At 38.9% G+C, this 245654-nt stretch overlaps 1 protein-coding gene across 3 annotated transcripts; it reads right to left on the bottom strand.

The window, feature by feature from the left end:
* Nucleotides 1-92212: 92212 nt before the first annotated feature.
* On the bottom strand, nucleotides 92213-210994 carry LOC138705753 (zinc finger protein 664-like). Of its 3 annotated transcripts, none has more exons than XM_069834373.1 (6): nucleotides 210909-210994; nucleotides 208543-208658; nucleotides 199628-199728; nucleotides 146284-146421; nucleotides 144006-144088; nucleotides 92213-100749 (listed from the first exon to the last, which is right to left on the bottom strand). In XM_069834373.1, exons 3-6 carry the CDS (start codon nucleotides 199721-199723, stop codon nucleotides 99975-99977), a joined length of 1092 nt encoding a protein of 363 aa, XP_069690474.1. In that variant the 5' UTR covers nucleotides 199724-199728; nucleotides 208543-208658; nucleotides 210909-210994; the 3' UTR covers nucleotides 92213-99974. The 3 variants fall into 3 exon arrangements, with proteins under 3 accessions (XP_069690474.1, XP_069690473.1, XP_069690475.1); XM_069834372.1 differs by having other exon boundaries at nucleotides 208512-208658; XM_069834374.1 differs by lacking the exon at nucleotides 208543-208658.
* Between the last annotated feature and the right edge of the window lie 34660 nt (nucleotides 210995-245654).

Consider the following 245654-nt stretch of genomic DNA (forward strand, 5'->3'; position numbering starts at 1 on the left):
CCACTTCTTAAACAATCAGATCCAAATTGATCTCGCACCATTCACGACACGAAACACGCAAAACAGACAGACAGTAGACCAAACAAACACGCTGACAAATATACTACATTATTAACATGGGACACATCATTAGACATGACATGACGATACTACATATGAACATTCGTCACCTGTATTCCAACAGGGCCGAACTGACGCAACTACTAAACGAATTAACGCCCGACGTAATAGCACTCAACGAAACGCACTTAGGGCAACAAGACAAATTCACGCAAAGAGGCTACACGATCTTTCGACGAGATCGGAACAGACGTGGAGGGGGCGTGGCACTGATGTGCCGAGACACGCTCCCAGCATCTCACATTAACCATCCCCCGCAATTCAACCATATTGAACACGTCACCATTAAAATACATATCACTAATTTTCCCCTATACATCACCTCAATCTATCTTCCGCCCGACGCAAACTTCCCACGCGACTTTTTCACCCACATAGACACCTACCATAAGTCAATTATCATTGGTGACGTAAACGCGCACCATAAAGACCTTGGTGACGATCGTAACAATCGCGCAGGCTCATACATACTCAACTTCATCAGAAATTCCAACCACCATCACATTCTCACAGGCCCTACAAGACTACCAGACCAGAGACAGCACTACAACACTACTAAACCTGACAAAGTACTTGTATCCACTCACATCTCACATAGAATTAATGACATCACTACAATAGCGCCATTAGCAAATTCAGACCATTGCCCCATTTTCGTCAATATAACCACACGACACTGGACACCCACAACACAACCCCGAACTAGAACAGTATACAAGTACCAACACGCAGACTGGGAACTATACAGAAACTACATTACTGACAACTTACCACAGCCCACGGATATCAATAATATGGAATCCCTAATTAGGGTAGACGAGCTGCTACTACAGGTGACGAATGAAGCACGACTACGGGCGGTACCACACAGACAAAAGACCGCTACAAACAAACGTGAACTACCGCCAGACATAATAAGACTAATCAGGACCAAGCGACGCGCACATAGACTCTATATGCGTACACGAACAGACGATGACCGACGTCTATACAGAGGCCTACAAAACGATGTCAGGAACGCTGTAACGGACTTTGAAGCTAACAAACGACTAAGACTAGTCACCAGCCTAGACAATAACCTACGCCACGATCCTACCAAATTTTGGAAATTACTTAAGAGACTCAGAGGCAACACCATCCCCCAATTTCCAATCAAACTTAACAACAACTACGTTTTCAACACGACAGACAAACTAGAAGCATTCCATGACAGACTACAAGAGATACATAACCACCAAGACAGACCGGAATTCGACCACGCCCACTACCAACGCATCACTGACACAGTCCAAGCGAGACCTGACCTATATTTCCCCCTCGACGCACCAGCTGTGAACGGGGCAGAGAACCCGCTCACAACAGACTTCACGATAGAAGAAACACGACAGACAATACTAAAGACAAATAACAAATCACCTGGACCCGACTGCATACCGAACGTCCTGATAAGACAATATCCCGACCAAGCCATTGAGTTTCTAACAGCGATCTATAATGCTAGCTTGCGCCTCGGGGCATTGCCGCCGAGGTGGAAGCATGCACATATTTTGCTGTTTCCGAAACCCGGTAAGGATCTGACAGACCCGGGCAATTATCGCCCCATTAGTCTCACAGTTACAATCTGTAAGATTATGGAACGTATGATCAACCGACGACTACTAAACTACCTAACAGAGAATGACATAATACCAGACACCCAAGCCGGGTTCAGACCAGGAGTAGACATTGTCGACCAAATACTTAAAATTATCACACCAATCGAACTCGGCTGGACACGCGGAATGACATCGATAATGGTGGCATTAGACATGCAACGGGCCTTTGACTCTGTCTGGCTTGACGGGCTCCGTTACAAACTCCACAACACAGGAATGCCGCACATGATGATTAGATGGCTATCGGACTTTATCCGCGACCGCACGGCGCAAGTGAAAATCAACGATTCATTCTCTACGCCCATCACAATACGTGGGGGCGTCGCCCAAGGCACGGTATTATCTCCGGTACTATACAACATCTATGTAGCGGACATCCCACAACCGCAACGACAGACTTTTAAACTAGGACAATTCGCAGACGATACTATACTCACTGCAACAGGACAAGGAATACGGACACTCGCTATACAACTGAACCAATCCCTAGCCCGACTAGTAGCATGGCTCGATCAATGGAGACTTACAATTAACACAGACAAAACACAAGTCATGCTACTGAAGCCACGACGCTACCCATCAATCACGCAACGTAACAGAAACCGCATACGAATTAGGAATACAAGACTTGACTATCGAAACGAACTGACGTATTTAGGCGTGACTATAACCAGAAAACTGACGCTAACTAAACAAATTCCTAAACTTAGACAACGAATTATTCTTGCGACGTAACTACTACACAACCTAACCGGGCGCCCACGCGAACGAGCCAGCTGTCTCCCGAAAACCAACATCATCATATATAAATCCTTTATCAGACCAGCCATCCTATACGCCTCACAACTTTACACCCGATTACCTGCCTCTAACCTCAGCGGCTTAGGTGCCACGGAAAGGAGACTAATCCGCAGAGCCTATCTCCTCCCCCGCAACACGTCCAACGCAGCTACCTACAGATTGACAAAAATCGCCCCACTAACAGAATACATACGCCGCAAAAATATCCAATATGTCCATAAAGCCATCCACAGACCTTACTCCCAACATTTCTTCGTACCACCACCACCGGTAAACCCGACAATCACAATTTCAAACCTATACCAGCAATACGTCCAATACAGACACCAACCCCGACAACCAAATCCCATTAGGCCCTAACAAAGCGGATATAACAAAGTTAGTCGACAAGACGATGACATAAATTAGACTCACGAACACACAACTGACACAACCACCCGACAGCGGAGGTGATGGCGGCGCTGGACGTCGGACCCGGCGGAGCCCTCCCCTGAAGAAGAAGAAGAAGAAGAAGAAGAAGAAGAAGAAGAAGAAGAAGAAGAAGAAGAAAAAGAAGAACAACAACACACCCCTCCAAACCAAGCTTCCCGAACCCACCAGCTGTGCGGCTCGTTGTGACAATATCTACGAATATATAATATCGCAACCCGAAGAGGGCACTTAAGTCCCTAAAGCGGGCAGCCCCTGTAGGGGCTAATACAAACTTAGTTAGTTAGGTGATTTTTTGAATTTCTCGCGATATACTCGACATAACATATATACTAGACACAACATATCATGAAGTACTAAGATACAACTTCGACATTTTTCCCCTATTACTTGATCACAAGCTAAAATCTAGTGCTTTTCCAGCCCACTAGTTCACTTCATTACTGCCAACACTTCCTCTAACACCCGCGAGTTACAGATATTGGGATAGATAGTCATTTTGTAATTGTTAGGATTGGCACATGTGATTCCGGTCAGCATTTTTATCCAGGCTGATAAATCACGTTCGGCAAAAATTTACCAATTTTAATATTGTGTGTATATTTTATTGTATATCGCGATTATAATACATTATAAATTGTGGAAGTGGCGAGTTGTATGTGAAGTTATTGTTTTCATCACTTCACAACTTTGAAATAGTTCTTTTCAGAACTACAATACCGATATTGTGTAGGCCTATATGCGTGTTTCGTGGTAAGTAAACATTTGGAATATGCTGTAATATTACAATAAATTATTATGCATATTAGAATGTTGCTCTGTATTGTGATTCACTCTAATATATGTATTAAGGTATTATAATAAGTTATATACTTTAATTTTAGAACAGTGACTACTGAAGGTAACATCATTCTTTGAACACAAAAAACAATTAATTATTCATATTAAAATGAATTATATAATATTTATTTAGCATAATATAAGGATTTTCTCAGAAACCTACACCAAAGGCACGATTCACTGGCTTTCGTGAAATGTAGATACCGGTAGTGATAAATACGTGGTTTTAGTTTGCAGCCATAAATACTTCCTGTAGTGCATTAGAATATACATGTAAGTATCAAATGACTTTTATGTTGAAAGTAAGTTATATACATTTCACAGAAGACAGTAGAACAAAAGGAAATTGTGTTTCGTTTGGTTCAGCTGTTTTGAAGAATTACGTAATATAGGCCTAATGTTTACATAACCTTACAAATATGTGTAATAAAAATTAATAAAATTAAGATTGAGGTTAGGTTAATGTGTAGTTCATATTTTAAAATACAGTAATCATTTCATTTTAAGATTAGGCCTACAACATGTCCAAAAGGAGAGAGATTGCAGAAACTTGTACATCAAGAAAGAAGAGGCGTTCATTGCAGAGCAGCTTACAAGAAGCAGTCGTTAATATGTACAGACAATTGAAGGCTGAAGCAGAAGAGGAAGATGTCTGTCTAACCAAAGGGGCTCTAATGAAAAGAATTGCAGTTCTTGTGGGTGTAAGTACATCTACCTGTTTTGATAAATAATATTTGACAGGATGAGCACAGACTTATTCCATAAGGATGCATCCACAATAGACTGTTCAAAATATTTACACAAGGACTTTATATCCTAATCTAATGTAGAGTTCATAATAAACTAATGTGTGAGGTGGAGTTTAATCCATATCTGCAACTAGTTTTGAAAAATTTTAAGCTTATAAATATGAGAAAAACCATAATGTTTATGTCTATAGAAATAATTAAAAAAAAAGGTATATTATTTGTTTACATCACAGACATGAAAAGCTTGAAATATAAATATATTAATATAATATCCATATTTTTATTACAGCATTCGTACAGTGCAGTTGAAAGAATTATTGCCAAATATGAAAAGGGGCACCCACTGTCTACACCAGGGAAACACAAGAAACGTCCACGATGCGTAACTGGAATTGATGATTTTTCCAAGGAAGCCATTGCAAGATTTATATATGATAGACTGAATCGAGGTAAAGATAATTATGGCAGTGACATTTTTAAAAGAATTATATTAAGTTGAAACATTATAGCTTACACTTTACACTCATCATTTATATTTTATCATTGCTATTTTTATTTCCATGCAGGAGAAAGAGTAACAGCAAAGCTGGTGCTGGACCGTGTAATGGAAAACCACAGTACGTATTTATTTCAGGGATCCCTGAAGAAAGAAGACAGTCTCACATATGTAAGAGAGAGTGAAGATATTCAATTCAAGAGGTCCTGTTTTTTAAGAGAATATGTAAGGAATAGAGTCCGAAGCCTGTGGTTTTTCTGGATGAAACATGGATTTTTATGAATGGTAAGCTTTATTACAATATTAATCAATCAGCTGATGGCTTCATTGGTAAGATAGCTGAGCATTGGATAACAACACTATTTTAGGATAGTGAAGGGAATATAAGTTATAATATTATTCATTCCATGTATATTTCATAGGCTCTGCAACACATTCTTGGAGTAAACCAGTTATTGTTGGTGGTAAGGTTCAGGGAGTCATGCGTCAGCCTGCTGAGGGAGGAAGACTGGTCATCGTACATGCTGGAACCTATAATGGTTTTATTCCTGGTAATATACAGTAGCTACTATATATTGCGAAGTAATTTGTATTATAATATTTTTTATCTAGAATCTAAACATTTTTCATCTTTTACAGGTGCAGATTTAATATTTGCATCTAATTTGAAGACTGGCCAAGATTACCACGGTGCCATGAATAGTGAAACTTTCCAGAAGTGGGTGGAAAGGCAGCTTTTTGTTGGTTTGAGAGATGTAGGTCCTTCCATCATTGTTATGGATAAAGCATCGTACCACAATAAAGCTGCAGAGGAGCAACCCACAACAAAATGGAGAAAAAAATCAGTTAATGGTAAACATTATTTCTATACAATCGGAGTGATAAACAATGCTATTAAGTTTCATTATTTATGTTCCAATGTTTTTGCAGACATGGCTGAGACAGAATGGAGTACCAGTGTCAGACAATGCAAACAAGAATGAATTGCAACAGCTCTGCAAAAGGAATAAAAGCCATTTGAAGAGGTAATTTTCTAAAATGAGAATTCATTAGTAAAATTAATTTTTTTATAATGGCGGATACTTGGCTGTTCGTCATTCACCCATATAAAGCCAGTTGTGTAGACCAATTTACTGACAAAGTCGTTACCCAGGGTGTGCCATAGGAGGCTGATGTACAACAGGGGGGTTTAACTCAAATGATAGATGTTGGATGCTCATAGATGTTCCATAGTTTGCCGCATGTGGTCAGGACAGCGCTGGCTGTATTTCGATCACAGAGTTTGTAAAATTAGCAGTACAAAACTCTTTGGTTTCGAAAGTTCTTTGGTTATAAGTTTTGCCAATATGACAGTTTTAAACAGATATTATTAATATCCATTATTTACAGAATGTGTCAGTTTTATAATATTCGGATTATTATTACTATTACTATATAGCTAATTTGCATTTTCATTCGAGGACAAAGTAGCCATATTAGTGTACTGTGTATGACCTATTAACCTCATTTGTTCAGTTGATCAATTGTTGGATGTTAGCTTTCCTATTCTGTTTAAATCTTGTATAAATTATGGAATGAACGAAAATGGCTGATTAAGGAAGAAATTTGAACAGGTCGAGTTAATTGAGAAGTTACTGGTGCTTTCCTGCAACAAGAAATAATTCGCAACGTTAAAGGTAAGAAAGAAATATGTTTGAGATTACATCTACACGGTTCAACTTTTCTTTCAACTTCACACATTCAAGCAATGCCTGCAGGATTGGTATTTAATAATAACGGAAGTGCACACAATGTGCAGGATAATATATTATTTTAGCTTTCGCTGCTGCAGAACTTGGTCAGTGAAACTATAATCGGTTTTTACACTCCATCACATGGTATTTTGGTATTTTAATATTAATATGGCGTACCTTGTAGATAGAAAATCTTAATGTATCTTAATTCAACATGCGCTTTAAACTTGATTCTTTCAATATTCTTCCCAGACTGCGTGCGTACGAGCATGAAAAACTGAACAGTGTAGATGCAGCTTATCTGCACCGTCATGTTTTCTAATTTAAACTGAATTCTTCCGTCATATCTTAAACGTTTATTAAACTGAGATCTGTAATTGTTTTCAGGGATAAACTTCAGAACGCGATTACCTTTCTTCTACCACTACCACATGATGAACTGACTTCTGTGTTGAATTACAACAGTGTATTAGGCCTAACTGCAATTACGCCAAGAGCTTTAAAGGTAAGCTAACAGTTAATATACACTTTGGGTATGAACGAACATATTATTTTTGTATATAGCTAAGTTAAGTTGGTCAGACATCTTAAAATTCGTGGGACAAAATCTGATATGACTAAATATGTTGTTCCCGGTGTAATTCTTTACAGTTGCGTTACCAAAGCATGGCAGAGTACATTAGTTTGGTAACGCAATAGTAAAGAAGTGTTGTTCCCGAAAAAAGATATTTTAGAAATTTGACTTTACAGTTAACAGTAGTACCTTTACTGGAATAATTTTGATAAAATAAAAGGAGTTAAATTGCCGGAGATATTTATTATTTTTATAGACTCGTGGATAGAATTCTTCCAGGAATATTTCACAAACGTTGATTATACTGCAGTCCTTCAATTGTTCTATGAAATGTAGTGTTATTAATGCATTATATGATACTAGGCTACTGCTGGTTTGTTTCAGTTAATAGAAAGACAAATGGCGGAGTTTTACACTGTGAATGTGCTGCAGTGTACTGTCAGAAATCGGATAGTAATGAGAAGACCTGGTTATTCCTGTTTCCTGCGCCAAGTAATGCAGCACAGCTTAAAAGGTAAGCAATGGCATTGGCATAAGCTCAATGCAAAGATATCCTTATATGTCATCAGTAAATAGTCAGGGTTGGTAAACTGTAGTGATTTTTAAATTTAAGTGAGAATTATTTGTCAAATTCATATTTGTTTATTAAAATGAGTTTTTGCCTTCTTTTGTAATTCATTTAAACTTAATTTGTGTATTAATTCCTACATAATTGTGTATTTTGTTAATGTGTTATTTTAAGTAATTAACAACATCGCTTCAATAATAATTTACTATGTTTACACATAGGCCTCATTATTAATACATGAAGAGTTACAGCACTAATAACCTGCACTTAATGATAATAATAATTAGCTTAGACTTAGGCAAGATATTATGCTCCGTTTGTTATTCATTAGAAAAGAATTCAACTATTTAGGGAGATTAATATTTACAAATAAATTTATCAGAAGAGCTTAGCATTGTGTGTTTTCAGAATAAATACATAGTCCATTTGGCATTGTGCAACTTTTACTTTGAATATTGTTATGGGCTACAACTATTCATTTCAATCCTCAGCATCATACTGTGCTTGAATTAGGTGGTGATTCCGAAAGTAGGCTCTACTTGACTACCTGTACCATGTGTTCTGTTGCTCCTTAATTAGGAGTTGGGAAAAGACATACGAGAAGCAAACTTTCAAAACCTGTCCATTTCTTCTGAAAATGCTAGAATTATATGTCTGTAATAAACAAAGATTTTTCTGTGGTGAAATTTTATATGAATTCATAGGAAGAAAAATATATTTCACCATAGAAAATATTTTGTTCATTGCAGAGATGCAAGTTTGCTACTCGTATATATTGCTAATAGTTTTAAGAAGCAGCAGAACAGTCATATGTAAAAACGTTTATATATATATATATTTTTTCAGGAAGTTAATTTCTCATCTTAATCATGTTTGGTGCATATAATTTTAATTTGTGATTTAAGTAGTAACAGTTATTTGATGTAAATAAAATGAAAATTATTTTATTTACATCATGATTAAATCATTAATTTAAATTAATACCAACCCTGGTTTGTGTATTTTTTTTAAGATAATAATAGAATTTTGATTGTAACAGGTACCACATGTGGGCAGCTGTGGCAGAAAATCCTCATCCTTACAGAAGGGCCTATATATGTGCAAGCCATTTTCGCAGTAATCAGTATAACGGTGACTTCAGATATAACTTACTAAGAGGGGCCATTCCATCAAGGGATGCTTGGTATCCCACTCAAGAACTACGACCCACTTCATCACCAGCCTACTTACATTAACCTTTTTCACCACCTAACATAATTGGTTCATTCATTGCACTTCACTGTGGCATCAATTTCAACCTGTATTCTCTTTCATTGAGTGATTCATTCATTGTCTTTATCTTTTAACAAAATTGTGTTTAATTTTGTTGACAAGTGTATGGTAATGGACTTCATTCATTATTATTATTATTATTATTATTATTATTAAATTTAATTATTCTCTTAGTAATGTCGTAATTACTAAGAAAGATTGTATTAGAGATCTTGGTGTCTTACTTGATTCAAAATTATATTTCCATGATCATGTGCAATATATTTATACCCATTCGTTAAGAATGCTTGGTCTAATTAGGTCTATAACTTATTCTTTTTCCACTCCTATGTGTTTATTAATTTTATACTATATGTTGGTTAGATCCAAGCTTGAATATGCATCTGTTGTATGGAACTCCATTACTTCCACTGACTCGGCTAAATTGGAGAATATTCAAAGAAAATTTATTTCCTTGTGTACTTATAGATTTTTACCAAATTCCGATTATAACTATGAGATTAAATGCAAATATTTCAATTGCGATAGTTTGTTCACCAGACGTCAGGATCTTGATTATTTATTTTTTTGTAAAGTCATTAAGGGTGATATTGATTGTGAATCTTTCATAAGCAATATCAGTCTTCGTATTCCAGCTAATGGTTTAAGATTTCATAAATTGTTTTATAATAGGAATTCTAAATCTCTGTCTCCGGTCTGCAGATGTATTAAATATGCTAATTTGCATGGATTCAACTTGGATCCATTTAATGTGTAGTATATCTTTGAGTTTTAACTCCCTGATATAATTTTAATAATTATTTGTCCATTTTTTTTTCTTACATTTGGTCAAATGATTAATATAGACTATTCCATTATTTCAATTATCTTATTGTATAATTTTATAATTTTTATTTGATCTATGATTGATGTAGACTATTATATTGTTTGTATTTCATCTCTTTGCCATTTTCTATCATTCATTCTCATCATCATCTGTTGTTTTGTTCTCTTTTGTATCGTGCTAAACTTTAATTGGCCTTGTGCTGTTGTTTTGCACGTTAATATTCTAAATAAATAAATAAATTATTATTATTATTATTATTATTATTATTATTATTATTATTATTATTATTATTATTAAAGGTAAAAGGTAAAGGTATCCCCGTAACATGCCAATAAGGCATTTGGGGGTCATGGAGGTGGAGCCCCATGCTTTCCATGACCTCGGTTCTAGAATGAATTATTATTATTATTATTATTATTATTATTATTATTATTATTATTATTATTATTATCATTGTTATATTATTTCGTTTAATGTGTTGATTTCTTCAGTTAATTGAAGGAAAATAAGGGGAATTCATTCATTCATCTGAAAAAAAAAGTAGAGTACTTCACTTCTACATTATGAGCAATATAATTTTTGTAATATATAGGGCAATGATAAATCTAACGATCTTTAAGACCCTAAGTTAACATTACATAGTAATATAAATACAAATAATAATTACTAGTACAATGAGCATTTCAGTTGCGTCATCTATAGGGCATAGGAGGGAGTCCAGTGGCAGTGATACGAATCTGCAGCTTCTGCAACTGGTGAGATTTGGGTGCATTATTTAGAATGTTTAGAGAGTAAATATGTTGTTGTTTTCTAATGTTAGGCATCTGACAATAAAGTCATTTGACCTCTTGCACTCCAGTATTTTTCAAAATTATTGTCATGGTCAGCCACTTAAGCACAGATTTTGAGGTGTTCCGAATCCATTTCTTGGTTTGAGTAGCACAATGGACAGTTAGGAGACTGATATATTCCAATTCTATACAGCAAAATAGTCCCCCAATCGGATTTCTGGGCGGGACTACTTTAATGGTACAGAAGCAACTAAATTTTTGGTAATTTCATAGAAGACGGGCACCTGGTTGGATGTACTAAGTATTACCAACTTTTTTACTTTAGAGTTAAATGTTAGTGATTTTTAGTAACTTTTATATGTTAGTTCTAGGTTTTTATACTAGGTGTCGTATTGATGATGTTTCAATTTGATTGGTTATAGTTGTCATTTGTTCTAGAATTTTCGTTAATTTTGAATGGGTAATGACGTTGTCAATTGTTCTTGGTTGTTTGACGTGAGTGGTATTATACTGTTTTGCTGGCTAAAGCTATTGCAAGTTTGTCATTTTATGATTTTCTTTCGATTTGATTGGTTATAGTTGTCATCATGTGTTCTAGAATTTTCGTTAATTTTGAATGGATAATGACGTCAGTAAGTTGTTCTTGGTTGTTTGACGTGAGTGGTGTTATATTGTGCCTGATGGGTAAAGCTATTGAAAGTTTGTCATTTTATGATATCTGTGAAAGATGTGTGAACATAGAACAGAGTATTAAATTTTATGTCTATTTTGGTTCAGTTCTTTCGCTGGTGAATAAAAATTGTGTCGATTGTTGACGAGAAAACTGTTCCTGTGATTCCAAGGAATTGTTCATTGAATTTTCCGTACAAGTTAAGGTGTAATAAGAGTTCAAAGAGAATTTCATTTTATGTAAATACATGGTTTAGTTATGTGAAGTTGACTGTACGACGAAGTGGTGGTTTAGTTCTTTGTTGGCTGCATGCTTTAAGTTTAGATTGCCTTGAAGCCTGTGTCATAATGCAAGTGAAGTGGTTGTCTTTGAAGACGTCAATGAGGATTGAATTTTGTTTGATTAGGTGATAAATTATTGTTTTGTTTTGTGTTTTAGTGATTTGTGGGGGTAAAGTGCGGACGAAAACTGCCAGAAAAGTACTACCAATTTTGAAGTGCAAATGCCACCAAACACCATAAAAATCAAAGATAAAAAATTAAACATATTTTCATTTTTTGAAGGGCTTTTTCTTCCTTAAAAATATGAATATATGTTTGATTTTCCATCTTCGATTTTGTAATGTTTGGTGACATTTGAACTTCATAGTTGGCAGAACGTTTTGGTAGTTTTCGTCAGCCATGTTGGATTTTGCCCGTCTTCTAGGAAATTACCAAATTTTTTATAATGGAATGCTTGTATAACATCAGCTAAGAAGAGAGTAAATATGGTACAATATTTTGTCTCTTCTCACTTTATATCTCTCTTGGATATGCAACAACAAGTTTTGACGGAGAAATCATTGTAATAAGTGAAAGTCTCAGGAATCTTCTATGCCACATCAATAAATTTAAGAATGCAGTTATATTGTCAGACTCCAAAGCAGCTATTCTATCAATAGTCTCTAAATACATACTTTCATTTCAAACACCAGAAATAACTAAAATGCTCTCTCAATTAATATCGCTCAATAAAAGAATTGTATTCTAGTGGATACCATCCCATTGTGGAATCCTGGGAAACGAGAATGCTGATGCTTTAGCAAAGAATGGCAGCACTGCTACTTACAGACCTGTTACTAAATCTACATATTTCTCATGTGAAAAGATTTATTAAATCTACATACTTAGACTTCAACAAACAAAATTTGATAACACAAATCTCAAGGGAAAAAATGGAACTCTCTGCATCAAAATCCACAGTTAATTCCCGATTTACCACGAAAATCGTCTGTAGCTGCATTTAGATTGGCAACAGGCCATGACTGTCTGGCCAAACAAACACCTGCATAGAATTGGAATATATCAGTCCCCTAACTACCCACTGTGCAACTCAAACCAAGAAATGGATTCGGAACACCTCAAAATCTGTGCTTCAGTGGCTGGCCATAATAATATCTTCGAAAAATATTGGAGTGCAAGAGGTCAAATGACTTTGTCAAACCCCTGGCATTAGAATACAACAACATATTTTGAGCAATGGGGCCACAACCAAATCAAACACTCAGTATCAAAGCTCAAAATTAGGAAATGTTGCGAAGTATAGACTTATCTCTAATAAATTGTATTGCACTTTTTCTAATATGTTCAGTGTTTTGAATCAACTATACATCAGAGAATGAAAAATATTTTTTTTACTTGTATTTCTTAATGGTGTTTTTATTAAAAGTCTAAGTTAATTTTATGTCTGTTGTAGACAAATAGTTTTCTTTGTATTCTTTATCAGTGGTGATTATTGATTACTTAGATTTTTAATATCCATATATGAAACTAATGGCAGTTACTTTTAAAAATAGATGTTCAGCTCTGATGGTGTAAAACAAATAATGTGGTGTTTTATAAATGTTTATGAACGTGCGTTGTACTATGTCACAGCAAAACATCTTATGACTATTTTCAAGCTAATGTTTGACATAAAAAAATTAAGAGCGAATTATAATTATATAACTGACCAATAATAACTTCGAAGTCAATATTCCAAAGTCAATCTTTGTTTTTATCTTCCAATACATGATACATAACATTATTTAAAAATAGTGCTTAAGGTGTTTTGGAGAGAAGTATCCTATCCTATTCATATCCTGTATCTCAATTACATATTTGATCTAGAAGATGCAAAAACTTTTATTAGTCAAATTTGATAAATTAATTTAATAAAAGGGTTAAATGACTGTGTTAAAAGAGGGAGTGTGTTAATGGTTTTCAGTTTCATGTTCAACCATTATATTTATATTCACATGTTAAAACAAAAATGTGATATAAATATTCTGGTTAAACATGTAATTTAAACTGATAAACCATTACACACTCCTTTGGCGATATGAAAAATACCAGTATGTGTTGGTATAATAGGTATCTGCAGTACCGATCGTGCTCTAATGCTGGCATAACGGATACCTGTAATACCGATCGGGCCGTGTAACAAGGGATGTAGTTCCGCATTCTGCCGCTATTTGTAACGAGATGTAGTTCCGATGTTTTGCCGCCAAGTGTCTCGACGTCGCGTCAATAGCGTGTCGAAGGTAATGCATTGAGTTGGGGGTCTTTCTATTTATTTGTCTATGATGTACACTATACTCGCAATGAGATGAGATGAGAATGGTGATTTATTTGGATGCTACAGGGGAACTGGAGCTCCTGGGTAAAACTCTTGTGTTACCTGGATCATGGGCTTGCTCAACACAATATGGAAATCAGGAGTATGCTGGGGATCTGGGTCCACAGAATTATGAGTCCAGTGCTCTAGCGACTGGGCCACCATGACAGCTATTAGAAAAATGTTTCTTGTTTGTTATAATGTATGATTCTTTCATTCATGTTTCAGACATATTGTTGATGAACTTTTAGCAAGAGAAGGCCACACAGTTCTGAGACTCCCTCCATACCATTCTTTTTTTAATGCGATTGAGCTTGTGTGGTCAGTGGCTAAGAACTATTTTAACAAAACAGTAGCTTCACGCCCAGGCCATGGCTTAGATCGAGCCAAGTCTGTATGGCATGAAGCACTCAGCAAGGTATGTAGTTAACACAAGCATATCTTTCTTTACATATTTAAAAATGCAGTTTCAATACTAGTTATATATATGTAATTTATTATATATATTAATTATGTATATTTATATAAATTATAATTAATTTAATTATATTTAATATTCTAAATTCTGTATTCATACAGGTAACTCCAGATATATGGAAGAATGAAGTAAACCATACAGAGAAAATAATTATGAAGTATTATAAACAAGAAGTGATAAATGCGCCAGAATTTCAAGAGTTCATTGTCGATCTTAGAGATACTGGTGAAGAGGATGATGCTGATCACAATGACACAGAAGATAACGAAGAGGTGTTGGCCACTCCTATTGAATCTCTACCAGGGACTTCAAGATAAAAAACAAGTGGTTAATATTTGTATCCCTCATATGAAATACAATTTGAGTTTGAGTTGTTCTAAAAGTAAATATTACAAAGAGCATTGCAAATAATTTATTGAATATACTGCATCAATTAGTATGCTTTCTCCCACATTTACTTCAAAATATTGATGAAGGAGGCTGGATAATCTCATCACTGATAATTTCAAGTTATCTCTCCTATTATTCAGAAATTGCTTAGGACTGAACAACAGATTTTCACTTCCAGGGATTAGGCACCATGGTGCTGCAAGAAGCTGGTGAGTCTTATTTCATCATTCTCTTTGAATACCCCAACCTTTCTAACATCCACGCCATTTTGCACAATGGCACAGCTGGACAGCCGCATCAGCAGCACTACTAATTCAAGGAAAGTAAAAGTGTCTCTGATGATCAGACACCTCATATCACAACCTACTATTTTTTTGTTACAATATAAAGTATAGACAGATTTCTGTACTTTAAAATACAATGAGGCTGTATGATCTCATCACTGATAATTTCAAGCTGTGTTCTTTTCTATTATTCTGAAATTGCTTAGGACTTAACAACAGATTTTCACTTCCAGGGATTAGCTATCATGGTGCTCCAAGAAACAAGTGAAGCTTATTTCGTTGGTCTCTTCGCTGAATGCACCAACCTTCCGACATCCGTGACAGAAGATTGCACAACGACATACAGCTGGATAGGCGTATCAGAGCCCATTATTAAGTCAAGGAAAGTAAATGTGTCTCTGATGATCAGACATCTCATATCAAAACCTATCATTGCTTTCTTTCCCCCTCTTTTTTTTTTTAATATGATATAGCTAGATTTATGTATTTAAAAAAAAAACCAAGGAATAAATTTATGTGGGGGTGGTATTTTGCTTCAAAACTTGCCAGGCCTTTGAGATCTGCATTGAAAGTTGGCTTATTTTCAACATTTCTGTTTCAGAGCTTGATGTCACATTTTTAGATACAAATCTTATTAATCCAGTATTAATTTATATACTATGTATAACATATTTTCTTGATTCTAATTTTAATTTTTCCTCCTTTTCTAATGACACGTGATTTATTGACAAGTCCAGTGTTGTCAGCATAATGACCACTAAAAAATTCATTCATTTACTGTTGGTGTTAAAAGGGTTTTGTGTCACAAGTTTCTTGTGTAAAACATACACAGATCCCCTTCTAATATTGACCATTTCTTAAATCAACTTCTGTCTTTTTTTCAGTCTCAAAGGATCTTATGATGCCAAGATAGCTCCACCGAATATGATCAAGGGACTACTTAAAGCAGAGGATGTCTGGAAATTCGACAATATGACCAATTTCAGAATTATTAGGACATTGTGCAAAGAACATGAATGCTCGAGGACCATAATATATCTGTCTATTTTATTTTTGTATCACTTTGTATTTTCAGAAAAATAAGTTTGATATTACACAGAAAATAGTGAGTTGATTATTTATTGTCTAATTTCTTTGTTGTTGCCTAACTACTATAATACATTATTTACCTATATTAAGTTTGTATGAGAGAATAAAAAAATATACATGTTAATTGCAACCTGTCCCTTGTCAAAGTATCCTCTCACTCTTGAGGCAAAGGCTGGAATACTAACATTGTATTATCCTGATTGAATGTATCATTCCATAATGTTCTATATAAATATATGTATATAATAAAAAAAGTTTGGTTATTATGTCACACACACTTTTCCATTAGTGCTGAAATAATACAAATATTTCAATTCTGTTCCTTCTGCTGGTTGAAACAAATTCCATCATGCAAAGTTAATTCTTGCATAGAAATTGGCAATCAAAAGTAAGTACGATATTTTACATTTTCATTATCTGTTTATTAAAATGTTTATTTATTTAATTTCAAAAATCCCATTGCCCTATTGAATATTTCGAGGACATCATACCAGAAGGGAGTATGAACAAATGCAGGGTTATTGAAATATTTCAATAGAAACTTTGTTTGAACTAACGTTTATTAATTACAGTGGGCATGAGGAAGGATCAGGAATGTACCTTGTTATGTAAACAAGGATAGAATAATTATTCTATATTTAAATGGTTCTAATGTAAAGGTGTAGTTTTGCTCATATGCCCTTCTGGGATGATAGCCTCGAAAAAAAATAGGGCAATTTAATATATAATATAATTAGGCTGTCTACTATTCCACTTATATGTTTATTCAAATTCTTGCTGATCAGGTTTCAAAGAGGAATGTGTGTACCAAAATAAATGAAAAATAAATAATAGGGATGGATGTAATATAGTTTTAAGAAGAACTGATTGCGAGATAAGAGAAACAACAAGGTAGTTTAAGCCATGAACATTATAAACATTAGTGGTTTACGTTCAAGGTTGGTAGCACTGAAGTGCAGCCATGTTTGATTATTTGGTACGTCATTATCAACGAGAGAAAGAGAAAGATATAGAGTGGTCATTGCGCCGCCATGTTTGAAGAAAATTGAACAATCCGTCGGTAATGAACTTTGCGCCCAAAAGAAAGTGGGCGTGGTGATAACTGACATTAGAATCGTCAACTGTCTTAATTTCGTTTGCATAAATCAGTTAAACTGAAGCGGAAAAACCTAGTATTTCGTCAAATACGTGCTAGGAACTTAATCTAAACTTATGTACACTAAATTTAAAACACTTGAGCTATTCATAGAAGGAATGCTTAAAAGAATAACCTAAGCAAAATTGTCATGTAGTATGACAAGAAGTCCTAACAAATATACTGAAGAAAATGTTAATATTCCTAGGTTCTTTTAAATGCGACCTGCAAGATTGCCTATAAAATGAACGAGTATGACTCGGATGATTTTATTAAATTGTTTTCCCAGTCTCTACACTTTGCAAAACTATTTACTATACCATAAGATATAGAATGAAAGTAGGCCCTATCTGTAGTAAACAACCTTTATCTCCAAGCTTGTAACGTGGGTGAAACATGACAAAACACGCTTTCAGTTTTTTTGTTACAGTAAAGTAGGCTATAATTATTATCGAAATGTGAACGTGAGGCCAACAGCCGGCTGGTCTGTATGAGCCTTTCAAGGGCTGTGGCACCACAGATAATTATTAGTGTATAATTGAGCACCCACGTACAATAATGGGGTAAGTAGTTACGAAATATATTCATACTTACCCCATTATTGCACGTGGGTGCTCAATTATGTTCTTTCATGTCCTTCCAGTCAAAATACTGACAACAGTACGACCTACCCTAGAGTTTTGCGTTATTTTGGATGCGAGTGTCGAAATACAATTTTAATATTTGATTGCTATTACTAGGTTTGAAACGGAATTGTAGCGGTTTTATCCGTAATTAGTTTAACTTTATTACTAGTGAACCATTTATTTGATTAATCGTTTGTCTTCGAAATAGGCCTACTTCTTATAAGCTACAGCTCATCTTCTTCTTGTATAAGCAGTAAGGACAGAAGGAGCAGAAATAAAGGATGCCGGTGTCGAAATACAGTTTTAATATTGTATTGCTATTTGTTTTTCACTGGGTCTGGAACGGAATTGTATTGGTTTTATCCGTATTTAATTTAAGTACATTACCAGTGTACCATTTATTTTGTTTATGCCGGGCGTTGTTACACATTTATGCATGAAAAAAAAAATGCTGCAAATTAAGAAAACTATGGACTTAACTTCATAAAATTTACATGAAATATGATATATCAGTTGTCTTTTTCCTTTTGACATTTCAGTTATATGTAGCACACACAACAGGCATGTTTTTTCTTCGTTTTTTTGTACTTCTTACCTCCGTTATACAACTTTGTAAGCAGACGAATTTTTACAAAGGCGGTACTTTAGCTCAGATCTGCCGTGTTTCGCGGTGGCACCGCAAAGAGCGCTGTACATGACAACATGACCCCTCTATAGTCTTCTCTTTCTAACTAGTTGGTCTTTATAAAAGTGTCTGATTTATTTGACTGTTCATTGCTTTGCACAAACGTTACTCTCCAGTCAAATTGTTTCGATTTACTAATTGCTGATTTGAGAAAGAAATGCATTTGACAACAGCGCTATTTAGCAACCACAGCCAATTTGATGCTCTTTAAAAGTCGCGAAATGAATGCATCAAGTGGGCGGTGACTAGGAAAACAAGTCAATGCTTTGCTGTTTTGTTGTGTTTTGTAGAAAGGAAAGAAGCAGGATCTATTTGTATATAGATTACAATATAGTGAAAAAATGCGTGAGGGGGCTTCTGTTGTGGGATTTGCTACTGCAGTCGACAAGAAATTGGAATATGCATAGCCTCCATAGCCCAAAAGAATTCCATTTCCACATCTCTGTATACAAATTGAGCTTGTAACAAACTCATTAAAAATATTGTGTTGTCATGTGTAGAACCCTGCCAACGGGCTACAACATTTCCGAATTTCAATGATGGTGGAGGCTACATATTACCTGTACATTCACAAAAAAGAAACCTTTTCTATTTCGATAAATTTCGGCATCATTTCAATCAGGTGATTGGATGGGGATGTGAGCAGTCTATACAACCAATTACTCTTGGAAATCCTGACATGGCTGAAAATTCTCTCTGGATTTCAAATCGTTCCCTGTCTGAGGTTGGGGGCTGTATGAGATCCTGCGATAACAAAGCAATTCCATACGTAACATTTCTAACTACTCGGCAAATAGTTGATTTGTGGACACCAACAAGATCACCGAAGACTGCCTGAAAAATTCCAACAGCATAAAATCTCAGTGCTATTAGAACTTCGTTCCTAGAACAAAGTGGAAGGGGTATAATCCAATAAACTATTGCCAAGGCGAACTGTCATGGCGGACGCGCGCAAGGCTACTACGTAAATCAAATTAAGCATGTATGCATGAGAGCCAACCCTACACTCCTTAGCGATAGCGATGAGAGAAAAGCTGCCATCATGTATTTGAAAAGGTAATAAGTTGTAACTGTATTTAATCGTGGACGTAGTTTACAGACAGAACTCCAGAGTCGCAATGTCACTATGCTTTCAGCTCAAGATACCCGTACGGCAAAGAACTGTACAACAAACAAATTATTACCCGGGTTCGAAACCCGAATAACTGCAATTCCAAAAAAATATGTATTAGTATGACAGATATGCAAATTGTTGCAAAACAAGATCATGTAATCCCCAATGACAGGAAAGGAAATACACTGAGAGAACATAGAGTGGACTGAGAGGAACCACATTGGACTAAGATGAGAGAGAGAGTGGACGGAGAAGAAAGAGTAGACTGACAGGACATAGAGTGGACTGAGAGGATAAAGAGTAGAGAGAAAATTCAGAGAGTGAACTGGTGGGACTGTGAGCGGACAGAGAAGAACCAGGTAGGAATGAGAGGAGAGCGAGAGTGGGCTCAGAGCACATAGAGTGGACTAAGAGCACATAGAGTGGACTGAGAGGTCATAGAATGGACTGAGAGCATATAGAGAAGACTGACAGGACATAGAGTGGACTGAGAGGACATAGTGTAGAGTGACAATTCAGAGAGTGAACTGGTAGGACTGTGAGCGGACAGAAAAGAACCAGATAGAACTGAGAGGAGAGAGAGAGTGGGCTCAGAGCACATTCAGTGGACTAAGAGCACATAGAGTGGAATGAGAGGACATAGAGTGGACTGAGAGCATATAGAGTGGATTTAGAGAACATAGAGTGGACTGAGAGGACATAGAGTGGACTAAGAGGACATAGAGTGGACTGAGAGGACATAGAGTGGACTAAGAGGACATGGAGTGGAATGAGAGCACACAGAGTGGACTGAGATGACAGAGAATGGACTGAGAGCACATGGAGTGGACTGAGAGAAGAGAGTGGACTGAGAGCACATAGAGTGGACTAAGAGGACATGGAGTGGACTGAGAGCACACAGAGTGGACTGAGATGACAGAATGGACTCAGAGCACATGGAGTGGACTGAGAGAACAGAGAGTGGACTGAGAGCACATAGAGTGAACTGAGAGGACATAGAGTGGACTTAGAGCACATAGAGTGGACTGAGAGGACAGAGAGTGGACTTAGAGAACATAGAGTGGACTGAGAGGACAGAGAGTGGACTTCGAGCACAAAGAGTGAACTGAGAGAACAGAGAGTGGACTGAAAGGATATAGAGTGCACTATGAGCACATGGAGTGGACTCAGAGTACATAGAGAGGGCTGAGAGCACATAGAGTGGACTGAGATGACAGAATGGACTGAGAGCACATAGAGTGAACTGAGAAAACAGAGAGTGGACTGAGATCACTTAGAGCCGACTGAGAGGACAGAGAGTGGACAAAGAGCACATTGAGTGGACAGAGAGGATATAGAGTGGACTTAGGTTAGAGAGAGTAGACTGAGGGCACAGAGAGTGGACTGAGAGGACATAGAATGGACTTAAAGCACCCAGATTGGACAGAGAGCGCAGAGAGTAGACTGAGAGGACATTGAGTGGAGTTAGAGCACATAGAGTGGACTTAGACGACAGAGAGTGGACTGAGAGGACAGAGAATGGACTGAGAGTGGACTGAGAGGACACAGAGTGGACTGAGAAGACAGGGAGTGAACTGAGAGGACACAGAGTGGACTGAGAGAACAGGGAGTGAACTGAGAGGACATAGAGTGGACTGAGAGGACATAGCGTGGACTGAGGGGACAGGGAGTGGACTAAAAGGACATAGAGTGGATTGAGAAGACAGGAAGTGGACTCAGAGGACATAGATTGGAATGAGAACACAGGGAGTGGACTGAGAGGACATAGAGTGGACTGAGAGAACAGGGAGTGGACTGAGAAGACAAGGAGTGGACTCAGAAGACAGGGAGTGGACTGATAGGACATAGTGCGGACTGAGAGGACATAGAGTGGACTGAGAGGACATGGAGTGAAGTGAGAAGACAGGGAGATGGATGATTCAGTGGACATAGAGTGGACTGAGAAGAGAGGGCGTGGACTGAGAGGACATAGAGTGGACTGAGAGGACATAGAGTGGACTGAGAAGACAGGGAGTGGACAGAGAGAACTGAGTGGACTCAGAAGACAGGGAGTGGACTGATAGGACACAGATTGGACTGAGAAGACAGGGAGTGGACTGAGAAGAGAGGGAGTGGAAGGAGAGAACATAGAGTGGACTGAGGGGATATAGATTGACTGAGAAGACAGGGAGTGGACTAAGAGGACATAGAGTGGACAGAGAAGACAGGGTGTGGACTAAGAGGGCATAGAGGGGGCTGAGAAAATAGCGAGTGGACTGAGAGGACATAGAGTGGACTGAGAGGACACAGATTGGACTGAGAACACATAGAGTGGACTGAGAAGACAGCGAGTGGACTCAGAGGACATAGAGTGGACTAAGAATTCAGGGCATGGACTGAGAGGACATACAGTGGACTGAATGGACATAGAGTGGGCTGAGCGGTCAGGGAGTAAACTGAGAGGATATTGAGTGGACTGAGAGGACTTAGAGTGGACTGAGAAGACGGAGAGTGGACAGAGAGGACATGGAGTGGACTCAGAGGACATAGAGTGGACTGAGAAAACATAGAGTGGACTGAGAGGACATAGAGTGGACTAAGAGGACATAGATTGGACTGAGAACACAGGGAGAGGACTGAGAGAAGATAGAGTGGACTGAGAAAACAGGGAGTGGACTCAGAAGACATAGAGTGGACTGAGAGGACATAGAGTGGACTGAGAAGACAGGGAGTGGACTGAGAGGACATAGAGTGGACTCAGAAGACAGGGAGTGGTCTGAGAGGACATAGAGTGGACTGAGAAGACAGGGAGTGGAATAAGAGGACATAGAGTGGACTGAGAAGACAGGGAGTGGACTGACAGGACATAGAGTGGACTGAGAAAACAGGGAGTGGACTGAGAGAACATAGAGTCGACTGAGAAGACAGGGATTGGACTGAGAGGACATAGATTGGACTGACACGACATAGAGTGGACTGAGAGGAAGGGAGTAAACTAAGAGAACATTGAGTGGACTGAGAAGACAGGGCGTGGACTGAGTAGACATAGAGTGGACTGAGATGACGGAGTGGACTGAGAGGACATAGAGTTGACTGAGAGGACATAGAGTGGACTGAGAAGACAGGGAGTGGACTGAGAAGACATGGAGTGTCCTGAGAAGACAGGGAGTGGACCGAGAGGACATAGAGAGGACAGAGAGATTAGGGAGTGGACTACGAGGACATAGAGTGGACTGGGAAGACAAGGAGTGGACTGAGAGGACATAGAGTGGAGACATAGAGTGGACTGAGAAGACAGGGAGTGGACTGGGAGGACATAGAGTCGACTGAAGTGACATAGAGTGGACTGAGAAGACAGGGAGTGGACTAAGAGGACAAAGAGTGGACTGAGATGTCAGGAAGTGGACAGAGAGGACATAGAGTGGTCTGAGCAAGAAGGGAGTGGACTGAGAGGACATAGCGTGGTCTTAGAAGACTGGGAGTGGACTGAGAGTACATGGAGTGGACTGAGAACACAGGGAGTGGACTGAGAGGACATAGAGTGGACTGACAGGTCATAGAGTGGACTGAGAAGGCAGGGTGTGGACTAAGGACATAGATTGGACTGAGAGGGCATAGAGTGGAGTGAGATCACATTGCTTGGACTGAGAAGACAGGGAGTGGTCTGAGAGGACATAGATTGGACTGAGAGTACATAGAGAGGACTGAGAAGTCATGGAGTGAACTGAGAGGACATAGAGTGAACCGAGAATACAGGAGGTGGACTCAGAGGACATAGAGTGGAGTGAGAAGACTGGGAGTGGACTGAGAGGACACAGAGTAAACTGAGAGGACTTAGAGTGGCCTGAAATTACAGGGAGAGGAGTGAGAGGACTGGGAGAGTAATAAGGGTACATAGAGTGGATTGAGAAGACAGGGAGTGGACTGAGAGGACATAGAGTGGAATGAGAAGGCAGGGAGGGGACTGAGAGGACATAGAGTGGTCTGAGAAGACACGAAGTGAACTCTGAGGACATAGTGTGGACTGAGAAGACAGGGAGTGGTCTGAGAGGACATAGAGTGGACTGAGAAGACAGGGAGTGGACTAAGAGGATATAGAGTGGACTGAGAAGACAGGGAGTGGACTGAGAGGACATAGAGTCGACTGAGAAGACAGGGGTGGAGTGAGAGGACATAGATTGGAATGAGAGGACATAGAGTGGACAGAGAGGACAGGGAGTAAACTAAGAGGACATTGAGTGGACTGAGAAGACAGGGTGTGGACTAAGTGGACATAGAATGGACTGAGAATACTGAGTGAACTGAGAGGACATAGAGTGGACTGATAGGATATAGTGTGGACTGAGAAGACAGGGAGTGAACTGAGAAGACAAGGAGTGGACTCAGAAGACAGGGGGTGGGCTGAGAGGGTATAGAGTGCACAGACAGGTTAGAGAGTGGACTAAGAGGACATAGAGTGGACTGGGAATACAGGGAGTGGACTGAGAGGACACAGAGTGGACTAAGAGGACATAGTGTGGACTGAAAAAACATGGAGTGGATTGAAAGGACATGGAGTGGACTGAGAAGACAGGCATTGGACTGAGAGTACATAGAGTGGACTGAGAAGACAGTGAGTGGACTGAGAGTACATAGAGTGGACTGAGAAAACAGGGAGTGGACTGGGAGAACATAGACTCGACTGAAGGGACACAGAGTGGACTGAGAAGACAGGGAGTGGAATAAGAGAACATAGAGTGGACTGAGAAGTCAGGGAGTGGACTGAGAGGACAAAGAGTGGTCTGAGAAAGCAGGGAGTAGACCGAGAGGACATAGAGTGGACTGAGAAGACTAGGAGTGGACTGAGAGTAAATGGAGTGGACTGAGAGGACATAGAGTGGGCTGATAGGTCATAGAGTGGACTGAGAAGCCAGGGTTTGGACTAAGGACATAGAGTGGACTGAGAGGGCATAGAGTGAACTGAGAGCACATTGCTTGGACTGAGAAGACAGGGGGTGGACTGAGAGGACATAGATTGGAATGAGAGTACAAAGAGTGGACTGAGAAGTCATGGAGTGGACTAAAAATGTACATAAAGTGGACAGAGAAGAAAGGAGGTGGACTTAGAGGAGATAGAGTGGACTGAGAAGACTGGGAGTGGACTGAGAGGAAATAGAGTAAACTGAGAAGACATAGAGTGGACTGAGAAGATAGGGAGTGGACTCAAAGGACATAGAGTGGACTGAGAAGACAGGCATTAGATTGAGAGTACATAGAGTGGACTGAGAAGACAGGGAGTGGACTCAAAGGACATAGAGTGGACTGAGAAGACAGGGAGTGGATAGAGAAAACAGGGAGTGGACTGGGAGGACATAGAGTCGACTGAAGGGACACAGAGTAGATTGAGAAAACAGGGAGTGGACTGAGAGGACATAGAGGGGACTGACAAGACATAGAGTGGACTGAGAGGAAATAGAGTGGACTGAGAGGTCAGGGAGTAGACTAAGAGGACATTGGGTGGACTGAGAAAAAAGGTGTGGACTGAGAGGACTTAGAGTGGACTGAGAAGACAGGGAGTGGACAGAGAGGACATAGAGTGGACTCAGAGGACACAGAGTGCACTGAGAAGACTAGCAGTGGACTGAGTAGACATAGAGTGGACTGAGAAGACAGGGAGTGGACTGAGAGGACATAGAGTGGACTGAATATACATGGAGTGGACTGAGAGGACAGGGAGTAAACTAAGGACATTGAGAGGACTGAGAAGACAGGGAGTGGACTGAGAGGACATAGAGTGGATAGAGAGAACATAGAGAGGACTGAGAGGATAAAGAGTGGACTTAGAGCACATAGAGTGGACTGAGAGGTCAGAGAGTGGACTTAAAGCAAATAGAGTGGCCTGAGAGTACAAAGAGTGGACTTAGAGCACATAGAGTGGACTGAGAGAACAGAGAGTGGACTGAGGGCACATAGATGGGTTTGAGAGAACATACAGTGGACTTAGTGCACATAATGTTGACAAATAGGACAGAGAGTAGACTGAGAGGACAGAGAGCACATAGAGTGCACTTAGAGGACTGAGATTGTACTGAGAGCACATAGAGTGGACTGAGAGAACAGAGAGTCGTCTTAGAGCACATAGAGTGGACTGAGAGGACAGAGAGTGGACGTAGAGCACATAGAGTGGACTGAGTGGACAGAGAGTGGACTTCGTGCACATAGAGTGGACTGAGATAACAGAGAGTGGCCAGAAAGGATATAGAGTCGACTAAGAAGACATGGAGGAGACTGAGAGTACTTAGAGTGGACACAGTGTACATAGAGTGGTCAGAGTTGACAGATAATGGACTGAGAGCACATAGAGTGGAGTGAGAGAACAGAGAGTGGACTGAGAGCACATAGAGTGGACTGAGAGGACATAGAGTGGACTAAGAGGGCATAGAGTGGACTGTACAGACAGGGCGTGGACTGAGAGGACATAGAGTGGACTGAGAAGACATGGATTGGACTGAGAGTACATAGAGTGTACTGAGAAGACAGGGAGTGGACTCAAAGGACATAGAGTGGACTGAGAAGCCAGGGAGTGGACTGGGAGGACATAGAGTCGACCGAAGGGACATAGATTTGACAGAGAAGACAGGGATTGGACTAAGAGGACATAGAGTGGACTGAGAAGTCAGGGAGTGGACCAAAGGACATAGAGTGGTCTGAGAATGCAGGGAGTGGACTGAGACGACATAGAGAGGACTGAGAAGACTGGGAATGTACTGAGAGTACATGTTGTGGACTGAGAACACAGGGAGTGGACTGAGAGGACATAGAGTGGATTGACAGGTTATAGAGTGGGCTGAGAAGACAGGGTGTGGAATAAGGACATAGAGTGGACAGAGACGGCATAGAGTGGATTGAGAGCACATTGCTTGTACTGAGAAGACAGGGAGTGGACTGAGAGGACATTGATTTAACTGAGAGTACATAGAGTGGACTGAGAAGTCATGGAGTGGACTGAGATGACATAGAGTGGACTTAGTGCACATAGTGTTGACTAAGAGGACAGAGAGTGGACTTAGAGCACATAGAGTAGACTGAGAGGACAGAGAGCACATAGAGTGCACTTAGAGGACTGAGAGTGGACTGAGAGCACATAGAGTGGACTGAGAGAACATAGAGTCGACTGAGAGCACCTAGAGTGAACTGAGAGGACAGAGAGTTGACGTAGAGCACATAGAGTGGACTGAGTGGACAGAGAGTGGACTTGGAGCACATAGATTTGACTGAGAGAACAGAGAGTGGACTGAGAGCACATAGGGTAAACTGAAAAGTTATAGAGTGGACTTAGAGCACATAGAGATGACAGAGAGGACAGAGAGTGGACTTAGAGCACATAGAGTGACCTGAGAAGACAGAGAGTGGACTTAGAGCACAATGAGTGGACTGAGACGACGGAGAGTGGACTTAGAGCACATAGAGTTGACTGAGAGTACAGAGAGTGGACTGAAAATATATAGAGTGGACTAAGAGGACATGGAGTGGTCTGAGTGAACACAGAGTAGATGAGAGTACACAGAGTGGGGTGAGATGACAGAGAATGGACTGAGAGCACATAGAGTGGACTGAGAAGACTGGGAGTGGACTGAGAGTACATGGAGTGGACTGAGAACACAGGGAGTAGACTGAGAGCACATTGCTTGTACTGAGAAGACAGGGAGTGGACTGGGAGGACATAGATTGGTCTGAGAGTACATAGAGTGTACTGAGAAGTCATGGAGTGGACTGAGATGACATAGAAGGACCGAGAAGATATGAGGTGGACTCAGAGGACATAGAGTGGACTGAGAATACTGGGAGTGGACTGAGAAGACATAGAGTAAACTGAGAGGACATAGAGTAGACTGAAAATACTGGGGGTGTACTGAGAGTACTGGGAGTGTACTAAGAGGACATAAAGAGGATTGAGAAGACAGGGAGTGGACTGAGAGGACATAGTGTTTAATGAGGATACAGGGAGTGGACTGAGAGGACATAGAGTGGACTGAGAAGACAGGGAGTGGACTGAGAGGACATAGAGTGGACTGAGAGTTCAGGGAGTAGAGTAAGAGGACATTGAGTGGACTGAGAAAAAAGGGAGTAGACTGAGAGGAATTAGAGTGGACTGAGAAGACAGGGAGTGGACTGAGAGGACAGGGAGTAAACTAAGGACATTGAGAGGACTGAGAATACAGGGAGCGGACTTAGAGCACATAGAGTGGTCAGAGAGGAAAGAGAATGGACTTAAAGCAAATAGAGTGGACTGAGAGAACAAAGAGTGGACTTAGAGAACATAGAGTGGACTGAGAGAACAGAGAGTGGACTGAGAGCACATAGATTGGATTGAGAGGACATAGAGTGGACTTAGTGCACATAGTGTTGACTAAGAGGACATAGAGTGGACTTAGAGCACATAGAGTAGACTGAGAGGACAGAGAGCACATAGAGTGGACTGAGAGGACAGAGAGTGGACTGAGAGCACATAGAGGCGAATGAGAACAAAGAGAGTCGACCGAGCGCACATAGAGTGAACTGAGAGGACAGAGAGTGGACGTAGAGCACATAGAGTGGACTAAGTGGACAGAGAGTGGACTTGGAGCACATAGTGTGGACTGAGATAACAGAGAGTGTACTCAAGGGATATAGAGTGGACTAAGAAGACATAGAGAGGACTGAAAGTACATAGACTGGACCGAGAGAACATAGAGTGGTCTGAGTTGACAAATAATAGACTGAGAGAACATAGAGTGGACTGAGAGTACAGAGAGAGGAATGAGAGCACGTAGAGTGGACTGAGAGGACATTGAGTGGACTTAGAGCACATAGAGTTGACTGAGAGGTCAGAGAGAGGACTTAGAGAACATAGAGTGGCCTGAGTAGACAGAGAGTGGACTTAGAGAACAATGAGTGGACTGAGACGACGGAGAGTGGACTTAGAGCACATAGAGTGGACTGAGAGAACAGAGAGCGGACTGAAATGATATAGAGTGGACTAAGAGGACATGGAGTGGACTGAGTGTACACAGAGTAGACTGAGAGTACATAGAGTGGGGTGAGATGACAGAGAATGTACTGAGTGCACATAGAGTGGACTGAGAGATTAGAGAGTGGAATGAGAGGACTGAGAGTGGACTGAGAGAATATAGAGTGGACTTAGAGCAAATAGAGTCGACTGAGAGGACATAGAGTGGACTTAGAGCACATAAGGTGGACTGAGAGGACAGAGAGTGGACTTAGAGCACATAGAGTGGACTGAGATAACAGAGAGTGGACTGAAAGTATAGAGAGTGGACTAAGAGGACATGGAGTGGACTGTGAGTACATAGAGTGGACTGAGAGTACATAGTGTGGTCTGAGATGAGAGAGAATGTATAGAGAGCACATAGAGTGGACTGAGAGAACAGAGAGTGGACTGAGAGGACATAGAGTGGACAGAGAGAATTTAGAGTGGACTTAGAGCAAATAGATTGGACTGAGAGTACAGACAGTGGACTTAGAGCACATAGAGTGGACTGAGAGTACAGAGAGTGGACTGAAAAGATATAGAGTGGAATAAGACGACATGGAGTGGACTGAGAGTACATAGATTGAACTGAGAGGACATAGAGTGGACCTAGAGCTCATAGAGTGGACTGAGAGGACAGAGAATGGACTTAGATCACATAGAGTGGACTGAGAGGACAGAGATTGGACTTAGAGCACATAGATTGCACTGTGAGATCCGAGAGTGGACTGAGAGTACATAGAGTGGACAGAGAGGACATAGTGTGCACTGAGAGCATATCGATTGGACTTAGAGCACATTGAGTGGACTGAGAGGACATAGAGTGGACCAAGAGGACATGGAGTGGACTGAGAGCACACAGAGTGGACTGAGATGACAGAGAATGGACTGTGAGCACATAGAGTGGACTGAGAGAACAGAGAGTGGACTGAGAGCACATAGAGTGGACTGGGGGGAGATAGAGTGGACTTAGAGCACATAGAGTGGACTGAGAGTACAGAGAGTGGACTTAGAGCACATAGAGTGGACTGAGAGGAGAGAGAGTGTACTTAGAGCACAAAGAGTGGACTGAGAGTACAGAGAGTGGACTGCAAGGATATAGAGTGCACTAAGAGGACATGGAGTTGACTGAGAGTACATAGAGTGGGCTGAGATCACATAGAGTGAACTGAGATGACTGAATGGACTGAGAGCACATAGAGTGGACTGAGAGAACAGAGAGTGGACTGAAATCACATAGAGCCGAATGAGAGGACAGAGAGTGGACAAAGTGCTCATAGAGAGGACCGAGAGGACATAGAGTGGACTTAGATTACAGAGAGTAGACTGAGAGCACAGGGAGTGGACAGAGGGGACATAGAATGGACTTAAAGCACCCAGATTGGACAGAGAGCACAGAGTGCAGACTGAGAGGTCATTGGGTGGACTTAGAGCACATAGAGTGAACTTATACGACAGAGAGTGGACTGAGAGGTAAGAGAGTGGACTGAGAGGACAGAGAGTGGACTGAGAGGACATAGAGTGGACTGAGAAGACAGGGAGTGGACTGAGAAGACACAGAATGGACAGAGAGAACGGGGAGTGAACTGAGAGTTCATGGAGTGGACTGAGAGGACATAGTGTGCACTGAAAATACATGGAGTGGACTGAGAGGACAGGGAGTGGACTAAAAGGACGTAGAGTGGTTTGAGAAGACAGGAAGTGGACTCAGAGGACATAGAGTGGAATGAGAAGACAGGGAGTGGACAGAGAGGACACAGAGTGGACCGATAGAACAGGTAGTGGACTGAGAGGACAAAGAGTGGAATCAGAAGACAGGGAGTGGACTGATAGGACATAGAGCGGACTGAAAAGACAGGGAGTTGACTCAGTGGACATAGAGTGGACTGAGAAGACAGGGTGTTGACTGAGAGGACAGAGTGGACCGAGAGGACATAGAGTGGACTGAGAGTTCAGGGAGTAGACTAAGAGGACGTTGAGTGGACTGAGAAAACAGGGAGTGGACTGAGAGGATTTAGAGTGGACAGAGATATGAGGGAGTGGACTGAGAGGACATAGAGTGGACTGATAGGACATAGAGTGGACTGAGAAGACAGGCAGTGGACGGAGAAGACATAGAGTGAACTGAGAATACAGGGAGTGGCCGGAGGGGACATAGAGTGCACCGAGAGGACATAGATCGGACTGAGAACACAGGGAGTGGACTGTGAGAACATAGAGTGGACTGAGAAGACAGGAATTGGCCTCAGAGGACATAGAGTGGCCTGAGAAGACAGGGAGTGGACTGAGAGAACAGAGTGGACTCAGAAGACAGGGATGGAATGATAGGACACAGAGTGGACTGAGAAGACAGGGATTGGACTGAGAAGACAGGGAGTGGAATGAGAGGACATAGAGTGGACTGAGGGCATATAGATTGGACTGAGAAGAGAGGGAGTGGACTAAGTACACATAGAGTGGGCTGAGAAGACAGCGAGTGGATTGAGAGGACATAGAGTGGACTGAGACGACACATTGTGGACTGAGAACACATAGAGTGGACTGAGAAGACAGGGAGTGGACCCAGAGGACATAGAGTGGACTGAGAAGTCAGGGCGTGGACAGAGAGGACATATAGTGGGCTGAATGGACATAGAGTGGACTGAGAGGTCAGGGAGTAAACTGAGAGGACATTGAGTGGACTGAGAGGACATTGAGTGGACTGAGAGGGACATAGATTGGGCTGAGAGGACAGAGATTGGACGTAGAGCACATAGAGTGGACTAAGAGGACAGAGAGTGGACTTAGAGCACATAGAGTGGGCTGAGATAACAGGGTATGGACAGAAAGGATATAGAGTGGACTAAGGGGACATGGAGTGGACTGAGAGTATATAGAGTGGACTGAGAGTACATAGAGTGGTCTGAGATGACAGATAATGGACTGAGAGCACATAGAGTGGACTGACAGAACAGAGAGTGGACTGAGAGCACATAGATGGGACTGAGAGGATAAGGAGTGGACTTAGAGCAAATAGAGTGGACTGAGAGGACAGAGAGTGTACTTAAAGCACATAGAGTGGACTGAGAGGACAGAGAGTGGACTTAGAGCACATAGAGAGGATTGAAATATCTGAGAGTGGACTGAAAGAATATAGAGTGGTCTAAGAGGACATGGAGTGGACTGAGAGTACATAGAGTGGACTGAGAGTGCATAGTGTGGTCTGAGATGACAGAGAATGGACTGAGAGCACATAGAGTGGAGAGAGAGAACAGAGAGTGGACTGAGAGCACATAGAGTGGACTGAGAGGACATAGAGTGGACTGAGAATACAGGGATTGGACTGAGAGTATATAGAGTGGACTGAGAAGACAGGGAGTGGATCCAAAGGACAAAGAGTGGACTGAGAAATCAGGGAGTGGAGTGAGAGAACATAGTGTGGTCTGAGAAAACAGGGAGAGGACTGGGAGGACATAGAGTCGACCGAAGGGACATGGAGTGGACTGAGAGTACATAGAGTGGACTGAGAGTGCATAGTGTGGTCTGAGATGACAGAGAATGGACTGAGAGCACATAGAGTGGAGAGAGAGAACAGAGATTGGACTGAGAGCACATAGAGTGGACTGAGACGACATAGAGTGGACTGAGAATACAGGGATTGGACTGAGAGTATATAGAGTGGACTGAGAAGACAGGGAGTGGATCCAAAGGACAAAGAGTGGACTGAGAAAACAGGGAGTGGAGTGAGAGAACATAGAGTGGACTGAGAAGACAGGGAGTGGACTAAGAGGACATAGAGTGGACTGAGAAATCAGGGAATGGACTCAGAGGACATTGAGTGGTCTGAGAATGCAGGGAGTGGACTGACACGACATATAGTGGACTGAGAAGACTGGGAGTGGACCGAGAGTACATGGAGTGGACTGAGAACACAGGGAGTAGACTGAGAGGACATAGAGTGGACTGACAGTTCATAGAGTGGACTGAGAAAACAGGGTGTGGAATAAGGACATAGAGTGGACTGAGAGGGCATAGAGTGGACTGAGATCACATTGCTTGTTCTGAGAAGACAGTGAGTGGACTGAGAGGACATAGATTGGACTGAGAGTACATAGAGTGGACTGAGAAGTCATGGAGTGGACTGAGATGACATAGAGTGGACCGAGAAAACAGGAGGTGGACTCAGAGGACATAGAGTGGACTGAGAAGACTGGGAGTGGACTGAGAAGACATAGAGTAAACTGAGAGGCCATAGAGTGGACTGAAAATATAGCGAGTGGACTGAGATTACTGGGAGTGTACTAAGACGACATAGAGTGGATTGAGAATACAGGGAGTGGACTGAGAGGACATAGAGTGGAATGAGAAGACTGGGAGTGGACAGAGAGGACATAGAGGGGACTGAGAAGACAGGGAGTGGACTGAGAGGAAATAGAGTGGACAGAGAGGTCAGGGAGTATAATAAGAGGACATTGAGTGGACTAACACAGGGAGTAAACTGAGAGGTATTAGAGTGGACTGAGAAGACAAAGAGTGGACTGAGAGGTCAGTTAGTAAACTAAGGACATTGAGAGGACTGAGAAGACAGGGAGTGGACTGAGAGGACATAGAGTGAATAGAGAGTACATGGAGTGGACTGAGAGGATAAAGAGTGGACTTAGAGCACATAGAGTGGTCTGAGAGGACAGAGAGTGGACTTAAAGCAAATAGAGTGGAGTGAGAGGACAAAGAGTGGACTTAGAGCACATAGAGTGGACTGAGAGAACAGAGAGTGGACTGAGAGCACATAGATTGGTTCGAGAGGACATAGGGTGGACTTAGTGCACATAGTGTTGACTAAGAGGCATAGAGTGGACTTAGAGCACATGGAGTTGACTGAGAGGACAGAGAGCACATAGAGTGGACTGAGAGGACAGAGAGTGGATTGATAGCACATAGAGTCGACTGAGAACAATGAGAGTCGACTGAGAGCACATAGAGTGAACTGAGAAGACAGAGAGTGGACGTAGAGCATATAGAGTGGACTAAGTGGACAGAGAATGGACTTGGAGCACATAGAGTGGACTGAGATAACAGAGAGTGGACCCAAGGGATATAGAATGGACTATGAAGACATGGAGAGGACTGAGAGTACATAGACTGGACTGAGAGATCATAGAGTGGTCTGAGTTGACAGATAATAGACTGAGAGCACATAGAGTGGACTGAGAGAACAGAGAGTGGAATGAGAGCACATAGAGTGGACAGAGAAGATATTGAGTGGACTTAGAGCACATAGAGTTGACTGAGAGGTCAGAGAGAGGACTTAGAGAACTTAGAGTGGACTGAGAAGACAGAGAGTGGACTTAGAGCACTAAGAGTGGACTGAGACGACGGAGAGTGGACTTAGAGTACATAGAGTGGACTGAGAGAACAGAGAGTGGACTGAAAATATATAGAGTGGACCAAGAGGACATGGAGTGGACTGAATGTACACAGAGTAGACTGAGAGTACATAGAGTGGGGTGAGATGACAGAGAATGGACTGAGAGCACATAGAGTGGACTCAGAGAACAGAGAGTGGACTGAGAGGACAGAGAGTGGACTGAGAGTATATAGAGTGGACTTAGTGCAAATAGAGTCGACTGAGAGGACAGAGAGTGGACTTAGAGCACATAGAGTGGACTGAGAGTACAGACAGTGGACTTAGAGTACATAGAGTGGTCTGAGAGAACAGAGAGTGGACTTAGAGCACATAGAATGGACTGAGATAACAGAGAGTGGACCTAGAGCTCATAGAGTGGACTGAGAGGACAGAGAATGGACTTATATAACATAGAGTAGACTGAGTGGACAGAGATTGGACTTAGAGCACATAGATTGGACTGTGAGATACGAGAGTGGACTGAGAGTTCATAGAGTGGACAGAGAGGACATAGAGTGGACTAAGAGGACATGGAGTGTACTGAGAGGACACAGAGTGGAATGAGATGACAGGGAATGGACAGAGAGCACATAGAGTGGAAGAGAGAACAGAGAGTGGACTTAGGGCACATAGAGTGGACTGAGAGGACAGAGAGTGGACTTAGAGCACTAAGAGTGGACTGAGAGAACAGAGAGTGGACTTAGAGCACAAAGAGTGGACTGAGGGAACAGAGAGTGGACTGAAAGGAAATAGAGTGCACTAAGAGGACATGGAGTGGACTGAGAGTACATAGGGTAGGCTGAGAGCACATAGAGTTGATTGAGATGATAGAATGGACTGGGACCACATAGAGTGGACTGAGAGAACAGAGAGTGGACTGAGATCACATAGAGTGGACTGAGAGAACATAGAGTGGACATAGAGCACATAGAGTGGACTTAGAGCACATAAAGTGGACTGAGAGGACATAGAGTGGACTTGGATTATAGAGAGTAGACTGAGAGTACAGCGAGTGGACTGAGAGGATAATGAATGGACTTAAAGCACACAGAGTGGACAGAGAGCGCAGAGAGTAGACCGAGAGGACATAGAGTGGACTTAGAGCACATAGAGAAGACTTAGACGACAGAGAGTGGACTGAGAAGACAGAGAGTGGACTGAGAAGACAGAGAGTAGACTGAGAGTACAGAGAGTGGACTAAGAGTATATAGAATGGACTTAAAGCACACAGAGTGGACAGAGAGCGCAGAGAGTAGACAGAGAGGACATAGAGTGGACTTAGAGCACATAGAGTGGACTTAGACGACAGAGAGTGGACTGAGAGGACAGAGAGTGGACTGAGAGGACAGAGAGTGGACTGAGAGGACAGAGAGTGGACTGAGAGGACATAGAGTGGACTGAGAGGACATAGAGTGGACTTAGGGGAGAGAGAGTTGACTGAGAGTTGACTGACAGGACAGAGAGTGGACTGAGAGCACATAGAGTGGACTGAAAAAATATAGAGTGGACTAAGAGGACATAGAGATGACTGAGAGGACAGAGAGTGGATTGAGAGGACATAGAGTGGTCTAAGGGGCATAGAGTGGACTGAGAGGACATAGAGTGGACTGAGAAGTCGGAGTGGACTAAGAGGACATAGAGTGGACTGAGAAGACAGGGAGTGGTCTGAGAGGACATAGAGTGGACTGAGAGGACAATTTCTGCATATTTTAGAATACTATCTCCTTAATTGCCATACTATTATCCATACTATTATTATGTTTACACAAGACATGAATTAGGAAAGGTATTCTTTACTTCAAAGTACGGCCTGTTACCATTCCAGTAACGGGATTTATATTTACAAATTCTACAATTTTTTTTTTTAGCATTTTCTTCATACTTGTACCGGCTGTACCTGTCATTCATAAGTTTACATGGATCGAATTTGCGAAATAATGTCTTGAGAGTATACTAACTATGGCCTGCTAATACGTGGACATGGAACATTATGTTTAGAAAGATTGCCCTCAATGAGTCAGTCCACAATCTGTCCTTTCTGACCACTCTATATCCTCTCATTCCATTCTTTCTCCTCTCAGTCCACTCTATGTACTCTCAGTCCCCTCCATGTCGTCTTTGTACACTCTATATCTTTTCAGTCCACTCTCTGTTCTCTCAGTCCACTCTATGTGCTCTAAGTCCACTCTCTGTCCTCTCAGTCCACTCTATGTGCTCTAAGTCTACTCTCTGTTCTCTCAGTCCACTCTATGTCCTCTCTGTCCACTCTATGTGCTCTAAGTCCACTCTAAGTCCTCTCAGTACACTCTAAGTGCTCTTAGTCCACACTCTGTTCTCTCGGTCCACTCTATGTGCTCTCTGTCCATTCTCAGTCTTCCCAGTCCACTCTATGTGCTCTCAGTCCACTCTATGCACACTCAGTCCACTCCATGTACTCTTAGTCCACTCTATGCCTCTTAGTCCATTCTATGTGCTCTCAGTCCACGCTATGTCCTCTGAGTCCACTTCCTGTATTCTCAGTCCACAGTATGTCCTCTCAGTACACTCCCTGTGTTCTCAGACCACTCTATGTCCTCTCAGTCCACACTATGCCCTCTCAGTCCACTCGCTGTATTCTCAGTCCACTCTATGTCCTCTCAGTCCACTCCCTATCTTCTCAGTCCTCTCAATGTCCTCTTAGTTTACTCCCTGTCCTCTCAGTCCACTCTATGTCCTCTCAGTCCACTCTATGTCCTCTCTGTCCACCCCCTGTCTTCTCAGTCGACTCTATGTCCTCTTCGTCCACTCCATGTCTTCTCAGTACACTCTATGTCCTCTCAGTCCACTCCAAGTCTACTCAGTCGACTCTATGTCCTCTCAGCCCACTCGCTGTCTTCTCTGTCCACTCTATGTCGTCTCAGTCCACTCCCCGTCTACTCATTCAACTCTATGTCCTCTCACACCAATCCCCGTCTACTCATTCAACTCTATGTCCTCTCACTCCACTCCCTGTATCCTCAATCCACTCTACGTCCTTTTAGTCCACTCCCTGTCCTCTCAGCCCAATCCATGTATTTTCAGTCCACTCTATGTCCTCTCAGTCCACTCCATGTCCTCTCGGTTCACTCTCTGTTCTCTCTGTCCACTCTGTGCCCTCTCAGTCCACTCCCTGTATTCTCAGTCCACTCTATGTCCTCTCTGTCAACTCCCTGTCTTCCCAGTTCACACGCTGTCCTCTCCGTCCACTCCCTGTGTTCTCAGTCCATTCTATGTCCTCTTCGCCCAATCCCTCTTTTCTCAGTCCACTCTAATTCCTCTTAGTCCACTCTATATCCCCTCAGTCCACTCCCTGTTTTCTCAGGCGACTCTGTGTCATCTCAGTCCAGTCCCTGTTTTCTCAGTCCACTCTATGTACTCTCGGTACACTCCCTCTCTTCCCAGTCCACTCTATGTCCTCTCAGTCCACTCCCTGTTTCTCAGTGTACTCTATATCCTCTCAGTCCACTCCATGTCTTCTCAAGCTACTCTATGTCCTCTCAGTCCACTCTATGTCCTCTCAGTCCACTCCCTCTATTCTCAGTCAAATCTATGTCCTCTCAGTCCACTCCCAGTCTTCTCAATCAACTCTCTGTCCTCTGAGTTCACTCCCTGTATTCTCAGTTCACAGTATGTCCTCTCAGTACACTCCCAGTGTTCTCTGTCCACTCTATGTCCTCTCAGTCCTCTCCCTGTGTTCTCAGTCCACTCTATGTCCACTCTGTCCACTCTATGTCCCCTCTGTCCACTCTAAGTGCTCTTAGACAACTCAGTGTCTTCTCAGACGACTATATGTGCTCTCAGTACACTCCCTGACTTCTCAGTCCATTCTATGTCCTCTTCGCCCACTCCCTCTATTCTCAGTCCACTCTAATTCCTCTCAGTCCACTCTATGTCCTCTCAGTCCACTTCCTGTCTTCTCAGTCCAATCTAGGTGCTCTCGGTCCACTCTATGTCCTATGAGTCCACTCCGTCTTCTCAGTACACTATATGTCCTCTCCGTCCACTCTATGTCCTCTCTGTCTACTCCCTGTCTTCTCAGTCCACTCTATGTACTCTCAGTCCACTCCCAGTTTTGTCAGTCCAGTCTATGTCCTCTCAGTCCACCCCCTGCTTTCTCAGTCCACTCTATGTGTACTCTTAGCCCATTCCCTAAATTCTCAGTCCACTCTATGTCCTCCTAGTCCACTCCCTGTTTTCTCAGGCCACTCTATGTCCCTTCAGTCGACTCTATGTCCTCCCAATCCACTCGCTGTTTTCTCAGTCCACTATATGTACTCTCAGTCCAATCCCTGTCTTCTCAGTCCACTCTATGTCTTCTCTGTGCACTCCCTGTCTCCTCAGTCCACTCTATGTCCTCTTAGTCCAAACTATGTCCTCTCAGTCCACTCCCTTTCTTCCCAGTTCACTCTATATCCTCTTAGTCCACTCCCTAACCTCTCTGTCCACTCTATGTCCTCTCACTCCACTCCCTGTCTTCTCAGTCCAATCTAGGTGCTCTCGGTCCACTCTATGTCCTATGAGTCCACTCCGTCTTCTCAGTACACTATATGTCCTCTCAGTCCACTCTATGTACTTTCAGTCCACTCCCTGTCTTCTCAGTCCACTCTATGTCCTCTCAGCCCACTCCCTCTCTTCTCAGTCCACTCAATGTCCTCTTAGTTTACTCCCTGTCCTCTCAGTCCACTCTACGTCCTCTCAGTCCACTCTATGTCCTCTCAGTCCACTCCCTGTTTTCTCAGTCGACTCTATGTCCTCTCTGTCCACTCCCTGTTTTCTCAGTCTACTCTATGTCCTCTCAGTTCCACTCCCTGCCTTCTCAGTCCACTCTACGTCCTCTTAGTCCACTCCCTGTCGTCTCAGTCCACTCTATGTCCTCTGAGACGACTCCATGTCTTCTCAGTCCACTCTCTGTCCCCTCAGTCCACTCCCTGTCTTCTCAGTCCACTCTGTGTCCTCTCAGTCCACTCCCTGTCTCTGAGTCCACTCTATGTCCTCTGAGTCCACTCCGTTTTCTCGGTCCTCTCTATGTCCTCTCAGTCCCCTCCCTGTGTCCTCAGTTCTATCTATGTCCTCTCTGTATACTCTAAGTCCTCCCAGTACACTCTGTGTCTTCTCAGTCCACTCCCAGTCTTCTCAGTCCACTCTATGTCCTCTCAGTCCATACCATGTCCTCTCAGTCCACTCGCTGTATTCTCAGTCCACTCTATGTCCTCTCTGTCCACTCCCTGTTTTCTCAGTCCTCTCAATGTCCTCTTAGTTTACTCCCTGTCCTCTCAGTCCACTCTATGTCCTCTCAGTCCACTCTATGTCCTCCCTGTCCACTTTATGTTCTCTCTGTCCACTCCCTGTCTTCTCAGTCGACTATATGTCCTCTTCGTCCACTCCATGTCTTCTCAGTCCACTCTATGTCCTTTCAGTCCACTCCATGCCTACTCATACGACTCTATGTCATCTCAGACCAGGCCCTGTTTTCTCAGTCCACTCTATGTTCTCTCGGTCCACTCCCTCTCTTCCCAGTCCACTCTATGTCCTCTCAGTCCACTCCCTGATTCTCAGTGTACTCTATGTCCTCTCAGTCCACTCCATGTCTTCTCAAGCTACTCTATGTCCTCTCAGTCCACACTATGTCCTCTCAGTCCACTCCCTGTCTTCTCAGTCAACTCTATGTCCTCTCAGTCCACTCCCAGTCTTCTCAATCAACTCTCTGTCCTCTGAGTTCACTCCTTGTATTCTCAGTTCACAGTATGTCCTCTCAGTACACTCCCTGTGTTCTCTGTCCACTCTATGTCCTCTCAGTCCTCTCCCTGTGTTCTCAGTCTACTCTATGTCCACTCTGTCCACTCTATGTCCCCTAGTCTACTCTAAGTGCTCTTAGACAACTCAGTGTCTTCTCAGACGAATCTATGTCCTCTCAGTCCACTCCCTGACTTCTCAGTCCATTCTATGTCCTCTTCGCCCACTCCCTCTATTCTCAGTCCACTCTAATTCCTCTCTGTCCACTCTATGTCCTCTCGGTCCACTCCCTGTCCTCTCAGTCTACTGTAGGTGCTCTCGGTCCACTCTATGTCCTATAGGTCCACTCCGTCTTCTCAGTACAATATATGTACTCTCAGTCCACTCTATGTCCTCTCAGTCTACTCCCTGTCTTCTCAGTCCACTCTATGTACTCTCAGTCCACTCCCAGTCTTGTCAGTCCAGTCTATGTCCTCTCAGTCCACCCCCTGCTTTCTCAGTCCACTCTATTTCCTCTGAGCCCACTCCCTGAATTCTCAGTGCACTCTATGTCCTCCTAGTCCACTCCCTGTTTTCTCAGGCCACTCTACGTCCCTTGGGTCCACTCGCTGTTTTCTCAGTCTACTATATGAACTCTCAGTCCAATCCCTGTCTTCTCAGTCCAATCTATGTCTTCTCTGTCCACTCCCTGTCTCCTCAGTCCACTCTATGTCCTCTTAGTCCACACTATGTACTCTCAGTCCACTCCCTGTCTTCCCAGTTCACTCTATGTCCTCTTAGTCCACTCCCTAAACTCTCAGTCCACTCTATGTCCTCTCTGTCCACTCCCTGTCTTCTCAGTCCACTCCATGTCTTCTCAGTCCATTCTTTGTCCTCTCAGTCCACTCTATGTTCTTTCAGTCCACTACATGTCTTCTCAGTCCACTCTATGTCCTCTCAGTCCACTCCCTCTCTTCTCTGTCCACTCAATGTTCTCTTAGTTTACTCCCTGTCCTCTCAGTCCACTCTACGTCCTCTCAGTCCACTCCCTGTTTTCTCAGTCGACTCTATGTACTCTCAGTCCACTCCCTGTTTTCTCAGTCTACTCTATGTCCTCTTAGTCCACTCCCTGTCTTCTCAGTCCACCCTACGTCCTCTTATTCCACTCCCTGTCTTCTCAGTCCACTCTATGTCCTCTGAGACCACTCCCTGTCTTCTCAGTCCACTCTCTGTCCCCTCATCCACTCCCTGTCTTCTCAGTCCACTCTATGTCCTCTCAGTCCTCTCCCTGTCTCTGAGACCACTCTATGTCCTCTGAGTCCACTCCCTGTTTTCTCAGTCCACTCTATGTCCTCTCAGTACCCTCCCTGTGTTCTCGGTCCAATCTATGTCCTCTCTGTATACTCTATGTCCTCCCTGTCCACTCTGTGTCTTCTCAGTGCACTCCCTGTCTTCTCAGTACACTCTATGTACTCTCTGTCCATTCCATGTACTCTCAGTCCACTCCCCGTCTTCTCAGTCCACTCTAAGTCCTCTCAGTTCACTCCCTGTCTTCTCAGTTCACTCAATGTTCTCTCAGTCTACTCCCTGAACTCTCAGTCCACTCTATGTTCTCTCAGTCCTCTCCATGTCCTCTTAGTATACGCCCTGACTTCTCAGTCCACTCTATGTCCTCTGATTCCACTCCCTGTCTTCTGAGTCCACTCTGATTCATCTCAGTCCACTCTATGTCCTCTCTGTCCACTCCCTGTCTTCTCAGTCCACTCTATTCCCTCTTAGTCCACTCCCTGTGTTCTCAGTCCACTCTATGTCCTCTCTGTCCACTCCCTGCCTTCTCAGTCCACTCTATGTTCTCTTAGTCCACTCCCTGACTTCTCAATCCCCTCTACGTCCTCTGAGTCCACCCCCTGTGTTCTCAGTCCACTCTATGTATTCTCAGTCCACTCTGTGTCCTCTCAGTCCACTCTATGTCCTCTCATCCCACTCGCTGTCTTCTCTGTCCACTGTATGCCCTGTTAGTCCACTCCCTGTGTTCTCAGTCCACTCTATGTCCTCTCAGTCCACTCCCTGTCTTCTCAGTTCACTCTATGTCTTCTCAGTCCAAACTATGTCCTCTCAGTCCACTCCATGTCTTCTCACTCCACACTATGTCCTCTCTGTCCACTCCCTGTCTTCTCAGTCATCTCTATGTCCTCTCAGTTCACTCCCTCTTCTCGCAGTCCACTCTATGTCCTGCCAGTCCTTTCCCTGTCTTCTCATTCCACTCTATGTACTCTCAGTCCACTCCCTGTCTTCTCAATCCACTCTATGTCCTTTTAGTCCACTCCCTGTCCTGTCAGTCCACTCCCTGTTTTTTCAGTCCACTCTATGTCCTCTCGGTCCACTCTAAGTCCTCTCAGTTCACTCCATGTCTTCTCAGTCCACTCTGTGTGCTCTCAATCCACTCACAGTGTTCTCAGTCCACTCTATGTCCTCTCAGTCCACTCTATGTCCTCTCAGTCCACTCCCTGTCTTCTCAGTCCGCACCATGTCCTCTCAGTCCACTCTCTGCCCTCACAGTCTACTCTATATCTTCTCAGTCCACTCCCTGTCTTCTCTGTCCACTCTGTCCTCTCAGTCCACTCCCTGTCTTCTCAGTCCTCTCTATGTTTTCTTAGTCCACTCCGTCTTCTCAGTCCACTCAATGTCCTCTCAGTCTACTCTATGTCCTCGCAGTGCACTCCCTGTCTTCTCTGTCCACTCTATGTCCTCTCAGTCCTCTCTATGTTCTCTCGGTCCACTCCCTGTCTTCTCAGTCCACTCTATGTCCTCTTAGTCCACTCCGTCTTCTCAGTCCACTCTGTGTCCTCTGAGTCCTCTCTATGTCCCCTTAGACCACTCTATGTCCTCTCAATCCACTCTCTTTCCTCTCAGTCGTCTCTATGTGCTCTTAGTCCACTCTATCTCCTCTTAGTCCACTCCGTCTTCTCAGTCCACTCTATGTCCTCTCAGTCCTCTCCCTGTCTCTGAGACCACTCTATGTCCTCTGAGTCCACTCCCTGTTTTCTCAGTCCACTCTATGTCCTCTCAGTCCCCTCCCTGTGTTCTCAGTCCAATCTATGTCCTGTCTGTATACTCTTTGTACTCCCTGTCCACTCTGTGCCTTCTCAGTCCACACCCTGTCTTCTCAGTCATCTCTATGTCCTCTCAGTTCACTCCCTCTCTTCTCAGTCCACTCTATGTCCTGTCAGTCCATTCCCTGTCTTCTCATTCCACTCTATGTACTCTCAGTCCACTCCCTGTCTTCTCAATCCACTCTATGTCCTTTTAGTCCACTCCCTGTCCTGTCAGTCCACTCCCTGTTTTTTCAGTCCACTCTATGTCCTCTCGGTCCTCTCTAAGTCCTCTCAGTTCACTCCATGTGTTCTCAGTCCACTCTGTGTCCTCCCAATCCACTCACAGTGTTCTCAGTCCACTCTATGTCCTCTCAGTCCACTCTATGTCCTCTCAGTCCACTCCCTGTCTTCTCAGTCCGCACCATGTCCTCTCAGTCCACTCTCTGCCCTCTCAGTCTACTCTATGTCTTCTCAGTCCACTCCCTGTCTTCTCTGTCCACTTTGTCCTCTCAGTACACTCCCTGTCTTCTCAGTCCTCTCTATGTTTTCTTAGTCCACTCCGTCTTCTCAGTCCACTCAATGTCCTCTCAGTCTACTCTATGTCCTCGCAGTGCACTCCCTGTCTTCTCTGTCCACTCTATGTCCTCTCAGTCCTCTCTATGTCCTCTCAGTCCACTCCCTGTCTTCTCAGTCCACTCTATGTCCTCTTAGTCCACTCCGTCTTCTCAGTCCACTCTGTGTCCTCTGAGTCCTCTCTATGTCCCCTTAGACCACTCTATGTCCTCTCAATCCACTCTCTTTCCCCTCAGTCGTCTCTATGTGCTCTTAGTCCACTCTATGTCCTCTCTGTCCACTCCCTGTCTTCTCAGTCGACTCTATGTCCTCTTCGTCCACTCCATGTCTTCTCAGTCCACTCTATGTCCTCTCAGTCCACTCCATGTCTACTCAGTCGACTCTATGTCCTCTCAGCCCACTCGCTGTCTTCTCAGTCCACTTTATGTCGTCTCAGTCCACTCCCCGTCTACTCATTCAACTCTATGTCCTCTCACTCCAATCCCCGTCTACTCATTCAACTCTATGTCCTCTCACTCCACTCCCTGTATCCTCAATCCACTCTACGTCCTTTTAGTCCACTCCCTGTCCTCTCAGCCCAATCCATGTATTTTCAGTCCACTCTATGTCCTCTCAGTCCACTCCATATCCTCTCGGTTCACTCTCTGTTCTCTCAGTCCACTCTGTGCCCTCTCAGTCCACTCCCTGTCTTCTCAGTCCACTCTATGTCCTCTCAGTCAACTCCCTGTCTTCCCAGTTCACACCCTGTCCTCTCCGTCCACTCCCTGTGTTCTCAGTCCATTCTATGTCCTCTTCGCCCAATCCCTCTTTTCTCAGTCCACTCTAATTCCTCTCTGTCCACTCTATATCCTCTCAGTCCACTCCCTGTCTTCTCAGGCGACTCTGTGTCATCTCAGTCCAGTCCCTGTTTTCTCAGTCCACTCTATGTTCTCTCTGTCCACTCCCTCTCTTCCCAGTCCACTCTATGTCCTCTCAGTCCTCTCCCTGTTTCTCAGTGTACTCTATGTCCTCTCAGTCCACTCCATGTCTTCTCAAGCTACTCTATGTCCTCTCAGTACGCTCTATGTCCTCTCAGTCCACTCCCTCTATTCTCAGTCAAATCTATGTCCTCTCAGTCCACTCCCAGTTTTCTCAATCAACTCTATGTCCTCAGAGTTCACTCCCTGTATTCTCAGTTCACAGTATGTCCTCTCAGAACACTCCCTGTGTTCTCTGTCCACTCTATGTCCTCTCGGTCCACTCTATGTCCTCTCAGTCCTCCCCCTGTGTTCTCAGTCCACTCTATGTCCACTTAGTCCACTCTATGTCCCCTCTGTCCACTCTAAGTGCTCTTAGACAACTCAGTGTCTTCTCAGACGACTCTATGTGCTCTTAGTCCACTCCCTGACTTCTCAGTCCATTCTATGTCCTCTTCGCCCACTCCCTCTATTCTCAGTCCACTCTAATTCCTCTCAGTCCACTCTATGTCCTCTCTGTCCACTCCCTGTCTTCTCCGTCCAATCTAGGTGCTCTCGGTCCACTCTATGTCCTATGAGTCCACTCCGTCTTCTCAGTACACTATATGTCCTCTCCGTCCACTCTATGTCCTCTCAGTCTACTCCCTGTCTTCTCAGTCCACTCTATGTACTCTTAGTCCACTCCCAGTCTTGTCAGTCCAGTCTATGTCCACTCCGTCCACTCCCTGCTTTCTCAGTCAACACTATGTGTACTCTTAGCCCACTCCCTGAATTCTCAGTCCACTCTATGTCCTCCTAGTCCGCTCCCTTTTTTCTCAGGCCACTCTATGTCCCTTCAGTCGACTCTATGTCCTCCCAATCCACTCGCTGTTTTCTCAGTCCACTATATGTACTCTCAGTCCAGTCCCTGTCTTCTCAGTCCACTCTATGTCTTCTCTGTGCACTCCCTGTCTCCTCAGTCCACTCTATGTCCTCTTAGTCCAAACTATGTCCTCTCAGTCCACTCCCTTTCTTCCCAGTTCACTCTATGTCCTCTTAGTCCACTCCCTAACCTCTCAGTCCACTCTATGCCCTCTCAGTCCACTCCCTGTCTTCTCAGTCCACTCCATGTGTTCTCAGTCCATTCTTTGTCCTCTCAGTCCACTCTATGTTCTTTCAGTCCACTCCCTGTCTTCTCAGTCCACTCTATGTCCTCTCGGCCCACTCCCTCTCTTCTCAGTACACTCAATGTCCTCTTAGTTTACTCCCTGTCCTCTCAGTCCACTCTACGTCCTCTCAGTCCACTCTATGTCCTCTCAGTCCACTCCCTGTTTTCTCAGTCGACTCTATGTCCTCTCAGTCCACTCCCTGTTTTCTCAGTCTACTCTATGTCCTCTCAGTCCACTCCCTGCTTTCTCAGTCCACTCTACGTCCTCTTAGGCCACTCCCTGTCTTCTCAGTCCACTCTATGTCCTCTGAGACGACTCCATGTCTTCTCTGTCCACTCTCTGTCCCCTCAGTCCACTCCCTGTCTTCTCAGTCCACTCTGTGTCCTCTCAGTCAACTCCCTGTCTCTGAGTCCACTCTATGTCCTCTGAGTCCACTCCCTGTTTTCTCAGTCCTCTCTATGTCCTCTCATTCCCCTCCCTGTGTTCTCAGTCCAATCTATGACCTCTCTGTATACTCTATGTCCTCCCAGTCCACTCTGTGTCTTCTCAGTCCACTCCCTGTCTTCTCAGTCCACTCTATGTCCTCTCAGTCCATACCATGTCCTCTCGGTCCACTCGCTGTATTCTCAGTCCACTCTATGTCCTCTCAGTCCACTCCCTGTTTTCTCAGTCCTCTCAATGTCCTCTTTGTTTACTCCCTGTCCTCTCTGTCCATTCTATGTCCTCTCAGTCCACTCTATGTCCTCTCTGTCCACTCTATGTTCTCTCTGTCCACTCCCTGTCTTCTCAGTCGACTCTATGTCCTCTTCGTCCACTCCATGTCTTCTCAGTCCACTCTATGTCCTTTCAGTCCACTCCATGTCTACTCATACGACTCTATGTCCTCTCAATCCACTCGCTGTCTTCTCAGTCCACTCTATGAAGTCTCAGTCCACTCCCCGTCTACTCATTCAACTCTATGTCCTCTCACTCCACTCCCCGTCTACTCATTCACCTCTATGTCCTCTCACTCCACTCCCTGTTTTCTCAATCCACTCTACGTCCTTTTAGTCCACTCCCTGTCCTCTCAGTCCAATCCATGTTTTTTCAGTCCACTCTATGTCCTCTCAGTCCACTCCGTGTCCTATCAGTTCACTCTCTGTTCTCTCAGTCCACTCTGTGCCCTCTCAGTCTACTCCCTGTCTTCTCAGTCCACTCTATGTCCTCTCAGTCAACTCCCTGTTTTCCCAGTTCACACCCTGTCCTCTCAGTCCACTCCCTGTGTTCTCAGTCCATTCTATATCCTCTTCGCCAACTCCCTCTTTTCTCAGTCTACTCTAATTCTTCTCAGTCCTCTCTATATACTCTCAGTCCACTCCCTGTCTTCTCAGTCGACTCTGTGTCATCTCAGTCCAGTCCCTGTTTTCTCAGTCCACTCTATGTTCTCTCGGTCCACTCCCTCTCTTCCCAGTCCACTCTATGTCCTCTCAGTCCACTCCCTGTTTCTCAGTGTACTCTATGTCCTCTCAGTCCACTCCATGTCTTCTCAAGCTACTCTATGTCCTCTCAGTCCACTCTATGTCCTCTCAGTCCACTCCCTGTATTCTCAGTCAACTCTATGTCCTCTCAGTCCACTCCCAGTCTTCTCAATCAACTCTCTGTCCTCTGAGTTCACTCCCTTTATTCTCCGTTCACAGTATGTCCTCTCAGTACACTCCCTGTGTTCTCTGTCCACTCTATGTCCTCTCAGTCCTCTCCCTGTGTTCTCAGTCTACTCTATGTCCACTCAGTCCACTCTATGTCCCCTCAGTCTACTCTAAGTGCTCTTAGACAACTCAGTGTCTTCTCAGACGACTCTATGTCCTGTCAGCCCACTCCCTGACTTCTCAGTCCATTCTATGTCCTCTTCGCCCACTCCCTCTATTCTCAGTCCACTCTAATTCCTCTCTGTCCACTCTATGTCCTCTCAGTCCACTCCCTGTCTTCTCAGTCCACTGTAGGTGCTCTCGGTCCACTCTATGTCCTATAGGTCCACTCCGTCTTCTCAGTACAATATATGTCCTCTCTGTCCACTCTATGTCCTTTCAGTCTACTCCCTGTCTTCTCAGTCCACTCTATGTACTCTCAGTCCACTCCCAGTCTTGTCAGTCCAGTCTATGACCTCTCAGTCCACTCCCTGCTTTCGCTGTCCACTCCATGTCCTCTGAGCCCACTCCCTGAATTCTCAGTGCACTCTATTTCCTCCTAGTCCACTCCCTGTTTTCTCAGGCCACTCTACGTCCCATCAGTCCACTCGCTGTTTTCTCAGTCCACTATATGTACTCTCGGTCCAATCCCTGTCTTCTCAGTCCAATCTATGTCTTCTCTGTCCACTCCCTGTCTCCTCAGTCCACTCTATGTCCTCTTAGTCCAAAGTATGTCCTGTCAGTCCACTCCCTGTCTTCCCAGTTCACTCTATGTCCTCTTAGTCCACTCCCTAACCTCTCAGTCCACTCTGTGTCCTCTCAGTCCACTCCCTGTCTTCTCAGTCCACTCCATGTCTTCTCATTCCACTCTATGTCCTCTCAGTCCACTCCCTCTCTTCTCTGTCCACCCAATGTTCTCTTAGTTTACTCCCTGTCCTCTCAGTCCACTCTACGTCCTCTCAGTCCACTCTATGTCCTCTCAGTCCACTCCCTGTTTTCTCAGTCGACTCTATGTAATCTCAGTCCACACCCTGTTTTCTCAGTCTACTCTATGTCCTCTTAGTCCACTCCCTGTCTTCTCAGTCCACCCTACGTCCTCTTATTCCACTCCCTGTCTTCTCAGTCCACTCTATGTCCTCTGAGACCACTCCCTGTCTTCTCAGTCCACTCTCTGTCCCCTCAGTCCACTCCCTGTCTTCTCAGTCCACTCTATGTCCTCTCAGTCCTCTCCCTGTCTCTGAGACCACTCTATGTCCTCTGAGTCCACTCCCTGTTTTCTCAGTCCACTCTATGTCCTCTCAGTCCCCTCCCTGTGTTCTCAGTCCAATCTATGTCCTCTCTGTATACTCTATGTCCTCCCTGTCCACTCTGTGTCTTCTCAGTCCACTCCCTGTCTTATCAGTCCACTCTAAGTACTCTCAGTCCATTCCATGTCCTCTCAGTCCACTCCCCGTCTTCTCAGTCCACTCTAAGTCCTCTCAGTTCACTCCCTGTCTTCTCAGTTCACTCAATGTTCTCTCAGTCTACTCCCTGAACTCTCAGTCCACTCTATGTCCTCTCAGTCCACTCCATGTCCTCTTAGTCTACGCCCTGACTTCTCAGTCCACTCTATGTCCTCTGATTCCACTCCCTGTCTTCTCAGTCCACTCTAATTCATCTCAGTCCACTCTATGTCCTCTCAGTCCACTCGCTGTCTTCTCAGTCCACTCTATGCCATCTTTGTCCACTCCCTGTGTTCTCAGTCCACTCTATGTCCTCTCTGTCCACTCCCTGTCTTCTCAGTCCACTCTATGTTCTCTTAGTCCACGCCCTGACTTCTCAATCCACTCTACGTCCTCTGATTCCACCCCCTGTGTTCTCAGTCCACTCTATGTATTCTCAGTCCACTCTGTGTCCTCTCAGTCCACTCTATGTCCTCTCATCCCACTCGCTGTCTTCTCTGTCCACTGTATGCCCTGTTAGTCCACTCCCTGTGTTCTCAGTCCACTCTATGTCCTCTGAGTCCACTCCCTGTCTTCTCAGTTCACTCTATGTCTTCTCAGTCCAATCTATGTCCTCTCAGTCCACTCCATGTCTTCTCACTCCACACTATGTCCTCTCAGTCCACTCCCTGTCTTCTCAGACATCTCTATGTCCTCTCAGTTCACTCCCTCTCTTCTCAGTCCACTCTATGTCCTGTCAGTCCATTCCCTGTCTTCTCATTCCACTCTATGTACTCTCAGTCCACTCCCTGTCTTCTCAATCCACTCTATGTCCTTTTAGTCCACTTCCTGTCCTGTCAGTCCACTCCCTGTCTTTTCAGTCCACTCTATGTCCTCTCGGTCCACTCTAAGTCCTCTCAGTTCACTCCATGTCTTCTCAGTCCACTCTGTGTCCTCTCAATCCACTCACAGTGTTCTCAGTCCACTCTATGTCCTCTCAGTCCACTCTATGTCCTCTCAGTCCACTCCCTGTCTTCTCAGTCCGCACCATGTCCTCTCTGTCCACTCTCTGCCCTCTCAGTCTACTCTATGTCTTCTCAGTCCACTCCCTGTCTTCTCTGTCCACTCTGTCCTCTCAGTCCACTCCCTGTCTTCTCAGTCCTCTCTATGTTTTCTTAGTCCACTCCGTCTTCTCAGTCCACTCAATGTCCTCTCAGTCCACTCTATGTCCTCGCACTGCACTCCCTGTCTTCTCTGTCCACTCTATGTCCTCTCAGTTCTCTCTATGTCCTCTCAGTCCACTCCCTGTCTTCTCAGTCCACTCTATGTCCTCTTAGTCCACTCCGTCTTCTCAGTCCACTCTCTTTCCTCTCAGTCGTCTCCATGTGCTCTTAGTCCACTCTATATCCTTTCAGTCCACTCTATGTGCTCTCAGTCCAGTCTCTGTCCTGTCAGTCCACTCTCAGTCAACTTATTGTCCTCTAAGTCCACTCTATGTCCTCTCAGTCCCCTCTATGTCCTCTCATTCCACTCTCTGTCCTCTAAGACCACTCTCTGTCCTTTCAGTCCACTCTCTGTCGTCTAAGTCCACTCAATGTCCTCTCAGTCTACTCTCTGTCCTCTGTGTCCACTCTTTGTGCTCTAAGTCCGTTCTATGTCCTCTCAGTCCACTCTCTGTAATCTAAGTCCACTGTATGTCCTCTCAGTCCTCTCTATGTGCTCTAAGTCCACTCTATGTGCTCTATGTCCACTCTATGTCCTCTCAGTCCACTCTATGTGATCTCAGTCAACTCTCTGTTCTCTTAGTCCACTCTATGTTCTCTTTGTCCATTCTCTGTCATCTCAGTCCACTCTATGTGCTCTTAGTCCATTCTGTCATCTCAGTCCATTTTATGTGCTCTCAGCCCACTCTACGTACTCTCAGTCCACTCCATGTCTTCCTAGTGCACTGTATATCCTTTCTGTCCACTCTCTGTTTTCTCAGTCCACTCTTTGTGCTCGAAGTCCACTCTCTGTTCTCTCAGTCCCTCTCTGTCCCTCAGTCCACTCTAAGTGCTCTAAGTCCACTGTATGTCCTCTCAGTCTAGTCTATGTGCTCTCAGTCCACTCTCTGTTCTCTTAGTCCACTCTATGTTCTCTTTGTCCATTCTCTGTCATCTCAGTCCACTCTGTGTGGTCTCAGTCCACTCCATGTCCTCTTAGTCCACTCTATGTCCTCTTAGTCCACTCTCTGTCCTCTCAGTCCACTCTATGTCCTCTTAGTCCACTCTATGTCCTCTCAGTCCACTCTGTGTCCTCTTAGTCCACACTGTGACCTCTCAGTCCACTCAATGTTCTCTAAATCCACTATGTGCTCTCAGTCCACATTATGTCCTCTCAGTCAACTCTATGTGCTCTAAGTCCACTCTATGTGCTCTAAGTCCACTCTTTGTCCTCTCAGTCCTATCTATGTGCTCTAAGTCCGCTCTATGTCCTCTCAGTCTACTGTATGTGCTCTCAGTCCACTCTGTGTCCTCTCAGTCGACTCTCTCTCATCTCTGTCCTATCTGGTTCTCTCAGTCCACTCACAGTCCAACCAGGCCTCTCTCTGTTCTCCCAGTCCACTGTCTGTACTGATATTCCACTGTCTGAATTCTTAGTCCACTCTATGTCCTCTTAGTCCACTCTATGTGCTCTAAGTCCACTCTATGTCCTCTCAGTCCACTCTATGTGCTCTCAGTCCACTCTCTGTTCTCTCAGTCTATTCTATGAGCTGTCAGTCCATTCTCTGTCATCTGAGTCCACTCTATGTTCTCTCAGTCCACTCAATGTTGTCTCAGGCCACTCCATGTACTCTTAGTCCATTCTATATTCTTTCAGTCCACTCTCTGTCCTCTCAGTCCTCTCTATGTCCTCTTAGTCCACTCTATGTCCTCACAATCCATTCTATGTCCTCTCAGTCCACTCTATGTGCTCTAAATCCACTCTATATGCTCTCAGTCCACTTTATGTCCTCTCAGTCCACTCTATGTGCTCTTAGTCCACTCTATGTGCTCTGAGCCCACTCTCTCTCTCCTCTCAGTCCTATCTGGTTCTTCTCTGTGCGCTCACAGTCCCACCTGTTCACTCTCTGAATTATCACTCTACTCTATGTCCTCTGAGTCCACTCTCTCTCATCTTAGTCCAATGTGGTTCCTCTCAGTCCACTCTCTGTCCTCTGAGTCCATTTTCTGCCCACTGAGTCCCCTCTGTGAACTTGGAGTCCTCTCTCTGTCCTCTCAGTCCACTCAATGTGCACTCAGTCCACTCTCTGTCCTCTCAGTCCCATCTGCTTCCTCTCAGTTCACTCACAGTCAAACCAGTACACTCTCTGTACTCATATTCCCCTGTCTGAATTCTTAGTCCACTTTATGTCCTCTCAGTCTACGCTCTGTTCTTTCAGTCCATTCTCTGTCCTCTCAGTCCACTCTATGTGCTCTCAGTGTATTTCTTTTCCTGTCATTGGGGATTATATGATCTGGTTTTGCAACAATTTGCATATCTGTCATACTCATACATATTTTTTTGGAATTGCATTTATTCGGGTTTCGAACCCGGGTAATAATTTGTTTGGTGTACAGTTCTTTGCCGTACGGGTATCTTGAGCTGAAAGCATAGTGACATTGCGACTTTGGTGTTCTGTCTGTAAACTACGTCCACGATTTAATACATTTACAACTTATTACCTTTTCAAACACATGATGGCAGCTTTCCTCTCATCGCTATCGCTAAGGAGTGTAGTGTTGGCTCCCATGCATACATGCTTAATTTGATTTACGTAGTAGCCTTGCGCGCGTCCGCCATGACAGTTCGCCTTGGCAACAGTTTATTGGATTATACCGTGGAAGGTTTCGATTTGTCTGTCTGCATATATTTGTTTCAATTTTTGAAAGTAACGAAACACACGAATCCTTACTTAACCTAAATCTTTGCTCAAATTCTCTGTAAGTATACATAAAAACGAGAGGTTTGGGGGGAAAACCAGGCAGCTCCAATTTTTGTCCTTTTTGAGTTATTTATGCACAGAGGACAAAAAAAAATACGCTCTATCATTTGGTCGATGGAACCAAGTAGTTCCAAGGATTACATTCTCAGTTAACTTATAATGTATTTTGGACCTCCCTCTTCTGTACATGCTTATTGTTTGGCAATAAGTTTTTTTTTTTTTCATTATCTCGAAAAGTACTGATTTTCCCCCTCAAACCCTTAAATTCATATCTATCACGGAAATGCCTTCTTCTAAATAATATTTTTTTCATTCTAAAAGTTCTTCATCAGAAGAATCCATTATGTCGGAAACAATATTGTTACGCTATAACTATTTACTATATATATTGCAGTAAGTGCACTATAAAGAGAACAACATAAATACTTGATCAATGATCAGTCACTTAACCAGTAAAAATCTGTGGATCAAATCTGATGGAAGACTGATCTCCGATAAAAAACTGATATAGAACTGATGGCCAATCAAACCCTCCTTGACCGCCAATCATATTTTGATCGGTTTTTCTGCAACCTGGGCTAAGCGTACAGTCAAGTTCCATGTAGGTACGCGGATTTTTCGACCCCCAAGGGTCTGAGGTTATGTCTGTTCACGTTACCAAAAAAGATGAAAAGTGGCTTCGTCAAAAAACACCATGGAATGAATAAATTCATCGTCGTTTTCAATTAAAGTTTGCATACTTTTGCAGAAACTTCTTCATAGCACTTTGTCCTCTGGTTTTAGTGCTTGCAGCAACTGCAATCGCAATCGTTTGCGAAGAATCTTGCCTTAAAATTAATGTACCATTTACGGATTGTAGGCCCACTGGGTGGATTTGCACCAATCTTTGTTCGGTAATGCCGTTGCACATTAATAACCGACTGGTTCACATGCAAACCAAGCACACATAAAGCTTTCCTCTCCTCTATAGCAGCCATTTCGCCTCAACAATGAACAAATTTGTTTATATACACTATTATGAGGCAGTGTTAATAACTAGAAAAACAATGTTGCCACAACTAAACTTTTTGAGTTTCTCTTTCCATTGGTGCTATTTTCATGCACCTCAGCTTCATAGAACGTAAATTACATGTATTCGAAACCGGAAAGGTCTTTTATAGGAGCCTTATATATTGTACTTAAGAACTACCGTAAAGAAGGGTGACTTTGAACACCAAGGTGACTTTGATCAGTAATTTAGCACCTTTCTAAATTAAATGCTGTACCCAATTGCGATGAAACTGTTTAAGTTGTCAATAAACTAGTTCAGTTCTTTCGCAATAGGATACAGCATTTAATTTAGAAAGGCGCTAAATTACTGTTCAAAGTCGCCTCGGCGTTCAAAGTCACCCCACTTTACAGTACTTAAGTTACGTTATTATAAAAAATGTGTGCTGAGAAATGTGAGATATGTTTAAAAATGAGTTATTAGATCAGATGTTTGTTAAGAGAGTAATCAGTGGCAGAATAAAGTAGAGTTGTCCTCTTTAAAATTAATCAGACAGCAATTATCTACGACCTTTGACATACTTCTTATATTACTACAATGAGACACATTCGAATGTACGCTATTTACTCTGTAACTGAAATCTGTGACCATGATAAGAAATAAATGAGTGCCATGTTTTGAGCACCAACATCTCCACGCTGATGAAACTGATAGCTAGCATCAGAAAGAATCTATTCTTCCACTCTGAGAATTGAATTTATCAGGCGTAATAAAATTAGAGTCTACCTGGGAGAAGAAATGTTGTCATATTCTTTAACCACTAATGATGCTGGAGTCCACCCTGATTTCTAATGAATTTGAGCAACAAAATAGGCGGCCAGCAGTCGACTGGTCGACCTTGTCCAGGATTATTGTAGGTTGCTTTTTTAGCCAAATGATTTACCGTTACAAATTCTGCATTTACAAACTAAATAATAATTAATAATTATTCTCAATATAGACTACCTGTAATAAAGATTTCTCCTCTTCTACATCTGTTTCTTTTGCCAAAGGGTCGATATCAGGTTCCATTTTGATCACGTCCATCACAACTGAAAAAGAAAATAATAAGAAACTTACATTGACATGGAATATGTCAGCTATTTGAAGGGTTACCGGGCTTACACCTCACCCCCTTTAAACTTTTTTAATGAAATATGTAGATTTGAGTACTTTTTTTATCCACAGTCTTTTTCTTTTCTCCAATTTTTTCACTGTCAGAGTAACAAAATCTACAGTGACATAAGTCATAATTCTCCTACCCCTGCTTCAATATATCCATCATGCCAGTTTCATTCTCCATCCTTCGTCAATTCCATGTTACATAATTGTGTTTAATTACTTACGTTTCACTATATTTGATTTTGGTCAAGGTAGAGTATCCACCGACCACTGAACGAATATTTCACACTTTCATCACTGCCAATGTTGCGCTATAAACCAATTTTCGGCAATCTAATATAAAAGACTGCCTACAAATATTTGAAACGTTTCAGAGAAAATAGGCCTACACAAATTCAATCTTCTAACACCATTTTTTCTTTTTAAATTCGGTAATTTGCTTGGGGACATCGTTAGATATAGGCCACTCTTACACTAAAGCTGGAGTAATTTAAGCTTATTAATCAAATATGATTGTACTTAGTGTTTTTTATATGCTCACCTGTATATAATTTCTATTTCATACATATTTCATAGTTATTTTCCGTCCAGAGATTATTAAGAACGATGAATATTACTTAATGTCGCCTATCTTTCTTCAAATAGTATTTATGTGCCATGTTAATTTTCATTTGGTTTCATAAGTTAACAATGATGCACATTGGGGACAACATATACGACATTATTTTCTTACAAAATCCATGCTATATTCACGTTGTTTTGAAATGATTAATTGAAGATGCTTTGCTTATTGTTTATTACACGCACATTTGTATGCAATTTCTATTCCATACTTTTTGTTTCTTTCCCAAGTTCATTACGAATAGTGGATATTATTAATACTTGTTTCCTGTATTTCTTAAAATAATGTTATGTAGCATGTTAGTTTCTATTTGTCGTTATTTACGTAAAAATGATATGACAAAAAATAATAATAATAATTTCGTACTCACTCCACATCCTATATTCATATTTGATTTTCAGTGATTTATTAAAGAATGTACCGGTATTTAAAAGACTAATTTAGAAACATGTTACATAAATCATCCTTGTACCAAAAGAGAATGCTCCCTGGACAAAATTATCGTATTTTGCAGTTGTTGTCAGTACTCGCTGAAATAGGTGATAATATAATTATGTTGTACGTAACAAGATCGATTATTTAATTGACAGGATATTTTGAGGTTGTCATGACTGAGATATCTATTTCCTTTTATTTATGTCAGCAGGCCTTGACTGACGAGTGTATAAGGACTGGCGTTCTTTCGAGTGGAGGTTGGGGTTTGGGACGGCTCACAAGCAACAAGTCGTGCTAAAGATGTTTAGGATTAGTGTAAACTGGCCTATGTCTCCTATAGTGGTCGGGAGATCAGTAACCTTCATCTTGATTTTTTCCATAGATTTTCATGTTCTATAAAGTAAAGTGTGTTATATATCCTATAGAAATAACTCTTGACTCTAAATATATATCTGATTATTGTATAAGTGTAATAACGACACAAGCATTTTTATTATATAAAATTAAACAGCAGTTAAATTTGTTAAAAATTGGATGGTTGTGAAAAAATTACGTTTCAAAGATTTTATAAGAATGCTAATGAATGAATTAATTATGTTTTGTTTAATGACGCTCGCAACTGTCGAGGTTATACCAGCGTCGCCGGTGTGCCGGAATTTTGTCCCACAGGACATGCCAGTAAATCTGCTGACATGAACCTGTTCCATTTTAAGCACACTTGAATGCCATCGAGCTTTGCTGGGTCGAACCCGCAACCTCGGGCACAAAAGGCCAACACTATACCGTTCTATTAGAATATATAATAATAATAATAAAAGGTAAAAGGTAAAAAGGTAAAAGTATCTCCGTAACGTGCCATGAAGGCACTTGGGGGGCATGGAGGTAAAGCCCCATGCTTTCCATGACTTCGGCACTAGAATGAGGTGGTGTGGTCGGCACCACGCTCTGACCGCCTTTTACCCCCGGGAAAGACACGGTACTCAATTTTATAGGAGGCTGAGTGAACCTCGGTGCCGTTCTGAAAGTTAATATAATAATAATAATAATAATAATAATAATAATAATAATAATAATAATAATAATAATAATAATAATAATAATAATAATAATATACAAAACTTAGAATACTAGAAATGTAAATTATGCATAATTTTAATAATGACCCCACCCTTGACAAAATTCTGCGTACGCCACTGGCATGTGTACTAAAAATTCCACATCTCCGTAGTACGCACACACAAACGATCACGAGCACACATCAGCATGTTGACTCTAGGGATGTTATAGTATTTACTTACAAACAAGGCCAGTTAATTGTCAAGTTCGAGCACGCCATTTCGAATTGCTATGAAAATTCACCTTAACACTACCATGTTTTTTATTACAAACTTATCATGCATTCCACACTACCTTCACAAATCACTTATGACATCTCTCATAACACTGAACAAGCCATTTTTTTTCCATTATCTCCATTAATTTTCTGACTAATAATCATAAAGAAGGAAATTTTGTATATGACACAAATGTTGAGTAACTGTATCAGATTTGCAAAATACCACATTGTAACCGATTTTCATGTTCACAAGAGTTTCAAAATATCACACTAGGATACTCTGCAGTAGTGGCAAAATATTAAAGACATAAAGAGCGAAACTCCTCATGATAACTATAATAATCCGTGTATATGGCTGGGGCATTGTTGCATAAATCCATTTCGGTTTTATGCCTATATGCATAATCCTCTGCATACATTTGTATCAGTGCTGTCATGGAGATTGTAGCGTATGTGTACCTACAGTTTTTTAATGGACCGTAAGGAGAAGAGGAAATTTTGCTCATACAGAGTCATACGGCGCATGAGTGCTTAAGTTTTGTATACGTAGGTCTGTACTTACTATAGACCATCTCTTGTTCCTAATATAATATCTTCTTTGGTGTTTACAAACATAAATGGTCCGCCTCCTACAATGCTAGAATCGAGAATCCTATATAAAATAATGGTTAAAAAACACGTAAGTTCTGCAGATACACACTCCAGGATACATCAATACAAGTGTGCATCTATTGTGAGAGCTTCATGGGGTAATTGTGAATTACAGGAACTCCACTGCTTACCTTTTTCAAAATCACTCAAATAAACTATAAAATGAAAGTAACCATTAGTAGAAACAGATGTGATCACTTGGAGAGCTGTGGGCCTACCCAACCCGCCCTAAATAGGTAACTTACTTATATACGAAAATTGTTGTCCCACAATGAAAAATGCGGCCTTATTTCGTTAATTTGTTAGTGGCTTTCAGTGTCGGCAACATAGTAATAATACTACACACCTAAACAAACCTAACCTAACCTTCCACCTGTAGCAACATTCCTCACGTTTAGCATTATTTCGTTTGCATGTATTGGCAACCCTGCTACTCGTGTCGGAGAGCCATCTAGTGGAAGTGGATCGTACTGCCAGGAAGAAAAACAGTGTGCAATATTCGTTCAGTGGTCGGTAATATACTTCATCTAGGAGTGCCCAAGCTTAATAATTAATGTCTTAACTAAAAACATACATTAAATAACGGTCGGAGGAATAGAGGAGAAAAATATATTTCAATGGAGAAAAATAAATGGGAGGAAGTGTATGGAATAAAATTGCCATGACAGCACTGGTTTACACTAAAAATACGAACATGCTTTCGTAAAATCCGATTTTCTGACAAAGTAAAACTACGAAAGTATTTGCGTAAAAAGAGAAACGAGTACGGTATGGTAGGTTATATTCCTACACTAAAAATAAGGAAATGCTTTCTTAAAAGACGAGTACTGGATATACTTAATCTTAATTGGAATTACTTTCACAATGCAATGTGGCACTTTATATAAGCTACACAAAATGTCAACAGAAAATTATGATTTTTCGTTCTTGAATTAATGTACTAGTAAAATGACCGCTAACAATGGCGGCATTGTTGACACCTTTTCAATGCTATCGGTATGTCAGGCCACGAACTTATCAAGAGCATCTCATATTGTAACCACAAAGCATAAGCCTCTTTCAGCAGCTTACATTCTGCAGATAGCCCTATGTCAACACTTAAATGTCTGTTATTTATAGTGCAAGGAAAATACTCGGGTCAATGTAGAGTATCCACCGGCCACTGAGCGAACATTTCACACTTTTATTACTGCCAATGTGGCGCTATAAATCAATTTTCGGTAATTCAATGTAAAAGATTGGAAAGTTTCAGAGGATATACACAAATTTAATCTCCTAACATGAATTTTTTTGTTTTTAAATTTGGTAACTTGCTGGGAGACATAGTTAGATATAGGCCACTCTTACACCAAACCTGGAGTAATTTAAGCTTATTAATCAAATACGATTCTACTTACTGTTTTTTATATGCTCTTGGTCACGTGTTGGGATTCTTTCGAAAAATGTAGCTGCTGCGCAACAATCGACACCATAAGGCCAGGACCGGTATTGCTGTTGTCCTCAAGCGTTGTGGATGGGAAGTATATGAGGAGATCCACTGCGTTTCATCCTTAGATTCGAACAGAAGAGCAGGTATTGTAGCCATCCACAGGACTCAATCTAAGGGAATAGTTCTTGATCTTACAATCCGGTGTCCACACCTGTGGAGTAACGGTCAGCGCGTCTGGCCGCGAAACCAGGTGGCCCGGGTTCGAATCCCGGTCGGGGCAAGTTACCTGGTTGAGGTTTTTTCCGGGGTTTTCCCTCAAACCAATACGAGCAAATGCTGGGTAACTTTCGGTGCTGGACCCCGGACTCATTTCACTGGCATTATCACCTTCATTTCATTCTCTCGCTAAATAACCTAGATGTTGATACAGCGTCGTAAAATAACCCAATAAAATAAAAATACAATCCGGTTTGAGAGGGATGCCCTGCAGGCACAACACGTTGATGAGGAGAAGAAATCCATTTATGAGTCCTGCATCCCTTAAGTGAGAAATATAACATTCCCACTAGTCAGTGGAGTGTTTCTGGTCTTTTGTTTGGTGCACGTGGCACACTTCCTAAATTCACGTGTGATATTTTAAAAGAACTCGGACTCCGATTTTTGAAATTCAAAAAAATGTGTTGAATATTCTTAAGGATTCAATCCAAATATTACATTACCATTTATATTTTTTATATTTTGGCCATTGATGACTCTGTTGGGTTTGCATTTCTCTGAATTTTTTACTAAAGAATTCCTGTCTTTCTAAATTATTCTGTAGTGCTTTTATTCTGGATCTTTATGGTCACCCTCATTGAGGGCAGATTATTTTTCTTTAAATATTTATAAGTTATATTAATTTTTATTTTATACATATTTCATTCCATTCAAAGATCATTAAGAACGATGAATATTACTTAATGTCTCCTATCTTTCTTCAAACAGTGTTTATGTGCCATGTTAATTTTCATTTGTAACAGTGATGTAAAGCTGTCAAAAGAAAAAGTGGCCGCTCTCCTGAAACAAAGTTCCCTTCGGGTATCTTCGCTACAATTCGGAGACAGGCGATGTTACATGTTGTTGGACCACGTTGCCTGATATCTACAGTTATAATTGAAATATTCTGTGTGTTATTCGATAGCGTAATGGTAGCGTTCAGGCCTCTTATTCATGAGGTCCTGCGTTCGACTACAACCTCGTGCTTTTTATGTTCTTTTTTGTTCTGTTTTTGAGAGGGACAAACTATACATAATGGCTCCTTTCTCTTTTAGGATTATTTTAGTAAGTAACATCAGGTTCATTAATATATTATGCCATGACTTTATCATTATGATATTGTGGCTGCAAATGGAAAGAAATAAGATTTTATTGTCAATAAAAATATCTTTCGTGGCATAAACAAAACAAATTTACTGGCGTCGGCCTTAAAACATTCAAACAATTAAGCGTTCAAAAAACAAAACAAAAAGCCACAATTCAATATTTAGTCTATCTTCAACTTATCTCGATCATCTTGCAGTCGAGTGGGCATGGAATTGACTAGTCTTTGCAAATAGCGACTGTTCTTAGACACGATATTCCAGGCATTCTGAACATACATACATAAGTGTTCTGTCCATGGGCAGGTCTTTCATTGCAAACCCAGCAATCTCCAATCTTTCCTATTTTCTGCCTTCCTCTTAGTCTCCGCATATGATCCACATATCCTAATGTCGTCTATTATTCTTTTCAACCAGAGACCCAACCAATTCCTTTTGCTCTTTCTAATCAGTTTCAGCATCATTCTTTCTTCACTCACTTTTCAAACAATTTTATTTTTCATTCTGTCTGTCCACTTCACACGCACCGTTCTTCTCCACATCCACGTTTCAAATGCTTCAATTCGTTTCTCTTAATTTCGTCGTAATGTCCATGTTCCTTCCCCATACAATGCCACACTCCACACAAAGCACTTCACTAGTCTCTTCCTTAGTTCTTTTTCCAGAGGTCCGCAGAAGATCCTTCTTCTTCTATTAAAATCTTCCTTTGTTCATGTTTGCAGTTTTTCTTGGGAAGGATAAGTCTAAATGTGGTAACATCCCGTTGCTTTCCAAACACCACTGTCTCTTTCGCAACTTATTAAATTCCAGGGGGCCCAAGCGTGGAGATGAGGAGAGTGGATTTGACTAATTGGGCCCTCCGGACTTCACCGAAAGTCACGGCAAGGGTTAAATATTAATTCTATCAGAATGTTTGACCCGATCAGAGACCGGGAAATCTCAATTAGCCTTCGCCCCCCGCATCCTGGACTAGCTTCTACGAATCATCAGAAAATATTAGAGTGTGATTGGGCCAATTTTTCCGAAAATGTTTCCACACTTTTGCCCTCGTAGCTCAGCGGACGAACGTTGGAATTTAGATGTCAACGTCTCAGGTTCAATTCCTCGTTACTCCTTTCCATTTTATTGTGGTTCAAGATAGTATAATGTAATAATACAAAAAGAGAAACTAATACCAGTATTATGCAACTGGATTTTTCCAAACCTAATATTAAATTTATGTTATTTATATCGCTAAAGAACGATTACAATATAAATAACTTGAATATTATTTATACAGTATCACTAAAGAACGATAACACAATATAAATGATAAATATCGGTTTGTTTAATTAATATAAGATATTATATAGTACGTATTTAATTATCTAGATAAAATAACCTATTTTACAATAATAATAATTACTTACATAAAATACAGATTATTTATATTGCGAAAGAACAATAACAATATAAATAACTTGAATATTATTTTATAATGCTAATGAAGGAAAAGAGAATATAAATGATAACTTGAATATTATTTATATCGCTAAAGAATGATAACAATATAAAAAACGTGAATATTATTCATATCGGAATTTCACAGATTTATTACAGATGTATTTAAGAAATTATAGAAGAATAGTAATTAGTAACAGTTTCCTATTTATTCTTCTTGGAGCCAAATTTGTAACTTTTAAGAGTGTGGTTACTATGTTGAAGTGTATGTGTTGCAACGGATGCTTGATTTGTTATGTATGTGAGTCAGTTATTGGATGCTTGATGTCGTCGCAATGTCGTAATTATAGTTTGATTGTGTTTGTGTGACTATTGTGTATTAATTTATGATGTATGGTACGGAAAGCTGCATATTTGTGTTATAGAAGTGTTACGTATATGTTTATGTTATGTTTTATTTAACGACGCTCGCAACTGCAGAGGTTATATCAGCGTCGCCGGATGTGCCGGAATTTAAGCACACTTAAATGCCATCGACCTGGCCCGGGATCGAACCCGCAACTGTGGGCATAGAAGGCCAGCGCTATACCAACTTGCCAACCAGGTCGACTGTTACGTATGTGTGTTGTTAATGTTTTTGTATGTTTCAAATTGATAACTGATATCTGTTTTGCAATCGCAATGCCTAATTTACGGATTGTTTATGTTTTGTTTACATCGCGTAAGCTAATTTAATTTTCTTTTCCATTTCTCTTTATTCTTATCTTTTTGGCGTATAAAACTACAGTATAGCCCTAACATACATATGTCAAATAGGGCTAATCCCCATTCGAGAACCAATAATAATAATTATTATTCATATCGTTATACAACGATAACAGAATACAAATGATGACTTGAATTTTATTCATATCTCTAAAGAACGATAACAAAATATAAATAACGTGATATCCATAAAGAACGATAACTGGATATAAATGATAATTTGAATATCATTTACATCGCTAAAGAACGATTAAAAAATAAAATGAAAACTTGAAGAAGGTCCGAACCCATAACCTTTGAATCATTAAACAAGCACTCTACCGCTGGTCTACGAGGCGCAAATATGGAACACTTTCAAGTTCCGGAACTGCTTTTACAAGCACATGCATCGTGTAACATCGCCGCGACCCGAAGTGGACTTCGAAAATATTCGCTGTTCACGAGTGGGGCCACTTTTTTTTTTTTGACAACTATACACTGGGGGCAACATATAAGAAATTATTTTCCTACACAATCCACGCTATATTCACGATGTTTTGAAATGATTAATCGAAGATGCTTTGCTTATAGTTTATTACATGTACAGTACATTTGTATGTAATTTCTATTCTATACGTTTTTTTCTGTTCCAAGACCATTAGAATTGTGAATATTATTCATGCTTGTTTCCTGTATTTCTTAAAGTAATGTTATGTGGCATATTAGTTTTTATTTGTTGTTATTTACGTAAACAATGATGCGCCAAAATTTAATAATTTCGTACTCAATCCACGTCCTACATTCCATTTGTCTTTCAGTGATTTATTAAAGAATATATGGTAGTTACAGTAGATACTAATTTAGAAACATGTTACATAAATTATCCTTGTACCAAAAGAGAATGTTCCCCTGGACAAAATTATCGTATATTGCAGTGGTCGTCAGCATTCGCTGATATGGGTAACGGGTAAGAAGTGTATCGGAATATGCACCGTCATGCAGAAGGGAAAGGGAGAAAGCATACTCGCCAGCAGCCACAGATGCACGCTAGTACATCTCTTATTCCAGGGTAAGAGACGCTAGCCCGAGGGTGCGCTGTGCTGATGACCACTGATATATTGGATGCAATATCAATTTAAGAAGCATATCAAAGGAATTATCCTTGCACTAAAATGTAGCCTATGCTACGTGGGCAAAAATGATCGTATTTTAAACCAATTATTTAAATACGGTTGCATGTTAAACGAATTATCCTTGAAACAAAAAGGAAGTTCTCTGGACCAAATGTAGTTTAATCGTTTAATTATTTCATTACTTCATAAACATGCTCTCAAAATTGTAGTACGCCATTCCAGGGACACTATGTCATCACTGCGAAAGCTACTGTAAACCCAGTCCCAATATATATATATATATATATATATATATATATATATATATATATATATATATATATATATACAAGGTGTTTCAAAAATACGGGGCATAATTTCAGGTATGTATTTCCCACATGTAGACAAACAAAATAGTTCATTACAACGTGTGTCTGGAAATGCTTCATTTCCGAGTTATGGCTTTCACAACATTGAAATTCACCGGAACGTTTTTCTTTCCGCAGGTCGATGTCATTACAGAAGATGTTCAAAATGTCCACCTCCTGCTTGAATACAGATCTCACATCGATGTCTCATTGACCTGCGAACACGATTCCAAACTCCAGGAGTATTGCGTATGTCCTCAGAACATGCCACAATTCGGTTCCGAAGGGATTCCAAATCAGGCACCGGAGACGAATAAACCAGTGATTTTAAATGGCCCCACAAGTAGAAATCGAGAGGGGTCAGATCAGGTGAGCGTGGAGGCCAAGCAATTGGGCCACCTCTACCTATCTATCGATCAGGAAACCGTCGATCCAAGTACCGGCGAGCCATACGACTGAAGTGTGCGGGAGCGCCATCATGCAAGAAGTGAATGTGTTGACGATTGATCAGTGGAGTGTCTTCTAAAACATGAGGTATGGTGTTTTCCAGGAAGTTTGTGTACGCCTGCCCCGTAAGTCTGTTTACAAGTACATGAGGTCCAACTAATCGATCACCAATGATACCGGCCCACATGTTGAGGGAGAATCGCACCTGATGATCAGATGGAACAGTTGAACGTGGGTTTTCATACGCCCATACATGCTGATTGTGGAAATTTGTTATGCCATCTCGTGTGAACTGTGCTTCATCTGTAAATAATACTAAGGCAGGAAAGTTCGGATTTACGCCACACTGCTGCAAGAACCACTGACAGAACCTAACTCGTGCAGGGTAATCTGCTGGTGACAGGGCCTGTACACGTTGCAAATGATAAGGATACAATTGACACTCTTTCAACAGTCTCCAGACAGTCGTATGAGGAACATTGACTTGCAACGCTACCCTTCGTGTGCTGATAGAAGGAGTCATGTTCACAGCCTCCAGAATCTCCTCCTGTACTTCTGGAGTTGTAGATCTTGGTCGTCCCCTTCCCAAACCAGGAGAGTTAAATTTTCCATACTCGCACAGACGGTAAGGGAGACATACAAATATCTTCCGATCTGGACATTGTCGCTGTGGGTACCTGTCCTGGTACAAACGACGAGCCAGCGCAGCATTGTCGTCCGCCTTACCGTACATGAAGTGTATCTCTGCCAGCTCTTTATTTGAATACATGTCGCACAGTCTAACGCCTACACAACACTGAATGTAACCTTCGCCTCGGAATGAACTGTCAGAGTGCCCTCTTAATGTCTCCTTTGATGGCAACGACCTGCGGGAAGAAAAACGTTCCGGTGAATTTCAATGTTGTGAAGGCCATAACTCGGAAATAAAGCATTTCCGGACACATGTTGTAATGAACTATTTTGATTGTCTACATGTGGGAAATACATACCTGAAATTATGCCCCGTATTTTTGAAACACCTTATATATATGAGGTTAAGTTAGGTTAGATTTAAGTGTGTAGCATTATATGAATGGTTACGTTAGGTTAGGTTAGATGAGATGTATAGCATTATATGAAAGGTTAGGTTAGGTGTGTAGGATTATATGAAACGTTACATTAGGTTAGATTTGATGTGTAGTATTGTATAGCATTAGGTCAGTTAGGTTAGACTAGGTTTGTAGCATTATATGAAAGATTACGTTAGGTTACATTAGGCGTGCAGCATTATATGAAAAGTTAGATGAGGTTAGATTAGATATGTAGTATTATATGGGGTTAGGTTAAGTTAGATTAAGTGCGTAACATTATATGAAAGGTTAGATTAGGTGTGTAGTATTACCTGAGGTTATGTTAGGTTAGATTAGGTGTGTGGTATTCTCAAAGGTAAGGTTAGGTTAGATTAGGTGTGTAGTACTACATAAGAGGTTAGATTGTGTTAGGTTTATAGTAATATTTACCATTTATTATTGTGGTTGATAAAGCAGTGCCGGCCTTTTATATAACTCACACAACAGACGTAGATCTGGGCAAGTTCGCTTTGAATATGAGTCGTTCCACGTCAAATCGCACAGCAATAAAACACAACCTTCTCGGAAATAGTCAATTTTTTTCATGAATTCCAGACATCAAATAAGGAGACCCGTATTGTTTTATTTTCACAATTATTAATTATTAGTTATGACTATTTGTAGTTACGCAAATTATGCGTGCACTGTTACATAAACTCACTTGGAACTCTGTGTCTACATAAAATTGAGATTTGCGGTTTGACGCATTTGAAAGACTAAATACAACACTTTTTATTACTTTAGGCCTATCACAAATAAATTACAAATTTGGCCTATTTTTTTAATCATTTCTTTTTCAAATCAAAATTACTAGATTAAATAGCCAAGTTAAAAATCTGAAAAAAATATAGACTTGTTCGCTGATGTATTATCTGTAAACTATTGTATTTATAAATATGGGACCGGCACCCATACATTTGTTACAATTTATTTTCCGGAGTCATGCACGCGCTGGCGATGCCCAGCTAATGAACTGCTTGCAGCCATAGGCTAGAATGCTGCCCGTGGAAAGTTTTACGAAATCCTCCGTTGCATATGATGTCACCATACTAATCAACAAATGATTAATACCTTAAGGAACAGTAAATATCTTATCTAAAATTATTTTATTATTGTCAGCTCAGCTAAGAGGGGAAGCCCTTCATAGTGCTTTATGTTTATATTGTAATATAGCCAAGTATTTGATGATAGCAAGGCTGTATAAGGCAGTAAACAGATGGCAGGAGACAAAATATAGAAGAGAAAAATAATCAGTTTGGGTTTGAATTTCACGCAGTGACGTGACTTCTATAGAACATGAGTGATGGTAAAGATCGCGCAATATATAACAAGTGTTTAAATCCATTTACCTTCCTAATCACGCTTTTAAAAAGAAAAGTACACTAAGACGCGTAAGTGGCGACTTATTGATAAAGTTCAATTTCAATGTTCCGTAAAAATCAATCAATTTCCGGATAGATCAGGTGAAATTATATGTGAAGCCAGTAGTTCTTGTGATATTAATAAACATGAATCAAATGAAAGTGTGGACAGAGAAAGTGATTATTCCAGTTCTTCTTCTAGCAGTTCTATGGATACAGTGCTAGAAATCACTAATATTGAGGAATTAAACAAGAGTTTGATGTCAATAGAATCCTCTACCAAGAAAAGAAAGCTACAACAAAAACGATATCCCCGTGAAAAGTTTCAAAAAGTAAAAGGCTCCCTAGCATGTAAAGTTTTTCATGTAGAAGATGCATCGTCATCCCTTCAAAAGTCAGCCATATTTTATTTTTGACGGAATGCAAAGAAATGTACAACCTGAAAATTACATAGTTATTGCAGATTTTTCTGAAAATTATTCATTTGTAATACAAGATTCAATACAAGGTGTGCATTGGAACATATGCCAAGCCACAATACATCCTTTCGTAGTATATTTCAAAGGAGATACAGAAATTCGTCACAAAAGTATTGTCATCTCAGAAACCATGAAACATGACACCGATCCCTTTCACTTTTTTCAATCCGAAGCAATCAATTTCTTAAAGCAAAAATTCAACGATATAAAAAAATCATCAACTTTTCCAATGGATCAAGTTCACAATATAAAAAAAAAAGAAAAAGAATTTAAAAAATAATTGCTTACATGAAGACGATTATGGAATTAGTGCTGAATGACACTTCTTTGCAACGTCGCATGGTAAAGGTCCATGTGATGGCATTGGAGAAACTGTTAAAAGACTTGCCACGAGAGTTAGCCTATACAAGATCCTATAACAACACCAAAAAAAAAAAACTCTTTGATTGGTCACAAAAAACATTTCTAAAGTGTCATTTATATTTTGTCCATTGAATAAGCACAAAAACCACACTGAAAATTTGCAGGCCAGATACCATAATCTGAAACCAATAACTGGTACATTAAAATTACATTCTTTCATTCTGTTGTCAAAAACTGAAGATTTAGTAAAACAATTTTCTTTCAAGAAAAAAGGGTAGGCGAATGAAAATTTAAAATGTGAATGAAAAGAAACATTTAAAAAGCATAATGTACAAATATTTGAAGATATCATAATAAGGAAATTAGCAGCGTTTCCTCCAGTGACTTGATTCGTACTGGGTGTAATGTTGCAACGTTCAATCATACAGCGCCGATAAACCTCCCAGCACGCTTTAATGCTTCCCGTCCACTGCTGCTGTGCCGACCGCTACACATTGTGTCGTAAGTAATTAAATTTCCATTAAACTATTGGAGATCCCATTCTGATTTTTTCTGGAATTATTAAGAATACTTCAGTGCACGTAGTAGGCATTTTTTTTTTTTTAGATTTTTAATAGGGCTATTTGACATTGATATAGATGTTTTAAAAATTTAATTATAAAAAAATATTTTTAATAATTATATTAAAATTAGTTAGTAAATATTTAATAAAAGACAGTACTTTAAGCTTTTAAATGAATTTTTCAAAAACATTTTAACATCAATATCGTCAGAAATATGACGCTTTAAATGTTGCATTGTGCGACATTTTTAACGAATTTTAACATGTAAGATTTTAAAAACATGTGGACTTAGGAGGAAATAAAAATAAACTTGTTGATTTATTAGACCCATAGAGTTGGTAAAAAAAATATAAACGCAATCAGAAATATGAAGGTCAAACTTTGTATAATTTTGTGCGATTTGATGTAGAATGACTCCTATGTGCTCGGAAAGGTAGCGCTCGAAATGCTCCTTTCAGCCAAACACAGGCATGGAGTACTTGACGAAATATGGCTGTCTTCTTCATTCACGCACGAGGATTTTGGTATATAAGTAAGGTACGTGGGTTGGGTGGGCTTACAGATCTCTCAGTGATCACATCTAATTTCTACTACTCCGTAGTATAATTCAAAGGCATTTTCAGTTTTTTTTTAATTCCGTAAACTGAGGTTACTTTGACCATTTTTTTTTTTTTCAGAAAATCATATTTAGGTTTCTACATGCTGCGTTTGTTATAGATGGAGGTAAATTATCATAAAATCATTCTCATACCAAATTTACCTCCATCTATAACAAGTGCAGCATGTAGAAACCTAAATATGATTATCTGAAAAAATGGCCAAAGTTTCCTCCGTGGTCAAAGTAACACCAGTTTACGGTTCCCTGTAGTGCCCGGAACATAATTAACCTCATATAAGATGGCACCAGTACCGATATGTATACAGTTCAATAAAAAGGAACTGTTTCCTTAGTCAAACCGTACTCGGTATACGAATTTACTTTTATTCATGCAAATTTGCTGCATGTGTAATATGGCCGATAATATTACTTACCAGAATTGGTAACCCTAAACTCACATCGCAAAATCTAATTGTCTCCCAAAACTAACATTCATTTTTTGCTTTGAAACCACAGATTTTTTTCTGTATGCGAATTGTTTACTGAGTAGAATTGTGTAAATTAAATTTATTAAATGTATTATATATTTATTAATTTGTGCCTTGTGCACTTCTGTGAATTTATTCCATTGCTCTGTTTAATATGAGTTGAAAAAAGCAAAGAAAATCAGTTGTAATATAATTATGTTGTACGTATCAAGATCGATTATTCGATTGATAGAATATTTTATGGGGTTGTCATGACAGAGATATTTATTGCTAATTGTTTTTATTTGTCAGTAGGCCTTGACTGACGAGTATATAAGGACTGGCGCTCTTAGGGATTCAGGTCGGGGTTCGGGACGGCCCACAAGCAACAAGTTATACTGTACTAAATATGTTTAGCATTAAAACTGGCCTATGTCTCCTATAGTGGTGGGGACATAAGTAACCTTTGATCCAAACTTTTCATTTTGTCATTTCTACAAGTGATCTCAAGTAGTGTAAGCTATAATCTATAACTAAGACATTAATTTAAAAAGTAGCATGAAAATAAAATTAATGGATGTCGGTATTCACACAATAAGAGGACAGATAAATAAGAGCCCAATAATAACTACATCCAAGACAAAAACTGGCAATATTCACAGATACAGACTTACCACTATGAGATATTAAAATGAAAATGAACCCCAATTTTATTAGTGATAACCTCACTGTCCCAAGAGTCCGTCATAACCCAGAATAAACGGTACCGAAGTATGAACAGCTTCCACCACGATCAAGTGTGTCATGATCACAGAACTTACTGGCTCTTTAGGAACCAGGGGGTTCATTGCCGCCCTCCCATAAGCCCGCCATTGGTCCCTATCCTGAGCAAGATTAATCCAGTTTCTATCATCATATCCCACCTCCCTCAAATCCATTTTAATATTATCTTCCCATCTATGTCTCGGCCTCCCCAAAGATCTTTTTCTCACCAGCCTCCCAACTAACATTCTATAGCCTATGCATTTCTGGATTCGCCCATACCTGCTACATGCCCTGCCCAGCTCTAACGTCTGGATTTAAAGTTCCCAATTTCGTCAGGTAAAGAATAAATGCCTGCAGTTCCGTGTTGTGTAACTTTCTCCATTCTCTTGTAACTTCATCCCTCCTAGCCCCAAATATTTTCCTAAGCACCTTATTCTCAAACACCCTTAACCTATGTTCCTCTCTCAAAGTGAGAGTCCAAGTTTCACAACCATAAAGAGAAACCGGTAATATAACTGTTTTATAAATTATAACTTTCAAACTTTTTGACATCAGACTGGATGATAAAAGCTTCTCAACCTAATAATAAGAGGCATTTCCCATATTTATTCTGTGTTTAATTTCCTCCCGAGTGTAATTCATATTTTGTTACTGTTGCTCCCAGGTATTTGAATTTTTCCACCTTTTCAAAAGATAAATTTCCAACTTTCATATTTCCATTTCGTACAATATTCTCGTCACGAGACATAATCATATACTTTGACTTTTAGGGATTTACCCCAAACCTATCTCTTTATTTGCTTCAAGTAAAATTCCCGTATTTTCCCTAATCTCTTAACATATTCAAGTCATCCTCAAAGACAAGCAGTTGATGTAACCTGTTCAATTCCAAACCCTCTCTGTTATCCTGGACTTTCCTAATGGCATATTCTAGAGCAAAGTTAAAAAGTAAATGTGATCGTGCATCTCCTTGCTTTAGCCCACAGTGAATTGGAAACACATCTGACAGAAATTGACCTATACGGACTCTGCTGTACGTTTCACTGAGACACATTTTAATTAACCCTCGACAGCTGGCGCGAAGAAATTAAGCGTGAGGACTGGCGACGGGTAATTCTGACCCGTCAGTTAATGCTATTCATTAATTTTTAAATACATAAATTAAACAATAGTGGTTGCATTAGTTATGGTTATGTATTTAAAACTATAATACCGGTATGTGTTTGCCCACTTAATACACAACTTTACCATGTTTTTAAAAACTTAAAATTATTGTGGAATAAAGTTTGCTCTGAGAATTGATTGGAACGAAATGAAGGATAATCACACATTTGTTATGAAAATATTAAATAAAAAAAAAACATTAGCAAAAGTATTATAGAATATTCACAGTCAATTACAAAAATTATAATATCAATTTGTAAACCAGGAATGGATGTCCAAACTTTATTGTTTCAGTCGCCACCGCCACTACCTTTTTCTGCACACTGGTAGCAAGTTGGAGTGGTATGTTCACGACAAATCATTGTTGCACAAATATGGCACTCAGCGTTTTCTTTCCTGTCGGCAATATCCACATCTTGTTCTGCTTTTCTTAGGTAGAGGTCCTGACATCGGAGTTTCTTCATTCACGTATCCACTAATTCTCGATCTAAGCAAGCGAGAAAGGTTCTCCATATTCAGACGACGTTTCATATGATCGAGGACCATTTCCTCCGACAATCACTTCAGAAATTCTCTTCTGTTTAGGCTAATATTTCCGACTTCTTTGACTGATAGATGACGAGAGAGTTTATACCAGCTACATTTAGAATAGCATATAAAATGGTAAGTGGCCAGCGATTGCTCACGCTTCCGACATTGTACGTGGCACAATGTGCATCAACAACATCGACTCCAGATTTCGAGCAGTTGTAAAACGTATTTCTGATTTTTGTTTGACTCAAGTTTCACTGTCAATGGCTGCATCGCAGTGCACCGTTGATAAGAGAAGTACGGTTTTTCCCTTCTTAGGAACATATGACACAAGAGTCATTTGATCATCAAATGCAAATTTACTGGAATATTGGGCTCTACTTTTGTGCTGAACAAAACTAGGGGAAATCTCACTCTTATTTTTACGTATCGTCCCAACTAATGTAAGACGATGGCTGTTTAGCAAGTGTCTCGCCAACGGCACGCTCGTAAGCCACTTATCACATGTTACATTGCGGCCTGTACCACTGATTTGTTCTACTAATCTCTTCCATACTTAGCTGGCTTTGAAGCCAAATACTGTCTAAATTTGCATTTCGCGCGAAATGATTCAAGTTTCTCATCTATTGTAGCGTACTCACTAATGCAATAATTCGTTTTGCAATTATGAACGAATGCCTCAAATAAGTCTCGAATTGGTGCAAGATTGTCCAGTAGTTTCCTATTATCTCTCGTTTCAATATTGTCAAACCTAAGACAATGCAAGAGAAACAGAAATCGGTACATTGACATTGTGGCTCAAAATCTTTCCACTCCCGTTCGTTAGTAAAAAACAAATCCTTGCAGTTCACATGGGACGATCGTAATACTCCACCAAGAAATAATAACCCTATCACAGCTTTTATTTCGGTAGGATCTGTTTTAGTCGCATTTCTTTCTCTTGAAAAATTAGATTGAATTAGTGCAATCAGATATATTCTCAATCATTTCCTTGGTAAAAAACAATATAATATATCGGAAGGAATATGCACAGATTTAGCCCTACCTTTTACGCCGGGTAAATAAGTAACAATATTTGCAGCTCTCGTTCGCACATTTCGTGGTTGACGAGGTGCATCTCTCCATTCACTAATTTTGTCCTTACCGAAAATAAGATTACAGTCTATGTCGCTTGTTTCATCGTCACTTTCACTGGAATCTGCACTTATTTCAGTGCTAGTGTTATGTTCACATTCCGATACATGATCTTCCTCATTGCCACTAGAATCACCACCAGTTATTTCTTCAGGCTGCTTTTCTGGAAACATTTCATCAATGAACCTCTGTATGTGTTCTTGTTCTTCTTCATAATCCATCTTCACTACTATACAAAACTACATTGATTACTCAACACTTTTAGACACGAGAGAGAAGGAAGCGCGCAGTTCACTAAACCTCTACGCGAGGACTGGAGCCATGGGTAAAACTGACCCACTCTTAGGCATCGTTTACAATGACGCAACATACGCGACACGACACAGCGACGCGACATTATATAAATTATGGCGTAATAGGAAATCCGAGTTCCATGACGTCACAACCCAGATCGCGACGTGACAAAAGTTAAAATTGAGTTAACTTTTATCGCGCAACTTTACCGGAAAGCGTATGTGTTTTGTTTATGATAGCGTCGTCTGCAACAAAATTGAATACTTTTTCAGATGAGATGTTCATAGAATTGGTTCAAGGATACAGTGAAACTTCCCTTAAAGGACACTTCCCAATAGCGGACCGCTCTCAATAGCGGACATTTTAAAATTCCCCTGCAAAATAACATTGGCCCTTATGATAAAATTCTTTCAAATAGCGGACATTCTCAATAACGGACGCGGACACTGAAATGTATCTCCCATCAACAACTAAAACTTCCAAATAACGGACAGCGTGAAAGAAAAAAAGAAAGAAAGAAAAAGACGGTTGTACATTAAACGGAATTTTAACGGAGTTCTTTGCAACAATCATCATCGTGCATTTGAACGTTCTTGTACTTTATTGAAAGTAAGCTGCACAGTTGTTACTGTTGTTAGTTGTGATACTGTACGTGAGCAGTCCGTACTATCTTAGTATGTCAAGTTTAGTGTTTGGAAGTACAGTCACATTAGAAATGTCACAAAAACGTAAACGTTTGTCACTAAAAGAGGAAGTGGGTATTGTAAAGCACAGTGAGAAGGAGACATTAAGTTTTCGTGAGCTGGCCACAAAGTTTAATGTGGGAAAAATTCAGGTTAGTGAAATTTTGAAAAACAAGGATGTTATTTTAAAATCATACACGAAGAATGCAAATGAGAACACAAAAAGAGCTTTTCCTAAATTTGAGGGGCTTGCCATTGACAATTTAACATATGAATGGTTCTGTCGTGCTAGAGCAAATAAGATGCCTTTAACTGGGATTTCTCTCTGGATGAATACTGAAAACAATCTCACTATTTACTGTAATGTAAAATATAGTGTTGAATATGTATGAGAAATTTTAATGTACTGTATACAGTACATACTAACGATTTTCTAAATAGCGGACACTTCTGAATAACGGACATTTAATTTTTCCTCGGCGGTGTCCGCTATTGGGAAGTTTCACTGTACCCTGAATTATACAGAATGAACCGTGAGTAATGTCATTAATTTCTAAAAGTTATTCGTTGTGATATTTCAAACAAAAAAGGTTAACATAATTTCGCTCGTTTTTGCTTCATTTTCAAGAAAAAGATTATTTTATGTGAAACATTTCATGACATATTTTGGGAAAGCCACTGAATTAACTTAATTCCCAATATTCTTAGTCAATTTAAGAGAGCAGTATATTATGATAAAAAAAATAGTTTTTGTCGTTCAAATATGCAGAAATTTCATCTGAACAATTGTAAATTTTCGTTCTGAAAAGGAATTTTAAAACGTCAAATTTGTTACGTCATATTTCTGCATACTTATTATCATAATACAGTGATCTCTTAAATTGACTGAAAATATTGTTAATTGAATCAATGGTTTTTCCAAAAGACGGTAAGAAATGTATCATATTGTCGTGCGCCGGCCTCCTGCTGACTGTGGTCCCTCTGCTGACGACTGCTGTCCCAGGTGTAGAGAGGGGAAACGGGAGTGACGTGACAAGGGGAACTGAAGTGTGTGGGGAAGGATGGTGTTCGATATAGGTCTTGTGCTTCGATCTGCGTTGACGTTCTTCTGCTGACGATGGTTGATCCCAGGTGGAGAGAGGGGAAACGGGAGTGAATGATAGGTGAGGACGAAATTCGTGGTGGGGATTTATACGATGATGTAGGAAGAAAATACGTTGATACAGATATAGTTGTTTATTTGAAATAATCAGTGTCCTTCTCCTGTTCCGGGGCAGGGGAAACGGGAGTGTCTGAGAAAATCTAGAATATTGTCGTTTTTGGCCCTTTGACTCTGGCTGAAGCAAATTTGAAAGCGTGCTGTTCTGACTGAGAATATTGGAGAGGGGTAACGGGAGTGCCTGGGGAGAAACGAGGACAAGACCAGGGAGAGAGAGTAGCGAGGGGCTGGTATGAAGGGAACGGGCTAGCGACGTAGAAAAGAGTAGAGATGAGAAACGGGAGTGTCTGGGGAAAACTGAAGAGAGTTTGCTCGAAGAAAGGGTGCGAATACGGTGGGTAGGAGAACTGAGAGACGGGAAGCAGGGGTGGTGGGGGTTCTTGCCTATCGAAGCTCTGCCCCCAAAGGGTCCGCGATTCGACGACCGACGAGAGATGGAGGGGTTACTCTCTGCTAACGAGCTCCGCTGACAAATGGCCGGCGATGGGCGTCCACAGAGAGAGAATTCAAGGATAGAAAACACAATGTTTTCAAAAAGGGTTCGAGCAAGGTGAAGTAAAGACTCCTCTGCTAACGAGCTCCGCTAACAAATGGCCGGCGATGGGCGTCCACAGAGAGGGAAATCGAAGATAGAGAAGACAATGTTTTCTAAAAGGGTTAGAGCACGGTGAAGTAAAGACGAGGTAAAAAAAGGGGGAGGTAATTAAGAAAAAATTGGTATGGAGATAGGCTGATTAGGGAGACTGGGTCTGGGAAGCGGAGACAGATCCGGCGATGCGTTTCTGTTCCGTGGAAAAATGCTGGCTGTGAAAACCACGTCCGACGAAATACTAGCACGCTGTGTCAAATGAAAATAGTGTCTGTGACAGGGAGTGCGTAGTAGCTATCTCCCTAGCCTACAAACAAGTGTCTCTATGGACATTTGGCCCGCCTTATATACACCTCGGGCTTCGCGCCATTTCTCTCCTCCTTGGTGTGGCTTGGAGCGTTATGACGTTATGTGACGTCACAAATTCCCGCCACAACATTGTGGCCTTTAGTGGGACTCTTCTCTCTCTTGGCTTGGTCACGTGGTCGGGGGACCCCTCGGCGCCGTGAGCAAGTTGCTAGAGGCAGGGGTGTGGGTGGACATCTGGCTCGTAATACGAGAGGAGAAAAAAAATAGCGAGTCCCGTATTCTGAAGGAATGTGTTTTCCAGCGAGACCATCTCTCTCCGGGCCGGGCCATGTGGTGAGGAGACCTGTCGGCACCGGGGAAGTTACGGGGTGTGAGTGGACATCCGGCCCGTAATACGAGGTGACAATCACAGCAGCTCTCGTCTTCTGAAGGAACACGCAGGCAATTATGTGAACTTTACAACAATATAAAACGGTTTTATCTCGAAAAGGAAGCAAAAGGAAAAGAAAAATTATATATTCTTTTTTGTTTAAAATGTCTCAAAGAATAACTCTCTGATATTAATGACATAATATACGGTTCACTTTTTATATTACGGTTTGTTTACGTGAAATACACAATACTTTCCATCCATGGCTCCCATGAAGTTCGGAAAATTTACTTTTTTCCAATAGGTATCCTTCTTCCACCTTCGTGAAATTGTCCTCAAAGAGTTTTCATTTTATGAGGTGCTTTTTAATTTATCCCAGATTACAGGACTTGTTTCTAACACTATAGGCCTAATGGACATTGTGTAGTTACAGTACGAAACTCGTAAAGAGAGAGAACCAAGTTCTTAAAAAGAGATACCAACTATTAGGGAAACCTAACCTCAAAGTTACGCTTAGACGCTCTGCTGGATGCCTCCCGCATTGGACGTTTTTGTATTTGAGGGCCAATGATATGCAGGACATCATCAAATTGCGAAGATGTCATCCGCATATAGTTATGATATGTTGATTTCTTCTACTCCAAAAACTGAGAAGGCAGGCATCGTTTCATTTTAGGTGTCCTAATCAACACGAACCAGCGATTCAAGTCGCGGAATTGTGAACACCAGTCCGAGACGCGATACTGCGATGTCGCGTCGCGTGTCGCGTCATTGTAAATTAAGCATTACTATCAAAGAAATAAGACGACTTCTGTCAACAAAAGAGACTTGTGAATACATGAAATTTTTAATATAGGATCCTGTTGGAAGGTACTGAAGATTACAGAAAAGAAAGGTTTTCTAATGAGAGACAATAGGGCATTGTTTATGGCTCGGGTCAAAAATACCCATGAGCTAGTCCTCGAGGGTTTCGAACTAGTTTCTTGGGAATACCAAATCAATAAGAACATCATATAAAACTTCTCTCTTAACCGAATCATATGCCTTTTTGAAATCTATGAATAAATGATGCACTGTACCTTTATACTCCCATTTTTTCCCCATTATCTGTCGAATACAAAATATCTGATCAATAGTTCATCTGTTAAGGTAATGGAGGGTAATTGTGCGAAGGCGGCCAAGTACGTATAAAGGGCAGACCAGCTAACTTAATACCGTAAGGGTGAAACCCAACAATTTTTCCCCCATTACTACATATGCTAGTGGATTACGGTGATTTTCTAGTTTGAAGGTTGAATTTTCTTTTGTCAACTTCATTTCGAATTTCGGTACTGACAAATACTACAACTGGTAGTGTTTTTGTAACTGTTATGTTGGTAGCGTCTTCGGTACTGGCGTTCTTGAAAACTAAATGCTACTAGATTTCTGAGTCGGTTACTGCAAGATAGTGAAATTCGAACTTATTAATAGTTAATTTTTTTTTACCGAGATAAATGATAAGAAAACATAGGAAATCATTTACAATAAAAGTTTCTTGGATACGAATGATTATTGGCAAGTTGGTATAGAGCTGACCTTCTATGCCCAAGGTTGCGGGTTCGATCCCGGGCCAGGTCGATGGCATTTAAGTGTGCTTAAATGCGACAGTCTCATGTCAGTAGATTTACTGGCACGTAAAAGAATTCCTGCGGGACAAAATTCCGGCACATCCGGCGACGCTGATATAACCTCTGCAGTTGCGAGCGTCGTTAAATAAAACATAACATTAACAAATGATTACTAATTATAGCTAAGGATGATTTTAACACATGAGATCCTAAGGCATCAATCATTGCATCAGAAATTTTAAATTGTTTAAGTTGATTTAAAGTTTCTCGCGGGATCATGCCTTGGGCACCGAACATGAGTCCAAAACTGTCCAATGTGTGATGTGGTATTGTGCTCCGAGATACTGACAACAAGGCTCATATATGACTAGTTGTTCACGGCACACATCTTGTGGCTATTTTTTTAGTGTAGAACATCAGTAATAATGCCTAGGAAGAAGCATACGATTAAAAGTGCAGATGTTTCAAAACTCAAAAAAAAAAAAAAAAAAAAAAAAAGAAGTTAGCTACGGCAAGGATTCAAGCTAGATGGAAATAAGTAATATGATAAGTACAGCTGAATCTGTTCAAGAGGAACATCCAGTGTTAGATACTATGCCTACATCACAACCAGGTCCATTTGGTGACTGTGACAATGATACAAATGTAAGATTATGTTCCCTGGAAGACAGTGTAGATAGTGTATGTTGTGGACCAAACAATTCTCCAAGTTATGTGATACCGGTAGTAAATCTAAAGTGTTTAGATGAACTTTTGCATAATATATCTTGTGACATGTGTGGGAACAAGACACTAACTTTTCATACAAGAGATTTCCAAGGTTTTGCTTGCAGAATTTCTATGAAATGTACAACTTGTGATGGTGAGAAAAGTTCAGTATTGTCATCCAATAGAGTGGTAAATAGTGAATCATCAACTAGGGCACCATTTGACATAAACAGGAGAGTAGTCCAGCCATTTACAAAACATTGGTAGAGGGCATTCACCAATTGAACAGTTTTCAGCAGTACTAATTGTGAACAGTATGTCATTGTCTTCTTACAATGATCACTTAAAAATTATTACTGCAACAAACACTACAGTAGCCCAAAATTCAATGAATGCAATTAGGGAAGAGGTAAAAACTGTATATAGGGAGAAAAACATAACAGATGACAATAGAAATGAGCCAGTGGATATTGCTGTAAGCTTCGATGGCTCTTGGCACAAGAGGGGACACACATCCTTGTATGGTGTCGGTTTTGTAATAGATATTCTCACTAGTTATGTTGTTGACTATGCTGTAATATCTAAACACTGTCATACATGTCAACTAGCTAGAAAAGATCTTGGTGTTGATATCCCTGAGTTCAGTATATGGAAACTGGGTAGTAATTAATCAGTGTCAACAAAATTATAGCGGATCATCTGGTGGTATGGAGGCATTTGCTGCATTTGCTATGGAAGAGATCTACAGATTATGGACTGAGATACACCACTCTGTTGTCAGATGGCGACAGCAAAACTTTCAACCATCTTCAAAATCTAAACATTTATGACCCTATTAAATTGGTGACGGAGGAGTGTGTGAATCATGTGTCAAAACGACTAGGTACAGGACTGAGGCCAGTTGTCAAAGAATTTAAATTGGGAGGTAAAAAGCAAGGTAGTCTTACAAATGTTACAATTCAGAAACTCACCTGCTATTATGGAAATGTCATACGCGAAAACACTCATGTTGTTACAGCAATGAGAACAGCAGTACTGGCCACTATACACCGCTGTTCCTCAACTGATGCGAAACCCTTCCACTCAAAATGCCCTGCTGGCCCTATAAGTTGGTGCTTTTACAACAAAGCTGTGACTATGGGAACACAACCCAGCACGCACCAACAACATATTCACACACCAATCTCTACATTTGTCTTGGAGAAAATTATTCCTCTTTATCAGAGGTTGGCATCAACTGAACTCCTGGAAAGGTGTCTGAGAGGGGAAACACAGAATGCCAATGAATGTCTCCACAGCATATTTATTTATTTATTCATTTATTCATTTATTCATTTATTCATTTTATTCATTTATTTATTTATTTATTTATTTATTTACTGACTCACTCACTCACTCATTTATTTATTTATTTATTTATTTATTTATTTATTTATTTATTTATTTATTTATTTATTCTGGTGTAGTTAAGGCCATCAGGCCTTTTCTTCCACAACACCAGGAATACAAATACAATAATAGAAATAAACAGAAAAAAATACACCATAATACAAAGTAAAGCTACACAAGAAATAAAGAGAGAGAGAGAAAAAACACTATAACCAAAGTAAAGCCACACAAAAATATACAGGTTGCAGTCACACAAACTTTAAATGAGTGATTAAGTATCATAATTAATTCCATCCTAACTAATTAACTAACATAAACAAGAAACTTGCAAATTTAATCTAGGTTAAAAAAGAACAAGAAAAAAAAAACACAAATCAATACTTCTAGCAATACCTAAAAAACATTAACTAAGACAAAATTTTCCAATTTAATTTTGAATTGTGATAAAGTCCGGTAGTCCCTGACATCATTAGGTAACGAATTCCAGAGGCGAGGTATTTCTACAGTATAGGAAGATGAGTATAAAGACGTTCTATGATGAGGGATAGAAGAGTTGTAAGAAATTGAAAGCGCGATAACAGATATTTCGGAGTAGAAGTATGCATGATTCTAAACAGAAGAGACAGTGAATGTATTGTTCTTCGTTCCTTCAGACGCACCCTTGAAAGTAACTGGAGGGAAGATGTTACATGGTCAAATTTACGAGTATTGCAGATGAATCGTATGCACACATTATGGACACGTTGTAGTCTCTCAGCTAAGAGTGAACTTACATTAGTTAGCAAGGAATCGCAATAATCAAAATGGGGCATTACAAGCGTCTGAATAAGATTCTTTTTTAGACTAAGTGGTAGAAATTCTTTCATATGAAACAAGGAGTGAAGTTGAGAAAATATTTTTTTGCAAATGTGTGTTACTTGAGTATTCCAATTTAGATCGCTATCCATAAAAATGCCAAGATTTTTAACGGTTTCACTGTATTTAACAATAGTCCCATTCAATATTATATGTGGTATAGTACTACTATCAAGAGTGCTTCGTAGACGATTATGTCCCAGTACGATTGCTTGCGATTTCTCTGGATTTAACCTTATTCCAAATTTGTGTGCCCACAGTGAAATCGAATTCAAGTCTTCGTTTATTTTGTTTACTGCGTCACTAGTCTCGTCAGGGTGACAATGCAAATAAATTTGCAAGTCGTCAGCATACATATGGTATTTGCAGTGTTTTATCATGTTAGTCACGTCATTAATATAGATCATGAAGAGTAAAGGTCCGAGAACTGATCCTTGTTGAATTCCAGATTTCACGACACACCATTTGAAGAATAATCGCATGCAATGACACATAATTGACGGTCGCGAAGGTAGGATTCAAACCAAATAACAGAACTTTCAGAAAGATTCAGAAGTTTTATTTACATAATAGAAGGTCAGTGTCAACTGTATCAAATGCCTTACTGAAGTCAAGTAATGTCAGTAATGTTAATTTACGTTCATCCGTGGCTTCACGTATATGCTCATTCACTTTTAGTAGTACTATGTCCATTTATGAACCCGGATTGGTATTCATCCAATAAGGCATGTTCGGTTAGATAGTCCATTAGTTGTTTGTGAACAATACGTTCCAGAGCTTTTGATAGAGCAGGTAGGATACTAATTGGACGGAAATCATTTGCACATAATGGGGTTTTGATTTTAGGGATCGGACGGATAAAGGCTTTCTTCCAGAGGTTCGGGTAGGTAGAAGTTATGAGTGAGGCGTTGAATATATGTGTTAATGTCGGCAGTATTATGAACAATATTTTCTTCAATAATATTATACTAATATTATCCACACCTTCAACTTTAGAAGTAATACGTTTTATTGCCGCTCTTACTTCAGTTTCTGTGACATAAGTGAAGAAAAATATTTCTCTATTCGGAATTGGAGTCATTTATAATTCGTGAACTGTCTGCTGTTTGTCGACCGTATCCAAGGTTATTGACTGTACCGTTGCAAAATGGTCATTTAGTTCGTCAAGAGAAACTGGCACGCTGTCTACCTTAGTCCTGGGATTTCCTAAACCAATTGTCCGTAAGTTTCTCCACAGATTGGAAGGGTCAGCTCCCACCTTCAAGATGTAATGAAAATGTCTCAGTTTCGCGTTTCTAATGGCTTGAGTAGTTCTGTTACGTAAGAGTTAATAATAATTATAAGAGATTTCTGTCTTGTCATGTTTAAACGTTTTGTATGCAGCGTTTCTGTCCGTAATCATACTACGTATGTCAGCAGTCATCCATGATGCTGGTGTCCTTTTCACGCGTTTAGATTTGATAGGAGCATGCTTGTCATATAAATTTATAATGTACTCATTTAATTTTAACAAGTTTCTCGTCAACAGTATGTAAGGTCCATATTGAGTCCCAGGGAATCTTTATTGCGTCTTCAAGTAGTTGGGTTTCATCAACACATTTCAAGTAACGGTACCTTATGAGTTTAGGCGTGGGCTTGGGACACTTCAAAGAATATACTAGATAAATAATATCATGCTACGAAATTCCCGAAGCCGCACATTGTCCATGTTTTTGTACTTTGTCTGCATTCTTCGTAATAATTAAGTCTAATGGGGATTCGGAAGATTGGGTATGGGAGTGGGTTCAAGGGGAAGGACTGCTAGATCAAGAGCCTGGAACATGGTCAATAGATGTCTAGTGTAGTTCGAATCAGAGGCTAACAAATTTGTGTTAAGATCACCCATTATTAAGACGTGTTCATAATCTGTGATGAATTCCAACAACGATCTCTCGATCTCTGCAATATCGTTAATCTTCGAGGGTTGGTAAATTACACAAGTAAGACATTTCTGAAAGCTTGTCGAGACTTCTACAAATAACATTTCAGGTTTTCCGGCATACTCGCCAGGAGATGTGTATATTATTCTGGGATTGAGATCAGATCTGACATATGCAGCAACGCCGCCTCCTTGTTTATTTAAACGATCGTTTCTTAATAGCGTATAACCATCTAGGTGTAATGTCGCTGAGGATAATGTAGGCTTTAGCCAAGATTCAGAGATGAGAAGAGCATGCAAATTCTGATTCGAGAATATGGATTGAATTTCGTCAAAGTGTGCAACCAAACTCTGAGCGTTAATATGGGCTACGTGAAGGGATGAAGAGTTCTTGGAAAATGCTGTTGTTAAAATGTTGAATGCTTCAGAGTGAGAGAGAGGGTTCTGGTCAGCAGGTATAGGGGAATGGGGTGAGTGAAGGTCATTGTACAATGTTCTGTCAGAGACAACCGGATTATTACTGTCAAGAATCAGGGTATCCAATTTAAAGGAAAGAAAAAAAAAATCTTATATAAAAATATGAAGTTGCTACAAGTAAAGATTTTCTATTAATTAATAACTTAGCTACAATTAAGTTGAAATAAATAAAGATGAATAAACACTACTGGCAATAACAAGTGTGAATAAGTGGTTTAGACTTTAGTAATTTAGAATATGATATAACTTAGAAGAGAATAAAATTTAGTAAAGGCAGACAATAGAAAGCAGAGAAGTTTTAGACTAAATTTAAATTATTATACTTTACTTTCGTAATTACTAAATGAGCACAAGCACACGCACAAGCATACACACACTCTAGTGCCTTGGAATATCGTCTTCACATGTCACTCTTATTTTTGCTTCACCAATCTTCACAATAATGACTCCGTCTGTGGTCCACATATTTCCAACACCATATTTCGCGATGCAGTCCATCAACAGTTTATGTCGTATTTTGGTGAGATCCTCACGAACGGTCACATCAGTTTGTTTCAACAACCTCTTGTTTCTGAAAACCTCACTACGCTTCCGGTAACTTGTGAACTTGATAATCACTCGCTAATATGTTTTCGCGGGATATCAGCCGAGTTAAGATTTTGGAATGCTCCAAGCTTTCGACTGCTATCTCTGCAGCCATCTTCAGGGAAGTGATGTCCGAACAGAAAGTCGAAAGGTTATATAGATGTGGCTGTCTCAGGTGACTTTCGACTTTCTGTTCGGACATCACTTCCCTGAAGATGGCTGCAGAGATAGCAGTCGAAAGCTTGGAGCATTCCAAAATCTTAACTCGGCTGATATCCCGCGAAAACATATTAGCGAACCAACGCCGAGAAAGCCTCAAATCATACATTGATAATCACTGGCCGCGCTTTGTCCTCCCTCCTGACGCCCACACGATGACTCCTGTCGATGTCAGCCAACTCCAACTTTACACCGATTTTCTCAGCTACATCGATGGCAATTTTATCGGTGTCTTCACCTACTTCCTTCTTCACACCGAAGATACGAAGGCATGGCCGCCGTTGATACTGTTCTAATTCGTCTGTTTTTTCGTCAATTGACACTCCAATTTTCCAATCCTTTTATCTCTTTCCTCTAGCGACTCTTGCAATTTGGTAATAACAGCTTTGTTGCTCTCTATAATAGATTGCAAGCTCAGCTACTATTGAGTCTTTGATTAGGAGAGTAAGACGTTGCAACGTTGCATCTTCTTGCCAGACGTCCATCGCAACACGACGAGCTATCTCCTCCATTGTTTCTTCATTCCCTCTATTTTTTGGTGGCTTTACGCGAAGTTTAACTTAACTTTTACACAAAACGATATAAAATCTTATATGAAACAAGAGTATACTCTATTCAAGCTGTAACTCGTTGACAACACCTGCCAAAATCAACTTCTTGCACGAGCGTGTTTCTTGTCGCTAGCTACTATCCGCCATGACACTATGTTACTATGTTATTGTGGAATAACTCAAGTATTCATTTTGTTCTGTCTAACAGCAGATCGGAGATATGATTATTTTAGTATTGTATATAATTTTTAATTCGAATATTTGTATCATAATCAAAGATAAACATTTTTTTCTGGCTAAAAAAACTGATGTTAACGAACATTAATCAAGGAGAGCATAGGCCTATGTTGTCTCTATATATATTGAGGACAAAAACATGTCATCATAATTTCACATACACATGCAAAATGATTCCCAAGATTTTATATAATTTATATGAAATAATTTTTTAACAACACAATTCTTAACCAATCCTTCTAAAAATTTAAACACGTAAGTAAGTCTATGAGAGTTGTTTGTGGTAAAAAAATGAAACGAAAATATCCATAGGTTTCTGATATATAAATTTCAGAGCAGTATCCCTTAATGAGTTGCGACACAGTCAAAATCCATGGAGACTTCGTCCAGCAGGTGTGCGATTTCGTGAACTGCTTTCTGAGCTCGATATCCATCTACCATCAGTTCGCACACTGGAGTATACCAGCACTCCACCGTGGATTATGCGACATCCCATGTTTGATATAAGTCTGAGCCGAAATTTTAAGAATTTTACACCAGCTTTTGTTTATAGACTTCGTTTTAGTGAACTTTTATCTCAGTTTCGAAATTACTAATTAGTTTTTACTGATGGATCCCGAGTAAATGATTGTGTTGGTTCTTTCTTTGCCGCAAATGGGCAGATATTTAACCCAGATATGTCCGAAATATTTGTTTGCAATTTTTGTGTATTTTACAAATTACATTTAATACAGTATATATTTGAAGTACATCTGTGGTGTCGATACATTCTAGTTGTAACTGGTTGAGCTAGAAACAGGTGTCCTTTTAAAAGGGCAGTAGGCATATGAGCATACATTTTGAGGAAGTATTGTAAACTTTGCTTACATGAAAGGAAACAATGTAATTGTTATTTATTATTATTATTATTATTATTATTATTATTATTATTATTAACAAATTATTACGTTGTTATTTTATTATAGTTTATTACTATTACTAATATTATTCTGAAGAGCGATACATTGTGGTTACATTCATTTAAATTCTAGAATGCTATCGTCATTGAGTAGTACCGTACTGCTATTCATACGTTAAAAATACGTACTAGGCGAAAAATGTTGAAGTTTCGAGGAAGAGGTAATATTGGGAGAGAAGAGACGATACATATAATGAAACAATTGCTGTGGCAATGTCCAGAGACAGGTTTGAGTTCATTTTCTCAAATCTACATTGTTATGATAATGACATTAGATAGAACATACATAAGACCTCTTCCAAAAATAATAAATGAAAAACAATAGAAACTTACAGCTTGTCCAATCAATTCCTCCCTCCAGAACATCACCAGTCTTCCACTTGTAAACAGAACTTGCTGTGTAAATCTGGCTTTCAGGTATAGCTCCGTGTGAAGCAGATTTGAATAATTTCGAGGGAAAAATTGTTCCGAAGCCGGGTATCGATCCCAGGACCTTTGGCTTAGCCCACCAACGCTCTGCCGACTAGCTACCCAGAAACAACACCTGACACCATATCAACTTTTCTGTTTATATCCACACACCTCAGTGGGCTAACTAACAATACCATCCCATCGCAACTCCTCTTTCACAATAGCCCTGCCAAGACTCTGGAATTCGCTACCTGCTAGCATCAGGGACTGTCGAAATAAAATTGAATTCAAACGTAAACTTACTAAGCACTTGGTCAGTAATTGATTTCTTGTAAATAGTTTCCTTAATCTATCACAAAATATTTCAATATCCAGTAATTTCATCACTATACAATGTTGTTATTCTACGTTTAATTTGTAATTCAGTAAATATAAAATATTCTTTGTTTTTCTATGATAAATTATCTAGCTTTAATTAGTGACGTAATCTTTTCGTACTTTGATTTTTATTGTAATTGTAATTGTAAATTTAATATTAATTGTAATTTTATTTGTAATTGTAATTGTAAATTTAATACTAATTGCAATTTTATTGTTCATATTATAGTTGAAATCTCCTGGTAGAGGGGCAGAGAAGGCCTGACGGCCTTATCTCTACCAGGTTAAATAAATAAATACTACTACTACTGGGCTGACAAGACGCCAGAAACCCAATTTTGAGTGCACACAAACACTGTGTGACTCGGACCAATCTGTGTGACTCTAGGCTAAAAGCCAGATTTGCATGATATATATGTCACTGATCTAGTTAACAGAAAACCACAATTCAAATTACACAGAGTTTGTGTGTACGGTACTCAAATTTGGCTTTCAGGCTTCTTGTCAGCCCACTTGAGGTATGTGGATATAAAGGGAAAAGTTGAGATGGTATCGGGTGTAGTTCCTGGGTAGCTCAGTTGGCAGAGAGTTGATGTGCTAAGCCAAAGATGCCGGGATTGATACCCGGCTCTGGAATAATTTTTCCCTTGAAAGTATTCAGATCTTTCTGTGTTCGCAGAAACATTGCTATGACTTTGCGTCTGCTCTTCACGTGCAACAAATTTGTCACCCCAATCCCAAACCCTCCCTCTCCTGTTCAAGAAGGCTATGCTGAAATATTTTTGCTCCTGCTGCAAGCTGTGAACCATAAAGATTAGTAGGTATTATATCACGTTTTTGCCCTGAATCCTCGTCTGTTACGTCTTCAGTGGCATTTGTAGGCTGCATTATAGCGATATGAGATGAAATTTCCCTCTTAGCATAATTTTCAAACATAGATAGCATTTCATGCACGGAAAATCCACTAAAATTTGAAAAAGCGAAACAATTTCAAAATGTATGGGAATATGCCTACTGTCCTTCTAAAAGGACACATAAGTTTTCGTCATTGTATTGTCGCAATGAATAGATATTTCGAACGCATTGTGGGTTCACGTAATATTTATGTTTATTAGGAGTCATTTGATCTATAACAATTTAAAAAACAATTTCGTACTGTAACACTACTTAATTTTCATATCTGATTTGCGTCTCTGATGCCATAGCTGAAATAAGCGAACATTTCTCACGTCTACATCTCAAACTCAACGGTGACCAGAACTCTCATTATACCAGTCTTACCACACCTAGCAAGCCTCTAATTAAGACCAGTAATATTGACACCTGTGAAAAAGCAAATGCATTAACAGTAGAGAGGGTAATTTGAAACATTCACCACTGTCCTTGTAGAAGGACGGTAGGCATATCTGGGTTAAATATAAATTGAGCCAGTACACTAGTGTTTTTACCGCAGAACTATATGCCTTTTATAGAGAGAACTATATGCCTTTTATAGAGCTTTATTGTTTTTAATTAGACAACCCCGGGGCAGATTCCTTATCTGCTCAGACTCTTTAAGCGCCATTCAGTCCGTGCAGCGTTTGAATTCTGATGATCCGCTTGTGTTGAGAACTCAGGAACTTTTCCACACTCTCCTAACCTCTGATTATGATACTGGAGTAGTGTGGACTCCGAGTCACGTTGGCATACCTGGCAACGAGGCAGCAGATGCTGCAGCAAGGGACGGTGCTATGAATGGGTCTGAGGTGCATTGGCGTGAGAGGTGGCAAGATATTCAAAATTACCTGAAACATACAATATGGTGGCAATGGGAAGGAAAATGGTCTGCACAAGAGGGAAATAAACTACGAAGAATAAATAATACTGTTCGAGTTTGGAATTCGTCCGCAAGAGCGTCACGACACGACGAAGTTTTATTTACCCGGTTGAGGAGTGGCCACTGTCATCTAACACATGGCCACCTCCTACGTGGCGACCCTCAGCCGGAGTGTGATATATGTCGTGTTCCACTTGCGGTCTAACATTTTTTATTCCACTGTAGAAAATATGACCGTGTCTGTCGACAATAAGGCATTCAGGGGACTCTACATGACGCTCTTGGAAATGATTTTAATTGCAAAAATGCAGTTCTGAGATTTTTATCGAATACAGGACTGGATAAGGTGATTTAATTTTTTATTGGCCCGTTTCACTTATCCTACGGATTCTTTACATCTGGAGGTTACATTTATTGTTTTATATTTGATTTTACATTGTTGACATTTGGGACTTTATACATCCGAATATTTTATAAAATTTTATAATTTTTGAAATGTGATACAGATTTTATCTCTGGTGGCCTTAGTTTTATTATTTTATTTGTTCGTTTTTGAATACCACCTAGGGTCGTAGAATTGCTCACTTTTTTGATTCTGTACAAATCACCTTGTGTATACTGCATTTGTATACCTCCTTTTACCTTGATAACGCTTTTTAGTTCTTTTAGCACTCTGATTATTATATTATTTATGTCTTTGTTTTATAAAGAATTTTAGATAAGGGCGCAAATAGCCATAGTAACTGACGCGCCATTTTTAAACCTTACTACTACATACAGTTTCTTCTTTCTTTTAAATTGGTTATTTAACGACGCTGCACCAACTACGAGGTTATTCAAGTCATGAGATTGGTGACAGTGATATATTTGGCGAGATGAGGTTGAGAATTCGCTATACGTTATCTGACATTTTCCTTACGGTGGGGAAAACCTCAAAATAAATCAAACCAGGTAATCAGCCCAAGCATTAATTGAACCCACGCCCGAGTGTAACTCCGGATCGGTAGGCAAGTGCCTCAGCCGACTGAGCCACGCTCGTGGCCAATGTTTCTAATTATACTTATTACTAAACCTTACTACACCATTCTCCAATATGTTCGATAGTATGTCTGCTTCTTGTGTACACTCCATTTTCAGATCTCACTCATTTTCTACATACTATACTTCGCTATCCTACTTCACTCCTTCAACAGACTCCTCATCTATTTTAATTATCTCTATAGTCTCACTTAACTTCCTATTATACTCCTCTAATATATTATTTATTTTACTTACCATGTCCTTAGCCGTCTCTGGACCACCATATCCACTTCACCCTTTTCTGTTATATACCGTACTCGTCTTCATTTTTCTTCTCTTCACTTCTCCCCATTTCAGTCCTTGCACTCGCAGAAACAATTTTACTTTCCTTCTCGACACTGACCTTCCTTCTCCCTAATCTAGTTAATTCACTTCCCGAATCACTTGAATTTTTACTCGTGTCATCAAACTTTATTCCACTTGCGGTATTTAAACCCCTCTTATCTAACTTCTTCACATACGTTTTCTTCTTCTGTATTCTTGATCTCAGCATTTCCTGGTCCAGTCTCGCTTCTTCCAGTACGAAGTGCTTCATCTGCAATTCAGCCACTCTCCGTCGTCTACACTTGGTCAACAATCTTGTTATAACAGTTACTTTTCCCCACAACTGCTGATCGAACAGATTATTCTTCGCCTGTTACGTATTTTTTGTCCTAGTTCGAATTCCGATCTTCTCTTAGCCTCTGTTTAGTTGAGCTGGTCAGTATTAATCTATGCCAATGATTTTCTTCAATTTCCATACATTCCAGTTTGTGCGATAACTGTGGTTGGTTCATTTTATTTTCCTGTTGACCATTTTTCTTTCTCACGATTGTAATTCCATAAGTTTGTCCATTAGTACCTTGCGATCTCGTGTCCATTTCTTCCGATGTCATCTGCTCTGTTTAATGTTGATGTTATCGCTTCTTCGTATTTAATCCAAATATTGGGTTATATTCATTTGCCTAACAGAAATCAACGACATAGAATTTCCCATTAATTTTAATGTCTTCATATAACTTTGCAAAGCGTTCATTTCCACTTGCCACTTTCATAAAAGGTAGTAGTAGCCTCCTTTTACATCTGATCTCGTAGATCAGGTCTTGTTTCCACCCTCATTCCTGTTCCTCGCACTCTGTGTAAGTTTCTTAATATTCTTTCTTTGGCAGAGTTTTTCAAAGCAATTTTTATTACTGCACCAACCCACACCAAAATTATCGGAATGAAATTATTATATACTCTATTACTATTGTTATTGTTGAATTCGTGGATAGCTGATAGCACCGTATCTTCAGAAGTGGTGAAGAAAGTAGAGGTATACTGTCTTGAGGATTGATTCAACCAGTATTGTTGACATGGCTAAATTAAGTGAATTGGTGAAGTCAAAATTATCTTCTTTGCTTGAAGATCCCATCTTGGGAGGTTGGCCATTGACACTCGCAGAAAGTATCACTATACTCCCATGTGGTTTGAGACAGATGAAGGGCATTGATCTGACTTCCGGGTCTGGTTGCAGCTCCGGACCACAACCAAAAAGAAGTAAGAGACAGAGTCTTTATGTTACTGAAAACAGGAACAGGTGAAGGAGAGCCACATAAATTTCTTAAGCAACCATTTCAATCTAGATGGAAGGATGAATGAAACTGTGAAGGCATTTTACGATCTGTCCAAGGATGCAGATATAAAAGCTGTATTTAATACCATTCATAGTGATTCCCATCTATCAGAAATAGATCTTGAGTATCGAGATCTTAAGGGTTTGCCAAACATAGATATTCTCCGCGGCAAAACACTTGCACAAAAAGTGAAATATTTTCCCTCTTTAGCGAATTAAAAATCTAGCAACTCTTTTTTCTCGTATCCTTGTGGCTAAGCCTTACAGTGCTGATGTGGAGCGGCTCGTGGGCTCAGATATCTCCCTGAAGAGCACGAAAAATGTCAGAATGAGTACTGAAACCAACCTTTGTTTCTTTGTTCACTGTAACATGCCACCTCTAGTTCAATGGAATCCTCGGGAAGCATTACTGTTCTGGCTCCGAAAGTATGACTGACGTACCCATGACCGTACAAAGTTGTCACAACAACAGTAGGTACTTCACTGGCCTATTCAGCCATGCCAAGAAACGTCAAGGAGTCAGTTCGCAGGAGGATAACGCCACAAAAACAAAGAAAAATACATTCTAAAATACTGTTGGCAATTATGAGCATAATTATGCTACAATTGTTTATATTACTTGTGCTTTTCTGTTTATTATAACCGTATGTAACTTATACAATGAAAATTTTCATGAATACAAGGCTATTGCTTTCATTTGGTATCTGTTATCTTTTATTACTGCATAAATTATATTTTATTACTGCACATACCGGTTCTGGTTTATTACTGCACAAAATGTGTATGACTGCACACTAAAGACACTCTGTTCTTTGGTTATTATGTTTGAAAGTCTTATCACAATTGGCCTGTTATATTCTAATCTCATTATAAATCTCCTCGATGTGTTCTGTTCTTACCTCCAGTTTGAAGATGTCGTAGCACACTTTGCATACTGCCTCTCCGGTTTGTATTGCGAATTCACGTCCCTTTTCCTCTACTCCGAAGCATCAACAATGTCCTTTCTCTTTGACTTATTTTGTACTGCTTAATTTTCTTCATTTGTTCTATTGGTTGTCCCAAGAATTCAACTTTCTGTGTCCCTTTATGTTTATCTCAACCCTTTCAATCTCCTGCCAGTTGTCACTGGATTCATTATTTACAGCTCCTATATTCCGATCTACTAATTCTTTCGCCCCTGTTAATATTTTCTGTTATACACTCCTATACATTTTCACTTTTTTTTGTATTGAATCTCCTTCCGCAACATTTTCTGAGGGCAATGCCTCTTTACTTGCAACCACCGCCGTCTGGATCCCTTCGCCTAGCGTCTCGTTGTTAACTGCCTGCTCTATGCTATAGTTTAACATGGAACCCGTACACATATATTGACATAATTGTCCGCTATTGGCGCCACCCAACGCACACATATCAGTACAATGGTGTGGTATATAGCAGTGCGTATCTATACATGTCGGTGTTTGAGCTTCACGCACAGATTTACATAGTCGCAAACGTAGTAATGGTTGAAAATGGTTAATTGTTGTGTACCTTTTTGTAAATCCAAACAGGGAAAATCTGTTTCGGTAGGAATAATATTTCATGACATTCCCTCGGCAGAAGAATTTCGAGACAGGTGGCTAGATGTCATAAGAAGACAATGTGTTGCCAAAGGAAGTAAGTGGATCCCATCCGATTATGCACGTGTTTGTATTCTTCATTTTCAAGAAGAAAACTATAGGGAAAATTGTAAAAGAAAGATTTTAAAGCCTGGTGTTGTACCAATCATATTTCTTGATTATCCGAGCTATCGTCAGAACAGCAAGTATTCCACGGAAAATACGAGAAAGGACACTTCGAGAAGAACGACGAACAATCAACAGTGGAATGAAAGGCACGTAGAGAGTGGCATCGGAATTCAAGTTGATTTTCCGACAAGAAATAATGTTCACCAAATGATAATAAATAGTAGGCTTTGATCCAGAATACAGAGACTGCAAAAACAATTGGCAGACGTAAAATCTGAACCTGAAAATGCACAGAAAAAGCTCGACGAATGTCCAGAAATAAAGAAAATTAATATAATAAAAGAGGCTGCAAACTAAAAGAATCAGAAACTGTGTACCTATTGGACCAAATTCATACTTTCGAAAAGAAAAAACCGGAGTGGTCAGAACAAACTATTCGATACTGTGCTGCGTGGAGAATAGCATCCCCTAAGGGTTATGAGCATGGTAGAACTTCCGGATTTATTTCAGTTCCTTCACGAAGTACTCTAGACAGGTACATGGGACATACTGACTGTGATGTGGGCATTTCAAAGTTGGTAAAGGACAGGCTTAAAGCTGAGTGTGAGACCCTGCAACCAACAGAGAAGATTGTCTCAGTTATCGTTGAAGAAATGGTAATAAAGGAACCCTTTATCTATGATAGGACAACTGATAAATTCATTGGAGCAGTCAATACTGACGGGTTGTATGACTCAAGCATAGGAAAATATCCTATGTTAGCAAACAAGCTACTCTGTTTTGTGGTAAACGGTTTGTCTACAAAGTACACAATTCCCGCGGCTAATTTCCTAGTTAGAGGTCTGCAGGGCTCCGATCTCTACCTTTTAGTTAAGGAAGTGATAAATGCTGTAGAAGACTGTTGTTTCTATGTACTTATGATAGTGACAGATAATCATAGGACTAATGTTTATATGTTTAAGCAATTTGGAGGCGGAAAACTCAAGACGTGTGTCCCTCATCCATGCGATCATAATCGTAAACTTTACTTCAGTTTCGATTATTGCCATGTACTTAAGAATACCAGGTCTCAGTTCCTAGAAAGAGAACTCACGGACGGCAATGTGTAATTAGTCCTAAATATCTAAAGGAAATTGATCGATTACAGAGAGATCTGACTGCGAAGCCAGTTCGCTATTTAAAAAAAAAAAAAAAAAAAAAAAACATGTTGAACCCAGCAACTTGGAAAAGATATTCTCTCCTGATGTAACGGCCACAATACAATTCATATAGCACAATCAGTCCCAGTTAAACTGTAAGCTTGATTCTTCAGAGGCAGATTCAACAATCCAATTTATGAAGTCAATGTACAGATCTTTTACGTTTCATGATATAAGCGACAGAACTCAGCATCTTAGACAAAATAATGAAGACTGCATGCATTTCTATTCCGTAGCTGATAAAAGGCTACAATAGCTAACTAAGATTTCAGTAAATATATTATGAAAATTGAAACTGAATCGAAGCGTGCGAAAATGAAGGGCTTAACCAATGAGACCGCAGAAGCGCTCTTTTTTACAGTGAAATCTACAGTAGAGTGTGTGACTTTCCTGCTGCAAAACGGATTCTTGTATGTCCTTACTAGGAGATTTTCCGGAGATCCCGTGGAGGCTGTATTTAGCACAGTCAGAATGGGAGGTGGATCTAATGACAGTACAGATGCACGTACAGCAGCATGTGCCATGAAAAGGATGCTAAAATCTGGCATCATGATTTCTTCTACTGTAAAAGTGCCAACGTTGCTAGCAGGAATCAAAATTACTGTCACGAAAGCTTGCCAAGCATGATCTCCAGTGCTGAATCTGCTGATGAAAATATTCTTCCGGATTACGTAACTATCCTTCTCGATAGAATTCGAGAGCCTGAATTACAGCCACTCAATAACTGGTTTGTGGATATTTGGTTCGTGTTGTGGATAAAAGACTAAGTTGTGACATAATATTTGTTAGCAACATTTCAATGTCAAATTCATCAGCACCACTCATGGAACTAAGCCATAATCAAGATAGAGGAGGCCTTCGCTATCCTAAACAGCCCTTTGTAGGGCTAATAAAACATGTGCAAGAATTTGTTGAAACTGTTGTGCCATACTGTAAGAAATCGAACCACATATTCAAAATTATGCATAAATACTTGATTTCACCCCTTTTCATAGTTTGATTTACTGAAGTGTAGTGTCTCAGCTCATCAAAAGATAGTTAGCTAAATACTCATAGTGAAATTGTTAGGTCACAGTTAGCAAATATTGGAAAAAAAAAAAAAAAGAAACAGAAAATGTGTTCCGATATGTGTGCTATAGTAAACCACTGTCTAGAAAGGTCCTGAAACTGTGAATTATGCCAACAGGATGTGTGTTAGTTCAAATTTAGAAGATCAAGTCAAATGTAATTTTCTTGCATGTTCGTAAAAATAATATTCAAAACAAAAAAATTGAAATTTTTATGTGTTACCGGATAATTCATACAACTCTTGTACTGTACGTGATTGCGTGAATGGGGTGTTAGCTGCTGCCATCTATGATACACAAAATCGGAGCATAGAGCAGGCAGTTAACAACGAGACGCTAGGCGAAGGGATCCAGACGGCGGTGCTTGCAACGTTAGAGCCATGCTCAACTTGGGTCCGTTCATTACTAGTGATTATTGACAACTGATTTTTTGAGGGTATAATATTTTCGAGGACTAAGGGGACGACATTCACTGTAAGGAAACCAATTAGCTGACGTTGAACGCTCAACGTTGTTCGCTCGGCGGTGATCGTCAAAGCAGAATTAAAGCTTTATATCTGAATGTGTTCTGGCGTATATGGTTGACTTCAAGAATAATTTTCAGATTTTTTTTCTATGAGAAACATTTACAAGTATCGTAGTAGAACATGTCGCCAGTATGTTTCCAGTGCATGAATTATTAGACGACGTAACTTACAAGCGAAAAGCGTTTGACAGCCACGACTTTAAAAGGTTTCTCGCCTCTGCTGGTGTCTATGAAGCTTTAGATTACAGGACTGAAACACCACAGACATCGCATTACAAAATTTTCTCGTCACTATTTCAAAACATATTTAAGCCAGTTTTCCTAGAGAAAGAAGTTTCACAGAAATCAAAATATGTAAAAGTGTTTCCGAATGCGGGCGAGCATGACTTTTCAGCCCACCTCACCGCGAGATACACGACAAACAACGAATGAAAAAAAATTGCTATCGAATTGGGTGATTACTTAACCCTAGGATGCATAACATGGGTCCATTGGACCCGGCGGAATATTTAATAATTATTATCTATATAACTAATTCGCAGTGTGTGTCTACCCACAAGGTATGCTACTCTTATTACTTCCTTTATATACCTATAGCACATTTGGAATTTTATTTTTTTATTTTATGTATGTTTTTTATTCGTGTTCATATATACTACACTTTTATTTAACATGGGTCCAATAGACCCATTGCTTAAAATGTTTCATTATCGTATTATTGTAGTCTGCCATCTAAACAGAATCCTATGAACTACTAGAACATATTTTCATGAGTTGGCAAGATTTCGACAGCTGGAAAGTGAAATTTCGGACGACGATGAGGATTATCTCCAGCAATTGATGACAATACTCTGGATGAAGATGAAGTTTCTTCTGTAGAACTGGATAATGATGCTGTGAGAATGAAGATGAAATCTGGATGCCTATTTCACACCAGTCGACAATCAAAACACATAGAGGAGAATATATTGCTGCTAGTGGGATGATATGGAGGACAGAAACCCTTGCTCAGAGTAAGCCTCTTGTCCAGAACATTGTAAGATTTGTAGCAGGTCCTTCAAAGGGTATAGGAACTGCTACTCTCAGAGGTGCCTGGGATTTATTTATCCTACAGAATATTTTGGATGAAATTGTGAGAGAACAAAAAGGTTTTACCTACTAAAGAAAATAAAATGCCAAGAAGTATCAATAGATGAAATGGTTTTCTTGGAGTTTTGTTGCATATGAGAGCAGACAAATCTTGGGATGTTCCAATAAGAGAATTTCTTCTTGGTAAATTTTCCAATCCATTTTATAGAGTTACAATGTCTGTGAATCATTTTGAAGCTATGAGAAGATTTTTTAGGTTCGATGATAAGAGAACACGGAAGGTTAGATTACAAACAGATAAACTTGTTCTTATTTCTTATGTGTGGCAAATATCTACGGAACAGTGCAGAAAAGTAATGGTCCTACAACCAAATGTCACAATATATGAATAGCTGGTTTCGTTTAGAGGCCGTTGTAGTTTTGTACAGTATATGCCAAAGAAGCCAGCGAAATACGAGATCAAAATTATGTAGATGTGTGAAGCAGAAACTGGTTATGCCGTTCACGGGATTGTATAGCCTATTCAGGGGAAAAAAATCGGAGAACCGCCACAGAAGGATTTGGCTCTCAATATTGTGAAGTTTCTAAATCGCTGTGTCCTTGGTACAGCCCGAAATATCACCATGGAGAATTTTTTATAAATGTACCTTTGGCGCAATATATGTTGGAGAAGAAAGTGTCAATTGTGGGATCAATTAGGCAAAAACAAGAGAAACATTCGAAAAGAAATGAAATCCAATTTAAAATCGACCAGTGAACAAAAGTGTATTTATATTTCACAAGGATATGACAATAGTTAGTTTTTTCCCGAAGAAAAACGAATGCACTAGTCTGCTAAGTACTATGATAATGCTGTTCACGAACATCACCCTAAAAGAAACCTGAGATTGTAAAATTCTACAGTCGCACTAAGGGTAGTGTTGATGTAATGGATCTGAAAGTGAACAATTATACTTGTAAAATGGAAACCAAACGTTGTCCCATGGAGTTTTGTTGTAACATTTTGGTCGTTACTGCTCTAAATGCATTCATTCTGTATTGTATCCAGCACTCCAGGTACCATAAAGGACTTTTACAAAAGTGGAGACTATTCATCAAAGAGATGTCAATGAAAATGGTCCAACCATACATGGTTAGAAGATCGTTCAATCTCCATCTGCATAAGTCGATTTATGTGGGCATGGATAAGTTCATCTCTAACCTAGGCAGTAGTGTGCAAAGTAATGACAACAGTAGTGGTAACCATCGAAACAAGAGGAGGAGATGTGTCCTATGTCCTACAGCGACAGATAGAAATACCAAATCTATCTGCTACAAGTGTACAAATAATGTTTACCAGGAGCATAGTACAGTAGTGTGCAATAAGTGTAAAGACTGATAAGATATACCTGTACTTATGTGGTTATTCCTTACTGTTTTTCTTCTTGTTCTTCTACCTCGTGGATACATTACATTATTATCATATATAAATAAATATATGTGTTTATGTTGTCGTGGCGTCGCGGTCTAAGGCATCCCGCCTAGGACTCGCGTTACGGAATGCGCGCTGATTCGAGTCCTCATGGGGGAAGACATTTTCTTATGAAATTTCGGCCAGTGTATGGGACCGGTGCCCACCCAGCATCGTGATACACTTTGGGAGCTACGATAGGTAGCGAAATCCGGTTACGCAAACCAGCTATAACGGCAGGGGGGCTCATCGTGCTAACCACACGATACATCAATTCTGGTTGGATGATCGTCCATCTTTGCTTCGGCATGTGGCCGTGATGCCAGCAGCCGGCTGGTCGGTCTTGGCCCTTCGTGGGCTGCAGAGCCACGGATTATTATTATTATTATTATTATTATTATTATTATGTGTTTGTGTTGTATTAAGAAGAATTTATTTTCAATCGCTACTTAATTATAAAATTATATTATTTTCTTTGCCCAAAGAAAAATATTAGGAACTTAAATTATTAACTTGTACAAATAAATATATATAATTATATATTTGTATAGTCACATGTTACTTAGTTATAAAATTTTATATTATTTTCCACAATTAAAACTCCTAAATTCAAATTAAATAAAATAATAGATTAATATTATTCCATTTTTATGTGTAATTCCTCGTTAAATAGCATACGGGTCCAATGGACCCATGTTATGTAAATGTGTAGGAAAAGTAGCTCATGCATCATATGTAAAAGTGTTCCCGAATGCGGGCGAGCATGACTTTTCAGCCCACCTCACCGCGAGATACACGACAAACAACGAATGAAAAAAAATTGCTATCGAATTGGGTGATTACTTAAACTAGACGTACTAGCAAAATACTACTGGTATTACATATAAAAGGCTTCTCCCCTATGTGCAGTCGTTGGTGCCTTTTTAGACTATTCGACTTCAAGAAACACCACACACATCGCACTACAAAAGTTTGTCTCCTTTGTGCAGGCTTTCATGCCTTTATAGGTTACTCCACTTCGAAAAACATTACAAACATCGCTTTAGAACAGTTTTTCACCTGTGTGCAAGAGTTCGTGACTTTTAGGCTACTCGATTGCGAGAAACACCACAAAAATAGCGGCTGAAAGGTGTCTCGCCTGTGTGCATCAATTAGTGGGTTTTTAAGGTACTATAGTGCGAGAAACATTATCACTAACTTCACATTTGTAAAGTTTGTCCCCTGTGTGCCCGCGTTCATGGCTTTTTAAGTTACATGAATGTGAGAAATACCTACCACAAACAAGACATTGGAAAGGTTTCTCGTTTGTGTGGAAGCGTTCGTGGCTTTTTAGGCTTTTCGATGTCGAGAAACACTTACCACAAATCCCGCATTTCAAAGGTTTATTGTCTGTGTGCCGATTTTCATGATTTTTTAAACTACTCGATTGCGAGAAACACTTACCACAAACATCACATTTAAAACGTTTCTCACCTGTGTGGACGCGTTCATGGATATTTAGGTTACCCATTAGCGCGAAGGACTTACCACAAACATCACATTTGAAAGGTTTCTCACCTGTGTGGAGGCGTGCATGGTATTTTAGAGTCCCTAACTGCGAGAAACACTTACCACATACCTCGCATTTGAAAGGTTTTTCGCCTGTGTGCCGGCGTTGATGGGTTTTTAGTTTACTCGAAGTCGGGAAACATATACCACAAACTTCGCATTTCAAAGATTTCTTGCCTACAAGCTTCGGTAAATGCCCATTAAGTTTTACCGACTTGAAGAAAGCTAGTTTAGATACTTCGAAGTCCAATGGCTTCTCATCTTGACAAGTCCACATAAGTTTTCCAGGGGATGTCGAAATCTTGAGAATTTCACACGAATTCTCGTTCTCTTCATGTGCAATACCGTCCAATTCTGACGATACAGTCTTTTCACTCGTACCTGCAATTCTGACGAAAATATACCAGGGATGTATAAAATACAGGCAAAAAATTTAATATACAAGCAATTATTGAACATCCAAACCAAAACAATCCTATTTGACCAGGAGATACTTTAGCATTGGAGATAATATATCTTGTAAACAATCCTAGGGTGATAGGGAAAATGTGAACTAGCGAGAAAATGGTCAAAACGAGACCACTGTACCATTGGTTAGACAGCAATGTGACTTGTACATTGGGTAGAAGGCAGTGTGATCTATATTTAAAGGCGACAATATAGATAAGCTGGATAAGTGAATAACTCCATATTTTTAGTAGGAAAAAAGCTAACAAGTCAAGCTATCTGATTGTAACAATGCCGAAATCTTTCTGATTTGAAGTAAGAAAATAATTCAAACGACTTTGTGAGAGTACAAAAGGTCAATCCATATTTTACATTAACAATAAACAGCAAATACCCATAGGGCTCGGTTAAGATTGTTCTCAGCGTGTGTTCTAGATGATTTGGATCTCAATACTTGATTTTGTTAAAGAAAGAAAGTCATCCTTTCTTCTAATATTGGAAACAAACAAAATGAAAATAATATCAAGAGGATGTCGGATATTAGGAATGGCAAAAAAAAATAATAATAATAATCAGGAGCAAACTAGGTAAGACTTTTTTAAAGTTCTGTTAGGGCATACTCTCTTTTGTGATTTGTTGTGATAATTAAGGTTATAAGTTTTCACCAGAGGAGTCGCCTACTATGTTGGTCTCATTATTCCGGGTTAATCCCCACTGAAATTGTCAACTTTCCCACACACATAAGTTACTCGTTTGTATCATTTCTGATAATCTCCAATATTCGTGACGTACATTCTCTTTTGTGGATCTTGCTTTTGGCCCCACATGACATATCATGAATGTTTTCGCAACCCAATCTGCATTTCCTCAGTCAGATGGTTCTACTGACAGTCTCCTTTCGGCGATGACTAGGATCAAGACAAGTACAGTATTACTCCCTGAGAGTGATGACAGTAAGTATTTCTTCGAGTTGTGAATGTGATATTGCATAATTTTCACATAGAAAGAACTCTACATGAATTACCAGGTGTTAACATAAAAAGTTGTGCCTCTCTCTTAATAACTCCATTGGTTGATATATGTAACTCATCTTTGACTTCAGGTAAATTTTCTGAAAATTTTAAAGTAGCAAAAGTTCGCCCAGTCTTCAAAAAGGGTAAAAAAATGCACTGAAAACTACAGACCTATTGCTCTGTTATCGGTATATTTCAAAATCCTTGAAAAAGTGATGTACAACAGATAAGTACTCTTCCTGGAACGTAGTAACTTATTTTGTACTTCACAATTTGGCTTCCGTAAAGGTAAAGGAATTAATAATGCCATTCAGAACTTTACAGAATCCATTCTAAATGCAAGAGACAACAAAGTAGTTGGGCTTTTCTTGGATCTTAGTAAAGCGTCTGATATGGTTAATCATAAAATACTAATTAGGAAACTACAGACTTTTGGTGTAAGAGGATTGGCAGGGGAACGGTTTAGCCTACATGACACCTAAGTAACAGGAAGCAAATTGTATAAATCGAATCAGTCAAATCAGGCATTATTTCAATAGAACATGGTGTACCTCAAGGATCTATTCTTGGTCCAGTATTATTTCTTCTGTACATAAACGACCTTCCATTAACCATATGCCCAGCCAAAACAGTATTATTTGCAGATGACACAAACATTTTACTACCAGTACATGACTACAGGAATACTGACTTGCAACAAAAAAATAACGAAACCTCCGAAAAAATTGAGCAGTGGTTAACAGATAAGCTCAAATTAAATACAAATAAAACAGTATTTATGAATTTCAATCAACAACGGTTGTAAGACCCTGTACAGATTACACTTAACGGCTCCATAAAAAGAAGTTAAAAAGACAAAATTTCTAGGTATCTGGGTTGATACAGATCTGATATGGGAAAGCCACATTCAGTTCTTATCAGAAAGAATATATCGACTATGCTATGTATTCCGAGTCCTTTTAAAAATGTCACCCATTGAGCTACTATTGTCAGACTATTTTGGCTATGTACATTCAGTCATATCATATGGTATCATATTCTGGGGATCATCATCAAAATCTTCTATTAAACTACAAAAACGAATAATTAAAATTATGAAGCAAGTATCCATTCGCACAGAAAGTAAAGGACTTTTCAAGGAACTTAAAATTTTACCGGTACCCTATGTTTATATCCTAGGAACGGTATGCTTTATTCATAAAAATTTAAATTCCTTTAAAACAAACTCAGAATATCACGAGCACAATACTAGGACATCCAATAACATACATTTGAATTATCACATACTTGCCAAAACTCTCAATACCCCTACACATACTGGCAGGAATTTATATAATAAACTTCCCCCACATGTCAAGGCACATAAAAATAGTATGTTTAAGAAATTTGTTAAAAATATATTACTGACACACATGCCAATGTGCACAAAAGAATATTTAAATATAAAGTTTTAAATTTTAACCATTTATTCTTGTGAGTACTGCCCTTCTGTTCTCTCCTTTTTCATGTGCCTGGAGACCCTACTGGAAGAGAGGCAGCATCAAGACTCAGAAGAAAGAAAATCAATTGCCTGCTAGTGTGTGAATACAAAATAATTAATTGTGTATCTCTTACAATAAACTCAGCATCTTATTTACAAGCAACTATTCTAGTGCGTTATGCATTACTGACTGAATTAGTAGTATTAGTAGTACGTTATTTGCTTAGTGATTAAATACATTATAGTATTCTAAGTAACTAGTATTCTATTTAATAAACATCTGATGTTACCATAGATTAAGATGACAATAAAACTATTGTATCATTGTTAGATTAATGTACACTGACGATGCCATGAATAATTGTATTCCAACGGTTAATAAAATATCCATCCATCCATCCACCCATCCACCCACCCACCCACCCATCCATCCATCCATCCATCCATCCATCCATCCATCCACATCCAAGAAAGTTAGACTTAGACTAACAAAGAAAATATGTAGGAGAGCATTACTTGTTGCTCCAAGAGATAGTTCAGACGCGACTAAAAACGCAACTTCCAATGATCAAGGAGTGAGTATTGAACTTGTCTGTGAATCTATGAATGAAGATGAAATTTTCAGATCTACTCTAGGGTAGTTAGATTACTTTACAGTCTAGGGATAAGGCAGGACTTTCCAAAGTACTATAATAGACAGCCAGATTGTTTGTCAGTTAAAAAATGGGACAAATCATATACTATTACATTACTGATAACCTGAGAGATCCTGAAGATACTGCTGTCGCCAAGATATCATCAGAGAAAAAACTAAAAAGAAAGGAGTGATAGGTAAGAGAGTAGTAGGACCATAGACTACTAAGGAAAAGAGGACTTCATTCAAGGCAGAGAAGACAGGAAAGAAAACTTAATAGGAATACGGATAAAGAGTAGCCTACATAACGGCAAAGGGAAAACTGTGTCTGTCAGATATCCCCAGCCTTTGAGGAAATGCAGATTGGGTTGCAAAAACATTCGTGATATGTCATGTGGGGACAAAAGCAACATCCACAAAAGAGAATGTACTTCACGAATATTGGAGATTATCAGAAATGATACAAATGAGTAGCTTATGTGTGTGGGAAAGTTGACAATTTCACTCGGGATTAGCCCAGAATAATGAGACTAACATAGTAGGCGACTCCTCTGGTTTTACATATCCGTTGTGATGATGAAATCTGTATGTAATTACGAAACATTGAAAATGTCAAGATCAAAGATACGGTAGAATACCCAAAAGCCTAATTCTGGTCAGTCATCATGAAAGCCTAGAAAAGTCATGTAAGTTGACACTTTATCTCCAACTGTAATACAGACAAGAACCCATGATCCTGATAAAGTAGTAGTAGTAGGCTTTAAGAAGGGCGCGTCAGCTACTATGGCTATTTGCGCTCTTCTCCAAAATTCTTAATATAACAAAGACATAAATAATATAATAATCAGAGTGTTAAAAACTAAAAAGTGTTGTCACGCTAAACCAGGCACACAAATGCAGTATACATAAGGTGATTTCTACAGAATCATATAAGTGAGCAATTCAATCACCCTACGTGGTATTCAAAACCAACAAATAAAACTAAGGCCACCACTCATAAATTGTGTATCATATTTTAAAAACAATAAACTTTCATAAAATATTCGGATGTATAAAGTCCGAAATGTCAACAATGTAAAATCAAATATAAAACACCAAATGTAACCTCCGGATGTAAAGGGTCCGGAGGATAAGTAAAATGGGCCAATAAAAAATAATCACCTTATCCAAACCTGTATTCGATAAAAATCTCAGAACTGCATTTGTACAATTAAAATCATTTCCAAGAGCGTCACGCAGTGTAAGCCGAATTCCATATTGCTGGCAGACAAAATCATATTTTCTGCAATGCAATAAAAAATGTTCCACCATAAGTGGAACATGACACGTATCACACTCTGCCTGAGGCTCGCCACGAAGGAGATGGTCATGTGTCAGATGACAGTGGCCAATCCTCAACCGAGTGAGTAAAACCTCCTCATGTCGTGACGTTCTTGTGGACGAATCCCAAACTCGAAGAGTATTCTTTATATTTGGTAATTTGTTTCCCTCTTGTGCAGACCATTCTCCTTCCCATTTCCACCATATTTTATATTTCAAGTAGTTTCGAATGTCCTGCCACCTCTCGCGCCAATATACCTGAGAGCCATTCACTGCACCAGCCCTGGCTGCAGCATCCGCGGCCTCATTTCCTGTAATCCCTACATGACCAGGAATCCACACTACTCCAATGTCATAATCAGAGCTAAGGAGAGTGTGGAAGAGCTCCTGAGTTCTTAAGACAAGCGGATCATCACAATTAAAAGACTGCTAGGACTGGATGGCACTTACAGAGTCGGAACAGATAAGGAATCTGCCCCGAGGTTGCCTAATTAAAAACATTAAAGCTCTGTAAAAAGCATAGAGTTCAGCAGTAAAAACACTGGTATATTGGCTTAGTTTATATTTAAATATCTCTCCATTTGTAACGAAGGAACAAACAACACAGTCATTTATCCGGGATACGTCAGTAAAAACTAATGAATAATTTGGATATTGTGATAAAAATTCACTAAAACAAAGTCTATAAACAAAAGCTGGTGTAAAATTCGTAAAACGTCGGCTCAGACTTACATCAAACATGAGACGTCGCATAATCCACGGTGGAGTGATGGTATACTCCAGTGTGCGAACTGATGGTAGATGTATATCCAGCTCAGAGAGCAGTTCACGAAACCGTACACTAGTTGGACGAAGTCTCCGTGGATTTTCACTGTATCGACCGTAAAGAGACGAATGATGGAAAGAGTCGTAAGAATTGTGTTCAGGCTGCGAGCGGAACTTAACAGCATATGAGCATAACAAGACAATAAGTCACCGATACAGCGATGGTTCTGCTGCTTCACAATAAAGGCTCGCTATCCGAATGGTTCGGAAGGCCCCTGTAGAAAGTCGTATCCCATAGTGATGGATAGTATCTAAAAGACGTAATTTAGATTTATTTGCTAAGCCATAAATAAAACAGCCATAATCCAGCTTCGATCGCATAAGAGCTCGGTTAAAGTCGTAAAAGCCCTGTATGATCTGCACCCCAGCGAACCCCTGACAAAAGGCGTAAAATGTTTAAGGATTTCTCGCAACGCCTTCTCAAATCACGTATATGCGCCTCCCAATTTAATTTATAATCAAAGATAAGACTCAAAAACCTCGCAGTGTCTGTATATTGCAACTCCACTTCATTAAGACGTAGTTCAGGATGTAGCTGTAGTCCACGTTGGTTGTAAAATTGGAAACACTGCGTCTACTGAGTGGTGAATTTAAAGCCATTGCGAACAGTCCATTCTGATAGTACGTTGATGACCAGCTGCAAATGTCGACCAATGGATGGAAGATATCAGGAGCTGTAATATAAACTGAAGTCATCAACGTACAACACAAAAGATACTCGGTCACCCACACAGTGAAGAACGCTTAATACAGACCCCTGCGGAACGCCGTTTTCTTGGAAATGTTCGTTAGAAAGTGTGGTGCCTACTCGAACTCGGAAATACCGCTCTGCCATGAACTTCGCAATAAACGTTGGTAGACTACCACAAAGGCTCCAATCATGCAGAGTTTGCAGAATGCCATACCGCCTTGTGGTATCGTAAGCCTTTTCTGGATCAAAGAAGACCGCCACAAGATGTTCCTTCTTGAGAAAAGCATCTCTAATGGCGGTATCTAGACGAAGAAGATGGTTTGCGGTGGATCTGTGCTTACGAAAACCACAATGGATATTAGATAATCGCTTTTCCGATTCGAGTACCCACATCAGGCGTTTGCTTATCATTCTTTCCATAACCTTGCATAATAATAATAATAATAATAATAATAATAATAATAATAATAATAATAATAATAATACGCATACGCAGCTAATGAGAGAAATTGGTCTGTAGCTTCCAGACAAAGAAGGATCCTTTCCCAGTTTCTGGACGGGGATTACAATGGCGGAACGCCAAGCAGATGCAAAGACCCCCTCAGTCCAGATTCTGTTGTACATTGCCGAAAGAAAGGATTTTCCAACTGGCGGAAGATGGCGCATACGGTTATGGATGTTATCAGGACCGGTGGAAGTGTCAGAGGATGTGTCTAGTGCCGCCTCCAGGTCCTCGGAAGTGAACGGTGTATTGTAATACTCTGTGTTATCTGATATAAAATTTAGGTTTCGTTTTTCCACAGCATCTTTGATTTCTAGAAATTCCGGGTCATAATTATTTGGGCTGCTAATCTGTGCGAACGAGGTAACAAACATTTCTGCAATTTCTATTGGACTGATGGTCGTTACTCCATTGCTTAATATTCCCGGAATTACATAACTATGTTTCCCCATTATTCGACGGACTTTGTCCCATACGATATTAGATGGGACATTCCTTTTCATTGAACTGACGTAGTTTGTCCAGGACGTCTTTTTAGTATCGCACACAGTGCGACGACCTTTTGCTGGAAGACGTTTAAACTGGACAAAATTTTCTTGGGTCGGATGGCGCTCAAATTGGCGTAAGGCACGTCTGCGGTCTCGGATTGCATCTCTGCAGGCATCCGACCACCAGCGGACAGAGAAGCATTTTGGCCCGCAGAACGGCTGGGGGATAGATAATTCCGCTGACTTTATAACCACATTTGAGAAATGGTCTACTACGGAGTCCACACTTTAATGTCCGTTGTCATCGAATGATATGGACTCCGAAAATCCAACCCAGTCCGCCTTTTTAATAACTCAGTTTGGAGAGCGAGATTCCGCAGGACGTAAAGCCGACATGCGCATTCGGATGGGGTAGTGGTCACTACCATGTAGGTCGTAAATCACAGATCATTCGAAATGCGTGGACAAAACTGGTCTACAAATGGAGATATCTATCATGGAGTATGTACCATAAGCCAAGGAGAGGTGCGTTGCTTCCCCTGAATTCAGGGTAACAAGATTTAGACGGGTATATACCTCTGCTATTTTATTTCCTCTGTCGTCTTCGGAATTTGAGCCCCAAGAGTGGTGGGATGCATTGAAATTCCCCACTAAGAAATATGGTGCAGGTATTTGTGAAAGAATATGTTGAATTTCAAGCACTATAAAGGCTGTATCTGGGACATATAAACGGAGACTATTGAAAACTGTATGGTAGGTAAAGTTACTCTGGCAGCTATGCATTGATGAGGACTGTTAATGTTGAGAACAGAGAAAAAGATACTTTGGCGGAGAAGGAGGGCACAACCTCCGTTAGCACGAATACCCGCAAGATTTTCATACCAGTAAACATTCTATCCTGAGATGTTCAGGGAATGTTGAAGTCGGAGGTATGTCTCCTGAAGACATAAAATAGCAGGGTTCTCATGATAGATCAACTGTTGTAGGTCTGTATATCTGCTGCGTACAACTTCACGTTGCATTGTATTGGAACTGTTGTATTGGCTTCTCTACCTGGTACTTCGGACAGTCCTTGGAATTTACGGCATGGTCCCTTTCACAATTCACACAGTGCGCGTTGTTGGGACATGGGGAATCCCCATGGTCACCACCGCCGCACTTTGCAAATGTGATTTCATTCGTGCAACGTTTCTGCGTATGTCCGAACCATTGACACCTAATGCAGCGCATTGAGTTCGGCACATACGGACGTACAGGGACAAGCTCATAGCCGACAAATATGTACTCAGGTAGCAGGGATTTCTCGAAAGTCAAGAAAATGGTGCTCAATGGATAAGTCCGTCCGGCCTGCTTACGCAATAAACAGTAGGCCTTGGATACGGACTGGTCTGCGAGTTCTAGCTATATTTCCTCGTCACTCATTCCATCAAGAGCATCCGTATGAACCACTCCCCGCGTGCTATTCAGCGAGGAGTGCCGTTCTGCCTTTATAAGATATGACCCAGCAACTTCGCCTTCTGCAACGTCTCACTTTGTTTGGCGGACAAAGTCTCGACAAGAAGGCTACCGTTGCGGAGTCTAGTGGCATTCTTGACTTTCCCCACGAGTCCATCGAGTGCACGTCTAATGTAAAACGGGCTGATGTTCTTCATGGTTTTTTTTCAGTTCCTGTCAATGTAATACAAATGAACTTTGGAGGCGGCATATAAACTTTCACATTATCGGGAACCAGATCCATAACTCTGTTCGACATAAGAGCACCAGTCACTGTACCTTTTTTTAGGTTCTTCCGTTCTCTTTTTTTATTGGAGGGCGAAGGGGAGCGCGAAGAGGCCATTTTGAAACTGCCCCCCCCTACGGAACCATCGGCGTCAGCCTGCCACCATGGGGGCGTAAGAAAAAACACTTAAAAGGTCTTCTCAGTCTGTGCCGGCCATGGGGACCCCTCCCACACCCCGATCCCAGCAACTCACTTCACGCAAGTTACCCTTCAAACTGGACATTACACACCTAATGGTAAGTCTTACACCAGAGACGTGTCGCAGTTTTATGCCCCTACCACGGGAATAACCGCCCGTGGCTCTCCACTCTGCACTGAACACAACCGCCGGACTACTCGGGTAGCTCCGACCCACCTCCCAAAGCCGGAGCAATCCGAGACAGCATGCAGCTTCAGGGGACTTGTGGTTGATTACACTGCGACACCCATAAGTCAGTGGTAACACATCGGAGCGAAATATCCGCCCCGGCGAGCAGAGTCGTTCACCGGGACGTTTAAATCGCCCCGGGCCCGAATTGGGGCTCTACGTGAGTGTACATGCCTACTGGTCCGGGCTCCGCACCTAGACTTGCATATAGGGGCACTATGAAGGGTCCACTATTGCTTCGTTGCTGGGCGCCCTGTCGGCCCACACAAGTCGGAAGTCGCACTCGAAACCGTCGGATAGGACCACGGAGATAGGAAAGATCCACGCTCGTGAGACGGGAGTTATAAGCCTAAGAAACTTAACCTAATAATAGATATAAGAACTAGAAGGGGAAGAAGAATGAAGCCTCATCAGGTATTCTTAACAAATACCTTTATGGTAGCGGACGTGGTAAAAACTAACAGCGGGGATGGAGAGATGAAAATGGCTGTGATGATGTGGTGGGCGTTCCGCATGCAATGGTGGCCGGCGAGGAGAAATAGAGCGATGAAGAAGACAAGAGGACTAAACGGGATCGGTGGTGAAAAGGCGATTAATGTTCGGAAAGAAAAGCACGACAGCCACCATTTCATCCCCCGGTCACCAACTTCGCGGAACCCACCTCGACCAGAGGATCCTGATAAATAATAAAAAAAATGCAAGCCAGTTACTCACGTATTCAATTTCGAGGGTCTTGTTTGTAAGGACTATTTTCTTAGAACCCTATGACAAACACTTTCATTTGTGAATATATCTGTGTATAATCGCGCCCCTAGTGCGTCAGTGAGAACTTACTACTAATTGCAGCATGGGAAAGGACGCACCTGCATATAAACACACTGCAGAAAATCTTGCAGCAGTAAGGGATCACGTAAATTTCATTCATAAGTACAAGTCCCACAATTCAAGAACAGAAAGTGACAAATACTACTTGCCAGCTCATCCTGACCCATCTGATTTGTAGAGAAATATGTAGAGATTACACATGTTCAAGAGACTTGTATCTCTGATTGAGGTTCTGACTGATATGTACAATGTTCATCTCACTGCACGATATGTGTCAGAGAAAGAACTACTGCTTGTATACATCTGAAGTGTGATTAGTCTGGGCCAGCTTACTTCATACCGTAAGGGTGAAACCGAACAATTTTTCCCCCATTACTACATATTAAGCTAGTCGATTATGGTCATTTTCTAGCTTGAAGGTTGAATTTTCTTTTGCCAACTTCGTTTCAAATTTCGGTACTAACAAATACTACAACTGGTAGTGATGTTGTAACTGTAATGTTATTATTATGTTTGTAGGTGAGTCAAGCATTGTCAGTTTTGGCCTTCCTGAAAATTTAATACTAATTATAAGATTTCTGAGTCGGTTACTGGAAACTAGTGAAATTTGAATTTATTAATAATTAATTAACACTAGGGGAACCGGACCCGTGATTCTGCATGGGTACCACGGATTTAAATAATTTATTATTCGAAAACTTTTCATCTTATGACTCCCACAATTTATGACATCTATTTTATCTTTGTGGTGTATGATTCCTAAAAATATTTGACTTTTATGACTTTTCTAAAGGATGTTACAAGCAATTACATCTAGAAGTACCGTCGCTCGTCATTCTGACGGGTTTCAAGATTCAGACCGGCCGTGCCTACACACTAGATGCGGTTCAAATTTCTATTACCTATTGCAGGAATGTTTAGATTTCATTCGACATCTGCGAGTGGTTTATGACTCTTCGGCAGGTCCTTTGTCGGTATCTAAAAATAAAATATTGCTCTCTGAGTGTGTGTTGTTTTGACACATGCGCTCTGTTTTCGTCAGCGAAAATTCAGTTTCACAATAGCAACCTCTGTTGACAAAAGTTATTTGTCAGAAGAAGAAATTGACTACTTGCTGAATATGTCTGGTAACGAATCAGAAGGACAAGATCCCCGTAATGTGTGTGAAATTGACGAAATCCACGAATTATATGAAAATCAAGGTACAGACCACGCTGATAAGGACGCAGATTACGTTCCTAGCAGAGGTGAAACTAGTGGCTCTTCACATGATGATTCATCGCATAATATGAGGCAAGATAACGACCAACCAGAACAGCCAGCTGATACTTCATCTACAAGAGGTAGGCTACATAATTTATTATTAGGTATTATTATTATTATTATTATTATTATTATTATTATTATTATTATTATCATTATCATCATTATTACTATTATTTATTCGTTGTCGTGTTATTATTATACTATTATTGTTATTATTGGAATTTTTATTACAATTATTAATATTATTAATATTATTATTATTATTATTATTATTATTATTATTATTATTATTATTATTATTATTTTCATCACCATATTTTTTATAAATTACTTCATTTCTAATTACCACAACAGCAATATGAAAAAATCTCTGTAACACTATTTCCAGGATTGAATTGTGTCTCTAATATAAAAGTATCTCATTTATGAATTATGTTTTCAGCTGCTTCATTACCACTGGCTCCCAATGTTCCAACAACCAGAGGTGGCCGTGGAAGAGGACGAGAACGAAATTGTTCTCAGGTAACAAACAATCCTGTCCTAGGAAGTGTTGAGACTACTGCTGATGGGACACAATGGACTGTTATTCCTCCACAAGCTGCACCTGGAAGAAGAGCACGACAAAGTATCGTGACAGAAATCCCCGGACCTACAGGCCATGCGAAGCTGTCCAATATAAATGGTAAGCATTGGAGCGCAAGGAAACTTCTAATTGATGACAGCATGCTTCTGAATATACTGTAAAAAGATGTGCTGAAAAAAGAGCATATCAGGAATTACAAGATGACAGCTGGACCATTAGTATTGAAGCATTAGAAGCTGCTATTTCCCTTATGTATGTGAGAGGAGTATATGGCGCAAAAAAGTTTCTCGTAAAATTATTATGGTCGCAGGTTTGGGGACCAGCATTTTTTCAGAACACCATGAATAGAAATCAATTTAGTGAAATTTTGAGATTTCTGTGATTTGAAGAGAAAGCCACACGATCTCAAAGATTACAAACAGATCGCTGCTACTCCTATATGAAATACCTTCATTGCCAATTGCTTGCTATGTTACAAACCAAGTGAAAACATCACTGTGGATGAACAGTTGTTTACTTGCAAGGCTCGCTGCCCATTCATACAGTACATGAACTGCAAACCAGACAAGTTTGGAATAAAGTTTTGGCTGGCTGTTGATACAACTTCTAAATACTTGGTGAATGGTTTTCCTTACATTGGTAGAGATGAGGAGCGTCCTGCAGGTGTACCGTTAGCAGAGCATGTTGTAATGCGTCTGGCAGAGCCCTACTTTTCTAAGGGAAGAAATATTACATGCGACAATTTCTTCACGGTAAAATCTCTTGGAGAAAATTTGAAACGCAAGAGTACTAGCATAGTCGGTACACAGGAAATGTCTAGACGGGAAGTTCCTCCATCAACAAAATCACCTACACTGCCCTTGCACAGTACCACTATTTACAAGTCAGGTGACATGACCCTAACCTCCTATCAGTGTAACAAGAACAAAAATGTGCTCCTGTTGAGCACAATACACAACACAGTTACCATCAACGAGCAGCATAAAAATGCTACCTGAAACAGTGATGTTCTATAATGAAACTAAGTGTGGTGTTGACATCGTAGACCAAATGGCTCGACTTTACACTGTGAAATACGGATGCCCTAGATGGCCTATGCATGTGTTTTTCAATGTGCTGGACCTGGCTGCAATCAACGCATGGATTCTGTACAGGAGGTAACAGGTGACAATGTTTCTCGGCGCCAGTTCGTATTCAAGTTGGGAGAAGAACTAGCAGCCAGATATGTAACCACTAGACCACCAGCCCCTCTTCCTGAAATAATTCCTCAGCAGAGCAACGTCCGCAAGACATGTCAGAATGGAGGATGCAGAGGGAAGAACAGAAGTGAAAATCAGTGTGCAAAGTGCTTCAAGTACGTGTGTGGACCATGCTTAGCAAGTTCCGAGTATACCTGTGTAAGATGTTGTGATGCAGCCGGTGGCTTTGAATAAACAATCATGAAAGGATGCTTATTTTTGTGTTTCTTCTTAATAGTTTTTTTCTTGTTTATAGTGTAATGCATAGTGTTTAAATGTGGAAATTATTCCTTTCATTTTTGAACTTAGATTTCTTAAGATGGACTCGATAGATATTTAAATCTAAAAATGTCATATCCTAGAGAAAAATCATACATATTCAGTAAAAGCATTAAAACATTATACAAATAAACATTCCTATTCAAAAGTGTTAAATATTTGGAAAGAAAACCTATTAAACATGCACCCGTCAAAATGACGGGTCCGGTCCTTGTAGGTAGACAGAATCTCTGGTCCTCCTAGTGTCAATATCTGTATTAATATTAATATGTAATAGTTATTTTATCTGTTGCATTGTAGTTACAATTCAAGAATAGTCAGGTAAGTACAAATAAATATTACATACTTGGGTGTGATAATGCATGTGGGTAATCGATAGAAATACCACTTCACACTTTAATGAATTTCTCTCGTGTTTAGAATTTTTATTACAATGTCAAATAGAGGAAATAGCATAGCAGTGAGTCCTCCAAGGAAGAAAATGTGTGCCATTCAGTACGCTTCAGAAATCTGTAGTCCACACGCATAATGAGTTTAAGAAAGAAGATAATGAAGAAGGAATTATGTGAACGGAGATAGCAATTATAACCAGAATAGCATTAGGAGTAAGTATTCTTAAGCATACATTCAAAGTGGTATTCGGTTTTCGGAGATTGTACTAATAATTTCATATGGTCAAATAAAACTAATTTTTAGGTTAGGCCTAGGTGTCATGTAGCAACTGTTTAGCCAAGACAGTGAATTTCATATTGCCAGACAAAATATATTAAAGATACTGTCATAATGATTAATTGTGAAGCTTGAGCACGCCAAGATGGAATATATTACTGGCCACTGAACGTATATTGCACACTGTTCTTCTTCCTGGCAGTACGATCTACTTCCACTAGATGGCTCCCCGACACGAGTAGCTAGGTTGCCAATACATGCAAACGAAATGATACTAAACGTGAAGAATGTTGCTACAGGTGGAAGGTTAGGTTAAGTTTTATTAGGTGTGTAGTATTATTACTATGTTGGCGACACTGAAACCCACTATGAAATTAACGAAATATGGCTACATTCTTCATTCACAGACGACGATTTTCGTATGTAAGTAAAGTACCTATTTAGGGCGGGTTGGGTGGGCCCACACCTCTCCAAGTGATCACACCTATTTCTTCTAATGAATACTTTCATTTTATAGCTTATTTCAGCGATTTTGAAAAAGGTAAAAAGTGGCTGTTCCTGTAATTCACAATTACCTAATACTGCAGTAGGTGGCAACTTAAATACATTTACAAATTAGACAGACAAGTAATCAAATAGCACAAAAGTACACATCTGGTTTTCTCCTTTGCTATTAAATTGACAACCGTTCAGATCACAATTTATATCCACATCAGCCGAAGAAAATACAAGTAATATTGTTGTAATAATCTTGATATTCCAGCAAATATTACATGAATGTTGGCCTATTATGATGCTTAGAAAGGAATTCATTTCCATATAATAAGCGGATACTCTATAAAACTTAGCAACATTGGATGAATAATTTATTCATGACTCATCTAAGTAATATTATATGTGGTGTTTCTTCAGAAAAGCTATCCAAACCGCTCTACTTGTTACAGTTATAACACTCGAGAGGTCCACGGCGCACTATTGGGAAACTAACCATGTCTCTTTGTCCTGGATCTCACACATGTTATATTAGTAAGTGGTAACAAGTTTAGGGAGGGGCTACAGCACTTCATTAGAATATACAGGTAAGTGTCAAAAGATGTTTGTGCTGAAAGAATTTGTGCTTGTAAACTAAAGCCACGCGTACATCACTATGTAGGCTAAATATCACAGAAATGGCTGAAACAAAATAAAATTATGCCTTTTTTGATGTAGCTTTTCTGGAGAATTACCTAAACATTAGCCTACTTAAACCTGTCGTAGACCTAACCTAATATGTTGATCATTTTTTTATTCACATAGCCTTAAATGTTGGTATCATGCATGAATTTTATCATATATCAATTTTTAGAAGCATTATGTTATTGTTTGTTATTGCAGCTTGGCTTTGCTACAGTTAGGAAAGTGATAAATTCACAGAAGGGTCCCCCACTTGTGACACCAGGAAAACATAGAATAGGCCTACTTAAACGTCCAGTGACTGATGCTGATGATTTTACGAAGGATGCAATTGCGATATTTATTTATGACAAGTTACATAAAGGTAGAAGTTACAGGAATTATTGTGTTGATCCATGCAATGTAATTCTGATATTAGTCATATGTAGGCTATAAAAATCTTGCATGATTTTCATTTACTTTTACAGGGGAAGTAGTAACAGCGGCAAAAGTTCTGGAACATATGAGTGATAATTACGAAACATATTTATTTAGAGAATCCATATCATCAGTGAAAAAAATTTTGAAAGATTTTAAATTTGTATGGAGTAAAAGGGAATCCTTATATACATGTACAAGAAAGTGATGTTATTCGTTTCAAAAATCATGATTTTTAAGAGAGTATATAAGAAATGTGGAGAGTGAGAACCCTAAACCCGTAGTATTCTTGGATGAGACTTGGATTTTTATGAATGGTAAGTTTCAATGTATTGTGAGACACTGAATGATTGAATATCTTACTAACAAATAGGCTAACACTTATATGGAATATGAAATTGCAATTAATATAGGCTAGTAGTCATGAATTATGGTGGGAACAACATGTTTAGCAATTAATAGTATCATATTATAACTAGAGGTTGGTTATAAAATTCTTGAACGGTTTTCCTATGTTTGAAATTTTATTGTCTCTTAGATTTTCAATGTGGATTGCTTTCTTTATCGGGGTTTTTTTTTTTCAATAGGATCACCCACTTATTCATGGAGTAAGCCATGTGAAGTTTCCAGTGACGTGAAAGGTGTTATTCGTAGACCAACAAATGAGGATGAAAGATTAGATGCAGGAACAAAAGATGGATTTATACGCGGTAAGTCATATTGATTTATATTTTACATAAATTTGGCAAGAGTAATTTTTTAAGCTAGGGTAGAAAAATATCATAAAAATTGCTGACTAAATACAAACTTGGGATAGCCTTTCATCAAACAGGATCTCATGTTATGTTAAGTGTTGATGTGTAATTGCAATAAAAGGATAAATCTGTTTTATTTTCTTTATTTAAATAGTGTGAATTCATGTGACATAATTATAGGTCCATGTATAATTTTTATTGCTGGTGCTGATTTAATTTTTCCATACAATTTAAAGAAAAGCAGGACTACCATGGTGCTATGAATGGTCCTGTATTTGAGAAGTAGGTGGAAACACAGTTGCTGTTGGCCTCAGAACATTAGGGCAATGCATTATTGTCATGGATAGTGCTGCATATCTTAGCAGATTTGTGGAAAATCAACAAACAACAAAATGGAGGAAAGAACAGCTACTGATGATTGAATTGAATATAATAGATTTGTTGTACTAAATGATAAGAGTTGATGGTGTGACATCACGTCTTGATATTATATTCCAATATTAATTTTCATAGTTTAGTCATTATTATTATTATTATTATTATTATTATTATTATTACTACTTTTATTATTATTATTATTATTATTATTATTATTATTATTATTATTATTATTGCAACTCTTTCTCTTATTTCTCATGGTTAGACATATATTTATATCCACTCACAACTTGCTGCTACTGTTTTCTTTCAGGTGAAATTGAATCTAGATAAGAATCCTAAGACAACAAAGCCGTGCGAATTACTGTCCTGAAGTGGCCTTGTTTTATGCGTTGTGTCTATAATAAATTCTTTCAGTTTTTTTTTTCCTTAATGTAATGAAGTTGCTGGTTGATTCATAGCATATGTTCAGCAGTTGATGTTGTCATTTGTTATCTTGCACTCCAATATTTAATCAGATGACTGAAAGTTGTGTAAAGTTGGACAGTCAAGACGATGATCCATATATTCATTGAGATTTCAGAAATGGCACATGGGAGATTCTGAAATATCAGTTCTTTGTAAATATTGGAGGCAATCATGGCCTGTGATAATATGAGTGCTGCCACTGTATATTTTCATAGAAGTTCAGTTATTAAATTACGTGCATTATTTGTACTATGTATTGTACTATATTTTTGTTTTGCTTAATTGATGAGCTGTATATGCTATAAACTGAATAGTAGTCTGTAGGCCTATAGCTTAACTGATGAATTGTATGTGCTGTAAATTAAATAGTAGTCTGTATAGCACAACTGATGAATTGTTTATGCTTGTAATTTGAAGTAATTTGCATGATATGTATTATCAATTTCTGTATATTTGAAATGATTGAATTGTTTATGCTTTTAAATTGAATTAACTTACATGCTATGTTTTATATTTTATAGCTTAACTGATGAATAATTTTTTTAGGTTTGTCAATTTAATAATCTGATTGCTATGTACTTCTTATTTTTAGTAGAGCCACCAATAAAGCTCAGTCGTTAGACTCATTGGTCTGCAGATTCGGAGCTGCGCTCGAGGATAGGTTGGATCCCCCATTTGGTCTGATTAGTTGGTCTCTTCTACGGTTTTCCCCCCGACGTGGAGTGGATGCCAGATAGCTTATTGCAATTTTTTCATTTCCTTTAAAATCATTCTAAATTTTGTTATCACATTATCATGTTCTGATCTTGTCATTCCTTTAACAGTGTGGTAAGATGCAGGTGTAGATAACCTTACAGTAATTTGGCTACCCTTCAGCTACCTCATTACCTCCCACTCCATAAAGTTCTGGGATCCACTGAAGTTTAAGTCGTTGATGTAATTCGACCAGTTTTCATAAAAACTTAAAACACTGTAAAATATTGAGATTTCTTGGTGTTACGTCCAATACTGTAGCAAGAATATATGATTTTGAATCTGATAGTATGACAGCCATCTCATATTTATGAAGTTGATACTGGAGATTTTGTAAGCTTGAAAGTGTATCTAAATTTTCACTATCAAAATTAGTCAGTGTTTGAATATAATTCCCTGTAAAAAGGAATATACCGGTATTGTACTACAACACCACTACATCTATGGTTTGGTAAACAGGATCCATCTATACAAAATACTGTATGTAGCCACTCACTGACCAGATCATTTATCGTTTCTAATGATTTTTAAAATGTCTGAAGAAGTATCACATTTCTTAACATCATCTTTTCAAATTAACTTATATAATATTCAGTTTCAAATAACTTGGGATTCTGTTTTATTCGTAAAGTTTCCATTCATTGAGCAAGTTTGAGTGCTCCAAGTAAAGTTACAAAGTCTCTTGGGATTTTGGCTCCGTTTATTAATATTTGTGGACTGTGATTTTTTTGTTCTAGACAACAATATCATCTGCAAATGAAAAAAAAAATATCATAACATCTATTTTTTAAATAATTGATTAAATGGCGATCTTACTCGTGTTAATTGTGTAAGCATGTGCGGCTTACAGCTGTTTCGGTCTTTCTACACAAAATCCTCAGAGCCTACTAGATCTCGGCGTCATCTCGAACTTCGCTGCCTGTTCTGTGGGTGCATTCGATTGTGAAAGATTCAACATGGATCTATTTTTTAGTTAGATCATCAACATAAATACTGAAAAGTGTATTCCTGAAAACAACCCTGTGGGAAGCCCATATGAATCTGTCTCTATTTACATTATTTGTCATATTTGTGACAATAAATCGTTGAATAGTCAAGTCACTGATCCAGCATAACATTTTATCTTGGACATCCTACGTTTGCAGTTTCTTAAGTGACATATCTACAGAGCCGTATGCGTCTTAAAAATAAATGAAGATTGCTAAGGTGTCTTGTTTTCTGTTTAAAATATCTTACATAAATCCCACAAGGGTAGCTGCCCTTCAGTAAGTGTTGCCAAAAGACACAGCACACTAAACAAATAAAAATAAACATTTGTGTAATGATTGTTATTTTCAAATGGAAGCTACCCTTAGGAAAGTGCGTTTATTCAATTATTATTAGCAATCAGATAGAATATAAAGAAATTTTGGTGTACAGGTGATTATCTTGACTAAAATTTAAAATCTGTCCATTTGTTGAATATCGTTCTCTAAGTCAATTCAATTAAATGAAAGTAAGTTATTAGATTACAGGGACGAATTCCATCTGTATGAAATCATTTCATCCATATTTCTGGCTATCACATTAGTAAATGGTAGGCCTATCTGTCGATAACTCGAAAAGGTTGAATAATTGCTTTTCAAAATATATAATATGATAGTTTTTCTCCAGACAAAAGGTATTGTATTTTACATGAGACTGTTTATGAATATCAGCATATGTATTGTCTCGACTTGGAGATGTTTTGGGTCTTATGTTATTAAATTAACAGTAATATTCAGGTCTTGATTAAATGTTGTTATATAAAGTAGATTGTAGATTTAATATTTTATTCATTTATTTTAACTAGCTAGCTAGTAAGTATAAATTAAATTTACGTAAATTCTATATTTCTTTAAATTTTTCTTAATAGTCTGATGTATACAGAGTAAACTAACAACCACACTACCAACTAATCTAATAGAAATTAAAATATAATTCAGTATAGAAAATATAATTAAAATTATAAATAAGCGTATTAAACCATAATCCTGTAATTTCAACAATACACTAATTTGTTCCCTTTTACAGCTTGTAGATTTATTATTAATAAATTATAGTTATTACTTATTAGCGTAATATTTATTGAACTTATTGGCTATTTTACATCGTTTGAAATGTCGTATTGTGTTCAAAAAGCGTTTTTGGATGACTGTCTTTATGCTATGATTTCTGGCCATCTGTTCTGTGTAATCCATCTTTTGTATAGAATTAATAAAATATTCTTTTGGTACTAATGATTTTTTTAATTGAGTACTTAATTTTCTCCACCTAAGATTTCTAGAAACATTTGTTTTTTTTTTTTTTTTATTATTTAAATCCAGGACACAAGAGCCAAAAAGACATTTTAAAGTTGTATCTCATACATTTTTTTTAATGGCAGACGTGGAATTGCAGAAATAATAATATTGCAAATAGGTTTTATTATCATAATCCACTGTGTAAGAGTAACATTACTAAGCAATTTACAAATAAAATCTTTAAAGAAGCATCTAGATGTGAACTTATGGATTTTAACCCTTCTCCGGGCAACCAGGGTCTGTGAATAAAATTAAAACTATAATTTCTACCTATTTGAAATTTCATGACTTTGTTTATTTCTGTGTTTTTTATAGTTAGCGAGAAGGAAAATATTGTAGTATTTTGCACAAATGTTCTAGAACACTTTTACTTCTTTAAAGTGTTAACCGGGCATGCAGGGTCTATTGGACCATAGTATATTTTATTGGTTTTTCTCACTTCGTAACTTGAAACCATTCAGTGATAATCTGACGGCAATGGAATGTTGGAAAAATTAATTCCGAAGCTCAACAACAATGATATTTAAAAAAAATGGACCAATTATGCATTAAAATATATATAAATAAGTTACTGTGAAGTTATGCTAGCCATAATACGGTGTAGTTAATAATAGAAAGAGTGACAATCTCTCACCTTTACTTTATTTTTATATGGGAGTAATTATTATGGAAAAGCAGAAGAAAATCAAAGAAACAAAGATACGGTCTTTAGATGCTACAGTATATTTGAATGCATCTTAGTTATGCTGTTATACTGAAGAGTTGTAATTAGGTCAAATATTCTGACAGACTCAGCGTAAGTACTTGTGTGAAGAATCCAGTCAGGATTTGTTTAGAGAACCTGACCTAAGAAAAGATGATCCAGAAGATAACGCTGATAATAGCAAATCTGATAATCAGAGTGAAGCATCAGAAGTTAGTAATCATCATTTAGAGCCACCATATGATCCTGAAACCCCTCATGATGAGGATCTATCTATCAATGAGAAAAGCAGTTATCACCAATGTGATCCACAAGTGGTTAGTGTCGACCGTCTAGAACTAGGATATGGGGGGAAGCATTTGTTCAAACTGCTAATTTCTTTGGTAAAGATGGCACCATGTGGAACTCTCAGCCTTTTCCGACAGGCCGAGCTAGGGCTCACAATATTATCAAAGGGTCAATAAATAAAGTCACTCTTTCACCTGGGAAATCTATTGATGCCTTCAATTTTTATACTGATTCAGTTATAAGTGACATAGATAATAATCAAGAGGCTGAGCGGCTGTGTTTAGAAAGAAATGTTGCACACCCATGGAAGTGTTGCAACGACACTGAATTGTGGCCATTTTTCGGTCTACTAGTAACTGCAGGACACCTCAAAGCAAATTACACTAATTATGACATTCCATGGAGCAGCTTGTATGGTGTGCTAGAAATGAGAAAATCTAAAATTTGTGTAAATGTGTGTGAGTTTTACGACGAAAGTAAAAAAAATTGTAGATCATACACTAAACATGTTTCTTTCATTGCATGAAAAACCTACTACAATTATATGATTTATGTATATTATCATGGATATTTTGGTCATTATAATAATATTATTATTAAAGAAGATTAATATCGTGTACAATAAAATGATTTTCTTCTGCCAATGTATTAAAATGGCATGTGGGTCCGACGGACCCTCCTTGCCCATTAACGTTACAAAAGTAGGTTGCCCGGAGAAGGGTTAAGAAGCAGAATTATTTTTTGTAGTTGATTTATTATTTCAGTTTTAGCCTATTTATATTATCCATTTCCTTACTAATTTCAAAAGATGATCAGTGATTCATTCGAATTCCAACCAAAAGTCAATTATTTATTACTTTATCTACTTTTAGGAAGTAAATGTTCGATAGAATCTTTCAAGTGAAGTGACAATAATATAATTCGTCTGGGAACAGATTCGATTCTTGAATATTATATGTACTGTACTTTGTTGTATGTTGACATCTACTAACCTATTAATGCTAATGATAATGTAAAAGACTTAAAGAACACAACATAGCATTACACTCTTCATGTGATTAATTTCCTCCAGTTCTCATATATTTTGCCTACAAAAATGTTTTACAAATTATTATTGAACTATTTAGAATACCGGCCGAGGTGGGTTCCGCCAATTTGGTGACCGGGGGATGCAATGTTGGCTCTGGTACTTTTCTTTTCGAACATTAATCGACTTATCACCACCCAGCCCTTTTCGTTCTCTCATCTTTTTCATCGCTCTATTTCTCCGCGCTGGCCACCATTGCATGCAGAATGCCCACCACATCATCACAGCCATTTTCACCTCTCCATTCCCGCTGTTTTGTTCTTGCCACGGGATTTGTTAAGAATGCCTGGTGAGGCTACATTATTCTTCCTCTTCTAGTTCATTATATTCATTCTTACGTTAAGGTTCTTTGGCTTATAACCGCTGTCTCACCAGCGGAGATCTTTCCTATCTCTGTGGTCCTGTCCCACGGTTTCGAGCGCTACTTCTGAATTGTGGTGCCCGTCAGGGCGCCCAGCAATGAACCAATAGTGGACCCTTGATACTGCCCCTATATGCAAGTTTAGGTGCTGAGTCCGGACCAGACGTCAAGTACACTCACATAGAGCCCCAATGGGGGCCCGGGGCGATTTAGACGTCCCGATGACTGATTCTGCTCGCCGGGATGGATAAATCGCTCTGACATGTTACTGCTGACTTATGGAAGTCGCAGTGTAATCAACCACAAGTCCCCTGAAGCTGGATAGTCCTGGGATTTTTCAGCTTCGAGTGGGGAGAACGGGCGGTTATTCTCGTGGTAGTGGCATAAAACTGCGACACGCCTCCGGTGTAAAACTTGCCATTAGGTGTGTAATGTTCAGTTTGAAAAGTAACTTGCGTGAGGTGGGTTACTTGGAATCGGGCTGTGGGGGGGGGGGGCTCATAGTCACTGCAGACCGCTAAGAATTTTTTAGGTGTCTTGTTCTTTCGCCCCCTCCCCGGTGGCAGGCTGACGCCGACGGTTCCGTAGGGGGGCCAGTTTAAATATCCTCACGCTCCTCTGTTCCTCCATTAGAGAAACAAAATAAGAAACAAAAGTTGGGAAAAGACAATGCGACTGGTGGTCATATAACGAACACTGCAATGGATCTGGTCCCTGAGAAAGTAAGAATTGAAGTACCGCCTCCAAAGTATATTAGTATCACATTGGATGGGACCGAAAAAACTATGAAAAACATTAGTCCATTTTACGTGAGACGCGCGCTCGATGGACTCGTTGGCAAGGTCAGAAATGCAACTCGGCTCCGCAACGGCAGTCTCCTTGTTGAGACTCTTTCTGCAAAACAGAGTGAGACACTGTTGAGTGCGAAGTTGCTGGGATCATACCCTATCAGAGTTAAGCGACACTTCTCGCTGAACACCACGCGAGGAGTTGTGCATACGGATTTTCTAGATGGTATGTCCGATGAAGAGATCCAATTAGAGCTGGTGGAACACTCTGTGCCCAAGGCTTACCGTTTCCTGTGTAAGCGGACTGAACCCCTGAGCACAGTCTTTCTGACCTTTGGAACGTCTCTCTTGCCAGAATACATCTTTGTGGGGTACGAGCGTGTCCCTATGCGTGCGTATGTGCTGAATCCAATGCGGTGCTTTAGGTGCCAACGGTTCGGACATATGCAAAAACGTTGCACAAACAATATCATATGTGGAAGGTGTGGCGCTGCTGACCATGGGAATTCCCCATGTTCCGGCGCCGAGAACTGTGTGAACTGTTCCGGGGATGATGCCTCTAATTCGAAAATCTGCCCAAAGTATATGATGGACAAGACGATTCCAGAGTTCCGAGTCCGGGAAAATATTACTTTTTTTCGAGGCACGTAAGCATATTTTAGGTAAAGAAAAGAAGGCAATGGAAAAGTCCTATGTCTCTATAGTGCAGATAGCAACAGAGAGTTTTGATGCCACCAGACAAAGGCCACCTCTTACAAATATACCTGGGAAGCGAATTGAGATCGCAACACAGACGTATCTAGACGCTGCCACTGAGACTGCTGAGTCAGACGATACGTGTTGGCTTGATATCAGGCTTAGGTCCCTGAGAAGATCGCTGCTGTGACAGCAGAGAAGAATTCTAAACCTGGTACGACACCAGAACGTCGCACTCCTAGTTCGGGTGGCTGATCGAGATCGCGCTCTCGATCAAGATCACGATCAGGACTGCAGCGAACTGCAAATGATTCGCCACAGTCGAAGACTAAGCAGTCACAGACAAGGGCAGCAAGTCACAGAAAAGATAAAAATGAAGATCCCCTGTCAAGCCACCATCGTGATTTAGCTCCTCGCGATGACTGATTTTGTACAATGGAATCTGAACAGTGTTCGCAGCAGATACACAGAGCTACAACAATTGCTGTATCATGAGAAACCTGCTATTTTATGTCTTCAGGAGACACACCTCCGAACTGAACATTCTCTGAATATATCAGGATACAGTGTTCACCCATATGATAATATTGCCAGTATTCGGGGTAATGGTGGTTGTGCCATCTTGTTCTGCCAAAGTATCATTTCCTCTGTCATTAATATTAACACTCCTCATCAATGCATAGCCGCAACAATAACTGTACTCACCATTCAGTTTTCAATAGCCTGTGTCTATATGCCCCCAGAAAATCCTTTCACATTGAATGAAATTGAACATATCCTATCACAGGTACCTGCTCCACATCTGTTAGTGGCGAATTTTAATGCATCCCACCACTCTTGGGGCTCAAATTCCGATGATGGCAGAGGAAATCAAATAGCAGGGGTATGTACACGTCTAAATCTAATTACCCTGAATTCAGGGGAACCAACATAACTATCCTTTGCTTACGGTACAACTCCACGATAGATATCTCTATTTGTAGCCCAGTTTTGTCCACACATTTCGAAAGGTCTGTGATTCACGACCTACATGGCAGTGACCACTACCCATTCGAATGCGTATGTCTGCTCTACGTCCTGTCGAATCTCGCTCTCCAAACTGGCAAATTAAAAAGGCGGACTGAGTCGGATTTTCGGATTCAATATTATTCGATGATAACGAACTCGAAAATGTGGACTCTGTAGTAGAGCACTTTTCAAATGTGGAGTCTGCGGAATTATCTATTCCCCTGTCGTCGTGCAGGCCAATATGCTTCCTGTCCCCTGGTGGACGGATGCTTGCAGAGATGCAATCCGTGAACGCAAACATGCCTTACACAAATTTGAGGGTCATCCGACCCAACAAAATTTTGTTTTCGAGCCAAAGCTCGTCGCACTATGTGCGATGCTAAGAAGACGTCCTGGACAAACTACGTCAAATCATTGAAAAACAACGTTCCAGCTAATATCGTATGGGACAATGTCCGTCCAATAATGGTGAAACGTAGTTATGTAATTCTGGGCCTTCTGAACAATGGCGTAACGACAACCACTCCCATAGAAATTGCTGAAATATTCGCTAGCTCATTTGCACAGATAAGCAGCTCAAATAATTATGACCCGGAATTTCTAAAAATCAAGGATGCTGCAGAAAAACAAACCTTGAACTTCGCATGCAAGCTTTCACGGCCGGTGTCTAGTTAAAACGGAGTTTTCGGGATAAGATGCCGTGCTCTATTGGTACAGTTGTCAACAGACGTTTCGTCTACTATTGCGGCAGACATCTTCAGTGGTTAGGTATCCTCGGTCGAAGTCTTCTGCTCGGGATACCTGTAGCAACTGATAACCTGACTAGAAAATCGAATCGAAAAATAGAGGAGAATTAGGAGGGAAAATGTAAAAGGTATGCAAAACGAGTACTTGCAAGTGGATGGGGGCTGTAAGAAACTGGATATGTGAGCTCCAATCCTGTTGGCCACTAGTCTCACTTCGGGTTAAACTGCTCCACTGAAGGAGCACTAGAAAATTTTGAAGGGGAAAACCGAAATTGGACATAACCACTTAGGTATCATATACGCGAGGGGGACGGAGATTTGATCAAGTGGTCACCATAAAGCCAAATGGCTGGTCTCTAAATTGAGACCATTCAACAAGGCTCAAGACAACAATCACCTCCTACATAATAGCCAAATTGGCTAGTCTCTTATATATGAGACAACTCATCCTGCCTAAGGAATTCCGTGGTTTTCCTAAGTCGTAAGACAAATGTCGGGATGAGCCCTATAAGAAATGGGCCACGGACCTATATGCCCTTCCCCATATATATTCCCCTTTTCTTGTAAACGACGTACGCCCTAGTTGAGAACCTACAAAATTTCTATTAAATATACGAGGTCACTAAATTAGTCGCAGTTTGAAATGACAGGGACCTCTCAAATTGCAGATTTAGATTTCACGGCGCTTCTTCCGACGGCCTTCACATGCTTTGTCATCGAACAACAGATGACAGCGTTGTGACATCTTAACGGCAAACACCAGCCATCTCCTCCTCGCCCCGTTCCGTGATCACTTGATCAAATTTGCGCCCCCCTCGCGTATGTGGTACCTAAGAGGTTACGTCCAATTTCGGCTTCCCCTTCAAAATTTTCTAGAGCTCCTACAGTGGAGCAGCGTAACCCGGAGTGAGACTAGTTACCAACAGGCTTGGAGCTCACATATTTAGTTTAGTACAGCCCCCAATCCCTTGCAAGGACGCATTTGCGTACCTTTTAAATTTGTCCTCCCAATTCTCTTTCGATTTTTAGATTTTTCGATTTTCGAGTCAGGTCAGCTCGCTTTACTTAGCCGAGAACGCTAAGGCAAGGTCTCTTCGCTCCCTTGTCGCCAGTACAACGTTGGATCAAATCCGTACGAATTCTAGGGGAGAATCTCTTTCTTTGACGTGAAAGAAGCTAGACATGTCTGGAGGCCTCTTCTGATAGGTGGACCGGCGAAAGATCAACCACTTTCTTCAGTGCTACAGCAGCGAGCGAGCGCAGCAGCCAAGCAGCTTTCGGCCAGGGAGGCTCGAGTCGCCGAGCATCGTTCTTCTGTTGGCCAGGCGGTGGACACCTACGTGATCGGCACTTAAAAGAACAGGCTATTGGTTCCCTTGCGTCACCGGCGCGCAGCTCAAAGAAAGCCGCGCAGCCCACTGAGAGGGCTGTGCGCACTAACTTCCCTAGGCCAGGCGGATCCCGGTCGGGGATTGGGTCCTTTCTTGAGCAGAACCCTAGCCGTCCTCGGTCCGTAGGCAGGCTTCCTGCTAGGCAGAGACTCTGTGCCTTTGTGCCGGAGTGACTGCCTAAAGGCAGGGACTTCGCGCTAATTTTCTTTCAATCCTCCACTCTTCTAATATTTTCCGGCCCTTCTGAGTGCTACGCAAATTTTCGTCCGGCCCTTATCAGGGCCAGCGAAATTAGCGAACCAAACCGAAGGTTTCTGGCGGGCTCCGCAACGCTTGTTGCGATCAGCTAACCGGGCTAGGCTTTGGCGACCGGTCGAGCGTAACTGTTGGGCGTCCACCCCTAGTGGGAAAGGGGCCTAGCAGCTTCTTGCACTGCGGACAGAGTGCAGCTTAGGCTTCCCCATGATAGGATCGAATCTCAAATTCGAATGGTTCCAGTTAAGAGCAACAAGGCCACGAGCCAACCTAAAGCAGTTGGCGTAAAGCGGTTGCTAGTTTTCACTAGCCTGACAGGGCCCACCACCTCTTACTTGCGCTTATCGCGTCCCACGCAGATTAATCCTCTACCCAGGCGTCGGAACCTGCGATTGGCTCGTCCTATACGGACTCCGCATGTCCCGGTCCCCATCGACGAAATTCTTGAGCTTCGTCCCCCTCTCACCATCCCAGTCCCTTCTGGACTTTCGCGTGAGCTCACACCCAAGTAGGTCCCAAATGTCACTGAAGTGACTTGTCCTGACTTGCCCGGTCCTAGCGGACTGAATAAGCAAGATGTTACAGTTTTAGCTGATGAAGTGCTGCCGATCCCTTCTGAGTCCAGCGCACTTCATGTCATTAAGGCCAAGAAGAAGGAGAGGAAGAAGGGCTCAGCTAACACTCAAGAAGGCAGCATTTGCATCGCCAGTAAGCTCACCAAGGGAGAGCGATCTGCTCTCTCTATCTAGGAGAAATTAGAGGCGGCGACTCTTCAAGTCGTGACCGAGGAGGCAGCACCCCCCGCCGAACCTGAGGTCCCAAAGGAGACGGCTGCTGCCCCTGAGGTAGATCAAGCATTTCCCCGCCCCCTTCCCCAGATCGTACTCACGTGTCAGAGAGTGAGGACGAGGAAGCTGATGTTGAGACGGCCCTCACTAGGCGACGTGGTGATATCCCACCCGTTATTATTACGCCAGCCTTCACTGGCTCGGTGGGCCGACTGAACATAGAGTTCAAGACCATATGAACGGTTGGGCCTATGCTCGTACCGGGCGCGCGGCGGGTTCCTGATCGAACGGGGAGTAGCGTACAACTTGCTGCGCCCCAAGAACAACAAGCCTCTGCGATTCGTGTTGAGAGGCATAGATGTTCACACTGATGAGAACATCCAGGGCGACCTGCAATTCCAAGGCATCATCGTCCGGCGAGTGACGAGGATGCACTCATCTAGGGCAAAGGTCAAATTCCCAATGGTCATTGTCGATGTGGAGAATTCCCCCAAAACCCGGGATAGGATGAGAGCCTTCCAGCAGTGCTGCCTGATGAGGTTAACTGTTGAGGACTACGTCCCTAGGAAGCGCCCGTTTTAGTGCAGTAACTGCCAGCGGTACTACCACACGCAGGCTAGCTGCAGAGCGCAGCCTATGTGTGGAGCTTGCGCACGCCCCCATAGGACTAAAAATGTCCCCGCAACATGCGCACTCTGTGGTGGCGCTCACATCGCCAATTACGGACGGTGTCCTGTAGCACTACAGGCTAGAAATGCCACGGAAGGAACGAGCAGGGCTGCCCGACGAAGGGGTGTAGAGCTCGAGGAACAGCGGACGCTCCAATACGAGTGGCTCCGGCAGCAGCGGGTGGAGCGAGCTGCGAGGCAGCAGCAGCTCTTCCGAGAACAGCAGCCACAGCCTCAGGCTCGCACCCCTGTGCAGGGGCCTCGTGCGGAGCGACGCACGCAACTCGGGCCGGTCCGCCAACAGCCGCAGCAGCAGCAGCAGGCGGTCATCCCTTCGCTCTTGGATATGCCCGTTGCCGCGCCTGTGGTCCAACGTGGCAGCGACAGCTCCCCAAACTGCTACCAATAATGTAGGACCCCTCAGCCCTCGCCCTAAGCGCAAAAGGGGCAGCAGAATAGCCACCAAAGCTAAAACAGTAGAGTCCATATCCGCCCCTGTCCCACCGGTCCAGCAGAAGGCTGTTGCAAGCACCTCGAAAGGCCCGACCGATCAAAGGGCTACCCTCGACCAAGTACAGCACTTTGCCGAGGCGTTGCAATTAGCAAACCCCCACCTCCCGCTCGCCCCATTCCTAGAAGGATTAACGAGGTTGATAGTTCTCCTTATGGAGAATCCTATGTGTGCCATCCCGGAGATATTTAAGCTCCTAACCTCCCTCGTTTCTCTCAATGGCCAGACGAAGTGACGGAGCTGCTAGGATGTGTATATGGAACGCCAGGGGGCTTAGACATGATAGACATGTGCTCAGGGCTTTCCTTGAAGCTAATAATATAGACGTAGCATTTATAACAGAAACGTTCCTGACACCCCAAGTAAATTTACGATGCGCGGTGTTTAAAGTTTATACACAGGATAGAGAAGGTAGAAGAGGCGGAGTTGTAGCGGTGTTCGTTCTTTCTTCGATCGCGCACTGTGAGTATCTCCTTCCGCAGCTAGCGGCATTAGAGGCAGTGGCTATTAGAGCCTAAATAGGCAGACTCCCCTCTCTGCTTATGGCTGCCTACAGTCTTCCGGGCACACTAAATGAACACGATTTAGATATAGTGACAAGTCTATTCGATAGATTCGTTGTCGCCGGCGACTTCAGCGCGAAGCACGATAGCTGGAACTGTCAACGCCACAATCGGCAGGGCGATAGGATTTTTATAAATTCTACGGGAAACGGATACGTCGTGATGGCCCCTAGCGAACCTACACACGTACCGGATGATGCGAACCAACTCCCCGACATTTTGGACATCGCTCTGGTGAAAGGTCTCACAACTAGAGCGAGACTAACAACCCAGGATGATCTTCCGTCCGATCACCTATCGGTGATAATGGAGATCATGCACCCAGTCGAACTCCCCCTAACCGCTGAGAAATACAACTACAAGGCGGCAGATTTGGTTTTTTACTAAAACAAGGTAGCCGCTACGCTTCCACCAACCCCCCGAAGTCACTCCGGCAGGGATAGATAGGTCAGTTAGCGACCTGACGGAGTGCATAAAGAAGGCAATGGATGCTGCAATACCGAAGTGTCTTCACAACCGGGACGAATGCAGCTCCCAGCCTATATGAGAGATCTAAAAATCGCCCGCAATAGAGCAAGAACATTGTGGAAGCGTACTAGGTTAGATCAACATAGAATAGAAATGAACCGCTTGCGCAAGCGGATCAGTGAGGCGGTCCACGAAACGGTCGTGGATGTTTAGAAATCCAAGGTTGAGACGATGGACAGCAGAAACATGTCAGATGTCTGGCGTGTAACTCGAATTCAGTCCAATCCGTCTCAATCTATACACCCATTAGTATCGGTCCAGATGTCACGGCTTTTGCTCCGGAGAAGAAGGCTACCGCACCGGGAAACGTTCTAGAGACCACTTTTCAACCCGTGGAACAAAATTTAAATTTGTCCCATATCAGAGCTGTTGAGTAATTGGTTCGAGACCTCCTTAGCAGGGAGCCGGAAAATGGGATACGACCTACGAACACCCACGAGGTCGTCCATTTCATTCGTCGCCTCGGCCCTCATAAGGCCGCAGGAGCCGACGGTATCCAAGGAATTATATTGCAGCATCTCCCAAGGTCAGCTATGAAGCGCATAGCAGAGATAATAACATCTTGGCTTCCGGTCACTATTCCATTCCCTGGAAAGAGGCTCACGTAGTTCTCTTTCCAAAGTCCGGAAAGCATAAGACGAATCCAAGCAACTATACACCTAATAGTCTCCTCAGTTGTCTCAGCAAACTGACGGAGCGGGTCATACATACATGCCTCACAGTAGTTGTGTTGCCCCAAATCAGAACCGAGAAGTTCGGTTTCCACCCTGGTCGTTCCACTACACTCCAGGCACTCCGCATGACGGAGGATATTACCTGGGCTCTGAGCACGAAGCGTGTCGTAGCTGCAGCTTACCTGGCCATCGAGCGAACATTCGACAAGTTTTGGCATGAGGGACTCCTCGTTAAGTTACTGGGCATGGGAGTAACAGATGGAATGATAGGCCTCATTTCTAACTACCTTCGAGGCCGTACATTCAAAACCCGTGTAGGCACTAGTTTCGCCAACCCCTGCGAAGTTCACGCAGGAGTCCCACTGGGTTCCATTATCGGGCCCATCCTTTTTAATATATTCATTAATGACCTCCCGTTTCACTATATCCATGGCAGAAGTAGTCATCCGTATATCTATGCAGACGACACTGCCCTCTTGGCGATGGGCAAAACCTATAGATTAGCGTCCCGTAGATTGCAGTCGATCTTAGATCACCTCCAGTCATGACTGGAGAATCAAGGTCATTGTAGAGAAATGTCAGGCCATACTCTTTTCACTAAGAGCGAGGCTCGAAGACATACCACCACCACCCACACTTTTCGGACAAGAAATGCCGTGGATGAACCAAATTAAATATTTAGGGATCATTATGGACTCTTATCTCACCTTCCATGATCACATCCAATCCCTTCTTCGTAAGGCCAACGGGCTGATAGACACTATCCCATTCTGGCGGCCTTAACTCCTTACAACCTGGGGGTAGGACTTACCATGTATAAGGCCCTCATTCGCTCTGTCATTACCTATGCCGCACCCGCATGGGGGTTTGCGGCAGTGTCTCATCTCCGTAAACTCCAAGTTATCCAAAACCAGGTGATTCGACTCATTACTCATCTCCCCGAGTCGCCTCGAGAAGAAAGTTCTAGGATGAACTAGACTTGCCAACCATAGACGAGTTCATTGCTCGACTGGCTAGGAACCTGTATGCGGAAGGTCGTGCTAACCCCAACCCGCTCATATCTGGCCTCGGCCAGTATGATCCTAGGTTACGACGTAGACACCAGACAAGTCCATTAGCTATACTCTTGAGACAGGAGGACAGGGAGGCTGGCGTTACTCCCAGGTTTTGGTAGCCACGACTCGACTCCATGAGACTCCTTGGATAGTCCAACCGCTTTGAAATGACCTTGTCTTAACTGGGCTAAACAAATCCCTCCCAGATTTTTTCTACATTTGTTGATCGATGGAACTATCATAGAGCCAATTGGCTAGCATATATTCATCGATTCATAAAGTCATTCTACCTATGAGCCAACTGGCTAGTCTCTGAAATTGAGACAGCTTATCCTGCCTAAGGTTTTTCCGTGGTTTTCCTAAGGCGGTAAGGCAAATGTCGGGATGAGCTCTAAAAGAAATGGGCCACGGATCTGCACTATCCCCTTGAACCCCTTAATTACTCAAAATTAATTATTAATTACATCTATCCTAAATTTACAAATCAATCGTCCTATTACCTAAAAGCCAAATTTGCTAGTCTCTTATATTGAGACAACTCATCCTGCCGAAGGTATTCCGTGGTTTTCCTAAGGCGTTAAGACAAATGTCGAGATGAGCCCTAAGAGAAATGGACCACGGACCTATATGCTCTTCCCCATGAGTCCCAATTTTTTTTTCCAACAAACAACTTAAAATCCTAGTTCAGAGTATATAAATTATGAAATACATGTGCAACATCACGCATGTCGCAATGCGAAAGGACAGGGATCTTTCAATTTGCAGATTAAGTATTCACGGTGTCTCTTCTAGTGTCCTTCACCTGCCTTGTCATCGAACAGACGACAGACTCTTCTCGACTCCTCCTGCACTGCCAAATGACAGTTCATTTCAATGTGCAGATCTACACCAGCCATCTACTCGTCTCGTCCCGTGATCATTTTGATCACATTTCAATCCCCCTCGCGTATGTGGTACCTAAGAGGTTACGTCCATTTTCGGTTTTCCCCTCCAAAATTTTTGTAGAACTCCTTCAGTGGAACAGCGTAACCCGGAGTGAGGCTAGTGGCCAACAGGCTTGGAGCTCACATATTTAGATTCTTACAGCCCCCAACCCCTTGCAAGGACGCGTTTTTCGTACCATTTGTATTTCTCCTCCCAATTCTCCTCTCTTTTTCGATTTTTCGAGTCAGGTTATCAGTTGCTACAGTTATCCCGAGCAGAAGATTTCGACCGAGGATACCTAACCACTGAAGATGTCTGCCGCAATAGTAGACGAAACGTCTGGTAACATCTGTACCAATAGACCACGGCATCTTAGCTCGAAGCCTCCGTTTATATCAGATAACACAGAGTATTACAATACATCGTTCACATTCTAGGAGCAGGAGGCGGCACTAGAGACATCACCTGACACCTCCCCTGGCCCTGACAACTACATAACCGCATACTTCGCCATTTTCCACCAGCTGGAAAATCCTTTCTTCCGTCAATATACTACAGAATCTGGACTGAGAGTGTAATTCCATCTACTTGGAGTTCTTGCTATTGAAATCCTAGTCCAGAAACCAGAAAAGGATCCTTCTTTACCTGACAGTTATAGGACAATTTGTCTCACCAGCTGCGTAGGTAATGTTATGGAAAAGATGATAAGCAAACGCCTGATGTGGATTCTCGAACTGGGAAACCGATTATCTAATATACAATGTGCTTTCCGTAAGAAGAGATCTGCCGCAGACCATCTTGTTCGGTTGGAGACCGCCATTATAGATGCGTTCCTCAAGAAGGAGCATCTTGTGGCGGCCTTCTTTGATCTAGAAATGGCTTACAATACCACATGGCGTTATGGCATTCTGCAAACTGTGCTTGAATGAGGACTTAGTGGCAGTCTACCAACATTTATTGCGAAGTTCATTGCAGAACAGTATTTCCGAGTTCGAATAGGCAACACATTTTCTAATGAACATCTCCAAGAAAACGGCATTCTGAAGGTGTCTGTATTAAGCACTCTTCTTTTCTGCATTTCGATCAATGGAGTTGCCCACTGTGTGGGTGATCGAGTATCTTCTCTCTTGTATGTTGATGACTTCAGTTTATATTACAGCTCCCGATATCTTCCATCCATCCGTCGATAGTTGCAACTGGTCATCAACGTGCTATAAGAATGGGCTTTTCGAAATGGCTTTAAATTCTCCAATCTAAAAACGCAGTGGGTTCACTTCTATAACCATCGTGGAGTACATCCACATCCTAACTGAGCCTTTATGGAGTGGAGTTGCAATATAGAGATTTTTGGGCATTATCTTTGATTATAAATTAACGTGGGAGGAGCATATGCGTGATTTGAGAAGGCGTTGTGAAAAATCGTTAAATATTTATTACACCTATTGTCAGGAATTCGCTGGGGTGCAGACCGAGTAGTGCCTTTACGTCTTTATCATGGTCTTCTCTGGTCGAAGCTGGATTATTATGGCTGTTTTATTTATGTCTCACCAAATAAATCGAAGTTATGTCTCTTAGACACTATTCATTATCATGGGATATGACTCGCTACAAGTGCCTTCCGAACGAGTTGGACAGAGAGCCTGTATTGCGAAGCGAGGCAACCATCGCTGTACTGGCGACATGACTTGTTGTGCTCATATGCTGTTAAGCTTCTCTCACAGCCTGAGCACAATTCTTAGGATTTCTTTTACCATCTGTCTCTTTATGGCCGATGCAGTGGAAATCCACGGAGACGTCGTCCAGCAGGTATGCGATTTCGTGAACTGCTCTCCGAGCTGGACATCCGCCTGCCTACAGTTCGAACACTTTAATATATGACCACTCCACCGTGAATTATGCGACGTCCCATGTTTGATGTAAGTCTCAGGAGAAGTTTTAAGAATTTTACACTAGCTTTTGTCCACAGACTTCGTTTTAGTGAACTTTTTGTACATCAGTTTCCAAATTATTCATTAATTTTTACTCATGGATCACGAGTAGATGATTGTCTTGGGCGTTTCTTTGTTGCAAATGGACAGATATTTAATTATATAATTGAGCCAGTACACTGGTGTTTTTACCGCAAAACCTTATGCTTTTTATAGAGCTTTATTGATTTTAATTAGACAACCCTGGGGCAGATTCCTTATCTGCTCCGACTTTTTAAGCGCCAGTCAGTCCCTGTAGCGTTTGAATTCTGATGATCCGCTTGTGCTGAGAACCCAGGAACTTTTCCACACTCTCCTAACCTCTGATTATGAGATTGGAGTAGTGTGGACTCCGTCTCATGTTGGTATTCTTGGTAACGAGACAGGGAATGCTGCAGGGAGGGTTGGTGCTATGAATGGTTCAGAGGTGTACTGACGTAAGAGGTGACAGGACATTCAAAATTACCTGGAACATACAATATGGAGGCAATGGGACGGACAGTGATCTGCACAAGAGGGAAACATATTACGAAGAATAAAGAACACTTCGAGTTTGGGATTCGTCCACAAGAGCGTCACGACACGAAGAAGATTTCTCACCCGGTTGAGGATTGGCCACTGTCATCTGACACATGGCCATCTCCTACATGGCTGGAGTTTGATATATGCCATGTTCCACTTATGGTGGAACATTTGTTATTGCATTGTAGGAAATATGACCGTGTCTGTCGGCAATATGGAATTCAGCCGACTCTACTTTTTTTATTGGCTTATTTTACGATACTGTATCAGCATCGAGGTTATTTAGCGTCTGAATGATATGAAGGCGATAATGCCGGTGAAATGAGTCCGGGGTCCTGCACCGAAAGTTACCCAGCATTTGCTCATATTGGGTTGACGGAAACCCCCGGAAAAAACCTGAACCAGGTAACTTGCCCCGACCGGGATTCGAAACCTGGTTTCATGGCCAGACGCGCTGACCGTTACTCCACAGGTGTGGTCCCGACTCTACGTGATGCTCTTGGAAATGATTTTAATTGTGCAAATGTATTTCTGAGATTTTTATCGATTACAGGACTTGACAGGGTGATTTATTTTTTTAGTGACCCGTTCTACTTATCCTCCGTACCCTTTTCATCTGGAGATTACATTTGTTTGGTATATATATATATATATATATATATATATATATATATATATATATATATATATATATATATATGATTTAAACAAACTTGACATTCGGACCTTTTACATCCGAGCGTTTTATAAATGCGCCAGACATTTTATTTTTGGTGGCATTTGTTTTATTGTTTCTATTTAAATACTACTTAGAGTCTGAGAACTTCTCACTTTTATGGTTTTTATGCATTACCTTGTTGAAACTGCATTTGTGAACCTCGTTTTAACCGTGACAACGCTTTCTAGTTCTTTTAACTATTTTGGTTATTGCATTGTGGTTGTGTTTAGTGAAGGATTTTAGATAAGGGCGCAAATAGCTATAGTAGCTGACGCGCCCTTTTTAAACCCCCACTAACTAACTATTTAGAATAACCTTGCAACATAAAGGTAACGTACAGTGAGTAAATAAGTCATTCAGTCCACAGGATCATGATTTTACGACATGTGGTGATATCTGGTAACAGTGGACAATACTGAGAAGAAGGCAATATTTGGAGTTTGGGAACTGTTCTTATGTGATCCTCACTAACATGTAGCTAATCGGCGATGTATGAAAAGGAAGATGAAAGTAACTGGCCACCTTACAACATCATCTCCTGGCATAATTGCCTTAGAAGTGGCGCCATGTTGGTATCACTTGTGAGAATCAGATTTGTCTCCGGACAGTTGACAAATCAACAACAATAGTGAGTATATCAACTTGCTATGAGTAATTTCATAAATCAATTATAACATTTAAAGAACCACAGGACGACACTTGAAAAAAGTGCGGTGTTCTTCATAACAATATAAAAGCAGACACTGATTTGGTGAAGAACATGACTTAGAACACCTGCTGGCTTCCCATCACGGAGATATTGATTTTGCATATCATCAAAGAAAGAAAAGGTATGGGACAAAATATTGTTATACCCACCATTCATCCATTCCAGAGACAAAAAAAATCTAATTAACATTCTTAATCTTCTTCCAACCAGTTACCACAGATTCTACTTGGGACTTAAGAGATCATTAAAAATCCCCGATGTGTTACCAGATATTGAGCAATTTATTCGTTATTGGATACTGAACATCAATGGTAAGTGAAGAGTGGAAATCAAAAACTATCTATGTGCTACTTCCGTCATATTACTTTGATGTAGGGGCGGGGGGGATGTTACGTACGAAGTATACCTTAGTATACATTATTTTGCAAAAATCTGAAGTAAAGTGAATTTGCAGAATATGCTTATTTTATTAAATACTGTAACTGAGACAGGTTATGTCTGAATTTGAAGACATTTGAAATGAACAACAAAATCTTTGTTCTTTTTATGCAATCACATGTTTACTAAGCCACATTAAATACTTCCATTAGCGATATAATGAGTTTGATGGAAGGATGTTAGTTAATGGGGTTAAAAAGGGCTATTTGCGTCCTTATCTAAAATCCTTCACTTAAGAGGAACACAATACAATAATCAGAATGCTTAAATGAATTAAAAGGGTTGTCATGGTTAAAATGAGGTTCCCAAATGCAGTTTGAACAAGGTGATACATAGAAAACATGAGCAGTTCTCAGACACTAGCTAGTATTTAAAAAGCAATAATAAAACAAATAAATTATCTGGAAAATTTCTAAAATATTCGGATGTAAAAAGTCCGAATGCCAAGTAGTGTGTTAAAAACAAATAATAAAGAAATGTAACCTCCAGATGTAAAGGGTCCGGAGGATAAGTAAAACGCGTCAATAAAAACTAAATCAAACTGAAGTCCTGTTATCGATAAAAATCTCCGAACTGCGTTTGCACAATTAAAATCTTTTCCAAGATCGTCACGTAGAGTCGGCCGAATTCAATATTGCCGACGAACACGTTCATATTTTCTACAGTGCAATAAAATATGTTACACCGTAAGAAGAACATGGCATATATCACATTCCAGCTGAGGCTCGCCACGCAGGAGATGGCCATGAGTCAGATGACAGTGGCCAATCCTCAACCGGGTCAGCAAAATTTCTTCGTGTCGTGACGCTCTTGTGGATGAATCCCAAACTCGAACAGTATTATTTATTCTTCGTTATTTATTTCCATCTTGTCCAGACCATTCTCCTTCCCATTGCCACCATATTGTATGTTTCAGGTATATGCGCCTCCCACTTAATTTATAATCAAAAACAAGGCTCAAAAATCTCGCAGTGCAATCTTACATCTCCACTCCATTAAGACGTAGTTCAAGATGTGGATGCAGTCCACGAGGCTTGTAGACATGGCCACACTGCGCTTTTATAGTGGAGAATTTAAAGTCATTGCGAACAGCCCAATCTATTCGCACGTGGATGATCAGTTGCAACTGTCGACCGATGGATGGAAGATATTAGGAACTATCATATAAACTGAAGTCATCAACGTACAAAAAAAAAAAGATACTCGATCATCCACACAGTGGGCAATTCCATTGATCGCAATGGAGAAAAGAAGAATGCTTAATACAGACCACTGTGGAACGCCGTTTTCTTGGAGATGTTTGTTTAGTAACTGTAGTGCCTACTGGAATTCGGATATATTGCTCTGCCATTAAATTCGTAATAAACGTTGGTAGACTGCAACGAAGTTCCCAATCATGCAGAGTTTGCAGAATGATATACTGATATGTAGTACTGTAAGCCTTTTCTATATCAAAGAAGATTGTCACGAAATGCTCCTTCTTGAGGAAAACATTTCTAATAGTGGTTTAATGCCAAACAGGATGGTTTGCGGCAGATCTGTGCTTACAGAAACAACATTGGATATTAGATAATCGGTTTTCCGATCCGAGTACACTCATCAGGTGTTCACTTATCATCTTTCCATAACCTTACATACGCAGATGTTGAGAAAGATTGGCCTATAGCTTTCAGGTATAGAAGGATCCTTTCCCGGTTTCTGGCCTGGGATTACAATGGCGGAATGCCAAGAAGATGGAAATATACCCTCAGTCCAGATTCTGTTGTATATTGACAGAAGAAGGGATTTTCCAACTGGTGGAAGATGGCGAAGCATGTGGTTATGGATGTTGTCAGGGCTAAGGAAGGTGTCAGGGATTTGTCTAATGCCGCCTCCAGCTCCTCAGATGTGAACGGTGCATTGTAGTCGCCAGTGTTATCAGATATAAAATTTAGGTGTCCTTTTTCTACAGCATCTTTCATTTTCAGAAATTCCGGGGCATATTTCCTTGAGTTGCTTATTTGTGCAAAAGTGGCAGCAAATATTTCAGCAATTTATATGGGACTGGTGGTAGTTACGCCATTGTTTAGAAGGCCCGGAATTACAGAACTACGTTTCTCCAGTATTCGACGGACTTTGTCCCAAACGATGTCAGCTGGGACGTTCTTTCTCAGTGAATTGACATAGTTTGTCCAGGACGTGCTCTTAGCATCGCACGCAGTGCGACGAGCTTTGGCTCGAAGACGTTTAAACTGGACAAAATTTACTCAAATTGGATAGGGTAGTGATCACTACCATGTATGTCGTGAATCACAGACCATTCGAAATGCGTGGACAAAACTGTGTTACAAATGGAGATATCTATGATGGAGTAAGTACCGTAATCAAAGGCGAGGTGTATCGCTTCCCTGAATTGAGGGTAATGAGATTTAGATGGATACATATCTCTCCTATTTGATTTCCTCTGTCATCATCGGAATTTGAACCCCAAGAGTGGTGGGTTGCTTTGAAATTTCCCACTACAAGATATGGAGCAGATACCTACAGAATATGTTGAATTTCATTTACTTTGAAAAGAGTATCTGCGGGCATATACTGTACATACAGACTATTGAAAACTGAATGCTAGGAAGAGTTATTGATGCGGCTATGCATTGATGAGGAGTTGTAATATTGATGGCAGGGGAAAAGCTACTTTGGCGGAGTAGGAGGGCACAAACTCTATTGGCACGAATACTGGCAAGGTGATCGTATCGGTGAACGTAGTATCCCCAGATACTCAGGGAGTTTCCAGGCTGGAGATGTGTCTCTTGTAGACTTAAAATAGCAGAGTTCTCATGATAGATCAATTATTGTACGTAGTTCTGTATACCTCCTGCATACACCGTTCACATTCCCCTGTACAATATCAGTGATCAAGAGGAGCTAAATCATGGTGGTGTCCTCGCAGGGGATTTTCTCTTCTTATCTTTTTGATGATTTGGTGCATTTGACTGCGACTGCTTAGGTCTCAACCTTGGGGACTCACTTGCAGATCGTTGCACACCTGATTGTGATCTTGATCGAGGACGGGATCGAGAGTGTGATCTTTACACGTCACCCGAACAGGGACTGCGACATCGTGGTGATCTACGAGGCCTTGAATCTTTCTCTGTCGTCACGGCAGTGATCTTTTTTGGAACATAAATCCTGATATCAAGCCCACACGTGTCGTGTGACTCAGCACTCTGAGTGACAGTGACCACATACGTTTGGGTAGCGATCTCAATTCTCTTTGCAGGTACATTTGCTTTAGATGGTGCTTGTGTGGAAGCATCAATTCCTTGTGTTGCTTCTTCAATACTGAGGCATAGGAATTTTCCGTCTCCTTTTTTCATAGATAAAAAATACGCTTACGCGCCTCGAAAAAGTTAATATTTTCTCGGACTCGTAGCTCTTGAATATCCTCCTTCTCTACCGCATTCTTCGAGCAATTTTTAGAATTAGCGGCTTGATCCCCAGAACAATTCACATACTGTTCGATGCCGGCACATGAGGAAGCCCCATGGTCAGAACCACTGCACTTTGCACATATGATATTGTTAGTGCAACGTTTTTGCGTATATCCGAACAGTTGGCACTTAAAGCATCGCAATGTTTTTGACACATATGCACGAACATCGATACGCTCGTACTCGACAAGGATGAATTCTCGTATGACAGGCTTTTCGAAGGTCAAAAACACTGTGCTCAAGGGAACAGTCCGTCCGTCCCGCTTGCCTAATAAACGGTAAGCTTTGTACACGGACTTCTCCGCCAGTTCTTGTTGTTTCTCTTCATTAAACATATCGTCCAGAGAATCCGTATGCACTACTCCCCTCGTGGTGTTCAGCGAGGAGTGCCGTTCGACTTTAATAGGATAAGGCCTATCAATTTCGCTTAGAACAGTGTCTCTCTCTCTGTTTTGGAGGCATAGTTGCGTAGAGGAATTGCATTTTTGACCTTCGTAAAGAGTCCATCGAGTGCGCGTCTCACGTAAAATAGACTAATGTTCTTCATAGTGTTTTCTGTTCCATCCAATGTGATATCAATAAACTTTGGAGGCGGTACTTTAACTGTTACTTTCTCAGGTTTCAAATCCATTGCAATCTTCGTCACATTACCACCAATCATGTCTATTGCTATCTTCTGTTTTTGTGATTTTTTTCCTGAGGGAGGGCAGAAGAGCGCAGGACATATTGAACTAGCCGCCTCCCCCCTACGGAACCGTCGGCGTCAGCCTGCTATCGGGGGGGGGGGCGTAATAAAAGGACACTTAAAAAATTCTTCGCGGTCTGTGCCAGCTTTGAGGAACTGCCCCCCCCCCCACAGCCCGATCCCAAGAATCCCACCTCACGCAAGTTACTCTTCAAACTGGACATTGCACACCTAATGGCAAGTCTTACACCAGAGGCGAGTCGCAATTTTATGCCCATACCAGGGGAATAACCGCCTGTGTCTCCGCACTCTACATTGAACACAACCATTGGACTACTCGGCTAACTCCGAGCTCACCCACCAAAGCTGAAGCAATCCGAGACCACACAGCTTCAGGGGACTTCTGGTTGATTACACTGCGACACCCATTACTCAGCGATAACACATTGGAGTGATGTACCTGGCCCGGCGAGCAGAGTCGGTCACCGGGGCATTTAAATCGCCCTGGGCCTCCGTTGGGGCTCTACATGAGTGTACTTGACCTCTGGTCCAGGCTCGACACCTAAACTTGCATATAGGGGCAGTGTGAAGGGTCCATTGTTGCTTCATTGCTGGGCACTCTGTCGGACCACACAATTCGGAAGTCGCGCTCGAAACAGCGGGACAGGATCACAGAGATAGAAAAGATCCCCGGTGGTGAGACGGGAGTTATAAACCTACGGAAGTTAACCTAAGAATGAATATAATTAACTAGACGAGGCAGAAAATTATAGCCTCACCAGGCATTCTTAACAAATCCCATCATGTAGGCGGACGTGGCAAAAACAAAACAGCGGGAATGGAGAGGTGAAAATGGCTGTGGTGATGTGGTGGCATGCAATGGTGGCCGGCAAAGAGAAATAGAGCGATGAAAAATAAGAGAGAACGAGATGGGCTGGGTGGTGATAAGTCGATTAATGTTCGAAAAGAAACGCACGAGAGCCACTATTGCATCCCCAAGTCACCAACTTGGTGGAACCCACCTCGACTAGGGAAGGATAATGAATATTATTATTGGTAATAATATGCAGCTTTTTTCATTTAATGAAATGTGTCATTCAGAGATTATGTTCCCTTAGTTTAAATGTTCAGATACTTCCTCCTTTTAATGCTATCTGAAATAGAACAAAATTTTATTTTAACCTTATTAGTTAGGCTGTTTTGAGTATCACGCAATATAAGATTATGTAATTGTAGTGTGATAACCTCGAATGCTTTCGACTGACTGAGTATACGCTTCAACCCGATCAGTTATAAATACTAGACTCTACGTGATCCAACAAATTATCACCCAACTGCCTTCTTCACAACAGAAAGCTGACTGGTGAGCTTTGGTCGGCCATTTTCATGACAATACAGAGGTCTAGTGAAGATTCGCACACCACACTCACCTTTCGGTCAAAATCTTGTTGTCCTCTGTCGTTAATTCCACCCATGGCTCCTTACTAACAGTGTCCATGTCACTGTGCGTTTCCTACAAATACAGAGCAAATAAAAACAGAAAGATGGCACAACTTACATTAAAACAGCAGATCGATCTTAAATGTCACAGAACTGCATTTAAATCGTGCTGGTTCCAGTAGAATTTTAGCTGACAGAAGACAATTTTTGGGGCAGATTTTTCATGTGGTATTTCTTTTCCTTACAAAATAACTAAGTAACTACTGTATTGTAGCAGGAATTGTCTGTGAGCGAAAAATTCAATTCAAGAATTGGTGGACTTTCTAATTGATTTATTTTATGACTGTAGTAGTTATCAAGCATTTGAGTGAAATGAAGGTGATAATGCTCGCAAAATGATTCCAGGCTCCAAAGCCGAATGTTACCAAGCATTTGCTCTTAATACATTCAGGGATAACTCTGGAGAAAACCTAACCAAGTAACTTGCTCAAACCAGTATTTTAATCTTAGCCCACTCATTTTATGGTCAGATGTGCTAACCATTACTTTAAGGTGGCGGACGAATTTCATGGAATCCACCTTATTCTGACAATGTTTAAAACTATTTCATTGTGAGAAATTTTAACATTTTTACATATTGGTCTGATGTAATTGGCCGCTGACAGTATTTCTGAGCTTATAATCCCTGCAGATAACATACATATTCAATTGATAATTAAATTTTGCGTATATGCGTAAAACAATGTTAATACTGACTAATTCATTCCAGTTTAGTTCTGTATTTCCTGCCAGGCAAAATTATAAACTATATTAATATACTATTAAAGCTTCAGTACATAGGAATTCTTTTCTATGAACATTGTGATCATTATTTATTTATTTATTTATTTATTTATTTATTTACTTATTTATTTATTTAACATGGTAGAGATAAGGACATCAGGCCTTGTCTTCCCCTCTACCAGGGGATTACAACTACAATATTAAGAATACAATTACAATTATAATTACAATTAATATTAAATTTACAGATACAATAAAAATCAAAGTACTAAAAGATTAGCTGATTAGTAAAAGCTAGATAGTTTATTGTAAAAGTTAAGAAGAGAGAAGCATTTCTTTTATTGACTAAGTACAAATTAAACCTACTGTACGCAGTAAGAAAATGCTTAACAGGCTTGATTTGGAATGCTACTAAATTCCGATAGTCTCTGATGCCACTGGGTAGGATATTCCACAAGCGCGAGAACGAGATTGTCTATGATGATGAATACGATGATGTCTTATGTGTTGGTATGGCTAGTATGCGGCTATTTTGCGTGCGTGTGAAGAGATTATGATATGATGGCAGGTAACTGAAACGGGAGGCAAGGTAGGTAGGTGTAGAAGTGTGAAGGACTTGGAAAAGAAGAACATGAAAATTTGTTAGATAATTCGTACAACCATTTCGTTAACTTCAAAAATTTCCCACGTATTTTCACTAAGTTGCAGTCTACCCATAACAAGTCCAAGAAAACTGAAATGCTTTATTTCAATTTCTAGTAATTTGAAGATTCACAAATTGAGGTTTTTAATTTCACGTTTCTCTAACTCTAATAATATTAAATCAACAACTATCAAAATAACAGTAACTAAAATAAATACTAGATTTAATGTATTGTGTACCTGTCTGTATGTACCAGAAGATTTAGAAAAATCTAGAACCTATTCTGTAATCCTCAAAATTAGCCTCATAATTTATCTTAAAGTTACAAAATATCTTTTATCTAAGAGAAAAATAATGTTCTGCAAAGGACATGATGTAAATACGTAAATAGTTTAAAACAGTAGGTGAAAAACAAATGAAGACAGGTGATAATATTTGTACCTACATGTAAAGCAAAATCAATCATTTGGAAATTGTAAAAGGTACATATTGAGATTTTTGGCAGATACAGAGACAACAAAAGGATCAAGAGCCCTTAAGAACCCTATGACATATTATGAACACACACTGTGGGAATGTGTAGCTTGGCAAACATCGAAAGTGAGGGTGCCAAGAATTTTCGCTTTCATATTTAAAACATAAAACGAGATATCATTCAACATTAGAGTTCTCTGCAACATGACATAACTTGAAATAGTATATAGTGATGAGATTTTTTTGTCTCTATCACAGAGTGAAAGGCAATGCAAGTACACTTGTAAGGAGGTAATGTTCATTACAATCAAAATACAGGATAATCATTGAAAGAGAAAGACACAGTGCATTCCTTGTGCATCACTCACCTCTGGTACACATTTCACTACAGGCAACGAAATTGGCACCGGATCTTCCGCAAATTTTATCTGAGATGTGAGATCACGGCTCTGATCCACATATTCCTCCTTTATACCAGTCACATGCTGATCCAAAAAATTCCGTTCCTGCAGTGCAAAGAGATGTTTTAAATGAGCAATTTATTACAGGGTGTTAGAAGATGACTTGTAATGTTACAAGCTGCTCTCTGTCTATATAAAGCCTGCATGCAATACCTTGACTACAACCCATAACATTAGGATGAATAGGGGCAGGATTCATATGCAAACGCAAATTTTTCATGCAAACACATTTTCTTAGACATGTTATGAACGTCTGTGTTGATCAGGGCTAGGATTTGTATGTAGTAAATATATGTACATATACATGTATTGAAACACTCAAAGAGTGTACATAGCCTATATAGATGTATTAAAACATTCAAAATTTGTACATATATGTGTACAATACGGATAAATTATGGAACACTATTAAGTAAAAAAGTTTAATCTCTAAACAATATATTGTATTACTTTTTAGGATCTACAGAAATGTATCAAAGTAATGGATTCATCAATTAAGTGAAGCTTTTTCATTTCACTTTAATTTTTGTCCAGTGTCTCATATATTGTAGTATTGAAACATGCTATAAAGTGTTGTTTTAAATTTTCAAACGTGAAGTTTCTCCCATTATCACGCATAAGAGATTTGTATTGGCTGAAGGTTCCCTCTACTCCACACGAGGTGATTGACGCATATTTATAATTCACTATATCTGGAAAAGATACATCCGATTCTAGTTTTTCATTTCTTGTGCAACTTAGTATTACACTAATTTTACATATGTCCTCAAAGTATGGATTTTTTAAAAACACTTTGTCCACTTTACATTCGATCAGATCAGCTACCTTCTCAAGTGTACATTTAAGTTCATGAATCGTGTTTTTCACAATGTCAATATTTTCAGGTAATGTGTGATAGTCATTTTGTAGTTTCTGAATTGTTTCTAAGATACAGTAAAATTTGTTTCAATGCAACACAGATCATTTTTCACACACTCGTCACTCAATAAGGATTTGATAACGTCAGAGGAGGCAGCACTTTGTGAATTAAGGGAAAGCAGTACATTATTAATGGCTTCGTAGTGTTTCAAGAAGTACTCAGCAGCTTCCAACCACGTTCCGCATCTGGTTAGTAATGGTCGGGATGGCAAAAGTATTTCAGGATTCATTTCTTTTAAAATTAGAATTCTGTTTGGGGCTGTTAGAAAAACTTTCTTTGAGTTAGAAATTAACTCACCCATCTCAGGTGGTGACAGGATTTTTTCTCGTTGCCACACTTTCAGAACAGCCCTGAGGTTCACTCAGCCTCCTATAAAATTGAGTACCAGGTCTTTCCAGGGGGTATAAGGCGGTCAGAGCGTGGTGCCGACCACACCACTTCATTATAGTGCCGAGGTCATGGAAAGCATGGGGCTCTACCTCCATGCCCCCCAAATGCCCTCATGGCAAGTTACGGGGATACCTTTGCAACGGTTGGCCTCTCATTACTTTGGTATAGATGGTAAAGTATTAAGTAAACAATACTTCAACAATAAAAAATTACCCTGCCATCGAAAGGTATGATAGATGATAGGGTCGACTGTCTCTTTGGTGAGGTGATATAAAGAAAACACTCCATATAAAATATTAACTCAATCTGTTCACATTTATTAATAACTCTGTCGAAAACTGGAAATGAAACAAGGTCTCCCGTAAGAGTTCAATCACTGATAATTCACTATTCCATGTATAGACACTGGCTTGCCACTAAAGGTCACTGAACTGACATTCGCCATTACACTAACTAGTAACGCCATCTGTACTCACAGTTTGTAATTATTAGCAGCTTGCTAAACAAGTCCCAACTTGTCTGATATGGCAGAAATCACTTTTACACAACCAATTAAAATCCTTGAGGAATGCCAGCTTATTCCCTCATACGCTATATGAAATCAAACTCCTTCCATGAATCATAATAAATTTAACATTACTAACATAGAAAAACCTGTTTAACTTCCTGGTATGCCAGTCTCGAAACCAACTCAACAATGTCTCTCTTCGACACTCATACCTTCATAAACACACCACATACATCACCGCAACTCGGCTACGTTTCTGCCTGTAGTAAGTCACGAACCCCGTTCGATCCCAGACTACATCAGTCCACGTCCTTTCCGAACTGGGTTATCCGTGATCCCATCACTTATAGCCGTTACACCAACCCACAGCTCTCCCCAGCTGTCCCCCAACCTTACTCCTCGAGTGTACTCCTCACACTGCCTTACCCAAATCGAAATTCTCCCTCAAACTCAAACTGTATGGTAATGCTCCCCCAAAACCGACGCCAAAGCAAAATTACCAATGACATACCAATCTCAAATCACGTGATCACTAAAGTTCGCTCCTTATACGTGAGGAATAATAGATCAATAATGGAAGAAATGAAACAAGCTATTTAAAGAAGAAAGAAAGACTAAAAATGGAGGAGAAGTAAAGCCACCTATGAAAGATGAGATAAACTAATACTAAAAAGAAAATAATAAGAATAGAAAAGAAAGAAAGGAAAAGGAAAGAAATGAACGAATTATGCCGAAACAAAACGGCACACCTTTACCTTTTACATTAGAAACATTTACTCTGATATTTTCAGCAATATGATGGGAAGCATGTGCAATACATGTTAAGTGCATCATTTTTGGACGTAAAACTTTCAATGCATCTCCTGCTTTGACGATCTATGAAGCAGCATCACTCAGTAAAACCCGGTCATGTTTTATACTTTGAGGGCACAATACACTCATAGCATCATTAAAAAGTCTTCCTACATTTTTATGACTGCATTTTTCCATTAGGAGAAGGTGCTAAACAAAGGGACAGATTGTACGTAAGGACAACATCAATAACACTGGGCAACAAAAAAATATTTTTTTTATGTTTCCTGCACTTCATGAGTCAATTTCTGCTAATTTTTGGTTGAGAAGAACGAATATGACAATGAAAATTTTTTTCTTAGCTCTAGTTTCTGTGATACACAATAGGCGGAAGTATTGCAATTTAACGGAATAAAAAAAAGTGATACATTTTAATTACATATGCCAACAATATTGAAAGTGTATTTAAATTTTTTTAAATAGCAGTTACATTCTAAGAGTTTTAAATTTATGGAAGAATACCTGGCAGGTAGTTGGGTCTGAAGAGAATCATGTGTGGCTTCATGAGATCGTCGTCTTTTAGCTTGCCTCGTGTGAGTTCAGGAGCATCCCTACACAAAGACCAGCAGTAATCCGCAAGCATTGTTTCATTCCAATGGCTCTGATATCTTTGTTCCATAACAGAAATATCGTGATGGAATTTTTCTCCGTGTTCATCACTGAAAACTCCACAACTAGGAGGGGAAAAGTCTAGGTGGGAGTAGAGAAAATTGATTTTAAGGGACCATTTACATCTGAATTGATGGTATTTTTGCAGGAGCATTGTCACCAACTGAGTGTAGATATCATCTCTTAAAAATCAATGAATAACTCCCTTGAAGGCTTCCCAAACTTCCTTTTCTTTCCCCTCCAAAACTTGGTCAAATGCAGGATCCTTTACAAGTTCTCGAATTTGTGGCCCGACAAAAATACCTTCCTTGAATTTGGCATCACTTAATTTCGGAAATTTCTCTCTTACGTACTTAAAGGCCTGTCCTTGGTTCATACTTAGGACAAAATTTTTTATCAAACCCAGCTTAATATGCAGAGGTGGAAGAACATCTTTTGAGTCCACGAGAGGCTCGGCAACATTTTTCTCGCTAGGGTTAAGATTTCTTGCAGGCCAGTTTGCTTAAATATAATGTGATTTCCTATCCCTGCTGTCCCACATACATAAAAATCAGCAATATTTTGTGTACCCCAGTTGCATTTCTAAGAGTACAGCAATGACTTTTAGATCACCACAGATTTTCCACTTGTGTTCATGATATTTGATTGAGTTGAAGAGGGCTGTCATATTTGAATAAGTCTCCATCATGTGAACTCCATGACCAACAGGAATAGAAGGAAGACAGTTGCCATTGTGAAGTAATACAGCTTTCAAACTAAGCTTGGAGGAGTCTATGAATAGCCTCCCTTCAGTTGGATCAATGTTCAAATTCAAACATTTCATCAAGCCATTAATGTCGCAGCAAACAACAAGATTGTTTTTCTTCTCAAAAAAAAGAAGCAGATCCCTGTGACGTTGCCTGTATGTGAGACCCTGACATCACGTTCGAGAAGATTCCATTGCTGTAGTCTAGACGCTAGAATTTCTGCCCTCTCCTTTGACAGGTCAAGGTCTCTAATGAAATCACTCAATTCCGCTTGACTCATTCTGTGCGGTTTATCATCTTTTTTCCTCAAAATCAGGGTCATGGGATGTGGAAGGCTTGTTGGGTTCTTCTTCTTGTTTCACACTGTCTTCATTTTCTACTTCAAACACACAATTTTCGTGGCATTTTTACAAATTTTACACTTTAAAAACACTTCCAAACCAGAAATTTTGCGTTAATTACAGCAGAAACAATATGAAATTCACAGTCACAGCAATGAAATCTATGTTTGTAACTTACAAACAGCTGAAGAACATTTGTTTTGTTATTTGACAGGTGTGAGAAGTACCGAAACAAAATTTCCCCCAAATTGAAAATGTTGATTCTAGAAAATGAAATGTCGCATTATCTCCAAAGCAAGAGCTAACCTGCCATTTTTATGGTGATTTTTTAATTCAGCAGGTAGAAATACATAAGAATTAGCTATTTTTGAGCCCGAAACATTTTCATTGTTGGGCAATGTAATTTTTGGTTCACTAAAAAGATAAATTTCGGGTAAATTTAAAGGTACGATGGAAAGGTATGATGTCATTGATGACGTCACAAGATAGTTACAATCCAGGGAGGTTTAACTCAAATGATAGATGTTGGATGCTCATAGATGTTCCTTAGTTTGCTGCATGTGGTCAGGACGGCGCTGGCTGTTTTCGATCACAGAGTTTGTAAAATTAGCAGTACAAAACTCTTTGGTTATAAGTTTTGCCAATATGACAGTTTTAAACAGATATTATTAATATCCATTATTTACAGAATGTGTCAGTTTTATCACATTCGGATTATTATTTCTATTACTATATAGCCAATTTGCATTTTCATAAAAACAATAACGATATCCTATAATCAATAAAACCCGACCTATTAACCTCATTTGTTCAGTTGATCAATTGTTGGATGTTGGGATTCCTCTTGTTTAAATCTTGTATAAATTATGGAATGGACGAACATGGCTGCTTAAGGAAGAAATTTGAACAGATCGAGTTAATTTAGAAGTTACTGGTGCTTTCCTGCAACAAGAAATAATTCGCAACGTTAAAGGTAAGAAAGAAATACGTTTGAGATTACAAGACTTCACGTCATCTACACGGTTCAACTTTTCTTTCAACTTCACACATTCAAGCAATATGGCGTACCTTGTAGATAGAAAATCTTAATGTACCTTAATTCGACAAGCGCTTTAAACTTGATTCCTTCAATATTCTTCCCTGACTGTGCGCGTACGAGCATGAAAAACTGAACCGTGTAGATGCAGCTTAACTGCACCATCATGTTTTTTTTTTTAATTTAAACTGAATTCTTCCATCATATAGTAGCGTGCAAATTAATTCGAACACGACATATTTTTACATTTTCTGTCATTGTTGGCCTCACAGCTGCTCATACCGCTTTAATTGACATCTGTAGTACGTGTAATTCCATTGTTGAAGGTCTGTCATTATTTTTTTTTATATAATATGTGACATTTTGCCTGTCGTTTTGTACTTATAAGCATTTCAGTTGTGTTGAAGACTTAATACTGCAATCCTGTGTACATTCTGTCGTCTTCACAAATGGATACAACTCCACAAAAACGGTCTAAAATTATAACATTAGCAGAGCATTCTTCTATGACACAGAGGCAAATTGCTGCAGAATGTCACATCGGTTTGGCTACTGTTAATTCGATCATAAAACGATACAGGGAGACTGGATCCATCACACCCCAGATAAAAGGAAACTGTGGCCGGAAAAGGAAGACTTCACCTGCAGATGATCGTTTAATTGTCAGGAAAAGTAAATTAAATCCTAGACTAACTGCTGTCGACTTAACCCGCGAGTTAATGGCTACCACTGGGGTGAATATTCGTGTCACAACAGTGCGGCATAGGCTTTTGGAAGCAGGACGAAGGGCTCGTAAGCCCATTAAGAAGCAACTGCTAACCCATGTTATGTGCAAAAAACGCTTAATGTGGGCAAAATTACATCAACACTGGACAGTGAATGACTGGAAGAATGTACTTTTTTCCGATGAGTCTCATTTCGAGGTCCACGGCCACCGTGTTTCTTATGTACGGAAAGTATCCGGAAAAGTAACAGCAGCTCATCTCCAACAAGCACCTAAATACCCCCTAAAGTAATGTTTTGGGGTTGTTTTACACATGAAGGGCCTGGAGCACTCCCCTGGCCAGGCAACTCACCCGACATCAACCCCATTGAGAACTTGTGGTCAATTTGCAAAAGAAGAATGCAAAAAATGGATTGTTCTACAAAGGAGAAGATGATTTCTGCCCTCATTGGTGTATGGTTTCGCGATGAAGAAATGAAGAATATTTGTGGGAAATTAGTGGAATCCATGCCAAATCGTCTCAGAGCTGTTATTAGGAACAAGGGAGGCCACATAGATTACTGAGGTATGTCTTAGATCCTTTTTTTTTTATCCCGATTGAGTGTTTTTGCGTATGTAATTACGTTGTTCGGATTAATTTGCACGCTACTGTATCTTAAATGTTTATTAAACTGAGATCTGTAATTGTTTTAAGGGATAAACTCCAGAACGCGATTACTTCCTTATACCACATGATGAACTGACTTCTGCGTTGAATTACAAGAGTGTATTAGGCCTAACTGCAATTACGCCAAGAGCTTTAGGCCTAAAGGTAAGCTAACAGAGTTAATATACACTTTGGGTATGAACGAACATCTTATTTTTGTATATAGCTAAGTTAAGTTGGTCAGACATCTTAAAATTCGTGGGACAGAATCTGACATGACTAAATATGTTGTTCCCGGTTTAATTCTTTACAGTTGCGTTACCAAAGGATGGCGGTGTACCCTAGCTTGGTAACGCAATAGTAAAGAAGTGTCGTTCCCCGACTTTACAGTTAACAGTAGTACCTTTACTCGAATAATTTTGAGAAAATAAAAATAGTTAAATTGCCGGAGATATTTATTACTTTTATAGACTCGTGGATAGAATTCTTCCAGGAATATTTCACAAACGTCGATTATACTGCAATCCTTCAGTTGTTCTATGAAATGTAGGGGAGATGCAGGCAATGGCGGTCACCTAAGCAAAATGTGACTGTATCAGACAACTAATAATCCAATTTGAATTTTAGTGAAGGCATTAGAACTGCTGAACTATCCACTTTCAACTGCATCTATTTACAGTTTATAAACAGTTGCTAATTTTTAAATAAATTCCTTAATTAAAGACCACTGCATTGACCGGCATTCCCAGCACATGAAGGTAATAACGGTCATGAAATTTACAATTGAGTTTATAGGGAACAAACTATTATATGATTTATTTAATATTTTCTACGTTACAATGTGTGTACCAATCAATGGAATTACACAAAAACGATGTTATAATGAATATGTAAATTAAAAATGTTATGTTTATATCTGTCTTTCTTCAAAACAGTCAGAAATTATATTAAAAAAAAACAAAATAACTGCCTTAAGGAAGTTGTGTTCAGTTCAGTTACAGATATAGTTAAAAGTTTTTCTTAGGTCTCTGAACGGAATTTAATCAGTCATGTTAAGACAGTAGTCACATTCATACCCCTTGGCACTATCACAACCACTACACTCTGCAGGTACCCACTTTCAGCAGCTTGATACCATAATCATTGCACAGAGAGCACTTCTTTCTGTCACTCTCAGTTCATCATCACTGTTATCACACATGACTAGATCATTATCCTCTGATGAAGATTCAAACAACTTCTTTGGGAGTTTTTTCTTTGCATCAGATCTCTTCGCAGCAGACCTTTTAGGATCATATTTCTTTTCTTTTTTCTGCGACAGTTTCTTCTGTTTTTTAGCCTCAAACGTTTTCTTCAGAGGTGTGGAAGTGAGTACTTCAGAGTGCTGCTTTTTTTGTTCCACCTGATCTTCTACTGTTTGATGTAATAGGTCCAGCTGATACTGCTTTCAAAATTTCGGAAATACTGATTTGTATGTAATTGCGTTTTTTCTTTTCTCCTGGTGTTTCACTGACAGCTATAGAAACGGTTGACTGCAACATTGCACTCAGGTGGAGCAGAAACAGGATCAGATGAGCAGATATTTGACTGATTAGAGGGATTACTCTGTGATGTGGCTTTGTGAAGATCAGGGTTATAATAAGCAGAATTTGAAGACAAATTTGGAATTAAAGCGAAAATTCCTGTTCTTCAAAATCTGACAAAACATTTACTATGTTTGCAACTCTGGCAAGATCATCAGGTCTGATACACTTTTACTTGTTCATTTTCATATAGATGTCACACTCCTTATTAAATGCCGTCTTGAGAGGTCCAAAGAATGTCACATCAAGTGACTGGGTTCTGTGAGAAGTGTGTGGTGACAATGAGACCATAACAGTACTTTTTACCCTGCAGAATTCATATGCCTCTAAGGTGCAATGTGAATAATGGTTGTCAAGGATCAGAAGGTTACGGTTTTCTGGAATAGGACGGGAGTGATGAGCAAAATGTTCCAACCACTTCAAGAAAAGTTCATTGGACCATCCATTTTTGGAACATTATAGTGCATCAGGAGGTCCGCCTTTTTCAACAGTCGGACACATTCCTTTCAGACCAAATATAAACATCGGGCAAATATAGTTCCCAGCAGCACTCATGGCACACATCACAGTGGCGTGTGTGCCACGATCTGCACTTGTAGCTGCTCCTACTCGTTTTTGGCCCTTGGGTGCCAAAATAGTTTCAGGTTCCAATCCCTCTTTCGTCTACATTGTAGATATGTGATGCTGAGAATCCATATTTTAGAAAAACATCCTCAAGATTAGTGTAAAATTTCGAACTTCTTCCTTATTGAAACCTATAATGCGGTTAATACGTACTGCCTCTGATTTTCTCAAAGACAAAGAAAGGTTTCGCTTCAAGAAACCTTCAAGCCAATAACGTCTTGCCATTTTTGTTTCTTTGGAGAGTGTACAGTATGTTCATGTTCTATTTTATTTGCTTAGCAAACTCAAAGGCTGCATGCTTTACATCATTTGGCGTAAGACCATAGAAGGAATTTGCAAAACTTTTAACTGGTTGCACACCTCTGCTTCTTGGTCAGGAGTAAAAATTAACTTTTTTTCCTAATTTAGGATCATTATAGTTCTGTTTACTTATCCTCTCCTAAAGTGTGCTGAAGGAGATTCCATTAGACTTCGACACTAACCTGATGGACTTTCCAGCCTGCATAGCTCTTATGGCTCTCTGAAGATCTTCTGCTGTCAAGTTGTCTCTGTTTGTCTTATGCCTGTATTTGCTAACCATCTCAAGGAAATGCAAAAATAAATAAATATACGACTAGATACACAGATACATAATTAATTAATTAACTAATAAATAATTAATAAAAATAAATAAGTAATATTAAACGTATGAACTATTAAGAATGAAACTATATCACTTGACATAATGCATTAGATGCATTTCGAAATGTTATATTCACACGAAGGTAATGCCGGTATAGTCAAGGTAATGGTGGTCAGTTGACTGGTACTGCCTACATTGCAGACAGTTTGTAAAAATGGAACCATAAATTAATGAATGTAGGTACCAATATCAAACTGCTACTCATTGACTAGCAACATGTTTGGGTATATTCCTAGTGTGAAAGTATTAAATAAAACAAGATGGATTACTTACAGCAGCAGCCTGAAGTTCCTTTTGATTTACAAGAATATCAATGAAAGCATACAAGCACTCCTCGTAACAGCTAGGCTTCAACTACTACAAAAAGAGTCTTGCACATAGTTAATGTCATCCTTCCAAAAGTGCAGCACCAGTCGGAAGACAAAATCGGATTATTGTTGTGGAGATAAAGAGGTGACCGGCATTCCCAACTGACCGGGCTTACCTGCAGCTCCCCTAGTGTTATTAATGCATTATATGATACTAGCCTACTGCTGGTTTGTTTCAGTTAATAGAAAGACAAATGGCGGAGTTTTACACTGTGAATGTGCTGCAATGTACTGACAGAAATCGGATAGTAATGAAAAGACCTGGTTATTCCTGTTTCCTGTGCCAAGTAATGCAGCACAGCTTAAAAGGTAAGCAATGCCGTTGGCATAAGCTCAATGCAAAGATATCCTTATATATCTTCAGTAAATAGTCAGGGTTGGTAAACTGTAGTGATTTTTAAATTTAAGTGAGAATTTTTTGTCGAAATTAGATTTCGCTAATATGTTTTCGCGGGATATCAGCCGAGTTAGGATTCTGGAATGCTCCAAGCTTTCGACTGCTATCTCTGCAGCCATCTTCAGGGAAGTCGAAGGTTATATAGATGTTAGGCTGTCTCAGGTGAAACGGGATTGGTTGGCGGATTGGCCAATCTGGGGCCGATCTGCCAACCAATCCCGTTTCACCTGAGACAGCCTAACATCTATATAACCTTCGACTTTCTGTTCGGACATCACTTCCCTGAAGATGGCTGCAGAGATAGCAGTCGAAAGCTTGGAGCATTCCAAAATCCTAACTCGGCTGATATCCCGCAAAAACATATTAGCAAACTAACGCCAAGAAATCCTCAAATCATACAGAAATCAGATTTGTTTATTAAAATGAGTTTTTGCTTTCTTTTGTAATTCATTTAAACTTAATTTGTGCATTAGTTCCTACATAATTGTGCATTTTTTAGTGTGTTATTTTAAGTAATTAACAACATCGCTTCAAAAATATTTTACTATGTTTACACATAGGCATCATTATTAATACATGAAGAGTTACAGCACTAATAACCTGCACTTAATGATAATAATAATAATTAGCTTGGACTTAGGCAAGATATTATGCTCAGTTTCTTATTCATTAGAAAAGAATTCAACTATTTAGAGAGATTAATATTTACAAATAAATTTATCAGAAGAGCTTAGCCTTGTGTGTTTTCAGAATAAATACTTAGTCCATTTGGCATTGTGCAACTTTTACTTTGAATATCGTTATGAGCTACAGCTATTCATTTCAATCCTCAGCATCATACTATGCTTTAATTAGGTGGTGATTCCGAAAGTAGACTCTACTTGACTACCTGTACCATGTGTTCTGTTGCTCCTTAATTAGCATTTAGGAAAAGGCATATGAGAAGCAAAGTTTCAAAACCTATCCATTTCTTCAGAAAATGCTAGAATTATATGTCTGTAATAAACAAAGATTTTTCTGTGGTGAAATTTTATATGAATTTATAGGAACAAAAATATATTTCACCATATAAAATATTTTATTCATTGCAGAGATGTAAGTTTTTGGCATCTAAAGTGCATTTTCTAAAAATGGACATGTCAAGTTTTGCAAGTTTGCTACTCATATATATTGCTAATAGTTTTAAGAAGCAGCAGAACAGTCATATGTAAAAACTTTTATATTTTTTTCTTCAGGAAGTTAATTTCTCATCTTAACCATGTTAGGTGCATATAATTTTAGTCTGTGATTTACGTAGTAACAATTATCTGATGTAAATAAAATGAAAATTATTTTATTTACATCATGATTAAATCATTAATTTAAATTAATACCAACCCTGGTTTGTGTATTTTTCGAAGATAATAATAGAATTTTGATTGTAACAGGTACCAAATGTGGGCAGCTGTGGCAGAAAATCCTCATCCTTACAGAAGGGCCTATATATGTGCAAGCCATTTTCGCAGTAATCAGTATAACGATGACTTCAAATACAACTTACTAAGAGGGGCCATTCCATCAAGAGATGCTTGGTATCCCACTCAGGAACTACGATCCACTTCATCACCAGCCTACTTACATTAACCTTTTTCACCACCTAATATAATTGCTTCATTCATTGTACTTCACTGTGGCATCAATTTGAACCTGCAGCTTTCTCAACTGGCGAGTTTTGGGTGCACTATTTACATATTTTTAGAGAATAAATGTGGCAAATACTTCAGCAATGGGGCATAACCAGTCCAAGCACTGCCAGTATCGAAGCTCAAAATAAGGAAATGTGAAATATCGACTTCTCTAATAAATTACATTGTACTTTTTCAATTAGCTATGCATGAGAACCTTGAAAGTACCACTTTTTTCTTTGTATGTATTTCTTAATGGTGCTTTTGTTGAAAGCCTAAGATTAATTATTACAGTATGTCTGTTGTAGATAAATTGTTTTCTTTGTATTTTCTTTCAGTGAGTGATTCATTCATTGTCTTTATCTTTTAACAAAAAAAAATGTGTTTAATTTTGTTGACAAGTGTATTGTAATGGACTTCATTCATTATTATTATTATTATAATTATTATTATTGTTATTATTATTATTATTATTATTATTATTATTATTATTATCTCATTTCGTTTAATGTCTTCATTTCTTCAGTCAAATGAAGGAAAATAAGGGGAATTCATTCATTTGAAAAAAAAGTAGAGTACTTGACTTCTACATTATGAGCTATGTAATTTTTGTAATATATAGGGCAATGATAAATCTAACGATCTTTAAGACCGTAAGTTAACATTACATAGTAATATAAATACAAATAATAATTACTAGTACAATGAACATTTCAGTTGTGTCAGCTATAGGGCATAGGAGGGAGTCCAGTGGCAGCGATACGAATCTGCAGCTTCTGCAACTGGTGAGATTTGGGTGCATTATTTAGAATTTTTAGAGTGTAAATATGTTCATGTTTTCTAATGCCAGGCATTTGGCAATAAAGTCATTTGACCTCTTGCACTCCAGTATTTTTGAAAATTATTGTCATGGTCAGCTACTGAAGCACAGATTTTGAGGTGTTCCAAATCCATTTCTTGGTTTGAGTAGCACAATGGACTGTTAGGAGACTGATATATTCCAATTCTATACAGCAAAATAGTCCCCCAATCGGATTTCCGGGCGGGACTACTTCAATGGTACAGAAGCAACTAAATTTCTTATAATGGAATGCTTGTCGTATAACATCAGCAAAGAAGAGAGTAAATATGGTACAATATTTTGTCTCTTCTCACTTTATAGATCTCTTGGATATGAAACAACAAGTTTTGATGGAGAAATCATTGCAATAAATGTAAGTCTCAGGAATCTTCTATGCCACATCAATAAATTTAAGAATGCAGTTATATTCTCAGACTCCAAAGCAGCTATTCTATCAATAGTCTCTAAACACATACCTTCATCTCAAACAGCAGAAATAACTAAAATGCTCTCTCAATTAATATCACTCAATAAAAGAATTGTATTTCAATGGATACCATCCCATTATGGAATCCTTGGAATCGAGAATGCGGATGCTTTAGCAAAGAAGGGCAGCACTGCTACTTACAGACCTGTTACTAAATCTACGTATTACTCTGTGAAAAGATTTATTAAATCTACATACTTAGACTTCAACAAACAAAATTTGATAACACAATCTCAAGGGAAAAAATGGAACTCTCTGCATCATAATCCACAGTTAATTCCCGATTTACCAAGAAAATCGTCTGTAGCTGCATTTAGATTGGCAACAGGCCATGACTGTCTGGCCAAACACTTGCATAGAATTGGAATATATCAGTCCCCTAACTACTCTCAGTATCAAAGCTCAAAATTAGGAAATGTTGCGAAGTATAGACTTATCTCTAATAAATTTTATTGCACTTTTTCTAATATGTTCAGTATTTTGAATCAACTATACATCAGAGAATGAAAAATAATTTTTTATTTGTATTTCTTAATGGTGTTTTTATTGAAAGTCTAAGTTAATTTCGGGGGTTTAGAGTCATAACGACGTATCTACAAAATTCATGTTTTGAGATAAATGCAAAAGAAGTTTTGCAACAACTGAAACACTATCACTGTTACCGCCTACATTATTATGTGCGACATATGTGGTAACTTGTTATTATTAGAGTATGTTTACATCCGCTCAACAATTTTTTTGTGTTTAAGCTAAGTGTTACATAAGAAAAAAAAAAAGACTGCGTTGTAGATACGTTGTTTTGACTTTAAATAAATTGTTCTTTTTGCAAGTTACACTTGATTTTAATATTAATGACAATAGAAAGAATGACCTGAATTATTTATATATTATTGTGTAATTACATCTAATTATTGTGAAACAAACAGTTTTATAAGTCTTTCTTCTAATATTGATTAGCAAGGTGCTGGATAATAGCCTATGCCAAAATGCTTAAAATACTAAACTGATGGCAATATACCATAATTTACCATAACAAAGTGCAATGACTTTTACACAAACCTGTATCACTGAAACAATAGTAAAAAATTGTTATACTGAAGAAGGAATAGTCCTCAGTAATAGTAATAATAATAATAATAATAATAATAATAATAATAATAATAATAATAATAATAACATAATTCGTAGCACTACAGCACTTTAAGGATCCAGATCGACCAGCCAGCTGCTGGCCTCAAGCACAGATGCTTAAGCAGAGATGGAATCTAACCAGAATAGAGGTATCGTATGATTAGCATGATGGTCCCCCTACTAACCGTTATAGCTGGCTTTCTTAACCGGATTTTTCTACTTATCATAGCTCTCCAAGTGCATCACAATGTTTATTATCATCATCATTATCATCATCATGATCACCTTCATTAACTTTCGCTTCTTTCCCGTCTGTAACATCATTTATTAATTACTTATAGCATTGTGATGATACTGGTTAGGAATAATCCCCATATTGCATAGATCCAGAAGATCTTTAAGTTTTTGTTTCTGAATAGGAGCTGGAGAAGAAAACAAAGACTGAAGTGTGAAAGAATCTCGCATTCTTGTTTTAGTTCTGCGGATTAGTATTCTTCTAAACTCAAATTCTTGAGAAGTCCTGTTGCTATATTTAAAATAAATGTGTTCTAAGTCTTCTTTTCTGTACTGAAACCAGGCCAACTTGAGCCAATTGACATTATTTACATCACTGAAAACTTTTCTGTCCTTTCTCATGTAGCGCCTCAGATCTGAAAAATTCGGTACATGCTGAATTTCAATTATATGGCCTTTTTTGTTTGTCATTCTGACAACAGTGAATCATCCCGATGTGAAATAATTTTCTTTTCTCTATTGAGACATGATCAGAGCCGTACTCTATTTGTGGCCTGACTCAAAGGACATATCATTGATGCCCAACAGCATGCAGAAACATAACAGACATATTTTATATTTCTGGTTTGTCCACCGCAAGTATTGAAAAAGGAATTCCAATCCTTACCATCTGCATTTTTTGTAGGAAATTAAAAAGACATGAAGCAACTTCTGTAGATCCACTTTGGCAGTTCTTTCACTCCACATAGCATGCGACTTCTCTACAGAAGTTGTATTGTATACAGTTAAGTTGTACACAGCCAATCTTCACCCATAAAATAATACTTTAGCATTCTGTTTTGGGACAGTAGCAGACAGTCTCCAGATCAAATTAAGCTAAATGGATTTTCCATTTGCAGCTTCCGCATCAATGTTATCTTTTCTAGCCCTGCTAAACAGTTTGAACATTTTCCTACGACTTAACTAATGAGGCAAGTACTCTTTCTCTGAATATTTTCAGGCATAATGTGATATTATTTTTGGAAAATCATTAATATGAAATGTAATTCCTTCCATTACAACATCTGACTTAGACAAGCTGGTTTGTGCTGTCCTCTTTGATCTCTCGAAATTATATAATGTTCGTTCCTTTTATACATACAGCATTTCATGTATGAATGATTCAGGCAAATCGAGTGTTGCAAGAAACTATGCCTGACAAACTTGCCATTTTTCACCATCTACCTTTGGTTAAAATCTGATTATCTGTGTCATTTAAATTTCAAAATTCTTCATGAATTGGTAGCCACTCAGCCTAAGTAAATTTGAAATTGCATTTCCTTATACATTTTGAGCAATCTTTCAGTTTAACTGACCGTCCAGCAATTGATTTGTCTTTGGTAGATATTCTGAACTTTCAGATTATGGAATATGGCCGTAATTGTCTGAGTGTGCATAAAGGGATAATTTTTATTTGAAGTATGTACGTAGTGACTAATTTTTAAGTAAAATGGTTTATAAGCAATTATAACGCACTTGACATCTGTTGATTTTATCAAAATTTTAAAATTGAATATTAACGACGAGTAATGAAACAACATTACCTGTATATAATCTTACCATTGCAGGCTTCAGTATTGATCCTTAATGTTGAAAAGGCATTGCGGAAGTTAACTGAATCTGAATTCTCTTCAGTAACACATTTTTCATTTTTCAGGAGATCAAGAATTTTATTCCTCTAAAAAAACATCGATTGCTCAGCACAAGTTCATTGATCGATATCTTTGCATGACTGAAAGTATAAATGTTAAATGTTATGTTTTATTTAACGACGCTCGCAGCTGCAGAGGTTATATCAGCGTCGCCGGATGTGCCGGAATTTTGTCCTGCAGGAGTTCTTTTACATGCCAGTAAATCTACTGACATGAGCCTGTCGCATTTAAGCACACTTAAATGCCATCGACCTTGCCCGGTATCGAACCCGCAACCTTGGGCACAGAAGGCCAGCGCTATACCAACTCGCCAACCATGTCGAAAATATGTATAATTGGAGTGCACTAGGGATAACAATAATTTTTAAAATCCTTTATTTCGAGGATTACGCCAACAGTTAGTGAATATAAGGATGCAGATACTCTGTATTATGATTACGTATCTGAAAATAAGTGATACGCATTTAGAGACAAAACAACGGATCTACACATACGCTGTTCTGACATTCAACACCATAGCGTAATATATGGAGCCAAATTAACGTATAAGATGATACGTTGTTCTGACATTAAATAATCACGTGCATTTGTAGATACGCAGCACACTATCTCCGTAACGGTTAAAGATAGACGTTCCGTTGTTTTGTCATTAAATAGATTGGTTCCCCAAGTCAATAATGATGTAGATATGTCAAAATGGCCAATTTTGTAGATATGCTGTTATGACTCTAAACCCCCGATTTTATGTGTTGTAGATAAATAGTTTTCTTTGTATTCTTTATCAATGGTGATTATTGATTACTTAGATTTTTAATATCCATATATTAAACTAATGGCAGTTACTTTTAAAAATAGATGTTCAGCTCTGACGGTGTAAAACAAATGAAGTGGTGTTTTATAAATGTTTATGAACGTGCGTTGTACTATGTCACAGCAAAACATCTTATGACTATTTTCAAGCTAATGTTTGACATAAAAAAATTAAGAGCGAATTATAATTATATAACTGACCAATAATAACTTTGAAATCAATATTCCGAAGTCAATCTTTGTTTTTATCTTCCAATACATGATACATAACATTATTTAAAAATAGTGCTTAAGGTGTTTTGGAGAGAACTATCCTGTCCTATTCGCATCCTTTATCTCAATTACATATTTCATCTAGAAGATGCAAAAACTTTTATTAGTCAAATTTGATAAATTAATTTAATAAAAGGGTTAAATGACGGTGTTGAAAGAGGGAGTGTGTTAATGGTTTTCAGTTTCATGTTCAACCATTATATTTATATTCACATGTTAAAACAAAAATGTGATATAAATATTGTGGTTAAACATGTTATTTAAACTGATAAACCATTACACACTCCTTTGGCGATATGAAAAATACTAGCATGTGTTGGTATAATAGGTATCTGCAGTACCTATCGGGCTCTAATGTTAGCATAACGGATACCTGTAATATCGATCGGGCCGTGTAACATGAGATGTAGTTCCGCATTCTGCCGCTATTTGTAACGAGATGTAGTTCCGATGTTTTGCCGCCAAGTGTCTCGATGTCGCGTCAATAGCGTGTCGAAGGTAATGCATTGAGTTTGGGGTCTTTCTATTTATTTGTCTATGGTTACAATAGTCATATACCACCATGTTTTTTTTAAATTCACGATTTGATTATATATCTTAGAATTAATACGATTAAATTAAGTCTATATAATATTTAGTACAGTACTCACCGTCCTGTTTTATTCATCATTCACTTTGACTATTCAAGTAGTATTAATATCAGCTTGCCGTATCTTGGGTACACTTTGGCGATGTCTTGTAAGAAACACATACTCGTACGGTAACTATGCTTAAGTTAGTTTCACTACTAGTTATTAGTAAAGAAATTTAATTAAGAATGGTGTTCTGCAAAATTGAAAATTTACACTCTTCACACCAAGTATTTTTTGACAATCGTTTGTGAGTTTTAACTTACAATGTTTTTCACAATGCACACAATTCTTTGGTTCTTCTGATGGAAATAAGTTATAATCTGTACAAAACAGAACACATTTTTCTACACTTTCTAGTGACGATATGTATGTATCAACGTTAAAGTCTGTCTATATTTTCCTTGCGTTGAACTATTATACTGGCATTGGCTTCTATAGTCGAAGTAATGTCTGCTAGTAAGTAGTACGAATTTATAACCTGTCGAAGTATTTAGTACTACATATACATACTGTCATCTATTTTTCCATTTATAGACTATTATCAACAGTATTATGAATGAGCAACCTATTCAGGATTATGTTCACCACCATCTATTGTTTTGTTTATAGACTATTATCATAGAAATAGCCGTTACAATTCTACAGATAGATGATTTTGACCATTGATTTGTAACTTGTCTTCTTGGCTTAATGGCTAAGGTGTTGGACAAATAAGGAGATGTGAAAGTTTCTGGATCGAATCCCATCGTCGGCAGTGGTGAGTAAATATATATATATATATAATTAGAGTGTAACTATAGATATATAAGCTATATGAAGACGAAGAAGAGAGAAGAGAAAGACTGAAGAAAAGGGAAGAAAGTAAGTAGAAAAGAAAGACAGAGAGGAGATAATTTTAATTAAGTACTTATATTTCCGTAGCACTGAATCATCAATGACATCATACCTTTCCATGGTATCTTTAAAATTACCAAATTTTGTTTGTATCATATTATGATTGGTGCCACTGGTGCTCCCGCCTAAAATCAGTACTATTGGCTGGCAGTTATTGTTGATGAAGAAACATTTTTGTTTTACTCCAAGCAAAGTAAGTACCAGGGTCAAGGGGATGACAGAGGTAGTACCTTTAGTTGGGGTTGACCCAACACTGATCCTCGTCTACCCAGGGTTAGGCTGAGGTAATTGCAAGATCTTATTACCGATGACGCTATAACCAAGACCGTCCGTGCATGGTGAAGAAACACATCATGCAAGAGATGACCCTGTTTTAACTGAACACAGCGAATCTAGACATGGCTGGTCGATAAAAAGCCCCGATATGTAGAAAAGCAAAGCATAAAACACTGGTGAGTTTAATGGCTGGTATGGCACCTGAAAGACATACATAATTATAAAGGTATATCGCTGCTATGCATAGTGTACAAGATCTTTACTCACATATTACGAAGGAAACTGGAACCATATTAAGAGAATATAATAGGGGAATATCAGGCTTGTTTTCGAAAATCCAGATCCACCATAGATCAACTACACACAGTCAAAATTATATCAGAGAAATTTTGGGAATATAATTTGAGCCCATATCACCTTTTCATAGACTTCGAGACAGCCTATGACAGCGTAAGTAGAATTGGGTTATATAGAATCTTAGCGAAACAAAGATTACACCCAGAGATAATAAGACTGATAAAAATGACAATGTTGGAAACTAGAGCACAAGTCAAAGTCTTTGGTGGCATATCAGGAGCCTTTGTTGTTAACAATGGGTTGAAACAAGGGGATGGATTGGCACCAATGCTATTTAATATTACGCTAGATTGGGTGATAAGGCAAATAGATATAGATATTAATAATACATCGATGTATAAGAGTGTACAAGTAATCTTCATCTTCCGATGTTGGATGACACATATACGTCCTTTCATGTGACATATTAATGAATTTAAATACTATTATAGTCACAATCATGCCATGGTATGAAAGAAAAATTTCACAACCTCGAGCGGGATTGGAACCTGCGACTTCCTGTACTCCGGTCAGGCGCTCTACCACTGAGCTATCGAGTTCGTCTTACGCCAAAGGCTCGGAATCTTCCTTCCATACTGGCGACTCTGTTATAAAGTAGGCTACTGTCCATAGCATCTGATCTAGTCAGCACTGCTTATGGGTGGGAAGAAACTTTACAAATGTAATCTTCATCTTACGATGTTGGATGTCGCATACCATGGCATGATTGTGACTATAATAGTATTTAAATTCAGTGTACAAGTAGTTGGGTATGCAGATGATTTGGACATTATTGGTAGATCAAAAGCCAAAGTAGAAGAAATACTTAAAGACCTTGAAAAATCAGCAGGAAAAATAGGATTGAAGATTAATAACAGCAAGACAAAGTGGATGATACAGTCCAGAAACACTCTAATATCCAATCAACAGATAGGTTCAAAAAGATTTGAAACCACGAAGGATTTTAAATATCTTGCGTCAGTAATAACCAATGATAAAAAAGAATGGACAGATATACAAACACGCATGACGAAAGGAAATTAAACATACTTTGCATTATTGGATATCCTGAAATCAGGATTTGTACATAAGAAAACTAAATTTCGAATCTATAAAACAATGATTAGAATGGTACTCTGTTATGGATGTGAAACTTGGGTATGATAATGAATAATAAGATACAATCAGCCTTAGGTGCATTTGAAAGAAAGATATTGAGGTGGATAGTTGGAATAGTTAATGAAAATTGACAATGGAGGATAAGGTATAACCAGGAAGTAAAGGAACAATATCGAGATATGGTTGTAGTGACAACATCAAACTCCGAAGATTGGAATGGGCTGGGCATATCAATAGAATGGAGAACCAAAGGATACCTAGGAAAGTAATGGAGGGAAGGATATATGGTAAAAGACCGATAGGCAGACCGAAGGATAGATGGGCTGATACAGTGAGAGAGGATGCTAGACAAGTTTTGGGAGTAGCGGCATGGAAGAGAACATCACTGGACAGATCTGATTGGAAGAGGAGAATAGAGGAGGTCAAAGCCCGATTTGGGCTGTAGTACCATAGCAGAAGAAGAAGAAGAAGAAGAAGAAGAAGAAGAAGAAGAAGAAAGTAAGTACCGGTATTTTACCTCTATTGTTGAACCTCTAGTGCCTTGTGACAAGACAGCAGAAATTAAAGCAATCAGAACACAAGTATAATTCTGCTTTATGTGTAGACCTACAGTAGAATCTGGTTTGTAATTATATTAAGTTTGTTTATTAAACTTCCACAACATAAGATGTTTCTAATCAAACATATGAGGATGTAATAACGCAAACATAGTTAATTTAATATTCTCCAATAAGTGGCATACAATTACATAGTTAACATAGTGCTATTAAATTACTTTTATTTACACAACAAAAATAACTTAGATACTGTATCTCAAAAGTTCAAAACTTGCATTGGCATAGATATAATATCGATGCTTGATTTGTAAGTCTGAGTTTCACGTAATATTTACTGTTCCCCTTGGATTACGAATAAACCAGATACAACTGAAACTAATAGGTAAACAGTAGTAAAAAAGTATTGGTGAAAATGTGTCCCATTTGATATACCACATTATATTTTCTTGTACATCAAAAACTATAATTTTGTGTTAAAATGTACTTACAACGTCACAAACATGTTCAATCTTGCGAAGCTGTACTTTTTTTTTGCGTACTTCTCTCTGAAGCTGGCAGAATGTTCAGTTTACTGTTGATTATTATACTCGTATTTACGATTCAGGAGTGTGTGACATAACTCAAGACTAGTTAATGTAGTAGTATTACATTTTTTAAATAAGTAAAATATTGTGATAAACTATAATATACTTCTATCTAATGGGTATTTTAAAAACATCTGCATTGACTCGAATAGCACTCCAGAAAATGCGAACGAAAAACAGAGCTAGCATATCTCTGCAACAAACAACTGGACTAGTGGAAGTATCGTCACTCTCTATCCTACCTGCTCTGCTAGAAGTGTACTTGCATCACAAGCATGGCACAAAAAATATCTTTACTGGCACATAATTCCAGCCCCTTTGAGATAATTATTGATCCTTGATTTGTAACAGATTAATTTTTTTTCATGAATTTCGAAACGAGAACCTGAAATGTTGGCTTTTGTCAGTGACACATCATCTGCTGGCCACTTAAAGCCTCATGTATGAACCAATAGTAAATAATGAATGGTTACATAAATTTCGGCATTACAAGTCCTATCCTTGTATTTCTCAAAATGTTATATTACATCATCATTCCACCATTTTCTAAAGTTTTTCTCGTCCCTAGAAACTAATTCTTTCCACCTTTTTTCCGGGTTTCTGAATTTTGATGCTGATTCAAAGGAGAAGTAGGTGGATTGGTTAGGAATTATAGTGGGATAAGCATCTACTGTTAAGTTTTGGTCTCTGCCTAGGTAAAACAAACTCACTGTCATCGTCTCTTGTATACAATCTTCCCTAATAATAAACTCATGGGAAATGTTTTATACAAATGTCCATGTTCAAAATTATCCCTAACATGTAACCACTGTTGTTTCTTTTTGTATTTATTGGAAACAAGGACACAATAACATTTATCCGTTAATGTATCACAGGTAGTTCGAGTTGTCTGTATCGTGGTACACAGCATTTTTGAGATATATTTACATATTCATTAAATTTTACTGCAGATCCATTGTTTTATAAAAGTCAGTAAAAATTCACTTTACATCACTATAGTATTATGATTTATAACATACACAGAAGTTTCAACTTCTTGACACTAATAATTCTATTTCAACACTGAATCGACAAGTGTATTCCACTGAGATATCGATAACCTTAAGCTTATTTAATTTCCTTTGCAGTTGCACACTGAGGTGACATCATTGTCTGGAATATATGATACCTATAGGGCTGTACATATCGAGGGCCTTGGATAGGGTGGCCAATTCCTTTCCCCTTCATTGCATTAATAACACAGTTCACTAATCAGACTTGAGATGTATGCAACAATTGTTCTTCTTCTGAAACATACCATCAAGTGAGATGTACAGCCTAAAAATAGAATTTAAAAGTTAATCCTCCCCTATTCAAAATATTTGTGGACCTAGATGTTTATTCTATGTCATTGTTATCATCTGCTCTTTAAGCAAAATAGGTAAGCTATTTTTGGTGATTTTAAACTTATTGTAACTATTATGTTGTTTTCATGCAGATATGGACGGTAGTGGCAATAGTATTTCTGTCTACATTCTCATTTCATTTTCAGACTGATGATATATTTCTTCCTGACATTTCTATATCAGCTGGTCAGCACACTACTACCTCCACCTTGAAATCAGCTGCTGCTCACACAATGTCAAGGTCTCCTAAGAAAAAGAAAGGAGACACGGCATTTGAGTCTCAACTTAATTTCTACAAAAGGAGATTGCAGTGTTCAGAAGAAGAGCATAAAGTGAAAGTCGAATGTTTTTAAAGAGAACATGAAATTAAAATGTATAATTTGAAATTAGAAAAAGAAATGAAAGAAGTAGAAATTATAGAAAAAACGAAATTTAGGCATACACAACAAAGAAAATTGCTGTCCTTACTGCAGTGTTCTCCCTTCTGTTGTCATTTTCAACAGGTACAGGGATTTCCTCAGAGGCTCTTCTTGCTTCATACACAGCATCATCTCTATCAGGAACTTCATCCACTGCATTTATTCCATGTTGTGCAAAACGAATGCAGGAACTATGATAACTGGAGCACGAGATAGTTTTAACCCGAGTCCCATACGGAGACAAGGAAATCGTCTTTCTACCACCCCAAAATCTCTTTCAATTGCAGAGCTAGTTTTTTGTAGGCTCGATTGTAAATTCGCTCTGTATCAGTTACCTCATGAATCACAGGGGTTAGCAGGTACTGGAAACATTAGTAGCTATTGTTGCCAAGTAGCAATCCTTGAGCAATATTCCTGGTTTCAAACTGAGCATGCACACGTGAATTTGCTAAATACTGGTGTCAAGAGCAGATCTTGGCCACCCAAATTGCAACAATATTTAGGTGCCTCAGCTTAGCATCACATATTGTTTGCACGTTCAATGAAAAATATCCATATCGGTTTCTATAAACGTCTGCATTTTCACCTCTGGTAGAAGTGATCGATATATGCGTACAGTCTATCAAAAAAATTACGAATGGTTTTCCTTACTTCATTTACTTCACTTGGCATTTTGATGTATTCAGGTTTCATAGCAGTTACAGCATGACAAACTTTGTGCATGGTTCTGCAGGCAGTTGCTGTGTCTACTTTTAATAAATTGCTAACAACCATCCGAAAACTCCCTGTTGTGAAGTATCTTAGCGTTAACAATAGCATGAACATTGGCAATAGAGGTTTATTTCTCCTGGTTGGTAACAGCAGAAATCTTTGCAGTCTCAGTTCTAATTGCTCCACTGTATTTTTTTCTAGGCGATACCTAAATTTAAACTGTTTATCGTTCATTTCTATGAAAGGATTTCCCCTATCATGAAATACATGGGGAGCCCAGTGAAATTCAATATCCTCTTCATCAGTAAATCTGTCAGAATAGTCTGAGATCTATAAACTAACAAAGTAACGTATAACATAATCATAGGTTATGTTGTTTTCGTGTTATTTGATACTGATAAACACGACAAAAGCCTTACACAACAATTTTCATTTAGTAATACATGAATTGTAGGCCTATAAATTTACTTATCATATCTATTAATAATAATTGTTCTGAACATAATATATGCCTAATTGAAGGTTATGTTGTTATCGTGTTATATTTATATTGCTGAACATGATAAAACCTTATAAAATAATTTTCGTTTAGTAATACATGAAATTGAATACGTATAAATTTATAGGCATAATTATAGGTTATGTTGTTATCGTGTTATGTTTATATTGCTGAACATGACAAAGTCTTATAAAATAACAATTTTCGTTTAGTAATTGAATATTTATAAAATTTACCTACCATATTAATAATAATAATTATGACATAATTATAGGTTATATTGTTATCATGTTATGGTGTTTGATACTGCTAAACATAATAAAGAAGATTCATGAAACGACAATTTTCGTTTAGTAAGACAGTTAAATGAAAATTTATGAATGTACCTATCATATCCATTAATAATTAAGTGTTGTTATGAACATAATATAATTACAGACTATGTCATTTGATACTGCTGAACACAATAAAGCCTTATAAAATATAAGAATGTTTGTGTATTAAGGAAAGAAATTGAAATATATATAAATATATATATATATATATATATATATATATATATATATATATATATATATATATATATATATATATATATATATATCTACCATATCTATTAATATTAATAATAATGGTTTTTCTCTTTGCACAATCTGCCATTCGTATATTTCACACAGTAAGGAAATAAATGAACTTGGACCTAACTTAATCGGAGAAATTTCTTCAGTCAAAGTTGACTTTAATTTCAGACAAATTAATCTCAGATTAGACTTTATACAAAACAAAATTCCAAGTTCGGATAGAACGAGGATCAATTTAACCTCTGATCGAAGATTAAATGGTTTATACAATTGGCCCTTAGTGATTTAAGATGGCGCTCATTCCGTCAGATCCCGGCCACTTAGTCACTCGTAATGAGTGCACCTCTGCACATTAGTATGTTGGATATTGTGCTACTGTCACACATCTGTGACACAGTGCATGAGAGTTGGCCACTGAAGGGAAACTAAGAGGTGGAGCTTAAACTGAAAGGATTCAATCCAGCATTGGAATTGGAATCTGGTGTGGCTTAGTGGATAGAGCATCAGCACGTAGAGCTGAAAACCCGGGTTCGAATCCTGATGACGGAAAGAATTTTTCTCTGCTCCGCCGATCCTTCATCATATGATAATGCAGAATTCCTGCATGGAAATAACATATATACTTCGGTACATCGCAATAATATAAATCAATTTTTTGTTTTTTCAAAAATCATTTTTCAGAACCAGAATGCATTCTTTTCAGTGGTTACATTTTCCTAGCATGTACTTCCTTTTGACTAACTTGAACATTTGATTGCCCAGTATTTGAAAGAAGTGTTCATTCTATGCACAATGCTTTTGTCTAACAATGACGCGAAGAACTCATTTCAGCATTTTCACTCCTCATAGAAGAATGGCCAACTTCATCTTTCGAAGGAGATATGGATATAATTGCAACGACCGATATATTATTATGGCGAACATGCACAAGGTACTACGTGAAACAAATTAAGCATATATGCATGTAACGATGAGAGAAAGGTTGCTATCTTGTATTAGAAAAGCAAATAAGTTGTAATGGTTTTATATATGAAATCATGAGCGTAGTTTATAGATTTAACACCACAGTCGCATTGAAATGATGTTCTGGATACCTGTACTGTAAACAAACAGAATTCGAGCCCTGTAAAAATGTAATTCTTTAGACCAAGTATCAGTATGAAAGATTTACAAGGAAAACGTCAAAACAGAATATATAATGAGCCAGTGGCACGAAATATACTCCCATACTTTCAACTCAGTGAGTGCATTGTATGCTCAGTTCGAGCCCCATATGACTATAACAGGCCTCTATGCAGTAAATAACAGTAAGTCTGCAAAGGAAACTCAGCGATAATGTCAAAATTAGCATACATAATGAGAATATCGATAGTTTCAACTCAAAAAGGGCATTATTTTCCGACTTCGAACCTTGTACACTTATAAGTCAATAGTATGTGTATGAAGCGAGAGCAGAAAACTATAATTTTTTATATATTTTTTCTAATTTGCAAACATAATGTCCATAGACCAAATAGTAACAGGCCTTAGTTTGAAATCAGTGAGACATTATATCCCGAGTTCAATCCCTGTATACTGATAAGGTTAGTACAGATATGAATTATGTAAGAAATTGCAGAATGTAATACTACAATCTCTTCTACCGATATACAGACATGCCATAGTTTGAACCTAGTTAGGATTTATTTCCCCAAGTTTGACCCTTGTAGAAATTGCTAAAAAAAGATTCCAGACCATGTAAACATAAGTCCTCAGCGCAGAAACACATACCGTAGTAGGGCACAGTGTGAATCCAGTCATGGAATTATTTCCTGTGGACATAAAAGAGAGTGGACTGAGAGGAAAGAGATAAGAGAGAGAGAGAGAGAGTGAACTGAGAGCACACAGAAAAAAACCGAGAGTACAGATTGGACAACGAAGACAGACAGACAGAGGACACAGGGTGGCAGAGACAGGCCAGATAGTAGACTGGCAGATGAAAAAGTTAATTCTTTTTCTTTCACCTCGGACACATTTCGCCATCATTTTATTCTCATGTCATTATCATCACTACCATAATCCGGGTTAAGTTCGCAGTGCAGCATGCTACACATGTTACATGAGCATGATCATTCGTCCACAAATACCATTCACAGAACAAGAGAGGTAAAGCACAATAAGCCTCAGGCTGCAGTGTAAGCGTCTGGGCCCTTCTTCCAAAACAAGGAAAACATATGCGATGGATCTATGGAGCCTACGGTGTCTCTGCTCAGGGCCTCATGATTCTGGGGGCCTCAAAATCCAGGAACAAGTCTTTTTTAAATGAATTATGCAAAATGAAATAGTCAATAACGCTGCCAACTGAAAATCAGAATTGAGGAAATAAGTAATTACTTAATGACTTACTGTATTATGTTAGAAAATGCATAAAAAATCACTTTATTGATTTAAGTTTAGAATCATAAGTTGATTGCAGAGTTTAATGTGTTCAACTTGCTGGCTATCATGCACAATTTATTCAAATTGTAACAGTAGACAACACTGTCAGTATTGTATTCAGTGTTAAACCAAGTGCCTAGGGCTTGTGTTCCTTACAATTTATAATTTCTGTTAGTATAGGATCATTATCGTTGTATAGTGGTAGTCTTAAAGTGTTTTTATAGGAATGTTCATAATTATAGTCGCAACGCTGTTATTCCCGGCGTAACTCCTCTTTGCTTATGTCTTAGGAAGTCAAGGCTCTATAAAGTCTAGGTAGGTAGTATCGTTCGCCATTTTTGTTCTGTCGTTACCGAGCTACCATGGGAGGAATCTATTTGCCACACCATTAAACATTATCATGTCGTGGCTCCTATGATAATAAATCAAACGCACTGTAATTCAGCAAATAATTGAGCGGCAAATAACGTCTTTGTGTGCTTTCTGCGAACGCCAATGAAAGAGCCAAAATAGCTTGCGATTATATTAAGTATTTATCGAGCCTTAAGAAATGAATAACGTCTTCCTCAGCAAATCACAAGACGCACACGTTTAAATGTAGCCGACCTGCAACATGATTGGCTGCCGGAAATTAGAGTGACGGGCCTATAAAAATGGAATTCCCGAGTAAATTTGAGTTAGGAGCCAATAAAAGAAAATGGAAAGCTATTGAAATTCAAAAACAGGAAAAACAATGCTTATCATGTTCGTTCATATGTTACTAGCAGTAACTCCTTTACACACAGAGACCTCCAGTTTCAAAAAGTTAAGGATGTTTTAACATAGACTAATAAAGACTTTGGCATACAAAGACAACAATTCGCCACAGTTACTAAATTGAGGAGAGCCAAGGTAATTTCTCTCTCTCTCTCTCTTTTTTTTTTTAAGCCTAAGCCCATAATTTAGGAAAAATGAACATTGCTTTCAAACTCCTGAATTCTGCACCAGAGGAAACAAGGGACAGTACCAGTACTACAACCAATGCAATCAGCTCTGACCTGTCTTATGGCCATAGATAATCACTGATACCTTAAGAGATCACTTTATTTTTAATGCTTCCCCTCAAAATAGAGAATTAATTAAAACCTCTGTGAAATAAATACATGGTGGGAGGAGATAGGTGACAGAATTTAAATGAAAAAAGATAGACCTAGTTGTCATACATGAAAAGGGGCCTCATAAAGAAAATTAAGCTCTGGGCCTCTGAAATTGTAAATCAGGCCCTGGTCCTTTATGAAGAAACTAATGTATAATGTTATACCTTATTGCATGACAACGTTTAGGAAAGTTGCTTCACTCATTTCCCTAAATTTGATGAATAGAATAATGGTAGAATATTGAAAACGCGTTGCATACGCAATTAGTTTACAACATCAATATAAAAAATACAGAAATAGCATAATTAGTAATGGTGGGTTTTGGACATGATGCCCACCATAACAAAGTGTTTGCAAAGAAAGAGTGATAAATGCACAATGCTGCACAGGAAAGAGTTTCATATGTAGTAGCATTGAGGGACAAGTTAACAGTGGCGAAGCTAAGGTGTAAATACTTGGCTGGCTGAAAAAATCTGCTTACCTTATATATTTTTATACAGCAGATGTTTATCAGCTTTTATATCAACTGTCTTTGTGACACAGACCCTACAAGAAGATGATGACCACTCATTTCCACCCCCAAACAGATTATAGGTATAAGAATATAGGCCTAACTTAAATGTAACAGAGCACCCTGTTAGCCAAGGATATATATTATACAATGAATATTGAAATTTTCTATTTTGTCTGCCACAATCTGCTCGTTTCATATGTAAATGTGGTGTCTTTTATCTTATTTTATTGGGTTATTTTACGACGCTGTATCAACATCTAGGTTATTTAGCGTCTGAATGATATGAAGGTGATAATGCCGGTGAAATGAGTCCGGGGTCCAACACCGAAAGTTACCCAGCATTTGCTCGCATTGGGTTGAGGGAAAATCCCGGGCCACCTGGTTTCGCGGCCAGACGCGCTGACCGTTACTCCACAGACGTGGACAATGTGGTGTCAATGTCCTATGTTAGTGAGCCCATTTTGTTTCATATGACCTACTTGAAAAGAGTTTTTCTTTTAATTCTCCAAATAATGACCTCAATGAACTCTCTGTACAACCGCTTTTACACAAAAGTAGTATGCAACACACAAACCCATGCAAGTTAACCCCACATCCTGCTACTGAGTTGTAGAGAATTGAAACCCCCTCCTCACCGGCCTTCCCTCAAGCCTGAGAGCAAGAAGAAGCCACCTGCCACACTGCCAGGAACTCACACAATTTTGTATGGTAACATTTTGGTGTACGTATAATTTCTTGTGGAACAGATTTTGAGTATCCATTGCATTCACCTGACTTTAAATCACCCAATGCATATATGTATGGGGTGTGTTGAAGGAATCAATTATTTTTCGACAGAACCCACCGGCAATAATTGTGGAATTGCGAGGAAAAATCTTAGTTTTTTCGCCACTTGCAAAACCTACATTTGCAAATAAGTTTCGAAATCTACACGAACGTTATGGATAGGCTACTGGAACTTAATGGAAATCATTTTGAACATTTTTGTTATAGAGAATGTTAGAGAAAAGTGAGCCATCTTCATATTTTCATGTTTATATATATATATATATATATATATATATATATATATATACATATATATATATATATATATATATATATATATATATATATATATTGTATAAACCTTGAGTTCAGTAAACATTTTCAGTACTGTTTGTTTAGGCGCATACTATACTAATATTATTATTACAGCAATCGTCTTCATCTAGTCTAATGTAGCCTGGTTGTGAGATCGTGTATGAAATAAGATTCTGCATCTGGCATGGGCCTTTCCACTATTCTCTTTCACTACTGCTCACCATGGTTTCTCTTTTTGTTCAACATCCCCCTTAATTTGAACTTCTCATCTAGATAGGTCATCCAACAAGTTATTTTCCTCTTACTTCAATTTTTAGTGTCCTCTTAGTAATTTCGCGTCACCCATCCTCATAATATATTCAAACCATGTAATTCTACTCTCCTCCAATGTATCCTGCAACTTAGCAATTCCAAAAACATTTATTTATACCTTCCTTTATTAACTGTAAGCATTACATCCTCGACATTTAACTGTACCTATCACAGAGCCCAAGCAAACAGAGCATATTTCGGCTTGAAATATCACTTTAGTTCGCATGCTCTATCCAGGAAAGTAAAAATTATTCTTTACAAAACATTAGTGAGACCAGTTTTGACATATGCGGCAGAAATGTGGTCAGTCTCCAAAAACGATGAAAAAAGATTGGAGATTTCCGAAAGAAAGATTCTGCGAAGGATCTATGGCCCAACATTTGAGGAAGGTCTCTGGAGGAGGAGATGCAACTACGAATTATATAGACTTCTAGGAGAGCCAAATATAATCAATACAGTTAAAACTAGCAGATTGAGGTGGGCAGGACATGTAATAAGCATGGACCCAAGTGAACCTTGCAAAAAAATTGTAATAACAAATCTGGGAGGTCAGAGAAGACGAGGTCGGCCGCACTTGAGATGGATTGATGGAGTGGAAGAGGATGCCAGAAAGTTGGGGTGTAAGAATTGGAAGGCTGCTACACAAGATAGAGACGGATGGCGACAATTATAGGGAAGACCAGCTAACTTAATACCCTAAGGGTGAAACCTAACCATTTTTCCCCCATTACTTCATATGCTAGTGGATTATGGTGATTTTCTAGTTTGAAGGTTGAATTTTCTTTTGCCAACTTCGTTTCGAATTTCGGTATTGACAAATACTACAACTGGTAGTGTTTTTGTAACTGTTATGTTGGTTTATGTGAGACGAATCTTCGGTACTGGCTCCCTTGAAAACTAAATACAACTAGATTTCTGAGTCGGTTACTGGAAGGCAGTGATATTCGAACTTAATTCATAATAGTTATTTTATGTGTTGCGTTGTGGTTATAATTCAAGAATAGTCAGATAAGTACCTACGAATAAATATAATATACTTGGGCATGATAACGCACGTGGGTAATCGATAGAAATATTATTTCACATTTTAATGAATTTCTTTCGTGTTTAGATTGTTATTACAATGCCAAAGAAAAGGAGGAATTATGCTAACAGAGACAGCAATTATAACCAGAATGGCAAAATTATTAGGAGTAAGTATTCTTAAGCATACATTTCAAAGTGGTAATCAGTTTTAGGGGTTTGTACTAATAATTTCATGATTGTGGTCAAACAAAACAGATTTTTAGGTTAGGTGTTTAATCAAGTCAGTGAATTTCATATTGCCAAACAAAATACATTTAAGATACTGTAATACTGCATAATCAAACAGGACGAAAGTAAATTTCCAGTTTTCTCTTTTGCTATTAAATTAACCGTTCAGATCGCAATTTACATGCCACATCGGCCGAAGAAAATGCAAGTCATATTGTTGTAATTATTAACTTGATATTCCAGCAAATATTACATGAATGTTGGCCTGTTATACTGCTTAAAAAAGAATTCAGTTTTATATAATAACTATATAACATACTCTATAAAACATAGGAGCATTGACTCTCGCTGAATAATTTATTCATGACTGGTCAAAGTAATATTAAATATGGTGTTTCTTCAGAAAAACTACCCCATCCAAAGTACTTGTTAAGATATAACACTCGAAAGGATGAGGACGCACTACTGGGAAACTAACCATTTCTCTTCGTCCTGGACCTCTCGCATGTTATATTGGTAATAGTAACAAGTTTGAGGGAGGGACTACAACAGTGCATTAGAATATACAGTAAGTGTCAAAGGATTTTTGTGCTGAAAGTATTTGTGGCTGTGAACTAAAACCACGTGTTCATCGCTATGTAACTAAAACCATGTGTTCATCGCTATGTAAATATCACAGAAATCAATTAAACAAAATAAAATTATGCCTTCTTTGATGTAGCTTTTCTGGAGAATTACCTAAATATTAGCCCATTTAAACCTATCATAGACCCAACCTAACATGTTGATCATTTTCTATTCATATAGCCCTAAATGTTGGTATCATGCATGAATTTTATGATATAACAATTTTTAGAAGTGTTATGTTATCGTTTGTTATTGCAGCTTGGCTTTACTACAGCTAGGAAAGTGATAACAAATTCACAGAAGGGGACCCCAACTTGTGACACCAGGAAAACATAGACTATGTAAACGTCCACTGACTGATGCTGATGATTTTACGAAAGATGCAATTGTGAGATTTTATGACAAGTTACATAAAGGTACGGAAGTTACAAGAATTATTGTGATGATTTATGCAATGTAATTCTGATATTAAGTTAGTCATATGTATAAAAATATTGCATAATTTTAATTTATTATTAGGCTACAGGGGAAGTAGTAAGAGCAGCAAAAGTTCTGGAACATATGAATGATAATTATGAAACATATTTATTTAGAGGATCCTTATCATCAGTGCAAAAAAATTTGACAGAGATGAAATTTGTATGAAGCAAAGGGGATCCTTATACACATGTACGAGAAAGCGATGTTATTCGTTTTAAAAGGTCATGCTTTTTGAGAGAGTATATAAGAAATGTGGAGCGTGAGAACCCTAAACCCGTAGTATTCTTGGATGAGACTTGGATTTTTATGAATGGTAAGTTTCAATGTATTGTGAGACATTGAATGATTGAATTTTTTACTAACAAATAGGTTAACACTTATGTGGAATATGAAACTGCAATTAATATAGGCTACTAGTCATGAATTCAGGTGGGTACAACATGTTTTGCAATTAATAGTTTCATATTATAACTAGAGGTTAGTTATAAAATTCTTGAACAGTTTTCCTGTGTTTAAAATTTTAATGTCTCTTAGAGTTTCAATGTGTATTGCTTTTCTTTCTCTGTCTTTTTTTTTTTTAAACAGGATCACCCACTTATTCATGGAGTAAACCAGGTGAAGTTTCCAATGACATGAATGATGTTATTCGTAGACCAACAAATGAGGGTGGAAGATTAGATGCCGGAACGAAAGGTGGATTTATACTTGATAAGTCATATTGATTTATATTTTACATAAATTTGGCAAGAGTAATTTTTTAAGCCAGGGTACAAAAATATAAAAATCCTAAAAACGTGGGAAAGCCTTTCACCACAGAGGATCTCATGTCATGTTATGTTATGTTATGTGCTGTAATTGCAATAAAAGAATAAATCTGTTTTATTTTCTTTATTTAAATGCTGTGAATTCATGTGACGTAATTATATGCCCAGGAATAATTTTTATTCCACGTGCTGATTTAATTTTTTCATGCAATTAAAAGAAAAGTCAGGACTACCATAGTGCTATGAATGGTCCTGTAGTTGAGAAGTAGGTGCAAACACAGTTGTTGACCTGAGGACATTAGGGCAATGCATTATTGTCATGGATAGTGCTGCATATCATAGCAGACTTGTGGAAAATCAGCCAACAACAAAATGGAGGAAAGAACAGCTACCGGTGATTGCAATTGAATATAATAGATTTGTTGTACTAAATGATAACGAGTTGATGGTATGACATCACCTTTTGATATTATATTGCAATATTAATTTCCATACGGTACTTTACAGTCATTATTATTATTATTATCATTATTATTATTATTATTATTATTATTATTATTATTATTATTATTATTATTATCATCATCATCATTATTACTATTACTATTATTACTATTACTACTATTATTATTATTATTATTATTATTATTATTATTATTATTATTATTATTATTATTATTATTGCAACTGTTTCTCTTATTTCTCATGATTAGGCATAGACATATATCTACTCATGGATGCTACTTTTTTCTTTCAGGTGAAATTGAATCTACATAAGAATCCTAAGACAACAGAGCCATTCTAGTTACTGTCCTGAAGTGGCCTTGACTTATGTGTCTATATACAATTAATTCTTTCAGTTTTTTTTACCCCTTAATGTAATGAAGTTGTTGGTTGATTGATACCCAGTGTTCAGCAGTTGATGTCATTTGTTATCTTTAGGGCCTGGATTTCGATGACTTTGCATCTTTTTTCTGATGATGCTAGGACAATGCTCTATGGAAGATAAATGTAGCTGACATCATCTTCAGTGAAATTAAACCAATTTGATGGGTCATTTTTCATGCACTTTTGGACACTTTTCTCTGATAGGGCATTTTTTACGGATTATTACTTTCTATTAGTCATATTTTAAGAACAAATCTGGGTTGTTGTCATTTTTAGCGATTTTGATTGCATTATTGTTAATATTAGTAAAATTATGTTTCTGAAGCACGAAATCTCTGAATTCTTGGAAATCTGTTGCATTGTGGCCTCCCCTATTCATGTTCTGTTAAACATTTGGACTCGTCCAACTAACCGGTCATGTCTATTTTAAGACAGACTTTGTCCTCTAAAGGAATGTGGGGGTGAAATTACCTGCTTGATGTTCGCACTGTCACGGGTTCTTGTGTACTGGTTACAATTCAGTCATTCACAGAGCGGAAGGTAATCGTTTAGAGGTACTGAAGTAATATTTCTATTTTGCCATGCTGAAATTAAAAACAAACAATTCCGCGAAATTAAAACAGTTTGTATCGGAGTATGGCGACACTGTATTTTCTAGTGATGGTACTATATTGTACTGTAAAATTTGTGAAGTGAAGGTTTCAGCAGAGAAGAGATTCACCGTGGACCAACATGTGAACAGAGAGAAACATAAACGCGGTCTTCAAGCAGGAGAAAGAAAAAAACAACAGATGCTTCTCAGGCAGTGCACTAGTGCAAACTCAGTGAATTCAGTGTTTTACGAAGAGCTATGTCAAACTTTTGTCTCGGCAAACATCCCATTCCAAAAACTCAATAATAATAATGTCTTCCGAGATTTCCTGCAGAAATACACTGGAAAATCCATCCCAGATGAGTCGACAATTAGAAAAAATTATATTGAATCATGTTACAACAAAACTATTGATGCCATACGAGCAAAACTGGACGGGAAAAAAATCTGGGTCTCAATTGATGAGACCACAGATTGCATGGGTCGCTATGTTGTAAATGTAATTGTTGGGGAAATGAATGAAGAAAACAGTAGTAACATTTTCCTTTTAAATTGTGAAGTCTTGGAGAAAGCAAACTTCTCCACCATAGCCAAATTATTTGACAAATCAATTAACTATCTGTGGCCTAGCGGTGTTCAACATGATTCTGTGCTTCTCTTTCTTATGGACGCAGCGCCATATATGGTTAAGGCCGCAAACTCCCTTAAAGTGCTGTATTCAAAGATGGTACATGTAACCTGCTTGGCGCATGCTTGCCACAGAGTTTCAGAAGAAATAAGTGGTAATTTTCCAGACGTGGATAAATTAATCGTAAATGTGAAAAAAGTAGTTCTGAAATCACCATCTCGTGTGAATATATTCCAAAGTGAAGCCCATGGAATACCGCTTCCACCAGCTCCAATACTCACTAGGTGGGGAACCTGGTTAGATGCCTGTAATTATTACTGTGAACATTTTGAAATTGTGAAAAATGTCATAGATTCTTTTGATAGTGACAGTGCAGCATCCATAAAAATATCCCAGGACCTTCTCTCTCACTCAGAAATTTAAGGGAAATTGGCCTACATAAGATCTAATTTTGGATTTCTGCCACGAATTATCACTTCCCTGGAACAACGTGGATGTTCTATGTCAACTCAAATAGAATTGGTGAAATCAGTTGTATGTGATTTAAGTCGTGTGAAAGGTGAAGTGGGCAAACTTGCCTTTGCTAAAATGGAAAATGTGTTGGAACAAGAACAGTGGATATGACACAATGTGCAAGATTTCTGATGTACTGTTAGGCAAGAAGTATTCATTTGTTGAAGAAGAGCTGGAAGCCGGCGATATTTGCTGCTTTAAGTATGCTCCTGTATCTTCATTAGATGTGGAAAGAACCTCTTCCATGTATAAGTCCTTATTAGTTGATAATCGACGGTCCTTCAAATTTGAAAACTTGCAAAAGGTGTTTGTAAGTTATTGTAATGCAGTGTTGAGTGATAAAGTGTAAGTGATATTGCCATATTGCGCAAGGAGATCGACAAATAAAAGTAATTTTTAATTGATTTTAAAGTCATACAGTCATCATTTTAAGGTCATTTTTTAGTATTCTTTAGGTCATCAAAATCCGGGCCCTAGTTATCTTGCACTCCAATATTTAACTGGATGACTGAAAGTTGTGTAAAGTTGGACAGTCAAGACAATGATCCATATCTTCATTGAGATTTCAGAAATGGCACATGGGAGATTCTGAAATATCAGTTATTTGTAAATATTTGAGGCAATCATGGCCTGTGATAATATGAGTGCTGCCACTGTAGATTTTCATAGAAGTTCAGTTATTAAATTAGGTGTATTATTTTTACTATGTATTGTACTATATTTTTGTTTCGCTTAATTGATGAATTGTATATGCTGTAAATTGAATAGTAGACTGTAGACCTATAGCTTAACTGATGAATTATATGTGCTGTAAATTAAATAGTAGTCTGTATAGCACAACTCATGAATTGTTTATGCTTGTAATTTGAAGTAATTTGCATGATATGTATTACCAATTTCTGTATATTTCAACTGATTGAATTGTTTATACTTTTAAATTGAATTAACTTGCTCGCTATGTATTATATTTTATAGCTTAACTGATGAATAATTGTTTAGGTTTGTCAATTTAATAATCTGATTGCCATGTACTTTATAATTTTAGTAGAGCCACCAATGTAGCGTAGACTTGTTGGGCTGCAGATTTGGAGCTGCGCTCGAGGGTAAGTTGGATTCCCTGTTTGGTCTGATTAGTTGGTTTCTTCCGAGGATTTCAGCCATCGTGGACTGGATGCCAGATGGGCTATTGCAATTTTTTCATTTGCTTTAGAATCATTCTGATTTTTGTTACCACATTGGCATGTTCTGATCTTGTTATTCCTTTAATAGTGTGGTAAGACGCAGATATAGATAACCTTACTGATAGTATGACAGCCTTCTCAAATTTATGAAGTTGATATTGGAGATTTTGTAAGCATGAAAGTGTATCTAAATTTTCACTATCAAAATTAGTCAGTGTTTGAATATAATTCCTTGTAAAAGGGAATATACTGGTATTGTACTACGGGTATAACACCACTACATCTATGGCTTGGTAAACAGGATCCATCTATAAAAAATACTGTATGTAGTCACTCACTGACCAGATCATTTATCGTTTCTAATTATTTTTAAAATGTCTGGAGAAGTATCACATTTCTTAACATCATCTGTTAAAGTTAACTTATATAATATTCATTTTCAAATAACTTGGGATTGTGTTTTATTAGTAAAGTTTCCCTTAATTGAGCAAGTTTGAGTTCTCCAAGTAGAGTTACAAAGTCTCCTGGGATTTTGGCTCAGTTTATTAATATTTGTGGACTGTGATTTTTTGTTCTAGACAACCATATTATCTGCAAATAATGAGATTATCATAAGATCTATTTCTTTAGTTAGATCATCGACATTAATATTGGAAAATGTATTCCTGAAAGCAACAATGTGGGAAGCCCAGATGAATCTGTCTCTATTTACATATTTTTCATATTTGTGACAATGAATCGAATAATCAAGTCACTGACCCAATGTAACATTTCATCTTTGACACCCTAAGTTTGCAATTTCTTAAGTGATTTATATCTACATAGCCATATGAACCTTGATAATAAAATGAAAATTGCTTGTTTTCTGTTTAAAATATCTTTAATATCTTGACTAAAATTTAAAGTCTGTCCATTTGTTGAATGTAATTCTTCAAAGTCAACTCAATAAGATGAAAGTTAGTTACTAGATTCCTGGAACCAATTCAATCTATGAAATCATCCCCTCCAATAATTTTGGCTATCAAACTAGTAAGTGGTATCTGTCGATAACTCGAAAAGATATAAGTTGAATAATTGCTTTTCAAAATTGATGTTATGATAGATTTTTTCCAGACAGATATTGTATTTTAGATGAGCTTACAAGATAAAAGTAGTGAGTTTCCTTGTTTGCCAACATGTTTAAGAAAATCAGCATGTGTATTGTCTGGACTTGGAGATGTTTTGGATCTTATCCTATTAAATTAATAGTAATATTCAGGTCTTGATTAAATGTTGTTATATAAAGTAGATAGTAGATTTAATATTTCTTTCAGTTTTTCCTTAATAGTCTGACGTACACAGATAAAACTAACAACCACACCACCAACTAATCTAATAGAAATTAAAATATAATTAACCCTTGAGAGCTCGCGCCTGTAAACTTTATGTCATGGTGACCATGCGTGGAAATGAAGCGGAATCTATATTTTTTGCTAATATCTGTTAGCACAAAGTTACAAAAACATTATTTAACTGCAGTTTATTCATTAACATCAATATTATTACAAAAACATTATTTAACTGTATTTTATTCATTAACATCAATATTATTATTACAAAAACATTATTTAACTGTATTTAATTCATTAACATCACTGTTATTATGTATTAAAAAGAAGATGAACATGCCAATATCCAAGTAACCTTGAGTGTGCTTTATACTGAGAAAAATATATAAATCATATTATATGTTAAATATTTTCATCAACGTCATGTCCTGGTATAGGAGTATCACAAAAATATGACGGTATTTCCACTTGTCCTATTCATTATAGTCATTATCGGTGTGAAATAGGCCTAAATTCAACAAACACGGAAGAAAATAATATTAGAAGGTGAACTCACTTAGTCACATGACCTCACACGTATTACATATCTTCATCACTGTCACCATCGGCACTTTCTTCAGGATTAGCACAAAAAGTGCAAGTTGACTGTGTATGTTCTTTGCAGATGAAGTGGTGGCATACATTACACCTCGTCTTAGACTTACGATTTTTTTTCCAATCGCAGAGATGGCACCTTCCTGGACCCTCATCTTCTCCAGATGGAGGTGGATTTCTTTCTTCGGCAGTTCCAGTAATTCCTGTGATGTTTCTCTTCAGTTGACGCAGCAGATTTTCTAGTTGCAATCTTTCAAGTAGATAATTTCTTGACAACTCCTTGCTGAGTGTTTGTAGGAATTTTCTTCGAAACATGTCAAATTGGCGAATATTGTGTTTCAGTATAATGAAACTATTGATGCCTGCTATGTTCAGTAGTGTAAAGAACAGAGTTAGAGGCCAGCGGTTACTGGTTCTTTCAACTGAATACCTAGCCTTGTACTCGTCCACCATGTCCACTCCTCCTTTTGTTGAATTATAAAACGTCAACATGTAAGGTTTTCTAGATTCTTCAGAGTCTGGATCAATTTCATCGGTATGATGCATGGTGGATAACAGCAACACCACCTTCTTTTTCGGACAGTAGGACAGAAAGGTCTTGTCCTTGGTGAACCCGAAAACACTGCTATTTTCCATTGAACGACTTTGCAAAAATAAAGGGGGCACCTCCCTCTTATTTTTTCTCAGCGTTCCAACTAATGTTAACTTGTAAGTTGTTAGAAGTTCATCAGCAAGTGGCACTGAAGTGAACCAGTTGTCAGTGGTGACGTTTCTCCTGGATCCATTGATTGGCTGCACCATCCTGTTCACAACACATTTAGCAGAGTTATCAACTTGGTAGGGCCCTTCAGGCTGCTTATCAGCGTAGACTTCCATATTCAGTGTATAAAAGGTTTTTGCACATGCCAGAGAGAATACCTTTATTCCATATCTTGCCAGTTTTGTTTTTATGAATTGTTTGAAACTGCACCTTCCCCTAAAAGATTCCAACATCTCGTCGATAGTGACGTATTCGCTAACAGTAAAATTCTCGGAGCATTTTTTAACAATTTGCTCAAAGAGAGATCGAATAGGAGCAAGCTCATCAACACTTCTGCGCTCTTGTCGAGTATTTGAATCATGAAATCTTAAAACTGTCAGCAGGAACTTGAATCGTATCTGGTTCATACAAGTTCTGAAATAAGGAACACCTGTCCCATCAGCAGACCAAAGGTCGAACAGGTTGAGATGAGATGCTCTCAAAACTCCAGCCATATAAAGAAGTCCTATAAAAGCTTCCATTTCAGTTCTCGTTGTATTGTGTGCATCTCTTGGGCGGCTGTAATTTGGACGCACTTTTTCAATTTTTTTTCATTTGTATGTCTAACAATTTCATCAATGATAGTGTCAGTAAAAAATAACTTCCAACACTGGAATGGAGTCGATGCGCTCCTTGCTACCTGTTTTACACCAGGTATAAACCTTACTATATTACGTTCGCCAACACGTCTGTTACGTGGTGGACAGTGCATTTCCCATGTTGTTACTCCATCTTTCCCTGTATAAATTGGACGTAGAACAAGGTCTACTTCCTCATCTGCTGATTGAGCAGAGTCTGTGTTATGATCGATTTCTTCAACCATATCTTCTTCTTCAACGTCCAATTCAATGCTATCAATTGGTCTGATAATTTCTTCTTCACGGAACAATTGTCTTCTGACTGCACCAGCTTCCCTTCTTGTTTCTTCTTCCCGGGCCATTTCCTTTTCTACACTATCAATAAGGTTCCTTATCCTTTCTCCCTCTTCATATTTCTACACGGCAATGTACGGGGATCAGTGGTGAAAATAAAGTATTACACTGACAAAAATGTACGTATATGTGAAAAGTTATAAATACAAGAAAAAACTACCTTTTACTTATACACCAAGTGAAACAATACGAAGTTGTGTAATGACTCGCACACGGTTGAAACGACCAGGTCTGTATAACAACAGTTTCAAATCAAATTGACCAATAGCAAAGTGCATGACAACAATCACATCTTATTCTGGAAGAGTCGAATGAAAGGTACTGAAGGGAGTGAGCAGCAGAACTCAAGTGACCTTGAAGCAGAAGCTAAACGTTTATCACACCTGGTCAAAAAGACCATGCGCGAGCTCTCAAGGGTTAAGTGTAGAAAAAGTAATTAAAATTATAAATACACGTTATAAACCATAACCCCCTAATTTCAACAATACACTATTCTATTCTCTTTTACAGCTTGTAAATATTTGAAGCGTCGGCTGGAAAAATGTTGTAAGTTACAAAATTTTCATTCGGCGTGTTTCTGTGTAATAATGTTGTATGTCATGTTACCTTGCTATACTCTTTGGCTTGCAACTGTCCATCAATGCAGTACGTGAAATCTGTCCACTCAAAAATTTTCTATCCTATAAGAACAACGTTGTACGTGTACACATTTTTGCAGCTCCTGTAAATTGTACCAAATGTAACTTATAACGTTGTTCCAGCCGACGCTTCAGTTATTAATTATAGTTATTACTTATTAGCGTAATATTTATTGAACTTATTGGCTATTTCACTTCGTTTGAAAGATGTTATTGTGTATAAAAAGCATTTTTGGATGATCGTTTCATGCTGTATGTTGTGTATAAACCTATGATTTCTGGCAATCTGTTCTGTGTAATTCACCTTTTGTATAGAATTAATAAAATACTCTTTTGGTAGTAATTTTTTATTAAATGATACTTAATTTTCACCAGCTCATATTTCTCGAATCATTTGTTTTTTCTTACTTAAATTCAGGACACAAGAGCCAAAAAGAGACTTCACAGTTATCATACATTTTTTCAATGACAGACGTGGAGTTGCAGAAATAATAATACAAATGTGTTTTATTATCATGTGTAAGTGTAACATTACTAAGCAATTTACAAACAAATGAAATCTTTAAAAAGGTGTCTAGAAGTGAAATTATTTATGGCTTTTAAGGAGCAAAATTATTTTTGTAAGTTGATTTATTATTATTTCAGTTTTAGCCTCTTTGTATTATCCATTTCCTTACTAATTTCAAAAGATAATCAGAGGTTCATTCGAATTCCAACCAAAAGTCAATTGGTTATTAATTTATCTACCTTTATATGCTATGTATGCTGGAATCTCTGAAGTGCAGTGACAATAATTTAATTGGTCTTGGAACAGATTTGATTCTTGAATATTATATGTACTATACTTTGTTGTATATTTACATCTAGTAACCTATTAATGCTAATAATAATGTAAAGGAATAAAAGAATAGAATATAGCATTACACTTTTCATGTGATTCATTTCCTCCATTTCTCATATAGTTCGCCTACGAAAACATATTACAAATTATTATTGAAACTATTTATTTTAGAATAACCTTCCAACATAAAGGTAAAGTACGGTTAGTAAAGAAGTTATTCAGTACTTAGGATCGTGATTTTACTATACTTGTTTTTTTGAAAGATGGGACATGACAGTTAAGTGGCCGAGCTTGGAACTACAGTGCTATGTTGCCAATATGAACTACCACACTGCCAGCTGATGGAAGTTAGCAATTGACGTTAAGATGGCTGACGTTAAAACATTCATTGACAATTGACACGAAGGTAAAAAAACAATACAAAAATCGACAGAGAATCAAAGACGAAACGTTCTAATATTAACATTCTGTGCACAATAAATGTTGCCAAGAGAGCTATTAAGCACTCATCACTTGGGGACGGAAGTTTGGCAACTCAACCACCGTTACCATAGCAACAGACCTACCACACTATGTGACAGTTGTTTTACCGATCGCAACGCTCCTGTCATGTCCCATCTTTCAGAAAACAAGTATACATGTGGTGATATCTGGTAACAGTTGGCAACACTGACAAGATGGAAATATTTGCTGTTTGGGAACTGAACTTATGTGATCCTCACTATACTAAGGGAGGCCCAGGCTCACCAAGGGCTGTAGCGCCAATGATGATGATGATGATCACAGAGCCCAACAATCTTCATATGAAACTAGTCACACTGTAACTTCCTATGTGAAATAAATTCGTAACGTTATCAACATCAGTTACACTAGTCTCATTATTCATCTAATATTTGGAAAATGGAGAGGACCTCTGTGATATATCATATCGACAAATAATGGAAGACCTGCACTTACCAGTATACACATAGTACATGCATCACTACAGAGCTGGGCAAGTGCTGCCACGATTACTAAGTTGATCAAACAGAATAGTTCTCACGAATGCAAACCAGCATTTGAAGAAAAAATCTTCTCCATGGAACATGTTCCTCATAACAAATTCCTTTATGTATCCAGGGAAGAGGGGCCTAGTCATCCCAAACTGACGTCGCAGCTTCCTCTTAGGCTGCATCCACAAATTTTCCACATTTTGGGTGTGGACACCAGGGTACACAAAATTGCTTTCATGGATTATGACGGAGCGGAGGTATATGCCTCCCTGTATGGCTCCGATGTTGTTGTAGGCCCTCCATCCATCGGAGATTATGAGCGTCCCCGGCAGGATGTGGGTCTCAATGAGGGGGGTGAGAGTGGCCTCCGTTCTGTCAGCCACCTCCATCATAAAACATTTTCCAGAGTCACGCTCCACTCCGCCAAAAACCCAGTGACCATCCCACCACTCTTCCCTATGGTACTTCTGGTGGAAGTATTTCCTCTCATCAATCTCAACTACCTTTGGTTCGCCAGCTTCGTTGAACCCTCCGACAGTCACAGGATGTCTGTTCAGATATGAATGGCACTCCTCCCTGAGGAAGTTGCACCAGTCAACCATTGTATTTGGGGCCAGCCCTGTTTCTCTACAAGTGGTGTCTTGAGGCATGTCGGTGACCCAGAAGTAAATTAATCTCATAATGAGGTTTCAGGGGAGATGGCTCTTTGAAAAGAAGCTTCCGTCTCCTATAGATCTTGTATGGCGACATATTCTGCAGTACCACTTCATGCCATCATTAGCATCTTGACATGCGTACAAGGAACAGGCCCTATTGCACGTCGGGCATGATATGTGTTCCTCACTAGGCCCCTCCTTGCCAACCACTCGACTGCCCTTTCAGGAGTCGACATTGCATCCTGTAGAGTCACTACATTAAAGTGTTCCGCTATTATGTCTTCATTGTTCAGAATTTCGTCATTATCGATGTGCTGCATTTGCGCATTCACCCGTCTCCCTGCTATTTTGAAGCTGCTGCTGACTCTTATTTTGAAAATGACAGAATGGAATGTAGAATATATACACACATCATTTGGTAAGGACAATTGTACGAGTTTTATCCACGGACTACAACCACTACCAAAGCAAGAAATATGATTTCATATTCGTCGTCAACTGATGTGTGCGAGAAGCATAGCAACCCCACTATTCCTGCGCAAAACAGGCAGACATTGAGGCAAAGGTAGACCAGAGAGACAGACCAGACCGTTCCAGGTCATTATGTCCGAAGCAAAATGTCCAAAACAAAAATGTCCAAAGTGTAAAATGTCCAATACAAAAATGTCCAAAGTGCAAAATGTCCAAAGTACAAAATGTCCAATACGAAAATGTCTAATACAAAAATGTCCAAAGTGCAAAATGTCCAATACAAAAATTTCTAAAGTGCAAAATGTCCAAAGTGCAAAATGTCCAAAGCAATAGTGTTCATCACAAAACTCTCCGAAGAAAATTATATTATTCTTTAAGCAAAATGTCCAATGTGTAAAATGTCCAAAGCAATAATGACCAATACAAAAATATCCAAAGTGTAAAATGTCCAATACAAAAATGTCCAAAGTGCAAAATGTCCAACATAAAATGTCCAAAACAATAATGTTCAAAGTTTAAAACGTCGAAAGTGCAAAATGTCCAATATGTAAAATGTCCAAAGTTAAAATGCCCAATGTGTAAAATGTCCAATACAAAAAATGTCCAAAGTGCAAAATGTCCAAAGCAATAGTGTTCACCACAAAACTCTCCAAAGAAAAATATGTTATTCTTTAAGCAAAATGCCCAATGTGTAAAATGTCAAAAGGAATAATGTTCAATACAAAAATGTCCAAAGCAATAGTGTTCACCACAAAACTCTCCGAAGAAAAATATATTATTATTTAAGCAAAATGTCCAATGTGTAAAATGTCAAAAGCAGTAATGTCCAATACAAAAATGTCCAAAGTGCAAAATGTCCAAAGCAATAGTGTTGACCACAAAACTCTCCGAAGAAAAATATATTATTCTTTAAGCAAAATGTCCAATGTGTAAAATGTCAAAAGCAATAATGTCCAATACAAAAATGTCCAAAGTGCAAAATGTCCAAAGCAATAGTGTTGACCACAAAACTCTCCGAAGAAAAATATATTATTCTTTAAGCAAAATGTCCAATGTGTAAAATGTGCAATAATGTTCAATACAAAAATGTTCAAAGTGGAAAATGTCCAATGTGTAAAATGTCCAAAACAATAATGTCCAAAATTTAAAATGTCCAAACCAATAATGTCCAAATTGCAAACTGTCCAAAGCAATAGTGTTTATGGTGTTAATCACAATACTCTCCGAAGAAAAATATATTATTCTTTAAGCAAAATGTCCATTGAGTAAAATGTCCAAAGCAATAATGTCCAATACAAAAACGTCCAAAGTTTAAAATGTCCAATGTGTAAAATGCTGCGAGGGGTTTCTGTTCTATAGTATTCCCTTCATGCAAATGTGCCTCAGTCCCATCGTATAAAATAGTTATTAGCTCAAAATTATCAATTGTGCAGCGCGCATTGCATTCATTCCCTTGTATACTACGCCAGTAAATGTTGTTGTTATAGTGAGAATACTTGTGATATAAATATCTACGGTACCGGTAATGATTGAACTTTTTGAGACAATTATTTGAACCAACACTGCTAACCATACTCTGTTAAGAGTCAAGAGTCAACAAATACTGTTAAAAATTTAAAATGTGTAACTGCAACTGTTTTCCGAGAATTAAAAATTAATTTGTTCCACTGTTGAAGAATTGCCTCAGAAATTTCATTCACAGCTGGTGTTAAATTTTTGTTGGTGGTATTTAGGTAGTATACCGTAAATTTTCGTTTCGAACATTTTTGCTTTGGAAATAGTTTTATTATATTTGGACATTTTTATTTTGTACTTATTATTATGACCCCATTTAATGATAGGCTACTTAATGACTCGTGAATGGCTCACCCGACTATGAAACATGAGTTACTTCTCAAGTTTGCTTATTTGGACCATTTTCGTTTAGACGTTTTTGATTTGGACATTTTACACTTTGGATGTTTATGCTTTGGAAAATTTTCAGTTTGGACATTTTTGGTTTGGATATATTTGTATTGGACCTTTTTGTGTTTGGACATTATACCCTTTGGACATTTTTGCTTCGAACATTTTCAATTGGACATTTTTGGTTTGGACATATTTTTGTTTGAACATTTTTCAGTTTGGACATATTTGTACTGGACATTTTTGCTTCGAACATTTTCATTTGGACATTTTTGATTAGGACATTTTTGTGTTTGGACATTTTAGCTTCGGACAGTTTTGTGTTTGGACATTTTAGCTTCGGAAATTTTTGTGTTTGGACATTTTTGGTTTGGACATATTTATATTGGACATTTTTGTTTTCGTACATTTTACACTTTGGACATTTTTTCTTCGGACATTTTTATTTGGACATTATGACTGTGGCTCGACCAGACAGAGGGAGACAAATATGAACAAAAAATTGGAAAAATTAATATTAAAGATAGTAAATATAAATACCTTAAAAGCAATATGCTTTGCATACTTCCACTTGGTAATGAGCAGAGACCGGAAGTTTAGGCATTATGAATCATTAAAATAGGCAGGCAAAAAGGCATCTTAAATAGCTAAAATAGGCATGCAAAAAAGGCATTATAAATATATAAGGCATTATAAATTGCTAAAATACGCAATACAAGGCAATTACAAAAACCTTGCACTGGATCCATTTATTTACTAGATTACACTAGGCCTACTCAATAACTCGATCGTCATATTTTAAAGAACTTTAAAGTTTTAAACAAAATGCTAGTGTTGTACTTGACACAAATGAAAATGTTTTTAAAAGGCCTATGTGTTGCAATGCCTTATTCGCTTGCACACGACAACCAAATGCTTTTTTAAGTTCTCTGGGGTCATGTTGAGTCTCCTGTCAGATAACACGTATTTCATATGAGAAAATGACCTCTCACCTTCGACAGAGGTTATTGGAGCAAAAATCTAAAACATACCATCATTATAGGATCCATTTCAACTGCAATAGAATTTTCACCTTATAGAATTTTTTAAATGTTTCTAAGTTTATCATGATCACAATTTTTGGAAGACACATTTTTACACTTTTCCCTAACTAATGAACCCCGTTTCCCTGGTACACTGTCTATTCTTAGCATTGCATCATCCACAATTGTCACTGGCTTCGTGAAAGGCTGCCCTGTTTCTTGAAGCTGGCAGATCACTTGTGGCAGGAAACCAAATTCGGCCACAATGAAAGTTAAATAATTTTTCACTTCCGAAGAATTCAGAAGTTTCTTGGCTGCTACAATTGAAGATGCTTCATCCTGCAGAGCGTTCAGCCCCGCAGTTTTTATTTTTTTTATTTTAGTATATTACTTTACGACGCTTTATGAACAGCTTAGGTTATTTAGTGTCTGAATGAGATGAAGGTGATAATGCCAGTGAAATGAGTCCGGGGTCCAACACCGAACGTTACCCAGCATTTGCTCACATTGGGTTGAGAGAAAACCCCAGAAAAAACCTCAACCAGGTAACTTGCCCTGACTGGGAATCGAATCTGGGCCACCTAGTTTCACGGCTAGATGCGCTAACCATTCCTCCACAGGTGTGGACACCACCTCAGTTATAGTCAGGAAATTTGAAGCATTGTAAAGTGCCACTGAGACCCATATCCCCCATCTCGTTAAGATAGGTTAAAGGCATTAAAAATGGCAATATATAAGGCAATATACCTCTGCCCCCTAGGCAGAGGTATATTTGGTGCAATGGATTTAAATGTCAGAATTCTTGATGGGGCTTTCAGAAAGATCTTCTTAATACTGGAAATCAAATTATCGACATCTGGCTTGTCAGTAATTTTTTTAATTAATAAACTTCCTCGTATCCACAAATGATTTGGCAAAATACGGGAATTTTACTTGAAGCAAGTAAAGAGATAGGTTTCGAAGTAAATCCCGAAAAGACAAAGTATATGATTATGTCTCGTGACCAGAATATTGTACGAAATGGAAATATAAAAATTGGAAATTTATCTTTTGAAGAGGTGGAAAAATTCAAATACCTGGGAGCAACAGCAACAAATATAAATGATACTGGGGAGGAAATTAAACACAGAATAAATATGGGAAATGCCTGTTATTATTCGGTTGAGAAGCTTTTATCACCCAGTCTGCTCTCAAAACATCTGAAAGTTAGAATTTACAAAACAGTTATATTACCGGTTGTTCTTTATGGTTGTGAAACTTGGACTCTCACTTTGAGAGAGGAACATAGGTTAAGGGTGTTTGAGAATAAGATGCTTAGGAAAATATTTGGGGCTGAGAGTGATGAAGTTACAGGAGAATGGAGAAAGTTACACAACACAGAACTGCATGCATTGTATTCTTCACCTGACATAATTAGGAACATTAAGTCCAGACCTTTGAGATGAGAAGGGCATGTAGCACATATGGGAGAAGCCAGAAATGCATATAGAGTGTTAGTTGGGAGGCCGAATGGAAAAAGACCTTTGGGGAGACAGAGACATAGATGGGAAGATAATATTAAAATGGATTTGGGGGAGGTGGGATATGATGATAGAGACTGGATTGGTTTTGTTCAGGATAGGGACCAATGGCGGGCTTATGTGTGTGCGGCAATGAACCTCCGGATTCCTTGAAAGTCAGTAAGTAAATAAACTTCCTCGTATGCAATAGCGAAAACTTTGTAAATAATTCAACAGTTCATAGCATCAAAAATATGACTTTCATAGTCCATCGCCAAGTCTATCATGCTATCAAGTAGGAGTGCGTTATTGTAAGTAAACATTTTTAGTAGTCTACCTATGGATATATAAAAATCAAACTCAAAACTTAAGATTATTTAGGACCAAATTAAAGAAGTATTTAATTTCCCACGCCTTCTATTCTGTAAGTGTACATATGACATTCAACAACTGCTTTATGAATATTTCTGTCTTGTATTAAGTAGGCCTATTGATACTAAAGCTTTGTGTTGTAGTAGTAGAGTATTTTAAAACTCTTATGTAAATAATTCAACTAGATTGCGACTATAATTACGACTATATTGGCCCTACCTACTACTATTAAGATGTTTTTGACATGTTTAATATTCTAAGCATACCAAGGAATGTAAATAAATACAATAGAGTACAGAGAGAGGTAGGTCAGACAGACAGAGGCAGTGACAGATTGACAAAGGGAGTCAGACACATACAGAGAGAGAGAGAGAGACAAACAGACACAGAGAGGGACAGATACAGGTAGTCAAACAGACATACCGAGACAGAGATAGAGAGACAGACACAAAGAGAGACTGATAAACAGAGACAGACAGACGGAAGGGGAACAAACAGACACACACAGACAGAGAGAGAGAGAGGCAGACAGAGGAGACAAACAGACAGACAGTCAGTCAGTCAGAGGGAGACAAACAGACACAGAGACGGATAGACAGAGGGAGTCATACAGACACACAGAAACTGACAGCAGACAGACAGACAGAGGGAGATAAATAAATACACAGAGACAGACAGACAAAAGGGAAACAGACACACAAAGGCAGTCAGACACAGGTGGGAGACACATATAGACACAGACAGTGTATTTTGCAAAATGTTTACTTTAACCCTCATCACCCATTTTAAATGGTTACTGTATTTAAATTGTTGAAGATTAATAAATTGTAACGTACCCTACCTCATGTAATAATGCAACTTTCAACTCCTGAACCTTTTTACTACGATCTTCACCAACAAAAACCATCGTATCTATATGTGTGGACTAGTAATGACGCAATATATAATGTTTCCTTCTTTCTTTCAAACTTTTGTGGCAGATAAGGCACTGAGTATTGACTCCAACTGCTGTAAAAAAAAAGACTTACACCACTTCTGCTCTGAACGGCTCATTTATTTCTACAACTCTTATTTAGCGATGGATCGTCACCACATAATTCTGCGTTAAAGTGTCTTACATTTTTCCTCTTTCTATTTCATAGATATAGGTCGCGCCAGGGATTTTGGCAGATGGATTTTCTTAATGTGAACTGGAGAGCAAGTCCTCACCGCTGCAAGATCGGCTGTTATCTCTGTCACAGTGGAATGGGTAGGACATAAGAGTAAACATGCACACTCGAGTATTCTAGTGAACTGTGCACAGTCACCTCCAAAAACTAAACAAATATTACAGTAGTCTATATGTGTCTTTGGTATTCCTAAGAAACTTGTTCGATTAATTAAAATGTGTCTCAATGAAACTTACAGCAGTGTCCGTATAGGCCAGTTTCTATCTGATGCTTTTCGAATTCACTGTGGGCTAAAGCAAGGAGATGCACTATCACCTTTACTTTTTAACTTCGCTCTAGAGTATGCCATTAGGAAAATTCAGGATAACAGAGAGGGTTTGGAATTTAACGGGTTACATCAGCTTTTTGTCTATGCGGATGACGTGAATATGTTAGGAAAAACTCCACAAACGATTAGGGAAAACACGGAAATTTTACTTGAAGCAAATAAAGTGATAGGTTTGGTAGTAAATCCCGAAAAGACAAAGTATATGATTATGTCTCGTGACCAGAATATTGTACGAAATGGAAATATAATCTGTTATATATATGTATATGGAAATATGTTAATCCTTAGTCAATAGATAAGACTGAGTTTACTAAATACGAACATTAAGGGATGGAAAATGGGAGGCAGTAATGATCAAAATAATTATACCGATTAATTTTTTTTAACCAGCAGACGTGCAGCCTTTAAATTTAAAACAAAGATTCACTCATAAAATTGGGTTAGACTATTCATCTCATCTCTCAGAATTGTTTCTAAAATGTATAAGGAAAGTAAAAAAATTCAATTTCATGTAGGCTACTCCCTTGAAATAACTTCAGTTTTTTTTTCTTTTACTTCCTAGTAGAGAGGAGAGAGAAAGAAATTGACGATTTTAAAAATTCACTAAACTATATTTAACTAGAGACGTAAAATTTAAAATGAAGGTTACTCTCTACAATATTGGTTAAACATTCTTAGATTTTTTAAATACCATATCCTAAGGTACTGATGAAAAGGCAGAAGGGAGTGAGAAATCTCATGTCATCCGATCTCGATGAAAGTCGATATCTGGGGATCTTTGCGATCACAGAATACGAATAAGGTATTATTTAGTCCGACTTTGTCCCTAAAGTGGGACAAAAATGGGTGAAATATTAAATTAGATATCTTAGGGGTTTTCGAGACGAAAATTACGAATAATACAATTTGTGCGAATTCAATATGGCAGTTTCAGTACTATGAATTATATTAAAAAAAAAAATTAAACATCGGATATCGCACAGGTAACACATGTACAGTATTTAAGGGGGTATGTAACACCTTTTGATAGTAGGCCTATACATTTAGTAAAATCCAAAGTGTAATTTCTACATATTCTGAATGAATGTTGTGCTGCAATTTAGTATAGTCATCAGCCAATACCTCTAGATTAATAAACAACTTTTTAGAATCCATAAAATACAGTATTTATTGTGAATGGTAATTAGATTTTTCAATTGGTGCAATTTGTGCAGGGAAAATTGGTTTCTCCAATATTTTGTACGATTATTGTCGAATACAGGACCTGACAGGGTGATTTAGGTTTTTATTTTCCTGTTTATTTATCCTCAGAACCTTCAAATTCGGAGGTTACATTTAATAAAGAATAAAAAACCTTTAATAAAAAATCTCATAGCAAGCACTGCATATTTCTGCACAGATTACTGTGCACTTTACTGAGGAATCCCAGACAAATAGTCACTCAGTTGAATGCGCCCTTTGTATAATGGCAGCTGCCTTGAACTTAAGCCCCAGAGCTATTCAAGCCAGATTATAATAATAACTGTGGCTCTGTATTACTCCATCGTCATGCAGGATTAACATCCAACCACAGACTAGCTGAGCCTCATCTAAAAATGTTTCCCTTGTGGAGAGAAGAACCAACATACATTTCATAATGCTAGACCAAATCACGACACGCAAGACTCTAATTTAGCTTACTGAGGAGTCTAAGGTATGAAATGTATGTCTTTTTGCCACTGTTCGACAAGCACACAAAGGAAATACATAATAAGACTTCCGTTTACCTCTGATGAAGCCTTCATCTCTTCCATTTTGTATGTGTTATCATGTGGTAGTGAGCCAAAAGGATCATCATCAGGCTCCATCTTGATCACATCCATCACAACTGAAAGAAGAGGTTGTGTAACTGACAATGATTATGGCAAGTGAACTGCTGAGGTATATTTACTACAAGTTATAGTGATCAAATTCGAATCGCACTTCCATGTACATATTTTGACACAAGAGCTGATCTGCAAAATTATTAATATAATTTGTAGATTCCACTACGAAACAGTATTAATCATTTAATCTCATATCGACATTGCAACATTGCAAGAAAAACCGATGATATCTAACTTATTTCATAGATATACCTATAGCTTAAACAATGGTTTCAATGTTGAGTGGAAAGGATTCGGTAGTCATATTCTGGTTTTACATAATATAACCAGATAACTAGATGTAATGAATGATAGGGAAACGAAGGAAGACCTATTAAAAACTATAACATATTTATAGAACCTTTCATGGGGATAGTAATGCACGTGGACTGTTAATAAATATACGCATTTCAGCTTATTACTATAAATATGAGGATCAAGCTAACCAACAATACATAACAGGAAGAATCACACTGTTGGCCTCTTTTCTCAGTCATCAGGAATGCTGATATTTATCCACTTGCATTGTATTTAGCTCAAAGGGAAAACTGTCTTTCCAAAATACATGCTATTATAATTCTACCATCGTTCAGTTCTCGTGGCATTTTACTTCACTGTGGGGGAAACATATTATGCAGCAGTGTGCAGTGTAGGATACCACTTTATGACTATTTAGAAGATCTGACTTATAACATTATGGCTCGTGTGTCTAAAATGACATCACGTAAAAATATTTTCCAAAACTTAGAAATCTTGACCTTACTTTGTGAGTACATTCTTTCCCTAATGATGATTCACATTAAAAACCGAGATACATTTAGTACTAATGAAGACATTCATAGCCACCGGCGTAGCACAGTCGGTTAAGGCACTTGCCTGGAGGTCTGAAGTTTTGCTCAGGCATGGGTTCGATCTCTCTTGGACTGATTATCTGGTTGGGTTTTTTCAGACGTTTTACCCAACTGTAAGGTCAATGCGAGGTAACCTATGGCGAATCCTCGGCCTCATCTCGCCAAATACCATTTTGCTATCACCAATCTCATCGACGCTAAATAACATAGTAGTTGATACAGCGTCGTTAAATAACCAACTAAAAAAAAGACATTCATAACTTTAATACATCAATCAGATCTTCATCTACCCTCTGTTAGTCTAAGCTGTTATAAAAAAAGAGTTCACTATTCCTGAAATACAATCGTCAATACTGCCTTATTATCTCAAAGCTTTGAAGGACCATGAGAAAAGTTTTACAACAGAATTAACCTATTTTTGTATTACACTCTTCAGAACAACTGGATAATAAGCACGGTAGACCAACGTCGGTAGTCGATCAGATCTTCATCTATGTACCCTGTTAGTCTAAGCTGTCATAAAAAAGGAGTTCACTATTCCTGTATTACAGTCTTCAATACTGCCTAGTTATCTCAAAGCTTTGAAGGACCATGAGAAAAGTTTTACAACAGAATTAACCTATTTTTGTATTACAGTCTTTGGAACAACTGAATAATAAGCACGGTAGACCAACATCGGTAGTCGATGTTGCTCTCTGGCCACTAGTCACCAGGCTGTACCAAGCCATGTCAAACAAAAGACAGTCGAAATGGTGGTAGTAAAATTCGCGACTAAATTCTTGAACAAGTCACTCCATTAGTCAAGTGCAAGATTTATGCAATACAATGGCGGTGATTTGAATGCACCAAGAGAAAATGCAGGTGATCTTAAAGTAGGTTATCACAATGAAATAAAGGGGGGAGAAAAAGGTGTGTTTCAGGGAATATCATTCAAATGATGGAAAGTAAATAAAGTAAATTTCCAGTTAAATGTTCACCAAAGTGTTAATTACGTAATTATGACCATGCTGCCATTTTATTTGTGGTCTAGAGAAAATACTTAGTCTTTTACGAAGAAAACTTTTAGCGGCCATTAAATTTTTCACTCCTTTCATCATAATATCATCGTTTATTATTTTTAGTAAGTTATTTTACAACGCTTTATCAACATCTTAGGTTATTTAGCGTCTGAATGTGATGAAAGTGAAAATGTCGGTGAAATGAATTGCTCATGCTAACGACGCCACAGACCAATTAGTTCAATTTGCTAGTAACCGTAACGCACGTTTTAAAGCTCCTATAGAAAATTCTCCAGTTTAGCGCAGTCTTCAATACACTGCCTAATTATCAGCTTTGAAGGACCATGAGAAAAGGTTTATAACAGAATTAACCAAATTTCTACATATTGATACCTTCTACACAACTGATGAATTGTTTATGCTTGTAAATTTAATTATTCTACTTGATATGAAATATACAATTGTGTATAGTTCAACTCAGATATGCTTGTAAATTGACTTAATCTGTTGTATATATTTGTAAAGCTCAACTGATGAATTGTATTGCTGTAAATTGGATAGTGGTCTGTATAGATGAAATGATGAAAAGTTTATGCTTATAAATTGGATTATTGTACTTGATATGGAATGTAGAATTTTGTACAGCTCAACTAAAATGTGCTTGTAAATTGAATTAATCTCTTTATGATGAATTGTATATTTTTGTAGTAGCTTAATTGATGAATTGTATATGCTGTAAATTGAATAGTAGCCTGTATAGCTCAACTGATGAAATGTTTATGCTTATAAATTAACTATTCATATTAATTGTAAAATTTTGTATAGCTTAACAAAAGTATACTTGTAAAATGAATTAATATTTACTATGTATTAAATATTTTTGTACAGCTTGGCTGATCAACTATACAGTAGCGTGCAAATTAATCCGAACAACGTAATTACTTATGCTAAACACTCAAACGGGATAAAAAAAAAGGATCTAAGACATACCTCAGTAATCTATGTGGCTTCTCTTGTTCCTAATAACAGCTCTGAGACGATTTGGCATGGATTCCACTAATTTCCCACTAATATTCTTCATTTCTTCATCTCGAAACCATACACCAATGAGGGCAGAAATCATCTTCTCCTTTGTAGAACAAACCATTTTTTGCATTCTTCTTTTGCAAATTGACCACAAGTTCTCAATGGGGTTGATGTCGGGTGAGTTGCCTGGCCAGGGGAGTACCTGAATATTCTTGTTGTTGAAGAATTCTGTAGTTTTTCGAGACGTATGGCATGGTGCCAGGTCTTGTTGGAACACACCTCTGCCATCCGGAAATGATTTTTGCAGCTGGGGTAGAATTCTGGTTTGCAATAAGTGAATATATTTGTCAGAATTCATCATTCCCTTGATAGGTATTAATGCTCCTGGCCCTTCATGTGTAAAACATCCCCAAAACATTACTTTATTTGGGTGCTTGTTGGAGATGAGCTGCTGTTACTTTTTCGGATCCTTTCCATACGTAAGAAACACGGTGGCCGTGGACCTCGAAATGAGACTCATGGGGAAAAAAGTACATTCTTACAGTCATTCACTGTCCAGTGTTGATGTACTTTTGCCCACATTAAGCGTTTTTTGCACATAACAGGGATTAGCAGTTGCTTCTTAATGGGCTTACGAGCCCTTCATCCAGCTTCCAAACGCCTACGCCGCACTGTTGTGACGTGAATATTCACCCCAGTGGTAGCCATTAACTCGCGGGTTAAGTCGACAGCAGTTAGTCTAGGATTTAATTTACTTTTTCTGACAATTAAACGATCATCTGCAGGTGAAATCTTCCTTTTCCGGCCACAGTTTTCTTTTTTTCTGGGGTGTGATGGATCCAGTCTCCCTGTATCGTTTTATGATCGAATTAACAGTAGCCAAACCGATGTGACATTCTGCAGCAATTTGCCTCTGTGTCATAGAAGAATGCTCTGCTAATGTTATAATTTTAGACCGTTTTCGTGGAGTTGTATCCATTTGTGAAGACGACAGAATGTACACAGGATTGCAGTATTAAGTCTTCAACACAACTGAAATGCTTATAAGTACAAAACGACAGGCAAAATGTCACATATTATATAAAAAAAAAAATAATGACAGACCTTCAACAATGGAATTACACGTACTAGCCTACAGATGTCAATTAAAGCGGTATGAGCAGCTGTGAGGCCAACAATGACAGAAAATGTAAAAATATATCGTATTCGGATTAATTTGCACGCTACTGTATATGCTTTAAACTGAATAAAATCTGTATAGCTCAACTGATGAATTGTTTATGCTTGTAATTTGAAGTAGTTTGCATAGTATGTATTATCAATTTTTGTATATCTCAATTGATTCAATTGTTTATGCATTTAAATTAAATTAACTTACTTGTTATGTATTATGTATATTGTATAGCTCAATTGAGTGCCTCAGTGCCAGAGTTACCCAAGCCAAAATTACAATGAAAAAATTTATGTTGTTATTGTTTGTTGTTGTTTTCTTATGCCAGGTGTTTGACAATAAAGTCATTTGACCTCTTGCGCTCCAATATTTTTCAAAGATATTATCATGGTCAGCCACTGAAGCACAGATTTTGAAGTGTTCCGAATCCATTTCTTGGTTTGAGTTGCACAATGGACAGTTAGGGGACTGATATATTCCAAGTCTATGCAGGTGTTTGGCCCAACAATCATGGTCTGTTGCCAATCTAAATGCAGCTACAGACGATTTTCATGGTAAATCGGGAATTAACTGTGAATTATGATGCAGAGAGTTCCATTTTTCCCTTGAGATTGTGTTATCAAATTTTGTTTGTTGAAGTCTAAGGCCCGGTTGCAGAAACACCGATCAAAATATGATTGGCGATCAAGGAGGGTTTGATTGGCCATCAGTTCTATTTCTGTTGCAGAAAGAACAATCAGTGTTTGATCGGAAATCAGTCTTCCATCAGATTTGATCAACAGATTTTTGCTGGTTAAGTCACTGATCATCGATCAAGCAGGCTATTTATGTTGTTCTGTTTATAATGCAGTATTATATAGTAAATAGTTATAGCGTAACAATATTGTTTTCGACATAATGGATTCTTCTGATGAAGAAATTTTAAATGAAAAAAAAATATTATTAAGAAGAGGGCGTTTCCGTGATAGACATGAATTGTTTTTATGTATAATGACAGAGAATTTGAGCAAAGATTTAGGTTAAGTAAGGATTCCTGTGTTTTGTTACTTTCAAAAATTGAAACAAATATATGCAGACAGACAAATCGAAACCTTCCACTTTCTCCTATGAACCAAGTTCTAATAATGCTGAGATTTTATGCTGTTGGATTTTTTCAGGCGGTCTTGGGTTATCTTGTTAGGGTCCACAAATCAACTATTTGCCGAGTAGTTAGGAATGTCACGTATGAAATTGCTTTGTTATGGCAGGGTCTCATAAATCCCCAAACTTCAAATAGGGAACGATTTGAAATCCAGAGAGAATTTTCAGCCATGTCAGGATTTCCAAGAGTAGCCTAATATTGGTTGTATAGACTGCTCACATCCCCATCCAATCACCTAGTTGAAATGATGCCGAACTTTATCGAAATAGAAAAGGTTTCTTTTCTGTGAATATACAGGCAATATGTAGTATACACCATCATTGAAATTCTGGAATGTTGTAGCCCGTTTGCAGGGTTCTACACATGACAACACAATATTTTTAATGAGTAGGTTACGAGCTCCATTTGTAAACAGAGAGATGGGAAATGGAATTATTTTGGGTTATGGAGGCTATGCATGTTCCAATTTCTTGTCGATTCCCCTAACAAATCCCACAACAGAAGCCCCCTCACTTTTTTTTTGTTTTCTTCATATTCTTTCACTATATTGTAGTCTATATACAAATAGAAACCGCCTGTTTCCTTTCTACAAAAAGCAACAAAACAGCAAAACATTCACTTGTTTTCCTAGTCACCGCCCACTTGATGCATTCCTTTCGCGACTTTTAAAGAGCATCAAATTGGCTGTGGTTGCTAAATAGCGCTGTTGTCAAATGTATTTCTTTCTTAAATCACCAATTAGTAAATTGAGACAAGTTGATTGGAGATTCATGTTTGTGCAACGCAATGAACAATCAAATAAATCAGACATCAACTGATTGGCGATCAGGGACTGATTTGATTTGCGTTTCTGCAACCGGGCCTAAGTATGTAGATTTAATAAATCTTTTCACAGAATAATACGTAGATTTAGTAAGAAGCCTGTAAGTAGCAGTGCTGCCCTTCTTTGCTAAAGCATCCGCATTCGCGTGTCCCAGGATTCCAATTCTTTTGTTGAGTGATATTAATTGAGAGAGCATTTTAGGTATTTCTGCTGTTTGAGATGAAGGTGTGTGTTTAGAGACTATTGATAGAATAGCTGCTTTGGAGTCTGAGAATATAACTGCATTCTTAAATTTATTGATGTGGCATAGAAGATTCCTGAGAATTTCACTTATTGCAATGATTTCTCCATCAAAACTTGTTGTTCCAATATCCAAGAGATCTATAAAGTGAGAAGAGACAGCAAGTAACACCTGCACGGCTACCTTCTTCTCTGGGCATCACGGATCCGTCGGTGTATAAATGAAGCCAGTTTTGTGGAGGGTACCTAATATTAATTGTCTCTAAAAACAATTGTTTCATTATTTCAGTGTTTACTTCTGATTTCAGTGTTTCTTCTGTTAAATTTAGATTATACTCTATATTTAATAGAGTTAAAGGGTTTGGTTTAATTTGTAAGTTTTCTTTTAAATTCGGGATATTAATTTTCTGTTTTAATTCATGAACCATGGATATGAAACTTTTTTGAGTTTTCAATCTACAGAGAGGACTGTATGAATGCCAATAGTTTCCTGGTAATCTGATAAATTTTTCATATTGAATCAGTGTTTTTCTTCTACTGTCATTTTGATGCTGTTAATATTAGTGAGGAATCTCATAGAATCTATTGGAGTTGTTTTGATTCCACCAATAATGAGCCTGAGAGCTTTGTTTTGAACATATTCTATTTCGTTTACGAAAGGTGAAGTAATTAAAATTTCTCCGCAGTATGTCAGCACTGGGTGTATAAACATTTTGTATGTAGTGTTCAAAGTATTCCTAGAGCATCTCCATTTCTTTCCTGCTAGTCTTTTCAGAAGGGAGAATCTTTTACGACCTTTTTCAGAAATGTATTTCAAATGGTTGCTCCACGTTAACTTACTATCGAAAGTAACTCCATGATATTTGGATTCATAAGTACTAGGATGGTGTTGGCCATTGTATTGGATATTGAATTCTCTTTCTTTTTTACCAAGTGAAATATTTGGTAGTTACTTCTGCTTAAATTGAGTGTCATCAAATTTGATGTATTCCATTCATGTAGTTGATTTAGAGCTTTAAGAGCAGAATTTTGAATTTTGTCCCTATGTCTGAAAGATCCGGAAGTCCACAAAACTATATCATCTGCAAATAGTGCTGTTTTCATGTTTGATTCCTCTAATAGGGAGGGTAAGTCATTTATATAAATATTGGATAAAGTTGTGCTGAGGACAGCGCCCTGAGGTGGACCTCGATTATTTGAGGATAGCGCCCTGAGGTACACCTCGATATGTTTGTCTGTAACTAGAAAAGTGAGTTATTCAATTTAGTGGCAATGAATCATTGACTAAGGAATTGTGATATTCATCTGAACATATTGCTGGAGATAACCTAATTTCTGGAGTCTTAGCAATAATTTATTTCTCCAAACAGAGTCATATGCTAACTGAGAGTCAATAAATATTGCCAAGGTATCTTCTTTCTTGTTAAAACTGTCTTTTATTTCTTGGCCGAGACGTATGACTTGTTCATTGGTAGAGTGTAGTTGTTGAAAGCCGGCTTGTCTTGGTAATAAAAGATTTTTGGATTCTAAATACCAAGTTAATCTATTCGAGATCATGGACTCCATGGTTTTTGCTATCATGCTTAATAGTGCTATTGGTCGATAACTATTAACATCATGAGCAGGTTTCCCTTTTTTGTGAATTGGTATAATGATTGCTTTTTTCTAAGCTGCAGGAAATGAGGTGTTCCAGGATTAATTGAAAATGTATAAAAGTACAGACTTGCTTTTTCCCCCAGATGTTTAAAAAATTCGGAATGAATGTTGTCAGGGGCCAGGAGATTTCTTGGTTTTTAAATTTTGTATAGCTATAGTTAATTCTTTGGAAATAAAATTTTGATGAAATATTTCAGGTTTTGTGATATTACTAGTAACATTGTTTTCATTATTTTTATATCTGTATAGCTCAACTGATGAATTGTTTATGCTTGTAATCTGAAATAGTTTGCATAGTATGTATTCTCAATTTTTGTATATCTCAATTGATTCAATTGTTTATGCTTTTAAATTAAATTAACTTACTTGCTATGTATTACGTATGTATAGCTCAATTGAATGCCTCAGTGCCAGAGTTGCTTAAGCCAAAATTACAATGAAAAAATTTATTGAAGTGTAAACTTAGACGTCTTTTTTATTATATGCTCTCAATTGGAAATTATTTCTCCTTTATCATAATCTAATATTTCGCCTATCTAGTACAAGAGTACTTTGGAACACATATGGATGGTAATTTAGTCATTCTATGCAGAAATCAGGGGTTTAAAATTTTGTGGGTTAGGCAACTCTGGCACTGAGCGACTCAAGTGATGAATAATTCTTTAGGTGTGTAAATTTAATAATCTGATTGCTATGTACTGCATATTTTTAGTAGAGCCACCAATGTAGCTCAGTCGGCAGACTCGCTGCCCTGCTGGACCAGTGAATAAGTTTGAAGCTCGCTTTGATATTATAGTTCAAGCTAAAACTTCTTACGAAATAAGAGTAATAGTAAAATACCAGTATCAGTACTGTAGTGGTGGCCGGGTACCTCAGTTGGTAGAGCAGCTAGGTACGGACTGGAAGGTCCGGGGTTCGATCCCAGGTGGTGACGGGATTTTTCTCGTTGCCAAACTTCCAGAACGGCCCCGAGGTTCACTCAGCCTCCTATAAAATTGAGTACCAGGTCTTTCCCGGGGGTAAAAGGCGGTCAGAGCGTGGTGCCGATCACACCATCTCATTCTAGTGCCGAGGTCATGGAAAGCATGGTACTCTACCTACATGCCCCCCAAGTGCCTTCATGGCATGTTACGGGGATACCTTTTACCTTTGTTATCAGTACTGTATTATCGCCATGCCAGCCAGAGTAACGACTGGCGAGTCTTTGATATTTATAAGTCATTGTTTGTCGCTTCTGATTGTGGTTCTTTTAGTCCCACTGCTCCAATCATATTCTACAAAAAACGGTTGCCGCCAATGGCAATCCAGGATTGAATTTTGACGTGTACATATCAAGTCCACGTGGAGTAAGAACCAAGTTGCCATTTTTAATAACAAATGTTCGTTCAGTTTAGCATTTCAAGTGGAAGTTATAAGTTGGTGTTAATATTTAAGATGTGGAGGCCGTGGGAAGGCGATGATGAAGTTGAAAGTAATGTAAATGCGTGTGTTCCTTCAACTAGTAGAAGTAAGACAATGACAGGTAGCAAACGTATGGAGACATTGAATAAACAGTTTCAGAAAATAATTTCTAATGTGTATGCCTACGTCAAAAGTAATAAATTGGGCAAGGGACCGATTACAGAGACCACAAAAGCTGTTGGATTAAGTACGCAAGCCGTAAGCAGAGTTGTAGAAAGAGGTCCTAAAACACCCAAAAAATGTAAAAATATAAAACAGAAATTTGAAAAAGTTGATAACTTCACCTGCGATCTGATTCGTCGAACGGTGTATGATTTTTTTAAAAAATGGACAGTCGCCAACAGTTAGTGAAATATTAATAGAACTTCAAAACAAGTGTGAATTCCCCTACAAAGAAACAACACTGAGAGAAATATTGAAAAATTTAGGATTCAGGTTCCGAATTCTTAACAAAAGACACGTGATAATGGAGTCGTCGAGAATGATAATGGAGTCGTCGAGAATAATAATGTGGAGGTACAAATATTTGAACACACTTCGTTCTAAAAGATCGGCAGGCCATAAAATTATATTTTTGGACGAGACATGGTATGACACCCATGATGTCCCCAAAAAAGGTTGGGATGATGGGAGTTGCTCATGTGCCTTCAATGCCCCTGTATCTCGTGGGAAACGAATTATGGTTTTGCACGCAGGTAGTAGTGATGGCTGGGTTCCAAATTCTTTGTTCCTTTCAGCTAGAAATATAGGTGACTCCAAAGCAGATTCACATGATGAAATGAATTCTGAAATTTTCGAGGACTGGTTTACATACAAATTAATGAAAAATCTTCCAACATGCCCTCCGTGTATAATTGTAACGGATAACGCTGCTTATCATTCCAGGCTACAGTTTTGGCTACCAAATAGATCCACAAGAAAGGATGATATTATTAGCTTCATGGTACAACACAATCTAGAAGTACCCAATCCACTCCCCACTATATCTGTATTGCTTGAACTCACAAAAGAAGCTAATATCAGTAGAGAGTTTGTCATTGACAAAATTGCAAGAGATTTCGGCCATGAGGTTTTGCGGTTGCCTCCATATCACTGTAATTTAAATCCTACTGAACTTATTTGGGGGCGCTTAAAACATGAAGTTCGAAAACGAAATGTGACTCCATCACGTAGTGACAGTGTATGTTGAACTATACGAGAATGTGTTGAACTTATAAATTCGGAATTGTGGACAAAGTGTGTTAACAAGACAAGAGAAATAGAACGCCAATATATTGTTCGCGACTCTGAAAACGACAGAGACTCGTTCATTACAGCGTAGGTGACAGTGACAGTGAAGGAAGCAGTTCAGATGAGAGCTACTGTAGGATGTCAGGTAATTAATAACTGTAATTTGCATATTTATTTAATTAATGTAGTTAGATAGCATGAAAGTATTATTATTATTATTATTATTATTATTATTATTATTATTATTATTATTAGTTATAAAGTAGTCGTGTTTCTCGTTTGTACGCCCTGCAGTTTGAAAAAGACGCGACAACATCGCTTTAGAACAGTGTGCAATCGACAGGTCTGTTATTGTTGTTAACATTTTCTTTGATCTGCCGGTCGTTACTCTGGCTGGCGCGGCGATAATAGTGATGTAGGGAATGCACAGACCGTAATCAATCTAGAATCGTAATACAGTATATATTCAAGGCTAAAGTCTGTTTACTTACAGCTTATACAGTTATATCATATAATATATCTTACACATAATAAATTGCAACCTACCTGTTCAAAAAACATAACTCTTTACCAAACGAACCTCCGACCAGCGGCAGAACCTACCAACCACAGGTTTCTAGCCCTAGACAACGGCCAACCCAAGCGCAAGGATCAAAAGGGCCGTGTAGAAAGGGGGCTATGAGTCTACAAGATTTCCTGTTTTTCCATTGAATCTACTGCTCTACTGATTTTATTGTCAAAAGTCCGAATTTCTCCTGCCTTTTTGGCATGCTGCAGTCACCTAGTTCTATGCCCGGATTTTCAACTCATTACTTTAGTACACATACCATACTGTATCTTATGTCATCGTGTCTTATTTTTGCATCTTATACTGTACTCCAACCACGAGAAAGTCTCAGGGGAATGAGACGCAGCGGGGCAATGCTGTGAATGAATGTTGATGTCATAAGATGTCAAAAGGTCACATACGTGGGTACAAGCATCTCCATTGGCTAACTCTCATAGCACAAACTATAACACTGATACACACATACTTATACTACCCTAGTTACAAAATTAGATCACTGTTAATCTCCTGGTCTTTTAATCCCTCCATGCAGGAAATAACATATGCAGAAGAGCGCATGTTTTTTAAACTGACGTTATAACGGTAATATTATCTATCTACTTCGCTCCAATAGATGACGCAATAGTAAGCACATTCCTTAATCTTCTGGTTGGAGGACAGCACACAAGTCAATATTTTCATTTGTCTTCCTGCTCATAACGCGTCGCCACAATGATGCTTACAAGAAGAAAGGAGTCGCCTCTCACCTGGAGTCCAGCGGCGGATTATGATATCAGCACACAGCAGATAAAGACCATGTTTTATACACATGGCTCAGAGTTATGGGTCTTTCCAATCCACTCGTTTGAACATAATTACAGAATGATAGAGAACTATTGTTTGAAACCTTACCAAGAAAGAATACACACCCTCCTCACACACACGCGCGCACGCACACACACACATACAGAGAGAGAAACATAGTGCAAAGAAAACTGAAGATTGGTTGGCACATATGTAATGTTCAGGATTATGTAAAAATCAACAGATGCTTTAAATGCAGCAAGTTTAACAACAGAGCAGAGGATTGTAAGGGAGAGGAAACTTGTCCTCTTTGTACAGGAACACATAAATTGAAGGAATGCAAAGCAACACAAAATGAGCTAATATTATCACCTGCGTCACACATAATAAATATAATAAGAATGAGAAAGTATGTGAAAATCACTCATCTTTAGATAAAAACTGCCCGGGTTTGCAATCAATAATAAGGAAGTACAGACAAAATACGGAGTGCTAAAATGGGAGGCCCTGGAACACCATTTACCCAAAGCAAACTGACGAATAAAATTCAAGCCGGAAATACACAAATAAATGTCATACAAATTAATTTACAGCACTCCAGAACAGCAGCAGATAATTTAATGGAAATAATAAATCTCCAAGAAATAGATATAGTCCTCATTCAGGAACCATATATAATAATGAACAAGGTAGCAGGAATCTCTAGAAACTTTAAAATACTGAGGCAAGGAGAAAATAAAATCAGAGCTGCAATATTAATCGCAAACAGATATATCGACGCGATTCTCATAAGCCAACTGACTGATGGAGATGCAGCAGTTATAGAAATTATCTATGAAAACCTAAGGTTCTATGCAGCTGGCATTTACATGGACATTGAAATTGATATCAACAATGATCTGAGAAAGATGGATAAAATAATAGATTACACTAAAGGATCAGGTCTACTGATTGCCGTGGATAGTAATGCTGGATCCAAAACATGGCACGACACAATGACGAACCCCAGAGGAAGAATTATAGAAGAATATATGAGCTCAAAACAGCTTTACATCATGAATGAGGAAAGCGAAAACACAACATTCGAAAGTAAAAATGGGAAGAGCAATAATGACTTAACAATAACCAACAGTAAACTAATGCCAAGACTCAAAGAATGGGAATGTGGAAGAGAAGAAAGCTGCTCAGATCACCGCTATATCACCTATAATATTAAACAATGTATAGATGAAATAACAGAACTCAAATGCTATGGTACAAAATATATCTTTAATGAAGAAAAGTTGGAAGAATTTAGTAAGGTCATAAAAAGGGAACTGTCTCAAAACGTAATAATTTTAACAAATAACATAACAACAGAAGAAATAGACGAGGAACTGAGTAGACTGACTAGCAGAGAAACAGACTCTGAAAAAATAGTTCAACAGTTTGAAGAAAACGTTAGCAAAGCATGCAAAAAGTGTTTTAGAGTCTCTAAACCAACAAAGAAAATAAATAAGAGAAAATCGCTCCCCTGGTGGACCACTGATCTGACAATTATGCGAAAAAAGACAAATGCACTAAGACGACGATACCAAAAAACAAAAAAATAATCAGGAATTGAGAGAACAGCGAAAAACGTAATATATGGAAGAAAAGAAGAAATATGAGAAAACCATAAAAAAAGAAAAAATAGAATCATGGAAACAGTATTGCAATCTCACATCATCAAACAATCCCTGGAATGAAGTTTATCGTTTAGCAACAGGAAAAACAAGAAGCTCCCCACATCTGACTACTCTAACGAAACCAGACGGCACAGCTACACAAGATCTTAAAGAGACAATGAACTACATGCTGGATTACTTCGTTCCAGAAGACAAGGAAATTGAGGACAATGAATATCACAAACTGTAAGAACAGAAAACCTCAGTTACATAGCAACTCAGAACGACCGAGAATTCACACAGGGAGAAGTAAAATACATCTTAGAAAGAATGGGTTCAAGGAAAATACCTGGAGAAGATGGAATCACTAGTAAGATCTTACATAAAGTCTTTGAAAGCTTTCCGAAATATATGACTGCCATTTATAACAGCTGTCTAAGAATTGGTAATTTCCCGGAGCAATGGAAGAGAGCTACATTAATACCTATAGTGAAGCCAGGAAACGAAAAAAGCTCAGAGGTCAGAAAATATCGCCCGATCAGTTTATTGAACACAGGAGGGAAAGTTCTAGAGAAACTTTTAATCAGCAGAATATCTCATCATGTGTACACAAAAAAAAAATTAGTTAACGATAGTTAATATGGCTTTACGCCACAAAAAAGTACTACAGATGCAGCAATGGCAGTCAAAGGCTACGTTGAAGGAAACTTAAGAATCAGCCAGAGTGTTGTGTTGATAAGCCTCGATGTACAGGGAGCCTTCGATGCAGCCTGGTGGCCTAGTATACTGAAGAGCCTGAGAGAATTCAACTGCCAAAGCAATTTGTATAATCTTACAAGAAACTATTTCAGTCAGAGAACTGCAGTCTTGGCAGTTAACAACATTAAAATTGAGAGAAAAGTAAGCAAGGGCTGCCCCCAAGGATCCTGCAGTGGACCTGGATTTTGGAATTTACAGTACAATTCGCTACTCAATTTAAATTACACGAGACACACAAAAGTGGTAGCATTTTCCGATGATCTACTAGTAATAACAAAAGGTACAAGCACTCTGGAGGCGGAAAATTATGCTAATGTGGAACTAAAAAAAATCGAGTACTGGGCCAAGAACAACAAAATCAGGTTCAATGAACAAAAGACGAAAGCTCTGCTGATCAACAGAAAATGTAAAGACGGAAAAAACATGAATATTTACCTTAACAACAAAGCAATAGAGCAAGTGGAAAGAATAACATATTTAGGAATAATTATTGATCAGAACTTCAACGTAAATAACCACATACAGTACGTTACGGAGAAAACTACTAAATTAATAAATGCATTATCCAAATCAGCCAAGCTGAACTGGGGTCTTCAACATCAAGCTCTAAAAACTATATACAAAGGTGCAATCCTACCATTGTTATCCTATGCAGCACCGGTGTGGATAGAAGCACTTAACAGGAAATACAACTGCACGAAGTACATAAGAGTGCAAAGATTAATAAATATAAAAATAGCTAAAGCATTTCGCACCACTTCCACTGAAGCTCTCTGCGTATTGACAGGGCTGACACCCATCATTTACAAACTACGAGAAATCGCTGACGAGTACAAAATAATGAAACAAAGCTCAGAATGGCAAGTGGATATTCCATTAAATTACAAGAAATGGCCTCACCCAGCGGACTATCCTACAATACAGGAGGCAAACCTAAAGAAGAATTACACTGTTTAAGTATATACGGATGGAAGCAGAACAGAACAAGGGGTAGGCTCTGGAATAGCAATATCATCAACAATGAAATAGTACACCAGCTACAGTACAAATTAGACAAACGTTGTTCTAACAATCAGGCAGAGCAACTAGCAATCCTGAAGGCAATGGAAAAAATTGAGACAATAGATCTAATGTTGAAGAGCCCTAAAAATGCAGCAATATACACAGACAGTAAAGTCACACTAGATTCACTACGGAACACTAAAAACCATAATCAATTAATAGAATCAATTAGGGAGAAATTGAGAATACTAAGCAAACAAAACTGGACAATAGATATAGGATGGGTTAAGGCTCACATAGGGATACAAGGGAATGAAATGGCCGACAAACTGGCAAAAAGGGCAACAGTACTAGAAGAGTTGGAGTGCTACAAAAAGGTCCCAAAAAGTACCATCCAGAAAATATTGCAAGAGGAAAGTATAGCAAAATGGGAAAATGAATGGAGAAACACCACGAAAGGAGAAGAAACCAGACAATACTTTCCTATAGTCGCAAAAAGACTTAAACTAAGGATAACACTGACACCAAACCTCACTACAATGTTAACAGGACATGGACGACTAAGAGCATACTACCAACGATTCCATTACTAAGCATTGTGTATCGTGAAATTTCTTTAATTAATTTGCATTACTCATCAAGTACGAAGATTATAAACATGCCAAGCATATTGCAGCCTTATTTGAGATTTATTGATGACTTGTTAAATAACAATATGCAGATTTTCAGCGTCATGTAATGAAATTTACAATTTTGTTTCCCGAAAGTCTGAATTTGTTCAATTAAAAATTTTGCCTCTAAACTACATTCTTCATTAGGTTCATTTACTTTGGCAAGTTGATAGTTTTCAGTTCCTTGTTTTTCCTTCAGATTTCGTTCCCTCTAATTTGTTATAATTGCTGAAAGTGAGCTACCAGTGTCTTCAACATTGAGACATTATTATTATTATTATTATTATTATTATTATTATTATTATTATTATTATTATTATTATTATTATTATTATTATTATTATTATAAATTAAATCATTAAACTATTATAGCTATTAGTTTGTCTTGCCTTAAGACAATCAGTAGCGTTATTCGAGGAAAAGTGTATGATAAAAAATAATTTACAATGGCGAAATACTGTATTTCGCGACAAATGTTAATTAAGTTATTACTGCTTAATATTGACACATAATACGATTTGCATTATTTAGGATACAACATACGTAGCAATGCGATTTAAATGTTGCGCGTGCCGAGTTTAGTGTAACGTACTCCCCTCATCTTCTAAGCCAAATCAAATATTATTACGACATTACGAGTAATAAATAAATAATAATTACTACAATTATTCTTTGAGATAAAGTACAACTATCACTGCATGGTGTACCGAAGATGTTACTTTATGTTTTCATTGAATTGACATATCATGAGGTCCATACCTGTGGAGTAACGGCTAGCGCGTCTGGCCGCGAAACCAGGTGGCCCGGGTTCGATTCCCGGTTGGGGTAAGGTTGAGGTTTTTCCGGAGTTTTCCCCTCAACCCAATATGAGCAAATGCTCAGGGGAGCGACATGAACACATTACTAAAAAACAAAAGGTGATCGGGGCGAGCAGATGCGCATGTGCCTATGTGTAGCAAAAAAAGAAATTGTCCCTGAGATTCCTGGGATATTTTTGCTTTGTAATATCGTTAAATTCTGAAACCATTTCTAATCACATATATTGTAGACTTCCTATTTAATTTAATTGTAACTCCTAATTTAAAAACTGTTTACACACACTAAAATATCATAGCCTTTGCTATTACTATCCACTACAGGTTAATCAGCAGGCATATTAAATATTTATTTCACCTCTGCAAGGTGTGCAGGAAAAATCGCACAATTGTATTAATCATGTATTGTGACCGCAGTTTGCATTAGTAAAAATCATAACACTTCAACGTGAATATATTTTTAAAGAAGAAGGGGACAAGTTAGGCCCAAATTCAAATGAATAAATTATGAAGTCAGGGAAATGGAAGTACTTTAATTCGTTCGAATTTAATGATAATAATAATAATAATAATAATAATAATAATAATAATAATAATAATAATAATAATAATAATAATAATAATAATAATAACACTGGCCAACAGAAAATTTTTTTAATGTACTTCCTGAGTCAATTCCAACTAATTTTGGATTGAGAAAAACGAATATGGCAATGAAAATTTTTTCTTAGCTCTAGTTTCTGTGATACACAATAGGTGGAAGTATTTCAGTTTAACGGATGGAGAGAAAACGATACATTTTAATTACATATGCTAACAACATTGAAAGTGCATTTACATTTTTTTAATGGCAGTTACATTCTATGAGTTCTAAATTTATGGAAGAATACCTGGCAGATGGTTGGGACTGAAGAGAATCATGTGTGGCTTCATGAGATCGTCGTATTTTTGCTTGCCTCTTGTGAGTTCCGTAGCATTCCTACGCAAAGACCAGCAGTAATCCGCAAGCATTGTTTCATTCCAACGGCCCTGATATCTTTGTTCCATAACAGAAATATCGTGATGGAACCTTCCTCCGTGTTCATCACTGATAGCTCCACAATTAGGACGGAAAAAGTCTAGGTGGGAGTGGAGAAAATGGATTTTAAGGGACATGATGCATCCGAGTTGATGGTATTTTTGCAGGAGCACTGTCACCAACTGAGTGTAGTTATATCTTTTGTTGCCTAAAACCCATGAATAACTGCCTTGAAGGCTTCCCAAACTTCTTTTCCTTTCCCCTCCAAAACTTGGTCAAATGCAGGATCATTTACACGTTCTCGAATTTGTGACCTGACAAAAATACTTTCCTTGACTTTGGCATCACTTAATTTCGGAAATTTCTCCCTTACGTACTTAAAGGCCTGTCCTTCTTGTGTCATAGCTATGACAAAATTTTTTATCAAACCCAGCTTAATATGCAGGGGTGGAAGAAGAACATCTTTTGGGTCCACGAGAGGCTCGGCAACATTTTTCTCGCTAGTGTTATGATTTCTTGCAGGCCAGTCTGCTTGAATATAATGTGATTTCCTATCCCTGCTGTCCCACATACATAAAAAAGCAGCAATATATTGTGTACCCCAGTTGCATTCCTAAGAGTACATCAATGATTTTTAGATCACCACAGATTTTCCACTTGTGTTCATCATATTTGGTTGAGTTGAAGAGGGCTGTCATATTTGCATAAATCTCCTTCATGTGAACTGCATGGCCAACAGGAATAAAAGGAAGACGGTTGCCATTGTGAAGTAATATAGCTTTCGAACTAAGCTTGGAGGATAGCCTCCATTCAGTTGGATCATGGCTCAAATTCAAACGTTTCATGAGTCATTAATGTCGCAGCAAACAACAAGATTGTTTTTCTTCTCAAAAAAGGGAAGCAGATCCCTGTGACGTTGTCTGTTCTGTAAGACCCTGACATCACGTTCGAGAAGAATCCATTGCTGTAGTCTAGACGCTAGAATTTCTGCCTTCTCCTTTCACAGGTCAAGGTCTGTAATGAGATCACTCAATGCCGCTTGACTTAGTCTGTGCGGTTTATCATCTTTTTTCCTCGAAATCAGGGTCATGGGATGTGGAAGGCTTGTTGGGTTCTTCTTCTTGTTGTTCCACACTTTCTTCATTTTCTACTTCAAACACACAATTTTCGTGGCATTTTTACAAATTTTACACTTTAAAAACACTTCCAAACCAGAAATTCTGCATTAATTACAGGAGAAACAATATGAAATTCACAGTCACAGCAATGAAATCTATGTTTGTAACTTACAAACAGCTGAAGAACATTTGTGTTTTGTTATTTGACAGGTGTGCCAAGTACCAAAACAAAATTTCCCCCAAATTTCCCCCAAACTGAAAATATTGGCTCTAAAAAATGAAATGTCACTTTATCTCCAAAGCAAGAGCTAATCTGTCATTTTTATGGTGATTTTTGAATTCAGCAGGTGGAAATGCATAAGAATTAGCTATTTTTGAGCCCGAAACATTTTCATTGTTGACCAGTGTAATATGTGAATTGGGTAGACTACTGTGTTCATGGAAAATGTATTAAGTATCTTTCGTTATTTCCGAAAAGGTATGGCGTATGAATTGAACAACAGGAAAGTAGTAACTTACATTAGTTTATAATATGTAAACTTTTGATATCAATATTTATAAAATACTCGGATGTAAAAGGTCCGAAGGTCATGTTTGTTAAAAACATATACGAAATAAGAAATGTAACCTCCGAATTTGAAGGTTCTGAGGATAAATAAACAGGAAAATAAAAACCTAAATCACCCTGTCAGGCCCTGTATTCGACAATAATCTCAGAACTGCATTTGTACAATTAAAATCATTCCCAGGAGCGTCACGTAGACTCGGCCGAATTCCGTATTGCCGACTGACACGGTCATATTTTCTACAATGCAATAAAAAATGTTCCATTGTAAGTGGAACACGGCATATATCACATTCCGGCTGAGGCTCGCCTCGTAGGAGATGTCCATGTGGGAAATGAAAGGGGCCTATCCTCAACCGGGTAAGTAAAATATCTTTGTGTCGTGATGCTCTTGAGGACGAATCCCTAACTCGAACAATATTGTTAATTCTTCGTAATTTGTTTCCCACTTGTGCAGACCATTCTCTTTTCCATTGCCACAATATTGTATGTTTCAGGTAAATTTGAATATCTTACCACCTCTCGCGCCAATACACCTCAGATCCATTCATAGCACCGTCCCTTGCTGCAGCATCCGCTGCCTCGTTACCAAGGATGCCAAAATAGCCAGGAATCCACACTACTCTAGTCTCAGAGTCAGAGCTTAGGAGAGTGAGGAAAAATTTCTGGGTTCTCAACACAAGCGGATCATGAGAATTCAGACATTGCAGAGCCTGAGTGGCGCATAAAGCTTAAATTGGCAATGTAACTAATAGGGCACAACAGGTTAATATTCTATATGTTATAATTTCAATAGAACAATGGAGAAAAAATTGGTATGAATATTTAAATTTCACAGTATTATAATATTGCACAACATATAAAAAAATGGACATTGCGACAGTTCTTTACTTTTACAGTTCGACACGGGTGTGCCCGTGGTGCCCCGGGGTGTCTAATTAAAAAGATAGCTCTGTAAAAAGCATGTAGTTCAACTGTGAAAACGCCAATGTATTGACTCAATTTATATTTAAATATCTGCTGTTAATTGGCAACAAAGGAACAACCAACACAATCATTTATGAGGAATCCGTAGTAAAAACTAAAAAATAATTTAGATATCGTGATAAAAGTTCACTGAAACCAAGTCTATAAACAAAATCTGGTGTAAAATTCTTGAAACTTCGGCTCAGACTTATATCAAACATGGGACGTCGCATAATCCACGGCAGAGTGGTCGTATATTCCAGTGTGCGAACTGGTAGCAGGCGGATGTCGAGCTCAGGGAACAGTTCACGAAACAGCATACCTGCTACACAATGTCTCCACGGATTTTCACTGTATAGGCCGCAAGAGAAGAATCGTGAAAGGAGTCGTAACAGTTGTGCACAAGCTGTGAGCGGAGCTTAACAGCATAATTATGACCACAACACATTACGTCGCCGATACAGTGATGGTTCACTGAGGCTCTCTATCCAAATCGCTCGGAAGGCCCCTGTAGCGAGTTGTATCCCACGATGATGGATAGTGTCTAAGGGAAGTAAATTTGATTTATTTCCTGAGTCATAAATAAAACATCCATAGTCCAGCTTTGACCGGATTAAAGCACGATAAAAACGTAAAAATAATGCGGTCTGAACCCCAGCGATCCTCTGAAAAAGGCGTAAAATATTCAATAACTTTTCACAACGCCTTCTCAAATCACATATATATTCGCCGCCCACGTTAATTTATAATAAAAAAATAATGCCCAATAATCTCGCAGTCTCTGTATATTGCAACTCCACTCCATTAAGACGCAGCTCAGAATGTGGATGAAGTTCACGATGGTTGTAGAAATGGATACACTGCGTTTTCTCAGTGCAGAATTAAAACCCAATGCGAACAGCTCTTTCTCATAGCCCGTTAATGACCAGTTGCAACTGTCGACCGATGGATGGAAGATATGGGGACCTGTAATATAATCTGGACAGAGAAGATGCTCGGTCACCTACACAGTGGGCAATTCCATTGATCGCAGAAAAGAAGAACGCTTAATACAGATTCCTGCGGAAGGTTTTTTTCTTGAAGATGTTCGTTAGAAAGTATGGTGCCTACGCGAACTCGGAAATACCGCTTTGCCATGAACTTCTCAATAAATATTGGGAGACTGCCACGAAGTCTCCAATCATGCAGAGTTTGTAGAATTTCTTATCGCCAATTGGTATCGTAAGCCTTTTCTAGATCGAAGAAGACCGACACAAGATATTCCCACTTAAGGAAAGCATCTCTAATGGCGGTCTCCAGCCGAACAAGATGATCTGCGGCGGATCTGTGCTTACGAAAACCACGTTGAATGTTAGATAATCGGTTTTCCGACTCAGTACGCATACCATCTTTACCTTAACTTTGCATACGCAGCTTGTGGGACAAATTGACCCTTATCTCACAGTTACCTGGGATTCTTTCCCGTTTTCTGGACTGGGATTACAATAGCGGAAGACCAAGGAGATGAAAATACCCACTCAGTCCAGATACTATTGTACATTCTCAGCAGGAAAGATTTTCCATCCCCTGGGAGAAGACGATGCATGTGGTTATGGATGATGTCAGGGCCAGGGGATGTGTCAAGGAATGTGTCCAGTGCAGCCGCCAGCTCCTCGAATGAGAACGGTGCATTGTTGTACTCACTGTTTTCTGATCTAAAATTTTGGTTTCGTCTTTCTGAGAGTCTTTGAATTTTAGAAATTCCTTGGGCTGATTATTTGTGTGAAATTGGTACCTAATATTTCAGCAATTTCTGTGGCACTCGTGGTCGTTACGCCATTCTTCAGAAGACTCAGAGTTACAGAACTACGTTTCCCCTCTGTATTCGACAGACTTAATCCCATACGAAGGTAGATGGGAAGTCCTCTTTCAATGAATTCACGTAGTTTTCCCAGGACGTCTTTTAGCATCACAGAGAGTGCGACCAGCTTTGGCTGGAAAACGTTTAAACTGGACAACATTTTCTTGCTCAAATGGCTCTCGGATATGCGTAAAGTACGTTTGCGGTTTCAGATTATATTCATGGAGCCATCCGTCCACCAGGGGACAGAAAAGCGTTTCGGCCTGCAGGAAGAAGGGGGAATAGATACTTACCTTGATTTTATAATCACATTTGAGAAATGTTTTACTACGGAATCCATACTTTCATGACCGTGATTATCGAATGATACAAACTCCGAAATTCCGACCCAGTCCACCTTTTTTTAACCAAGCATGAAGAGTGAGATTCCACAGGACGTAAAGCGCACGTACGCATTAGGATTGTCTAGTGGTCACTACCATGTAAGTCGTGAATCACAGACAATTCGAAATTCGTGAACAAAACTGTGCCACAAATGGAGATATCTATCATGGAGTAAGTACCGTAAGCCAAGGAGAGGTGTGTTGTTTCCCTTGAATTCAGGATAATGAGATTTAGACGAGTACGTATCTCTGCTGTATTATTTCCTCTATGATCATCGGAATTTGAGCCCAAAGTTTGGTGGGATGCATTGATATCCCACACTAATAAATAAGTAGCAGGGACCTGTGACAGGAGTTCTTCAATATCATGCACAGTGAAAGCTGTAGCTGGGGGAATATATATACAACCTATTGAAAACTGAATGCTGGAAAGTGTTATTGTTGCGCATACGCATTGATGAGGATTGTTAATATTGATGACAGAGGAAAAGATATATTGGCATAGTGGGAGCGTACAATCTCCGTAGCACCAATACCGGCAAGGTGATCGCACAAGTGAACGTACTGTCAGTGACACAGTTCATCTACCCTGAAAGGAATGAGGAGTTGGGGTAGTAGTTTCGCACTAGTAGTGGATGGAGTGGATGAATAGAAAGTTAGAAATACAATGTAGCATGCATTATAAAAACATTGATTTACCAATTCCGCGCCAAGTTACTATGGAGTACACTACACATGAAAGTTATATTGCTACGTCTTAACTTTGAATATATATTTACACCAGCAATTCTATTAACCCTGCTGTTCTGTTACATTTTACTATACGAATGTGCTGTTTGGGTAAATATGACCCGACCTCTTATAATTGCATATAAAATTACCAAATCATGTTTGTGAACATTTACATGACTACAATAACATAGTTTATCATTATTGTTATTGTTAATATTACTGTTATTAATTTTTTTTATTTTATTATAATCTTACATTATTTTGCTTTTTTTACTATTATTCGTTTGTGATATTTTATTTTGCTGTATTATTCATTTCTTTTTTTCTACATTCTTATAAAAGAATTAATAACAAATTGAAGAAACATTTTTGTTTGAATGAAATGTTTAACTTATAATATAACAATAGGCCTTGAAAAATGATAGATTGAACTAAATGCTTTATGTTATAATGATTAACTTCTGCCTTATGTTTTGTGTAACACACATGATATAGGCTTACTTAATCACAATTCTTTCTCATTGCTTACAATTATGTGACACAAATATATGACATGACGTTTACAATATGTTTTCTGTAGTTTCAATACAACATGATCGTTTTATTGTCATTGCTTAATGGACAGAACTTACAGCGTTCACGTTTTACAGTTTTTCCTCTTGTAGACTCTGATACCGGTACTGTAGTCACCATTATAGGTTTTTGAATGTTCTTGACAATTCTGATTGCTTCCTCTGTTCTTGAAAAGTGCTTTCTTGATGAAATATGTTCCTTTGTCAGTGATTTTTCAAGTTCCTCTAAGAATAATCTCCTTCTAGTCAATTTATTTCCATTCCAATTTGGGTCTATCGAAGTCCACAAGACATATGCATTGTAAGCAGATACATCAAGAATGTTATAGAAAAATATCACTGGCCATCTGTTTGTTTTTATTTTGCAAGTATATGTATATGTTACTTGGTCAAGTGTGTCTACAGCCCCTTTGGATGCATTCTAATCTAAAATCATTTGAGGCTTCTTATCATTCCTGTTGCTGACTTCATTGACATGATGCAGTGTACTCATTAGCAGTAATTTTTTTTTCTTTGGGACACAATTGACCACAGCAGTATCATTTGTGAAGTAGAATGAAGAACTATGTAGGCCTATTTCCTTTTTGTTCATTTGCTGGGGAAGTTCTGGCTTATTTTTCCGTATAGTCCCCAACATTGTCATTTTTTTTAAAAGTATTGTTCCAAATTGTAAGAAGTGAAAAATTTGTCACAAGTTACATTTTGACCCCTCAGGTTACTGGAAAGATCACACACTACCCTCATACCTGACTTTTTTTCTGATAGTCCATATTCTTTCCCTGTATAAACTTGTGCTACCAATGCATATGAAGTTTTGCTGTCACAAAGCGTCCATATTTTTATTCCGTATTTCGATGGTTTTCTGGGAATATACACCTTGAATGGACAGTGACTTCAAAATTCTACTAACTGTTTGACAGTTATATTTTCGCTGGGATTGAAGAATTTAGGAAGGACCTCCAGACATTTCTCCCAAATGCAACGAATAGCAGCAAGTTTATCAGTGCGTCTTCGTTATTCTCTAGTAGATTTCTTATCAAATCGAAAGACACGCGATATCTTGCAAAAGGTTTCAAGTGACATAATTGCCCGCAAAATGTTTCTGCCCGTTTTCTGATCCCACAAACTTTCTGTTGACTCCCCATGAGATTGAGTCACACCAGCAAGAAGCAAGAGTCCTACATAAGCCTGGTAAACAATACAGTCGATATTTGTACATTGCTGGCCATAAACTTGCCGTCCTTCTATGTTTGGCATCTACATTATTTCATTATGGTGGCATACCTTGTAAATCCTGGTGTAATCATGATGAGGTTCGAGGCAGAAAGATGGCCCTGTTGTGAAGGTGGATTCAACTTCTATTCTATAGCTTTATTCTTGAAAGAACTGACTGAACAATATTGACTAGTTGTTGACTGTCAAAATCGTCATCATTTCCACTTTCAGATTCACTTACATTATCTACAAATTCTGAAACAAACTCTTCACTCTCGGAGGAATTCACAATTGATACTAACTGAGATTACTCAGTGGTCTTTCCGTCATGGTGTGTGAACTCAAACTGAGAAACAACATTGAAATATTTATCCAGAAAAAATGCAACAGTTTAGAAGGAATTCATTCAGAAAAACAACAGGAAACCAGTCCATTGTTGTAAATTAGTGTATCTGATTGTTGGGAATAATTTCAATTTCTACTCATAATAAAAGCATGATACAATTTCTTGAAAAATGTTAATACCACATTAGAAAATAATAAAATCTTATGTTGGGTCATATTGACCCGAACGTTACATAAGTAACAATTACAGATTATGACAAATCTATTTGAAAAATATCAATTATTTTTAAATCACAAATGTATATTGCATTATTAGACAAAGTCACTGAGTCTCATAAGCATATCTCACTATTTCAAGAAAATATTCTTCTTCTTCTTCTTCTTCTTCTTCTTCTTCTCCCTTCAAGGTTTAGGTGATATCACCTGTTCCGGTGTCTATCGTCCAGCCACCTCTTGCGAGGTCTACCCAGATCCCTTTTCCCGATCGGGCGATAATTCATTATCTTCTTTGGTAGCCTATTCTCTGCCATTCTGTCAACATGATCTTTCCATTTTGTTTTATTTTCTTCTACCATGTCGTGTACTGAGAAAATATTTAAATCTGATCTTATTGTTTCATTTTTTATTTTATCGGCTTTAGTGCATCTTCTTACGTATCTCATAAATTTCATCTCTGCTGATTGTATACGTGATTCTTCTTTTTTTGTTATTGTCCATGATTCAGAGCCATATATAAGAGTAGGTACAGCCATAACTTTATAAAATTTCATTTGAGTTTCTTTTCTCGCTTTTCTTCCTAAAGTTCTTCCAATTGTTCCACATATCATCTGAAATCTATTAACTTTCTTCTCAATATCTTTCTCATAATTAAAACTAATATCACATCCTAGATAATTGAAGTGGGATACTTGTTCTAAAATGTTTCCATTTACTATCATCTTAGATCTAACAGGATTTTTCCCTTTAAAAGCCATTATCTTTGTTTTGTTTGCAGATATAGTTAGATTGTAAAATATTGCGTTTTGGCTTAATCTATACACTGCTCTTTGTAGGTTATCTTCTGTTTCCTGGATAATTATTTGATCATCAGCGTATAGTAAAGTATTTATAGGTGTGTTAGATTCTATTTTAATCGCAGTCTGTATTTCATCTTTCCACTTCAAAACTAGATCGTCAATATATGAATTAAACAGAGTGGGTGATAAACTGCACCCTTGTCGAACACCTAAATTTGTTAAAATTGCTTCTGACACTTTAAAACCTGAGCTAATAACTATTTTGTTATTTACATATAAACTCTTAACGGCACTAATAAGGTGCTTAGGAAAGCCCCTTATTTCCAGTATTTTCCATAAAAGGGGTCTTTTCACTTTATCGAAAGCTTTTTCATAGTCAATGAATGCTAAGTGGGTTTCCAAACCAAACTCTCGACGTTTTTCAATAATCTGCCTCATTATAAATATATTATCACTAGATGAGCGTCCTTTTCTAAAGCCTGATTGTTCCTCTGATTTTACTACATCAGCAATAGCTTGTAATCTTTGATTAAGAATTTTTCCATAGATTTTATATCCTGCATCTAATAAGGTTATTCCTCTATAGTTTCCTGTGTCATTTCTATTACCTTTCTTGAATAGGGAAATAACTTTGGCTGTATTCCATTCCATGGGCACTGAACAATTTTTCCAACACATGTTCAGAAAATGAAGGAAACAGAATTTTAATATCATTCCACCATATTTAATTAGTTCAGCATTAATTCCGTCCAATCCAGTAGCTTTTCTATTTTTTGTTACTTTTAAAGCCGCTTCTAATTATTTTATATCTATTTGATCTATAGAACTACTGTCACTTTCTACATAATAATTCTCTTCACAGTTTTCATCATACCATAAGTTTCTGTAGTGTTGTATCCATTGGTGTTCTGTAATAATGTTAATACTTGCAGTATCTTTCTCTGCTTTATTCATATGTTTCATAAGCTTAAAGGCTACGTTCTGTCTTCAGTGGATGTCATGTTCAATGCTAGCAATAAATCTTTCCCAAGATTCACTATGAGATCTTTTTATCAAATTTTTTTGTTTTATTTCTTTTTGGTTTATATATTTCCCAAGCTTCATCCGTTCGTGTTTGTAAGTACGATTTATAAGCATCCTGCTTTCTTTAATACTATTAGCTATTTCTGTGTTCCATATTTTCAGACCCCTTTTCCGATTTGATGTTTTACTTTTTCCAAGTACCTCATTAGCTATTTTCAATATTGCTGATTTTAACCTACTCCATTCTTCTTCAATATTGTCTTTAGTTTCAACCATTTGCAGTTCACGTATGAGTCTTTGTTGGTATAAGTTCCTTATACTCTCTTCCTGTAGAAGATGTACCTTAAATTTAAAATTCTGATTTTGAAGTTTCGTTGAACATTTTTGTTTCTTCCATCTTGCCCATATTTCAACCTTTGAAGTAACTAAAAAGTGATCGGAACTTATATCATTGCCTCTAAATACGTGGGTATCTCGAATTTGGGAAGACATTTTCTTATTGGCTATTACATAATCAATTATTGAGCGTGAGCCCCTTGCATTCCAGGTATATTTATTTATGTCTTTCTTTCGAAAAAAGGTGTTGGTAATTTTAAGCTGATTAAAAGTAGCAAAATCTCGTAGTGTTTTACCATTTTCATTTAAGGTAATTTCACCAAATGCTCCCACTATATTTACTATTGGTACATTTCCTACTCGGGCATTCAAGTCTCCTAATATTAACATGTGATCAGTTTTATTGTATTTATTCACTTGTTTTTGTAATTCTTCATAAAATATTTCAGTATCTTCACGTCTTCCTTCCTCAGGTGCGTATACCCCTATGACACATAAATGTCCTCTATCGATTTTAAATCTAACAATCACTATTCTTTCATTTATGTAGACATAAGATTCTATCTTTCTTTTCCATTTTTCATCTATTAGGATACCTACTCCACCCACTGCTCGTTGTGTTTGTTCAACTCCACTGTAGATCAAAGTATAGTTCTTTAAGTCTTTTGTTCCTCTCAATTTCTTCTTAGTTTCTGTTATAACGGCAATATTGATATTTCGTTGTTTCAAGTTTTCTATGAGCTCCAGTTCCTTTATATTGAATCCTCCTCTTATATTCCAGGTTCCTACATGTAAAATATCTTTAATACCAGTTCGTTGTCCTTTATTATCGCCTTGTCGTCTTAATTGATTGCTATCCGGCTGATTCCTTAGAGACTTATGAGTTGGTAAGTTTTTACGTGAGTGGGTAACCAGCCCACTGCACAACCTCCGCTCTGGAGGACCGGGTTTTATTTCGGAGTACCTTCTCCTAGGTAGATTGCCTACCAAGGCTAAAGAGATCTACCTTCCCTGAGCTGATCGGTTTTATGGCGCCGAAAACTCGCCAGACACACCTTCACCTTCAGTAAAAGCAGCTCCACCACGTGCAGGTAGGTGATAGGAGTTTAATGGGAAGAGGCTATAAGCCGCAAGCTATGGAGGTATTTTATAGTTTGTAGGAGCTCATCCCCACAAACACCTCAGCAATTCCCAATCTTTAGGAGCCCAAGAAAATATTAAGAAAACAATATTCACTTCGGGTCATATAGACCCGAACAGAACAGCAGGGTTAAGCACACGTTCACCTTCGTCTTCCAAGTACAAATGAAGAGAGAGAAATGTTTTTGGAGAAAGTAGAAATGGGATTAAGCAGAGGGTATTCACACCAAATTACCGTTGGCCAGCCGCTTGCTCCAAAGTTAGCCTCACACCCCTCTAAACTACACCCCTAACTTCCTTAAGGTTCAGGGCAGATGAGCTGTGTCATCGACAGTAGTATCCCCAGTTATTCTTTTTAGTAGGCTATTTAACGAGGCTTTATCAATATGTTAGGTTATTTAGCGTCTGAATGAGATGAAGTTGATAATTCCGGTGAAATGATTACAGGATCCAGCACCGAAACTTACCCAGCATTTGATCATATTGGGTAGCGGCAAAAACCCGGAAAAACCTCAATCAGGTAACTTTGCCCGACCGGGAATCGAACCTGGGCAACCTGGTTTCGCGACCAGACCCGCTAGCCGTTACTCCACAGGTGTGGTTTCTCGAGTTACTCAGGGAGTTTCCGGGCCGAAGGTGTGTCTCCTTAAGACATAAAATAGGGTTGTATTGATAGATCAATTGTTGTAGTTCTGTATATCTGGTGCGTACGCCGTTCACATTCCACTGTACAATATTAGGCATCTCGAGAAGCTAAACTACTGTGGTGGCTTCACAAGATATCTTTTCATCTTTTCGATGATTTGCTGCCTTGGACTGCGACTGCTTAACCCTCGAAATAGGGACTCACTTGCAGATGGTCACACATCTGATCCTGATCTTGATCGAGGACGGGATCATGAGCGTGATCTCGAGCCGTCACCCGAACAATTTGTGCGACGTCTCGGCGTTCTACTAGGCCTTGAGTCTTTCTCTGTCGCAACGGCAGTGATCTTATTTGGAACATAAGGCCTGATATCTAGCCCACATGTATTGTCAGACTCAGCAGTCTGAGTGGCAACGTCCACTTACGTCTAGGTTGCGCTCTGAATACGCTTCCCAGGTATAGTAGCAGGAGGTTCTGTTTACGTCAATGCATCAATTATTGTGTCTGTTGCCTTCTGCAATAATGCTGCATAGGACTTTTCCTTCGCTCTTTTTTGGTGGTCGAAAATACGGTTAGGCACTTCGCAAAACGTAATATTTACCCGAACTCGGAGCTTTTGAATATCCTTCTCTACCATATATTTCGGGCAATTTTTAGAATTAGCGGCGTGGTCCCCAGAACAATTCACACAGTGCCCGGCGACGGCACTGGGGAAACCCCATGGTCAGCACTTTGCACATATGATGTTGTTAGTGCACCTAAAGCACCGCATTGGGTTTGGCATATACACATGAACTGGGACACGCTCATACCTGACAAGCACGTATTCTGTTCAGACAGGCTTTTCGAAGGTGAAAAACACTGTGGTCAGGGAAACAGTTCGTCCGCCCTGCTTACGTATTAAACGGTACAATTTGGACACGGACTGCTCCGCCAGTTCTAGTTGGATCTCTTCATCAGACATATCGTCCAGACAATCCGCATGCACTTTCCCGCGTGGTGTTCAGCGAAGAGTGCCGTTCGTCATTAATAGGGTAAGACCCTAGCAACTTTGCTTTCAACAGAGTCTCACTCTGTTTTGGAGATATAGTCTCGATGAGTATACTACAGTTTCGTAGTCGAGTTTCATTTTGACCTTCCTAACGAGTCCGTTGAGTGCGCGTCTCACGTAAAATAGACTGATGATGGTTTTTATTGTTTTATCTAATCCATCCAGTGTTATACTATTAGGTTTCCGGGGCGGCACTTTAACTTTCACTTCCTCAGGGCCCAGATCTATAGCAATATTTGTTATATGACCACAAGTGGTGTCATTTGTCAATCTTTGTTTCTTATGAACTTGTTCTAAAGGGGGGAGCACGAAGAGGCCATTTTGAAGCTGGGCCCCCTACGGAACCGTCGGCTTCAGCCTGCCACCGGAGGGAGGTAAGAAAAAGACACTTAAAAATTCTTCTCGGTTTGTGTCGGCCATGGGGACCCCCCCACAGCCCGATCCCAAGAACCCACGTCACGCAACTGGGCCTTCAAACGGGGCATTAAACACTTAACAGTATGCCGCAGACCAGAGGCGAAACGGACGGGAATAACCGCCCGTGGCTCCCCACTCTACACTGAACAATCGCAGTGACTATCCAGCTTCCACAACCTGACTCGTAAAAAGCTCGCCCAACAATCATAAGCCGAATAATCTGAGACCGCAAAGCTTCAGCAGACTTTTGTTGATTACAACACGTAACCCTTTGTCAGCGGTAACACGTCGGAGAAATATACCCACCCTGGAGGGCAGAGTCGGACACCGGGGAGTCTAAATCGCCCCGGGCCCCAATTGGGATTCTACGTGGTTGTACATGACTACTGGTCCGGGCTCCGCACCTAGACTTGCATATAGGGGCAATATGAGGGGTCCACTATTTCTTCGTTGCTGTGCGCCCTGTGGGGCCGCACAAATTGGAAGTCGAGCTCGAAACCGTGGGACAGGACCACGGAGATAGGAAGGATCACCTCTGGTGAGACGGGAGTTATAAGCCTACGAACTTAATCTAATAATGAATATAAGTAGCTAAAAGGGGAAGAAATATGAGGCTTAATCTGGCATTCTCAGCAAATCCCGTCATGTAGGCGAACGTGGCTATTCTATACAGCGGGAATAGAAAGCTGAAAATGGCTGTGATGATGTGCTGGGTGTTCCGCATGCAATGGTGGCCGATGGAGGGAAATATAGCGATGACAAAGAAGAAAGAACGAAAAGGCCTGGTAGGTGATAAGTCGTTAATAGAGCGAAAAAGAAGAGCACGAGAGCCATCATTGCATCACATAGTCACCAACTCCTCGACCGGTTTGAGACATAGAAGTTTTGAAATTACGTTTATTGACCATAAAATATTGTACGAAGCATTTGATAAGCAACGGTAAGTCCTGTATATGTCTCAAACGTCAATGTCATTTGAGTGTTCTACTATGAATATCTAGAACCGAACAGCGCTCTGAGCGGCGGATTTGGCATTACGCGGGAACCCTTTAGACCTATATTTCAAGCGCTATGTGCCTGCTTGTATGATCTCGCAAGCAACGGTCCACAGTATAAAGGAACGAGTTAGAAGAGATTATAGAGTGGCAAAGTTGTCCTGTACAGCGCTCTTTGCGGTGCCGCCGCGAAACACGCGCATATATAAATTAAGGTCCTACCGTTGTAAAAATTCGTCTGCTTACAATGTTGTGTATATGGAGATAAGATCTATGAAGAAAGAAAGAAAACAAAAAAGAAATATGTCTCTTGTGTGTACTGCATATAACTGCAATATCAAAAGAAAAAAAGACAACTGATATATCATATTTTAGGTACATATTATGAAGTTAAGTGCACAGGTTTGTTATTTAGCAGAATTTTTTCATGCGTAAATGTGTAACGAAGCCCGGAATATCATGCGGTATGTACAGTATTTTTCTTTTCTTGCACATTCCCTTTCAAACAAACAAATGGAACTGGTGAAAAAATGGGTAATAAATATGACAGGAGACATATGGTGTAGACCTGCTCCATCGAAACAATTGTTTATCATTCATGATTCAGTTTCACATAACCTATTGTTTAAGTCCCTAAATTATTTACTGTAGTTTTGGAGAACTGCACTTTCTGAAACGAAAAAAGAAAAAAATGAAATTATCACTTGTTCATTACATCATAAGCTTTAAGTATCGTAGGTGAGGATCTGGAGTTCATGTTCTTCTGTAAATGTGCAGGAAAATCAGCAATTGCTCGTTCTGCCTTGTCAACAACCGCCTGCTATTGTTTGTCATGTAGGCCTACATATATTTGTTTTCTGAATGTGAGGAGTATTGGAAGCTGTGTTTCGTAGGATGCTATTTAACCCTTGTAGTGTTATCAAATCTTTGTTTTATAAAGGAAATTTGTAAGTTTTTCTGCTCTATATACCAAATGCATAAGTAATTGCAGATTATTATTATTATTATTATTATTATTATTATTATTATTATTATTATTATTATTTTATTATTATTATTATTATTATTATTATTATTATTATTATTATTGCTATTATTATTATTATAGCCTATTTATAATTATTGAAAAGTGTTTTTTCCTATCATTCAATATGTAAATGATATATTTTCTGAAGAAAAAATATTAATTATATGTTTTGAATGCTTTCTTAATTAACAAAGTTATTTAATATCCTTTAGTTCTGCTCGTTGTGTCCTTCCTGCTTATAGAAGAAGACGATGAGCTATGGCTTATAAAAAGTAGGCCTATTTCGAGATAAACGATAAACCAAATAAATGGTTCACTGGTAATGGACTTAAACGAAGTACGGATAAAACCAGTATGCTACAATTCCGTTTCAAAGCCAGTGAAAACCTAATAGCAATAAAAGTTTTAAATTGTATTTCGACACTGGCATCCTTTATTTCTGCTCCTTCTGTCCTTACTGCGTATAGAAGAAGACGATGAGCTGTAGCTTGTAAAAAGTAGGCCTAGTTCGAAGACAAACGTTAAACCAAATAAATGGTTCACTAGTAATGGACTTACACTAATGCCCACGTGCATCAACGTTGATTAGTGTAACCATCGGTTAAAATTGTGACCTAATCCCCGATTAAGCATTTTTACGGTGGATCGACCTCGGTTACGACTTAAATAGGAAGTTAACCACAGTAATCTCTAACCGGCCAAATATTAGCGGTTAAAGGAGATAACCAGCGATTAGTAGAGCAAGTAAAGCAAAATGGCGGCCATAACCACAGGTGATTATTTCGAAGACGATTATTATTGTGCAGTACTTGAATTACTTGGATAGAGCGTGAGCGTGAAGGTTCTTTAGTGCAAAGAGAGAATTCTTGCGAGCAATTAGGTGACAGAAAATTTCAGGAGGGATTTCGTTTATCAAAATCTACAAATGGATCTATTGAAATAACACAAGAACAATCATATTTCTCCAACGGATCGGCTGCTTATATTACGATTCTATGTAACTATTATTTTCTGTATTTTAAGAGGGAATACTCGAATACCAGTATCTCTTTCTCTATGTCACTGGCTGAACAAAGAGAGGTTATGGATGGATCTTAGGATAATGCACAATTCCCTGGTGTAGTCCAAGATCATACACACATTCCTACCAATTTTCTGCATCCTTTTCCTTTATGGATATTCCATCTTTTTTATATAATAGGCCTACATTTAAATCTAGTAATTAAGTCTATCGATACTTCAACCTAACATTGAGATATAATCATTTTTGGATTCAATTTTCCATTTTGTACGATTTTAACCTAAAAGTACTGAGAAACAAAGAAATGGAACTCACAAATATAACAGCGCCCAAAGGCAAACAAATGCAACGCGAAAATGTAGGATACGTTCATTTCGATGTAGAACATAGTGAGCGCAGTCGTTTTTAGACGTTGACTATTATCTTTGCAGCGGTATGGATGCTTTCCTTTAGTCATTTTGTAGAAATAATGTACCATCATAGACTTTACTCTGGTTAAATGAGGTGTCAGTAGCCAAGTTTTAGTAATCGGTGATTATGAATGGTGCACATAAATTACATTTTAACCACGGCTACTGTTTAACCATCGTTTCGTAATCTATGATTACTGCGTTTTTAATCAATGTTGATGCACTTCGCCATAAATACGAATAAAACCACTACAATTCCGTTTCAAACCCAGAAATACTAATAGCAATAAAATATTAAAATTGTATTTCAACACTCGCATCCAAAATTCCGCAAAACTCTCGGGTAGGCCGTATTGTTGTTAGTATTTTGACTGGAAGGACATGAAAGTTCACAATTGAGCACTCACGTCCACGAGGATCCTTATAAAAATGATTGGTTTCACAATTTATTTTAAATGGTCTACATTGATGAAACAAAAAAAAAATATATCATGAATCTATAACAACAATGTATAGTTTAGAAAAAGGGCTTAATAATAAACAATATAAAATTGTGGATTGGTCGCCTTTGGCTCTGAGCCCACCAATTATACAGTAATAATAATAATAATAATAATAATAATAATAATAATAATAATAATAATAATAATCATCATCATCATCATCATCATCATCATCTATGGTGCCACACCCCTTGAAGAGCTCAGACAGACCAGCCGGCTGTTGTCCTCACGTTCACATTCCGATAATTATACACTACTGAAAGATAAAAAGGACTGAAAGCGCCGGTCGAGGTGCGTTCTTCTAAGTGGTGACCGGGGGGTGCAATGGTGGCTCTCGTGCTCTTCTTTTCGGCCATTTTTCGTCCTATCACCAACCACTCCTCTTCGTTCTCTCTTCTTTTTCATCACTATTTCTCTCCGCCGGCCGCCATTGCATGCGGAACGCCCACCACATCATCACAGCCATTTTCACCTCTCCATCCCCGCTGTTTTGTTCTTGCCACGTCCGCCACCACGACGGCATTTGTTAACAATGCCTGATGAGGCTTCATTGTTCTTCCCCTTCTAATTCTTATATCTATTATTAGGTTAAGTTTTTTAGGTTTATAACTCCCGTCTCACCAGCGGGGATCTTTCCTATCTCCGTGGTCCTGTCCCACGGTTTCGAGCGCGACTTCCGACTTGTGTGGCCCGACAGGGCGCCTAGCAACGGAGCAATAGTGGACCATTCATACTGCCCCTATATGCAAGTCTAGGTGCGGAGCCCGGACCAGTAGTCATGTACACACACGTAGAGTCCCAATGGGGGCCCGGGGCGACTTAAACGTCACGGTGACCGACTCTGCTCGCCGGGGCGGATATATCGCTCCGACGTGTTACCGCTGACGTATGGGTGTCGCAGTGTAATCAACCACAAGTCCCCTGAAGCTGCGTGCGATCTCGGATTGCTCCGGCTTTGGGAGGGTAGGTCGGAGTTCCGAAGTAGTCTGGCGGTTGTGTTCAGTGTAGAGTGGGGAGCCACGGGTGGTTATTCGCGTGATAGGGGCATAAAACTGCAACACGCCTCTGGTGTAAGACTTGCCGTTAGGTGTGTAGTGATCAGTTTGAAGTGTAATTTGAGTGAAGTGAGTTGCTTGGGAAAGGGCTGTGGTGGGGGTCCCCACGGCCGGCACAGTCCGCGAAGAATTCTTAGGTGCCTTTTTCTTCCGCCCCCCCGTGGCAGGCTGACGCCGACGGTTCCGTATGGGGGGGCAGTTCAAAATGGCCTCTTCGCGTTCCTCTTCCCCTCCAGAAAAACAGCAACAAAAGAAAATGAAAGTAGTAAAAGACAGCACAACTGAAGTTAATAAGACGATGTACAATGTAATTGGACCCTGAGAAGGTAATAATTAAAGTGCCGCCTCCAATGTTTATTAGTATCACGTTGGATGGGACGAAAAAACAATGAAAAACATTAGTCCATTTTACGTGAGACGCGCGCTCGACGGACTCGTAGGCAAGGTCAGAATTGCAACTCGACTCCGGAATGGCAGTCTCCATGTTGAGACTGCATCTGCAAATCAGAGTGAAACACTGTTGAGAGCGAAGTTCCTGGGATCATACCCAATCAGAGTAGAGCGACACTCCTCGCTGAACGCCACGCGAGGAGTTGTGCATACGGATTTTCTAGATGGTATGTCCGATGTAGAGATCCAATTAGAGCTGGCGGAACAGTCCGTGTCTAAGGCTTACCGTTTACTGCGTAAGTGGGACGGACGGACTGAACCACTGAGCACAGTCTTTCTGACCTTTGATACGTCTCTCTTGCCAGAATATATCTTTGTTGGCTACGAGCGTGTCCCTGTGCGTGCGTATGTGCCGAATCCAATGCGGTGCTTTAGGTGCCAACGGCTCGGACATACGCAAAAACGTTGCACAAACAACATCATATGTGCAAAGTGCGGCGGTGCTGACCATGGGGAATCCCCATGTGCCGGCGCCGAGTACTGTGTGAATTGTTCTGGGGACCACGCTTCTAATTCCAAAAATTGCCCGAAGTATTTGGTGGAGAAGAATATCCAAGAGCTTCGAGTCCGAGAAAATATTACTTTTTTCGAGGCGCGTAAGCGTATTCTAGACCAACAAAAAAAAAAAGGCGACAGAAAACTCTTATTCCTCAGTATTGCAGAAGGCAACAGAGAGAATTGATGCATCCACGCAGACGCCACCTCTCGCAAATATACCTGGGAAGCGAATTGATACCGGGACCCAGACATACGTTGACTCTGCGACACAGACTGCTGAGTCAGACGACTCGTGTGGGCTGGATATCAGACCTTACGTACCTAGAAAGATCCCTGCCGTGACAGCAGAGAAAGATATTATGCCTGGTAGAACACCGGAACGTCGCGCTCCTAGTTCGGGTGGCTGATCGAGATCACGCCCTCGATCACGTCCTCGATCAAGATCACGATCAGGAGTGCGACGACCTGCAAGTGAGTCACCAAAGTCCAAGATTAAGCAGTTGCAGACAAAGGCATCAATCCATAGAAAAGATAAAAAGAGAAGATCTCCTGTGAAGCCACCATCATCATTTAGCTCCTCACGATGACAGATATTGTACAGTGGAATGTGAACGGTGTGCGCAGCAGATATACAGAACTACAACAATTGATCTATCATGAGAACCCTGCTATTTTATGTTTGCAGGAGACACACCTCCGACCCGAACGTTCCCTGAATATTTCAGGATACAATATTTACCGGTACGATCATCTTGCCGGTATTCGGGCCAATAGAGGTTGTGCCACCCTACTCCGTCTAAGTATCTTTTCCTCCATCATCAATATTAACAGTCCTCATCAATGTATAGCAGCTAGAATATCTTTATCTAGCGTCCAGTTCTCTATAGCTTGTGTCTATATGCCCCCTGATATACTTTACACAGTTAATGACATGGAACACATTCTATCGCAGGTACATGCTCCAAATTTGTTAGTCGGAGATTTTAATGCATCTCACCACTCTTGGGGCTCTAATTCTGATGATGACAGAGGAAATAAAATAGCAGAGGTATGTACCCGTCTTTATCTGATTACCCTAAATTCCGGGGAGGCAACACATCTATCCTCAGCTTACGGTACTTTCTTCATGATAGACATCTCCATTTGTAGCCCTGTTTTGTCCACGCATTTCGAATGGTCAGTTATTCATAACCGTCATGGTAGTGACCGCTACCCCATTCGAATGCGTATGTCCGCTTTACGTCCTGCGGAAACTCGCTCTTCAAACTGGGTTATTAAAAAGGCGGACTGGGTCGGATTTTCGGAGTCCATATCATTCGATGATATTGGATATGAAAGTGTGGACTCCGTCGTAGAGCACTTTTCAAATGTGGTTATTAAGTCTGCGTAAGTATCTATACCCCGGTCGTCCTGCAGGCCAAAACGCTTCCCTGTCCCTTGGTGGACGGACGCCTGTATAGATGAAATCCGAGACAGCAACCGTGCTTTACGCCAATTTGAGCGCCATCCGACCCAAGAAAACTTTGTCCAGTTTAAACGTCTTCGAGTCATAGCTGGTCGCACTGTATGCGATGCTAAGAAGACGTTCTGAAAATTGCGTCAATTCATTGAAAAAGAACGTCCCAGCTAACATCGTGTGGGACAAAGTCCGTCGGATAATGGGGAAACGTTGTTCTGTAATTCCGGGTTTTCTGAACAACGGCGTAACGACCACCAGTCATATAGAAATTGCAGACATATTTGCTCACTCATTTGCACAGGTAAGCAGCTCAAACAATTATGACCCGGAATTTTTAAAATTTAAGAATTCTGCGGAGAAACTAACTCTGAACTTTACATCTAATAACACTGAACAATACAATGCACCACTCACATCCAAGGAGCTGGAGGCGGCACTGGACGCATCCCCTGACACCTCCCCTGGCCCTGATAACATCCATAACCGTATGCTTCGCCATCTTCCACCAGCTGGAAAATCCTTTCTTCCGGCAAAGTACAACAAGATTTGGACTGAGGGTGTATTTTCATCTGCTTGGCGTTCCGCCATTGTAATCCCAGTCCAGAAACCAGGAAAAGATCATTCTTTACCTGGCAGTTATAGGCCAATTTGTCTTACCAGCTGCGTATGCAAGGTTATGGAAAAGATGATAAGTAAACGCCTGATGTGGGTACTCGAATCGGAAAACCGATTATCTAATATCCAATGTGGGTTTCGTAAGCACAGATCCGCCGCAGACCATCTTGTTCGGCTAGAGACCGCCATTAGAGATGCTTTTCTCAAGAAGGAACATCTTGTGGCGGTTTTCTTTGATCTAGAAAAGGCTTATGATACCACATGGCGGTATGGCATTCTAAAAACTCTGCATGATTAGGGACTTCGTGGCAGTCTACCAACATTTATTGCGAAGTTCATGGCAGAGCGTTATTTCCGAGTTCCAGTAGGCACCACACATTCTAACGAACATCTCCAAGAAAATGGCGTTCCGCAGGGGTCTGTATTAAGTGTACTTCTTTTCTGCATTGCGATCAATGGAATTGCTTACTGTGTGGGTGGCCGAGTATCTTCTTTCTTGTACGTTGATGACTTTAGTCTATTTTACAGCTCCCGATATCTTCCATCCATCGGTCGACAGTTGCAACTGTTCATCAACGTGCTATCAGAGTGGGCTGTTCGCAATGACTTTAAATTCTCCACTCAGAAGACGCAGTGTGTCCACTTTTACAACCAACGTGGACTACATCCACATCCTGAACTGCGTCTTAATGAAGTGGAGTTGCAATGTACAGACACTGCGAAATTTTTGGGCCTTATCTTTGATTACAAATTAATGTGGGAGACGCATATACGTGATTTGAGAAGGCGTCGCGAGAAATCCTCAAACATTTTACGTCTTTTGTCAGGGGTTCGCTGGGGTGCAGACCGTACAGTACTTTTACGTCTTTATCGAGCTATTATACGATCAAAGCAGGATTATGGCTGTTTTATTTATATCTCAGCAAATAAATCGGAATTACGTCTTTTAGGCACTATCCATCACCATGGGATACGACTCGCTACAGGGACCCTCCGAACTAGTTGGATAGCGAGTCTTTTTTGTGAAGCAGGAGAACCATCACTGTATCGACGACGTAATGTGATGTTGTGCTCATATGCTGTTAAGCTCCGCTCGCAGCCTGAGCACAATTCTTACGACTCTTTCCATCATTCGTCTCTTTACGGCCGATACAGTGAAAATCCACGGAGACTTCGTCCAGCAGGTGTGCGGTTTCGTGAACTGCTCTCTGAGCTGGATATACATCTACCATCAGTTCGCACACTGGAGTATACCACCACTCCATCGTAGATTATGCGACGTCCCGTGTTTGATGTAAGTCTGAGCCGATGTTTTAAGAATTTTACACCAGCTTTTGTTTATAGAGTTCGTTTTAGTGAACTTTTATCCCGATATCCAAATTATTCATTAGTTTTTTACTGACGGATCCCGGATAAATGATTGTGTTGGTTGTTCCTTCGTTACAAATGGAGAGATATTTAAATACAGACTAAGCCAATATACTAGTGTTTTTACTGCTGAACTCTATGCTTTTTACAGAATTTAATTGTTTTCATTAGGCAACCTCGGGGCAGATTCCTTATCTGTTCCGACTCTTTAAGTGCCATCCAGTCCTTGCAGTCTTTTAATGGTGACGATCTTCTTGTCTTAAAGGAGCAGTCCGCGATAAAATTCCATATTTCGACTATATTATAGGATGTTTACCGAAGTAATCCTTGGATTAACGGCGTTTGTCGCATCGCTCTACACCTTTCAGTTTGCGAAGTATTAAAGGTCTTACTGCAAGCTCTGACGTCATAACCACTGACAGCTTCATAAGACTGCGTTGTAGTTCCGTTTGACATACAGCGTAGAAAGAGTAAACATATATTCATACGTTACAGTCAGTTATTATTAACACACTTAGGATCTATCACATGCATATACTGTAATAATAATAATAATAATAATAATAATAATAATAATAATAATAATAATAATAATAATAATAATAATAATAATAACTTACCCATTTTAAATTTCGTACTCATAGTAATTAGAACAACTTGGATCTGGTAAGGGTTCAAACTGAAAAGGTTTAATATGTCGATCCATTATAACCTAAGTCAACGCCTTCACTGAGTGAGCGAAAGTATGTGAGACGTGAAATATTCGTTATGAATGGACTGCAAATACGTGTTTATCTCACGTCAACAATAAATTAGGACATGGTTTATATTAATCTATTGCGTCATAGTTGTTGAATCACACGGTTTAGGCACGAAGCTATGTTTGGGGGAACCTCTAAAACATGTGGATCATCGAATTGCGGCAGCTGATAACCAAACTACGTCCAAGATATTTTTCTGTATAGGATCTTCTCTCCACGCATTTTTCTTCCAGCTGTATGTTTTGTCTTCTACTCATCGTTTAGTGGCATTAGAGTACTGGAGTGTGGAGCCAGTTACATCTCTTTTCACGTTGTAATTATGGTCCATTATCGCAATCATAGTTCTTGTTACCATTCCACCATATGGAAAGTGTTTTCTCTTAGGAGTGTAAAGCAATCTCTCGTTATGGTATGATTCAAATTTGCTGGTGTGACAAAATTGATTAGTCTGATTTAGGTCTTTTAAAAGGGCAGGGTTACATACAACTATTTTCAGAGCATTGTAATCGCTGGATCCAGGTTCGATCCATTCCCTCTCACTATTGTATGGGTGAATGTGTGCACATTTTTTATTATGTCTCTGTTTCTCCCCATTCGTGTATATTACAAACATGATTTAATACTGAAATGAATCTGTCTTCTAAGTCGTCAGAATCACCTTCACATGTAGCACAAGACCACATAGGTGATTTATGATGCTCTCTTTCCACATTTGTGCGGCGGCTTTAAGCTTTTTGCCATGTGCCAAATGTCAAATTGATAGCCCATCCATTCATATTTGGTCATTATCATGGTAATGTTCATTTTTTCTTTTAGGCGATCTAGAATTCTTCGCATGCAGCTTCGCCTACAATTAGACCTTTTTGAAGAACTACGAAGTCTATAATCTTATCTCAATCGAGGTCCATTACACTGTAAGTCACATATTTTGCACCCTGTAACTAGGTGAGTCAAATTGGCCATCACCGCGATTCGCACGTTTTTATCTTTTAGGGAATTGATAAATTGTTCATGAATCTGAAAATAAGTACATCTGACTGTTGGTTCTACGAATTTTGAAATTATTTTATAAAATGTAGTCTTGCCGGTGAAACATAGTTGTAAAGTTTTTGAAAATTTTTCAAACAATTTGTATCTTTTATCGCACAAGTATAACGCAGAACTCACTGCTATGCTTCACCTCTGTTCGGACTTCTACTCCCAATTACGGGCATTCTGGCACACTGCATTAACTTTCAGCAATGTTCCTATTGTTTCTACCAAATATTTGTAAAAGAGGAATGACAAATATTACAGAAGAAAAACAAAATTTGTAACGCTGACCAGAATACAAAAAAAAAAAAAAAAAAAAAAAAAAAAACACACTTTTTGACTCCCTATTTACTTTCTGTTTCATGTGCAGCATCCTCGGAACCTGATGAATTAGAATTTGAAGTTTCTTCTTCTATTTGAAAATATGTCTCTAAGTCAGTTTCTGCTCCCTCACATCTGATTCACCACACACATTTCTTAGCGTCTCGCACAGCTTTATTTATATTAGATTCCTGTGAATTTTCAGCCTCATTGAGAACTACACACACGTCAATATTTTCAGCTATAGATGCATCACTGCAACTTGCTATTTCTTCTTCGACGACCTTCTTTCATTTATAAGCAGAGGAGAGCGTAGATCAGAACTGTCTTGGGGAGATTCTCCTTTCAAAAATAGCAAAGGGACAAGTTTTCTTAATTCTCATAAGAGTTCTATTGTCTCTTCAAAATCAGTTTCACGGAAATGACTGGAAAACACAACAGTAGTTTTCGATAGTGTAAACCTTTTCTGTTGATTTTCTTCACCCATGTTTTAAATCTTTGCAGCAACTTTTCTCTGTTCGGAAATACATGAAATGATACCCCTTCTTCATGTTCTGTTTTTGTTGTTCCCTCTGAACACGAAAAAACACAACACCACGGCATTTTAAACTGTATTACGACACAATTTCTTCTCTTTAGTCTACTGTAGTTCAAAATCGTTCATATAAAAGAAAATACGTCTACATAAAACCACAACATTTGTAGGTGCTGGTTTTATGATTAAATGAAAAGCAAAACATGATTTCACACAATCATAACTAAGTCCGAAATTCTGTTCACGTTTACTACGGCGAGAGAAGATTATTTATTTTAATACAAAGCGCTGCGCTGCACTCGGGGTGTTCTTGGCCTACTACGCAATCACACCAGTTCAGTGGCTGTGACGTCATAAGTATTTGTGCGGAGTCAGTAACTCAAGAACCAGGCCTCGCATTGACATGCGGCAAATTACATTCTACTTAGATTGAAAAACGTGTTTGATTAAAGCCAACTTAATTTTATCGCGGATTGCTCCTTTAAGAACTCAGCAGCTGTTCCATACTCTCCTTTGCTCTGATTATGAGATTGGAGTAGTGTGGATTCCTGGTCATGTAGGGATTCCAGGAAATGAGACCGCGGATGCTGCAGCCAGGGCTGGCGCACTGAATGGCTCTCTGGTATATTGGCGCGAGAGGTGGCATGACATTTGAAACTACTTGAAATATAAAATATGGTGGCAATGGGAAGGAGAATGGTCTGCACAAGAGGGAAACTAATTACGAAATATAAATAATACTGTTCGAGTTTGGGATTCGACTACAAGAGCGTCGCGACACGAGGAGGTTTTACTCACTCGGTTGAGGATTGGCCATTGTCATCTGACACACGGCCATCTCCTACGTGGCGAACCTCAGCCGGATTGCGATATGTGCCATGTTCCACTTACGGTGGAACACTTTTTATTGCGTTGCAGGAAATATGACCACGCACGGAGGTAATATGGAATTCGGTCGACATTACGTGACGCTCTTGGGAATGATTTTAATTGTACAAATGCATTTCTGAGATTTTTATCAAATACAGGTTTGGATAAAGTGATTAAATTTTTTATTGATCCGTTTTACTTATCCTCCAGACCCTTTACATCCGGAGGTTACATTTGTTGTTTTATACTTGATTTTACATTGTTGGCATTTCGGACTTTATACATCCGAATATTTTATAAAATTTTATGGTTTTAAAATATGATTCACAAGTTATCTCTGGCGGCCTTAGTTTTATTGTTTTATTTGTTCGTTTTGAATACAACCTAGTGTGGTAGAATTGCTCACTTTTATAATTCTGTAGAAATCACTTTATGTATACTGCATTTATGTGCCTCGTTTTATCGTGACAACGCTTTTTATTTCTTTTAGCACTCTAATTATTATATTATTTATGTCTTTGTTATATTAAGAATTTTAGATCAGCGTGCAAATAGCCATAGTAGCTGACGCGCCCTTCTTAAACCCTACTACTACTACTACTACTACTGAAAGCGTGATCGGTCATGTTTTACTCAAGTTACAAACTTGGAGGTAAAGACTATTTACTACAGTTAAAGCCTACTTTCATTCTACCGAGTGATTCAAAACCTCTGCGACTAACTCTGAGGGGTGATAGATCTAACAATAAGGAGCCCTTTTTGTTAAACAACCTATGTCTTTTGATGCGTCGTTTCAAAGTTACCGTTGAAAAAGTTTTTGCGCGGGCGTATGTCAATGTATGCGAATGTGTGCACCCCTATTTGTTGTTGAGATGATTGTAAGAGACGAGAAGGTTTGTTGTTGTTTGTTTACGTTTAATGTTCAATACGTTTTCCTTTCAGTTCAGTCTAATCATCAATTGAGAATGGATGTCTACACTTTTCCCGAGTTAGCCGACATGGTAATGTGTTATGGGGAGGCTCGCGGAAACGGAAGAAGCGCTCTCCACATGTATCAGCAACAGTTTCAAAACAGAAATCACTCTCACCACACAATATTTGCTCGATTTTATCAGGACCTTCGAGTCGATGGGTCTCTTCGTTCCCGGCGCATTGGTGGAAGATTGTGCAGACATCGATTCTCAATTGATGATTACACTGAACTGAAAGGAAAAGATATTGAACATTAAACGTAAACAAACAACAACAATCCTTTACGTTTCTTATAAACATCTCAACAAACAAACAGGGATGCACACATTCGCATACATTGACGTATGCCCGCGCAAAAACATTTTCAACGGTAACTTTGAAACGACGCGTCAAAAAACATAAGCTGTTTAACAAAAAGTGTTCCTTATTGTTAGATTTATCACCACTCAGAGATTGTCCAGAGATTTTGAATCACCCTGTATAATATCTTAGTGTATAATAATTTTTTTTTCAACATGTAGATTCTGGAAAACAATTTAATAAAATCATCCGAAACATACTCGTTCATTTCATAGGCAATCTTGCAGTTTGCATTAAAAATACCGTAGGAATATTAACGTTTTCTTCATTATATTTGCTGGAACTCTTGTCATACATACATGACAATTTTGCTCAGGTTCTTCTTTTAAGCTTTCCTTCTAGGAATAGCTCAAGTGTTTTAAACTTAGCGTACGTATTTGATGAAAATCTAGGTTTTTCCACTACACTTTAAC

The sequence above is a fragment of the Periplaneta americana genome, chromosome 9 (genome assembly GCF_040183065.1).
Source record: "Periplaneta americana isolate PAMFEO1 chromosome 9, P.americana_PAMFEO1_priV1, whole genome shotgun sequence".
In the NCBI taxonomy this organism is placed as follows: domain Eukaryota; kingdom Metazoa; phylum Arthropoda; class Insecta; order Blattodea; family Blattidae; genus Periplaneta; species Periplaneta americana.

What these genes read in the sequence shown, in the direction of transcription:
- LOC138705753 (XM_069834374.1), bottom strand. Translation starts at nt 199,723, where the DNA reads ATGGATGTGATCAAGATGGAGCCTGATGATGATCCTTTTGGCTCACTA. An exon ending in TAGTGAAATGTGTACCAGAG is followed by an intron (nt 144,089 to 146,283) that starts GTGAGTGATGCA and finishes CTGTATTTGTAG; the next exon opens with GAAACGCACAGTGACATGGA. An exon ending in AACAAGATTTTGACCGAAAG is followed by an intron (nt 100,750 to 144,005) that starts GTGAGTGTGGTG and finishes TATTTTCGTCAG; the next exon opens with AATTGCAGGTACGAGTGAAA.